The sequence below is a fragment of the Phalacrocorax aristotelis genome, chromosome 15, assembly GCF_949628215.1.
Source record: "Phalacrocorax aristotelis chromosome 15, bGulAri2.1, whole genome shotgun sequence".
Classification (NCBI taxonomy): Eukaryota; Metazoa; Chordata; class Aves; order Suliformes; family Phalacrocoracidae; genus Phalacrocorax; species Phalacrocorax aristotelis.
The window spans coordinates 2,421,557-2,699,399 of NC_134290.1; the positions used below are offsets into that span (position 1 = coordinate 2,421,557).

Below are 277,843 nucleotides of genomic sequence, written 5' to 3' on the forward strand. Positions count from 1 at the left end.
TCAGGTAGCAGAAGGCAGCCACCTGCGGAAGACACTATGACAAGCCAGCCCAGAGCACAAGTTTATGCATCTTTCATGTTTCCTACGGCCCTCAAAGTTCTTCAGAGCAAATTAAACCCTTAGACTTCTTTGAGAAAGTCAGCCTCAGAACAGAGAGGGGCCAAACCTTGCTAAATGCTCCAGAAACTCCTCACGACACTAATCCCCGCCAAGAACAGTTCGACAACCAGCCTCCCCACAAGCCGCGCCTCCCTTGCCCAGGCACACCACAGCAGCATCCAGGGAAGAGATCGTCAGCACCGCAGCTTTGCATCCCAGAACACCAGACAAATACTCATCCGCACAGTGCCTGGAAAGGAGAAGCAAGCGCCCGTATCTCCTCAGATGGACAAGATCCTTGGCAGGCAAAGCCCTGCTCTGGCAGAGCCCCTCACTGGATTGCCAGTCCTAAGTCCCACTTGCCTTCCTTGGGACAATGTTTTTCCATCTTCAGGCAAGGACCAGGGGACAGGCACTTTATTTCTGTCTTTCACCCAGACTTTCAGAGCTCTCCTCAAAACAGTCATTTTACTGAAAGAGGAAAGAAATCGATAGTTTTGAATTTTCTTAGGGAAGAACAAGACCAATATCCTGAACCAGGGCCGGTAACCGTCCTGCCACGCCACTTCCCTTCCCTGAACTTCATACTTGGTACAAAACGGGACTTGATTAATACTCCACTGCTGAAACACTATTACAGAGCACACATCCCTGGGTCCCAAGTTACATGTGAAACTCCTCTGCCATGTCTTATGGGCTTCGGGAGCCTTAAATCAAGGGGTTTAGTAATTCCCAATTTCAATGGATGAGGTTTTTACTACCACAGAAATCCTTTCCATCAGAATATTTGCCTCCTGTGCTTATACTGATTTTGTACCGCTATATTACATGATTTAGTATCATTAGTATTCAGAGTCTTCCCCATTACCCGATGCCTCATGATGTATGAGGTTTGGAACATTTCTTCTCATGTGATTAGGAGGCAAATATTCATGTGACTATTATAGACTGTAACTAAAATTTAGTTAATAAGCAAAAGGATATTTCTACCCCACAGCGAATAGTTCTTCTGTATTAACAGGAACTTGACGTGATCATCAGCTACCTTCAACTATTTGTTTCAAGAGAAATCAATTAATCATTTATCAGACATCCATTACTTCCCTGGAAAAAAAAAAAACAAACCACAAAACAAAACAACCCCTAAAACCACCAACAAAAAAACTCCACCCACCTTTCCATTCAAGGACATCAGCAGATGTGGCACTACATCCACCTGTCCTGAGCCAACCGCTCTCCAAACCCACGTTAGTCAGTGCAATCCATCTCTTCACTTTGACACCTTTCGGTCACTGATTCCAAAAAGGGTTTAAACTATCAAGCAGAAGCCTTGATTTAAGGCACCAGTTTTAACCTCGATTTGCATTTGTATTTATTTTCATTAAAGATCATTATCTTTCATTTAGTAGCCATTAAAATAGCGGAGATCTGCAGGCGATCACCATCAAAAGAATCCTAACTCAATAAAAATAAGGAACCTCAAAGTGAAATGAAAAATGTATGTTTCATCACTATTGTGATTTTTTCTCCCGTCTCAAGACTCGGTGCAGAACATGTGGATGCAAATCACAATTAAATGAAAAGTGACAGCGCTACTTTAGGCATATGGGCAACTGATAGGTTTCAAATTTAAAATTGATGAAATGAATCAGTAGCTGTTCCCAGTGGGTTAGATCTCCTGGTTATAAAGCCCTAAAAGTGACTGGCTTTGCTCAAAGCATTGCTATTTTAGAATCAAAGGCTTCAGTAACTCTTCCTGTGCTGCTGTTCAGCATCTCGTTTATACGAAGGGAGTTCAGACCCCCACCCTGCATTGAAAAATATTTTGCATTTATGTCTTCTGTCACCTAAATGTTATTTAAATTTTGGTCCCAGGGTACAAGGTTTCTCTGAGCCACCTTCCCCCTCCACCTATTTCTTAACATCTCATTGGAGGGGAAGAAAAAACACCCAAATCTTTCGTGGGTGGGTGGTTGGTTTTTTTGGTTTGGTCGCCCCCCCCCCCCCCTTGGTCAAGTAATATAAACCCACACAGTTCTTTTACACATATTTATTAACTAAACTGAAATATTTTCCAGAAAAGCATTCTTGCATCAAAAGGAATCTAAATAGCAGCATTTGCTCCATTGTAAAGAAATAGGTACTTAAAGTATTACAAGATATATTGGCATCTCAAAAGTTTGAGCTGACAGTAAGTGTTAAAGGTGTTTCCCAACTTCAGCAAAACATTAAAATAGTGGAATTCTTTAACTGTATGAAACGAAGTTTCAGTGAGAACGGGATCATACAAAAATGGGAATATTCTTTTGTTTTCAAAATACTCCAAATTATATTAAACTTTAGGTTTAGAGTTGGACAAACTAAAACTGGTACCAGCAAACCTCAGACATGCATTCAGATTTTCTTAATCGTTTAGCATTTGCTATTTGTTTCTGTGGAACAAGAACCCAAAAGGTGTTTTAATTTTTCTTTTTCTGAAAGAGGAAGAACCTCAGTTACCCACAAGGGTCACATTCATTTCTTGCTCTTTTAGGCTTTATTTTTGCAAGTTCCCCTGAAATGTACAAAAAAATTGCAAACAAGACTTCCGTCATTAAATCGCTTTGTCTCTTTACAAAATTCCAGACAAAGCCCATGAGCTAAAAAAAAGATAATTCCTTTCATTAGCATTCGTCCCAGGAAAAAGCCTCCTTTGAAACCTCTCGGTGAGCATGATGTCAAAAAGCCACTGGCAGTCAGTTCACTGGTTTGCCTTCCCGACCATTTGAACATCTAACGGGGCGTGGGGGGGGTGGGAGCCTTTTTATTTTGCACTTGATCGACATCACAGCCCGCTTCTCAGGGGAAAAAGCAAAACAAAACTGTTCAATATGAGTCAACAGCCAACTATAATTTAACCCTCAATAAAAGCCTATTTTTGGCAGAAAGTTCACCTTTCTTTAAAATTACTATAAGCAGGAGTTAAAACTATTTCTTCAATCTCCTTTAAATGCTGCTCGTAATGAGGATTAAATCTTTTCATAACTGTAGCAAAGCCATTTCTCTTCACTGAGGGTTTGAATTCTTCAAAAGACTGATGTTAGCCAGGCAAATAGCAGATAGAAAAGCCAATTTTCTTTTAGAATTTACGCAAGACCTTTTCCATCTCCTTGAGTAACTTGTTTCTTCTTCCAACCAGCAGCAGGAAATCTTCATTTCTACAGCTGATGTCTATACTCTTGATCTCCACATGCCTCATCCTTGCCACAACACATTTTGAGCATCCTAGGATTAAAAATGTACTGCTTCCCTCAGCGCACAATAAGGCACTGCATTTTTATCATTTCCAGCCTTGTAAGTGGCACAGGCCATTACAGTACAGCCCGCTTGAAAAAACATGATACAATATTCATACGCTTTGTTAGAGGAGACAGATCTACTTTTTATGGTGATCAACTAAGGCAAAAGACTTTCATTTCATTAAAATTAAGAAACTAAGGATGAAGTAACCTTAAAACAAAAATACCTTCAGTGTAGCACTTAAATTTGAGCAAAGAGGGCTACAAGCCCACACTTAGGACTCTCAAAAGCAGAAATTATAGTGAAAAGTTTGATCCAGGGGCACTAGGGACTGGCAATGGGCAAGGAACTCTGACAGAAAGGAGCTGTACAAACCTTGTACATCCTTCCTGGAGATCCAAGATCGGCGTGAAAGAGTAGAGTAAGCGTTTGAGATCAAGCTTTGACAACTTCCACGCTGAAGCTCTGCCCCTGGTCAGGACCAGCTTGTGTAACCCATCTCCCCAGTCAATACTACGTACACGAAAACGCCTTCCCCCCAACCCTGACTGCTCACTGTCCTCATCCCTTCGTAGCTTCTTTCCTCCCACTACGGCCTGCAGTCTGAGGCTACGCCCCTCCATTACCTGCAACAACACAAGGTGACTCCTTGTAACGGTCCATTTCTCAGCACCGCAGAGTGTCCACAGTGGGGTTACAGAAGAGGGAGACAGTGGAACAGTCCCACAGGTATTTGCTTCCAGAAGACTATTCAAATTCTCATCAGGGTGTGAACTAGATGTGTGTCCCACGCCATCACACCCCCCTCGCCCCCCCCGCAACAAAAGACCACTGCTGATGGAAAGACAGGCTTTTGGCTGCAAGAGAGCTATTCTTTCCCCAATTCTGCCAAAGAATAGGGATCGTGAGCAGATGTTGTTGATTCAGATTAAGATGTTGTGTCAATGCTACGTAATTAAGCTTACACAATGCACACCTATACCATGCCTGCCTCTCAGAGGGCTGCTGCACTTCCACACGTCTACCAATACCTTTAAAATTACCCCAGAACAGACAACATCACAGCAGCGGAGAGATCACCTGCTGTTAGCAGGTTGGCAAGATATCTCCCCAAAATTGAACCAAAGCTCCCAGCTATTTCCACAAACATATATATTGATAAAATGATATAGGTAGGAAACAAATCCTGCTGTTTACTTAGCACTTTTTATTATAAGAACTACGATGTTCATTTTAAGGCTCAGTGACAAATCCTGTTTGGTACATCATCACCTTATTAAAAACCTGTCACATGTGCAGAGAATGCTAAGTTACATTAAGTATGCTGTTAACTTGACACAATCCAGCCTGCTGCTTTCCACCTGACTGCAACGTGCGAAGATTGCACATTTTCAAGGGGTGGGAAACAGACACCCCCTCCTTTCCTCGCCAAGGCTCCAGAACCAGTTGAAACTCTAAACACAGTAAAAACAGGTAAAGTATCTCAGCCACAAAGGCAACACATCAGAAACTCAGCCATAACACTCCACTCTAGATCCAGGTACGTACACCAGTTACTGGGATACGATTGCCACCCAACTGCAAGTAAGGAAAAGAAATAGAAACAGTAATTTAAAATACTCCATTTATCCAGATACGAAAGAAAGGCTAGACTGATGCTGAACAAGGCGGCAGTTCAAAAGCAAAAACAAACGATGCCTCAGAGTGACAGATATTCATAAAGGCAGAAATTACAACAATTTTTCGTCCAGTAATCAAAAAGAGCACAAAGTTCTTTTGCACAGAAGGCAAAGATCTGACAGCATTGCCAGTGCACTGCGTAGTTCCTGCCAGTGCAGTCACACATGGTATCGGTGGTTTCAGCCATCAGCAAAAGACTGGGAATAATGAAGGAACGCCAGACTCGGATTTTAAACATCTTGGAAGGGAATGTATTAATATCACCACGCGAGCATCTTCACTTGTGCTATTGGAGGGCAGATGTAGAAACCCGGTGTTATCTCCAGTAATTAAAACACCCTTCAAAGGCAAACCTTTGCATGACATTTTAGGGAATGAAGGTTTTGGCTGCACACTAAAAGGATGTCATTGCTGCTTTCTACTCTGTACCAGGCTTCTTTGGAAGATACAACAGACCCAGTATCTCCTGTCAGCAGGATTACAGCATGACCTGTTACTCTAAGTATCAGTAAAGAAAATGAAATTTACCTTTCTTCTCTCTACACGTGTGAGCACTTACACATATAGTTCACATAGTCTCGCTACCTGCAAAGTCCAGTTAACGAATCCTTTGGTTTGTACTCATCCACCTATTTCAGGAAATTACTTCAGCAAATAGATATACTCTTTGCTTGCTCATTGAAGGGCTTTTTAATGTGAAGAGAACCGGCAGCTTCTGATTAACCACAACAGACTGCTTAACTACATTACAGTCAACTGGATTTTCAGCAATTTCTAAGATGTTCACAGTTCCCTAAAGAGAAGCCTTAGCGCTCAAGTCTTTAAACAGTTCCTCCAACAAAGCTGATGTCATATACCAGGTATTGCAGACGCGTCTCTGGGCTGCACCTGAGCGCTGGCAAGATTAATCTCCTTTTGCCCAACATCCCGAGCCTTGCAGGAAAACAAAACCAAGAACAATGAATAATGTCAGGTCTTGACAAGCAAAGCTTCTTCCATTGGTCTGATTCAAAACATAAATGTTACGTTGGTTTTCAACATAGGAGTCCCATCTACGCACCATGAAACAACGATGAAGAAGTATGATGCCAAGTCTTCTTAAATAGTCACCCAAAATACAAAGCATACAGAAGCTTGATGCAAAATCCAGAAATAGTCCAGGGCAGGGCTTGGGTATCACTAAAGATTTAAGGACTACTGGGGATTATGTGGCCAGCCACAAACTGTCTCGTAGGAGGTCATAGCAGTGTTCTCTGCTGCTAAGATGAGTGAACAGACTGCCATTCCCCATCAGAGGTTTATCTATTGGTTAAAAAAAAAAAAAAGAGAAAAAAAAAGAGCCCAAGGAAGAGCATACAGTCATGCAGCTGATCGTCGACGAATCACAAAAACACCTCGCTGCAGCTGTCCCAGATAGATTCTCATCTTTGTGCTGTCACTGGTTTTCCTCACCCAGATCTGCATGAAAGTAAAAAAAGAAAGGGGCAGGGAGATATATTGGGGAGAAAAAGGGAAAACCCACAGTAAGCAATACACAGACAAATAAGTCCAGGTATTCTTATTGCCAGATCCGAACATCTCTGTTACTCGGGTTGCACAGATGATTTAGCTTAAGCCCTTCTCCCTCCCCACATTAGGCATTTGCAACCTGAGCAGAAAATGAAATAAGGTTTCTAGCTTTACCACCCTAGATTCCTGCTCAAAACAGTCATTGAGAAAAATTAATCTTTCCAAGCATCATCAGGAAAGCAAGTTTCCTTCTGCTACAGTTCGCAACAGAACCCTGGAGTTAAGCTTTACCTAATCAAGAATAAGTCTCTCTAGATCCACAGGTCATAAAATTATCTATCGTGGGATTTGCCCAGACAAGTAGCTATTAGTCATATGAAAAGCTTATTCTGATTTTGTTCAGTGAAGCATTTCTCACAACGTAATAGAAAAATTGTATCTGAAGATAAAAGGGCCTCTTTTTTAAACACCTGCATGGAAGAATTCACATAACTTGCCGATAGACTGTAGGTTTCAAAGGACAAATTGCTTCCATGGAGGCAGCCACACAGAATTTTTAAAAAATAAAAATCACTGTCGAGAAGTTTAGACCCAAATACCTCTACTTTAAAAATCAAATCTGAGCAAAACTCCTCTGCATTTTATCACTCTAGTGCATTTAAACATATTCAAATAAATGCATGGAAAATAAGAGTTATCCAGCTCTCTGTACTAGAGTGTTTCAGGACACAAGTCCAACATTGCCTACTGCAAAGGACTATAAAGTTAGTGTTGGCAGGCGATTTATCCAAAACTTTTTTTTTTAGATACCATATTAGCTACAGGCCTGGCATGGTAGATTGATTTAACTCTATTTTAACTATAAATTGACTTTACTAGCAGAAGCCCTCAATATAAAATAAATTTAATATTTGCCTGCATTGGTACTGCAGTTATTTCTCAAGAGAAATTACAATCCACCTTCACTGATAATCATCTCTCCACTGCAACATTTCCAAGAGTTTGGTAGGTTTTACTGACCAAAAGAATTCTTAAATCTACAAACTCTGAGCAACTGTACGGCACAAACATGTACAGTTTTACATTCTATCACAGTATGACGGAACGGTATATTTGTTTTGCTAAATTTAACTACTTGGTTAAGCTCCATTTGGAGGAAAACTAAAATTCAGTTTTAAGTGACCACAACAGTGAAATTACGTACTAACACTGAAATGTGCCACACAGTTCAGAAAAATAAAAGCACTGAGACATTCTGAACTTAAAATTGATGTTTTAGACATACAGTGTATTTTGCAAGCAGAAGATAACATCTATTAATTCTAAAGAACTGAAGGAGATGGCGAATAGAAACAACCAAAGCCATCTCTGAATTTCTTTTATTCCTAGACTGTAGAAGAAAAATAAGCTTCCTCCTTTTTCCAAATTCCAGCAAATGGAGATTGCTGAATAAACCCATGGGAATTGAAAAAAGAACAAAACAAAAACTTCCCTGCACATACGGAAGAGTTCATTGTTGTTAAAAGGCAAATGACTGAACTGGTTCCGTGCACTCGGCCAATGATTTCTGCCAATGCGGTATTTGATGTACGGTTTCCAAGGAAATCACATCAAGAGTACTAGAAATATATTCTGTTTAGGTCTAAACACATCACCAGGTCTTAAATAATTTGGGCCTGGGAAAATATGTTTGGTTTGGGTTTTTTTTAAGGGAGATCATCACAGCTCAGACTCTGTTGGAGACGCCCATAGCCAATTACTAAATTTAAACTCAGTTTAAGAAAACTGAGTTAGACCTTCATCTGAACAAAGATGCCTCTGATACACTGGTAACTACCTCCTTTCCCCAGCCACAAGAAGGGAACCGTATGCCACATTATCCCTGATGTTTCTTAGTTAAGTCTTTTCACTTTGAGCATTAATGGAAACGCTGGTGGGGAGGCACGCTGTGCAAGTATTTGCAGTAAAGTTCCTTTGAATAACTTGGACTTCCTTTAGAAGTGCTATCAACTTCTGACTCCAGTCTACAATTAGAGACCTCAAATCTCGGTCTGCCTTCTAGCTTCTAAATTCAGGCAGGACCCAGTAAGATCATAGTTTGGCAACCATGCTTTTGAGCATGTGATGAAACCCGAGACGTGCCCGTCGTACTCCTAAAAGAACACCTTCTCACTTCAGTATTCTGTTCAGCATTTATCTGTCTTGGCTTTATCTCAATGTAACGAACCATCGCAGCACAAACAACTGCCATGCATTCTCCCCAGCCTATCTTAAAAAACCCCACAAAACTAAAATGAAACCTATTTTATCACTTTAAAGTGGAATTCATACACTTATAATTAAGGAATTGCATTTCCTTCACATTTCAGGTAAGATGCTCCCAAAGTATTGAGTTTTTATGTTGTAAGTTAACAGTAACAACTTTAATCAAATTAGCAGTACTATATTTTTAACACATCCATTAGCACACTACTACTACTTTATCTAAATAACTAACCATTGAGCATAACAACTGTTATTGCAAGGAGAACAGTTGTGATACAAAGCATATCCCATATGTAACTCATTTTGTTGAAAATTAAATATTTTCCCTTAGCTGCCAAAACAAATTAAAGTTACTTTACTGGCTGATTGAAGAGAAGTGCATTCAAGGCTATCATTTCTTTCCTTGAAGTGTCTGGAATCTGCCAGCAAAGAGCAAACTGCTCCCTTTGCCCAGCTGATGCACTGCTCAAGCACCAAGCTTATTTTGCAGCAAGATTCCCATCAATCTTCGGCACACATGCCTCTTCACCTGCTTCCCTAAGCCTTAATCATTAGCCACAAGGAAATTGGCTCAGACAAATGACTCACCTGCTCTGTCTCCCAAGTAGGCGATGAATGCTGCCAGCTTACTTCACAACACACATACTCGGATTAGCAGGAAGAATATTTTCCCCTTATAACAATTAAATTTGGTGACAAAAGTTTTCCCTCGTCCTCTTCTGGATTCCCAATGGGATTTTTCTTTTTTAGTTTTGCATTAACAATAACTGCATGTATGTTCTTGAAATAATGGAAGTGGAACGCATGAATGTAGTGCCAATGGGATGCAACAGGTCAGTTGTCCCCATTTTACCTGCCTGCCAAACTACTACTTGCACGATATAGGACCATTCTTTAGAGACACAGCAGGTGTCTTCCCATCTCACATCTATCTCAAGAAGAGATCTCTCAACTCAGTTTTATCTTGGATTCAGCTTCTTTAGACACTAGACAACTACATATTTTCTGAAAGTAATACTGATTATTTTAGTCCTTACTAGACAGCCATCTACCTGCCCACGCTGACCCACAGCTTTCCCCACTCCCATGGAAAACAAAGCAGCCCATTACCTCATTGGCACCCACAGAACTGATCACACAGCTGATCTTAGTGTTCTCTTTAGACTCCAGGTAAATAGCCTGGCTCTTGTGGTACCTGCAAAAATTGAAAGAAGAAAAAAAAAAAAAAAGAGAGGAACACATGAAACCACTTGCTGTCCAAAGACTGAGAAAAGAAACAGTAGTAAGACTGATAAAGCTAGGATTCTACAAGCATTTGGATAGAGTAATATGAAGTCTCCCCACACCACTTTCCCCATCTTAACCAACACAAGGCGGGGTCTGATTCTACAAACACACACTTGGCATTTACATGATGCTTCAGAATGCATGAAGCTCGCTCAATTAATTCAATTCTGTAACAGATTACTGGGAAGAGATTTTCCTATCTGAAAGAGGGAGGGGCAGAGCATCAAGCCACAAGACAGGACAACACTGATTGACAACAAGCCCGTGTTTCAAGGATTCAAACTCGCCTTTCACATTTCAGACCCAGGATGGATTTTAGAAGGCAGCTCCGTATTATGCCTGATAAAACGTGACGGAGCAAGTTATTCATATTACCCAGTACAAAATTACTAGTGCACCACCACCAAAAGTGAATTGTACTCCATCTGTGCAGTCTATGTATAGTTTAAACAGACACTTCAAATTTCTAGTACTGTCTTATTTTGTGAAAATATCCAAATTGGTAAGTGATGGGTAACAGCCGCTGTAAGAAGCTGTATACACCTGCCACAAGGAGGTCATGGCTAAGCATATCCATTTTTTGCCCCTTTTAGATAATATATAGCATGACTAAAATATTTCTTAGTGCATTTTGTATAAAACAAAGTAAAAACTTTGAAATTCATAACTCTGCATTGCTTGATTTCATGGTCTTTCCTTCTTCGCAGACCACATTTCTGGTAAACGCTGCAGAGCGTGCTAGACAAAACTCCCCAGTTTCTGTTTATTCTACTTCGGAGAGTTCCGTACGTAGAACTAATTGTACAGAAACAGATTACCTGTAAGTAAATAATCTTAATCAGGACAGCACCAAAATGCTTTATAGTTATGAAAGCATAACTGGATTTCCACCTTTACCCTAATCACGATATGCTTCATATTTAATTCAGCAATCCAAGCTGCAGGCTCCCTGCACAGAGATTCTCTCAGCACTTACTCAGTATGCAACTCCCTGCAGTCTGATTGGCCAATAGCCATTTGTCAAAATGCATGGATTCGCATAATCTTTACAGTTATTTCTACAACAACCATACTGTAAATATGGCAGCCTTCCATAGTTTATTCCATAGTCTCTTCCTTTTGGCTCACGTACTCAGAATTTTCACACTACTTGCCAGTACCAAGAACAACAGTGTCAGCTTTCAGTCTTCCAAACATACGAATTACTAATGGCCTGGGGAAGGTAATAAAAAACAGAAACCCCTCAAATTCTGCAACCTTTACACCCTTGTGCCCAACCATTATTCCTTCCCCCTCATTTTAACAGAAAGGACATCAATGGGTTCTAGGGCAATGTAATAGCAGCAACAATCTGAGCCAAAAATCACAGTTTAGTGAGCTCAGGTGATCGTTAAAATTGATATAAAGGAACAGTATAAGCTACTACAAACTAGACCTCAGTAAGATAAGACCAGCAGTGTCCTACCATGCCGTGCTGTGAGTACTTAAGCAGGAAGAATTGATGATCTTGATACAATGAGTGCACAAGCCTCCACGTGCAGAAGATACCACTGCAAATGACAGCTCTCAAGTGATATCTGTGCCTGCACAGATAATGAAACAATTTTTCCACTCTAGCATGTTTCTTCCCATTTTTGATTATCAGTGAATTCCAAAGCTAATGGCACATATGAAACTGGCTCCAGTCCCTGGATTTCACATCCCAAGTTACATCCATCAGTAAATCTATATTAACTGTGCACAGAAAAGGTAAGCTAACACGTTAGTTCAGCACTTTCTCATCGAAGAGTTGTCTGAACTGTCTCATGCTCCGTGAACACAGACAGGTCAGCTGAAGGCATAGTAGCCTGGTACATCTCAATTGCATGTTCACATCTCAGCCTTTTGCCAAGTTTATAAGCCCACAGGAAAACAGAGGGGTAGGACCAAGGAAAACACTTCAGATGAAAAGTGCGATGGAATTTAAGTTAGCTTTCAAGAGGAGAAAAGTGCCAAACAACTCTTCCTTTTGCAGTAGGTAAAATACACCACAACACTGATAAGTGAGGCAAGCAGAAGTAATTCCAGTTTCTGCTGCAAAATATTTTGCTGGAAGGTCAAGATTTTCAACTGCATATCCACCAGAAAACTGAAAGAAATCACCCTGCATTATTGTATGCAGTCACAGCAAAAAGATGGTTGTTTTACAGTGATACATATTGTAGGATCCGATGGGGCGCATGGATCAAATTGACCGAGGACAAAACACTTAAGTCTAATTCCACATCCATCTGATATTCCCTAAACAAAGTCTCCACTTCAGAGATATGCTTGTGAAATGTCTCTGCAAGACCTTAGGGAGTCCATTACTAGCCCCAAACATTCACTGTTTTGAGATAATGGTCCTTCATGGCTGCTGTCAGGAAACAGAGAAATAGCCACTCCTGAGCTGTCAGTTTTATTCTTTCTGATGCACGCCAGCAGCTACAGCCTTAATACACGTTAGAAAAAAATCACCCTCCCGCTATCAAGAGTTACTTCATTATTTTAAAATACCAGCTACTTTGCACAAGTACTATTACTATCAATCAAAAAAATCTAAGCAGAATTATTACAGCCAAAAAATGTAACATACTTCTCTTAAAACAGCATAAGAACAAGGAAGACAGGAAAGGCAACTGCTAGAATTCCTGACAGTGAGACCCCCATGACAATTGAGTTCAGCAAGATGAAAATGTCTATTAGTGATTTATGTCCCAACTAGATACCTTTCAGAGAGAGCTGATGCTTTTGAGAAATTAATCCGGGCTCACTGAAGCTCTCCCAAGTTTATAATCAGTGGGAACTCGGGAGCTTTACTGACAGATTACTCCAGATTCCATCTTTTCTTTTTTTTCTTTACTTACGCAACACTTTACAGGATTCCACATGCTTAAAAATTCTGAAGAACAGTTTACTCATCCAAATATATCCCAGAGAACCGTCACTTTACACAAAAAAAAAAATTACGAAGGCAAAAAAAGAACTTCATGAATTTGTGAAGTGACAAGTAGCCTGTTCAGCTCATGTCTGCTTTCTGCCTCACGGAAGTCTAAGCTCCAGGCAGCAGCTTTTATCAGTTGTATACACTGAACCCTCAAAACTTCAATGTCAGAAGACGAGCAGAAGGAAAAACTGACCAACTGCGCAAGACGGCTGTTGTGTAGAAAACAAGCTTCACACCTATCATTTTCCGTGATTATAATTACAACCTTGGCACTTGGTGTTTTGAGCCACCAGAACACCAAAGTTGACTACAAATAAGCATATGAATTGCAAATTGCTGTCTGCTCAAGGAGTACTATAATGCCCCCTTGATTATCCGGTTTTGCATGTCTCACGGATTAAGTTTAAGACCTACTAAGATTTCCCTGAAAAATTTAATGTTTTATTTTCGTTTTGTGAGGCTTGCACAGCTACATGCCCCTAAAACTTAACAATGCTACATCCAATCCGCAGTTCTGAAGTTGCTTCTTCCCATGCGGGTTTGATCTTTAAACATTATTTGGATTTATTAGAAACATTTTTCATTCTGCTCAGCTGGTGCACATTTCTTCTGCCACCTTGTGGAACGACGGGCTAGCATTCTACAAAACTGAACACCAGGGCTGTGCATACTGCCGCCAACACGGCACCTGCAATCACAGTATCTGTATGCTAGCTGACCGGCTGCACAGCTACACCATGCTGCGTCTGCTGGTGGCTCGCTTACTTAACATCAGGTTTGACAAAAATGTTTCCCAAGTGTCACAGTGTGCACTACTGACTCCATGGAAAAGATTTAAATCTCCTTTTATTCAAGCCAACAGTTACTCCTGAAAGTCTATGAAGTCTAAACACTCCATTATCACTTCTGATTTACCGAAGTCGCAACGATTAGCCCTTGGAAGAAGTGGCTAACCTCTGCCCCAAACCATTTTGTCCTCAAATTCTTTTATCAAAGCAATTTCTATCTGCAGCCTCTGTCTCCTCACTACACAAGGCTCAGACAGATTAAAACAGAAGTTTACCGGGACTTACCATCTCTTATCATAGTAGAGTTTTCCATCTTCTATCCGGGCTTCAAACCGCTGCGCTGGAGACTCTGCTGGTGTAGCTGGGAGGTGTTCGGGAGAGGAGGGAGAGGCTGAGAACAGGAGAGAGACCGTGTTTAGGACCAGCACATGGCCACTACACATCTGACTGCAGAATTGCAACTAATAAGGTCATATTAAGCAGAAATAATAAGCACAGAAAGCTACAAACTCGAATTTCCATCAGAAAACTCTTCTCTATCGGGACAAATAATTCAACCTCTGCTTTGAGTGTATAAATTATAATAGTCACTGAACTATAACATTTATCTGAAAAAATTTTGACAGGTAGTTTTGATGGATATCAGTTTTTATGGATTGTATGTCCTTGATTTTCTTTTCATACTAATCTATAGTAAAGTAGTTTAATAGGTGAGAATTACATAGGCACGTTAGTACCACTCTATCTTGAAATAAAGTGTACAGACACATCTAGAGACCTGAAAGCATAGAACTGTATGTTCTAAATCCCAACATCTACCTGACAAGCAAGCAAGCTGCCCAGATGCATCTGAATATAACAGAAAAACCTCTTCATACAGTTAGGTTGTCCCACGCCCAAATGTTTCAGCCACCAAAGATGGATACGCCTCCCTTCCCATCCCTGACAAACTTCGTAACAGGTGAAGAGACACCACACAGCGCCCATTCACCACAGTAGCTACACAAAGAACAGCAATTACACAGTCAAAACAATTATACAGCCAAATTACACAGTCAGCAATTGTACAGTCAAAAGTCTACAGTATAACTCTCTGTTCAAAACAGCATGACTGCGAACAAGTTCCAATGCAACTGTTAACTCACCTGGTCTCTTGGGTGACTTAAGCTACATGGGAAGAGCACAAAGAAGCATTAGAGATCTGACATGAGTCATAGAAGTCTGCAGTAATAGTTTCAGTCTTACTTTCCATACTCTAAATTGTTCTTTAAGTGTTAAGTGGTGTAACACATAACCAGAACAGCATGCTATGAACAGCCTAAGGTGCAGATAATCAGTACCATGATACAAAAGGTCTACAAACTGAACTTCAGAGCATACAGATAAACCACTAAAACAAGTCAAAACCAAACCCATCTAACACACTATATTTATGATTATGAGCCAACATTTCTCAGGGTACATGAAATACAGGTGATAAATCATTAGAGACACCTCAACAGCTGACACAAAAATATGCTCCACTACCATCCTCAAAATCCTCAACGAGCAGCCTCAATTATAAGAAATTAGGTAAGGCTTAAAGTGTTTAGCAAAAAAGCAATAGGTTAATCAAATCTAGAAAAACTATAAGCATACACACTGCATCCTATCCAGTTTGCTGAAGTATCATGACAGTGGGGAGGACAAAAAACCTAACCCAACCCTAAGAAATACCACCACACCCCAAGGCATAAACCACAGGCTGCCTGTGATCTCTCAGAAAGATGCGTTCACATCTGCTCAGTCGTGTGGAGGAAGAATGAAACTCCTTAAGATAGCTCATCTCTTGGTTCAGAGAAAGGTAACGTTTTTAGATGACAGCCATTTTAATTAGGTTAATTAAACCTATTAAAAATAAAAGGGAGAAGATACCATCTTGCTAAATCTTTTGTGTTACTTCAGAAAGTCTACTGGGATGAAACAGTTCCATGTCTCAAAAAGGGAACATAAAACAGAGAGCTCTCTTCTCTTCAGGGGAAAGCATTACCTTTCTCTTTAAAACCAAGAAATACAAATAAAGCAATAATCCCTACCTTATTCAGTGTTCTCAGGTCCTCCATTATTTGCTCATCAGTCAACAAATAATTTAGCTGAGGTATTCAGAATTAAGGTTCCCATAAGCTCTTGACAATCACGGCTAAAAATTAAAGGTCAACGACATTTCACTTGACTAAAGCATGCCAAAAGGCTTCTGTAAAGTTACATAATATTTTAATAAGTGTCATACTTGAGCTTTTTTTCTCTCATATGAATTAATACAGGTCTATCTCCACAGAGCCTCATATTTAGCAGCAAATAGAGTACAAAATCATTTTAACTTATTCAGACATAACCATCAACGAAAAACCTTGAATGCATTTACCTCATGGAGGCATCAAGCACTAGCGTTTACAGAAATGCAACATGAAAAAACACTGAAGAGAACAATCTGGGAGCTGAAATACAACAGACTTGCTTCAGATTTCATGCAATGAAGCCAAATCCCACCCAAACCTTGGAAAGGAAACTCATTATTTTGTAACTCAGTAAGCAGGAAGAGAGACAGGGAGAAGAGGGGAAAGCCCCACAAAAAACCCGACCAACCAAACAAAAAAACACCACACCAGAAAATAAAGCCAGAGGCACAAAACACATCCCTGTGTGGATGAGGATAAATAAGAGCCTATCATGCACCTGAAAACAAAAACAAAGTCTCAGAACACAGAAGTTAGTGTATTTTAGTCTTGTTAGAGCTCCGCTGTCCTTTCGTGTAGTTTTGCAATCGCACCTTCCTACTTCCCTTTTCTACTCCTCCTCTGTCATTTCCACACAAGGAGAACTTCAGTACACAGAAGGAAAACGATACCCAAAGCAGTGGACCCTCTCTCCAGCTTTAGTCTACAGTGTTTCTTCAAACCAGCTGTTAAGTCAAAAGTATTGAAAGTATTAAACTTGTTAACAACCGCTAGGCTGCATTTTAAGGATTTTGGTTCTGATGGACTTTAATCCTCCCCCCAGTGAGGAAAGAGAGTTTCATAGAGTTTCATGGCTGCTGTATCATGCTCAATTAGTAGGGTTATGTTCACTATGAAACTCATTTATTTTTGATGATATGGGGCACTAAGAGATTCCCCCCCCCCCGCAAAGTGAACAGAATCTCCAACCACAAAGAGGTTAATTAAAACTGGAGATGCTTGTGACCATCCCACATGAGCTCTAGTAGTTCAAGGTTTGATATTGTCCTCAGAAAATGTGAGTCAGAAGTTATAAGTAAGGTTTTTTAAATCTGATTTAAGCCATACAAGTTTGGAATCTAATAATAAGCCTCTGCAAAGCAAATATCATTGTCTTCCTTTCCAGGTGAATTTAATATACAAACAGAAAGAGTGCCTATCACCAGAGGAGCTAAAAACATATTTCAGAATCCAAGGTGCATTTTAATTATAAGAAACATGCAACAAGGCAGAAGAGAATGATTACATATACATGTTTTTCTCTCCCTCTCATGATATATAAAAACAAGATGGATTTTAATCTTTTTTTTTATTCAGAGAACAAATCTAGCACTCCTTGCTTTCGCTATGCATCTCTCTGGATTAGGTATCGGAAGCCGTTATCAGAAGTGGAAAAACTAGTTTGATATGACAAATATGATCTTTCTGGCAAATGTTTTGTCACATCTTGAAATGAGAAAAGCTTTGGCTCATGTAAAAAGCCATTTACTATCTATGGAATCAATTACCTCAGCATTTATACGTAATGTTCCTTTAAAGCTTTTCCTTTGTGAAAAAAATTGCCTGAAGAATTCCAACTGTTCTCGCTGACAAAAAATAATCAAGTTATCTCACAACACTGGGAAGTTTAAGTTAGGAGTCTGAGCCTCCAAGGACTGGTTGTGTTTATTAGTTTATCACACATTATACCTGACAAATTGTACTTCAGTATTTCCTGGATTAAAATCTGATCCTAGCACCTCATTTCATTTTCCTTCCCGTACAAAACAGGACAGATGCAGGTACCACGCTGGCCTCAAATGCAATAGCCCTCCAATGACTCTTTAAAAGGATATCAGGGGCAGGTTTCCTCCTCTTGTCTGGGATTGGAACTGGATCATTTGGTCGCCTCCTCAGTTTCCTTGTCATAATAGGCTTCACTTCCATTGAATCTGTAGAGTAATGAAGTTGAAGAGCTGATAAGACCAGGAGGGAAAGGAGTAAGAAGCAGCAGCTTTCTACACAGGGCACAAGGAAAATAATTCAATTTTCTGTATGAAAGAGGAAAGATTTTTTTTGTGATAGCTTCCAGCATCCAAGCTGGAAATGCTGGCAGTGAATACAAGTTCCCTTTCACATCAGGTCACTGTTCAGTATCAGCAATGCCATGGTTCCAGCTTTTGTGGGCTCAAAGTGGCACAGTTCAATTGGGGGCATTTTACAGCTCCTTCAGGAATAGATAACAAGCACAATGATGCTGCAAGGATTCAGGCAAATTTATTTAATGCTAACACTATCTGCTTTTGAACAGATCATTTAAAAGACAAAGTTCATGGAGTTCTTTGCTAACAAAACTTGGATAGTTAATAGCATGTAAACAACAGCTATAAATCAATTGCTCTTTCTTGTCTTCAAGTTGGAAAAACAACTTCGTCAAAGGAGTGCGGATAATTAGTGCATTCAAGACTGATCAAATCTGCTGGAGTAATTTTAAACACAAATAGTATTTAAATTCAGATTATCTAAAAATGCTTCAAATTATGATTAATTAAATGAACATAATTAATAAATGCAAAGCAGCAGTTGACAGGAAATAAACTGTACTATATGCACTGGGGAAAAAGAAAAAAGTCTGTTTAGAAGTGGAACACAAGTCTCATCACCAAGTAATTACCTGAAACTATGGTTTGTCCAAATGTCTCACAGGCAGTCTTAACTGACCTACTTGACTCAAACTCTCATAAATCATGTTTAATTTATGAAGATATCTTGAACTGGCAACCAAGAGACTGCATCTTAAATGCTGAACACACTGTCCCACCTCCCCTTCTATGTGCTGGGAATTATTTGCTCACTTCTAAGCACACCTGAATCCTAGGTAGTACTTAACTCTACGAAGCCTCTTTGGCTCCCTCTAGAAGTTAAAACCTTCAGCAGCTATGCATGTTCAAAAAGACACCGAATTACTTTTCTCTGTATCTCAAGGGTGAACGAGGATGACCAGGCTGCACATCAAGGGAACAAATATTATGATAAAAGCTTTAAAAAAAAAAAAAAAGAAGTGCCACCCACTGCGTGTATGCCAAAGGAAACCTTATCTCTAGGGTTCAAAGCTGAATTGGAAAACCACTGAACATTAATAGCCTTGCAGACACTAAAACTAACTTACTGTGTTGAAGGTAAGCCATTCTTATTTCTTAAGACCAATTTACAAAAGCCTCAGAAGAGGGGTTTGAAGCATTTAAGGCAATATGCAGCCACATGGAGAAGGCTTTTTCTCCTTTTTAAAAATCAGTTTCAAATGAGTTGTCAGTTATTTATATTGCTTAAAAAGCAAATTAGGCAGAGATCAATTTCCTTCTCTTTATCTTAGCATCCCATACCTTAAAATTGTGACAAGTCAGCTGAAAGTCAGCACCAAACAAGTTTTCAAAAAAAAAAAGTCTACATTTAAACATTTAAAGAACTTTAAGATTCTCAAGAGATTCATGAAAACTTTATAAAGGAAGTTTTGAACACCTGCTAAAGCACCACATATTTAACCTGAAACAGTCTTGCATGAGGCTTATAGTTAAGAAGGACACTATCCAATGCTCCAGAACAGGGGGCAACTGTTGCAACCTAATGAAAACGCAGCACTCACAGACAAGCCTCTTCATCAGGACGCTAACTTGCATCCTTGCATACACTGAACTTCCATAGGTTTTAAAAAACATTGAGTGCATATAAGTTCCAGTATTCTTATTTCTTTAGCCTCCAGCAGACATTCACAACAAAATCTGTTACTTCTAAAGAAATCACATTGCACTGCTGTTAGTCGGGAAATAAGGGAGGGCTAACAGACACGGAGTGGATCTCTTCTCCACAGTTACTTACGTGCCTTTTTCTAGAGATGTGTTTGATGAAACAGCTCATCTCTTCAGGACACACAACAATGGGAGGACACATTTCCCTGAAGACGATTAAACTGGTCCCCAAATCAGACTACTAGATACTTCTTACCCCCTCCTCACTCTCCCTTTAACTCTGCAAATCCAAACCCTGATGTTAACAGCTGTCCCACTGATAGAGAAATTGGATTCCTTCAGACTCCTAGAACACTGGCCTACAGATTTCCAAAGGTAAGATCTAGTTGGATCCTGATCCACTAATGAAAATCTGCTCACAAGATTAGGGCTGTATCCCAGCTTAGTAGTGAACAGGCACAGGCATAGGATAACAACAGGAAAGTTTAGTCTGATCATACAAACTGTGCCTTAGCCTTGATTTCACAATTAAAAATAAATAAATAAAAGACATCAGAGAAACAGCATAGCTCAAGCTGTTTTCCAGACCAGATTAGCCCTAGCAGTTTGTACAAAGCCAAGAGCACTCTTGAATATGTCCAAACAGGTTTTAATTCCTGCTTCTGAATGCTAATTAAATTATTAGCTTACATAACTTATGTAGATACTATACAAGAAAGATATAAAAGGTCTAACTCGCAGACAGGCCTCAGCAACACAACCAACATTATCTGTCCAAAAAGTGAGGGAGCTGCTCTTAAAGAGAACCAAATCAGACTTTTGGTTCAGTATCACAGCAACACAATTTGTGAAGGAGGCTAATTACCCCTCTGCTTGGCTCCACTGCGTCAATTACTGCAAAGAGCATTGCCAAGGCACCAAGGGTGCCGACTGGTCTCATGAAAGGAAGCTGTCCATTTTCCAGAGTCTGGACACAAATGGAGCTCACAGATGTATTTTTCTGGCTTTACCTAGTATATTTCAACCTTTACTGTTTGCCTTTCTTCAACTTCTTGACCACCTATTACTGGAGAAATGAAAGGACACTGGTTACAATCTGGCACTGCTGGTTCAGTCAATATTATGGCATATCTCAGTAGTTTTATTGCCAGATCACAGGAACTAAAGAAACCCCTTTCCCTGGATATAAGAAAGCCTATCCACTCTGCTGCTTCACTGGCGCTATTTTGATTCACCTGTTAGTAATTCAGGTCACTGAATTTTATTACAAACTGCTTTCTCGATTAAAAGACTGGCAATTTGTGTTCTACATCCGTGGCATTAGGAAAGCTTTAAAGCCTTCACGCTAGCTGTCTGTATAAACCAGCATTGCTACCTTTATACCTTTTTTCTAAGCAGTAAAAGAGTGGATAAGAGAAATGACAGATGCCTATCTTGTTTTTACCTCCTGTTAATTCCATGGTTAGCTTTTCATTCTCAATCATCTTCTTTTTCTCTTCCAACTCTGCAATCAAATTTTCCTTAAGCTCAATTTTCTTATCTTCAAACTCCTTTGCTGCTGCCTTCTTTTCCTTGACATAATTTTTTTCCACCTGATCTGTCTAATGCAAACCAAAAGAACAAAAAGGTTAACTAAGGAACCAATGACCGAAGTTAATGATACCACAACGGCTGCTTTCAACTGCTGTATGGATTCGATTTTCACTTCAAAGCTGTAGCCAGTTGTAAAGATTATCAATATTCATAATCAACAGAAAACCATCTAAAAATGACTAAGTAAGCATTACTATATTGGCAAAAGAATGAATTGTTTTTAAAAAAACATTTTAACATTGCATACCATATCAAGCCCCTAGCAGAGAGCTCTTCAGATTTATAAGCAGCACCATCACTTACCACCTTAAACAAGCCTTTTAAACAAGCCAAATGCACAGCGAGCACACAGCAGCCCAAGAGCAAATATTTCTTTTAATTCTATTTTAATGACAAAGTCCAGAGGTTACTAGAGTAATACCAACAGTGGGCTGTACTACATCTCAAGTGTGATAATGCTAGCTAGAGGAAGAAAATTTCTTTAAGCCTTCTGGGAAAACAAGCGCAAGTACTAGCTGATGAAACAGGAGGTTTGTTCCTCTTCCATCTAGTTAATATATATTTTTATAAATTAAGAGTACTTACTTCCAGCTGGAGGAACAGTTCTGAAAGAGAAGAAAGTCTTAATTTATTATCTTCAAAGATATACTAAATGACTTCCCAACGTTTTAAGTCATTGAATATTGCAGCCAAGAGAAGCAGTGAACTAAATAGTGTACATACTCATCCAAACTCTACTCTCACTTTGCGGTTTTATGCTGAAAATATAGCAGCTATGAAAAAATTCCATAAAAATATATTGTGAACTGAAGTTTTCTATAGATTGTCAAGCAGATTTGCAAAGCTTACACAGCAGTATTCCATACTATTCAGTTCAGCTACTATTCCCAGCAGCACTATGCATGTAGCCCATCTTTCTTCCAGTTTAATTACAATCAACAAATACTAGATACAAACTTCCGAGACAGAAGCTTGAGGCATGTGGCTAAATGTAATACTGGTAAAAATTCACAGTTTAAGCCATCTTTATGAATTTCAGCAACGGCTGGTTCAGAAATAATTCTGCAATTGTTAGAAGAGTCATCTACTCAACCCACACGTGTCTGATTTCAGGCTGTTTATGCCTGAGAAAATAAGCAAGGAAGCTGTTATGTATCACTGAAGCTTCAGTTCACGGCAATGATTAGTTCAAGTCAGACCTATGGATGAGGCAAGTGGATTTTTGGGTGTTGAGTAGTCCTGCTACTGATGTTTGTGCAATTCCTCACAACTTGAAATTAAGCAGGACGGGACCCTTCTTGTGCTTCCTGGAGGGCGTAATGCCTGAAACAAAGCTTTTACTCAAAGTAGCGCCCAGAAAAGCCAACCAAGGCACCTGATCAGTCCTCAAGTCACCACACGTCACCAGCTTGTTCAGCTTTGGCAATACTTGAAATGGTAAAGACTTCTGTAAAGTTCACAGGCTTCAAATGTGTTTCAGAGAAGACTGTAGCAGCAACACTGTGCTTTTTTAAAAAATAATTTTAAAAAACAACAAAACAGAAACCAAAGATATTAATGGCCCAATTAAAAAAAAAAAACTATCAAACCTTTTGTTTGCAAAGGGCTCTACCAATTAAACATAAAAGTGGTATTATGGAGGTAATCAAATACAGGTAAATCTAAACTGTTGCTTTATTATCTGTGAATTCTCAAAAAAAAACCCCAAAACCTCAATATGGGAAGGATAAACTTAAAAGACCATCCTTCCTGTAGCACTAGGCAGTTGGGTTTTTTTAATAAAATTGAAAGTTATCACCATCTGCCCTCGTGTGGAAGAAATATGTTGCTGCAGGACTGGTCCTTGCCAGCCAGAAATACAAGCTTGCAGTTAGCCCTAATTTTATCAAAACAGCCCAATATTACTAGAATGCAGCTCTAGTGTGCATGAAATTCATCTCAGAAGACAGGTTCCTGTTAAGAATCCTTTCAGTACTTAAAGGGGGACCATAGGAAAGATGGGGACAATGGTTTTAGCAAGGCCTGTTGTGACAAGACAGGTGGTCATGGTTTTAAACTAAAAGAGGGTAGATTAAACAAAGAGGGTAGATTTAGAGCAGATCTAAGGAAGAAACGTTTTACAACAAGGTTGGTGAAACAATGGAACAGGTAGCCCAGAGAGGTTGCGGAGGCCCCATGCCTAGAGACATTCAAGTTCAGGTTGGACGGGGCTCTGAGCATCCTGATCTAGCTGAAGATGTCCCTGCTCACTGCAGGGGGTTGGACTGCATGACCTTCAAAGGTCTCTTCCAACCCAAACTATTCTATGATTCCAACAAGAAGTAGTTCAATTCACTTCTCCTTAAGCAAATCCATGACCACCCCAATCACTTTTAGAAAGATACAACTTCTACTGTTCAAAGGTTGGAGTATGTTAGCCATCATACAGCTGCCACTGCCTCTCTGTCGTATTTCCCAGAGTAACAGCCCAGGCATTACAGGATTCATCGCACTTTCCTAAAGGAAGAACAGCTACATTCCCTATTTCCACATAACAGCTTCTATTAAAAGCCCTGCTTCAGCATCCAAGGTAAGAACCTACTGGAAAGAGAACAAGAACGAGGGAGGGCAAGCAAATGGATCTGATTTCCAAGGAATTTCTCTGCAGTAACACAATAAAGGCTACCCAGAAGGGCAGAGAGCTAGGCACTTTAAAAATTAACTTGGGCCTTTGCTCCTGAAACAGAGCACCAGAAGACAAAGTACAGGCAGCCCTTTTGCTGTCACAGCTACAGAGAAGAGCTTCAGCAGCAAACCCTCTGTATTCATTTGTTCCAGGGCACAAAATAGATCTTTGGGAAACCATGTGGTCCTAACTTTCCATTTCTGCAAACTGAAAGGAACAGCGCACCTGAAGCTTTCAGAGAAGTTGCCAAAGCGGAAGACTGTAGGCTAGGCACGGTGCCAGATAAAAGTGAAACAGTTTTTTTACTTGAGCTTTTTCACATTAATGAAGACTAGAACTGTTCATTGTTTAGTAAAACAGTGAGCAAGCAATGTTGATGAAGGAAAAAAAATTAAAGAAAATCAAGATAGACCCCATCATGCTTCATGCACTCTCAAAAAAACCTACTCTATACCCTCAGAAGCAGAAAAACCCTTTGCTCCAGCAAGTTCCATTTCTTTAAAGGACAGAATTACCATTGTTTTTCTTCAGGTGTTACAGAAAACATTAATTTAAGCTGTATGCAGCATCTTAGGGACTCAGCTTACCTGCATTCCGTATCCTTTCTTTATACTGCTGGTCCAACTTTTTCATTCTTTTCTGATATTCCTGAAGAGTACCTAGTTGAAACAAATTGTGGATTCCCACTAGAATTTTACTTTTGACAAGTATTGCATTTCTCAAGGAGCCATACACCACTTGAAACACAAATACTAATATCCACAATCAGAAAACTACAGTTCTAGTTTGCTTATTTTGATAAGCACGTTCCCTGTTTTTTCAGAAAGCCAGCTACCCCTTTTCAGAAATGCTGTAGTACACAGCAGCTTAACCTCAAGTGTTTAGAGGGAAAGAGGATGGAAAGCAGCTGACATTTTTCACTAAGCAGCATGACTGAGAGCCACCATTCAGTGAAGGATGCTGCTTACATCTTTCAAAACCCTCATCCTTCTGTGACCTTTGAAAAGTGCTGAAAATTGTTTAGAGAAAAAAGCTACCCCCTTCAAAGCTTACCTTCCTGCAACTGCTGTAATTGCCTCTTCAGAGATGCCAGTTTGTCCTGATACATCCTGCAAAGACAGAGAGCGCGCAACGTTACTTTGAAAAATAAACATACCTAAATAATGGTGAAAAAAATGGTCTAAGTTACATGTTTAAGCAGAATTAAAAACTTTTCAGAAGAACTTCAGGAAACAAACAAAGAACAACTAAAAGAAAATTATTCAAATGAAAGGTTATCATTCTGTTTAAAAACCCTGCCACCCCGTTGGTTTTATACTGCACCCAAACCAATTATTTCGGAAACAGTTCAGGGTAAAGTAGGATTTTTTTTTTTTCAAATGCAGAAATCTAAAGTGACATTTAGATCTACAGACACCTGAAACTTTGCAAGAGAATCATTCTGCCACTTTGTTAAGTCTTAATATTTGTGTATTAGTTCCCTACTTACAAAACAGAAGGTACTTCCTCATGTAGAGCTTGACACTACAAAAAACCCCAAAGTCTATTCCTGGTGCTGTTGCAAACTTGCATTTCCTTGCTCATCTATCTGTGGTTTAATACAGGCCAAGACTTCCTGAACTGTATAAAAACATGTGTCTCCAGTAAGCAAGAACACAAAATACTGCAAATACACCTAAACATCATGGGAACCTATTTCAAGACTCCAAAAAGCCCATCTTCTTGGACGGGACTAGCATTCTATTCTTTAAGGGGTTTTAAGAGGTATCTTGCTTGGCTTGTATAAAGTAGATCCTTTATTTTGTTTGAAGGATCTGTCTGCAGTGGGATTCATTTGCAGCAAAACTCGTCTGCTCCCAGAAACTCATACCTATTTCTTTGTTCAAAACAGCAGCAGCGCTTTGTTTCTTGAATACATATAGAATAGAGAAAGTCACCGAGGAGAAAAGAAATGCAAGTATTCAGAATCTTTACCTATTACATTGGACTAGGCACTTAAAAACCCCGATTTTGGCCCAAAACATTGCAAAGTTTTATTAAAAAAACCCCAATAAACAGAACATTACCTTACTCTTGATTAGAATGGGTTACTTACTGTTCTTTCATTTCTACAAAGTCCTCTTCCTCATGTTTTGCCAGGTCAGTTTCACTGGCATCCTCAGTGTCTAAGTGAAGTAAAGAATGACTTGTTAAAACTAGAGAAGTATTTAACCCTCCCCCCAAAACAGTAAATTATTTAAAAACAAAGAAACAATCACACACACACCCCAAACCTCAGGCAATTTAACCTCAAGAAACACAACCAGATATAGGCCTCCGGAGAGATGAATTCAGAAGTGAAATGAACCATCTCATCTCTTTCCTACAACTGCAAGTTAACCCATTAGTTTTGCAATGAAGCTTACATCACGTTTAAACAACTCCCAACTTCAGTTACTCTGGTAATTTCTTCCCAGTTTAAGATAACAGGTTCTACATTAACCCTCACGTGTACAAAGGTGAGACAGAAACAACCTAAAGACTTGACATTTCACAGGCTTCTTCCTATAGTTCTGCCCATGCCGTAACACACTGTATGGGAGACAATGACTGAAACAGCTGTAACTGGTTCTGCATCTTGACCTGAAACACTCCAAAATGAAACTACCATGACTAGGTGCTGTTAGGGTTGACCAAAGGTCTTGCTAAAGATAACGAAGTTACTTGCTGCGGTCTGGACTTCTCAGCTACACCTTGCACAGAATTACTTCAACATTTATACGTAGCAAAGACCAGCACTACCATAAGATAGCCCCAATTTCATTAACAGATAATATAAACTACGAACAAGTTAAACCAGCACGGGACTGCTAGTTTTCTGCTATGCCTTTTCAGGCTTTTATTTATAAGACAAGGGTAGCTAAGAATGAATTACCTCTCCCTCTGAAGGGGAGGTCAGGCAGGGTACAGCCGTAACACCTAAACTACAGCTCCATTCCCTACGTACGGACAGGAGGCACCAGTCCCTCAATCAAACCTTTCTCAGATTTTCCTTAAAACTATGATCAAACACTTTAAACTTACATGTATTAAGCTAAAACTCAATACACCAAAGATAAAACAAAAAGTTTTAACTGAAGGATGTCTAGGTCACCATAAAGGACTTCCGTACTCAGTTTGCCTGTGCGCAGCCACGGAGAGCCACATGCTGACCAGTACGCTGTCATCCCTTGTAAGGATCTACAGGTTTGGCTCCGGCACCTCACTCATGAGCATACCAGATGTGACGGAGGATTCTGGCTGACAGAACAACAGGCACTCTCAAAGGGTCATTCTTCATCTCCCTTATATGTTTGTTGAATCCTACACCCCATAATATTCTGGGTTTTACTTCCATTTCTTCTTCTCCACTGCTTTCCTGGTCCTTCTACAAAACCCCTCCTTCCTCTCACAGCCTCCTGCACCCCCTTACTTTTGTCCACACTTTCTCCTACCTTAACTGCCTCTTCCCCCTTCACATGACAGAAATATAACCAAGCTCCAAACACCAGATGTCTCCACTACTTTTACCCTGTTGTCCCCACACTCAATCCCACCTCCTTAGTGCTCTCTCCTTATCACCAAATCATTTAAGGTTGGGAAAGACCTCTAAGATCATTAAGTCCAACTGTCACCCCAACACCCCCAGGCCTCCCAAACCATGTCCCCAGGTGCCATGTCTACACGTTGCTTGAACCCCCCCAGGGGTGGTGACTCCCCCACCTCTCTGGGCAGCCTGTGCCAAGGTCTGACCACTCTGGCAGTAAAGACAATGTCCCTAATATCCAACCTAAACTTAGCCGGCACAGCTTGAGGCCGTTTCCTCTCATCCCATCGCTGGTGACTTGGGAGCAGAGACCAGCCCCCCCCTCACTCCAGCCCCTCTCAGGCAGCTGCAGAGAGCGAGAAGGTCTCCCCTCAGCCCCCTCTTCTCCAGGCTAAACCCCCCCAGCCGCCCCCCAGCACACTTGTGCTCCAGACCCTGCCCCAGCCCCGCTGCCCTTCTCTGGACACGCTCCAGCCCCTCAAGGCCCTGCTTGTCCCGAGGGGCCCAAACCTGAGCCCAGCACTCGAGGTGGGGCCTCCCCAGGGCCGAGCACAGGGGCCCCATCCCTGCCCGGCTCCTGCTGGCCTTCTCCCGGCCCCTCCTGCGCCCTTCTCTCGCTGCCTCTCCTTCACCTGGGAAGCCACTTCAGTTCCACCTCTCAGCTTTGCTTTTTTCCCTGCACAGGGAACCCCAGCAATCTAACAGGCCCTTGGCTTCTTTGCGTTTTCTTGTTGCTCCAGACCACTTCTCCACCAAACCCTACCCAAACCTTTCCTCCCCAAAAGCCCTCCTCCTCCCCCGCGAACCTCTCCGCAGCAGCCCCTCTCCTAAAGCCCCCGTCCCGGTGGGAGCCACCCCGCCCACCCCCAGGACTCTGCTTCTCCCCCCGCACCCTCCCAGGGCACCAAATCCCTCCCGGGACAACGACTCCCCCCAGCCCCACTCGCCTCCCGCCCGCCCTGCCACCGACCCTCATCGGAGTCCCGGGCCCGAGCGCTCCGCTCGCCGTCTTCCTCCTCGGCGCTCTCCAGCTCCTCCTCCTCGTAGTACTCGGGGCCGGGGGGCATGGCAGCGGCGGCGGCGGGCGCCCCAGGCGGGGCAGGGGCGGGCGGCGTGGCGGACACCAGCCCGGCCGCGCTCATAGCGACGGGACGCAGCCGCCGTGGGCCCGCGCCTCCGCCCGGCAACGCCGCCGGGACCCGCGCCGCCACTTCCGCTTCCGGAGCGCCGCGCCGGCCAAGGCGGCGGGCACCTAAGGGGGGCCGGAAAGGGGGCGGAGACGAGCGACTGCCGCGGGTTCGAGTCCCGGCCCCGCCAGCGGTCCGCACCAGGACTTAAACCGTTGCTTGTGCCTGCTGCGGGCTTTCTCTGCCAGACTGGGTTCTTCGAGGGGTTTAGGGGGGAAGGGGCTTTGCCTGGACCTCCAGAAACCCCTGTTCCCGCTTTTTACTACCGGGATGGCCACATCTGCCACAGAAGGGCCACGATTGTGCCACTGTACTGGGCACTGGTGAGGCCACACATCGAATCCTGTGTTCAGTTTTGGGCCCCTCAGCACAAGGCCCTGGAGGGGCTGGAGCGTGTCCAGAGAAGGGCAGTGGGGCTGGGGCAGGGTCTGGAGCACAAGTGTGCTGGGGGGCGGCTGAGGGAGCTGGGGGGGTTTAGCCTGGAGAAGAGGGGGCTGAGGGGAGACCTTATCGCTCTCTGCAGCTGCCTGAAAGGACGTTGTAGTGAGGGGGGGGTTGGTCTCTTCTCCCAAGAAACAAGCAATAGGATGAGAGGAGATGGCCTCAAGCTGCATCAGGGGAGGTTTAGGTTGGATATTGGGAACAATGTCTTTACTGCCAGAGTGGTCAGACCTCGGACCAGGCTGCCCAGAGAGGTGGTGGAGTCACCACCCCTGGAGGTATTTAAAAGATGTGTAGAGGTGGCACTTCAGGGCATGGTTTAGGAGACATGGTAGTGTTGGGTTGGTGGTTGGACTTGATGATCTTAGAGGTCTTTCCCAACCTTAATGATTCTATGAAACACCCATATCACAGGGCACAGACACACCACTGGGCGAGGAGCAGGACCTTGCAGCTGTTGGAACGGACCTGTTATGACACTTCTACTATTCTTTCCAATTTATTCTTTTTTTTAAGTACAGAAATTACTTCCCCATTCCTCTATGCTCTCAACAAAGTACCACCCCAGTACCCTGATCTCCCACTCACCCAGGTGAAGCAGTAAAGAGTAGCTTTCGTGGAAAAAAGCGCCCAAACCCACTATGAATGTCACACATCTGCCGGATACAGGTTATCCTCCTGACTAGACACTGCTACAAAATGAAGGACCAAGATATAGATCCTGCAGTGAGATTCACATGCAAAGAACCATTAAATACAGGATCCCACTCCATATGAAAATACCTCCCATTGGTATTTCAGACTAAGTATCTCATTTAGCCCTTTTCTGCAACTATAAGTCACCTGGGAAGAAGCAGGTCTCACTGCCTCCAGCAGAGCCATGCTAAATGCTTACCTTAACAGTTGTGAGGTGCATTCCTCAAATGCACAACTCAGTGTCTCACCGAGATGCCTTAAACATCTCACCAAGAGAAAGGAAACAGAATAGGTGTTATCTGAAGGAGGGCTGAACTCAAACACTGCAGCGCTTTTTCAGACTGGCTGAACGGGGCATTCAGCTGCCAAGAGGAGCACCAGGTCACGCTCTTTGTTCTGAGAAGAATCATAATAATGCAGCGTGTGCACTTTGCTTTCCTGTAGCTCACCCCTAAGATCTGTTTGCCCTGACTGACAATTTTTAACTTGGAACACCCTTGCAAAGTACGCCGATACCTTTTTACATAAGCAAATATTACCTTTTACAGGAGATGAGGCTGAGACACAGCTAAAAGTCAACACTATCAAGAGCAGTTCCCAGAGCTGAATGTCCCATTTGAGGGCATTTGGCCTGGCATGTGGGAGATACAATGCTAGAGCTGCTCGCCACCTCTCTGTTGCCAAGTAATGCCAGGTGTTAGTGGTTATCGGCATCTTGGAAGGCAATTCTTCCATCCTTCTCCTCACTCGGGGCAGCAGTAGCTGGCAGGGCTGCCTGCGGCCGCAGGGGAAACAGGAAAGGGTGTGGTGGTGGCTGGCACATCGCATGAGCCAACCGGGTGCCCAGGCTTCACCCAGCGCCCATGGGTTTGTCCCTTCCCCACAGACTTGCACCTGGCTTGAATTGTTCAGATAACTTTCCCAAAGTCATAGAGTCGCAGAGTTAAAAATAGAGGTGGGATTGGCTAAAACCCTTTCTCAGAACTAACCAGAGCCCCCTTAAGGCTTTATAAATGCTATTTACCCCCCTTTCTTCCCCGTTTCCTGCCTGCATCTCTTCCACCTGTCCACATCTTTAGCCCACGAGCTCCCCTGCAACCCTGGTTCGCACCACTGTGGACAGCAAACTAGTTGCACGTGTGCCTGGACCAAGGCTACCCTTCCAAGTTTATTTCACCCTGCATCACGCTGCCTCAGCACCTTGTTTGCTCAAAGCTGATTCACCCTTTCGGAGCAGCCCACCTTTCACACATCACGCAGCAGGCAGGTGCATTTCCCAACGTGAGGGCACACGAGAACCCTTTGAACAGGAGCTCCGTGCAGCTGTGTGTGAGTAAGAAACTGTGTACAGCTGCTGATGAAAGACTTTTTGGCTCATTCTGTGGTCAAAACTGGAATCTCACTTGCTGTTGCTCCCTCCGTACTAATTCTTCATGTTTAATATTAGCTTTCTGGAGACACCCTCTGCTGTCACATCTCAGGCATTCAGTAGGAACCCAAGGGAGGAGGTTCAGCTTTAAGGAATGCCATGTTTCCCTTACAAACACAAAAAAAAACCTTAACTGTCTACACCCCAAAGAGCTATCAGGGAAAGTTTACACTTCTCTCTCAAGCTATTGTTTTTGGCACATTTTCATCAAAGCAGTTTTTTCTCATCACGACTCATTTATTGTTTTCTATACATTCACTCAGTTTGAAGAAAGACTTCTGCCTCCTGCTTCGTCAGCATCAGCTATTCACAGAGCAGCTGGCACAGAAGTCAAGCTCACCATGTTTTTCTTTCCATTTGTAAGAAATAGAGAAAAAAAAAGTTATGAAGCTCAGCTTATAAACAGAGATCATGGCAACTCATTTATTGCATGAATTAGATGACTGCAATGAGAAACCCTGTAATGTAGTACCTTAGCCTTTGAAGAGCAGAATGCATACCAACACCCTCAGCCTGGAACACATGGCTTTCAAGTTTCTGTACCTTTAGTTTCAAAGGGCTACATGATGATGGGTCCTAGAAGAAAGCCCAGGAGGAGAATAGCTGTCAGAAACAAGTTAGTAGAATGAGGTTGTGTGAGGTACTGGCAGAAGATAAAGCTCAGCTACCTCAGTTTTGCTTAGCAAAAAGTAATAAAAAACTATCAAAGAGTAAGCCACTGTGAGCCTCTAAAGGGATAAAGGAAAGAGTGATTGCCTCTAGATTCTGACGCTGTAGGGGACCACCACGTGCGGCAGAAACAGCATTAAATCACTTTTCCCTGTCTCTGCTCTGAGCTGTTCCTAATCCAGACCTGTTAACCACTGCTAAAGCTCCTTCTTCTCCTTTGAGGCCTTTCCTCTATACGGCGCGCCACTGTTAAGCCAGAGCATCTCTTTTTTTGTTACAAGGCATCTCCTCCTGCCGCCACAGGAGACGCAGCCTCTGTCAAAGCTCCCCCAACCCTGACAGCAGGCATTAAAGGCTCAGAGCCGCCTTTTTACTGGGCGTCGGCCCCTCACAGCCCAGAGGCGGCACCACGGGCCCAGGCCCGGCCCCTCGCACACCCAAGCCCGCTGTAGGCCCCGACACGACACGACACGACACGACACGACACGACACGACACGACACGACTCCCCCCCGGCCCTGCGGGGCGGCCCCGCCCCAGCCGTTACCGGCCGCCGCCGCCCTGGGGCCTTCGCTCCTGGCGGGACCGCGCAGGCGGCGGAATCGAGCGCCGATGCTTCATGGGGGATGATCGATGAGGCTGACGCCACTCCGCTGCCTGGCCCGAGCTGCCGGGCTGTGTAGCCGAGCGCCGATGCCTACTCACTTTCCTCCCGCCCGCGGCGGGCAGGCCGTGGAGCCGATCGCCGAGCGATTGGCCGCGCCTGGCAGGGGGAACCGCGCCTCGGGCGGCGGCGGGGCCGTGGCAGGAAGCGGCGGGGACGGACACGGGCCGGCGGACACCCGCCTTCTCTCCTCCCGCCTCCCTCCCTTCCTCCCGGGCGCCGCGGACGTGGCCCGCTGCCGCCGGCCGGCACCAGGTGAGGGGCGGGGGCAGTGGGAACGGCGGCCGTGAGGGGAGGGGGAAGCGGCTGACGGGGCGCGCGCGGCTGCTTCTCTTCTGACAGGCGCGTCCCGCCGGGGCGGGGGGCGCCAACTGGCAGCGGGTTTGGGGGCTTAAAAAGTAAGAAAAAAAATTCACTTTGTCGCTGGCCCGGCGGCGCGGGGCGCTCGCTGCCGGGCCGGGAGTGCCGGCTGTTCCCGGGGCGCCTCACGGCGGGGCTCCCCGGGGACCGCCCGCTCCCCCGTGGCTGCTCGGGGACCCGGGTGGCTGCCTTCGGGTTCAGGTTACGGGGGTCTTAGGGGGTGTGGGAGGGTCCCCCGGCCGGCTCTGGGGGTCTCCTGCGGCGGCTCTGGGGGTTTGGGGGGTCTAGGGGGGGGTGCAGCTCCCCAGCAGCTGATGCTGGTTTTTGCAGGACTTGTGGCATGCAGCTCCCTTGCGTGGTGGGCTGTCCCGCGTTTGGTTGCAGGGGTCGTGGCGAGCTCTGTGGGAAGTTGAGGGGGAAATGGTTCGGTGGGAGAGCAGACGTGAAGAGAAGAGGGAAAGCGACTGCGTTTCCTTCACCTGCGAGGTCGGAACGCTGTCACAGCTCGGATAAACGGCGTTTGTCCATTAAGGTTACCCATCAGAGCTCTTTGTGAGCAAGTAATTTCGACGGCGTTAGTATTGACCTAGTGAAATTCAAGTGAAAAATGGAGCTTGGTTACTGTCAGCTTTCTTTAAACTGAGTTGGAAGCAATGACATAGGTCTGGTCTTCACAGATGTGTCTGTCTTTTTAATGACATCAAGAAATGATTTACTGTAGGTGCTGAATGTCATCTAGCAGTACTCATATTTGCGTGGGAAGGAGAAAGAAGGAGGACACTAGGCAAGTACTAAGCCCTTAGAATTTTGTGTTTTTCATATACATCTCCTCATGTCATCCCCCTCCCACCCCCCCAGGAACCAAAGCGGAATTAATTCCCTAAGTCCTATAACCGTTACACTTCTAAAATGTACTAGCCACTGAGTAGCCCTGGTAGCATCCAGGTTTCCCCTGGTCACTTACTCAGCCTGGGCAGCATTGAGCAGCTCGGTGCGGATTTGCTGTCTGCAGCCAAGGTGTTCTCAGGGTTCTGCTCCAGCAGCTGAACACTGATCCCGTAGGTACGTGGAGTACTCATGCTCAGCACACAGTCTAGCAGCAGCTGCCATGTTTGTTTAGAAACAGCAAAACAGGTGGTGCTGGTATGGCCTCCCTACTGCGTGGAAGCCTCCAGAGTGCACCCAGGTAGGCAGGAGGACTTACCCAGGCTGTGGGAGAGCTGCGCTGAGTTCCGCTTTCTGTCCAGGAGAATTCCAAATGGCATCACCAGCGTTATGGGTTGTCAGTCTAAATAAGGGGATGGAAGCATTCAGGGTTATGGATCAATGGGGGACGCTCCTAACCTCTCCTGCAGAAGCTGTTCCACAGTACACAGCGTGGTCAGATATTAACTGGGTAAGAGCTCAGGAGGGGTATGACACTGTCGGCCGCAGTTATGATGCCCGTGTTTGGGTGAGATAAGTGCGCTCCCATCTGTTCTCCATGGCCTGCTTACATATTTTCAACAAATGTTTGGAACGCTGCAGAGTGATGTCGCTTATCTTGCTACTCGTCATTAGTTTGTGTCTTGTACTAGATTTATTAGAGTACATGTGTTGGTATTTCTACATCGATAATGGATTGTTTGTGGAGAGAAATAATAAACCATACTTGTTCCTCTCTGTTTATGCCTTTTAAAACTGTATTACTTCTGGTACCTAGCTAATTCTGAGTTCTCAGGGAGTAATGTAACAATATAGGGAGTTTTAAATGTACATACCTGTTCACAAACTCTCTTTTAACATTGAAATTCATACAAAGATCTGGTAACTTAATCCTTTTATGCACTCACAGTGAGGCTGCAAACTGATCATAGCTGTGTTAATGTATAGTTTTTTCAGGTTTTGTAAAATCAAAATTTCTTATTTACCCTGTAACTCATCATGTAACTTCCTCTGGCGTCTGATTTGAGGAAAACTTGAGCTAGGTTGTTTCCATCTGCCCTGCCCAATATGAGGGTTTTCAGATTGTAAACTCATTCTTCTGTGGGTGCATTACTTATAGTGATTCTCTGTTTGTACTTCCCTTTCACTTTACCTTTGTTAATTATCAGTTAAAAAGGATCCTTGCATGTCAAAACTTTTAAAGATGAGATATTTCTACCTGTGTGCACTATAAATATGGATCTTGTGTCACCTGGCTTTTGCTACTATATTTATTTTTCATAATGTGTTGCAGGATGGGGTGGTTTTCTAACAGAACTGGGTTCTGTCCCTTCAGACTAATCAGCTGTCTTGCCTGTGAGAGAAAACCCTGTTTGTACGTGGCTAGCCTGGAGTTTGCTGGGCTGACACAGGCTGCCCAGGAAGCCTGTGGCCAGGGAGCAGAGCAGGGAAGTCTGCTGCCCCCAGGGTGGGATCAGCGAGTTCGGACCAGGATCGCAGACTTGGTGTTTTCTCCATTCACAGGTTTTTGTTCCAGGTGGTTCTGCAGCCTCGTGAAATGCTGCAATGTTCAGGTTAAGGGAGATGGCAGGGGAGGTGGTGTTCATGAAACACTTTCAATTTTATTTGTTGATTTTTACAGGAGAAAGCCCTTAGTGTCTAACGTTCATGTTTTTAAGTAGAAAACAGACCTTTTGTTTTAAGATAGATTTCAGGTTCTTTTAACGGAACCTTTCTGTTGTTCAGTCACAGCGTTTACAGCAAAATGAGTTTGAGTAAAAGTGCAATTTTGGTATCAAAGATATTCAAGAAGTACACTTTTATAAAATTTCAGCAAATGCTCAGTTCTTAATAGGTGTGTTTTTACACAACGGGGGAAAAAAATCACAGTAGTAAACCCAAAAGAGTGTTTTATTTTATGCTGATTATTTTCAAGCTACTTCCTTATTTGAAAGCCATTGATTAAATCAAAATTATTTGATTGCCTTTGGCTTAGTGCTGTGTAATAAACATTATGCAATTGCATTGCACCTCCTTGTTCATTAGTTCTTCCAAGGGTAGCTGAGTGAGTTTTCCTGACTCTGTCTTGTTATCGCTCTCTGAAATCACTGTGGTAGGTTTGTTTTAATTTATTGAGTGAAACATATTTTAGAAAGTTTTGAACTGATAAATCTAGGGTTCCTTAGGTATTTGGGGTAAAAAGAAGGAAATATCTCTTCCTGTTTTTACTTAGGTAGCACGCGTTCTGACTTCTCATTTTGATCTGCTGGCGGTATTACAGCACGCAAAGTCGATTGTATAGTGCGCACCATCAGTATTACATGCCAGGAACTGTAATCTCTGTGAACCTCAGCTCCTAATTAATGAGGAGGAAAGTTGAAATAGAAATTAAAGGAAATTAATTGGGTGTGGTCATCCATCTCCTGAGCTACCAAAGGATGGTGGAAATCCAAGTGCCCTCCAAGTATTTCTGATATTGTGGCAGCTCCTGTTCAGTCTTTATAAAGTCCCACTTCATGGCATTAAAGAGAATGCTTCTAACGTGACCTGTCGTCTTTAATCTGTTGAACTATATGATAGGTATTTAATTTTTACTTCTGTTGAAAATATGAAACTGTGTATTTGTAAAGAGCAGTAGGTTTTGCTCTCAGATTGAAGAACCTTGGAGTACTGCTAGTTTGGTTTTGGTTTGTTTTCTTAAATGAGTTGTATAAGTAAATCCGAAGAAATTGTTGAAATTAGGTTGTCTAGGTGGCTTGGGTAAGCTTGTTCTTATTGAGGATGGCAAAGAATGCATTTGATTTGAGCAGTTTGGAAGTTTTCTTGTTTATGTACTCATCCTTGTGTTTGTGTTGTCTCACTGGACTTTCCCTCTGTGTAAGAAATTGTTAGTTTAATTTGTAAGGGCAGGGAAAATTTCAAATTTAATATAGGGATCTTACAAAACAAGTTTGTCAGAGTTGTTAATGAAGTAAGCACTTATGCCCTTGAACAGGTAATAGCTTGATGTTGATGTAACTACTATTTTTTCCCCACCCTGAATATTAGGCCAAAATGGACTCTGGTTTATTTTGAATTTAATGAAACCAATAGTTATGTGGGAACGTGCAGTTGCATGCCTTCCTACCTAGCTACAGAAGGACTTTCAAATAAGGACATTCTCACAGTTTGTTTGGCGTATTAATTTCAATCTGTCTTTCTGCATATTAGTATAATTAGGCACAGTTGGATCATGGAGGTTAACTGGGCAAAGCTAGAGAACCTAGCTTCATCAGGTTGCCTTTGAAGTTTTGGACGAGTGAATTGCCCCCCATTTGCACCCCCTCCTGCTGTCACTCTGTTAATTATGGCACTGGGTTACCTGAGAGACCAAGTAATTCTGCAAAAGAAGGGCAAATGGTGACCTTGGCATGCCTTGTTTTCAGTCCTTCATGACTTTGCTTTGGTACAGGCAGCTTTTATGGTGTGGGTTGTACTGTCTTTGGGAAGAGAGAGAAAGCTGTTTGTACTTCATCTAAGAAATTGTCACTTCAAGAACGGAGATGTTAACCCCAAAGTCCTAGATAAACTCCCATCTAGAAAACTATACGCTGCCTAATGAATTTCCCTGCAGCCTAAAATGCATACATGGGTTTGTTTTGTTTTTTTTTTTTTTTTAATTATTATTTTTCTCACAAACTACTCCCCAGAGTGACTGTGGTGCAGAACTTGGCAGATGCCATGATCCAGAGTAACTGCTTTTCAGCACTGGGAGGAATGAATCTTGTATGTGGTGTACGTATTTTCACATGCATTAAGTAGTTTAGGATGAAAGGTGTTAAGACTACAGATACTATCATCATTTTATGAGCAGGATGTCTTCATTAGATTGGAATTGATGAATGCGTGCCAAATTTTGTGCATAGTTGAGTCTGCTTCTGGAGAGATGCAAATAGTGTGCTCACCTCCTACATCAAAACTCTTTTTTTTTTTTTTTTCCTCCTTAATTCTAAATAAGCGATCTGCGAATCTGTTGCATGGAATCTGGCATAAAATTGATCAGGTTTATTTAGGCATGCCCTTGAATGGTGTGAGTGTTTAGGCCATATTTACAAGAATATAGTCACTGATGATTCATGTTGAGATGATATTTTTCTTCCTTGTAATGGAACATATGGGTGTACGTAGCATATGGCACTGCTGAAAATTGTTAAACACAGAGCACTGATTTATTACACAGTAAAAAGAGTTTGGATTTTGAGTCTAACACTGAGCAGAAAGCTTTGTAAACAGCTCTGGCTGCTGGTTTGTATTGGATGCGCTACTGTGCTGTAGCAGTAAATTTTTCTTTAAATTCCTTTAAATGAAAACAGAATTCTTCCAAAAGTCGTGTGTGTGCCCATAGCACTGGAGTGGATATGTGACCTCACTGGGTGTTTCATTAAAGAAGATGGGGTTGCTTTTGGTTTTTTGTTTTGTTTTTTAAAGACTGTCTGAAACAGCATTGAATGTACAGCCTCAGCAGCTCTGCCATGACAGTTCACCTAGCCTTTTAGCCACCCAGAGGGATGTTCATTTTCTTATGGTTCAGTCTCGCTCTCTTGGATGACAGCTTAAAAACTTAAATCCTTTCTGTCTTATCTGGGAAGTAGGGGTATTAAGAACATAAATATATAGTTTTCTTCCAGTCTTACTAGCCAAAACATCTTCCATGTGTGTTTTGGGGTTTGGTTTTTTTTGTCTTTACATGGCTTCTTGAGGGTTTTTTTGGGGGGGGAGATGTGTGGAGGAAGATGATGTATCCTTCCAGTGCACAAGGGAAAGCATACTGAAGTGCAGTGACAGAGAACATAAATTGCAGCTGTGTATTTCCTTGTGCTGTCCTGCATTTCTTGACTATTCATCTTCTAGATGATTATAAACTCTTCAGAGCAGGTACCACTTCTGCAGTGGCTTTGTAGGTCTTACTACTGTGTAGCTGAAGCTCACAGGTGCTGTAGTAATATAGGTAATAAATAGTTGGTCATAAGAGTACAAAGATTAATCTTTTTTAAAAGTGATTTAAGCAATAAGCAGGAACCTTCATGTAAACCTTAGAATGGTGTTTGTGTTTGTCTTTTTCTAATCGAAAACTTCACTCTAATTTAATTGTAAACATTAAAGTACTGGTTAAAACAGACTTTATGCCAAATTTGGTACTGCTTTTGTTAGGCCAAAGGCACAGGATATCTGTAAGAAAGAATCTCTATGCTCTCAAATCTGTAATTTTTTTTCATAAAAATCAGATTAGTCTTATTTACTTTTTTTGTTTATGACAATCTGCCGATCAGTGCAGGGTTTCTTGTGTGTTTCTTTGCTTATTTTGACTGGTTCGGGTAAAGTTTAAGTATGCTGTATGCTTAAGAAAAAAAAAAGATTTGACATCATTAAAACCTGATGTTATTTAATAAAAGGAAGTAGTATCTATCATTGAGGGAATTAACTAATGACCTCTTGTTACCATCGCCTTCAGGATCTTAGATCCTCCCTTCGCTTGCCTCATTCTTAGTCATAGATTGGAGAAGGAAAACAGGCTTTTTCCCTCCCTCCCAACTCTTAAGCAGTTTCTCAACTTCAGATGCACTTATCATTGACCTAAACCATGTGAACAAACTGAAGTCAAGAAAATACTCCTTTTCCACTTGCAGAATGTACTACTGTTATTAAAACTTACACAGCATGTCAATTAACTCTAGTTCCCAGCTTTAACCTGTGCATAGAATATTTTTTAAGAAGTATTAGCCTCAAATGAATTTTAATTTATTTATAACATTTTAAATCTTAACCTTGGTTGTGGTTTCAGTTTTAACATTAAGCCTCTTTCAAAAGAGGGGAAAAACATTTCTTATCTGGAAAGTATGCGAGTGGCAGAGCAGATAAGATAATTGAGACCTAAATGTGAGCTGGGATGGAAACAGTCTCTGTTAAGAGTCAGGTCTCATCTGCTTTGCCACAGTCAGGCGGTGCTTTAATGCGTACTAATGCAAGGAGTTTTGTCATCCTGTGGAGAATGTAGCGAATTTTGACTCTGCTGCTGCTTTTGCATTAAGAGACGTGAAGTCTCTAGCTGAAGTGCTAGAGGCTCATGTTTTCATGGTCAGGAGTCTTACGTTGGGAAGCAGCCAGCCAAAAATAGGAGGGTTTTATTACTTTCCTGCCTGTAACCACATTTTGCTCCTAAAGTGAGGAATGGGAACAAAAAAACGTTCCAACTTGTTGTTCCACTTGGGCAGCCGTTTCTCAAAATTGCTTGTGTACGTTTCTGTGTGGTGTCTTTTCTCTGTGGAGGATCCCCACAGAAGATAACAAGCTTTCTGTTTTCAGCTCTTCCCATAGAGGAAAAGCTCCTGTTATGGTCGTAAAGGTTGCATTCGGCACTTGGTTGCCCAGGTGGCAGGAGGTAGTAATGCAGGTATCTAAAACCAGAATAAATGAGTAACTACTGGAATTACTTTTTTACTCCACAAAGTCTTATTTTTACTTTTTGTTTACTTCAACTCTGCTTTTGCAATTTCCAAATTTGTATTTTAGGGTCGCTTTCCCGGAAAGTACGTAATTTCAAATGATGTTATACTGTTATGGAAGCAGATTAGAAGACTTTTTGGTACAAAATCAGGATTGGGCTTAGCATTTTGCTGCAGGAAATGTAGTCACCATATGAACATGACATAAATCAAAGTATACTTAACTTATTCATTTGAAAGCTGCAGAAATTGCAAGTAAATATGTGATATACAATAGGAGCAGTTCAAATCCTAAATGCTGGCTGAATGTTCCCTTGAAGTGCTCCAAATTTCAGGTCTATTGGGGACCTTTTCTACATTTCAGGCTTCCGGCTGTATGTTACTGTGAGCTTCCTGTCACTAAACTTAGTGCCTTAGAATAAAGCAGTAGAAAGTTGCTGACTAAAGGCTTGTTCTTTATTTTCTTTATCCTGGCCACCCGAGTGTTTTAGAAGAACATTGTTTATATTTTTGAGCAATCTAACTGTTTCTAGATGTGCTGAGCCCAAACCAGCCAGAGGTGGTCAAATGAGATTGTGGTTTGTGTTGGATCCAGGCTCTGAAGACATCCAGAGAGGCAGAGGGACAAGAACCCTGGTCTGTGGACATGCAAGCTGGTGCCTGGAGCCCCAGGCTATCAGTGCAGCTCTGCTGGTGTTTAAGGTCAACTCCTTGCAAATATTTTATGAAGGCTTATATTCAAATGCTATTTATAAGACCAGACTAATTTCTTTCTTCATAATGATGGCCTTTTGGCTGATGACATGCCTGGAATCTGGAAGATCTGGATTCTGTATGCAACTAGTCAGTTGCGTATCCACAGGGAAGTCGTTGCTAGCTTTCTGTCTCAGTTTTTTTATCTGTATTTAAATTAAAAAAAAAAAAAAAGGTTGACTAATACCTGCCTCACAAGGCTGTGAGAGCACAGTTGTTAGTCTTATGCTGTGAGATCTTTGGAAAACACTTTAGGAATGTTCTAGGGGCTTATTATGGTTAAGGCCCTCTCAGTGAGAGAACTGGTTAAGCCTGGGTTATTGTTAGACTGTTCATTAAGGAGTCTTAATAGCTGCAGCTATGATAGTAGCTGTTCCTGGCTTCACCTTCAATTATCCTGGGTAGATACAGACTGCTGCAATACTGGAGCGCTGCAGTGGTCTGGAGTAGAACTAAAGCATATGCATTAATTTTTGAGTCTGCCTTGAGCACTTCATTTCTATTTCACGGCTGGTTTTGCATGCAGGTCATGCCATAGCCTAAGTGAATTTTGGCAGTTTAACATTGTGATGATTGCTTATTCTGCCACTAGTGAGCCCTTAGCACCTTCTTGCTGAAAGAAACACAGCAAAAAGTCAGCTGAATATATAGTATATCAGCCTAACTCTTTTAATCTGCCATGTTTTTTGCTTTGTAAATTGAACAAAACATTAAAAAAATTATCAGGCAACAGAAATTTTAGTACTTACTATTAAACAGTGTAAACCAAATATTAAAAATCTCTTAAGATTTGGCAATCTTCAAGCTCAGGTTGTCTTTTGACAACCTGTGAAACTTTTGTGTGAATGCTTATGTTGTAGTTTTTAAAAACTCATTTGATAGTATGTTTATAAAATATCTGTCAGAATTTTCTCCCTTCTGGCCACCATTATAATAAGCAACTATGCAAGAAAAGGAGAAAACCCATTTTAGGAAAGGCTAGTTATCAGCTTTTTTTTTTCTGAATCTAAATAATCTTCTTAGTCATTAACAATGGTATCTTATTAAACTTTAATAACTTTCTTAAAATTCAGCAGTGCCACACTCATGTATTTGAAAGTCAAGATACAGCCCTGACAACAGAGGTCTAAACCCAGATATTTTTGTCTTTGGAGTTTCATCTCTTCATGATTACCTGTGGAAGCTGTTTTCTGTGTCTTGACAGATTTGAAATGTATTGACTGAAAGAAAAATACCAACTCAGATTCCTATTGAAACATGGGGCTTGATGAGGTAGGGATCAGGGGTTTGGGAGCATGGCATTGATTGACTCTGAATTTTAAATCATGAGTCTGTAAATAAACATGAATTTTCAGCTGATGTTGCTGCTGAATTAAAACCAGCTCTTAATTTTAGCCTCTCCTTTCTCCCACTGAGTTGTGTTGTCACAAATCCTTATGCTACCAGAGTGTGCAAAATAGCCATGTGTAGCAAAGCCAGTGGTTTGGGGGTAGGAACAGGCAGGCGTGGAATGAGCAGGGGGCTGGAAGGTAGAAACTTCCTCCTAGGGAAGTAGGAGCAGTACTACTAAATTATACTGTGAGTTACCTTGCTTAAAAAACAAAACAAAACAAAATCCCCAAAAAAACCCAACAAAAAAAAAACCCCAACTCAACAGTGGTATTGGGGTTTTTATTTTTTGGTGTAAGTTAAGGAGTAAATTAGCAAGTTTCACTTTCTGTTCATTGTGCGTTAGCTGGGTCTAACAGCATCTGTGTTGTCCTGAGCTGCAAACTGCAGGGGAAGACTTGAATCAGAATTAATACACCCCCCTTTCACTGTATTTTACCTTGTTTTCTGAAGCACTTTCTTAGGAAACCCAAGTTTGGTGGTTATATTACTTGCACCTGCTTTTTTTTTTTAATGGTTTTGTGTTCAGATATGTCATATAAACAAGGAAAAGCTATTTTGCTGCATGTTAGTTGTTCAGTGTTTCATAGCCTACATAGAAAAATACTGCTGCCTTAAGAATTGGGGAAAACCCCAGGCAGAATGCTTGTCTCATGGGCAACAAGAATATTGACTGGAAGATGATAACACTGGTTGCCAAACACAGTTTTATTTCATACTTCAGGTATACGGTGGCTTTCTAAAATGTCAGGTCATGGCACTGTATACCAGGAATCATGTTAAGGTGAAAAGTTATTTCTTAATCTTAAGTCCTGTTTGTTCTTGAAGTGTGTGAATTACTTGCAGTATATAACCAAGAACCTTGTTAGAAAAGAAAGCACCAAAGCATATTAATTTTCTTCAAATAGACTGTTTGTTTCATTAATACAAATGAGGATTGTTTCTGTTTGCCTTTTTTCTTTAGGAAGATCTTTAGTTTAGGTAAGCAGTGCAGCACAGCAGAAATCCTTCCAAGCATTGCTAAGCCCACCCAGTTTCCAAAGCCATCCAGAGAATTTGTGGTGAATGTGTAAAGAATAAAACATCTCAGTTAAAGAACGTTTGGCTTCTGGTGGCAGGGCCTCCCCATCCAAAGAGCTTTTGCAGCCGTTGTCGGTGAAGTTGTGGGTAAGAGTCTCAAGGGTGTATATAGAGGAAGTCAAAGAACTTTCATATTTATGATCTCTGTCTTCCCGGTTGCCTTAAACAGAAAGGACAGCTTGATTTGTGTCATCGATCATAAATTAAGAACTCCTGCGAAGTTCGGCTGAACACTCAGTGTCTGGATGAAACTCTCTTGGTATCCTGTGCTTTTGTATCCCTGCAGCTTGAAAGCTGTGTAGGAGATGGTAAGATTGTGTACGTGAAGGGTTACTGCTCTCATCTTGGGTGCCCGGCAGAAGGAACTTCCTAGTGCTGACTGCTAACATCGCAGAACCACAAGTGTTTGCTGCTACTGTTAGTAGAAGGGGATGTAGGGTGGAATCTACCTCCACCCAGCTGAGGATTGATTTAAGAAAACTGTTGCAAAGCTCAGACTGACTTAATGAAGCGGACGGCTGTCCTTCCAGTCACCAGGGGTCTGCCCTAGTTGGGGCAGGCAGCTAGGAGGAGTTGTGGTGGATGGTTTGGTTTTTAAAGAACCAGGGTATTTAAAACTAGGCTTTTGCACTTTGGTGGTTAACTGGTGGCCAGGGAGTTGCATTTATACGCAATAGGGAAGATTTTCGTTACTGTTTGGGTATGTGGCACACCCTGCCCAGGCTGCTGTGCCTCACAGGTAGTGTTCCCTCTGGAGGGCAGTTAATAGGAGCTGCACGACCTGGAGCCATCTCCTGGTCCAAGTGGATTTTTATTTGGCCCACAAATAAAGAGCACAAATTTTTTTTCATAACTGTCGTGTCATTTATTCAGTCTTCTCAGAAGAAAACTGCAATGTAGAGGGGTTTTCTGTTCATCAACCTGTGTGTGCTGCTTCTTTGTTAGAGCAGGCAGGGCAGGGAAGAACACATTGCCTTTTTACTGAAAGCTTGTGAAGATTTTGGAGGGTCTTTCCTGCTTTTGTATATTATTCTGATGTTTAGGACCACTGTTGGAATGGGACATCTGCACAATTGAGGTTTTTTCTTTTAAGTTATCTTAGGTTTCCTTTGGTTTTTTTTTTCTCCCTCACCCACTATCAATATCCTCCCTTATGTTTTACGTACAAAAAGTGAAGATCAAATACACAGTTTGATCCCTGTATTGGCATAGCCGTGAGATAAATGCGCATGCTGATGTTCTATAGTGAGATTTAAAAATTTTTTTTATCAAGACATCTGGGTGGAGGGAGCAAACCTCAGAAGTGAAAATTGTTTTTCTATTTTATGACCAGTCAAAATATTTTGGAATTAAAAGCACAATTGAAGGTGAGTAAATTGGGTTTTTTTATTTTTTTTGACCAGTTGTACTGAGAGCTTATTTTATGTAATTACTGGGGCGTGACTTTAAATTCTGGGGAGGACTTTGTGGCTTGTTAGCATCAAGTTCAGCTTCTGATGTTGCAATGAAGGAGGAAGTGAGTGTGTGTGTACGCTTGCGGAGGGGGAGAACAGCACTTCTGCCTAGCCACATAAGGTGGGAATTGCAGCTGGCCGGTTATTTTTAGCTTCTAACTATCTCATTGTGAATGTGAATCTTTTTCTTTTTAATCAGAATGTTGGTAAATTAAGCTGTGAGTTTGTTTTGACAAATTCTTTTTTCGTACCAAAATGCACTAAACATAGATGACTTCTCCACCACAATTTTCTTCATTAAACCTTTAAGTTGTTTTAAACCTCCAAAGCTGCAGGACTGGGTGTGATGCATTTTGTAAGTGTATCTATCTGCTGTTGATTTTTTGCAATTGTGCATCTATAGCTAAGAATATAAGCATGGCAGGGATTGCAGTGAAAGCTGAGACCTTATGTATTAGCCTCTGTAGCTGGAGAAACACAGAACCTTCATTACAAGAAAAGAGTAATAGCAAAGGATTTGGTTTTGCTCCCTCCTTGCAAAAAACATGCACCAATGTGGTCATAAGGACTTTTTCATGGGTAGGAGGGAGAGGCAAAAGATACCATCAGTTTCCATCAGTGTGTTTTCCAGTCACTTGCTGTAGTAGTGATTCATTTTTGTTCGGTTGTTCATCCTAGCCTGAAAAGAGACATATAGAATGTTTCCATTTTAAGCTCTTCAGCATAATGGATGAATAAACTTACCCTTCCTATGTTGATTTTTGCCACAGTGGGTGAGCTTTCCTTCCTGGGATCAGTCTGTTTTGCTGCACTGGCCTACATTATCCACCCTCTGAAAGCTCTTGGTGTGCTATCAGAACACTGATGAAAGAAAATGTTCTAACTGATTTACTTTGGGCTTGCTGGTCTTAAAATGCACTGTTAAAAATAACAAGTTTTCTAAACACGTAAAGCAATGTTTTCCTGGCTCCCTGCCTCTTCCCCCCTATATTAGATGCCATTAAAGACTACCAAAACTTAGCAATTCCCAAGTCAAGTGCATAGCCATGTGCGTTTGCTGCAGTATTGATAGTATTTATTCCAGGCTTTCTTAAAGAAAATTACGGAAGTTTTTCATAGATGAAAGCCCTCTGCCTGCCACAGTAGGTATCATGCAAGCAGCAGTAGTATGCACTGGGTAGTATCATTCAACCTCTGGTAACAAGAGAGAGCCTGGGGATCCTGAGGCGTCTCCTGGTCTTTAGTTAGGCTGCCAGCTGCACAAATTGTGTTGCTGCCCTTTGTCAGGAATAGCTGTAAAACCATCAGCTCATTTCAGAAAGGCTAGTAAACAGCATTTGGAGGTTAAGTACTGTCCGTATCTGCTGACCTGTCACAACAGCTCTTAAAACCAGCGATGATCAGAAGAGATGAAAAGCTTTCCGTGTACAGGGGAAGGTACCCTGCTATAATTCTGGGAAGGAACGAACAGAGGTAGATAATGCTCATGGTAACCTTTAATAAACAGTGTGGTGCTGACATGACCGTGAAATGCTGCCATATTGGGGTACAGGGGGAAATATGGTTTCTGTCCTCACGTACTTTATGGTTTTTTACTGCTTCAAACTGTCTCATACTGAGTCAGTTTGGCTGCAAAAGTCTGAAGACTTCTAATCTGGAGCAAGGTTTCCTCTGTCAACAGAACAGGTGTATCCTAGACATTGGTTTTTCATCTGTCACCAAAACATCTCTTTTCACATTGATCTTGAAGGATCTGCTGCTCTCACTGTCTTTTTCTTTCCCCAAAGACCAGTTCATTCACAGAGCTCACGTTAGGCTCTGCCTATCTTTGCAAATATCTTTGTGGTGGCTCTTTCACACTTTCTGCTTAAGAAGCTGCATTAAAATCTACACTGTCTGATATTAAATAAGAAAGACCTGGTGGCAAATGCTTTCAATTGCTGGTTGCATAAACCAACTCTGGAAGGAAATATAGGGCTAAGAGGCATTTTCAGGCCAATAGAGGTAGAAGCATATGTAACAGTAGCTAAATTCCCTGTAGTTTTCCCAGAATCTTCCTAAAGTAATCTGAGCATATTCCACCGTTTTCAGAAGCAGCTTTAGAGTTTTATCCTCCCTCCTAAATTACTTACCAAATGATGCATTTACTGAGTTGAATCAAGAAACCTCTGGTGGTTCAAATGGAAATCTTGAACCCATATGCGAGGCTGCCAAATTTATCTGCTGAAGTGTGTAACTTAGAGCAGATAGTTAAGAAGCTCTGCTGTCTAGGTTGGGGTGGACTTAAACCCAGAGCCCAAACCCCTAAAACTTCCAATGCATACCAGAAAACAGACAAAAATTTGCTGTGGAATATGTTTGAATAGCTTCTGAGCATTGGAATATTTGCTGGCCTGTAATTAAAATTAATTATGATATATTTTGATGGGTTGTCCAAAGTGTGCTTCAGATGAATTCTATGTACTTCTCTTTTTGTGCTGGTCATCTTGTTCCTCATCCTTAAAGCGCTTGTGCTCTGCCTGTCCCTGTTTTGGAAGATAGTACAGCCTTTTGAAGGACATTTTGGTTTCTGTGTAGCCTTAAATCTACCAGGTTTGTTTAGCATTTGTCTTGGGTTATCATTTGAGACTTACATTTTGTGTTTGTTTTGACTGTTAATTTATCTACTTTCTCAGTAAGTCCGGTCTCTTCTGGCGATGGCTGATAGGATGGGAGGATTAAGATGCTCATGGAGCTTGTGTTTGGAGTGCTGCACCTCACGGTGCACATGTGGATTCTTTTTCCCTTAGTCTTTGTGTTGAATGTGTGATTGAAAGGGCTGTAAAATTAACGTGATGATAGAAATGAGATAAATGGTTAAATGTCTTAATCATTCAGATCATTCAGATGTGAGGTGGCCTTGCTGCTTGTACTTCCCTTAGTGCTTCTAGGGTATTGGCCCATCCTTGGTGACAAAATACTCTAATAGTTCTGCTCTTGCAGAGTGGTGGGGCTTCCCCTGCTCAGCTCGTGTATTAATTTTTAAGCTTGATACTGACATTTCAGTTACAGGTTTGGAAAGTATTTTACGCTCCACGGTTGTAAGTGTCGCTGGCCATATTTACAGTGCAGTGGTTGGTTAATAAAATAGACATGGCAAGCTGTGGGATGAATGCCTGCTATGTTATTTTAACATGCCATGGAAATGGTTCTGTCTTCCTGAGTAACACTCATATAGCAATAATGTGTGTGAAATGTTTTTAAAACACTACTTCAAAATGCCAATGTTCGTATTCAGCTGTTGACCAGCGATACGAATGATGCAGTGCTGAGACTTGGTGGTCTTCAAATAGAAGAATTTATGCAGATGTACTTCAGGGGTTTTTCTAAGAAGCATTTTGAATCTGTACATGTTCTGCGTGTTTATAGTAGGGTAGCTGAATTGTACTCTGTGGAAAAGGCCAGTTTAAATCTACACATTGATCCAGTACCAGCCCAGGTAAAATCTTTGGATCCTCCCTTCCTCTAGACTAGGTGTATGTAGAGCTGCAGCATAAGATTCCTGCTGCCTCTTAGTGTAGTTTAGCCTAGGCTTATGGGTGTGCAATGCCGTATTGAAAACAGCGTAAAGCTGAGCTCTTTCTGCATCCTACAAGGGCGCCCCAGGGATGCTGTGCTTTGTGAGCACTGTTGGCCAAAAATTAAACTGGGGTAACCAGGTTACTGCATGAATCCCGTGGATGTTCTCCGGATGGGACTTCTGGCGATGACCAGAAGTTCATGGCAATGACAAATGTGTGATGGCCATTTTGCTGAGCAGGTTTCCTGGAACAGCTACCTGTGAGCTTTTCTTCAGACTCCCAAGATCTGTTTGACAAATCTGTTTTTGTTTGTTTGTTTTGTTTGTTTGTTTTTCAGTAGTGCTTCTTGTAGTGAACTTAAACTATGTTAGGGCAGATATTTGCTACTGTATGCATACCTGATGCACTTTCTTGTTGCTTCAGGGAATTGGATTTGCATTTTTTTGGAAAGCAAGAAGGACCTGGGATTTGAATGGATTTACATACGTAGTAGTTTTGGTTATAATAGTCAGATTTTGTATCTTCATCTCATCTATGGAGTACTGATTGCAGCCAGAAACAAGATGTTGGATATATTAATATGATTGTGTTGACATCTTTTGATTCTGCTTTGGGATTGAATGGAAGCTGCTTTGCAACTAAAGGGCACGTGGCATCTGAAAAGAGAAAATGTGCTGATATAATTGATATTCTCCTTTGGAACTAAAACCAGCTATAGATTGCTGCAGTGCAGGCCTGTGCCTTAGTTTGTTGCTACCAACTGTAGTGATCTGGTACTTTGGCACAAACCCTTAATTTATTGTAAATATTTGCAAAGAATTCCAGCAGAATTCCAGCTACTTTACATCAGGTGATATCTGAAAATCCCCTGATCAGATCTTTTAAAGAAAATTCAATGGCTGGAAAAAAATAAAACCAACTTCGGCTGCATCTGATGCTAGTGAGGGGGTTCTGTGAGTGGTAGGGAAAAAACTGTGTTAGAGTAGGCTTTATCATCTGATGCAGAAGACTTGTTCATACGACTGATTTCAGAAAAATCAACTTTTACAATGGAGTGAAAGTTTCCAGTTGCTTTGAACTTGCTCTTAGCTTCTCCTTACAATGCTGCTGTGGTAATTAAGCCCTTGTCTACAGCTAAATACTAAGTATCAGTACTTAACTTTGTCCTTTTTGACATGCTGCTGCTAATTTATTACAATTACTGCCACATTTAGCTAGGCTACGTAGAAATATATTTTAAAGTTCATGCTTGGAGGAATTTATATTCAGTATAAATGTTGCAGGTGATTGCGGAGGGAGTTCCCATTTTACAGAAAGTGTTCTGTTTTAAAAGAGAGCTAGTGGCTGGTCTATGGTTGTACAAGGAGCCTGTATGAATCTGGGAATTAATTCTCAGTGAGACCAAACTCCCTCTTATGGGCTGTTATTGGGACAGCAAATAGGTTTTTGTTTTCAAATACTATGGCTTGTAACTCTTTTTGCAGTTGCTTCCATGGTGAAAGGGAGTGACTCTTATTCTGTGCCAGTGGTCTTCTGTGAGCAGCTGTCCTTCCACATAGCTCAATCTAATAGGATAGGATGTTGCTGCTTTGTGGTAGATTTATTTTAAGTTCGCGCCATTGAGAGATGAGAATGTAACTTTCAGATATTCAAAAGTGAGGTGGAATTTCTCTTTTGTCTTACTGGATTTTTATCAGGAGTTCTGGTAATTCAAGAAGGCCACCTTGTACTCTCTGAAGGTGAGACTGCTACTATTCAGTAATTCTAGGAGCCTGAGGGCTTATCTGGGAGTGTTATTAGTTTGCTACTTGCACACAAATATTTGAGCTCTTGTTATCAGAAGTCAAAACCAAAAATGTATCATAGCTTGAAGTACATAACCAGTGCTCCAAGACTGTATGAATCTTCATAGAAATCCTGGATCCTCCCAGTTTCATTGCAGCTGTATTGATCATGGAGTGAAAATGTTGAAATTGGTCAAAATAATATAAAATAACGTAATAGAAGTTTAGCTTAAATCTTGAGTTTGTGCCTAGCAAAGGGCTTGTCTCTCAGTACCTACTACAGTAAAAACTAATTTTACATTGTCAGTGAAATTGTATTTCTTCATTAGAAGGTCAGTGGGTAGTTTGACCTGACTTCTAAAATCCGTATTTCTCCGACCGACCAACCTCAAACCTAGAACTTGGGTAAATTTAGATGTTGCACATCACAATCCCTCTCTTACAGAAGGTAGCAGCAGACTGTTCGGAAAATAAGAGAAGTGAACATAACCAGGATGCTTTTAAATCCAGGAGAGGCTTGGGGTTTGCTCCTGAGGCCAATCTAGAGGCCGCTGTTGCTGCAGATGTATCCTCTCAGAGGTTTTCGTGGGACTGTCACGCACCTCATCAGAGGAAGAACAGAATGAACCGGCTCTGCAGTGTGAAGGATCTTGCTGTCAGCAGAGTAAACACAAAGTGTCTCCATGACAGGGGACATCTGGGGATGGGGTGGGGGAAGTGAAGGAGTATGCCTGTTGAAAATGAGGCGTTATGGGTGCAGTATTTTGGAGTGGGGAGAAATCAGAAGGTGAGAGGGAGTTTGATCCTTTGTAGTTTTAGTTAAGACAGAAGCTGGGGGCGGGAGCTGAGATAATTTAAAGTTTGGGGAGGGACAGATGTGATAGGAGATTATACGGTTAATGATGCAGCACTTGAAAATGCAGGCAAGTGCTATGGTGTCTTGAAGTTCTGTTGTACATTTGCTTTTCTCCTTCAAAATATCTTCAAATTCATTTAATTTATTTGAATTAGTTTCTTTCTTCCAATCTCTTCTGTCCTTTAATGCATCTTGACAAAATTTATGTTGCATTCAAATTAAACTGGGGAATGTTTTCCCAATGTAATTTTTCTAATTGTAATCTCTTACTTGAAATCTGCAGTCAGTACATTAAATAGAATGTGCATTTATTGATAGAAGTTATTTCTTCTCACTTGTGTGGGTGCGTACATAGTCAGATCGCTGCTTCAATCATTGGCTGCCTAACTGGTTCCTAGAAAATATAGGGGAATTTCCTACCGTGACTCATCTTAGAAGTGGCAGATGCTGTGTGCTCTCAAACTGTTTATGGTAGCTTCTGGAGTCTAAATAAATACATTTGAGTGCTGGGGGCTCAAAAATATATTAGATTACTTTAATGGTTACACATGATCCTCCCTTTTAAATGAGGACACTTAAGTGAAATCTTTATAAGGGGTGTTTTCTTCCATTTCTGTTCTTTAGCACTACTGTGAAAATGTGTGTCCACTTTGAAACTCCATTTTTGCCCTACTGTCACCAGGGAATGGCTCTAGTTTTAGTACATAATAGGTCTGAGACACCTTCACCATCTTTTTTCCTTTATTTTTTTTATTTGGTTTTTGGTTTTTTTACACCCTCTAACCGCAGGGTTAAAAGTGACTCTGGAGCCATCTGCCACTCACAAGCAATTCAAGCACAAGTCCCTTATCAGAAGTAGATCATGTCACTGGTGATGGGTCTGTGCCACTGCAGAGCTTCTGCGTAGCTGCAAATCTGAGATACAGCAGAAGTGAGTCTGCAAGTGCTGGGCAATTGCTAGCAGGCTTACAGCTTAAGTGCCTCTGAAGAGTGGTCACGTTAGGGTGTTCAGCAGCACAAGGAGGGTGGGGTTAAATATGTCATGGAACTGTGCCCAGCTGGGATGTGCACCTGTAACTGGCATTTCTCTGCCAAGTGGGAATTGAAGAGACAAGGAGCTGCTTGGGCTAGAGATGACAGGGATGCCTGCCCTGGAACACAGGTACCCCCATTCTGCCATCAGAGGAGGAAGAGGGAGAGAGGAGGGTGGAGGAGGAGAGAACAGAGATGGTTTGAAAGGTTATCAAGGGAGTGGCTTTTCTGCAAGCTGAACGTGCACGATGTAGAGCTCTAGCTTGCAGAGTCTAAGAATCAGTTCTTGTTCTGGCATTGTCCAAATAAAACCAACCTACTGCTTCAGAAGCTGATGTGCCTGTTTCTTCCAGTGTGGGGATCTGGATTCCCATGCAGGGAGACATCGTGGCTGGAGGCGCACAAGGTGCTCCAGAGAAGCCCGAGTGTCAGTGGAGTGCTGTCATGTCCAGACCCACTTTCAAATCCAAGAGGGCTATAAAGCTTGCTGAGGGTAAAATTGGAAAGTAGCTGAACGGGGCTCTGGTGATGCCCTTACCTAGATCCTTTGTGTGGTAGAAGCTGTGGTCATCTCATGTTTGGGGAATATTCCCTCAATTTGCTCCCATGGTTGTCCAGAACATGTGGTATTTGTCTTCCTGCTGTGTCTTATGAATATATTTTAATGTGGGCTTGTCAGGTGAGGTCGCCCATCCTTGTGTTGGTAGCTAATATGGAATTGAACAGAATAATACTGGTGGGCTTTCTCAGTTATTGATACTAGGTGCAATGTTGTTAGGAGGGCAGCTCTTTTGTTTAAAAACACTAAATGAGCAGCATGTACCTTATCTTCTTGGGCGCACAGTAAAATATCTAGGGAATGATGGAATTATGCTGTTAATGCTGTTACTTGAGATTTCCCGGGAAAAGGGCAAGTCCTTTAAGTGCTTTTCCTATTACCAATCATGCTGTCTGGTGCCTCCTCTAGATTGCAGAAATGAGCTTTTCCTGTAGCTACGGTAGAGCAAGCAAGCAACAGTTCTCACTGGAAAACTGTGGTGTTGCATTTGTAACAAGAAGCTGATTTTGCAAAGCTAGACACAGTCGGTGGTTCCTGGCCCATTATTGCTGTGGTAAGTGGAGCAGGGAGGGATACTTTGTCCCTGCTGTGCCGTGGAAAAGGGGAAGCCTGGTGCTGAACCTCACTGCTGTGTTGCACTTCCTTAGCAGAGCAAGATGAGAAGGTGGCAGTTCCTCTCTTTGGCTTCATGTATGTTTAATAGAGGGTTTAAGCACAGTATAGGTTTCCTCTGTAAGCTCTCCATATTCTCTCATACTCTCTGCGAAGGTTTATTTCTGACCAAGGAAAGATGTAGTTGTATTTTGTCAACAGTGTCTGCATGCAGCATAATTTCAAATGGTTTGAAGCTTCTGTGTTCAAGTTTGCAAGGTGACTTCTGCGGTTACTTATTTCAGTGGGATTGTTTTTACCCAAGTAGCAGGATACTGCAATTTGGCTATGTTAGAAGTGTTCAGCTCTGATGTTGTTTGTACAAAATTATTTGGCGTTTTTCTCCTTTAGTTACACTTCCAAAAGTGTCAATTTTTTCAGTATTATGAATATTATGAAGAAAAAAATCACAAAATTTTATGGTTATTTGACACAAAAGGGCTGACCAGAAGCATTACGTGCAGCTTCCCCTGAAGGGTTTGTTTCCTTGGAGGTAACTGCTTTAAAATTGTAAGACACGTGTAAGATTCACGGTAGCTCTGGTAATCCTTATAAGGCCTTCGTTCTTGTCATATTAAATTTAGTTATACATTTATAGTATATATAGGCTAGTTAGGAAGACTCAGAAAGGAGTTTTTTCCCAGTCTTCCTGCCTAGAATGTCCCCTTCTAATGGGAGGAGTGACTAGATGCTCCTGTACACCCTAGTCACCCTGGCAGAGCTGACTTCCTGAAGTCCCCTGAGATCCTTTAAGGGTTTGGGCTGGTGTGACCATACAGTAAAATATTGAACTATCATGAATTTGTCAGTTAATGCTAGAATTTTTTATTCTTTTAGTTAGTGGTGATATGTCCCGGTCGGTAGGAGAATGTACTTCATTCGCAGAGTGTCTCAGAAAGCTGTGCTTAATACTAATCAGAACAAAATAATGGGTCTTCCAAGCTAGCCTGCGTTTAAGAAGCCATCCCCAATTAAAAATATTCATTACTTAGGCACTGTAGTTGTAGAAAATATAGAATTATCTTTCAGTCTTTCAGTCGGCCAGCTTTTAGTTTCTTGCTATATTTATAAATAAAAATAATTTCAGTATAATCTGCTGGCTAAGGTGCAGGATTGGATTCTTTCATAGTTATGCTGTCAGAATCCCCTTAAGTTCATTACACTGCTGAATCAATAAAACAGGGTTGTTAAGATGTACATGAGGCACCAAGAGCTAAAATAGTGCTAGAGACTTTAAAAAACTGATAATTCCTTGATTTATTCATAAAGCAGGGAGAATAACTCCTGAAAATTTGATCAGGTGCCAGTTCCTTTGGTAGCCACTCGATTCAGAAACCTTTTTATAGCTGTGCTAACATCTCTGAAGACTGTTAGGCTTAATTAATGTTTAAGACTCTTGAACAGAACATGTCATGGAAAGGGAAGCTTTTCTAAGGGAGTGTAGGGAGGCAGGCAGGAGTTTTGTCTCAAGGAATGGGAAGGCAAAGGACGTACCAGCATTTAAGTTGAGTAAGTCTGTGTCTATTCTCTCACTTTAAAATATCCTGTTTGTGTTTAGAGAATTACTATTATTTGGTGTGTTGAATTGATGGGTGTGTGTATAGAATCCTTAACATGAACTTTCTTTTAAATCTCTAAAGGCAATTCTAGTATAAAAAAAAAAGGCCTTGTTAAAAGCGTGTACCCCTCACAAAAAAACCCAGTGATTTTCTGTGGTGTGAGTATGGCTAAGCCTGATAGAGTGGTGATGAAAATGTTCACAGACTGGCAAAACGTTTAAATTTCTCCACCTGCAAAGCAAAATAATATTTATATTCTCTCAAGAGTCAAGTGGGGGGGGGGGCCTTTCTCTGGGAAACTGAGCGTCTTTTTCTTGTGCATAAGGCTGTAATGGATCCTAAATCGAGTATTTTCTCACGAACACTGACCTTTTCCTGCACAGATGCCTTCAGTGCAATGCAGAACATCATCAAGTAGCAGAAAACCTGCATCCTGTGGGCATGTTCGGTGCTGCTGCAGTAAGGTTGCATGATATTCTTTATCAGTAGATGATTGTTTTCATGTATTGAAAACTTGCTTATCAAATGTATCAGAAAAAACTCAGACTTTTTTCACTGCTCTTCCTCCTCAATACATACTTCCCAAAGCCTTAAATTATTAATGCTAAAATATTAAGTGGAAAAGAAACTGTAATCACAAGATAGGAATGGTTGCATAGATGTTGGTATAAATTTACCTGGGCAAAAAGATGAGATTATTTCTGAAGAATTTGCCTTAATATTGTGAGGGGTGTGTATGTGTGGTTGTCTTAGGTCCCTGTATCTCACATAGATACGTTTCTTGGAGGAAATTAAACTAAGTATCCCATACCCAAACAGGTGAAGGTCTGGCATGGTGAACAGACAGGAGAATGAATCGTGGGAAAACAGGCGTTTTACCTAACGCTCGCAGTGGGAGAAGAACTTGGTCTGCCTTAATAGAAAGCAGAACTGGAACAGACTGACATAAATGACTGACTTTTTCTGATTTAAGTACAACAAAGTTGCCTGCAGGGGAAAATACCTTTGGCAAAGATGTTAGTGTTGATGAAAGCTTTACTGTAGCAGTTGAGCTTAGTTGTCTTTAGAGAAAACCGCATGTATTATTTAATCTCCATTCAGGCTCCCCGCCCCCCACCTCTTAAAAAGGTAACAAGTAAAGCATCAAGATCATATCAGTGAATGAAGTTTAGATGTTTTATTCAGCAAAAAGACCATTTTGGTTTCTGTTAGAAAAGTTTAGTGGCTTAATTACAGGAGATTTAAGATTACTTTATGATACTGAAATTCTACTACGGTTTTCAAGGACTGCTTTGTTTACTGTTGCTGCCAAGGCAAGGTTTGCAGAGAAATGTAGTGGAGGATTTTTTAGCAGAAGATGGGGAGTTTCTGTCCAAATCAAGCTCTGTAGTGTAGCATTACAATTAAAGATGCCCAGCCATATCTGGTGGTCTTGATCTCTTCTCCCCGCCCCCCGCAAAGATAGCTTTGCTACAGCAGAGGACATAAATAAACAACTGTGTAACTACGGCCTTACTCCCACAGTAATGTTAACTTTTAGCTATTTTATCTCAGTATCTGTCCAAATAAACAAAGCTTTAAGTGGTTAAGTGATGCCTAAACATGTGTCTCTTGAAATCACTAGGCCATAGCTACTCAAGCAGCTGTGTTTTAATCCGGAAGGGTAGGGCTAGATCTGTTTGGTTTGTATGTACACAGAGGACTTTGCAGTGTGCTCTTGGCTGAGCAAAGCTAGTGCCAGAGTGGAGAAACAGGGTGCTGCAGCGTGGACCCATCCATGCTGGGTGTAGCTGGTCCAACACTCCTTTGCTGCTCGCTGCATGTGCTGCACTGCGGCTCCTCTTTGCTCTGCTCCAAACCAGGCTTCCGTGGGGAAAAAATTAATTTAAGCTCAGCTGAGAAAATTGTGGAGCACTGGGATGCTACATGGCAATATTTCTGTTGTTTTAGCTTTGGCAATGGTCAAATACAACTGTTTGCCAGTGGGGACCAGTAAATACGGACCAGTCCTGAGCTGCAGCCTTGTAGGTGATGGGATCCGTGGGATGCTGGCTGGTGTGTTATGCTTCTGCTTGATATTTTGATTAGTGTATTATCCATAGTAACCAAACTTCGAATAATAACTCTTTCTCCCAGAACATCCTTGGAATAAGTTTGACAGCTCCGAGGAGCTTTAGAGAGTGTAACTGGAATTTGTCTGTTAGACGAAAACAAATCTACAGAAGGAAAAAGTGACCTTTCCTTTCCTTGCGTATGCAAAAGCTGTTGCCCCAGGAATTTGCCACAGAAATAATGAATAAAAAGGCTCTTGATCTATTTCCTATCTTCAGCTATTATTGATTCTCAACTTTGTTGGAATACACAGAAGTAACATATCAGTTAGAACTATAATATTTGGCAAGGATAATTTCTTATCAGGAACAAGACACATTAAAACAGTTTTCATTACTGGTCAGGTTAACAACAAGTTTGGAGTCGGATGGTACAAGCAGATGTATTTTTTTCTAGGAAAGAAAGGAATTAACTGAGGAGATGGTATAAGGAGTAAACATGTTGGACTGCAGTAGGAGTCTGACAGATTTATTGTCAAACTCTGGATCTGGAAAAGAGAACTGAAGTAAACCTATTGGGGAATGGCTATAGCATGTGGGTGCTAGCAGCAGGGGGACTGGGGTGTGTGTGATGAACTTGTATCTTATTGTGAAGGATGCTGAACTCGATCTTCTTAGGGATGGGAACAAAAGCCCATTGATCAGGCAAAAGTAAATAACCTACCTACAAAGGAGGTGCTTCTGGGTTTTTGCTTTGACATTGGTCTCAGGCAGTCCCTGGTTGTCTTCAGACTGAGGTGGAAGTATTCTCTGTCTTCCACTGCAGTTATCTGAGCTTTTAGTTCTGAGCCTTGCATTCAGTATTACAAATCAGTGAAATCATTACTTGAGAAGGTTTTATTTCTATATTCTGTGTAGAAACACACAATATTTTTATGTCCATCTAGCTGAATTAGCTGTTGTATTTTTAAGCTGAAACTTGTACCTTTTGGCAACATTCCTTGCTCCACCTCTTTTCAGAGGGGAGAAGAAAGGACAGCCTTGTGTGTTCTCTTTCCCATTTTGTTTATGCATCATCACCCTTTCTATTTATCCCCTGTGGAAGCTGGCTTTGTTTTCAGTTTACCTTCGTGTTGATGTCTTCCCCTACATCTAATGCTTTTATTTCTTCTGTTTTATTTCTGCTGCCTTTTCAAGTATCTGATGTGGGATATTGTATTTGAGTAATACGATATCTTTGATCCTTAATTTCTGTTGTGACATTAGCACTTCTGTCATGGCTTTCTGTCATTGTATTTATGCATCCCAACATTCTGTTTGCCTCTTTGACTGCCTCTGCACACCAAACAGATGTTTTCAGAGAGCTGTCTCCAGCAACCCCCAGGTCTTTTTCCTGTCTAGTTACAATTAATTTAAAATTCAGCGGTGTGTGTGAGTAGCTGAAACTATTACTACCGCTGTATGCTACCCTACTTTTGTAACAACTGCATTTCATCAGCCACTAGTCTGCTTCTGACTTCTCTCAGGTCTGAGCCACTCAAGGTGGACCTAGCTGTGTTTGGTTTTAACATAATGATCTCATCACCTCTGCTATGAGTGACTGTTATCTACAAGATAAGTGACTGAAACCTACTTGGTGGTGTTAAATTTAATATATACAAATCTATGTCATTACTCTAGATGCCTTCTCAAAAATAGCAAGCAACTAAATGGCTTTCTTGGTGATGATTCAAAAAAGTAAATGATCATTGGAGCAAAAATAAAACTCAGTCATATCTTACAGCAGTGTCTAAACAGCCTCTTCTTCCTAGGCAGTATTTACCAATAAGCCTGGATTTTGTTGCTTCTTAGCCATTGAACACACATGTTCCAGCCACAGCTGCCGGTTCCTTGCTTCCTGCTCACACAGAAATATAGATACGTCTAAATTGTTCCTTAGAGTATGGTGGTCCTTTATTTCCTGTAATATCCTTTTTATTATATTTTCTTGTTTTAGTGGTCTCTGATCTGAATTTCTCTTGTCTGTTCCCTCGTGCCCTCAAATGCCCGCCACCCACAGAAGATACCTTTATCGAGCACCCCTTTGTCCCTGTAGCCACCCTTCCAAATTCTGTCACCATTTAGTTTTGTGCAGAGATGCAGTAAACTGGTGTGATTTGGGTACTTTGCATAGAAGCTAGGCCAGCATTTAATAGTTTTGACCCTTCCCACATAATAGCTTTCTTTCACTGATTGGGTCAGTCTTTAGATATTTTCATCAGGTAGCCCAGCAGCTAGAGAATTTAATTTAAGCTTTGATAATAATTTCTGTTACTGATATCTGTGGCGTCTTTTGCAACATTGATTTTTCATTATGGGAAATTACAGCAAACACAAATGCACTCCCTGGTTTTGCCAAAGCTTTTCTATTTGGTTGGAAGAGGACTACTTCTCAACTTATCTATTATGTTCATAGCACAGCATATTGCACTACTAAAGTAACTCATAAAATACTCTGTTGCCATGGTGATCTGCCTTCCCCTTTGCCTAAAAGGACCCACTACGTCCTGGGAGACCGAGTCTACTTTCTTTGCCTGTGAGAAGATTAGTCCCATCCCTTATTTTACTCTTATTTCTATCTTGTTTTCTTGAGGACACCAAGTAGGTTTTGCTTACTTTCCTCTCTGGCTTTAACGTTCTGAAATATTAAATCTTAGTGCTTTAAAACTCATCTGAGAATATGCCTGTACATAAGGATGCAGTACTGAAACTTGCATTTTGAATTTCAAGTGGAAAAATGAAATTTAGGCATAGATTATTTTAAAAAAGAATTAATGTCAGTTAAAACTCTATATTGCCTCTTCGTGACTGCAATGCTAATATTAAAAAAAGAGTATGCTGAGAGGACAGGTACTTGCCAGTTTACATATCTTAACCCAGGTGGCTATTCGTCTTCTTCGCTGCCTGTCTCTGCTGATCTCCCTTCGGCTGGAACCAAAACTCTGTCTGAAGAAGGCTCCGAGCTGACCTGCAGGGTGCTGGCTGTTCATGAGCTGAGTTAATCTTAAACATCTGATTCCAGTGCCCAGTGAAGCAGACTTTTTTTCCCCGTCCAGTTCTAATTTAAAACTTTTATTTTCTAGTTAAAGCTGCTAAAAATCTGCAATAAGGCAACACTAAGGGCCTGTTCTGACCTGATAAATCCCAAGAAAATAAGACTTAAGGCTGAAATCACAGACTTGGACTTCTCCGTTATCCAGTTATTGAAAGAGGCTTTGAGTGTTGCATATTCTTATATAAAAGGAATGATGGCATGGTATGCGGAGATGTAATTTCAGTCTCTCTCTTTTTTTTTTTTTTTTTCATCCCAGTTTTACTCTGAAACTTATTGTCAAGCATATAAACTATATATTGAGGTTTTTCTCCCTCCACCCCCACCCACCCCTCCACTGTGTGTGATCTCCACTACTCCATTACACTCTCCTACCTGGTAAGGAGCTATCAGTCATCCCTGGCCATACCCCTGGCTGAAATCTGGCGCCATTCACTGGGGACCATCTTTCTGCCTCAACAGCCTGCTCTGCGGCTTGGAGAGTACAGAATTTCCAACTTCAGTGTTGTCTCTGAGACAATTTCTGTATCCTGGTGTCTCGCACACTAGCGTATTAGCAACACATTTATTAGCTTACTTGTCAAGTACAACAAACCAGCAAAAGGTGGTAACAGTGTATTAAGTGTAGGAACTTACTGTTGTTTCCTGAAGGGGCGACTGTAGCACTCCACTGGTGAGCTGCCAGGGTCTTCAACAACCTCCCGGGAACCTCCTCGTGGAGGGGAAATAAATGTGTGTAGGCTTCAGGATGAGGTACTGAATTCATTAATCTTTCGATAAATAGCTGGCCCCAAATGACCGCTTTTCTTGAAAACCTTAGTGACTGAAACTCCGGTGGAGATGTTCCGATAGCCTCATTTGAGGGTTTTGGCAGCACTGGCATAAGCAGTTTCTGCCCCAAGCTGTTTATTCTTGTTTGCGTGACTAGATGTGGAGTGAGACTGGGGAACAAATCTGGTCAGAAGATGTACTGTTTTTGCTGGATGTTAGTTGTCTGGGTCAGCTTCTTGATCGAATGAGTGTGGGGTTGTAGAAGTGACTGCGCTAGCATGAGGGAGTGGGAGGCTGCTGCTGAAAGCACTCAGTGAAATGCAGATAGACATTCTCTCTCTCAAAGTCCTATGTGGTTTCCATGCCTTGCTAAATTAGGATGGAATTATCCAAAGCAGCATAGACAAGGATGGGTGTATAATGCAGTTAGATTACAAGTTAAGTTTTACCTGAATTAGTCAAAACTGCTTAAGCTGCTGCAGAGCTGTACTCTAGAATCCCAAAGTTGAGCTTGGGGAATGTGAATGCAGGAAAGCTCCTGGGGCCATACCACAATCCTACTGCAGAATACTGGAGCAATCTGACACAGTGGTGAGTGGTGCCTGCTGGGCTTTGCAGGTCTGAAGCAGTTTCAGGAAAGGGGGATGGTCAGAAACATGCATTAGTGATGCAGGATGCCTCGGATTAATGTGCATGTTAGTTAGCACACTCATTGCACAATGAAATGGCGGTGGAAACAGGTTCTGTAGGGTCTTAAAGTCCTGAAGAAGAGTTGATGGAAATACAGACATCCTGCACCTATGACAGCATGTGTTCTTTCGCCATTAATCCAGCCAGTGTTACATTTTATTCCTGCCCCTTCTTGAAATATTCTGTGTACAATGTTTGATTTTGAAGGAGTAGCAAGATATTCTAGCTGAATCATCTGAATCATGCTGTACACGGTGATTTAGTTTTTTAATTTTAACAAGTAAATCTGTGCATGTGTGTTTTAAAATGGAACATATTTTTTCCTGTATTAAGCTACATTCAGAAAAGAGCTGATGGAGGTACCCGGAGAGATGCAAATATGAATTTATGACCCTAATAATATAAATGTTCCTCGAGCATATTAGTTGTATTTATGGACCAGCCCTCTATAAAACATAATTGCCGAAACCAAGCTGTGAGATAACGGCAGTATTTTTGCTTTTCCTTAAGTGAACTTGTGAGAAGATGGAGGAAAATTGTGTCTGTATGTTTGTTCCTAAAATAGAAAAAGCTATGAAAAAATCCCTGGAGATCTGGAACAGTCACGGAACAAATTTACCAAAGAAAAAAATGGACGAGCAGTAATGAAGAGACAGCCAGCAGGTTTTGCTGGTAGGGCCACGGTTCAGGTCCTGCGCCCAACAGTACGGCGAGGAGACGGAGGCGTGGAGCAGCAAGCAGTGTAAATGCCTTTTAAAATTATTTTACTTTTTAGTCTGTATAACTAAGCATTATTACTTATGTCGCCTAGTGGTTAGTTTGTAACACAGTGAGATGGGAGAGGACTTCGGCAAGCAGGGAGGCTTTTTCTTTCCCACACAGTCCTTTCCCAAGAGCATAGTGCCATGCTGGTCTGTGCCGGACCCTATTAAAGAGTGGCTGAGAAAGTGCTTACAGGGTGGAGGAGACACTTCAGCAGCATTTGTCTGACTTGGAGGATCCTCAGTGATGAGGAAATCACTCCTGCTTGTAGTGTGGAGGTACTGCAGAAATTAATACCTTGGAAAGCTTGCATATTTATGCAACAATATTAGTCCAACATTATATATATTCCAACAGTCCAACAATAAACCTTATATATTTATAAGTTTCATATACCTATTTGCTTTTACTCTAAGAGATCTTGAGTGATTTATTTTATGACTGTTCAGTCAGCCAGAAAACCAGCTTCTTATGTCAATGTGTGTGATAGGTAAATCAGCGAAAAAAAATCCCAAACCCAGCAGCAGATGATTATTCAGCAAGATTGCTGCCCCAGCTCTTTCTAATCTGGAAACCTCGGCTTTATTTGTAGTTGCTGTATTCTTTGGGTGACCTTGAACAGGTTTTGTTTCTTGTTTTATCAGCTTCTGTAAAGTGTGGCCAGTACTGGCCCTGAAACCTCTGAGGGACAAAGTACACGGACACTCTTAGAGGGTTCCAGGTAACAACAAAAAGCCCCGTTGCCGTCTGGTCCTCCCTGATGTGTCCTTCTGTCCTGCAGAGCTTTATCCTGCCTTATGCACCACGTAACTGCTAGCTTCACCAAGACTGCCCAGGGATTTAAATGCCCATGGTTGTAAAGCGGACTGTTGGACCATTTTATTAGTATATTGCATCAAGCTGGATGCTCCCTTGGCACCTGGTGTTGTTTATGGATGGTTCACTGTAGATAAAAATATCTTTGGTGATTCCACGATTCTATGATAGCTGCTGCATGTAAATAATTGCTATAATTGTCATGGGGATGTTAAAATGATCCTGAAAAAGAGGGATCCACAAGAGGGCCATCTCATGAGCACATATCATGCTTGATGCAGCAAACTTTCAGTTCTTCCTGGATGTTGAATAAAGGCAGCACACTATCATTTTTTCTTTCCAGGTCTTCAGCCATCCAGTGCTCTTTTCATAGAGGATAAACACTCTCTTCTTGTACAGTTATTAGATAATAATGATGTTTTGGACATACATATTTTACTTCTGTATGTGTCTTTTATTGCTAACCATAAAAAATGCATATGCTAGAAAAGAGTCAAGTTAGAAAGCCAGTGGGTAAATTATGTAATATTAATGGCTGATTCTGTCTTGGCTGGTATATGCCAGATTAAGTTTGCTTTCTTTTAATAATAGTATTCCCACATTAAACTAAATTTTTGTGGATTTTTGAAAATGAGCTTTTTCATGTTTAATTCCACTCCTGAAGCAGACTTTGAACACCTGAATGAAACAGATGTAGCCATTTTTAATTATATTGAGTGTGGAAAAAATTCCTGGTTTTTATATATATGTATGTATATGTTAATGGTTGCAGTCATGCCTGTAAATAGGTCAGGAAGAGAGCTGGATGTTGCAGTCAGAGTCACTGGGAGCAGACTGAGCTAAAATGATAAACCGAAGTAGTCAAAAAGGCTATTTCCTAAAGGTTATCTCTGGCTGGCACAGAGGGAGGCAGGAAGGAAGGAGGCCTAGAAAAGGAGAAGTGTGTGGTAGGGAGAGATTCACAGGGGGTGTGTGGAAGGGGGAAGTGTGGTGCAGCAAAGACTGGACGTCTTGAGGGAAATATATTGGAGTGCTGTGGCTTTCTCTGCTGCTGGTTTAACCAGCAGCAGTACAAGTTTAGGAGTCAGAAGCCTTTCTCTCTAAACCTTATCACTGGAGAGGACAAACAATGTATGCTGCACTGGGCAACTCTAGAAATTAAGGTTTGGGGGTTTTTTATTAATAGGAAGCTTGTAATGAAGATCCATGGATTCTTCTAATCGTGAAGAACATACTTGACAGTTACCTTCCCCCGTCTCTTCAAACAGAAGGGGGAAAAAAAAATTACAGCTTGGTTTGTTGTGAGAGGTATTCTGACCCTCCATGAGCAGAAAATGTCTTCCCCCTGCCATGAGTGCGGTCTGCATCTGTTTTCTTACTTTTTGTTAAGGACCTACTGCATGACTCTCTCTTTGGCCAGTTTTACTGTGGTATAGCTTCCAGAAAATGAGTATCTGAGTTACATTTTCTTGCAAAAGGAGAATAAACAGTTTTTAAAATAGAAACCTGTTTTCTCAAAGTCAGCTAGTGTTATGACAAAAGCTACATAGCTACCCTAGCACGCTGTTATGTTAAAGGGTCTTATTCATTGTCTTACACTGACATAATGAAATACCTTTTTGTCCCAAATGGTATCACAGGCTTTTCATACATAAATACGTACGTGTCCCTCTACCAAAACACACCTTTTCCTTGGGTAGCATGAAGTAACGGTTCCGTAGTGTAATGATGTGTTAAACTCAGTTAAATCTTAGTGTTCTCTGCAGTTTCTGACTTACTCTGAGGGGCAAATCATGCCACCTAAGCTAACAATATGAGAACTAATTTTAAAACTCATAGAATGTTTTAGTGGTCAGCGTGTTTGTAACAGTCACTTCCTACATTTCTGAAAAACTGAGCTTGAAATGCAGATGGGGACATACTTGCAGCCTCATTACACATTGACTGTTTAAATGATCTGGCGGCAGGTAGATCTGGTGGCTACTGTGGTAGCTTCAGCATCAGAGGTGTTGATCCTACAGTTTTGAACTGTACTGCAGGTGAGTAGGAGTAGGTCAGCTCTCACTCCAGCATCATCCTGGGCACTCTGGAGGGTTGTGGGAATAGATTTATCTGGTTGCTGTCTTTTTTTTGTTTGATTGTGTGATGGTCAAAATATAAACTATTTACAAATATCTAAAAATAGCTTTAAAACACAAAATATATACAGCCCTTTGGAAGCCATTACATTAATAGGTAGGAAACTCTGAGTGTGCTGGTGTCTCTTCAGGCTTTCATAAACAATTTGATGATGTATTTTTGCCTCTGATTAGCACAGAGCATAATACTCATGAATTTATAATTATCTAGAGTTCACTGTCTTTTAAGCGACATGATGAAGAGCCTGGTATGCTACAGAAGAAATCTGATGAAAATAGGGAGGCAATTTCTTCAATTGCATGACCCTTATGTTTTAGATATTTTGATGAGATCTCATGAAATTTATATTTCTCTGTATGATGCCATTTGGGTACATTAAGATTTAAAATGATTCATGTATCTTTCCTCTCTTCCAGATGTACTACTGAATTATTTCAAGGGTGCTGTGATGAAATACTATGAAATATTGTTGTTCAGAGCAAGAAGTCTTTTTCTATCGTTTTTTTAACTACGCCAAGCTTATTTCATGACTCAAAGTTTTTAAACTTGTAAAATAAACCTGCAGAACCCTAATAATGCACTCCAGATTTTATGATAAAATACAGGTTCTGGTCCAAGAAATGTAATAGTGTGCATTACCCTTAAACAAAACATATTTTTATTAAATTGTTTTAAATTTAACTGGGAAATTATTGGGAAGCATCACCCAGTGTCTCTTGCTCTGGAGTTTTGTTTTTTCATTACTGTGAAGAACAATGCTGTTTGACTTTTTAAATAAAGCCCAGGCTTTTCATTGGGTTTTGGAGGGGGTTTATATTCTACCCATGATCTTGGGTTACTATAATTATACATACTTAGCAAAGCAGAGAGAAGGTAAAGGGATTGCTTCTTGCCTGTAAGAGACAAGTGTCTGGGTACTAAGAAATGCCGTCTTACGTTTTATTTCAGTTCCTTTTTAAAATGCCACTTGCGGACAGGATTTGGGAGGTGCCAGCTGGTTTGCTACTTTTGATGACTCTCCCTATTGGGCTAATCACCTGAGTTTAACTCATTCATAGCTTCCTTACAATTTTGTCATTAAAACATCATGTGGTTTGTTTGGTGGTTTTTTGTTTTGTTTTAAGATGGCTGCAAAATTTTCAAAACACTAAAACATCTGCAGCAGGATAGTCAAAAGTGTGTGTATTTTAAAGTCATATGCTGAATTTTCAGCTAAGTGGGTATTAGGGAAAGGCTGTGTGATACTTACTAACTTTGTTGCTACAGATGTTCCTAGGTTCCTTGAAGAGAAAAAAAATCCACAAACAAAATCCTCAACTTTTGCTTAATGGACAATAGCAAAGCAGGGCCGTTCCTGGAGGTAGCTTTGACACTTTGTTGGGGAACCTGTTTAAAAAGAGGCACCAGAATTTTGAGCTGGAATGCTGTCTGACACCACATTCCCTCCTGTTTCTATTCTTCCCATACAGTGAACACAGCAGATAGTGGTGTAAATATTTCTGTTTCATAGGTAATGAAAATACTAGAGTTGTGTAAAGGCCTTATTAAATAAGTGGTCTGTGTTGTGCATCCAGGGGGAAAAAAGGCTCCATTGTCACAAAATGGTCTACAGGAACACGTTAGCTGGAAAGACCACCTTGGTTGTCAGATTTCTTTACCTGCTTTCATAGAAGTTTTTGGGTACGAAAGAGTGGTTACTATAGAGAAAAATTACAGATACCCTCCTTAAACTGGATACATTACTTCAGAAGGACTACATAGTGCTCAAAACTAGGTGTGAGATTAAGGACTATGTATTGACCTAAATGTATTGGAAGTATGTTAGGTGTATGCCTATTTCAGCCACAGGATGAAACTGTAAAAAGCAACAAAACTAAAATGAAGCATTAGTTCATTATTTCAGAGGTTTTAAAATCCCTTGCAGAGAGCTTCATGAAGCAAATTGCAGAAGGACCGATAGTGCTCGTCTTTATGGAAGCGTTCGTTGAGTTGTGAGCATTAGGTCAGGTGCAGAGAGAAGGTGGCACTTTGGAAGGGGGTGTTGCCTTCAGAATAACTGTTACCTCTGGTTTCTGCTAACCTGTGATACTGCTTATGCCCAGAAAGGATGGCTATGCTTGCTGGGACATTAACACGGTGTCAGAATTCGGGGTATCAGTGGTTGCAAGTGTTCATGGTGCACACTGCTGTGTGTGTTTGTCCGCTGACCACTGAATTCCTCTGTGTTGTGTTTAGCTCCCAGGGTATTTCCACAGCACAATTCTGAGTAACGTTACTTTTAGGAAAAATAGAGGCTCCGTGTCATGTTTACCTTGTATATCATGCTTTTCCATAGTAAGTTCATAGACAAAATCATAATTATTTTTTTTTTTTTGAGGAGGATTTTTGACTCTCTTTTTGACTCTCTGGCTGCAGGTCAAGATAGATCAGTGTCATAGGTGCCACTAGTTCCTCACTTCAGTGCCTAATCATCATTCTACAATTGCTGATACTTCATGTATCAGCCGTAAGGTCTCTCTGGAGAGCAAGAGGGAGGACAATCTATAGAAGTTTTCTTATGCATTTGCATTCTGCCATGTCTTATATCCCAAAACTTCCTGCAGTAGCTGATATGTCTTTGCCAGGATGATTTCCAGTGAGCGTGACTGGTACTGTTTCCTTTGGAAGGCTGGCATGTTGCTTGATTTCATACTTGTTGAAACATTCCCTGGGACTAGAACTAATTGTTTGTTTCTTGACTTTAAGCCCACTGGTTTTATAGTTTTATTTTTTGAATAAGTTTATTGTCTTATTCTTGAGAAATAAATACTACTTATAGGGAGTTGCAAATGGAACAATGTTTCCTTTGAAACTATTGCTCCTAATCAGGGAAGAAAGTTGCTTCAATGAAAGTACGTATCTACTATAAAACCTGCAAATTATTAGTTTAATTTCATATCCCGGGGCACTCTGTACAGTGATCACACATTAGTCAGTAAAGTTCTGATTCAGGGGTTTTTATAAGCATGAGTAATCTTGGTAACTATAAATGACCTGATGCATGTGTGAGCACTGGAGGATGCTGAATGAAGGTATGTATGTGTCAGGATGATATTTGAAGCAGATTGCTGAGATGAATACTTGGCAAAGAAGAATCCTTGTACTTCCTTTTAGAAGTTGTAGTTAAGGAAGAGCTGTGATTGCATCCAAATATTATGCAAATGTTAATAAAAATGGTGTGCATAGTTGACTTGAATGTTCTGGGAAGTTATTTCTTTGAAAAGCAGAGCAAAAAAGGTCATAACGCTAGTTCCTCAAACATGAGTCTCAGCTGCTGACTATATGACTAGGCACATTTTGTGCTTATGTTCTGGTTATGTTATCCAGCTTTCCTACCAGACTGTGTCCTGATTCATTAAGCGGGTCCCCTGCCGCGTGCCCTCAGGGCGCGCTGTCCTGATATCTGCGGAGCATTTTCCAATGCGCCAAAATATTTTTCTTTGCTACTGAAGGTCACTGGGTACCTTCCATTTCTGTTACATACAATTTGGATCATTTTGCTTCTTAGAAATTTGCAGAAAGGACATGACAGGGCTTGCTGCTTGTAGACCAACGCAAAATCTTTTCTGAGTGTCTTGGAATCAGTGATTAATTTAAGCAAAGGCTATAGTACGGTTGCTTTTTCTATATGCTGTCAGCAAACTTGTAAGTAGCCTGAATTTATGTACCAGATATACGTATCTGACTGGTTGAAGAATTAAAATAAACTAAGTGCTAATACACTAGGAAAAAACACATATGTTCATATGTTCCTGTGCTGGTTTTGGCTGGGGTAGAGTTAATTTTCTCCATAGTAGCTCGTATGGGGCTGTGTTTTGGATTTGTGCTGGAAACAGTGTTGACAACCCAGGGATGTTTTCCTTCCTGCTGAGCAGAGCTTACACAGAGCCAAGGCTTTTTCTGGTTCTCGTAACGCCCCACCAGCGAGTGGGCTGGGGGTGCACAAGGGGTTGGGAGGGACCCAGCCGGGACAGCTGACCCCAACTGACCCCAGGGATGTCCCACACCTTATGGCGTTTTGCTCAGCACATAGAGCTGGGGGAAGAAGAAGGAAGGGGGTGACGTTGGGAGTGATGGCATTTGTCTTCCCAAGTCACCATTACATGGGATGAAGCCCTGCTTTCCTGGAGATGGCTGAGCACCTGCCTGCCCATGGGGGGTGGTGAATGAATTCCTGGTGTTGCTTTGCTCATGCACACAGCTTTTGCTTTACCTGTTAAACCATCTTTATCTCAACCTGTGAGTTTTCTCACTTTTACCCTACTGATTCTTTCCCCCATCCCTGCCCGGGGGAGCGAGTGAGTGGCTGGGGGGGGCTTGGTTGTCAGCGGGGATTAAACCATGACAGTTGCTTTCAGTTACATAATGTTAGCTGGAAAAGTAATTCTTAACAGTCAGAGAAATGGCATGGAAAAGCTTCAAATATGGAGGTTTAAGAGTCTTTCTCAAAAAGCCAAAGTACCTGCTTCTCCGCAGTGATGGACTGTTCATCCTAGATCACGGTCTGCACGTGAGGATATTAGCTGCAAAAGCGCTGGATGAAGTGTTTATGGCCTTGCTAGCTAGCCATATGTAGCAATTAAAGGGAAGAAAAAAGCTCCTAATTCTTAAAAACAAACAAAAAAAAACCCAACCCAAAATGAATCAAGCAGAGCAATATAAGTTTATGTGTGAGGACTGCAGTGGAACTTGAGCATGTGTCTACATTAAGCTCTGATTCAGGTTTCTTATTCAGGCCAGTTTTTATCAACTGAATTTATCTGAGAATTTCCTTCTTAATGTTGTCTTCTAGATTTTTGGAGTTGTTGTAGAGACTGAAATGAAGAAAGGGGACTCTGCATTTGTCATTCTTGGAAAAAGAATTCTGATGTAAAATTATTCCCCCCAAAATATTCATCTAAAAATGAGTGCATGAGCCATGTCACGTTGCTCCTCCTATGAGTGGAATCTGCTGCTGTTCCGCCCTGTTTCCTGTCGTCTGTTTTTCTGCTTGAAGTGGAAAACTTTGTCCTTGTTTTGGGAAGTACCATGGTGTAGTTAGGAACTAAAATTAATTTTCTGTGTTTCTGTACACATTTGAAAGGGACCTGTAGTATTGTGAGGCACAATTCAAACTGTGTTTTACAAGCCACACACTTGCATTTCATTGGAGTGTTGAAAATGAGGTGATTGTAGGGTGTGGAAACTGCTGCGTGTATTGGATGTGCTGTGAGCTAAGGATGCTGGGCAGGTTGCTGGTTGGTTAGTGAACTTGACAGAGAAAGAAGTTAATATATTAACTTCTGATGCCATGCTATGTGAAGACAACTTGTTAGCAGTTAAGAGATTGAGTGCATGAGTATAACCATCTTGTACATGGATGTAATTTTAGATCCATGGAATATTTGGAAATGTGGGTAGTTTAGCTGTTCTTAAAGGCACTCCCAGTTATGTTTTATTGCTTCATTTATATTCAGGTTAAGGACTTTTTCCATTGAAACAGCACCTGGAGGCCATAATTCATAGACTCATAGAATCATTAAGGTTGGAAAAGACCTCTAAGATCATCAAGTCCAACCACCAACCCAACACTACCATGTCTCCTAAACCATGCCCTGAAGTGCCACGTCTACACATCTTAAATACCTCCAGGGGTGGTGACTCCACCACCTCTCTGGGCAGCCTGGTCCGAGGTCTGACCACTCTGGCAGTAAAGACATTGTTCCTAATCTCCAACCTAAACCTCCCCTGATGCAGCTTGAGGCCATTTCCTCTTGTCCTATTGCTAGTGACCTGGGAGAAGAGACCAACCCCCCCCTCACTCCAGCCCCTTTCAGGCAGTTGTAGGGAGCCATAAGGTCTCCCCTCAGCCTCCTCTTCTCCAGGCTTAAACCCCCCCAGCCCCCTCAGCCGCCCCCCAGCACACTTGTGCTCCAGACCCTGCCCCAGCCCCGCTGCCCTTCTCTGGACACGCTCCAGCCCCTCAAGGCCCTTCTTGTCCTGAGGGGCCCAAACCTGAGCCCAGCATTCGAGGTGGGGCCTCCCCAGGGCCGAGCACAGGGGCCCCATCCCTGCCCGGCTCCTGCTGGCCACACCAGTGCTGACACAAGCCCAGGGTCTGGTGGCCTCCTTGGCCACCTGGGCACTGCTGGCTCATGCCCAGCCGGCTGTCAGCCAGCACCCCCAGGGCCTTCTCCGCCGGGCACTTCCCAGCCCCTCTGCCCCAGGCCTGGAGCGTTGCCTGGGGTTGGTGTGACCCAAGGGCAGGACCCGGCACTTGGCCTTGTTAAACCTCATACAGTTGACCATGGCCCGTCGACCCTGTCTAGGTCCCTCTGCAGAGCCTTCCTACCCTCGAGCAGATCAACACTCCCACCCAACTTGGTGTTGTCTGAAATTGATAATTGATAGCAAGAGAATTTTTGGGCAAACGTAGGTAGCAAAAGCAGTAAGTCGTGCTTTTTAAATAAGAGGGTTGCTTATGATTGAGGAAATTTTGCTTTTCTTTAAACTGTTGGGGAAAAAAAAACAACTCGTTTGGTATAGTAGTGAGACTTGTTACAGCATTATCCAGGGTCCAGTCTATGAGTAGTCTGCAGGATGCACCACTAGTTTATCATTCCTCGTTCATAGACAGTAGCAAGCTGCTATCTGCTTCCTGGCTTGGCTCTTCCCGTACACTCCACCATCATTTTCTGGCGAAACTGTGATGAGACCAGCTTTTGTCTTGCTCCAGCCACTAAAAACACCAGGTTATCGTGCCATTTAACATAATCGAGTAGTAGAGAATCCTTGAAACACTAACATAAGATGGCATCTTTCTAGCCCCTTATGGTATTTCAGAAATGGGGCACAGTTTTTCCTCCAAGGCAGGGATTTTTCACTAGGAACTGTTTTTTGAGAGTTTTAATTTCTAGGTAGGCAGTTTGAGGCATTTCCAAATGGCCTTATCTGAACAAAATGCTGATCTCATGAGCTCTGAAAATCTTGAGTCACTTGTTACTTCCGTAAGTCACTGCCAGTATGATTAATGCTGTTTTCATTTGAGGTGTTCGGAACATGCTGTGTCTCAAATGCTGCTTTAGGTGTGCTTCGAAAGGATGAAGGGTAAAAATCAGGCTTCTGGTAGAAATTGTTTCTTGATGTGTCAATTCATTAGTTTGGTAACTGAAAGAACTTGCTTACATTGACTACACCTTGAACTGGAGTTTTTCTACTAATGACATTTGACTCCCAAAATGCTCTGCCATTGTTTAAACCATCGTTATTTCAGTCTTCATGTGTCTAGAAGAGAGTTGTAATATTAAGAATTTGTGACCTTGCCAGCTTTCCTCGAAGTGGTGGGATTTGCACCTCTTTAGTCCTATGCTGTCCCGAGCCTGAATCGCATAGCTAGTGCTGTGAAGTGCTCGTGCGAAGGGTTCTGTGTCTGTACCGAGAGGTGCTGCAGGCCCTGTGGGATCACATGGAGCGGCTGGTGGTTGTGTTCAAATCGGCAGGACTCAGGTTACTCTTGATACACTTTCCACCCTGAGTTTCTCTGATAATCGTTACTGGAGAATAACAGTCCTGCTGAGAAGATTTACTTATTGTGCGGGCTCACTATATGTGTCTGTCCCAGTTGGAGAATGACATTACTCAGGGCTTAACTTCAAGTATTGACCTTTAGTTTTCCATTTTAAATACTAATTTATCCTTGAATATTCGAGCTGTGTGGATTTTGTTTATGGCAGAGAAGTTCATTTGACTAGAGATGGATAATTTGTTTTCTTCCTCAGTTTGTTTTTGTTGTTCTAAAGCCAAATGGATTTTTCACTTGGCTGAAGAATGCCAGACCTGAAATACTGCATTCTTTGCCCCTGTCTGCAGGCATGTAGTAAATATAGCACCTTTGGGTGAGGCCAATCAGCTGAGAATGAATAATGATTTCATTCATCTGACTTTTGTTGTCAGTTTGTTCTTGGTATTTTTATTTTTTTTTTTTCTCCTAAACATTGCAGATACTTTTTCTGGAACTCTTTAAATAGCTTCTTAATGGCTCAGTAGTATTGCCCTGTGTTGAGAACAGTAGACAAAAAATATGTCATTTTTTGGCTATGTTAGCTACTAGCAGGAAGACTTCTGCTCATATATTTTTTTTCCTAATAAATGAGAAGGTGAGTTAGCTTGTTTGCCATTAATTCAGGTGCATATTAATTCAGATTTTGGCTATGTAACTGTTACAGTTTGCTTTACCTGTGAAGTGTTTTTCCTGTAGTTGTAGCTACACAGTAACTTTTTCTATGAGGGCAAGGTAACTTCAAGCTCTCAGTGTCTGACTCCACTGAGAGGATCGCTGTGGCTGTTTGTGGGTGTTGCTGAATCGGTAGGAAAGAGTGATTGCAGGCACTTGAATCCTTAACTGTGAGCAATTTAGACCTGATTTCAGCTGATGGTCCTAACCATTGCCCTTCTTTTTCATCTTTTCATTGTTCATTCTCTCCCCAGCGGAATCCAACAATGTTTGACTATGTCCTAATGCCTGGGACTTTCTTTGAAGTCTTGTATGTCATCAGGTACAACATACTGAGCTAAATAGTAGACTCAGCTTTGTGAGCCTTATTCTTTTTATAGGCAACCTAAAAAGTGTAGTCTGAGAGCAAACTTCCATGTTCCTCCTATGCCCCAGCAAGCTTAAGAGTCTTTATAAAAAGTCAAAGGACTTGGCATCTAACCTCTCTTCCTGGTTTCCTATCTTATAATGATATATAACAAGCCCCAGGGCTGTAGAACAGAGGAAGTTAATATCTTCACCTAAAGAGACACCATTAGCATTTAGAGCCAGGACTCCTTTTAATTGTGCTTTCCAGTGATGCCATGATACTCGGTGATCTTTCCTAGGTGTAGTATTTTTGTGTATAAGAATAAGATGTAAATACTGGTATTTGTTTTCCTTTGCAGAATAAGAGAGCACGTAGACTCTGGGGGGACGAGAGCACAGGACGATGCTGCTGAAAGGAATCTGAGCCACAGAGCATGCTTTGTGCCACAGTTACCCAGGTACGCTCCAGCAGAGTACTTTGTGCACCTCTAATGAACTACAGTTTGTTGTGCTTGTTGCTCCATTACTTGTCATCCTGAGCCAAGGAGACTGTCTTAGCCTGAGACCAAAACCATGCTCTGCTTCCATTGTTCCATCTGGATGGCACTTGCAGTCTGAACTCTTCTAAAGCCTTTTATGTTTGTTTTAGATTGAATTTTATCAGATTTCTAAATTTCAGCTGGTCTCATGTTACACTGGTTTATTTCATGAGGTAAGCTGAACATTTAGCATATGTTTTCAGAAGTCTATTATGCACGGAGAAGATGTGGTCTCAAGAAATGAGGTGCTGAACTACGTATGTGGAAGTAGTTCTGAGATGTGCTCCAGACTGTTGTTAGAAACTACTCCAGATGACTCACCTGCAGATAATCTGCTGGGTTTCAGAAGGCAAAAGCAGTGGGGTAGAGGCATCTGTTGATGCTTTACACACCAGTGTCTAATGAACCAATGCAGATTTTTCAGGATGTTTTGACAGGGAATGTGAAACATTCTGATGTTTTGGTGTTTTCTTCACCACCCCCCCGCCCCAATAAACTTTTGTGATGAGTATTTAAATTCCTCATTTCAGTGCATCTCAATTCTGTGCTGTCTAGTTATATGCTTATGCTAAAGAAAGATGTTAAGAAGGTAAAGATCTGCCTTACATGATGGAGTCTAGGATTTTTCAAAAGCAATTCTGTGACCTGGGAGCCCTCACAACCCAGTAGAACTAGCTGTCTTATAGCACTGAATAAATGAATAATAAGAAAAAGATCATATGATTGTGAAGTGTTTCTGTGGAATAGAAGCTAACTTCTACTAGCACCAGCTGGCAAGTGGGAGTAGAGAAACAAAGCAAACAAACAGCAGAGAAAAGTAGGAGGAACAATGGTGATAGTCAGTTTTTAGACACATTAGGAGACCTGCATGAAGAATAACAAACCCGTATCACGGGAAGTTTTGCATAGCAACAGGACTCTTGTCTTCGAGTGGACTTCAGTGTAACTGCAGCATTTGTTTCCTGCCTGAGATAAAGAGCTGTTGTACTCTGAATGCATTTTAATCTCTATATCTGAATTGAACTAATAATTAAAAAGAATTAGCTGAAGGAAACAATAGTGAAGTCTATTGCTCCTGAAAGTATTTCCTCTTATGTTGCTGTCTGAGGAGTGAGAACAGAAACATGTGTAAAGGAAACAGATTAAAGATGAACTTTTTCACCAGGTGCTGAATGCTGTCTACAGACTACTTTGTCGATGAAGGAAGAAACTGATCGGGAATTGAAAGTGCGAACTAGTTCGTAATATTGTTCAACATGCGCAAAGGGGTGCCAAAGGACCCAGAAATAGCTGACCTGTTCTACAAAGATGATCCCGAAGAAATATTTGTGGGTTTACATGAAATCGGACATGGCAGTTTTGGAGCAGTTTACTTTGTAAGTATAGTATTTTATATAGTATATACTAGCATTATATAGTATATAAAGAACTATAGTATAGTTCTTTACCTCTTTGGAAAACAGAACCATTTTTAAGTGATGTTTTAGAGGTTTTCAGCGTTTGTAAAAGTGATTGTTCTTTGAGCCCTTAGTGCTTTGTGTCAATCAGCTTTCTCATAATACTTCTCAAAAATAAGTGTTTCCAGAGCACTTCTGGGCTTTTTACTGGTACAGCTCCATTTATAGTAGTAGCTGACTATAGTCTTAATAGTGCACCCAACCATTCAGGTTAAGTATATGGTATCTTGTGCTGTCTGATGCTGAAAGTTGAATTTAAACAGTTGGAAATATATTTACCAAACTGGAATTTCAAGATACTCTACTTGGTGCTCATATGCTTGTAAATCATTGCAAATTAATAGATCAAGTGAATTAATGATTCAAAATGCGTTTGGAATTAAAAGCTACTTTGTTAATCAGTTGGTATTGTGGCTGCTTGGGTAAAGATACCGTGGAAGACACATCAAATAGCATTCAGGCTTTTGAATGATTTCTCTGCTGCTCTGATAATTTAGGAGTAAGATATCTTTGAAATACCATTTTGTTTTGCCACCCTCTCATTCCCATGTTCATCTCATATCTTAATAGCAAATGCTTACATGGCAAAAGCAAAGAGAAAAGTCTTAAGAGGAGTGGGAATTCAAGCAGGAAGGATGTGTTGCATTAATCAACACAGTCAAGGGAATTTAATCTGGAAAGTGAGAAGAATAGTGCTTTTACAATTTGTATCAAACAAAGCCAAATCCAAAATACTGGATTTGGAAATAATTATAGTCCAGTCGCTATCAGTGAAACTAAAATAGAATCCCCTTTAAAAAAAGTCAGTGAAAGACAAATTTAAGCTGCTTAGTAGCATGGCCTGCCACTCCAGAAGATCAAGCTGACTAGAACTGAGATTTCTGAATATCAGACATAAAAGTATTTAGATAAGTACCCTTATGCTTGTAACCCCGGAACCTGGCAGAAACTAGTGTGAATCACTTGCAAGCGCTCCAGTTCACTGTCTATAGTTGTATATAGCGATGGTGGCGCTGGTGGAGCTGTTATTAGAACAGGAGAGGAGCCTGATACTTTGCGTCAGATAAGCAGCGTGTGTATGTTTTGAGGGATAACAATATAATTCCTCAATGAATAACATGGTAGTAACGATACAGGGGAGTTTCTGCCATGGGCATTGTCAGCAGTGGGACAGGCACTTGTAGATGCTGGGGTAAGTGACAGGTCAATGGAAGTATAATGTTAAATGTGCTACATGTGTAAGAGGATGAGGCTGTAAAACTTAAAATATGCATTGATCCACTCCCTAAGAAGAGCAAGTGTGTTTTTGGATGGGAGTAGGGAGGTTCTGTCCAGCGTATTTCAAACCAAAGGAAAAGGGTGCATTGTATGCTTTAGGACAAAGATGAAATAGTGAAGGTGCCACCTTTATCATTCAGCTCTGGTGTTCAGAAGTTCCTCGTACTTCCAGGGAAAGAGGGTGAGGAGCATTAGAGATCTAATCTTCCAAGCAGGCTTACAACTGAGATGTCACTACAGTTGGGTAAAAGACTTGTGATTCCCCAGTGCTTCTCTTCCTCCTTTCCCTGGATGCTTTCTTTAACTGGTCTGCACTTCACAGACATTGGAGAGTTTAGCCACACAGCAGCTTCTTGCAATATCCTAGCAGCAACTGCATCCTCCAAGCTTGATGGTGATTGCAGTCATGCCTGCAGTAATATTACTGTAGTAATATAGTAACTGGATGCGTTACCACTTCTCTGCCACACATCCACACTTCTTTGCCACTGGTTAAAACCTCAGCTTTCCTTCCTGTTGCATGAAGCACTAGGCATCCAGTACATTGTTCTTCAGAGTCTTTGCTTTGTCCTGCTGCATACCTAAGTCGCAAGCAGGAACTCACCTGTTTGCAGATTTCATGCATAATAGCCCAGGATCCGTTGTTTGCCTGAGGAAGGCCTCTAGCTATTACCCTGCCTTGTAAGGGTCGTGCTAGCTACAGCTTTTCCCTGCCACGCAGGGCATGCTGTCCATCTTTGGGTTTTTTTCCCTCTGTTTTAAAAGCTTTTGTAGCCTGTCTTACATCTTGATTCTTATGCATCTTGGAGTAAGGCAGGGGCCAAGAATAAGATACTGGATTGTCATGGCAAGACTCCAGGGATCCTGACGTGCCTGTTATCGAAAAGTATAGGTCAAAAAAACTTTGAAGAACATGGCTTTCTAAATATTCCAAAAGAACGGGGAAGAGACTTCAGATACATAAAAAGGGGTAGGGCATGGATTGTTATGCGGGTGCTGCATCTCTTTGACTCTTACTTAAATTGGCACTGACACTGTTACAAACAGCAAATACATCGATCTGTGTCTTCTCACTGTTATGGTGGATTAATATCACTATTCTTTTAGTAATTTATGATTACAAACTTGATGTAAGCCTAATTTTTGCGAGCTGTTTTGTTTTCCAGTATATTATTGCCAAGGTTTGGCAAGATAATTTGGAATTTCTTTTCTTGCTTGAAAGAAATGATACTTTATATATCACAAGGCTAAGAAAAACCTCACAAGGTTTTAAAGTTGATGTTGACTTGACTTGATACCACACTTAAATTCAGGAGAATGGTTTTCATCAAAAATAACCTACTTATATCCATGTTAGAAATCTGGAAAAGTGATAAAGCAGATGAGGGCAGCATAAAGGAAGGTTTTGCAAGCAAAATGTGCTTGTTTTCTGCCAAGTTTTTTAGTGAAGATCTACAAGTATGGCCAAAACCACTTCAGCAAGTGGATATTTGTGAAGTGTGCTTGTAGGGCCCTTTAAGTTATTTCAGCCAGGAGGATTCCAAGCATTTGGTACAGCAAGAACTTCACCCTCAACTGTGAGAACGTGGCAGTGCACCATTCGGCAAAGAATAACAGCTGAAATGAGAGATACCACATTCGTGTGACGATACTTGGAATTAACGTAACAGAAATACTCACAAGTCTGTTTAGAACACCAGCATTAACTCATCAATTTGAGTAAAATACTCTTGATCTTTTATGTGCTGATTATGAGTGTTTAGGAAGGGTTTTGCCTTGACCAAAAGTGATTTGATTCCAGCTTTCTCTAACTCATTGGGGGAGGAGTGTGTGCTGCGAAGAGTCTAAGTGTGTCAACTCCCTTCAGTAATTCCTGTGCTCTATTGGTTCACCCGACACCGTTTTTCTTTTAAGTCACTGTATGCGTCATGAAATGTCTTTCATTAATACATTACTTGAAAGTATAGCATTCATCCTCTCAAGCAGTTGAAAGAAGGATTTACCACATTTAGCTTCTGTTGTATTCTAAGCTTTTAACTGTTTTTTTTTTTTTTGTCCTAAAAATGGTAAATGGTTGGCAGTGCTGGGATTTCAATAACTCTTTTAAGACTAAAACCTTCAAGTTTTCTGTCCTTAATGTGCAGAAATGAGGACAGTGCCAATCCAGGCAAGTACAGCTCTTTACACAGCTGAGTTTTCAGCCTCTGGTCACCATCCCTGTACCGTACAGGCTGCATAAAATTAGAATTTTGCTGACTTAGTAAAATTCCTTGGTCAAATGAGACCTGGTGCAGAGAAAGGAAAGTTGCTTTTTAAAATTGAGATAAATTCCAGAATGAAGCATCTTCTTGAAACTGGAATTTGAAACAGCTGTTTGAGAATATCAATGTTGTGTGGGGTTGTTAGATGAAATTATAGATTTATAATTTATATAGAGAATTATTTGTTTATTTCTTTGGAAAACGTTTTTCCAAAGAAACAAATCTAAAACTGTTTTTACTGCAGTTCCAATAAAAGTGTATTTTGCATGTTGTGAGTAGGTGCGATGCTGGACCTTGGTTTACGTATCAGTGGAGAAGTAGCAGGTGCAGTAAGGGCTGGGGGAGGAACAGTGGGTATGGACAGATAAAGTCAGGAAAAAAGTGTCGTAATGATTTTATGGTAAATCTTATCACAGGGAAGATGTCTCTGAAGCGTAGGAGCTTGCTGGGGTGCAATACAGGAGAAAAAAGCCTGCATTTGCAAAAGGCACAGCTCATTCTGTGGGGAGGGGAAAAAAATGAAACTGTTCTCAATCTATTTGTTTCTCCCTACTCCAGGCTACAAATTCCCACACTAATGAGGTGGTGGCAGTCAAGAAAATGTCCTATAGTGGAAAACAAACGAATGAGGTAAGATGAATGAAGCCAATTCTGTATGCAGAAGCTGTTGCAGCCATAATGTAAATCTGAACAGTGAAATTAGCTGCGTATTTCATTTGACGCTAGCAAACCGGCTTTTTAATGCTGTAGTTGTTGCTCACTTCCATAGGAAGCACGCAGGTTTGTGGAGGGCAAATGAATTTATGCAAATTTTGACAAACAGTTCGATTTAAGGCAGTGCATGGCAATTCAGAATGCTTGTAGGGCGGTTATTTCAGTAATAACCGCATTAAGAGCACGCCGGCGACTGGAGCTGTAACCACAGCTCTTGGAGGTGTCAGCTGAAATGTGTAGCTGACTTGAAACACTTTTCAGGATCTATAATCTAAAATTACATACACCTTCTGTTCAAAATACCAGTCTCACTTCAATTGTTGCTTGTTAGTTGCCCCTCTTATTTCATTGCGTTGTGACGCTCTGTACTTGGATTGACTGTTCACTCAGATTGGTGGGTTGATGAGCAGTAAAGAATGTGTGTGTTAGTAGCAAACGGGGGTGCTTTAAACTCATTTTTCCTTGCTTACCTGTTGGTCTCCCACATGTGCTGAGATCTTCCAAAGGTCAGCTGCCGTGTGCTGCGTTACAGAAGGAAGTGAGCAGCTAACTCCTACCACCCGTGGCACGCACTGTAGGTGGTGGTGTCTGTTCTGAGGCATGTGGGCTTGTTACTAAATTTGAGACCACTGGACAGTTCAATAAGCAAAACAGTAGCAATGCTTTAAGTAAAATATGTTGCAGATACAATGAGGAAAAAAATTGCAATCCTTAAGCTATTTAAATATGTCTGGGGGGATGTTAATGCAGTAGAGATCCAGACAGCTTCAGCTGTGTACAGATGTGCTTTTGCAATTATGACTCTTCACATTGTAAAATAGTTTTATGGTTGCTTTTCAGACTGTACTACAGTGTGTGGTGTATGACAGTATGTAGGGGATTAAGCAGAGAAATACATTTGTATCTTTTCCCTTTTTTTGTTAGAAATGGCAGGATATCATCAAAGAAGTGAAGTTTCTACAACAGCTGAAGCACCCCAACACAATAGAGTATAAGGGCTGTTATCTGAAAGAGCATACGGCATGGGTGAGTGAGTGATGTGGCATTGAGAGGTCTTCATGAGCAGAAAATGTATGGTACAGCAATCAAATACTCAGTACACGCAGTGTCTTTACATGCAGCAGTATTCATCCCGTGCTGCCTGTAGTCCCTGTCATCTGGAGCAGCTTCCAGGTAATTTAAAGGAAATAGATGTTCAGGACATTGGAACAAAGTCCTGCTTTTCTGGGGCAGGCCTGTGTTTGTGCAGATTAAACAATTATTGTGGAACATCCTCTAATATCTCCCTACAAACTTCCTAGGGCCTAAACCTTCTCTACAGCAATGAAACATGTCTTGACATTGCTGGAATGTTCGGAGCATTTTATTTTGTTCATTGCTTATTGCATTTCATGCAACTTAGGGTTTTATTTGCTTCTACTGTTTCTCAGCCATTCCAGTAGTAACTGTGGGGGAGTGTCTACCCTATTATTTAAAAGCATGGTTTTTTTCTTGCAGTTGGTTATGGAGTACTGTTTAGGATCAGCTTCTGATTTGCTAGAGGGTAAGTTTTATATAGTCTTTGCTTTTAGTGCCCCTTCTGAGTATAGTGGGAGGCTGTTTTCTCATAGGCTGGTATTTTGCAGATGGAAGAGGTGGTCTGCCTATACTGCTCTATTCTGTAGCTAGAACGCTTGGGTTTGTCATTCCAAGGGTAAGCTGAGACTTGCCCAGGAGGCCAGTGCTACATATAGTTGGTATGCACATTTATATCTTGTAAAATGAAGGTATAAATGTATATAGCTATGTTCCTGTAATTTGTGCCTTCTTGATGACTGAAGCAGACTGCCTGTTTTCTGAATATCCATAACAACAACCTGCAGAGATCACCTTTGTCCTTGCCTTGCAGTTTGTAGGGATAATTACAGATGGTTTTATAGAACAAGAGACTGATACAACCTCAAAACTAGAACAGCACCTGCAGAGGAATGGGGAATCTAAGCCAAAGTTTGCAAAAACTAGTGCTCTCTGTGGGCCATATCTTTTGTTTCTAAGATATAGTCAGCTAAAGGCACATGCTAGTCGTATTTAGGGATATATGGAAGGTGCTTTGGACATTTATTTGGGTATTCCTCATTTTCCTGTTTTTTGTCTATTGGGGGAAAAAAGTGGCAAATTTTCCTTGCGAAGGACAATGAGAGTATTTAAAATACATTTGGCAAGCTGAGCTCAGGCAGATCTCCTGGTGTTAACAGTAACTGTTAGCCCTAGCAGGAATGTGAAGAAAAATGTGGTTTTCTATGATGTGAAATACACGCGTGGGCTGTGCATAGGCTCAGAGCTGCTAATGGCCATCGGGCTGTAGGAAACTAGTACGACGAAGACGATGTTCACCTCATAGCTGGCAAAATTGGTGGGGTTCATTTTCTTTAAAAACACCTTCTTAGGAAAAGATCACACTTACCTTCTTATGGTTTTTCTTTAATTTTTTCCATAGTTCACAAGAAACCACTTCAGGAAGTGGAGATTGCTGCCATCACCCACGGTGCCTTGCAGGGGCTGGCCTACCTGCACTCTCACTGTAAGATTCATAGGTAAGGCTAGAGCTCAGTTCTGCTTAGATATCCTTCCTTCTTCAACTCTCTAGAGTCTGAAAACTGCTTTGCTGTGTTTAAACGGCTTTGGTAAAGGTTATTCCACCAAAATTTTCTCCAGTACACTTGTCAGTACCCCCAATGCCAAGGGTAGATGTATAAATAAAAGATGTTGGCTGTTAAGGAGTGCTTTTTTGTTGTTGTTGAAATAATTTAATGTGGCTATATCCAGTGCTGAATTCTCTTCGATGGTAGCATTTTTCCTCTGCAAACCTTGGTAACAAAGAATACATCTGAATGTCGGCTGACTGACAGGAAAACATCACCATAAATTTGCCAGGCAGAGTGGAGTGAAAGAGTTAGACTGTTTTTAAGACTAGGCATTGTGAGAATTTTTATATGAGTAAGTAAAACTTTATGCTTTCAGAAATCAGTTGATGAAAGCGTAAGTCTAGGGTAAAACTACCTTAGGAGAAATTGGAGCACACAGGCAGAGGAAGGTTTTCTGACAGGCTGCTTGTGATTCCTAGATTTGTCTTTCATAATGTGATATTTTTCAGGAGCTTGGTGTTGTTTGATTCTTTTGTCAACAGCATTGCATGTTCTCATTTTATGTTTGGGGTTTTTTTGTCTAATTTTGGGTATTACTGATATGTCAGGGACTTTTGTGAAATGAGTGAGAACTAGATTTGTGTAATGTGAGTGGAGAGTCATCAGAACGAGCCAAGTAAAGACTAACTTACGGGGATAAAAGCATCTTTGTCATCTAGTGGCAAGCTTGAGGCAGAAAATCAGTGTATCTGAGGCTGACACAGTGAGGGATTTTTACAGAGACAGTTACTACTTGTCACTTGTGTAGATACACCCCAGGTAGTTATTCTAACATGGTTATTAAATAATATTTAAGTGAAATATTGCTTTAAACATGAATGCCAATTTATGAAATTAAAATCAGATTATTTTTTATTATCCCTTTGCATATATGCTCTTATTTGAGCATAAAAATACCTGTTTTGGTATATTTTACCTGCTTTCAAAGTGCATTGAATGCTTATTTATAGTAAATGGCTCCCTGTATGGACACTACTGAGAATTAGTTTTTCTCGCTACTTGTTAGGAATTTCTAACATGGTACAATTAACATGTTGTAAATTCAGCGATTTCACATAATGAATGCCAGCTACTCTGTGTGAACTTTGAACTAGTGTGCCTATTGCGTATCAAGAACAAAGCTGGTTGTTTCTCTTTCAAACTGGAAGAAGTCACTTTGCTGTTGCAGCGTGCTGAGAGCGGTCGTAAGGAAAGTCACTGCTAGAAGTACACGCAGGTCGTTCCTGTCCGGCTGGTTTTCTTCCAGGGGGTATTCTGCCTTTTCACTTCTAAGATGGGAAGGCAAGCCTCCTCTCTCAGGAAAGAGGACCAAGAAGAGATTTCTAGTTTTCTGATAGGTGTTGTATCTTAAAAAGAAGAGGCAAAAGAGTGCCATTTCCTAGCTTTCTTGTCCAGGAATGAGGAGTTGCTGTGCTGATGTGCAGTTCCCCTGTAGTCGCACACGCCAGTTCCAGTAGCACTGAGCAAAGTAAAGCAACCGCTGAACGAGAAGGGACCAAAGCTGGCAGCTGGGACAGCTGTGGTTTCCCTGCCCCACAGCAAGGAAGGCAGAACGAGCGTGACCTAGAACGGGGGGACACCTTGTGGAGACGCAGCAACAATGCAAGTCTCTAATCTTGCCTCCTGAGCTCCCACAGCATCTCTGCTACCAGTTAGTTCTAATGTCACACTATGCGATGGCAAAGGATGCGATTATTTTCTGTTTAATTGCAGGTACAAAGCAAAGCTAAGTTAGCATATATGTTTGCTGATACCTGACATGCCTGCTGAGTCTTCTGTTAGTTGGTGTACAGTGAAGGCAGCAGTGGAGATGGTAACAGAGAGGATGGCCTGTGCTCTATCTTTTGTACTTTTGAGGTGTTCACTCTTGCACACAGCTGACTTCTTTAGCACTTGTCCTTCAGCAGAAGAGACAGATGCATAGACCCAAAACACGAAGACGTGTCAGGATATGTTTGAGTAGCACATGTCAAAAAAAATTCCATACTACTAGTCACAAAGTGATACTGTCCTGAGAATGGGGGAATAGAGGGTCTTACTCCAGCTTTTATACTGAGAGCCTATAAGTAAATTCTTTATCCCAGCTTTGCCTATGCTGTGTGCTGCCCTGTGGAGACAAAGGCATCTCACCAGTGTTTGTGTCGTGCTGAGTTTAAAGGGTCTTTCAGTTTGCCGTTTCTCTGGGTCTACAGTGATACTGGATTTGTATTTGATGCACAAATCATTACACTTCAACAGTTGTATGACAATTCATTGTATGCTCTCCCTCTGCAGCAAATACAAGATAGCTTTGTTTCCCCTTCCATTTATCTAATTAGTTTGGTTTTCATTAGGTCAGAGTACGAGTGTGTTTGGCAATCTACAGTAACTTGTTTGGGCTGGAGGTCTACTACTGCTACTGATAAGTGGCTTTGGTGTTTAAGGACTCAGAGTTGAACACCAGATAAAAAAAGCTGGTATTTTTCTTGTATCTTTTTACAAAAAGTGTGTCATGACATTTTTTTTAAAAGATGGCAAAGAGACATTCCAGACTGCATGGTCTGTGCAGCCTGGCTGACGGGGATCCCTTACACGTCTTCCATTTACGTTGAGGGTCTGCTTTTGCAAAAGCAAATAGCTTGCTTTGCCCATGTAAAGACATCTGTGGCATACCCAGTGTGCAGTTTTCCCTTTGTTGTTGAAGTGCTGTATCAGGGTTTTAAGGAACTTTTGCTATATTGTGATTTTTTTCAGCAACAGGTCAGTAGACCTGAATTTCTTAAAGCAATCCTCCTCCTTTTGTCAGATAGGTGGAAAAAAAAAAAATATTTCAGATATAACTGACAAGTCCGTCCCAAACTTTGAATAGGGTCATTGCCAAGTATCTTGGAAGGTATGCAAAATGAGTTAACCTTTCTCAGCATGTCATGGGCAGTTAATTTGAAATTATCCCACTTACTGCTGGAATTTAGAAACTTACGGTGCCAAAGGTGTTGATACCTCTTGTGCCTTTAGCATTTCAGTAATGTCGTTATCGTTAACCTCTTAAATGTATGCATTATCTGAAAGTTGTAGGAAGGATCAGATAAGGCAGCCTAGGGCATTTGAAAGATGAAAATAATATGTCTGGTATCGTTTAAGGTGTCACAGCAGGATATTAGGATACATCTCTCCTCAATCTCTGTTAGGGGTCTCAACCTTGCAACCATGGCTCATCTCTTCTCCTCCCTCATCCCCTACCCTTCAGGTACAGCCAGGTTTCCATTCCCAAAAAACCCATGAATCTGATTTCTCTAGCTTTCTGTAATACTAGACTTCTATATAGTCTCATGTGTTTGTGGGTGTTTATTTGAGAAGGTGTTAGTGGTCTTCTGTGTGTTTGTAAATTTTTGAAACTTATACTACTGTAACCAGAACTATACTTTTCTTTTTTACTTTTAAAGGGATATTAAAGCTGGAAATATTCTTCTAACAGAACCAGGTCAAGTGAAACTAGCTGATTTTGGGTCTGCTTCTATAGTCTCCCCTGCCAATTCTTTTGTGGGAACACCTTACTGGTGAGTAAAGCCTGCAATACTTCATTCCTTTTATAAGACTGCTCTCTTCCATTTCCAGTGTTTCACAATCTGAAAATAATATCTGTCATAAAAATTTTATTAACTAAGCAGTTTTCTTAAAATCACTGCATCCAGCTTTTCAGGAAATGTGTTCTTTCTCGGTGTCCATGAGTAGAGGTAGGCTGCGCAGCACTTTGAAATGGCATCAGTTAATGTTTCGACTGTTGTAATGCAGTTGGCTTAAAAATTATTAACACTTGCCGTAGGTAATGGAACTGAGACAGCCACATGGAAAAAGGGAATCCTGTTAATCTGGCCATGCAGACTGGAAGTCACACACCTGCTTAAATTCTGCTTTGAAGAAACTTGCTTAAGGATGACTTGGGTTGCTTGGCATTCCTAACATAGTGGACCAGCATAGCTGTATGCTCCACTTATTTTGTGGCAGATGCTCCAGGCATTGATGGGAGGTCACCTATTGCCCAACCTCTGAACAAGTCCATTTGGCAGGAAGCCTGCTTCATCTCTGAAGAACAAAAGTTAAGAGACTGATTTTTTTCAGGCTGGGCCCACTGCTTCCTTCCCTCCAACTCATCCCTTTATCCTGGATCACCATATTTCCCCACTGTTCCAGGTTTCCCTGTTCCTTTCATAGCTACACTCATAGGCTGCATATATCTGCTGGAAATTTCTCCTGGTGTGCCGAAGGAAAACCCACCATCTCCTGGTGAGAGTGAAGGTGATGCCTTTAGGACTCTCCCAGCCCTTGCTGTCTGCCTGTAGGTACAATGCCTTTGAGGTTGTTGTGGGTCTCCCATGTGCCAGCATGTTGCGCTAACAGCAAGACGAGCAGGTTGTCCTTTTATTTACTTTCCTTTCTTAAACTGCCTCTTGGAAGAGTTGCTAGTGCAGGCAAGGGTTGTTTCATTTCGGCATGGCTTTACTCAGCTCCATGCTGGCTCTTTAAGTTCTGGTCTGCTGCGCTGCGGAAGATAATGAAGCCATCTCGTTTTGAGCTATGTGCTGGGAGTCACAACTTGTATCCCCTAACGCACGTGTTTTGCACTGTGGTTGGTAGGATGGCACCAGAGGTGATCCTCGCTATGGACGAGGGACAGTATGATGGAAAGGTGGATGTCTGGTCTCTTGGGATCACGTGTATTGAGTTAGGTGAGTAAATACTTGGCAGATGAGACAAATAATTAACTGTCTGCAATATATGTCTTCTTGGTTTGGCGGGGTTTTTTTGTTTTGTTTTTGTTTTTCTTTAAAAAGCCTTACTTGGAAAGCACTGACAGTTCAGTGTAAATCTTTTACTCACTGGCAAATCAAGAGCAAGCCACTAATGCTGCTGTGCTTTAATGTTCATCTGGTCTGTTCAGTTATTCCCTTAATAACTAGAGGATTCTAGTCTTGTGTGAGAAGAAACTGTGGTTTATAGTCTGTATTTTTCAACCTGGGTTTTGAGAAAGTTGTTCCAGCTTACGTCAAGGGAATTGGTGTCCTAATAACTGTGTGTCAGAAGGGACCTACGTTTCATTTTCAATTCTTCTTACTTCCCCACTCTGAAACAAAAATCTTCAAGCTCAGCTGAAAGTTTGTGATGTGATTCAGTGTGGGCAGGTTCTTTACATGAGAAGAAAAGGGGGCTTGCACTGCAAAGGGCAAATGAAATGCATCCACACAGCCTGAAGCAGGTGTAGGTGTGATAGCAGGTATAGGTGGCAGATGTGTGCACTTTAAGTTTGAATATTGACCTTGCATGTGCTGAGTAGATTATTTTCAAAGATACTCTTGATATGGATTATGCTTAACAGCAGTACGTCAAGACCTTATTGTGAGGGCAAGTTCACTGAAAATGTTATTTATAAATATGTTTAATCAGCAGAAATATATATGAGATAAAAAAGAGGGGACCTACAGAATGGGAAGAAGTGTTGACCCCCACATGGAGACAGTAATGGTGTAAATGACTAGTAATTCCAGTGTTGTATTTCATGTCAGCGCTAACACCTTGCTGACACGGTCTGTATTTTGATATAACAAGTGCAAAAATCAGAAGTTCTAGACTTCTGTTTTTCTGCATGGCCGATTATTTTTGTGTGTCTGTGGAGTTTAGACTATTTATGGCCTCTCAAGGAGTGAATCACAGTGGTAGAATAGATATCATGCTACCCCGTCCTGCGTAGGCACTGAGTCTTGATACTAGAATTTCTATGGAGCTTTTCAGTCAAGAACCTCAAAGCCATTTTACATACTTGATGGGTTTGCTTTTTTTAATATTACCTTTTTAAGAAGTATTAAGCTTTTTTTTTTTTTAAGCTGTGAGCTTTGCCTTTGTATGATTCCATATCTGAACATGGGGTCAGGTAGCTATCGGAGGATATCTCTTTGTTGAGCACCACTTGGCTTTCTTTGAATACTGATGTCTTAATTTCTTGTGTAGCCGAAAGTAAGTACTGCTTAAAGAAAAGAAAATGCAGTGGTTTTCATGCATGCTGCATGTCAAGGACAAGTGATTGCTCTGACCTGACACGAACTTAAAAATCCTGGCATCGCGTGCTGATTGGCATGACTGACCTGAGATGGTGGTGAAAACTAGCCTTTCTTAATTCTGTGTGAGATCTGATGCGCTCCCGAAAGGTCAGGGGCTGGTAGGTAGCTGTTGTCTTGGTGCAAGGACTAGGAAGAATTTTAGTTAGGGCGAGTTAACATCACATCTGGCAGTGAATGTGGCGAACTTGCAGGTGACTGCCAAGGACAAATGAAACAGGCAGCCACACTTTTCCCTTAATACAGATGTTAGAGGAGTGTATCAAAGATCTGTAGGGATTGATACATAGATTTCCTAGCCCTGACATGCTGTACATCCGAGCTCTGTTTTAGTCAGCGTCTGCTGATTTTACCATAGCAGGTCAGGTGTGCAGTGTTGCAGTTAAGGTAGAATCTACTGGAAACCTTTCCTTATAACTTGCATCCTGGTCTCTTTGGATTTCATCATTTCCTTTTCAAGTGAATAACAGCTTTCCTTGAGTGGTTGTCCTGGTCTAACCTAGAATACTAAATAATTAGCATAAATGCAATGGTGACAGTAATGAGCTACTGATTTAGCAGTGATACCCTTGCTTATACTTCCATATCTTTCTCCTTTTCTTTCCAGACTGCCTTATCACACCTTTCTCTTCTCTTTCTAGCTGAAAGGAAGCCTCCACTTTTCAACATGAATGCAATGAGTGCCTTATATCACATAGCCCAGAATGATTCCCCTACGTTACAGTCAAATGAATGGTAAGAGAGCTATTACCAGATTTTGGTTTTGTTTCCCTGAAAATGCTCTGCGATGATCTTTTAATGGTTGTCTGTCTTTTAAGTCTGTCAAGAAAAGTTTTTGTTGCAGTGTAGTGATGTGGCCACATTCTCAAATAATGCTCCTGCGTAGGCAGGCTCAATTTTGACCTTCTGTCACTTTGGCCATGCTACAATTGAAATGTGTGGAGGTGTTAATTATGGGGCTGTAGATGCTGTAGGAATTAAAAGTGTTCTTGGATGCATTAAGCCAGCCTTAGCTCAGCAAAGTTTCCAGCTTCAAAAGATCCCTGATGGAAGAATTGTTAGTGTTGTAGTGCAGCTGAAATATGGAGAAAGGGAGGGGAGAGGTACACAGACTATGGAGGTAACTGGATATTTTTCAGTGAGGGCCTTCAAAAGTCATCAAAGCTCTGTGGCCAGTAAATGCTCCCCATGCTACAGGCTGCTGCCAGAATCTGAACTTTGATACAAGAATGCTTTACTCTTTGGGAGAGAAGGGGTTACCCCATTCCTGTGCTCTGTCCCCAAGGGTGGCATGTTGCTATTAAGGGATGCATGGCAGACTCTGCAGCTGGCTTGAAACAACAGCTCCTGGAGAGGTGTGAAGTTCCCCGGTTACACTGCTAAGCACTTAAGTAGCATAATTGTTTCATTGCTGATTATTTTATCAAAACCACTCCACTTCAGTTTCCTTGTTTCATCATCTCTGCCCATTTTTCAAGATTCTAAGAACTTGCTGTCATACCTGCACACTGATACCCATGTTATTCTGTGCAGAATTTGCAATGCAGAGTAGAGACAACTTGTGAATACAGTATAAGAACCAGTATTCTTGGCTGCAGTTTGTTTATTGTCACCTGCTTGCTCGCTGTGGCTTTGGGAACACAGGGAGTAGTAAGCAAGGTGCCTTTTATGCTGCTTTGGAGTTCAGTGGCACCTAGAAGACCAGTTTTCTTCTTTCCAGTTGTGATACGAGTTCATATATAGCTAAAGTTTTGTTTAACTAAGCATTGTATCGAGGCACTTTGCGAAGTCAATCTTACAAATGGGGGGGAAGCTTCTAGAGAGCAGCGAGCCATTTCATTGGCTAACTTAACGAGCGCATTTCTGGAGTTCCCAGTCATTTCATTGTCATTTATTTTTAAGTAGTTGAAGTAAAATTGAAAATAGTGACTGGTACACATAATTCTTGCTTGGTTTCAGCTTGTGCTTGGGGCATAACTGTGTGTCTGTGTTTGCTTCAACAGTCCTTAGCTGTTGAAAGAACTGGTGGGATCAGCTTATTCAGGATTTGGAAAAGTCCAGTTAATTTCTCTGCCTTAGAACTTAAGAACAAATTAGCCAAGGTTTTTCTTTTGCTTTGTGCTAATAAGGTTGCATATATTCCAGATCCTAAGCAGCTTTTTCATTTCGAACTTTTTTTTTTTGATTTACAGGTCAGACTCCTTTAGGGGATTTGTTGATTACTGCTTACAGAAAATACCTCAGGAAAGGCCGTCATCAACAGACCTGTTACGGGTAATTTTTCAAATCTTTTTGAGAAATTTGGGAAAAATCTGATTGTCTACCAAAATAGTTTTAAAGATGGTGAACAAATATTTGCCCTTTCTAAAACAAAATGGTTAGCTTTGCTCTCATCTGAATCATTAGAGTTCTGGGGCCTTCTGAAGAGTGTTCTAGGCTGGAGTATTTTATGCTGTTTGTTTCCTGACTTTGCTTGTTACACAGTCACAATTTTCTTCATAACGTGATGCTCAAGAGTTGAACTACTGGAAGAAAGTAGAGGTAGGCTGTGTGGTAAAACAGTTCCACTGCTGAGTGAGGAGCCATTTGGGCGAGCAGCCCCCCACCCTGCTCCTTTTACACCCCGGAGGTTACACTTATGTTAGAGAACTTGCAGGCCTCATGGCATAGTAGTGTGAGTAATGGGTTTTTTAGCTGAAAGAAGGACCTGTCAGCAGAAAGGGGGTAGGAGGATTTAATATTGATTTTTATTTTTTTACCTTTTTTTTTCTTGAGACTAAGCTGTACATACTTTAACTGAAAGTATTATCAAGGACAAACAGGTCCAGAGCTGTGTTAGTTAAATCTGTGCTGCAGAAGTAAATTCCAACTGATAGAACCTAGGAGTATGTTTCCTACTGCTTTGATGAAGAAGGAATCTTCACCAGCCTCTCTACTATACTGTACTGTCAGTAGGATGCTCTGATTTGGGACCATGCTGCACTATGTGGTCTCTGAAAGAGCAGACATTATTGAGGGAAGGAACGGGAGGCAACCCTGTTGGCCCTCTAAGTGAGGGCAGACAGAGTGGGGAAACTGTAAATTGGTGCAGCTTGTGTGAAAGCAAAGACCTTTTTGGAGCAGTTATGAAGTTTTGTGTAATGTAACTGTTAACTTACTGATGCTCCCCTCTTTTTTTTTTCCCTGCTTACCTTCTCCAATAAGGAAAAATGTTGTTTTCCTGTTGTGTAACAGGCAATACTTGCTGCTAAGCTTCAATGCAATTTCAGTAAGATTTAAGGCTACCAGTCGTTTGGCACAGGCTTTCTCTGTGGAAGTGACAGAAAACCTAAACAGCCATTTTAATTGCTACTTAAAATCTCTTACAAATCAAAATCTCGACTTAACCAGTCTTCATAAGACGCATAGGCAATAGCAAATCTTTTGCAGAGCTGGTAGTACTTTGAGAATTATCCTCCACATGACCAGAGGATTGAGCTCTTAATAAAGATTTACAGATAGCAGCTGATTGTTTAAAGGAACGTGGCCTTTAGAGAGGAAAAGAGACCGGGTGACCTGTGTTACTCCTGGCCGGAGCAGTATTGTTCTGTGTGGGGTGCTCTGAACTGTCCTGTCTTGTCTTTTTTTTTTTTGACAGACACAGACCAAGTTCAGGAGGGTTATCTTGATCTTTTTTCTCTAGTAATGCTAACGTGAGCATGATAATTCTTTATCTGTTCATACCTGTTGAATATGTATCTTATCGTGACCTTTCTGCCTGATCTTAGTTGAGCTCTTGTTTTTGCTCTATTCTTGTAAATCATTAATTCGAGCCTTCTGATCCACTTTTTGGGTTGGTTTGGTTTGGGTTTTTTGTCAAAAGTTCTTCTGGCTGGATGGGCATTTCTGGCTCTAATATACACATCATGAAATGTTACTCCAGGTGTGGTTATGTGGGAGCTGGGAAAGGCTGGCTCTGCTTCCGTGTTACAGTAGGAGGTTTTGATGCTGTGTTCTTTTCACTGCTGTCTGGTGCAGAAGTTCTGACAAGTTTATTGATTAGTGCTACCTGTAGATCCCTCCTTATATTATTACTTACCAAACATACTATGCATCTGGGTTTTTTTTCTACTGTGTATTTCCAGACATCAGATTTTTTCCAACTTCTCTCTCTAGTCTTCTGATCTCTGTTTTCCAATAATTTTTGTCCTAGACGGGTTTTGAGCAATTCCTCTTGATTCATTAACATCTTGTAATGCGTTTGCTTCTTTTCTGTGTTCAAGCATCATACTTAGCTGTTAAAAGCACTAACAGGATAGACCTAGGTTAACTTCTTTCCCTAATCAAACACCCAAAACCAAAAGTTGTTAATATCCTTCCAATAGTTTCTATACTGAACCTGATTAATCAGAACTTGTTTTGGAAATAACTGTATCGTTTTGGAAAGTACCTTGTACAGGTTCATAACTGCCAAGAGCATGTGGGAGGGGGACCTGTGCTGGGAGTGATGTTTCCAGCGTTTGCCAAAGTTTTGTCAGTGAATCAGAAATTGGTTCCATTTAAGCCATTGGGTTTCAGTTTACCTGAGAAGTATAGGAACTGCTTGTAACTCCAAGGGCTTTGTGTTTGGGAAATTGAGGAACAGCCTTCCATTAGAAGGTAGGGATGTGTGAAATCCTGTCCTGCCCCTTTTCCATCAGGTTTTTTTTTTTTTTTTTCTTTGAAGTATTTCATATCTTCAAAATTGATTAGTGGCCCTGCTATTCCCCTGGTTGCCGTACGTGCCACTCAGTTCTCAGCAGCAGCTATGCTGCTGTGCCACACCAGGTAAACAGGACTCAGTTTTTCCTTAAATACTTGAACAGAGGAATTGCTAGTTTCATTGAGTGTTTTGCTTAATTTCCATAGTAGGTTAGATTGCTGCTCTGTGTCTACCTGACAGCCTTTTCATGCTGTTTTTTGTTCTAAGGCTATCATTCAGCCTTTGTTTTATGGCTTCTCTTGTTGCTCTTTCAGGCAGTAAAATGCATTCTCATGGATGTTTCTGAGCCTCTGGGCTCTTCAAGAGAGAAATTGAAACCCAGCGCTCTACTTAACCACTAGCTTTGTGCTTGCTTCTGTCCTTGCTTTAAGCCTGGACCCTATATGATATTTCTTTATATATAATATTTAACCCTCATGCCTTCACTCTCCAGGTAAAGGCTGATGAACGAGCTTGTTTGTACTCTCTGTTCTGCGCCTGGTATTCTGCCCCCGCCCCGTGATACATTTGTGCTGTGGCACATAACCAGCGTTTTGTTCCCTGGTTCTGCTCGCAACACCCTGACAGTCCTTTGACCAGCTAATAGGTTTACGTTGTGGGTTTCAGACTGATTCATTCATGCAGACTGGCAGCCTTTCTGCTCTCTAGGAATAACTGAGTTCATTGAAGGATATGATTTCATGAGTACCTTAGGTTGAACTCTGTGCAAACAATTGGAGCTGAGGTCTTATTCCTAAATCGTGTATATTCAGTCTTCTTATTTGGTTTTAGACTTTCAGAACAGTACCCTAGATGTTCCTGCCTGCAGTAGCTCTCCCTAAATCTTGTTAGATTACAAGAACGAAGATCTCTTTGTCTTTTGAAGGGTTTTCACTTGTGTACAGTAACCAGGGATAGAGCAAATTTTTGTGTCCACATTTTCTTAAAGGGAACTGATTTTTAAATGAGGTGTTTGATTTTAGTTTCAATTCACTAACCCAGATGAAAAGAGTCAAATTACTGTGGTGATATTAAAATGCAGGAAAAGAAATAAAACAAGAAACAACAGAAAACCTCACTAATTTTCACTTTTAAAATTAAGCAATTACGAAATTTGTTTCAACGCATTTCCCTGATTTTTCTCAGCTTACATGACATTCCCAGGAGACTTGAGTTCTATTAGTCATTCTAACAGCCAACTTGCCGCCTGCCTTTGGTCTCACCTCTTCCTCCCTCTGAGTCGGTTTGGTTTTTTATCTTACAGTTTGGAAAGAGTGTACAAATTAAGTCCTTTCAGCCGTCATTTCTTAGCGTTGCACAGTACCTAGCAGAGGGGTGCATACATCTTTTATGTGTAATTTATACAGTTAGATAATGCAAGTAAGCAGTCAGAGTTGGATTCTCATACAAGAGCCTCTTGGTTTGGTTTTCACTTTTGTGCATCTGCCCTGCAGTTTCCATGTGGTCTCCTAATATTTGTGTAGTATTTGAATATGAAGCACATAGTCTTTCCAGTTAAATTAGTATCTGCGCTGTTAAAGAATATGCATAAACAAGTAGACACTGGACGTAAAGGATGGATTTAAGTTCAGGATCATTGTTCCAAATACATTGCTCCTTTCTAAAAATTACCTAAAATGAGATAAAAATGGTTACCCTTTCTGTAATCATAGATAAGCTGCAGATTGTTACTGTTTATAAATAAATAAGTGGTTGTTCTCTGTGTTAAGGAGTAGAAATAATTCATTTTGCTTCTGTGTTAAATGATGTTTAGAACTTTTAGCTATAATTCAAAAATAAATGCCATCACTACTAGGAAAAAATCGATAGTGAAACAACTAGCTGTCCTCGTTAGCAAAACTCAAATGAACAACAGTTTGAATTCAATTAAAAACAAGAAATAAGCCCGTGGCATGATATTTCCCATGTTTATTTCCAAGTCATTAAAAGATCAGCAGCTCATCCCTTCAGCTTCTTCTTACGCAAGACTCCTGTTTTACGGAGGACTGCCTTTCATACGTGGGTTACTGCAGTTACAGTTGAATGTATCAGCTTTTGAAGTTGAGGGATGGCGCAACACGTCTAGGGTAGAGCTGCTTTTCCCTGTCCTGTGGGACCCTGAGTTCACCAGGCGTGGAAAGAGCTGTGAAGCCAAGCGGGCAGCCATGACCCTCTGGGGAATTTCTTTGGTGGCAGGGTCCAGCTGTTGCAGACTTCTAATAAAAGGCCATTGTGGCATTTGCATTGCAGGGTAGAGAGCACCTTTTTTTCCCCATTCCTCTCTTCATTGTTAATGTTTCTAGAAAAGTGCAGAAGGTGTTTGTGCCTTCAGGCCATCTCCTGTGATACGCATTAAGCAACACACCCAACTGTAGCGATCCCAAGTAGAATTTTGGCAAGCGTATACTCAGACTGTCTACTTTAGTCGAAGGTTAAATGGGAAAGCTGCAAGGCTTTCATAATCCACTGCCAGTTGTACAGTTCAGGAGAACATATCTGATAACTCAGAGAAGAGCTTGAATCATGTACTTAAATTCCATTGAAGTTATTGTTCAGTCTGCACTTAAAACCTGTGCTTCTAGTAGATCCTTAGCAAGAGTTTGCATTAAAAAAATAATGGTTTTACTTTAACTCTGGCTACAGATGCTTTAAGTATAAATAAACCTTGCAGTCTTCTTACTGGTTGTATGTATGAATCGGAATGGAGAGATGTGGGACAAACCTTTGCATGTAGCTTAGGCAGGTAGTCTTGCATAATCAGAATTTATTCTTCTTTGACCTTCTATGCATTTTGTTCATTTTGAAGTCCTATATCTTTGTAAGGTTCAACGTGGCACCGTCTCGTACCTTGTACGCCTCAAGTGAATGAGCTCAGAAAGGGACAAATCAGCTGCGTTGCCTGGAGAGCTCAGAGAACCTGACCCTGGTCCAAGCTGTTTCACTTCAGCCAGAAAACTGAATCAGGGAGTCAGGACTGCAGAGAGCTTGCGAAGGGTCAGCCAGGGCTTGCACCTCGCCATCCGCTACCCAGCTTCCCCTGCCACTGATGTGCCTGTGCGCACACAGGCACACGAGTTTCAAGTAGCAGAGTGATTTTTGCCTCACTTCTCTGTACTCTTTAACTGAGTTCTGAACTTAAGCAGATCTTTTGACTTTTGAGCAAACCATTTTGCAGCCTACGCTTCAAAACTCAGAGTGTAGCATGATCAGTTTGGTTATTTGTCATTGTGATGAGTACAGTCGGTGTCATCAGTGCTGAGTGTGTTTGGAGCCTTTAATAGTGGGTATTACTAACTGTTGAATATAAACAGAGCAATTACTGAATAGGAACTGTCATTTCAGGTGTCTCTTTTAAAAAAAGTCACTGTGTTCCTGTTTTTACATCAAACGTCCTGGTGTCGTGTCTGAAACCATGCGTTCTATTTCCTTTAATTCAGCATGATTTTGTTCGCCGAGACCGACCACCAAGGGTACTAACAGACCTCATACAAAGGACAAAAGATGCAGTACGTGAATTGGACAATCTTCAGTACCGGAAAATGAAGAAAATACTTTTCCAGGAGACACGGAATGGCCCACTGACCGAGTCTCAAGAAGAGGAGGAGGTACTTCTATTTTATTACCTTGTTTGCATTGTTACAAATAGCTTTAGGGCGAGTGAGGTGTTCCTGTCCTTAAGGGGGCAGAACCAGCCTAGGTGAGGATGCAGCCCATGATGGAATATCCTCTCAGCGGAGATGTAGGGTAGGATAATGAGTGACAGTAGCCTTTACGTAGTGTTAGATGTGCATTTATTGGCAACTATAAAACTTCAGTTTTTTTTCAAATGGTAGCCTTTCTTCTGAAAGCTTTAGGGAAGAAGCTTTTTTGGAGGGAGATTCTCAGAGAGAAGAAAGTGGCTTGCAGCTTGTGTGAAGGAGAATCTGTTGACAGTTCAACCTTTTCAGTCTCAGAAGCACAGTCAAGACCACTTGATTAACGTTAACGTTTTTCCAATTACCATAACTTTGTTGTGAAGCAATTGGCCTGTTATGAGCTGAAAAGCACATCACCAAATCAGTAAGACTAATTTTTTAAAATTCTTTAATATTAAAGAAAAAAATGTTAAAGACATAAAATTCAGCTTCAGTTTAAAGCATATAATAAACAACCCACTTAATCAGTGTGTGATAATTGACGCTGACTGTGGCTCAGAGAAGGAAACCAGTCATTTTTCAATTGATGAGATTAGACGGAAATTAATATCATTTGGTGCAAGCACATTGGATAAATCATGACTGGTTCTCAACAGAAAAATAGGCAGGCAAATGGATGTTTGTATCCCTTTTTGCTGCGGTATAGCAAGACAATATGTAGTGAGATGCCCAATCTCAGCATATATTTGGGGACTTGGTTCTGAGATTTGTGTATGCCAAATGTTCCTTTAAGGCTAAAGTAGAGCTCTGATTTAAGAAATGGGCGAGCCCGGGTGTTAGGTAGGGGAGCATACAGGAGGAGGGACTGGCGCTTAGCTTGTCCTTCACGTTGAAGGTGATGCACAGGAGGAGCAAGAACAGCAAACGCTGTGATTAAAGCTCGGGGTGCTTCTGTTCTAAACCTCCAGCGAGCCAGCTTCTAAACCTTGAGCTTAGTTGTTGGGTCGGGGAGAGGAGGGATTTGTCAGATTTTTGCCCTGAGACCTTCCAGCTTTGTTTACCTGTGTGTGAAAAGTTGGTAGGAGAGTGACAGGGTAGGAAGGCGGAAGGGAATGTGTTTCCAACGTGACAGTTCAGCAGATCCAAGCTCCACAGCTAAGTGGGGTACATGTGGTAGTAGTTGACTCCAAGATGTATCTTCTGTTCCTCCTGTCCCCACCTCTCAAAAAGGGGGAAGAAAAGAGATCGTACCTCTAGGAATTAACACTCTGATGAAGCTCACACTCTGCATGTGCACAGCATGCCCTGCACTGCATTTTACCACTGACCTTGTGTACCACGAAAGAAGGTTGTATGCTCGTGTGTATCACTAACTTGGCAGTGAAAGGAAAACGTAGCACTTGCTTCAGTTTCTATGTAACTGGTTAACAGAAGCTGCTCAACTGTAAATGCCACAACACAGTTCCTTTTTCTACCTCAGACTGTCTAAGGTGGAAAAGGAGCATTGCAAATCTTTAACACTCAAAATACTACTAATGCTTTCCTCAGATCTCTTGCAAGAAAGTTAAGGTCATTTGAAAAGTGTTCAAGTCAGGAAGCTAATGTTAAGGTTGCATATGCAATCTCTCATCTCTGTCCTTTGTGCGTATACATTTATTAATTACATAGCCATATCTTCATGTCAGATAAGCAGCCTGGAAATATTTTCATTCTCATGTGCGTACGTTCTCTGCAAAATAGTATTATTTTTTATTTTGGATTGTAAGTGATCTTACACAGGCTCTGAATGATCTGCTGATTGCTAAAAACATAATCACACGATCAAATACGAAGCTGTCAAGTCTGTCAATTTTATCTTTCTCTCAGTTTCCAACAAAATGAGGACCCTGTGAATTGATTTGCAATGTAATTCTCTCCAAGCTCCCTTTGGAGGCCAGGACAAACTGGGTGCAGTAACAAGCCATTCACTTTGGTGAATCAAGGCTATTTTGGACCAGGAGCTGAAGGATGTTCTGAGTTCTCAGTCCTCACTCTGAACTCCTTGCAAGCCACTTCATTGGCACTAGTTAATGACAGACTCCATAAATTCTCTCGGTCAGTCCAGATTAAGCACATAGGCTGGGATTACTGAGCTGGTACAAGTATGCAACAAGAAAAAAGGATGCTAACTTCTGATATTTGTCTATAGAATCAAAAGTATGTCTTATACGAGGAATATTAATTTAGGTATGCCTAAGTAGATCGCAACAGTTTTAATCACTGTAATAATGCAGGCTCTTCTGAGTCAGCTGCTTAAAGGTGAATGAAGAGTTTACCTTGGCTGAAAACACAAGGTTAAAGGCGTTTTTTAGCTTTACAAAACATAATTGCTGACTGCTTGGGACGTGGAGATTAAAACCTCTACACCTGTTGAGCACCATGTGATAGTTACCAAATCATAAACAAATGGGCTGATTGTCTTACACCTTTTCTGATTCACAAAATGCTTTGTAGCATACCCTGACTTGGAACATTGTTTTAATACAAACTTAAGCTGCTCCTTTTAATATGAGACTCCTTCTACCAGCCATCCATATTTCTGGATGTCTGCTGTTCAAGCCAAGAGCCGTGCCCAGACTTACTACATCAGGCTTCAAGCCAGTTTTTTCCACATGTCAGTAAGATTGCAGGGGAAGAGGCAAAAGCAGCTGCCCTCTATGGAGTATTTCATAACCTGAGCAGCCTTGAGAAATGTAGTTGCCAAAGGAATGACGAAAGAACCTGTAACTCTGCAGAGTTGCCTTTACAACAAACTTCAGGCACTGCAGTCATGTGCTGGGCAGGTGATATCCTGCAGTATTTGTAACTGATGCCCCTTGTTTTATAGGACAGTGAGCTTGGATCAAACCTGAGTAGGAAGATGGACAGTCTGGGCAGCAACCATTCCATCCCAAGCATGTCTGTGAGCACGGGCAGTCAGAGCAGCAGTGTGAGCAGCATGCAGGAGGTCCTGGATGAGAGCAGCCCTGAACTGGTCATGATGCATAGTGACGAGAGCACAATTAATTCCACTTCCTCCGTTGTTCATAAGAAGGTATGTTCTCTGGTGCTCTCCATAGCTTCCTGCCGTCCCTGCTATTGCTCGCGTTGGCTCACCTGCCTAGGGCCCAATGGTCAGTGTGCTGTGGTCTTGTGCTGAGCCATGTGCTGAGAACGGGAGCTGGTGCCGGGCTTGCCATAATCAAGTTCTGCGTTGTTTTTTCTTTAAAAGCTAAACTGCATTTAAATAGCCTTTGAAAATAAAAAGAGGCCGCTGAAGAAAGGTAGTGCTGTCAGTGTCTAGGCAGGGTTCATGCAGACTTACCGCATGCCTCTTTACCCAGCCCTGCATGTGCACTTCATCTCTGCTTGTAACCTCAGTCCTTGTTTCCTTGTGAATGATTTACTGTATTATGTAGTACGGTGACAAGTGGGCATAGCAGCTAAGCTAACCGTTTACCAGTCACAGTGTGTGATTAAAATCTGCTTGCACTTGGATTTCCCTCATGAGAAGTGGAAGTGTGCAGAACTTTGGACCCTTTCCACGAGGTATGTTTTGAGTCAAGTTCCACTCAATGCTTTTATGCTCTTTTGATGCATGTTGTGATCTGTTGTCTTTTGTTTTCTTAGTGCTAGATATCAAGCTAAGTTGTCTAGCTGTAAGTCAGCATCTAATCTGACTGTTTGACTAAAATAGTTTTGGCTGGGCCTTAGCTGTGTCATTTGCTAGTGGGCAGTGAAATAAAGGTTGTTTGTGCGACTGCATTTGCAAAGAGCTTCACAGTGTATGTATGCTTTTTGCTAGAGGAGCCAAAACATTACAACAGCATGAAAAGTATTAATTTCTCATTTGTAGGGTTACAGCAAAGCCTGGTACTTACTAAGTTTGTGTAAGTAGTTTCCCCCCCCCCGAAATACAGTGTTTGTGTTTGAATATTGAAGCACTTATAAAAGGCAGCTCTCAAGAAACTTTGTCTTCAACAAAAGATTGCCTTGCATTTTCAAAGATACTGGCGGGTAAGTTGCCAGTTTCAGGGGTTTACATCTTTCTCAAATAAGTTTGCAGTAGCACCTTTTGAGAGAGACCCTTCTCAAAAAACAGGGGTAGGTACAAAATGCCAGCCCAAGGAACCATCCTGAATGAAGAGCGCCGCAACTGGTTATATGTTCTGGGTGGTTACAGCTGGAGCTTTTTCTCATTTTGTGTAGGCTTCAGAAACGTGGATTCATTTTGATTTCACATTGTTAAGTAGTCATACTTATGTATGCATTAAAACAGGTTTGAAGAATTGATTTACACGATAATCATACGTTATAATATTCCTGACTGGTCAGTCTCATTGCAGTTGTTGGAAACCAAATGTGAGCCACTCCCGTCAGACATAAATTGCATTTGTGAAAGAAATAGTGTTTCCTGTGTGTTTTAAGAATAATATTTAATTTTATAGTGATTGTATGACACTTCTAAAGTACAAATACAGGAAGATTTCTGAGGCTATGAATTCAGTCCTCTTCAGACTTCCGCACAGCTGTTGTTTTCTTGAGATTAAGACATTCGGTTGAGTAGAAAGTATAAACATGGAAGTTTTTATTACCTGGTTTGCAAAAACAGGGTCTCTTGCACACTTGTAACTGAAGTATTGTAAAAGAAATCGCCTGTAGATCACTTAACACAGGTGTTTTAGGGTAATTTTGCAACACAAAACCCAGATCTGCACTGATGGTCTTTACACAATAGTTAAAAATGGTGTATTGGATTGGATTACTGATTCTAGTGGAGTAGATACCTTCTGCGCTGGCAAGCGTTACCCTTTGTTGTCACTACATGTAAGGTGAATTTAGACTCTGTGTAGCAGGATGTATTCCAGCTGCAAATATATTGTTTTAATTTATTACATGATTTTTTTTTTTAATTGTCTGTTACTTTGGAGAATGCAATTTTTAATGGAGAACTGTTTCATGTGTGTATTATGTATATATTAATACATGTGAAAAGACTAAAATTGGACAGGACATTTCAGGGGCTTTATATACACATACATCCCGCTCTATTTTCAAGGTAAAGTTCCTTATATGGAAAATGCTTCAATTTGTCTTCGTGCTTGCTTTGTGTTTCTGTAAACTGTGATGAAGCTGATCCACAGAACTTGGTTTTGTTCTCGCAGGTGAGAAGTAGGGAGAGCTGAGTTTGGTAGCACTCTGGAGCCTAATCACAAACAAAATGGAAAGAACCTGGGGTTCAAATTTAAATTATGCTTTTGTTTTGCATTTAATCAGCCTTTAAAGGCTAAAAAGAAAATACTGATGAACGTAATTAGCCAGCTTGTCTCCGTTCTGTGGGCATAGGGTCATATATGAAATTGTTTTGACACAGGGCAAATCAAAGTGTTGTGTAAAGCTATGGTATTTCACAAATATGTAAATTAACAACCTCCAGATGTTCCAGACTGTGTGAAGTGACCAGGGTAGCAAAATTGCCTGGATTGTTGGTATTTTCTAAGGCTCAAAGGTCCAAGTGTCAGAGGCCTTTTGATTTCTTTTGACCCCAGCCCCAGAATGTCATGTGCAATTGTAAAATGTAGGATGAAAAATTCTGTCATGTGAGAAATGAGTTCCCAGCCTTCAGTGCTTCAGACCACTGCTTGGTGTGAAGAGCCAGCCTGGAGTGGCGGTTACCTGGTGTAATTCAGGAACACACCTCAAGCTCTCACTACATCACTGGCGGGGCACTAGGCTGGGAGGAGCTTCCAGCATCCCCATCTCCTAGCACCTATACTGTGACCAACTGTTCTGAGACAGAGGCAAAGCATGAGAAACAAGCTGATGTAGCGAAAGCATTTGTAAATGGTATTTCTCTCTCTCTCTTTTTTTTTTTTTACTTCTTTTTTTAACAGCTGCTAGCTGGCTGTAACTTCCAGAAATGTTTTGTGGTCATAGAGTAAGTGAAATGACCTGCTTCTGATCTAGTTAACTTTCACTGGCTATACTAGTTCACAATAGCCAAGGTGCTTGGGTTTTGCCTGGCAGAGAATAGTATTAGTAATAAAACCCCCATGAAAAGCAGGCACAGCCTCACTTATTCCACAATACAAAAGCTTTGGGGAAGCAGTAGAGCTCCATGTTTCTAAACTTGAGCTTAGAACAAAGGTGACTGCCACCTGTCAGCAGAGTAAAACTAATAGAGTGGAAGAAGAATCACTGGACAGGAAGAAAATATCAGTAACAAAAAGCTCTAATTCAATATGTAGCTTTTAATATAACTTAGTTTATAGCTGTGTCCTAAACTCCTGGGAGGAAAAAAATAGCAATAATGTCTGCTACTCAGGCAGGAAGACTGCATCGTCTCTTCCTGAGATCTCAGTCCATCCTTAGGAATCAGACTGCTTCCTCAGGAGGATGCCTTAATCACCAGCAAATTCTTTAGAGGAAATTCAGATGTCCAGCCTGGATGAGTTGTCCTGCGATTAACTTTTCCTTGCCCCTTTGCAGGTTTCAGATTGGTGACCTCCCTCATGTAAGTGTCAATACGATCAGTGTAAGAGTTCTGATTTTCTAATGTCTCTTTTCTGAAGACAGTTAACATAACAGTTAACATAGGGATCATCTTACCTATGGATGCACATTCTTGTGTCCATCTCCTGTTGGGAGCTAATTCAGTTGTTCAGCCACACAGGTTGAGGACTGAAGAGTATATGGCAGCTCTAACGCAAACCCAATTGTATCTGAGAGCGCAGGAAAAATAAAACCCAAAGGAAAAACAAAATGGGGCAGGTAGTTAAACTCGACATACATTGTGCTTCAAAGACACATAACCCAGATTTGAAAAGCAGATAGGTATCAGTTAATTCACCTTAAAATGAGGATGAAGATTTTGGCTTCCTGAGAATATAAACATCGGTTGATGCATCGTAGGTAGTTTGTCAACTGCTGGTATATGTCAGTATATGTACAGATGGCTTCCCAGAAAGGTTATTTTGTTGTCCTAAATGAATATGCCAAGTGGTAGGTTTTAGAATGCGCCCACACGGTATTATTTCCATAAAACTTTATAATAGTAAAAAAGATTGTTCTCTTTTAATCGAAACAAAAAAACCGTACAGTATTGTTTTGTTCAATTGCAATACAGAGCTGTTGTTACTTACTTCAACCTTAAAACCATCAGTACTTACGAAGATGAAACTTGGGCAATAAAAACATCAGGGAAATCTTCTGGTTAAAATCTAGTTTATAACCAAAGGATGAAAAGGGGATGTTCATAGTTGATCATCACAAATTCTTGCCTATGGTCTGTAATAAAAACATACTTCTGTAATAACCGTTACAACTTGACTGACTTTCCAAACCCATTAAATGAACCTGTACGCTTTGCGTATCACTGCTGTGATGCAGCATTCATGCTGAATTCCATGGATGGGAGTGTTCTGGCATGGCTCTTCTACATGAGTTACAGCTCAGGCAAAGCTGAGGGTGTTTTCCTACATATCAAGATTTATGATTCATACTTGGAAAAGATGTTGATTTTATGAGATGTAAAGGATATTTAGGTAATGACTTACTGAGTTTTGGCTGGTGTGTCCTGGCAGCGATGACTCCTCACGTACCTTCTGGAGTCACATCAAGCAGGTTGGTGACGTGAAGCCTTTTCTTGAAAGACTTTTGATACTTAACCCTCTCTGTAGATTGTCAAGGCATTTAGTGCGATGTGTTAAAATGAATGATCTCACACTTGTTTTCCCTTGCCCTTTCAATTCTTAGAAGGAAGGGATTTGCTGCAATTCCATTAAAGTCCTCAGTACGGCTCAGAAATTGCCTTTCCTATTTGTCTGAGAGACTGGCAGTTCTTTCCAGTTAGTGAATCCTCTTGTGTAAACAGTGTTTGAGAAGGTTTTTACTTGGTGGACGTAACAACAAATGCAGCATGCAACTGAATGTTCCTTTTGAGGCGAAAGTTTGGATGCTTCAGCTTTAGGCTAGTCTAGCGTGATCAGAGTTTACAGTTGGGGTTTATGTTAGTTCCTAAATCAGCTGCTGAAGATGATGGGATTCCTTTGTATTTTGTTAATTCTTGTGTTTGATGCTTCGTCAATGCAAGGGTTGCTTCAGCATATAACAATGTTATATACTGAACAAATGTAAATATCAAAGGCAATTTATAGATCTGTCTGCCTGGTTTTGCTGTGATTAAAATCTGAAGCAAAATTCTCATTGAATTTTTTTCTGTTGGAAAAAAAAAATCAACTCTTATCTACCTAATGAGTTGTTTTCTGTTTGCTTCTATAGCGTGCTTGTTCTGATTGTCTTCTGAGCTGGTACTTTATTAACCTAGGAAGTTTTGTTGCAGCAATGTGTTTGTGGTTTTTTTTTTTTTTCCCCCTAGTGTTTCTTGGAACAAGCTATGTCTTTCTCTAAAAACAAAACATGATTTGATAAGTGTAATTATTGAGTGTTATCAGGAAGGAGTCTAGTCAGAATATTTTGAACATAAAGTGAAGGTACTGCTAGCAACATCCTGTTAGTGTTGCTCGTAAAAATGCATGGCAACAGTGTTAAGCAGATACTCCTGAAATGTTGCGCTGGTATTAGAGGCAGCGGATGGTAAAGCTCTTTTTCCGGTGAGGAGGATGAAAAGACCGTGTGTGGTAGAATTGGCATGAGACTCTAGAGAGCAAAATTCAGGTTCTTACTCTGAGGGTGACCTTGGGCAAGACTCATCAGTTTGAGCAGAAACCCATGAGGACTGTAAGATGCCCAGACAATACACCAGTTGTAGCCGTTTAGAGATCTAGCTGGAAGCTCCCTGAATGGTTTGTCTGAACAAATGTTCCAACTGCTTCTCTGTATTTCTGTTTACCCAGACTTCCACAAGAACTTTTTTTTTAAGGTACTTATTAATCCATAATATATGTAAGTGTCATGCCTTCTGGTTTTGTCCTTGTTTTGGGGAGACTTGCTCTTTAGCATCTCTTAAGCAACTGGAAGCTCCACCAGCTCTCTGATCAGATAATACCATAGAAATGCTTGAGAGTTTTGTCCTGGCAAATACGATCAGTAATTTCAAAGCCAGCACCCAGCCAAATACCCCCGTTTGTCATGATCAGCCTGAACACTGCTTATGTAGCAGATAGTACAGTCAGAAGAACAAATTATTTCTTCAGTAGGAAGTTGGCAGCTTTAGATTGTTGACCCTAAATAGCAGGATTTTAATGGTTTAATGTGAGTTGTGATCTGAGCATGCCTGAAGTTGTATTCATAAGGCAAATATTGCAATAAACACAGAAAACAGATGGAAAGTGAAATATATACAGGGAACATACATTACTTTAAAAACAAACCAATGTTTGAACTGCAGATTTAGGGCCGAGAGATACCCTAACCCAAACTTGATGAGTTTCTGGGATGCCTTTGATCAGATTTTACTTACTGAATAACGTAAGCTAAGGTGACAGTTGTGCATCTTTGTTTCCCACAAAGCTGGAGCTAAAAGTCTGAAACAAGATTTCCTATTTGTGCCAACATCTGAAAGGAGATATGATTGCAGTGTCTCTCAGGAAGCTTTTGGGAGAAGAAAATAAAATAAAAAGAGCAGGAATCTATTTTCTGGGTTTGTGGTAGATGTCTGTTGTAGTAGCCATCAGTCACATTGTCTGAGGAAGGTTGGTGGAGATAAGGCTACTCGTGCGTTTATGTATCTTATAGGTCTCTGTTCACTAGCAGTCTCTGTGGTAGTATAACTTGCTAGATTCAGTAACTCTTCATGTCAAGTGATTTTATTTCTGGAAATGTGACAGCTTTTCTGAAAAATGTTTTGCCTATTAAGGTTGCATGGGCTTCTTTGAGAGTTAATAGTGGTTGCCTGCCTGATGCAGAAGCCTCAGATTCCAGATTAAGGGGTGCTGAGGACAACCTCAGAGTTTTTTATCCACTTGAAATTGGTCGTTTTGCTTGCTCAGTTGCAAAGGAATTTTCTCATTCCTTGCCCAGCTCAATTTGAACTGGAGAATGCAGCTAATTCACATTCCTGTAGGGCAATTAGATTCTGCTGTGAGCTGCTTATGTGCACTGAAGTAACTAGAAGTCCCATAAAACAAGACCAGGATGACATTCTGCCCTCTAAGAATCCACCTCTTAAATAACAGAAAGTAACACACAGATTAACTTTCCTGTATAAGAAGTAATTACAGTTTCAACTTGTCAGTTTAGGTGCTGATTTGGAGCATTCTGTAAAATCTGAATGCCCATTTTAAGTAGCCTCTTTTTTTCCAGTTATTTGCTGCTGCTTCTCTGGTTTTAATATTTCACATTCACCCTGGCATACTAATGTAATGGAGAGAGGGAAGGTGGTCCGGAGATTGGGGTATTGCCAGCAGACCTTAGGAACCTCGTACATTCATGTGTGCTGCTGCAGGCTTTGTGTATGACATGGGGAACATTTGTCCTGTCTACACCTTAGTTTCATAGCCACAGTAGAATAATAGTAGCTCCTGTGTACTATTGTTCCTCTTCAGTCCTCTGTGGTTCAGATGGGTAAGTCTTCCAAATCTTTACCACAGGACCTTTTTATTCAGCTTTATTTTCATAGAATCACAGAATGCCCTCAGCTGGGAGGGACCCACAAGGACCATCGAGCCCAGCTCCTGTCCCTGCCCAGGACAGCCCCAAATTCACACTGTGTCTCTGAGGGCCTTGTCCAAGTGCTTCTTGAATATCGCCAGGCTGGTGCCGTGATGCCTCCCTGGGGAGCCTGTGCCAGGGCTCCACCACCCTCTGGGGGAAGGACCTTTCCCTAATGCCCAGCCTCACCCTCCCCTGGCACATCTCCCTGCCATTCCCTCGGGCCCTGGCGTTGGTCACCAGAGAGCAGAGACCAGCCCTGCCCCTCCTCCTCCCCTCAGGAGGGAGCTGCAGAGCGCCACGAGGGCTGCCCTCGGCCTCCTCTGCTCCAGCTGAACAAACCACTTTAGCCACTTCTTGTAGTTTCTCCTCTAAACCCTTCACCAACTTCGTGGCCCTCCTCTGGACACTCTAGTAGTTTTATGTCCTTAATACACTGTGGCACCCAAAACTGCACCCAGGACTGGAGGTGAGGCCGCCCCAGCGCGGGGCAGAGCGGGACAATCCCCCCCCTCGCCCGGCTGCGATGCAGGGCTCGGTGCCCCCCAGGGCACGGTTGCCCCTCTTGGCTGCCAGGGCACGCTGGTGGCTCGTGTTCAACTTGCCATCGACCAGAACCCCCAGGTCCCTGCAGAGCTGTTCCCCAGCCCCTCGCTCCCCAGGCTGCCTGTACAGCCCCAGCTGCCGAGCCCCAGGGGCAAAACCCAGCGCTAGCCCTTGTTCAGCTTCATACAGTTGGTGATTGCCCAGCTCTCTAATTTGATTTTGTATCTGAGGTGCTCCAAGTTCAGCCTGTATCAAAGGAGTTCCCTTTTGCAGTCGCTGACTCCCTTCCACTTGCTCCAGCTTGCCTCCTGCCAGTGCATTCACGTGAGGCTGTGTTTGCGCAAGCCCCAAAGAGCCAAGTTTACCTCTGCAGAGCTGATTGTTGGAGAGCAAGAGGCCAAGCTCAGCGTTGCTTCTAGCACTGCCCCTTGCCTGGCTAGGGGGCCGTTGTGCCAGAAGGCTCCAAAACACATCAGTAGAAATACCAAACTAAAAGGTGATGTTAGTAGCCAGCCTGTCTGCTTTGGCTTATCTGGGGTATCCCCGATTGTATTTCAGAGACCTTATTACACCTCCTTGATAGGTGAGAGTGCTGCAAAGCTATAGAAGACTTGGGATTGATATTCTTCCAGTGAAGCCACAATTGCAATTAAACTGAGCGACACTGTTAAACTTTAAATGTTTAATCAAGATTTTTTTTTTTGGTATGACTGTTTTAGAGCCTAAGATGTACCTTTTTCAGGAAAGCATGCAAGTCTGAGGGCCCTGCCTGTCATACAACCATGCACAAGCTGAAAGTCTAACATCAGCCCAATTGCCAGTAACTGCCCTTCTGTAACACTGCCTTCCCCTGTTAAGACAGTGGAACAAAAAGTCTGGTATTAAGGATGACCAATATCAAATGAAACTGCAACCTTTTATTACACTCCGTAGTCCTACTGCTTCTATGGAGGACTGTCCTTTTGAACTGTTTTAGCTTGTTCTGCCTCCCTCGGGTGGGTACGCAGGGGCTGGTGCAGGCTTCATCCTGCGATGGTTTTGGCTGTTGTGCTCTCTCGGCGCAAAGGCAGGTGGAAGCTGAGCATGGAGCAGGAACGCTCAAAATGAAGGATATGAGGAAAGGCATTAGGCTTAAAGCACTTTAAATCAACGTGTCATTCAGCTCTTTATACCAGCATTTCTGTACCGTTTTGGCTTTTGCTTGAAATCATTTACAGAATCATATTGAAAGCGGCTGAATGTGCGTGGGTCCAGACTAGAAGCAGCTAGAAGTTGAGGACAGCAGAGGGGGAAACAAGTGCCTGCGGAGTGGGAAAGGAGCGTCAGTATGACCGCAGTGTCATGGTGGAGATGCTACTCCGTATCGGATGGTTTCTCACCATAGGGCTTTCTGACCTTACCGGTGTCTGCTTTGGCATGGCAGCGTGGCAAAGCTGCTTCTGCTCACCTGCAAACACCCGGTGCATGGAGGCAGCCATTCTCTGCAAGGGTTGGCGTCTTCTACCTGCCTTTTGGCATAGGCGCTTGCAGCCTTTATTTTGCATCCCTGATAATTGGAAACTTGATTTAATTCAGGAAGAATCTCAGCTTTCCTTTGAGTCTTTAGCAGCTGGAACCTGAGGATGGGAGTCATGAAACTGGTAGATGGCAGCGTGGCAGGCGTGCCAGCACTGGCTGCCGTCACTGCTGCCCTGTGGAGCCCATGCCGCTGGGCAGGCTGCAGTGGGAGGCAGCAGGACATGCCCAGTGTCCAAAGCCTGCTCTGTCCTGAAGGCATAGCCTGCAGGTGCACTGACTTTTGGCAGTCACCATTTCAGTCAGCAAGACTGTGGTGGCGTTTTTTGCCGGCCTTTCTGGTTAGGGTCTCTGCTCTATGCGCTTGACGAGGGCTTTGCTGCAAAATTTGCACGTGCCGTTTCGCAAATGCACAGCCGCTCCTCGTGAAGCCTTGCTGGCCAGGAAGAGGGAGGTTGCACCGGGAACCATTTGTGCTAAAACCTGTGAGCTGTTGCTTTAAAAGGGGGGAGAAAAAAAAAAAAATCCTTTGTGGGCTGTGGAGAGAAAGTGCTAGAACTGTGCAGGATCATGACTGGAAAGCAGGATCCCGGAGCGGTCACGGAGGCTTTCCCAGTCCTCTCCAGCCTGCCATGGTTCTAGCCAGCATGCTCGTCCTCCACAGCAGATAGCAGACAAGAGACAAAGAAAACCCTATTGAGGACGAACCACTCAGCAAAGGGAATGAGGCAAAATGTTACTCTTGTGTTAAAAAGGAACAGCATCTTCTTTGCTAGACATGGAAATCACATTTTTAATGGGATTGCTCGGTTGCAGTGCTTGAAGCCGACCTTTCTGAGGAGTCCGATAGCTCTGCATTGCTTTATGCTTTCGAGTCTTTTTTTTTGCACATATGTAATACTGGAGGTTTAAAAAAAAAAAAAAAAAATCCAAAACCCAGCCAGGGATTCAGAAGGCATCCCGCTAGCGATCAGCTGACACACCGAACCCAAGCCTGCAATGTGTTGCTTATTCATTTTGTACCGTGGGAGCTGCCGGGGCTAGCAGAGAGCTGAACTATGCCTCTCAAACAGCGGCGCTTGTGCAGACAGAGGGGTGAGAGAGAGGCAGCCGCCGCGGGAAGAGCACAGCTGGACTTTCTCCTTGTTTTTATCCATTTCTGCAGGATCATGTATTTATAAGGGATGAGGTGGGCCACAGGGATCGCAGGCCTGAGGTGCGGCCTACCCAGTCAGTGCAGAATCAGGCCCTCCACTACCGGAACCGAGAGCGCTTTGCCACAATCAAATCAGCATCTTTGGTAAGCAGCCACCCCACCCCACCTCCTCTCTCCCCCTCTCCCTCTGCAAAGGGGTCAGGAATTTTTTTTTTCTCTCCTAATTATTTTTGTTGTTGTTGGCATAGCAACTAGATATTGCACTGAAAGATATTTTAGCTCTGTGTGTGTGAGATGTAAAATGTAGAATATATTTAATTTCTTTGTGTATTTCCAGTATATGTGAAATAAGCCACTTTCCTGGATGAAGTTAATATAATCCTAGATTTCCTCCCCTCCCCCTTTTCCACCTATCTCTTTTGTTAATATGTTTATTTGCATGTGCATAAAGTGTGTGTATGTGCTCGTGTGCGATATGCTTAAATGCTATGGAGATGCAGATGCAGATGGTTTTGAAACAATAAGATTGCTCCTTCCTGGCTGAGCTGCTGGCTGTTTTTTCATTCATTCATTTATTTCAAGCAACTGTACCGTGACTGCATTTTTCAGCTTGATCCCTCAGAAGGATTGCTGGGTTGCAATATCGGAGAGGGCTTACAGCGGGCTGTGGGCTTACAAAGAGGAGGGGGATGGGGTGAATCCATCAAGATTTGTACTATTGCAAATGTGATTGCTGTGGATGCCTTTGTAGTAGGGGAAAGGGGTGTGTGCCAGAAGAGTTAGTTGTCGTGCCACCTCCCCCACCTTGCATCCGCACAGGCTGCAGTCGGTAGCAACCTTTTTGAGGGAAAGGAGTGAAAAATGGCCTTTTAAAGCCTAAAATAAATGTAATCTGAAATATTTCAGCCCAATGGTATTAGTGGTCAGATGGATGGGGAGCGTAAGTACCCGCTGTTTGGCCATGGCACTTGCTCAGTGCTATGACATCATCCTAGACCAACCCTGAAATTACACCAGCGAGCCCTCCCCTTCTTGTTTTACCCTGCCTGAACGGTGGGGTTTTTTCCTTCAACACCACCATTTCTTGATCCCCTGAATCGCTTTGGATTTCTACGTGCATGAGACAGACTGTGTGTACGTGTGTGACCACAGCTAAAGGTTGTGAGTGGAGGGAAAAAGCAGCAGCAGTGTCAGTAGCCAAAATTTTTCTGTGTGGTGGTTGCTGCTTCTAAGATTTAAAATGATGCTGTGGCATACCGACTTCTGGCCAGATGCTTTATGGGCTGAGATTTGGGGAGAGCATCTGAGTTCCATCTTTTGCAGGTGTACTTCTGGATAGCCGTAGCCTGAGTGTTCCCCAGGCCGGTGTCCCCTGCTCCCCCTTCCCTCCCTCCTCCCCTCCAGTTTAAAGTGTGACCTAGAAATGTGTGCATTGGAGGACTTCATGCAGCAGACCTGACACAGGCAGCATCTCTGGTCTCCTGGAGACCCTCTGCCTTATGAATTTTTTTCTTTTGTATGTATGCGTGTGTGTGCGTGCATGCACCCACTACAGTGCTGACACTGTTGCCTGCACTGAGCTAATAAAAGTAGGATCCAGTTAGGTTGGCTAGAAGGAAGAAATTATGAATGACTTAAGCATCATACCCCAAGCATATATACAATTTGATTGATAGATATATCTGTTGAATATATTAATATTTTCTTACTCCCTGTGGAAAGCTGTTTTTAGCAGCAGAGTCCATAACTCCTATCTTCCTTGAGTATGCCATCCCTGGGCTACTTGGGTGGCTTGAAGGTATTGCATGGCAAGGCCCCTTGGGAGCTGATGAAAGATATTCACATGAAGGTATGAACTGTGAGGTCTTCCCAGCCCTCTAAGCTCTGGGGAAGACAGCTAATGCCCCAAGGTCACTCCTAAATCCCGTGGCAGCCTCCTGTGGGGCTGGGACTGGGTCTGCCTTAATTCCTTAGTCACATGGATTTACTAAATCTCTCTGCTTCAGTGACCAAACGATAATAAAGCTAACATTAATACCGGGCGGGGAAGATGGTAGGCTTTTTGGAGAAGTTTTTCTTTTTTGGTTTTCTGTGGAACGTGCTCTGATATGCAGAGTGTCTGGGCTCATGCTGGGAGGGCTTAGGGTGCACGCTTAGGGTGAGCTTAGCATGAGCAGTACATGCACAGCACAGTATCTTCTGGGGGAGAAGGAAGTCCCACCAGTTAGCTCACGATGTTAGCCAGCAGGCCTTCGGAAAAGTACGTAGTAGTAAGTGCCATGCAAAAGCTTTGTTGGCCCCATCATACGCACACATATCCCCTTCCCAGTATGGAGGGAAGTTCCCAAAGCACCACCTCAGTACTACAGGAGGTGTTACTGTGTCCTTAGGTTCTGAGGTTACGTGGTGGGGGAGAAGTTTCCCTGTGATTACAACAGAAATATTTGATTTAATTTCAGTTAACCTTGTGGTGGGCTTTCCCCTTAATAATATTTAATTTCCACCTGTTTATGTTCCAAAATGGAAATCTAGAAGGCAAAACGCTAAGTCGAAACCTATTCCAGAGAACATGAAGAATGCCAGCGTACGTGCCGGGGTTTGAAGTGCCGGCATGGCTGTCAGCACACTTTTTTTATCACTGTGCATTCGATCACCGCTCGGTGGCTGGATGATGTCAGTGGGTAGTGGTGCTGAATGCTGCTGCTCTTCTGGCCAAGGGAAAACTTCTCTCATGCCTGTCCCCTTGTCTCCTGCTTAAATATCCATGGGGAGGGTAAGGTCAGCCGTGCAGCTGATGTGGGGAGAGTGACCTACACATATCTGGAACTTGCAGTGTGAAACCAGAAGTTCAGGCTTTATTCACCTTGCTGTGTTAACTTACTCTTTCAACAGCTTCTTGAAAAACTTAATGCTATATGAATGGGTGCTCAAGATCCCACAGTGTTAAAAACTAAGCAAACCAGCATGCTTTGGTGGTTCCCTACATTGCTGCTGCTGACCATTGCTTTCTCAGCAGCTGGGTACAGTTTCCTGAGCACAGAAAGGTTATGCAGTTGAGAGCATCAGGTGGCCTGTATTGCAGAGATTCAGAAAAGGGAGTTCTGACCCCAAATTCAATTATATGGGATGATATTTGGGTGTAAAAACTTCTGCTGTGGGATTTGCTGAACACCACCCCCCAGCATGAGAGGAGGGCAGCATTATAGAGGAAAAGCACCGAGTCTGGGGGCTGGGGCCTCTTCCTGTTGCTTCACAGCTGTTCCTGCTGGTGGAGTCCAGGGTCTTGGGCCCTCAAGTCCTTGTTATTCACCCTTAAATCAGGCTATTGCAGGTAGAGGAAAGACTGGCATTTCTAAAAGAGTGCTCTCAACGTGGAAGTTGGGTCTCTTTGCAAAAATAAGCTCTAGAAGTTTCAGCAAGTGTGGGGGTTACAGACAGGAGAACTATATTAGACTGCTCTACGCTCCAAATGTGTGATTCCCCTGCCCCGTTGCTCTGTAAAAGCATCACGTGAATAAGAAGGAAGCTGGACAGACTTCCAGGAAAAATAGTGAAATGGGCTATCCACAAAGAAACAGGTTCTGAATATAACTTTCCAGTCTTTCAGTGATGCTTTGCTATTACTCAGGTTAAAAAAAAATGCAAAAAGTTGAGCAAATGTGGTTAAGAAAGCTGAAGGAGCTTACCTTTGATTGTAATTCAAACAACAGTTTTATTAGTCACTCCTTCCTGGGCCAGCTTTCTCTTTGGTCATCGTGTAGACCAGCCTACCTCTTACACATACCCACCCTTTTTCTTTCTTTTTTTCTTTTTTTTTCTTTTTCTGCATGACACACTTGTGGCAACAGTAACCATCACTCACTTGGAACAGTGGTGGAAAATGCATTGTATGTTACTGCTGCTGTAGTGAAAGTATCTGAAATGGAGATCAGGTACCTACTACATCTCCATATTCTTTTGCAGACTCTCAGTGATCCATAAATTAAAAGTTACAACTAGAAAGCTAAGCCTTGACGCTCAGAAAGCAGTGTTTAAGAAGAAAGGTAGAGTTCCTGCATGTTGATAAGAGTACACCTATCAACACTTTCCAGTGAAAGGTGTTTTTAAATATGTGCAGAGATGCATCAATCTGCAATTCTGGATGTCTTTCATGCATGACCCCTTAAGTCCCCACTGCCTCATGCATTCCCTTGATAGCTGCTTTTACAGTTTTCAAATGAAATGATCTAATATTTAAAACTTCATAGAAAGGTCAGTGTGGACTCTGTCAAAGACCTTGGCATTCTCTTTGATATCCAAAAGAATTATGTGATCTCATTCTGGATCTGCAAAGCCAGATGTCTAGCCACAAAAACGTCTAGGTACATGTGAGCAGGCTTCTCTGGATGTGGCCATTAAAATGACACCAGGGCAGTCTGACTCCAAAACCAGGTACGTTTACAGGATGGCTCTTCTCCTGCACCCTCTTCTGCTGAAGCAATGACGTCTCATTCCAGATGGTTGAGTTTCTCCTAACGGACTCATCTGGCACTGCCTTTATGGATCTTTGCTCTAAAAATACTGAACTTGTTCTTTCTCATCTCAAAGTTGTTCCCTTGCTGAGAGAGGCTGCTGGCAGTATCTTGCTTAATACTCTGCCTTGGCCAGCAAAGAGGAGCTCAGTATTTTATTTGGTTATCGAGAGCTGAGAATATCTGTCCTTTAGGAGAGTGTTTGGTATCTTGGTTAAACAGTGTAGAACAAGGAACTCTAAAGAGCTGCTGGTTTAGAGAAGTTGTAGCCCAACTTCCTTACGGAAAGCAAAAATCTTGGAGGGGTGAAAGGGAGAAAGTTTGGATTTTATGGCAAGTGAGCTGCCTGTGGAAGTAGGTTCGTTCTGTGTGTGCCAAAGATACAGAGAGATAAGAAACTGAGAAAATGTCATGCCTTGATAAAAGCTGTTCTGCTTTATATAGTTTTTTTTTGGTCTTGCTGATAACCTGACTGATTATTGCATGCTTCAAACAGATCTTCAGGAAACTGCAGTTTTCTGCTTTAAAGCATTCTACATTTTCTGGTTATGTGAAGAACAAATCTTGCAATGAGCAATTCGGTTGTCATCTTTTTTCCCGTGATAATCTATGGCATTATGTTTGTGAAATACTTTGTAAAGTTCCAAGTGATTACTGGAACTTCCCCAAATTTTCTTTCTAAAATGGTTGCTCAAGCTGTTCATTCATTAGGGACTTCATCTTTAAAGCCATAATCCTTCATTCATTCATGTGTTGACATGCTTAGTCTGAAGAACTTCTCTGGTACTGAACTGGGCATATTCAGTAACTAATGTCAATTTCTTCCAATTCCATCCATGCTCTGAGATCACCGTTTGGAGACCTTGTCTTCAAAACCGGAGTTCTGAAGAATGTGGGTCTCGATTAAAGAATACGGTGATAAATTAGGTCTTTAGCATGAGTGTGCAGACATTAAATCTACAAAATGTCCACCAGGTCTACCATCCTCCTTCTCCAGGAATGAAATTCTTGTGTGTTCCTCTGACTCTTTAATGTCTCGTCTGCTGCTGTGACTGGAAGGCTTTATCAGCTACTGTTACAATTAGTAATTGCATCCTGTTGTTGGGGATAAATATCCCAGACCTAATGTGAAGTCTTTCAGAGATTAAATTCTTGTCCTGATGGAGACAAACTGAGCAAAACTGGAAATGAGGTGCACAGGAGCAGGAAAAAAATAATAAGGACAAAAGTTTAATGATTTTTGCTGTAAATAAAACAAGTGCCTGTTCTAAATCACATTAGAGATGAGACCAAAGGGGAGCCTGGCAAAGTTGCTAGTGGATTCTTAGATCCGTTTTTCCTTATGCTCTTGCTGTTTGCTTTGTTCTGCCAACTTCTTGGAATGGAGTATGCTGTGCAGAACTTCCCACTGTTCACAAAAAGGCTGGGCCTCAAAAATAGCACATCTAGGAAGATCTTGTCCTGCTGCATGGTACTTTCTGTATCTCCATGCCTCTGCAAGTCCCTGACCAAGTCTGTTCTCTGCAAGTCCTATGTCATTTAATGTAGTGAATGGCATATGTGAGATGTTGGGGTTTTGCCTGCCTTTCCTGACATCTGTCTCTTGTAATTAACTTGGATGACTTCTCAGAGAAACTCATTACCTGGAAGCTTCTGTCAGAGATCTTATTCTTGCTGAACTTGACTGAAACATGCAAGTTCCCACAAATGCTTACCAACTTCTGCAAAGTATAGCTGTCACTATTACACTTTAAAAAAAATGCTTTTTGAACTATAGAATACACAGGGTTCATACTGTGTTAGTGTTTCTGTAGTCACTTCTACCATCTCACATACTCCTGGTGTCTGGCTTAGGTCTGTTTCATTACCTCGTCTCAAGCATTTGAAGGCTACTATGTTATACCAGTTGCTGAGGTGTAAGTGTATATTTAATCTAGTCAACTTGAAAATTACATCCCCAAATTCCTTGTAGGAAGAGGATGTGATTTATGCATCATCACTTACCTCAGAGTTGATGTTTGACTTCACTAATGTGGTGAACCCACCATTGTCACTTCCTGGTAAAGGAGTCTGACACAGCACTCCAGTCAGACTAGTTCTTTGTTTTCTTCGCAATGAGATGTTTAGTTTTGTCTCTGGAAGGGATGGGGGGAAAATAGAGACTGTCCACTTCAGTAGCGTCATCTTTTCATGTCTTCTTTCTATTCTGGGACTCTGGCTATAATTTTCTTGGTTGGTAACTATTTACTGTGTAAATCGTTGTTAATCTGTTTCAAGGTGAAGGCTGCGCAAGGCTCTTCCTAACCTCCTCTTCACACCCCTCCCAAGTATTGGTAGTCGTTTGAGCTGAGCCAGGTGGCAGCACGCTGTCTGCCCTGGGTGACGCTTCAGTCGTGGTGTTAAGCTTGCTTGTTGATTTTGGAGCTCTTACGTGATGGCTTCCTATCAGCTACTAGTCCCGTAGCACAGGGCTGCCAGCAAGTGGGCTTGGTTTGCTGCTCGGTAAAGCAGCTGCTCTTCTTCTGTTTGACTTAAGCCTTCTCAGGTCCGTAAGTGCATCCTATCCTACATCTGAACTTGCTTTGAAGACCTCTGAAAAACAGCCTTTGAATGACAGCAGTACTGTAGTAGGTGCCAGTTCTTTCTCTTGACTGCTATGGAGAAATTCATTAGGAAGACTGGGCTCCTGCAGACTGCAGGAAGGCCTGTTGTTCATAAAGCTTCAGTGATCACCTTCAAAGGGCTTAGCTCTTTGCTTCATACTTGTTAAGTATGAGAGGGAGAGGTCCCCTTGTACAGAACCAGGGACTGCAGCTCTACACATGTACTAAGGGCTTCAGCATTTGGCTCCCGGGTATATCGTAAAAGACCAGTAGATCCTTCTATGTGAAGTTCCTGGGACTGTATAAAAAAAATAAAAATAATAATATCAGTCTTGGACACTTCTTCTTTTGAAATGGAAGCATTACCGTTTCCATTTTCTTCTGAACATTTTTGGCAAACCTTACTGGATTTTTTTTTTCCCCTCCTTTCACATGGATGCACTTAGGCATGGAAATGAATGTGGAACTTGTGGGTTTGTTTCAGCTGAGCAGGGTTTTAAATCTGCTTAGACCATCTGATCAATCTTGTTAAGAGCACACAATTCCAGAGCAGTGTTCCCTTGTTAGAAAACTTTCAGTTCTGGTGGGGAATGAGCTCGGTCTGCCCTCCTCTTGAATTTTACGAAGAAATTTAGAAGGAGGCTACTCGTTGCAGAAAATAGGTATTGAGGAACTGAATTGGAACCGTGGTGACTCAGGGAGGGAGGAAAAGATGAGGGGGTTGGGGGATTTCTTAAAATGGGTGCCATCTTGTAAGTCCATGTCACCCTCACAATTTGAGTCCTGTGTCTGAAGAAGGTTGTCCAGCAGCCGCCTTTGTTTCCAGAAGTAACCTGCTGTTTGCATTATTTGTAACGTGACATTTTTCTGCTGTGTTACTGAAAACACATGTAAAATTCTAATTAAAGATGGGGGCAGGGTGTGGAAATCAAGAGAGAGAAACCTGATGGCCTGGTTTGGGGTATCAAACAATAGCACCCTCCAAAACCTGGAACAGCATTCCCTGAAAGTTGGTTTCTAAGAGTACAGCAAAGCAGGGTCTGGTATACAGGTAAGCAGCTAATATGGGGACAGCTTGTATGTGAAGAAGGCCATGTAGCACTTCTTCCCCTTTTCCTGACAACAGGTTACAAGACAGATCCATGAGCATGAGCAGGAGAACGAGTTGCGGGAACAGATGTCAGGATATAAGCGGATGCGGCGCCAGCACCAGAAGCAGCTGATCGCCCTGGAAAACAAGTTGAAGGCCGAGATGGACGAGCACCGCCTCAAGCTGCAGAAGGAGGTGGAGACGCATGCCAACAACTCGTCCATTGAGCTGGAGAAGCTGGCCAAGAAGCAAGTGGCTGTGATGGAGAAAGAGGTGAGTAGAGTTATAGGCTCCCTAGCTGTACAAGAAGATTGGAGGGAGAAGTGCGTAGCGCATCTCTAAGAGAAGGCTGTGGAAGTACTGCTTAAAACCCTTGTTAAGCGTGCTGTATGGTTGCTGTCTGGAGCTGCCCTGGCTAGCTTTGTGAAATGGCTTCAACCTTCTGGATGATGGGCACTCCATTGGCATCGACCAATACTGTAGCTACTGATAGCTGGCTAAAAGACAGACAAACTCTGTGGAGAGCTTGGAGGGGGCTTCTACCTCATGGCTGAGGCAGTGACAGAGCTTGCTGCTGTTACTCGGCCTGTTTGAAAATCAACATGTTAATCCATATGGTAAACTAGTGGGGTTTTACCCTCTGGGGTGGTTCTGGTGGAGAGGTAAGAAGCGTGAGGGAACTCAAATGTACGTGGGCATTGTGCCGTTTTTGTGCAAGCAGCTCTCATGTGGCCTGAATACTCATGGCTTTGAGTGATGGGAGAATGACAGACCAAAAAACACACCACAGAAGACTGATTTGTGCTGAATTCAGTACCTGCTCCCTTACCCCTTTGTTTTTTTCTTTTTTTGTCTCTCCCCCCACCCTACCCCGTCTCTCTCTGTGCCTTGCAGGCAAAGGCAGCTGCAGCAGATGAAAAGAAATTCCAGCAACAGATTTTGGCTCAGCAAAAGAAAGACCTGGCGACCTTTTTAGAAAGTCAGAAGAAACAATACAAGCTTTGCAAGGAAAAGATTAAAGAGGCAAGAAACCATCATTTTCAGGGCTGAAGCGGGGTGTGGAATGAACATGAACTAGACTTTCATTTTGATAAACCTGGGCCAGCCCAGGGGTTTAAGGGATACTGTCATGCTTGGAAGCATGATTATGATTCTTAGCAAGTAAACTTTCAGGAATTAGGAACATCTGGAGGCATTTCTAGAATAATCTCTAAGGGTGCTAGAGGTGCCTTCACAATTTGCTGTAGAGCAGAATCTTTGAAACCAAGGGCGGTGAGGGAAAAAGGGATTTCACAGGGAATTCTTCTTCCCCTTTTTCCTCATCTGGAGGATTTTTTTGCTAAAGCTGAGTAATCAGAGCAGCCATTTAGGTGTCACTTGATCAGAAGCGCGGTAATCACTTATATGAATTAGGAAAAGTAACTTAGTATATAGCTTATCTATCCCAAATTGCATTACTTAAGTACAGCACCCCCACCACATCGCAAAATCGTTTGCTGTTAAGTATCTAGAGGTGAGAAGATGAAGAGCGAGGAGCCCTGTTAGGTATCGGATTCGATAGAGAATTGAGCATGAATCCTGTTGAAATAAAACTTAAGCCCAAGCTGGACTCCTTTGTAAAACAGGCGCAGAGCTGGGACAGGTTTGGCCCATTGTCTTTCCTGGATGGCCAGAGCCTCCCCCACAGCGGTGGCTTTTCCTTGCTGCACTGTTTAGCCCCTGAGATGTTTTTTTTTTTTTTTAATGGCCACTTTTTCCTCCTTATAATACAACTCTAGAGGCAGTAGGGCCGGGCATGGCCAGGTGACAAATTTGGTTCTGCTGGTACCTGGTGGTGCGGTCAGGACTTCAGTGTCCTTTCATGAACTGAGTGGCAGAGGAGTAGCCAGTGACTGAAGGTTACACTGAATATAAGGAAAAAATTTCTTACAGTGGGGGTGGAGGGTGGTGAAGCACTGGAACAGGTTGCCTAGAGAGGTTGTGGAGGCCCCATCCCTAGAGATACTGAAGGTTACGTTGGACGGGGCTCTGAGCAGCCTGATCTAGCTGAAGATACCTCTGCTCACTGCAGGGGGGTTGGACTGGACGGTCTCTAAAGGTCCCTTCCAACACAACGCATTCTATGATTCTATGAGACATTCAAGGTCCTCCAAGTCCTGTGTCACTGTAATGCTAAGGGAAGCCTTGCTTTTGACCCTGTACATATGCAGGAAATGAATGAGGACCACAGCACGCCGAAGAAAGAGAAGCAAGAAAGGATATCCAAACATAAAGAGAACCTGCAGCACACACAGGCTGAAGAGGAGGCCCATCTTCTCAGCCAGCAGAGACTCTACTATGACAAAAACTGCCGTTTCTTCAAGAGAAAAACGATGACCAAGAGGCACGAGATGGAGCAGCAGAACATTCGGGAAGTATGGCACTCTTTACTTCCTTTCCCAAACATTTCTTTAATTATTTGACTTCATATTTGTAAAACAGTTTGCTGACTGACACTAGATCTTCGTGTTTCCAGTTGCTAAACAGAACTGAAAAAAATGTAGGAAACATGATTTTGGGAAATAGTTTTCCACACAGATGTGGCCGCTTTTCTTAAGTGAGGAGGGGTGGCATCACTGACTTGCAGACAGAAACGTTACGTGAGCCACCCGCTCTGGGTCCCATGCTTTGTCTGATTTGGGGGGGATCCTGCTGGGCTTCTTTCAGAGCACGGAGCAGTTTGTGCCTGGGCCACCTGCAGGGTGGCTGAAAGGGCGTCATGCGAGAAGTTCTACTTGTTGGCTAAAGAAAACTCACACAGTTGAAATATGTGTAATAAACCAGTAATAGCCTTCAAAGAACAACATTAAGGTTGGAGAATGAAATGCTACAAATGTAAGAAATAGCAAAAATTCAGTCGTCTTTTGTGTCTGCATTCTGGTTGTCTGCAAATAGTCAGGTGTTGCTTTTCCATTGGGCTCTGCTCAAATCAGCCCACAGAACTGATAGTTTGTTAACGAGAAGCTGTTCAACATCTTGCTTTTCCTCATTAGTTATTAACCCTTGCCTTACAGGCTGCCTGTAGTCAAATACCACTTTGGAGAAAGAATTATTACTTGTAGATTTTTTCTATGGTAGTCCCTATAATTTCTGAATTCTTGATGAATGTTATTTTTGGATAAAGACTATCAGATGAGAAGGTATTTTAGTAAAGGCTGAGAGTGAGTGATCAAAAATTTCTAATAATCATGTACTTAGTCTGCTACCATTGAATTTCCCAGCGTACTTAACATTGCCCTGTATTTTACCTGTTCAGAGTTTTGCTGCCCTTGGCTTCAGATGTGCCTGGGGCTGCCCAGCTGCTTTGCAGATCACATCCGGACATCTCAACTCGGACACCCTGAAAATGAATGGCTGTGAAAAATCAGATTTGGGCAGCCTTATCACAGCATATAAGCTCTGTGGCAGGGATGAGAACAGAATTGTTACCTACCATGGTATTTTAAGCAGGAAACCCTCCTCTGAGCTCCTGCATTTAAACTCTTGAAAGGCCTAACTTTCAAAATGATCTAAGAATTTATTTCTTGAAAATAATGTCCCTGCTAACTAGTTCAAATTCACTGGATCAGATAGCCGAAGTAAATGACGCTTCAAGAATGTTCTTCTTGATGTTTTAAGTAACCACAGAGGTTCTTTTTGTACAAATGGGAAAGTGTTTGTGAGAAGTGGAGTGCCTCTGTTCATGCTTTGTCAACTGAAGTCGGGTGTGGGGTGGGCACAAGAGAGGCTAGTTGTGCTGTCCTAAGGTGAAGGCACAAGTGCCACAACTCACTGCATGGGCCGACGTGCTGTCTGAGTGTGCTACCTGCCTTTGCACACATGGGAAACAATGTCAGCACACCAGTAGATCTAACTTTTGATCTCGGCTGTCAAGGTGCAAGTTTTGCCTAAATGTAAACATGTGCAACATCCTTCTGGCCAAGAATGCGGAGACAAGGCCTGGTCCTGTTCCTTTGCAATTCTCCTAGCTCAAACCTGTCATTGCTGTAACAGCCAAAGGGGCCGAAGTACCCGTTTGCAGGTGCTGATGTTGAGAATTACAACAGGACTACAACATGCAAGCAACAACTCAGAATCATTAGTCTTATATTTTGCTTCTACTGCAGAAACTCATTAGACTGAGCCAGCACTGGGCCCTCCCTGTGCTGGGCACTGTGCGTGTGCGAGGCAGCCCCTGCTGTGCCTGTCTTAGGCTAGCGTGAAGCACAGCAATGAGTTTGTAAACCTGAGAGCTGAAACTGAGCCCTACCAGCAGACCATCTGTGAAGGTCACCAAATATCAGCAAGAGGTACAGCTGTAATCACTGCTTGACTGAGCTGGGTTCAGCTCCATGCTGCACAGGGTGTTGCTGATATCTTGAGACAGAAATATTAGCAGTAATCAGGGAGAGAGTCTGGTATCTTCCCCTTCTTTGGCTTGTAACTCAGTGAAGGTTTTCCTAGACTGCAGGGCACCATGTGCAGGAACTCTTATGTGCACGTTGAAAGATCGTGTGAGCCTTGGGCTGTATCCCCATTTTTAAAAACGTGCTGCACCTGGGGCCAAAAGCCACCTGTACACAGTGGTAGATTAAATTCTTTTTCTTACCTGATGTGGTGTGTTGGAGCTGTTCACCTCTGCTTTGGCCATTCTAGTATAAGTGGTATGAGAAGCCTCATCTCCCAGTGCCTTGCAGGGGCTCAGGGTAACTTAAAACAGACAAATAAGAGCCCTGACTCCATCAGTCATCCCAGCCCAGGCACCCCCAGCTCTGAGCACCCCAGGATGTGTTTATTAAAAACTTCTGGGATTCTCAGCAGTCACAGAGGGCTTCTGTGTGGTCCCAGTGCCACCTGCTGGAGACTCCCGGGGTGATCCAGGAGCTGCCAGAGGAGCAGGTTACAGGGGGACGGATGGATGCAAGGTGCCCGCTTCATTAGCGTTCCCATCGTGCTGCTGGGTTTGTGTTTCCCTGTGGTACATGGAAGTCCTTGATGTCATCTAGAAGAGTGACCAGGGCACCCGGCCTCATAAATTGAACTGCTGCAGAGAGAATTGCTCCTCAACTTTTGTCTTGTGCTCTGCTGTCCTCTTGTGCAGGAGTTAAACAAGAAGCGGACCCAGAAGGAAATGGAGCACGCCATGCTGATCCGGCACGACGAGTCGACGCGCGAGCTGGAGTACAGGCAGCTACACACGCTGCAGAAGCTGCGAATGGACCTGATCCGGCTGCAGCACCAGACTGAACTCGAGAACCAGCTGGAATACAACAAGCGGCGAGAGCGGGAGCTGCACAGGAAGCATTTCATGGAGCTCCGGCAGCAACCAAAGAACCTGAAGGTGCTGGAAGCTTTCCTTCCTCCTCTTCCAGTGTCTGTCCTGCCAGGCAGGCTGGTCCGTGTGCTTGTTGCCTCTATGCAGCTGCCATGCTGCAGAACCACCATTCTCCACCAGCACTGTGCGTTCTCCCTGGCATCCCTTTCCTTTGCGCAGGGCTGCTCTGGTATAAGAAGTTGTGGGCTACTATAGCAAAGAGCTCACTGAGGATTTTTTAATTGCTGTGCTGGTTGAGGCTGCTGGGTAACAACAGGCTAGTCCTTCGCAAAGTGTTATGGAATTTGCTTCTGATGAGCTGTGCTTTCTTCAGGCCCTTGCTGGTGTCAGCCTATAAACCTTGATAAGGAATGGGGTTGGGTGATACTTCCTTGCCTTCAGAGTCAACAGGTAGAGAGAACATAGGTATGCTGAGCACTGTGCTATCTGTCCCAGTTCAGCTCTAGGCTGATTAGGAACCTCTGAGCTTCTTGCTGTGGGAGATTTCTGTTCCTCCTCACTTTGTCACACAAGTTCTCGGGTCTGCAGTCTTCCCATAGTGCATGGCTGAGGTAGGGGAGGAAGCTGGAGAGTCCTTGGTGAGGTAACAAAATGGGAGGCCTTGAAAAACCAAATGCCTTTTGGGGTAGGTGGCAGGATGATGGGCTGGGCAACCTGCAGGGCGCAGGGGTGGAAGGCGGCAATGCCGTGGGCTGAGGAGGGCTTAGTGGATCCTGTTCCCAGCCCAGGCCCGTGGTCAGTGCTGAAGCAGGGACGGACTGCGCTGATGCTGCTCGTTAGACGGCTCCGTGTGTGAAGCGCACCCTGCTTGCCCCGGTACAGGGGCAGGAGACAGCGCAGAGCACAGGGGAGCTGTGGTTGTCTCTCACAAACCTGCCCGTTTGGATGCATTATAACCTCTCCGTTCCCAAAGCCTCTTTGTGCTCTTCACGTTGTTCCTTCCTTGGCAGGCTATGGAAATGCAGATCAAAAAGCAGTTCCAGGACACATGCAAAGTGCAAACTAAGCAGTACAAAGCACTGAAGAATCACCAGCTGGAAGTAACTCCAAAGAGTGAGCACAAGACAATTTTGAAGAGTCTGAAGGACGAGCAGACGAGGAAGCTCGCCATCCTGGCCGAGCAGTATGAGCAGAGCATCAATGAGATGATGGCCTCACAAGCGGTAGGTGCAGCGCCCGGCGCCTCCTGCCTCCGGGCGGGGCGTCCCTGGCCGAGGTGCAGGGAGGTGGGGTACAGTCCCAGCCGCTGGGTGGTGAGCAATGCAGCTGTGTTTATAACTACTTTTTAAATATGCATCAGGCAGCGCTTTCCCTCTTGTAACAGGCATCCTGCAGAACACGCCTCTTTTCCCTGATGCCCCTCACACTGTGGGGTTTTAGAACTGGATCTTCTCTGGCGCTCCTGCCACCATGTCAGTGGGGAAGCAGCTGTTTATGAAGCCCTTGCTGCTTTCCCAATCTGCCACCAACACAGAAACCCCCCAGCTTTGAGCAGGAAGAGCAGTGTGTCACTAGCGTCAGAGCAGAGAAGCTACTAGTGGAGGTTTGAATGTTGTTTTCCCAATGATCTTACAGCTACGGCTGGACGAGGCCCAAGAAGCAGAATGCCAAGCCCTGAGACTGCAACTCCAGCAGGAGATGGAGCTGCTCAATGCATACCAGAGCAAAATTAAGATGCAGACAGAAGCACAGCACGAAAGAGAACTCCAGAAGCTGGAGCAACGGGTGTCGCTGCGCCGGGCACATCTCGAACAAAAGGTAGGTTTTGGGTGGGCTGCTGGGAGTACCTGGGTCCCCCTGGCCATCTCGCCTCAGAGGCGGGGTCAGCACGGCGCGCCTGGTGCCACGCGGCCGGGAGCTGCCGTACCCGCGGCGGTCGTGCTCTGCTAAGGGGCTGCCGACTGTGCTTCTTTCAGATCGAAGAGGAGCTGGCGGCCCTCCAGAAGGAACGCAGCGAGAGGATAAAGTTTCTGTTGGAAAGGCAGGAGCGAGAGAGTGAAACGTTTGACATGGAGAGCTTGCGAATGGGCTTTGGGAATTTGGTCACATTAGAATATCCCAAGGAGGACTATAGATGAGATTAAATTTCTTTGCCATTTAAAAACGAAAGACAAAAAGCAAACAAAATAATGATAAAACTTGCAAAACCAACATTCCCCATGTTGACGGGCGTGCTCTCTCTCTTTCTGTCTCTCTTACTGACATCGTGTCGGACTAGTGCCTGTATATTCTTACTCCATCAGGGGCCCCCTTTCCCCCTGTGTCAAGTCCCGGTGCAGGACAGCTCCTGGCGGTCTTTTCCATAGTATGTCACAGTATTGATGTCTCTGTGCAATGATTAAAAATGTTTCAGTGAAAACTTTGGAGACAATTTTAATGGAGAAAAAAAAAAAAAAAGTGGATGTATGTTGCTTTTGAGCAATCACTCATTTTACCACCAATCAATGAAAGTACAAGCAAAAAAAAAAAAAAAAACAAGTAGTAATCAAATGATATATACAAACCCAGGGGGAGAGAGACTAAATCCGCAGCCTTACCTTAACTAGCTGCTGCATAATTTTATTTTATTTTTATTTTTTTGGTATTTATTCATCAGGAATAATTAAATAATAAAAAATTTTATTAAAGATTGAAAAATTTGATACATTTTACAGGAAAAAAAAAAAAACCTTAATCGTGATGTACATATCAGTGGTGACATATTATTACTTTTTTGGGGGTGGGGAGGGGCGGGGCGAAGATCTGGTGATTTTTAGAAGAACCATGCCAGGCGAGGCGGGGACGAGACCTCGGCCCTCGGCATATTCTTGATTGTATCATAATCATTTTCTGCTGTCGCAGAGAATGTGAATACACTTAAATGAGCCCACGGGATCCCAGTAGCACAAATTGGGCTTTGTCAAATCGTGTATTTTGTGTATAGAAGGAATTTAAGGAGAGCTTTTACTTATTTTCATATTGTATTTTAACTGTTTCTCTGATCAAAAATTTTTTTACTTCTTTCCCCCCTTCCCTCCTGCTCCCAGCCACCCCCCCCACCCCCCCTCCGGTTCAGTACTTGGAGTTCAACACTGTCTGTCAGATCATCCCCAGCCCTTTATTTCTAATTTCTTTCTTTTTTTTTTTTTTTTTTTTTCTTTTTTGTTTGTGTTCCTCCCCCAAGTCCACCCCCAACCCCATGATCTTGGTCATAAATAATGCATTATTCACACTTTCAAACTGTGTATTTTCTTACAATAAAAAGATTAAAAAAAAAGGCTTTACTTCTTTTGCATGCACTTTAAAAAAAAATACAAAAAACAAAAAAATTCCAACAAAACAACATTTTTCAGGTTCCAAGGAAGAGCATGAATAACTGTCAGAGCTTTTAATTATATTTGTAAATAAAAGTGTTCATCACAACGCCTCGCTGTCTCATTGTGGGAAGAGCGGCTCGTGGCCCGTCCCCGGCAACGCGCGAAGAGGGGAGAGCTCCCTCCAGCCCAGCGCCGCGCCCGCAGGGCCGGGCGAACCCCGGGGGGCCTCGGTCCCAACCCGGTTTTCCCGGCAGTGGAGGTTTTTAGGCTAATGGGTTGTGCCTTATTTTTTTTATGTCCTGCTTTCAGGCAGAGAAGGCCCAAGGTGGCTCAGCCGTTGTTGCGCATGGCGAAGCGCAGCTGGTCCTGCGTGTGTCCACACGCCCGACACGCTCGGTCTTGTGGCTCTTGGTCCTGAGTAGCTGGGCATGTTTTCCTGAAAAACCATCGATCCTGTTTTAATATTTAAATGTTTCAATGGCTGGGTTGAATATCTGCTTTGGGGCAGAAACCAACCACCTTTCTTAGTTCCAGTCACTGATTTTTACAGGGCCTTGCTGCAGCGCGTTGAGGTTTTCGATACCTGCTCCTCAGACCACGTGGGTGCAGACCTTTGAGAGAGGAAGTTCAAAAAAGGGAGGCGGCTTCTAGTTCTATGAAATTAATTGGCTTCATCTTTTTTAACCTCTTAAAGAGGTCAGGCTGGACCAAAGGTTCATTTTCTGCTTTAAGCATGTAGAAGACACCCACAAGCCTCACTGCAAGCTGCTGGAGGATCAGGGAAACGGAGCCTGCAGCTTGGCTGCAAAGTGGCTTCAGGTCAGTAACGCTGGTAGCGCTTCTCACAGGAGCTGAAACCTGCAGTCAGGGTTCAGCTGTGGCGGTGCAGGCTCCTGCAGAGCTGGGTGGAGGCCTCCAGGGAGCACCAGATCCCCAAGGACAGGCAGGGGCTGGCGCCTCTGCCAAGCATGGGCTGCAGGCGCTGGGCTCCCCCAGCTGCAGGGAGGCTGGCAGAGCAGGGGGAAGGGCTCCTTAACAGCTCCTCTGTTACCCCACAGCTGGCCAAGGCACAGGACGTACCTGGGAGCTGCCTCAGTTGCAAGGAACGTCAAGGTTGGTAACAGGTGATGGAAGGTTTTCAGGGGATGAATTGCCCCAGATTGTGAGGGGTAGCCTGGAAAAAGAAGTGTCCTCTCTGCGTTTCTAAAGCCAGCCTGCCAGCATTCCGTTTGCTGTGAGCCTTTCCTGCGCCACCAAGCTGCAGCTGGCGCGTACACTGCGATGCGTACCAGGTAGGCTGTTGGAGACAAGAGCTGCATTCCTCCAGTATCGGCACGTGTTTCAGGCAGCGCTGCCAGGAGGGCAGAGCTCCTGTCAGAGGCTCCAGCCTCTTTACATCAGGAGAAGGAAAGGAACCAGATGACACAAGGCTGCTCCTGTAAGCGCTTCCCTCGTCCCCCAAGAAGACAACCACACCATCCACACCTTGGTAAGTTTTTAATTGCACTGTGAGCAAACAGCACGTTGACATCAGGTCACAACAGAACATGAGAAAAATGAAGTGGTCTCTCAGCTTTGAGTGGCAACAGAGAACAGAAAGTTGTGCTATAAGCCAGCTTCCCTGCCTCCTCCTACCAGCTATCCCTTCACTACTTTAGTGGTTCGCTTCAGTGAGGTGGAGGCACTGGCCAAATACTTGAGGGTAAAAATAAAAAAGAAAATGGGGAGTTTCCCTTTAACTGCCCTCTCCTCTCCTGGAAAGGGGGGACTACACAGCCAGCACCACCCCAGAAGTGGTTCTGTACCCACACCACTGCTGCACAACACCATTTCAGTACAGCAAAGACGCTCCGAAGTGACGCTCATTTGCAAAGGCTTTGGTTTCCCTTCAGCGGCTCAGCCGGGAAGGGGTGGCCCTTACAGGAACACCTTGTCAGAAGCTTGTCTAGCTAGTCATCGCCTGTACCCGCGGGAGTCAGCTACGGCACAGGTCTGGACCACCAACACCAAAGCAGATTTGGGACAGGGACAGGGTTACAGTTCCGGCAGTCAGTGCGGGAGCGGTTGGGTTCAACTCACTAATCGAACAGAACTACAGCGACGTGCTCTGACCAGACTGGTCTCCAGGGGCGCAGGGGGTGCTGCACAGTGCTTTTTCAGCTCCCCTCACCCTACTTCCCCGCCAGCTGCTCATAGAGCTTTGGCACATAGTCATCCCACTCTGCCTGGTAGCAAGTGCCAGCCACTGGCACCCCCAGCTCATACTTGCTGCGGAAAGAAGCCACCTTGAACTTCCCTCGTTTGTCACCGGAGCGGTTAGAGAGGACGGGCTCGTTGCAGGCCAGCTGCTTCGGCTGCTCGTACACCAGCCACACATAGCGGTGCAGCCCTACGGGGAGGAGATGGTGTTACAAGTGCCAGTCACCTGCAGCTCCCAGGTTTAAGGTTCGCTCTCAGGTGACTCCAGGAGTGCAGGGAAACAGACGCTTGCGTTCTCTAGGAGCAGAAGGCCAAGTATGGCGGAGCTAAAGGAGCTTAGAGAAGATGCACTAGATGTGCCTGAATGGCTCATGCCCTGCCTAGGTGTGTGCTCCCCCCCACCAGGCAACACTGCCTACTAACTGCAGGCTGAACAGCACAGGCCTGTCACCAGACAGCACAAGGACAGCGGCAATGTGTGCCTGTGCTGGCCACAGCTCTGCACAGGTGTACAGGTACTCCTGCACGGCTGTTTTTGCAGCGCAGCACACCGTTTGCCCAGCCATGCAGCATCCTCCAAGCTGGCAGACAGCTTTCTACAGCCTCCCTGCACACTGCCTTTGATCCACACGCAGCTGCAGGCAGGTACTGACCTGTTCCTTTGGGAGGTCCTGAGCCAACATAATCTGACAGCACAGTCCCACTCCCCACATCGTTGCCTTTCATGTTGGTCACCAGGAAGTGGTGCCATTCCCTGAAAGGAAAAGGCAAAAACCAATCACCCTGCATCACAGCCCCAGCTAAGGCCCTACGTTACTCCAAGCTGCTGCTTTGCCATAAGGCTGTCAGTGCAGGGTAACTGACTCTAACAGATGCTATGCCTGGTCTGCCAAATGCAAAGAGTGCCAGTCCTAGAGCAGGTAATGCTTCCTTCAGGATACAGAGCCTCTCAAACCCAGCTCCGTCATCCTGCCTTGCAGCTCCAGGAAACCCAGAGCCTGACCCCTAGGAGTGGCTACTCCACAATCTTCCAAGCCTGATCTGAGAAAGGTGAGCTGATCCCAGGTTTAAGACTCCACAGACAGGCCTAATTCCAACTCACACACGTACCATATTACAGTGAGCAGCAGACGCTTTGCTTCTCCAAGCTATGACAGACCTCCAGCCAACCCTGGCAAAAGCAGCTGCTCCTCCCCGTGCTCTCCTTGTCTCAAGGAGAGATGCAAGGACGCTGTTTCTATCCTAAGCCACAGCCTCCCTGCTGCACCTTAGGCAGAGCACATTCCCAACCTCCTTCTAAGCCTCCGCTCAGAGCAAGAGGGATGCTCCATTTTCCCCAGGCAAGACAGGGAGTTGCCCACCCCCGTTACCTGAACTTTGGGTCCTTCCTACTGGGAGCATCTGGGTCTGTGAGCACCAGGGTGTAGAGCTTCTGGGGATCACAGCCATCCCACTCGATGCTGGTGGGGCGATGCTGGACCTGGAGGGACGACAGCGTTAGCAGCCGGCCCTGCCGCCTGCACGGCGCGGCACTGCACATGGAGGCTACCTGCGACCAGCGACAGCCGCGGAGTTCAAGGCCATTCGTGCCAGCTCCCACCCGGCCTGCAACAGCCCTGCGGCACGGAGCCAGGCCTGACCGCGCCGTCCCCCTACGGGAGCCGACGGCAAAGCCAGGCACCCCCTTCCTCCCCCGCTCCCGGGGAGGCTCCGGCAGGGGCTGCCGCAGGGAAGGCGCAAGAGGCCCGGCCGCCGCCCGCCATTTTGCCGCGCCCCCGTGCGACACACCCCCGGGGCGCAGGGCCGGGCCCCGCTCACCTGAGTGGGCGTGAGCACCTTGCCCAGCTCGTCTATCTCCACGGAGCCATACTTGACCCGCAGCGGGTGCGCAGGCTTCTGCTCCACCTCGGTGAGGCTCAGCGGCCCGCTCCACAGCCCCAGGTCCACCGGCATGGCTGCTGCCACTCCGCTCCGCTCGGCGCACTGCGGCCGCGCCGACCAATCACCGCCCCGCTCGGCCCGCCCCCCGCTCCTATTGGTGGAGGCGCCGCACCGCGCCGCTCCTATTGGTGGCGGCGCGCCCCTAGCCTTTCCCCCGATCCAGCTGTTAGAGCGCCCCCTGCCCGGGGAGGGGGGAGGGGGCGCGGTCCCCAGCGGTGCTAGCCCACGCGAGTGCCCGGAGAGTGCCAGCAGCGGCACTGCTGCCTTTGCTTAACGGCCTCGGCGCTGCCATTAATTAGGCTATAATTTATGTGCCCGGGCCCAGTGGCGGCAGCCCCGTGGATCTCAGCACTCTGCTCCATGCACACCTTAGCCGGTGTTACGGCTGCTGGAGAGCTGGCCATGCTCATGCCTTCCCCAAGCAGTAAGGTGTGCTGGAGGGACCTGGGGACACCAACGTGCTTTACAGACCTTGTTGTGGTGTTACGCAGAGAAGTAATCTATGTATTACTACATGTAATGTAGTAATTTTCATCAAAATTCACAAGCGGAGATGGCCCCAAGCTGTGTCAGGGGAGGTTTAGGTTGGATATTGGGAACAACGTCTTCACTGCAAGAGCGGTCAGGCCCTGGCACAGGCTGCCCAGAGAGGTGGGGGAGTCACCATCCCTGGCGGTGTTCAAACAACGTGTAGACGTGGCACTTGGGGACGTGATTTAGGAGGCCTGGGGGCGTTGGGTTGACGGTTGGACTTAATGATCTGAGAGGTCTTTCCCAACCTTAATGTTTCTATGATTCTATTCTATATAACAAACCTCCCTGGAAGTTTGCTGTCTGCAATGGTGGACAAGGCAGGCCCGTTGGGTCACTTGGCATCAGTCAGCAGAAAAACCTGTCATTGGGACAATTTCTTGTAATGCATCTGCCGCTGAAACCTAACAGCATGCTGGCTGTGCCTTGTTACACTCACCCTGGGGAATCCCAGGGACAGTTTTAAAGAAACTGAAAACATTTGTACCTTTCCCTTTCCTTGTTTGGGACACACACACCCCAAGCCCCCAAGCTGTGGAGAAACTCAGCCTTTACCCTTCCCACCTGCTGCCTCCTCCCATCTGTGCTCTCCTTTTTTCCTCTCCAGCTTTGGTTTAAGATGCTGCCTGTTGGCTTTTTTTTTTTTGCCCATACCCAAGAAGTTTGTGGCATGTTTGCAGTCTTTTAACATTCTTTTTCCCTCTCCCACTTCTTTTGGGGTGTCTCTAAGTGGCTGAATCATGGAAGAGCCTCTGGGCAGGCAGGGGTTTCACTACCTTCACTTAGTTTTGCCCTGAGGAAACACCATCCTTCTTGCATTAAACATTCCCGACACTAGGACTGCGCCCAAGCTCAGTGCCTGGGCAGGGACACCGGCTGAGGGGGCTGCCCAAGATGGCGGGGGGGCGCCCCCCCAAGATGGCGGGCAGGGCCGGGCCGGGGGGGGGCGCCCAATGTGGCAGGCAGGGAAGACGGCGGGTCTGAGTGGCGGGGACTGATACACGACCCCTTCACGGGCCCCGCGGAGCGGGCAGGGAGGGCGGGCGGGCGGATCGGGACGGGCCCGCCCGCCGTCCCTACCCGCTCGCCGGGGCGGAGGCCAGGCAGCACCGCCTCCCCGAGGCGGGAGGCTCTGGCGGTGGCGCACGGCGATGCGGTTCCCCGGTGGGACGCCGCCAGCCCGGTTCTTCCTCGCCCTTTGCGTCTGGAGGCTGGTGCCGCGCCGGGAGGCCGCAGGTAGCGGGGGCCGAGGGGAGGGGAGCAGCGAACGCTGGTGGGTGTCCATTAGAGCCCTCCCAGCGTTACCTCAGCCCGCTGCGCCCCAGAGGGCAGCTCCCCAGCACTGATTTCTTTAAAAAAAAAAAAACACATAATTCTTTTGTGCTGAAAGTAACAAGATTCCCCTTTGAAAGCAAGCAGGGCAGATGCTGAGGGGGCTGGTGGAAGGGGGGACTTCTGCAGACCCTCGAGTTGGCTGTAGGGTCCAGGTGCCATTTAGCAGGGAAAGGAGGCAGTGGGAAAGGCGAACGGGGGATATCAACAGTTGTGTCATCTTCCTCGATGGCCACCAACATTGGAGTGGTTTTCTTCTCCTTTTTCCATACCGTGCACTGCCCTGAGCGGTGCAGGGATGAGGCTACTTGCACAGGTGGTCCAGCAGAACGTTGGCTGAGCGTGGACAGTGCTGTGGCCCAGCGTTGCTAGTGCTCTAACGCCACTCTTTGGCTTCTTCAGGTCGCTTGTTTGTTGCCCTCCTCTCTTGGGCAAAACCAGCTTGTCCTTGCTTTCCTCTTGAGCCTTTTAAGCTGTGTCCCTCTTCCGGATTGTGTGACTGCACTAAACATTGTTAGCTGCCTAATGCAACTTGGAGGTCCTTTGTCAAGAGCCCCCCTAACAAGCACCCCAGAGGGTTGATGTATATCAGATGTCCAGCTCTTTGCTGACGGAAGGGGGCTTTGCAGGTTCCCTCGGTCCCTAACACTGTCCCTTCTGTTTTGCAGGAACAGAGGAAGTGGTCTTTGGGAAGGTTGGGGGAAGCATCCTCCTTTTATGCCGAAATGTCTCCAAAGAAGCAACCGAGGTGGTCTGGTTTCAAGGGGATCCACACTCTTTCCCCCCACTCTTCTCCTCGAGGGTCACCTTGCCCCCAGACGTCCGTTTCTCCCTGGTTGACAACAGCTCCCTGCGCATCACAGAGCTGCGCCTGCAGGACGAAGGCAACTACACTTGCAAGGAAGTGCTGAACAAGACGGACCATGAGCACAGGGTCCAGCTCCTGGTAGCCAGTAAGTCCGTCCCGCACCTGTGAATTTCCTCCCGAGTCTCACAGGTCTCCAGGTTCATCTGGCACTGGTGGAAAAATGATATAAAATAGGGCAAGGTGGCCTTATTGTGCAAAATCTGTGAGCAGGCTGGTGCTTCTTAATTACACATTGGCTCCCAAGCAGAGCGATCTGTGTCCAAACGGTCTGGCAAGGATCAGTTTTGCACGATGCAGAGGATGGGATGCCAGCGGTTAAGTCCTCACTGCATCACTTCTCTCTTCATTGGTGATGATAAACTAGTTTTTGAACAGGTCTTTCATATCCTGCAGCTGTTCCACATTGGCCCTTTGCCTCGGCATCTGGCTGACTTGTGCCTTCGTAAGTCTTAGGGTGTGGGCTGCTGCTCACTGTCTTTTTTCCCTTGATGGAAATACATGTTTGAAATAGGTGTGCTGTGCCATTCCTTGTTGCCATCCTTTTGGTGTGAGGACGGAAGGTCCCCAGCTGACAAGCTGTCTGTAAGTCTTAGGCTGACAAGTCTAAGAGAGTGCAGCTTTCTGATTTTGAGGGAAACACCACGTCCCTCAAATTTACTGCTGGGAGCAGTGTCCTGGGAATGTGCCTCTTGTTATCGGCACAGGCCATTCCTTCAGCTTTTTTTTTCCTGCTGTGTCTTTTGGTGCTTACTCCTATTTCCATCCCTATTTTATTCATTCTCTTAGAAATCTTCACAGCACAGGTGGAAGATCAGGCTGGAGAGCATTCAAGTCGATGACTTTGCATACTGCTGGTGCAGGTTCTTCCTGCTTCTGCCAGGGAATCATTATCTTGCCCAGATGTCCCGTCTCTTCTGTGGGAAGAGCCCCCTCCAGGTTAGCAGGGAGCGCAGGTACTGTGGCTGGTACCGCTCTTGGCCCCTTCACCAAGTCTAATCAGATGTGATGTAGGCCCTGGCCCTTCAGACCTGGGCAGCGACCTGCTGTCCTTTATGCTGGCCAAGCCCATATTACAGGGTTGAGAAGAAGGAAAGACTGCTGCCAGTTTGGCTTTTTGGGTGACACTGTGTGCGCTATTGGTCCTTTCCTTTCTTTCCATCATCACCTGCCGTGCATGAGGCCTGTTTTCTGTTTGCATTCAGGGTGTTCCTTCCTTCTCGGTGTTTGGTGGAGGGTGTGTGTTGTAAAAGCTGTACCTGTTTTGTACAGATTAAATCTCTGGAAGTTCACACAAATAAAAATTCCCTTCTTGGGGCAAGGAACCTGTAGACGGGGTTTGGAGGGTCAGAGAGGGCTGCAGTGAAGGAATTTAATTGAACCCTAGGCTGCTTCAGAGAATATATATATATATATATATGTAAGCGTGGCACTTAGGAGGGGGGAACCCTAAATCTGGAGCACTGGTGCAAAACACTCACGAGCAAAAAATATCTATGGCATGACAAGTGCTAGTACTGCACCCTGAACTTCATTTATTAGCATGGAATTAATGTGTTGATTAATTTCCAAAGGTTACAAAGGTGATATGGGACAGTGGTGTGCCCTGAAGTAGGTGAGAGAGGTATTTCTGGTGGAGCAGAAGCAGCATCAGCAAAGGCTAGAAGCTGAAGCTCTTCAACCTCACACTAGAAGCACGGGCCCTCATTTTTCACAGTCGCTCCAACTGGGCTGGAGTGAACCTCTCAGACACAGACTTGGCACCGCTGTAAAAGAGCCACCCAGGCTCTGTAGGCTTCACGTGGGACTTACCAGCTGACAATCTTCAACCCATCCCACGGCTTGTACCAGAAAGTTCTCTTTCTGCTTAGAACTGCATTAAAAACACCCACAAGCAGTAGAAGAAACATTTTAGCAACACGACACAGGTGCAGCCCTGCCTTGAGCTGCTCTTCTGTGTTTGGTTTATATGGGAAGCACATGGCGTGAAGGAAACGTGCAATTGCACACCTACAAGGAATTCCTTGGTATGTTTGCATGCAGTTTGATAGAAGCCGCTGTTGGCCCTCCTGTGGGCATGGGGTCCTTGTTGCTGAGGTTTTTTTGGTTGCAGGGGGAGGGAGGTTTTTGGGTTTTGGAGTTTTTAACATTTTGGGAATAGATCTGAAATTAGCATTTAGGCAGAAGAGCAGAGTTGTATGGGGAGAGCCTGGGAGTTCAAGATGTAAAGCTGATGGCTTCAGGAGCAGGTTCCTGGAAGCAGCACAAAAGGGGCAGCTGTCTGGCTGGACGTCTGGAAAGGCTGTGTCCGCCTCTCGATGCGGGGTAGTTCCTGGTGATTCAGGCTGACAGGTTGCTCTTATTAACCACAGCCAGGATTTGGGATCAGTTACGAGATCTCCGCAGAGCTGGGAGAGAGGAAGTGCTGTAGAGAACTTTCTTGCCCTGACACCTCTTGTGTGGGGCTTGCATTGGCAGCGTCTGATCCCTGGTGGGGCCTTGTTCAGTGCTGGATTAGGCAAGTCAGCCACAGAGGCAGTGTGCTAATTCTGCCTGGATCAGAGTCCAGAATCCCTATGGCTGTTAAATGAACACGCGTGTGTATCTGTGCACAGGAGGGTGTGTCTGAAACCAGCTGATGGGGTAGAGTCAGGAACTCATACTGCATGAAATGTGAGCCCTGCTCTGCCCAAACGGATTGCTCTTGGGATTCTATTGGCTTCTGACCTGCTCCTGCCATCATGTAGTTGTTTCTGTATTTAAATAACAAACATAGCTGTGGTGGTTACCAAGCGGCCCTGGCATGAGGCCAGCAGTGACTTACCCTACCTATGTTCTTTGCTGGAGTTTGTCCCCACTGCTGCAGTGTGGTGTGGATACAGAGCATGGCGTGTGGCTGAGTAATACCGTCTGGCCCCACATGGCAGTGACAGTGGTGCTGGCAGGGAGCGGGGCACGCCTGGTCTGGCTTCAGTGGCACACGTCCATGGCCCTGACCCTGTGAGCTGAAGTCACCAGGCCAGAGCGTCTTGTACGCAAGGAACAGCCTCCTCCTTCAACAATGTGCTGGGCTTGCTGCGGAAGCGCCCTGGCTTCGAGCTGGTGGCTCTCAGAAGCTGGTTACTTGTCTGTGGACAAGAGCCCTGATGCTTTCCATGTTCCCTTGGGAAGTCCGAGTGCTTGTATCAGCGACAGGGAGAGGCAGAGGCTTGTTCTCAAGTAGCGTGAATCAATGTCACCCCCTTGTAGCTGTGGCATGAGGACCAAGGGCAATGTGGAGATTTTGTTCTCCCCCTGTGTTTTCAGATGCTTATCTCATCTCCACTGGATCAAGCCATGACAATAATTTGTTTCCTCCCTGTGCATTAGTCCCACAAGGCTTGGCTGTGGTTGCTGGGATGGCTTCTGCAGGACAGCCTCCTGCTTGGTCTCTCTTGGCTGTCATTCAGAGCTGTACTCCCCTGGGGCTGTGGGACGCAGGTGAGGGAGCAGGGTAGGCAGGGAAGCCAGGAAAACTTTCAAGGGGATTGATGCCCAGCAGAAGCACTTGTAGGGGTTCCAGCCCTGAGATGCTGAGAGCTGTGACTTGGAAACATTTCTAACCATGTGCTGTTCTTGCTGATAGATCCACCGCACTCAACACCAAAGTGCTGGGCTGAGACTTCCTTGCCAGGGCTGATGCTGCAGCTGTTTTGCAGCTGGCCTGGGGGGTACCCCCACCCCACCCTGCACTGGAGAGAAGAGGGGCACAACCTGGAGAACTCAAGCTGGATCATCAGCTCCACAAGCTCCTCGGACACCCACGTGGAAACACTGAACAGCTCCCACCTCTCCCACCGCAAAGTGTTCAAGTGTGTCGGGAGCCATGTTGTCAAGCAGGAGGAGCCTGCATGCACTGTGGAGATAAGTGAGTTGACTTGCTTCATTATTAACTATTAATGAGCCTGCCAACGGTGGGGCAGACAGGTACCCTGGTCATTCTCTGTCCTTTGGAGCAGTGGTTGGGCAAGCCAGGCTTGCAGGTGTTTGCTGCAGGAGGAGATGGTAACGAGGCAGCATGGCAGGGCTTGCCTTGTGCACAGGTGACTGTGCAAGGCACAGAAGTCCTGCAGCTGAGATCCATCACAGCATAGTTGCAGGTGAGTTGGTTTTGGGTACATCTTCAGGGGCCGATAAATCTCCCTGTGCCAAGCTTTTCACCTGTGCAAGCACTCTGGTCCTGTGTGAGAGTAAGAGGTGGTTTTAGTGCTTGCTCGTCTTGAGATGAAGTTTGGCAGGTCTGGGTCTATAGCAGAAGGATCGTGCCTGTCCCCAGGCACCCTTCAAGCATCTAAGGGGACTGACTAAAGTGGCTTTTGAAATCCTGAGCTGTATTTATCCTCCAAGGGTTGTCAGGGTTACAAAAGAGCTCTGCTGATCCCAAGGAAAATTCCTGGGCTGCCTCTCCTCTCTTCCATCTTCGTACTGGCCACCCTCCGGCCATTCTTCCCTGGGGATATAAAGGCAGCTGTCAAAAAAAGGTCTGAGCAATGTGAAAGTTGCTCATATCGCTCCTTGGAAGGCTGCTGAAGCCTCGTGAGCGAGCTGAATGTCAAACACAGAACTCAAGTCCCAGACTCCGGTCTGACTTCCTTCTGTTAATGATTATTAATCAGTCAGATGGCTGATTGCTTGTTATGTTGAACTCCTCCATTTCTTCCTTGACTCGTTTTCTGTTGTTTTTTTTTTTTTCCCCTTGGGCCATTCAGAAATCCCTTCACTGGAATCAGAGCCCCCAAAAACCTGCTTTGTGGGTGACAATGTGACCCTGACATGCCGTGTGACTGAGAGCACCCCGGCAGCGAGGCTCACCTGGCTGAGGAGCATCACCCAGCCAGAGGTGGAGATCCAGCCCGGAGGGAGGTACCTCATCGCCCAGGAGGGCAACGTGTCCCGGCTTACCATCCAGAACTGCTCCCAGGGCACCGACGGGGGCTGTTACGTCTGCAAGGCGCAGAACCCCGTGGGGCTGAGGGAGTTGTTCGTCTGCCTGACGGTGAAGCGTGAGTGGGGCTGCCTGGGCTTGCTGCGGCAGGGAGCGAGGAGGGGTCAGGGACCCAGTTCATGGGGGCCATTGGCAAGCCCCCAAAGGGCTCCGTTTGCCACTAAGAGCCCTCTTTGCCTGTTGACACTTGACTTGAAGCAAGTGTAGATGCAGGACTGGCTCCGTTCATCACAGGGTGAAAAGGCCTGATTCCCCTCACCTTGGCATAATGGGCCTGAGAGAGGAGATCCTTAGTCCCTCCTGTAGGTTTTGGGCACAGAGGATCACCTCCAAGGCTCAAGCTGTTCAAGGTGCAACGGGCAGGGGTTGATTTGCTCTCACTAAATGTACATGGACACAAAAATAGGGGCCTCCCTGTTGCGTTTTCTATATCAATGAATTATGAGTGCCTGAAACTCTCACCCCCTGTGCTGGTGGGACTGTTGCAATAATGGGAATTGGGAGCTGAGACAGTACCGGGACCTGCTCTATTGCTTGCATTGAGATTTCCTCATCCATCCACGTCCCGGTGACAAGCTGGCCTCCCGTGTCTCCTCTCTGCAGAGCCGGTGAACATTGTTGGGGTCGTGGGTGCAGTGGTGGTCCTGTCCCTGCTGGCTATTCTCACCGTCACCGGGGTCGTCTTGTACTACAATCCCCTCCTGTGCCTGAGAGGTAGGAGCTCCGCTCTGCACAAGCCAGGGAGGGGGTTACTCCTTCCTGGGGTGGCCTGGTTTTATCCCTAACCTGCTTGTCCCTTCTGGTTTGCTGGAGTCAGCCACTGATGATCACCCTTGGGTGATCAGTCCTTGGCTTCAGGCCAAGCCCAAAAGCCCGTGGGCCTCGTCCTGCTCCTGGTCAAAACCCTGTCAGCCCTGGAGGCAGATGGGTTGGAAACACAAGGCCCTTCCCCAGCTGAGTGCTTCAGGCACCTTCCCCTTCCCTTCTCCAGGGAGCTGTACTGTGGCGGGCCTTCTCCCCTTCCCTTGTGATCTCTGATGCTCTCGTTGCCTACATGGGCAGGTCACCTTCACACCCATGCCTCCACATGTGGCTGCCGGTGACCATCCTACTGCAGGCCGCATTGGCAGGGGTTGCACAGTAAAACCAGCAGCGCGCTGCCCGGGGGGCTGCCCTGGGGCCAGTTTCTAACGCTGTTTTTCCCTTTCCTTCTCTCCCATTCAGGTGCTGCATTCAGGTTAGTGTGGATTTTCCCCAGCCCAGTCCGCGTGGCCTCGCTAGTCCACCTCCCGGCAGTGGTGATCTCCCTGTGGGGTGGGGAATCCACCTCAGAGGCAGGAGCAAAGGTGTTCGTATGTGGGAGCTGTGCCTCCCACAGTGGCGGGCATGACTGAGACTTGGTGAGGGTGTGGGAGCAGGAGGATGAAGGGAGAGGAAAGCATCATCAGGAGTGGCATCACTTTGGGATGCGCAGGGATGGTGCTGGAAATGTTAGTGTGGAGGGGGCTGTGCGGGAGAGCTGTTCCTTGGCACAGGTGAGCCCAAAACTTGGAGAGTAAATAGAAATGGCCATCTCTGCCACTCTGTGTGGGTGTTTGCCCGTGTCCTTCCCCTCTCAGGAGGGATGTCTGACCGCTGCATGTGAACAAGTGCCTTCCTGGGGTTCAGGTGCACCAACTTCTTCTCTGCTTGCTGCTCGCACCCCTCCTGGCCCCTCTCCCTTCCGTTGGTCCTGTTCCTACAGCTGTGGTGCTGCGGCATGGGAAGACTCTTTTCTGAGTGCCTTTGTTTCCCCATCTGTATGGGAGGGGAGAATAACTCCACTCGGGAGGGGCTCATGCAGTTTAGTGCAGGAATATTCGTTAAGTGGTCAGAGGACTTTGGAGGACGCGTGGGAAGCAACGCGGAATGCCATTGGTGGTGTGGCTGCTGGCAGGGTCCGAAACCAGCTGTTCTTTGAACACGGTTAGTGCAGGATTGGAAGAGTCCATCAAAAGCGGTTGTTTCAGTGTAGAGTGTTGTCAAAGCCTGAGGAGGCACAGGCTGGAGAGAGGGGTCAGGACGGGCTGTCCTCAGCCTTTCAGCCCACCTCCGCTTGCTCTGCTGTTCACAGGAATCAAGACTCAGGTGATGTCTTAGTGCTGGTGGACTCAGAAGACGAGGATGAGGGGAAGGGGGAAGAGGAGACGGTGAGCAGCTCCACCAAGCACGAGGCGATGGTGCTGGTCGATGGGAACAGCATCCAGGCTGCTCACCTCAGCTGCCTTACGGAAGGTGAGCCCTGGTGCCTGCCTGCTGGCCGAGTTCTGGAGCAGGAGCCACCTGCTCTCCTGCTAAGCTGGGGGTCTTCCAGGAGCAGCTGCCGGGGAGGGAGGCGTTCCAGTTTGGCTCGTTGGCTCTTGCTGAGATGCTGCTGCTCTGTGCCCTGCATAGGTGACGATGGCGAGCAGCGCAGTGAGGTCTGCCTGCAGGAAACGAGAGAAGAGGCACAAGGCACATAGTTTCCACCCCTTCTTGCAGAAGGACGCAGAGCCCCAGCTGGACGCCCAGCATCAAGCACGTCCTCATTGCCGTGCGGCTGAGCGCGGGCCGCTGGCGTCCTGCGGCGGGCTGGCTTGGGCAGAGCATCCCGCTTCTTCCTCCGCTCGCCGCTCCCCCAGCTTTCACTCTGTCCTTCCCCAGCCATGTTCCTCCATTTCTTCTCTCCTCTTTTCATGTTCCTCTTTGTCTCAGGTGTCCTTTTTAACAAGCTGGCACCCAGCACAGGCAGAGCTTGGGAAGTGGGTGCCAGTAGCCCACTCATCTTGATGCCTGAGACAGAGTCGAATACCAGTATGGGATTCTGGCCCAGTCGCCATGAGGAGTACTGGCGTTACGAGGAGCATGACGGGGAAGGTCGCCGCGGGGCCTTTCCCTGGATAACGGGTAGCTGGTGCACGGGCAGGGCACGAGTGATGCTGAGTCTAGGGGGGCTTAATTGGGTTTTTATTATAAATATTTTTCCCCAAGTCCGTCTGAAATGTTGCTCCGTACCTAAGTCGGGAGTTAATCCGTATCTTGTGGTGTGGTTTTGAGGGGGATTCCTGACCGTGATGGAAAGCATGGAGGGAACTTGTACAGGGAGGGGACGAAGGGAGCGGGATCTGCACGGGGCGGATCAGGGCAGCTGCAGAGGAGAACTGTAGGGTGGGTAGCAGAGGGGCCAGAGTGCACAGGGAAGGGGATGGAGGGACTGATCAAGTCCGAGCACGCTGCAGGAGTAAATGGAGGGACTGAAAAGGCACACCATGGGCAACGGAGAGGAGCGGTGCCTTCCGAGGGGAGCAGGGAGGGATCTGAGCCTGCGTGGACAGAGAGGAGGGGATGGACACGCACGCGTGGGCATGGCCAAACAGCGCGGGATGGGGTGGAACAGAGGTTGGAGGGGAGTGGAGGGCTCTGCAAGAGGGGGACAGAGGAGTACGCTGCGTGAAGCGGGGAGCGGTACGAGAGCGCATGGCGGGTGGTGGAGAAGTGAGTGCACGCGGGATTTGAGCATGTGCGGAGGGTGACGGGGGGCATGAGCACACGCACAGGGGAGCGCAGGGGACCCGGTGGCACGTGGGGTGGGAAGGAGGCGCCCCTGGGGCACGCGGAGAGGAGCAGCGTACGCACCATGGGTGAAGCAGCAGGGTCTGAGCGTCCTGAGGCCGTGGGTAAGAACAGCAGGAGATGGCGGAGAGCTGAGGGGTACGGGGTGGGGGGACCCCAGCACTTGGTGGAGCAGCAGGTGGGGTCCGTTTGTGCACGGTGGTCCCCGAAGGGGCGTGGAGCCTGAGCGGAGGTTTCTGAGGGGCTGGAGCAGGGTCCAAGGGCTGAGGGGAATGGGGTGCAGGCGGGAAGCCCTGGAGCCCCAGGAGGAAGAAGCGTGGTGGGACTGACCTTGGCTGTCCCCAGGGAGCCTCTGCACGGCCCAGAGGAGCGGGGCAGCCCCCAGCACCCCCCCTCACCAGCAAGGCTTGGAGCCATGCCAGGAAGATCCGTGGGAGCTGCAGCAGCCTCCGGCTGCCCCTGGCAACGGTGTTGTGCTGCCGCCATCTTGGCTGCCCCGTGTCCCAGCTCCTCCGCACCGGCCCCTCGGCAAGGAGGGGACGCCGGGTGAGATGTCCTTCAACCTGGAGAAGCATTTGCACACAGCTTTCCGGGAGAAGCTGCGGCTGCAGTGAGTGAGACCCCCCAGTCCCACCCCGGGACAGGCGGCTGCCCACCCGATTCCCACGGCCAGTGCCACTGGCTGGAGGCGAGCAAAGATTTGGCGACAGGGCCAGCGCATTGCACCTCCCCAGTGGTCTGTCACTATGTTCCCATCGCTGGGTCCCCAGGGTGTCACTGGGTGGGTGCTGGGTCCCCGGGCAGGGGGCTGTGGTGTGTCCCAGCTGGGGCACCCAGGGAGGAGAGGGCACCCTGGGAAGTGTCCAGGCTCCATCTGCACCACATCCAGAGATGCCAGGACGCTTGGGTGCCCGTGTGCTGCCCAACATGCTCCCAGCTGGCTTTCACATGGATGCGCCCTCCCTGGTGACAGAACTCCTGCTGCCACCCTTGGGAATGGGGATCTGCAGAGCCCGTTGCCTCTCTGTGGGCTGGGGGAGGCAGGGGCATCCTCCCGGGTCTCATCAGAAAGCTGAGGTTGTGCTGTGACTCCCCTCCCAGGCCAGGGGGAGGCTGAAGCGGGCGGGATAGGCAGGGGTGAGGGTGGGTGATGGGAGGGAGAGCCAGGCTCCCGGTGCTGAGCCCCAGCAGGCCGGGGTGGGGTCCCTGGGGGTTCCGGTCCTGCCACGGTGGTGGGTGCCTCTGCCTGTTCTCGCCCCACCTGGCCACGACGAGCTCCATACGACCTGCAGCAGGACGGTGCCAGCATGGGATGCCGCCGCACTGCTGCCCTCCACACGCTTGCTGCTGAAGAGGCGGGAGGTGGCAGAGGTGGACCAGGTGCTGCAGAGCCAGCGGGAGGTAAAGGCAGCCCCCAGCCCCTCCATGTGCCCCCTCCCCGGGGGGCTGCAGCTGGGATACAAGCAGCTGGCAGGCACGTGCTCAGCCGTTCGTGGGCTGGCAGCCGTCCCCCCCGGCCGGGCACTCTGGCGTGGGGTGATGCTCTCAGCACTCGGCCATCCCGCAGGAGTTTCAGCACAGGATGGAGCGCCTGGAGGAGCGCCGGCAGCAGCTGGGCCAGCGGAAAGACCAGCTCCGGGACGTCATCCTCAAATTCGATGCCTTCCTCAAGGTGCCAGGGTAGGGGCTGGGGCCGGGCAGGCCATCGGGGCCCTGCTGACCCTGTCCCCACACCGCAGGCTTCGGCGGTGAGGCAGGAGCGGGCACTGCAGCGGGCAGGCGAGGAGCGGGCATGGGCGGCGGGGCAGGGCGCTGAGGCTGCCCGCCTGCACCAGGAGCTCACGGGGCTGCTACAGCGCAGGGAGCGCCTGGCCCGGCGCCTGCGGAGCCTCCGCAGCTTCGGTGACTACCTGCGGGACGTGCTGGCCCGGACAGGGCAGGTGAGCACGGGGGTCCCCGTCCGACGGTGCCACCCTCTATATCCCCAAGCCCCTCGCAAGGCGCCAACCCCGTCCAGGGCAGCAGCCCTCCACAGCGTCTCAGCCCCCTCCCACTGCCCAGTTCCAGGACATCCCAGCCATGCTGACCCATTTTGGGGCGCTGGTGGGGGCACGGGCAGCCCTGGAACAGCAGGCAGAAGCCAGGCAGGAGCAGCTAGCCCAGGGCTGGGCACGGCTCCGGCAGTACCAGGAGGAGGCTGGCAGCAAGCTCCTGCACACCAACAACGAGCTGACCCAGCTCCGTGCACAGCTGGAGGCTGCCCGCCATGATGTGCTCCAGGGGGTAAGGGCGGACATGGGGTGCCCAAGCAGCGACCCCACCCCAGGGAGAGGGGCCTCGCTATGGACCCCGAGTGTGCTGCAGAAGGGAGATGCCCAATGTGGTGGTGGTGGTAAACAGGGTGGCACCCCCTGGGCTGAGCTGGGGGTCCCCACCTTCCCAGACAGCATCATCAGTAACTGCACGGTGGGGTACACAGCCAGGACTCCCGGGTCCCCCCTTCCTGGCGGGAGGGGGTGCAGGGGACACAGGGCAGTGGCTGGGGGTGCCTAGGGCTCTCTGTCGCTCTGTCCACCAGGAGTCCCGCTGGGCTCACATCCAGAGTACGGCCGCCCAGAAGACCCTGCTGCTGGGGCAGATCAAGCTGGCAGTGCTGAACCTCTTCCAGCTCGCCACTGCGCGGCTCAAGGTCCCCACGGACGTGGCCCTGGAGGACACCGAGGCCCAGCTGGACATGGTCAGCGTAGCTCTCTCCCCTGGGCAGCGGGGCTGGGAGGCACATGGGGACACACATGTCCCTGGATGGCTGCTGCATCAAGGTCCCCATCTCCACAGGTGCTGCTCTGCATGCAGGACCTGGCTGCCATCTGTGCCGAGCTGCGCCCCAGGCAGCCGGGGCCATGTCCCCCACGCTTGCCCATGGCTACCAGCACGCGCCCACTGCGCCAGGGACGGGCCAGGGTGCCTCCAAGCCAGGAATAGCGCCTGGGGACAACTGCCCACTCCTGGGGCTGGGGAGAGACTGCCATGACCAGCACAGGGCCACAGGACCCCCGCCACCTGCCCTGGGGATGGAGATCACTCCCTGACACGTCTGGGAATCCCCATGATGAGAGCTGACACGGATGGCAGTGGCTGACACACTGAGACACCACCACATCGGGGCTGGGGCCAGGGACCCTCAGGGCAGAGCCCGACCCCCTGGGGTACCCTCCCGCAAGGGGCGCCGTGGGCAGCGGGACCCAGCCGCCACAGAGGAAGGGGGAGCTGCTGCTCGTGTATGTCTGAGGGTGTCTCCTGTCAAAATATAACCTGACGGTGGACCCACAGCACCTGGTTATTTTAGGAGTGCGCCTGGGGGTGGTCCAAGGTGGGAAGAATTACCCTCCCAGCACGCTGCTCACGGCAAGGACAAAAAGGAGTCAGGATGCAAAACCAGCCAAGTATTTAATGTCTCCTTCCTCAGCACCCAGCCCCGGCACAGGGGGAAGCTGCTGGGGTATGGCCCCCTCCCCTACACCCTCTTCCGCAGCTTGCCCTTCTTGGCAGCCCCCACCCGGCGCCCAAAGGCCATCTGCCGCAGCTCCTGCACCCGCTGCCGGTTCCTGGCCTTCAGGCGCTTCAGCCCCCCGCTCTGCAGGAAGCGCTGCTTGGCCGCCTTCTTGCGCTGCTTCAGAATCTGCTGCTTGTTCTTCAGCTCTGAGCGCACCCTCCCCTGAGCAGGGGCCTGCCCGGGCCCTGCGGGGCAGACACAGCCAAGCTCAGCTCGGAGGCCAAAGCAAGGTGGTGGCGACACGATGCAGGGCCCCATCGCTTGCTCCACGTACTCACCGTGCCCGCGCTTGTGCTTCCCTCTGAACTGCTCCCTGCCTCGTTCGTCTTCCTCGTCCTCGTCCCGCTCATCAACCTTGTATTTCTGCTTCCACTTTTCATAGCTGGCCCGGGGTGGGTTAAGGGAACATGCGGTGACACCCCATCACTCGACTCCTCATCATTCGACCCACCGCAGCATCTGACCAACCTCCCTCCCCACGCCACTGCCCTGGCACAGGATCGATCCCTGGGAGCAGGGCATGACGCTGCGCGGCTGCCGGCGGGCCCAGCTCCGCTTCCCTCGCCACGGCACAAGCAGGCAGTGGTGCCCGCAGGCAGGATACAGGTTGTTCTTGTAGGAGCTGCTGATGTAGCGCCCGCTCTCCGTCCGCACCTTCTTCTTGCTCTCCTGGCCTGTCTGCCCCACGAACCGCTTCTTCTTGCGGTCCCTGTGAGAGAGGGGAGGGTGGTGGGACCCAGCCGTGGGACTCCCAGCCCGGATTTCCACCCCCACCCCACGGCCAGACCCAACTCACCACTTCAGCAGCTGCTTGCTCTTGTTGAGGTTGTGGTTTTCGTCACCCATGAGATCCAGGACGGCTCCGGCCGCCTGCTGCTCGAAGGGGCTGCCCTCGCCGCCCACGCTCAGCCTGCGAAGGGCAGGCGATGAGATGAGGCACAGGCCACGGCAGGCCGGTGGCAGGAGCCCCCTTGGACTCACCCCCTCTCGCTCTCAAAGTCCTTGGGCCGGTAGGGGATGTAGAAGTCCTCGTCCCGCTGCGCCGGCTGCTGCGGCTTTTTCCTGGCGCCGTCTTCCTCCCCTTGGCCCCGTTTTCGCTTCTGGCCCACCACGGTGGAGAACACATCCTGGAAGAGGATGGTGGATGGGATGGAGGACCCACGTCCCCCCACCAGTCACTGCACCGTTCCCTGAGCCCTGGCACAGCCCGGGGGCCCTGGTGCTGCCAGCACCCGGCCGAGTCTGCCTTGCAGCAGCTTCTGCATCGATGGCAAACCCCCCGTCCCTGCCCTGTTACCTGGAGGTCTTCCTCCTCTCCTTCTCCTCCCTCCTTGGGTGCAGCGGGGACCGGGCAGAGCCCCTGCCCTTTGAGAGCCGCTTCCCGCTTCTCCTGCTGCCCGCGCTGGTACTTCTCGATGAGGGCATGGTCGCGGCGCCGCTTCGACCGCATCACGGCGCTGGCCAGCGTCCGGGACGTGGCGTTGATCTCAAAGATGGTCTGCTCCCGGGGCGGAAGCATGAGCACCAGCGAACAGCACGGCCGGCCGCGTGGACCCTCCCTCCCACCCCAACCCACGCGCCTCATGCCCGAAGATGGCTCTCAACTCACCGCCTTGGACTTGTAGGTTTTAATGCTGTCCACAAACTTCAGCCTCTCCAGCTCAGTGTCTTCGAAGCGAGCGCCTGGGGAGAGAGAGGGGCACAGAGAGGGGCACAGATTAGCTCCCTGGTGAGGGGAAGGGGCTCCCCTCCCGCGGCGTCCCCAAGGCACCCACTGAAGAGCGGGTGGATGCCCAGCTGGGACACATCCAGGTTCTTCGTTCTCTTGATAGACTCGGGCGAGGGGCCAGGCCGGGACCGCAGGTACTGCTTGTGGGCGTTGTCGGCAACGCGGCGCAGGCTCCGCAGCTCCAGCGAGCCCTCGTGGTCCGTCAGCAGCAGGCACTCCTCGTCGTCCACCAGGCTCTGGGGGACGCGGCCCAGGACCCCGCCAGCATCTGCAGCCCAGGGGACACTGTGTCACCTCACTGGCACCCACCCTGGGATTGTTGCAGCAGGCATGGCAGCAATCCAGGGTTTAACAGAGTGGAGCTAAAAGCCACGGGGAGCTCGGTGGTGTTAAATCAGCATCCCCGACACACAGGGTGTGTCAGAGCAGCCAGCACGCCATTTTCCCCAGCGGCACCCCAGTCATGACAGCATATCATCCCTCTGCACGAATGCCAACCACAAGACCAAGAACTTCAGCACTGGCCAAGGATAAAACCACAGTGGCCACATGGCCAGTGTCCCAGCTTGGACATGCAGCCACCCCAACGCCTGCAGCCAGGTCTGCCTTACCAGCGGGCATCTCCTGGGCACCAGCGAGGATGAGCGGGCGCCCCAGGAAGAGGTGGAGGTCAAAGACGTAGGGCATCTCATCGGGAGCCACCAGCGAGTAGGCAGTGCCGCTCCGGCCAGCTCGGGCCACGCGACCTGGTGACGGGAGGAGGAGAGTGGGGAACCAGACCTGGCACCCAGCCGGGCAGGGACCCACTGGTGCCTCTGAGAGCCCACACATGTGACATTTACCAGGTGGGGATGGCTGGCAAGGGGCTGCGGGTCACCGGGGAAGGGGGCAAAGGGGAGCCCACCACGGTGGCATCTTAAAGAGAAGGCACTGGTCCTGCCTCCAAGAGCCCCCACAGGCCAGCTGGGAAATCAGGGACATTCCTATCCCTGCTTTGTCCCCAAGCCTGTCTCCTGATGTCACAACATGGCAACCCCCTGCCCCAAAGATATCACCACCCAGTCAGGGGCCTCAGTGCCAGCCCAGCAGGACACAGGGATGGCAAAAACAGGTGACAAGGGACAGCCCACTCACACTCTCTCTGTCACCCTGCAGGACCCCCAGGTTGCAAGGAACCCGCACAGGACACTGGCACCCACCAACACGATGCAGGAACAGCTTGGCCTTGGCGGGGAAGCTGTAGTTGATGACATTGTCCAGCATGGGGATGTCAAGCCCGCGGGCGGCCACATCAGTGACCAGCAGCACCGGGCACTTGCCCTGGGCGAACTTGGCAATGTTGATCTTGCGGGCAGTCTGGTCCAGCGAGCTGTAGATGTGTGTGCAGCGGATGCCCTGGGATGTCAGCAGCTGGGGAGGGGGGAAGAGATCCTGCCTGGGCATGCACCCTCAGCCAAGGCACAGGGCCCTGAGGCCCCAGGGTGCCCACCTGGACCCCCAAACCACACTGTGTTCTCCCCTCTTTCCGATGGGTAGGTGGATGCAGCACCTCCATGATCTCATATGCTGGGATTTCTCCTTCAACCCAGTGAAACAGAGGCACAGACTCCAGCAGGGATGTGCCCACAGACACAGACCCCACGAGGGTCTGGAAAGGGTCCTAGGTACCCCCGACAGCCTTTAACAGAGGTACATGCTGGGCACCCCCAAATGCCACTTGCCTCCTTGAGATACTCCGTGTGGTGTTTGGTGGCCACGAAGACGACTGTCTGGTCCTGGGGCTTCACCACGCTCCGGAGCAGGTGGAGCAGCACGGCTGGTTTGTCGTCCCCGCGCACGTGGAAGAAAGCCAGCTGCAAAGGGAGGGCAGAGCTCAGCCCCTCTGCGTTCCCACGCCAGACATTGCCACCCCTCCTTCCAAGCCTAGAGCCACTGCAGGGTGGTTTGCAGGGGGTGGGGGACACAGAGCCCATCTTGAGCCCCCCCAGGCCCTTCTCACCTTGAGCTGCTCACTGAGCTTGGACTCCACATCCAGACGGATCAGCATCGGCTCGGTGAGACCTGCAGGATGCAGTGACACACAGGACGTGGGTCACCTGTGGGATGTGCTACTGGGACCTGCCCCATCCCTCGGCTTAGGGACACACGCTTGGCCCAGCATTAACCCAACTCGTTTTTGCCAGTCCTGGGCCCAGCCCAGCTGCGGGACCAGGCCGTGTCCCCATCCCCAGGCTCCCCCCAGGTCTAGCCTCACAGCTGCCACCTGCCCCACGCTCCTCACCAGCCCGGGCAAACTCGACGAGCAGCTTGGGCAGCGTGGCGGAGAAGAGGACGGTCTGGTGGCAGTCTGGGAGCCGGGCGATGATCTCCTGGAGCTGCTCGGCAAAGCCCATCTCAAACAGCCTGAAGGGGAGGGGACACGGGACATGGCAGCACCTGTTTAGTTCCTCCATCCCCTCACCCCATGTGCGGGGACACTGCCAGCCCCAGGGACCCCAGGGACCCCCTCTGTGCCCCGCTGACCTGTCAGCCTCGTCAAACACCACGTACTCCACAGTGTGCAGCTTCAGTTTCATCTCCACCGCCACGTGCACCAGGCGTCCAGGGGTGGCGATGATTCTGTGAGGACAGAGCTGGTGATGGGACCAGGCCAGGGGGGACGGTGTCCCCACATGTTCCCAGGTACAGGTCCCAAATCCAACGCAAAGAAGACCTGACAGAGACCCCCTCATCCCCCATGGGGAGCACGGGAAGATACTCTGAGGGAACACCAGGACACGTCCCTCAGGCACACACCAGTGATGTTCCCAGAGAGCAGGTAGCTCTTGGGGGCCATTTCCCCACCAGGTCCCTTCCCCGCACCCCCACTCACATGTCAGGGTTCTCGTGCAGGGCAGCAAACTGGTCCTCCATCCTGCAAGAGTGGGGAGAGGCTGGGGCGGCGCAGGGCAGCTCAGCCCTTCATGTTTTGGGGAGGCTTTAGGGAAGCAGGGACCCGCGGGGACATGGGGACAGCTTACTTGTCTCCTCCCAGGATCAGGGCTGTCTTCAAGCCTGTGAACTTGCCCAGCTGTGGGGCGAGAAAGAACACGTATGGGGGGGCGTTAAAACCAAAGCTCTTGGCCCCCGCTGTCCCCACTCGCCCCTGATGTCCCCTGTACCTCCTTGGTGAACTTCAGGGTCTGCAGGGCCAGCTCGCGGGTGGGTGAGAGGATGAGGGCACGCACCCCAGCCTGGCTAGGTGCCTTCAGCCGCTCGAACATGGGGATAAGGAAGCAGGCCGTCTTCCCGCTGCCCGTCCGTGCCATCGCCACCACGTCCCGGCCGCGCAGGATGGCGGGGATGCTCTGTGAGACACTGCCGTCACTGATACCGCCGTCACCGCCCCCATCCCGCCACCACTGCCCCGGGACGGGGTGCCACCGCCCCCCAAGCTCACCTTCCTCTGGATGGGGGTGGGCACCTTGTAGCCCTTCTTCATGATGCCCTTGAAGACGGGGTAGCTGAGGCCTGCAGGGACGGGGATAGGTGAGGGGGCATGGGCAGGAGGGGACAGTCCCCACCCCGGGAGGGCTGCCCCCTGCCCCACACGCACCCATGGACTGGAAGCCCCCGGATTTCTTCTTCTTCTGGTTCTGGGCCCGCACCATGGCCCGTGTGTCCGGCTCGGCCTCGGCGCCATCATCCTCCTCAGCGGTGGGGAAGGCTGGCAGGAGGGGCGTGGGGACCTGGGGACAGCAGGGGGACACAGCTGCGGCGGTGGGTGTCCTGGCAGTGCCACGGCGCTGCAGCCCAGCGGGCAGGGACACCGGTACTGGGGACACTGGTACCAGGTTCAGCAGCACAGGGGGACAGGGGACACTGGTTTTTGGGACCGCAGCACACAGGGACTGGGGACACCAGTACCAGGTACAGCAGCACACGGGGACTGGGGATGCTGATTTTGGGGACACCAGTTCCAGGGATGCCGGTACATGGGGACTGGGGACACCAGTACCAGGCACGCGGGGACTGGGGACACGGGCACCGGGGACCCCGGTACCGAGGACGCCAGCACCGGGGACCCCAGCACAGGGTACCCGGACGCGTAGGGCCCGGGCACGCCGGTACCGGCCACACCAGCACAGGGGACACCGAACCGAGTGACACGGGGGGGACGCAGCCCTCGAGCCGTTCCCCGCTCCCCCCCGCCCCCCCCCCCCCCCCCGGCCCTACCGGCGCTCCCCGGGCCCGCGACGGCGCCATGTCGGTGGAACGGCGGCGGCGGAAGCACGCGACGGGGGCGGGGCCGGAAGGGGCGGGGCCGGCCCAGGCCCATCCCACCCCCGCCGTGGGTGGCGCGCGGCCATGCGGGCGGCGGGGCCGGGGCCAGGAGTGGGACGCGGCTCCGTTCCTGCTCCTCGCCGCGGCCGGGGCCTCCGCCGGGCGTGGGCATCCTTCGTGGACGAGTCGCTCTTCGGCAGCCCCGCGGGGGCTCGCCCGGCCCCGCCCAGCTTCGCGCCCCCCTGGGCGACGGCGGCGGCTTCTCCTGGTAGCGGCGGCGGCGACCCCCGGCTGAGGAGTAAGTGCAGGTGAGCGGCGGCGCGGCCCGGTTTTCGGGGCTCCCCGCGGTGCTTCCCTGCGCTCGGGGGGGGGCGGCCTGGCAGCGCCCCTCGGTCCGTGTTTCCCGCCCAGCCCGGAGCGGCGGGGCTGGGCCGGGCCGGGCCCGGCAGGTCCTGGGGAGGGTCCGGGGCGAGCCTCACGGAGCCCCGAGGGTCGCTCCCGCGTCGCGCAGGCCGGGTCTCCGCGCCCTCCTTGCCCGCTCTGACAAACACGGCTTTCTCCGCTTGCTGCCCCGCGAAGGGTGAGGAACCGCGCTCCATCCTACTGCGACGAGTCCCTCTTCGGCGCCAAGCCCCAGGGTCCGGCCTGGGCAGCTCCTCAGATGAGGAAAGAAGACGTAGCCAAGCTCCATCCGCTGCTCTGGAGCCCCCCGCCCGCCCCCCGAAACCAGCCCGGCCTCTCCCCGCGCTCCAGGGAGACGCCGGTGAGAGCCATCCACCTGCGAGTCCCTGCATCTCCGGCCACAGCAGGCTTCGAGGGAAGACCTAAGGGAAAGTCCTACATCTGGAAGCGTCCCGAGAGCGATCTGGGCTGCGAGGGCCCGGGCTCTCCCGGCAGAGGACGTTCCCAGTCTCTGAGCCAGCTGAACGCCTCCTCAGATGGGCTCTGCCTGGCTTCAGGAAACGCCAAGAGAGAAAGGGGTAAAAACCAGAGCCCTCTGACAGCCCCTGCGACCCCCCGAGGCCCTGTGATGAGGGGTCGATCAAAAAGCATGTCTGGATCTTCTTCAGCCATGAGCTCCAAGGCAGTGGGTGGCTGCAAACCCAGGCCTCCCTGGAAGTGAAGCCAAATGTCCCTCTGGACATACATAGCCTTCACCTGCCTGAGGTGGGAGCAGTCCCCAAGGACCCTGGGGCATCCCGGGGCTGCTTCACGTGGGAGGATGAACTGGGAGCCGAGGGTGACCGCAGCACTGGAGCGGGACAGCCTTGTGGTTGCAGCAGCTTCACTTGACTGTCTGGTGGTCATCAGATGAGGAACAGTAACGAGTCAGGTTCCTTCTGGCCGGGAAGTTGGAGCAGCAGGAGGCAGGACTGCCTACAGCGTAGGTCCGGGGCCCGACCAGGAGAAGGACCAGGCACAGGTACACCTACAGCATAGCTCGGGAGGGACAGGCAGGGCCTGAGCTCGGGTGGAGCCCCCAGACCAGGGAGTGGAGGGTGCCACCATGGTGGAGGTCCTAGGCGAGGCTGGCCGGGGGCAGTTAAGGTCTGAGGACCCTGACAGGGACCTCTGCTGACCAGTTCTGGGGAGAGAGGAGTCCTGCTTCATCCTGCCTGTTGTGTACAATCCCAGCAGATCGCAGGAGGTCTCTAGCCCAGCCCTGTGCTCAAGGCAGGTGAGCAATGGCCTCAGGCAAGGCTGCTCCAGGCTTTGTCCAGTTGCAGGGTGGAAACCCTGAAGGACAGAGGCTGCACAGCCACCCTGGCGCTGTCTCCCACTGCTTGACTGTCTTTGGGGTGAAAAGCTTCCTTTTATATCCAGTCAGAGCCTGCCTTTGTTTGTGTCAGTTCTCTTATTCTGCTGTGCACCTGAGCCCAAAGCTTGGCCCAGACCTTGCAGTCACCTCCTCTTCATGGGTACTGGGAGGCTGCTCTGAGTCCCCCTGAAACCCTCCCTCCTCCAGGCTGAATGAGCCCTATTCCTTCAGCCTCTGCGCATGGGACGTGTGCTCCAGCCCTGATGGTCTTGGTGGCTCTCTGCTGGCCTTGCTCCATTTCATCAACACTTTAAAGGTCTCCTTTGGCAAGAAGGAGAAGGGAGGATGAGCCGAGAGGTGAGGAATGGCATCATTGCCCTGGTTCTGCTGGCAGGGGGATGCCCCTGAGCTGGATGGGGTTTTGTGACAGAGAAGGACATGACACAGGGATTTCAGCAGCTTCTGGTGATGAGGATGTGGACATGTAATCCTGTGGTTTGTACTGAGGGTCGTGAGGTGCTCTCAAGCAATGCTGTGCTCATCACCAAATAAATGATCCAAGGCAAATCTGCTGGGGCCTTTTGTTTGGTCCACAGGGTGCCGCTCTGCGATCTGGGCATGGCTAGCATTTCCAAAGGCTGAGCAAAGCTGCTCCTCCTTGATTTCCTTCCCGAGGTGGGGAAGAGCACCTCGGTCTTTAGGAATACAGGCAGGGAGGCAGATAAAGGATGCAAGCCAGGTGACTCAGGGTTTGCAGCCAGTGTCACTGCTGCACTGAGAAGGGAGGCTGCAGTGATGAGCTGCTGAGGTCAGGGAACACAGGTGGTTGCTGGGAGTCTGGTAACTCCCTCCCGTGCAAAGGGAAGCATTCTCTCGAAGTCACCCAAGGAAAAACCCAGCCAGGTTAAGGGCATCATTCTGCCCACAGAAATTCTTTTATTGCCCCCTTGAGCAGCAGCAGGGTTGGGCCTTGACCCACTCTGGCACATGAAGGGCGCTGAAGCCAGGAGGGCCAGCCAGGAAGGACACTCCTGGTCCAGTCCTGTTGGCAAGAAAGGTTATTCTTGCTTTTGAAAGGCAGCAGGGCTCAGCCTAAAATGGTGAGACGTGTCACCAGGCCACTGCTCTGCTGTATTCTGTCTGAGACAGCCAGCCCTGGCAGGCTCAGGCCTTAGTGCAAGTGCTTGTCTCAGTTAATGCTTGTGATCTGGGAGAGCTGAGCCCCAGGGAGGAAGCAGCCATGCAGGAGTAAAGAATGGAGGACAGAGGATAGATTTTGTGCTTATTTTTTGGCCTTGCCCTCTCCCTTTTTCTTCGTCTTCAGCGTGAGGAGTGTCTGGAACAAGCAGCTTTTTCAGGATGTGAGTGGCAGCACAGGTCACAGCCTGGATGCACATGGCCCTCACGTCCCGTGCATTCTTCTCCCGCTGCATTCACTGCTTCTCCTCAGCCAGTGTGTTCTTCCTTCGGGTCAAGCCTTTTCCTTGGTGCAGACAGCATGAAGCGCCTCTCGCTCGGCCTGGCAAGACAGCAGACACTGGTTACTGCAGGCTGGAGGGTCTTCAGCAGGTTCTCCCTGCACATGCCTGCAGGGATCCTTTTCCCTATCACAAATCTAGGTAGAATGGCCCCCGGCTGTTGAACTGAGCATTCCCAGAGGGACCAAAAAAAGGAAATGTGCCTAAATGGGACTTTTCAAGAGGTGCCAGATCCAAATACCTTCACACTCCTTTGAATCTCCCTGCCAGCTTCCCTATGTTGCAGATGGCCTCTGTCCTCTGATGGGGACTCTGACGAGTAAGGCACACGCAGGTCAGAGCCTGTTTTGCCACCACACTGAAGAAAAGGCCACCTCTCTGTGGTCTGAACGGGGCTGAGCCTGAGCCAAGAGCTTTGCTGAGAAGCAGGTTATATCAGAGGTGCTGTAACCCAGCTACTGGGCTGTGAGCTGTTGGGAGCCTGGGAAGAGCCAGGCTGTGTCCGCCTGTGGAAGGCCAGGGACGGGTGGTTTTGATGGCACCCGGCAGCAATTTATTCCTTGCCCAACGTGCTCATTAGCCGGGCAGAGGAGGAGGGTTGGGGAGTCAGCAGTTCTGGGGCTTGGTGCTCCGGCACATAGGAAGCAAGAATAACCTGATGTTATTAAAAACCTGAGAAGGTGAGGATCCTTACGTTAGCATCAAGCATTCAGGCCGCTTCCTACACTTTGCGTTGCGGCAATCCAGCAGCTTTTTTCCACCTGGGTAAAAACTGTATGGTCATGAAAGCAATTAGGGCCTTGTCAGAGGAGGCGTTGGGGGTGCTGACGTGAATCTGAGCCTGTTCAGCTTAATTTGGATGTCGGCACAGTGACGTGCAAGCTGTTAAGCCTGCAGATCTCTCGAGTGGGCTGGGAGAGAAACCAAAGCGTGATTTGGACACTAGATGGAGACAAGAGGGTTAAGGATATGAGTCAGATCCTGTGAGGCGAGTCATCAGCAAACTGGGGTAACTGCCCCGAAAATCTAAACAGCCGAGAACTGCTGAACCCGAAAGCAGGATGCAAAGTGCAATATTGGAGTGCTGGAGTACATGAAATGAAAAGAGATTTTATCTGAAAAACAAGTTGACAGTGGCTTGTATGACGAGGGTGGCCAGTTTATCCCCACTGCTATGTTCAGGCTCCAAGGAATCAACAGGGAAAACTAGACCCCATCACATCAGCCACATGCTTTCCTCTCCCACACTGACCCAGGTTTTCACTGAGGGCTTCCAGGCTGTCAGGAGGTCAGAACTGGCACTTCCTCGCTATTTATGCCACAAGGACAATGTTGGTTAAAATATAAATGGGTTGCTTGAGTTTCACACTGCGGTTCTCGCTCACATTTGACGCTTTATTACTGCCCTGCTCTCTTGTTCTTCCAAAGCTGTGCGGTCCAGCACAAGAGCAGAAGGCGCTCTGTTACTGTTGTGGGCTCCCTGCCTGTGGGAGGCTGGTGCTTGTGTGGAGCAAGCACCAAGTCTGAATAAAATGAGATGGGGGAAATGTCCAGTTGTTTCCTAGCTCCAGATGTGCACTGTCAAGCCCGACAGGATACAGTGGCCTGAATCACAGCTGGGACTCCTGCCTCCTGCTGCTCTTATTTCTCATTTTAATATCTGCTCAGCACTGAGATAAATCTCTCTGCCTTTGACTCAACCCTGACTCTTTGTCTGGTGTGTCTCAGCAAAGTACCAGCCAATCTCGGAACTGTTTATCTTCCAAAATAAGCTGTGCCCAGCCCTAGGTGCTACAAACAACTGTAAAAGATGGTTTTACGTCTGGGCAGTATTACGTTCGCTCTGCTTAGCCCATACCAGCCCCCTTGTTCAGCACACACCTTGCCTGATCTGTGGTAGCCTCTATGCTCCACATTCTGGCCTGCCTGTGGCCTCTCCAAACCGGCCCAGTGCTTTGCAGAGGTGGTTTTGGAGCTGATGGGGTTAAAAGGTGGTCCTGCGAGTAAGCTACTTTCTTGGTCGTTGAAATTGTGTTGCTACAGGGCTGCTTTCCACTGAAATCAGCAGAGCACTGTGATGGAGCAGGTACGCTCTGAAAAACAGCATATGCATCCTGCCAGGAGCTGGCAGGAGCCAGGTGATTACCCGAAGCAGGCAACAGTCTGACCTGATGGCACTACCACAGGTTTAATCTCCCGCAGTACCTCTCTGAAAGCCAGCACTGATGGCTCAGTGCTCCAATACAAGTATTTTGAGTTGTGTCCTTTGGTGCGGAGTGTGCCTCCATAGCTCAGTATACCCCTTCGGGGAAGCCCATGGCTCCTCTTTCTGCTGTTTGACTGCTTCCTGCCTGGTCTGCGGGACGTGGATCTTTTAAGTCTTTTGGCCAACTCTTGCAAGCTGTTTCCTGAGGTCTCTCGTCACAATCTCCTTGTAAATCCAGCCCTGGAGGGTGACACAAAGAAAGAAATACCAAGGAGGGGAGGGCATGGTGAGGTGCCAGTTGGGTGGAAAAAAGGCTCATTTGCGGAGATGTTGGTAATTTGATGGATGCCCTTGTTGCGGTGCAAAGTGGAATGCTCCAGCTTGACAGAGGCCTTACCTACCTGTTTGTGACACTGACAGGAGTCCTGCTGGTGGCAAAATCAGAGCCACTGGGCAAAGCCAGGCAGCTTTGTCAGGCTGGCTTAGGCTCAGAGGGGCTGTCCTGGGGCCCTGGCTCAGCACATTGCCTGCAAGGCGAATGCTCAGCCTGGACTGAGGAACAAATTTATTCATTATGCGCTGGGGCTGCTTGCTCCCAGCTTGAGAATCCTCACCTCGTCGGAGATGGACGGTGCCCTAGGGGCTTGGGAGCGCGTGTTTCACCGACGGGGCCCTCTGCCTTTCACAGCACCAGCTCGGCTGGGCCAGGCCGCCCTTCCTCAGGGCCCACATCTTCCCTGCAGCCACCGGCACCCCCAGACCGGGGCCCAGGAACAGAAACATGCCCACCTCGAGGCGAGGCCGGGGTCCGCGGCCATCCCGGGGCCGTGGGAGTGCCGGGCCCGGGGCTCCCCTCAGGGTGGGCCCGGCCGCCCGCCCGCGTCCCGCCGTTGCTAGGTGACCGCTCCTCTCACCTCTGACTCCGAGGGCGGGGCATCAACACAGCCAATGGCAGCTCGCGCTCTTTCCCCGAGAGCCTGCCCCTTCCTTCCCGGCGTTGATGCGTGATGCGACTGAGCTCGGGCCAATCAGCAACCCTCCCTGGCCGGAGAGGCAGTGCTGCTACCCAATGACGAGGCGAAGTGAGGGAAGGAGGAGGTAGGCGGGAATAATCCCGATCCTCTCGCAGGGGTGTGGGGTCCGGCGGTGGGCGGGGCGGAACGGGCACTGAGCGTGGATTGGCGGGCGGGAGGGAGGCTCGGCCTCTCAGGGAGAAGCCCTCGCCGGGCCTGGCGAATGAGAGGCGGCGGGGTGGGGCGGCGCGCGGCGGGCGCTGAGGAGAGGGGTCGGAGCGATCACGGGCGCCGGTTCGCCGGGGCTGAGGCTGGTGGTGGCGGGGCCGGGGGAGGGAATCCCGGGGGAGGGAGGGAAGCGCAGCCGTGAGGCGCGGGGTGGGGGTGGGGAGGGACCACCCGCGGGCTGCCCGAGGGGACCGCAAGAAGCGGGGGAGAGGCGGTGGGGCCGGTTTGCGCGGGCCGGGGGCGGCGGGGAGGGGCGGCCTCCCTCCCTCCCTCCCTTCCTTCCTCCCTTCCTTCCTTCCTCTCTCCGTCCGTCCCCGGCGCGGTGATATCCCGTCCCGGTGTCCCTCTCCCGTAGGCTCGCCGCCCAGCCGTCCTTCTCCTCTGGTAAGGCCCCCGGCCCGGCCCTCGGTGCGCCCCGGCGGCTCGGCTGGGCTCGCAGGGCACCGGGCCCGGGCCCGTCAGCGGCGCGGTCGGGCTGTTGCCGCGGGAGGTCCGGCCTCCGCCGTCAGTTCGTCCTCACCACGGCCTGCGAGGAGGGAGACGGGGGAGAGGAGCGGCTGCGTGCCGGAGCCGGCTGGGGAGCGTCCCCATAACGTTGTCCGGGGCCTGCTTGGTTTTTCCATTCCTCCACATTTTAAAGAAATCGGTGACTTTGTGACAGCGACATCAGTAAAAAAAGCCCACGGGAACTTCATGTGGGCAGGCTCAAACTGGCCTCCTCCCTCTTTGCCCTCCCCACCTGAAATTGAGGTGTTTTGGCACAACCAGGGAAGGAGCCATGTGTGACGGTGACACTTAGCATCATGCTGGCTCTGGACGCGTCGCGCTTGCCTGCTTCTCGTTGCGCTGAGCAGTCAGGAGTTTGTCAAGAAACACTTTCTTTTGCTTCCATGCTGTACTGCGAGCCGTGCGCTGACCAGAACAGCCAGCCCAGACCTGACTTTTTGAATTTAGCTCGTGTGTAAATACTGCCATTGAACCTAGCATCCTGCGCTGCTTCTCAAAAGCAAGTAACTAGGTCCTTTTTTTGAACTCTGGTCTCTAGAGATGGGTGCACATACCTTTAGATTCATATGTCTGGAAGACACCCCTGACGGAAGACCTTCTGGGGAGAAGTTTTGACACAAGCGTTTTACAAGTGGACCTGAAAAAGGCGTTACTGAAAGTTTGTGGAGTAAGAGCCTCTGAAAGGACAGGATGGCTGTGAGCATGGACGATGATGTTCCCCTCATCCTCACCCTGGACGACAGTGGCAGCAGTGCCTCGGCCCCTCTTGATGACCTGGATTGGGAGGAGCTGCCTAATGAAAGTAAGATCACTTTGTCGTTGTTTCCTGCCTGCTGTGATGGCCTAGCTTGTTTTTCCCTTTGCGGTGGCCCCTCTTTCTTGCGCTTGCCAGGACCTGAAACTCTCAGAGCTATCATTCAGCGTTCCGGTGGCTGCCTGAGAAAATGAGATCAGGAAGTTGCTTATTGTGTTGCTTGTTTACTCACAGTGCTCATGATAGACCGAGAAGGCGGAGGACGCTGGATAGACGGGTCTTGCCAGTGCCGCTTCTAACACATGTATTTTGTGGTTTCCATATAATAACCTGTGACCTCGTTGTCCTTTAAGCTCAACTTTCCTTTCTGCAGATTGGCCCAGGGCATCTCCTTTCCTTGGCACTGACCCACCGTGCCCTACCACTGGCCTGAGCTGTCAGGAGCAGCAGCTGCAATTATGTCATGTAGTATTTTCCTAGTCCCATAAAGCATCTGTCCTTTGCAACTGTTGTGTTGCCTGTTGCTAGTTTATGTTCTGATTTTTGCTATAAGTAATGTGATACAGGTTGATAAATCCCTTTAACATCCTTATTGTATTCTTACCAGAGAATCTGGAGTACATTTAGGCAATAGGTTCATACCCCTGTTAGCCCCAGGTGTTTAGTGGGATAGAGGCAGCATATGAACATTGGGAGGGGGAAAAAAGCCACCACCTTGTAGAAGCATTGCTTTCTCCTCAGTATATCTTCGTTAAAACCATTGCCCCGCACTAGGTGAGATGGGAGCAGCAGATATGTTTGAGCATGTTCAGTGAGTTTTATGTTATACCTCGCTGAATGTATTTGAGCACTCTAGTCCAGCATGTCCCTTCGACTTCCAGTCGACATTGCAGGTGTATATGCAGGTCGTGTGATCTTATGCAAGCCCTTGCTGCCACGAGCTTAACATTTGTAACAGATAAATCATTTCCTGGCATGGCACCCCTTTTTTCTACATTATACCTCTATTCCATACTGCCTCTGTGACTCTGATTTTATTTCTCTCTTGCGATCATGGGTTCCCTTAATTTTCTCTTTCTGTGACTTCCTCAGCCAGTAGCTAGTTTCTGGCAATCAAGATTCCTCCTCCTCCCTCCTCCTCCTCTCCCACCCCTGCAACACACATCGCTGGCTAAATTGCCCAGTTGACTTCCTCTAAGCTCTGCTGCATTATTGCTCCATTGCATCTGCTCTGTTGCATCTGTTTGTCTTTTACAGTTTAGCTCTCTATTTTTTAAGTTAAAGAGAAGAGAGAATGTTCCTCTGTCCACTGGTGTATTTATGCGTTCTTGTGACTAATTTCCTTCACGCTTCTCTCATCTTCTGCCCACCTCCCATCCCTTTAAAGAGGAAGTAGTGTGAGGTTTATCATTTGGGTAAAGCCAACACGTCTGTGTTAAAGCACAAGCACGAGGATGAGCATACTAATAAAAATATCCCGCAATCTGCTTCCCTTGAAATACAGGGAAATTGTTTAGGGACCAATTTTGTGCTTCTTAAAAGATCACTGTGTGGTTTTTGAGAATTCATTTCCTGGGATTCTTCAAACGAAGTGTCTCTTGGTATTGAAGAACTGTGATTTTGCTGTATGTTTTAATCACTGTTAAAGTTGAATTTGCTGCAAAAATAGAAAGCTTATTCTATGCAAGTGATACTGAATGATATGGAGCCTTCTGAAGTCGGTGGGTGCTGTGAGAGCGGGATGAAAGATTAGAGGAGGAAGGCTGGCATAAACAACTTGAAAGGCACATTTATCTCTGAGAAGCGGGAAGCTTAAATTAGTGAGTGAGCAGACTAATGCCATCGCTTGCAAAAGTAAGCTTGTTTAAAAAAAAAAACAGAACGTGTATTCCAGCTTTCCTCTTTGCCTGTGAAGAAAATCTGCTGTGAAATGCAGAGAAGTTGTGTCTCGTGAGGCTGTCAGGAATCAAATGTTTCCTCTCTGCACTGCCTCTACTTCTCTGCTGAGGACTGAAATGACATTAATAGGACTGTATAGTTTCATGTTTTTATTCAGAGGCTTGCCTTTTTCAGGGAAGAAGAGTATGTGAGAAGCCCTTTTCAGGAGAGGGAGAACCTGCCAGGGTGATGATGAGGGCATGGAGACAGGAAAGGTCAGGAGGCTGTTTCCTTCTGGTTTTGTCTTCCTTATGCCTGAACTCTCGTAATAGAATATTCAGCCAGAATTTGGAGGAACAGCTCACTTGTTACTGCACCTGACTATCAACTCCTGGGGATTTGGTGGCAGGTTAGACGCAAAGCTTCTATTTGAGTGCATCCCCAGATACCATCTGGGACTGTTTGCAGTGAATGACCCATCATCCTCTTCCCAGGTGACACCGAGGGAAAGACAAAGTGGGTGTAATGGCCCTTATGTTAAATCACGCGTCCGAGGCTGATAATAAAGCTGCGCGCTTGCTTTGTGTTGCTATGTCAATTACCCTCTCTAAATTTTAATCCATATTCCAGCCTGTCACAACCGTCTCGCTGAGTGCCATGTATACATGTGAGTTCAGTATAGCAACTGTCATGTTTTTTAAGAAACTTCTTTTGCCTTTTTTATTTTTTTGAAAAAAACCTCTTGACCCATGATGTGGCTTTGTTGCAATCAGGTCCTTGAATGACTGAATTTGTAGTTTTGGACAGTAGGTGTTGATTGTCTGGAAATGCAGGCAAGTTACTGGGTTGAAATATGTAGTAACAGGGTTTTCTGAAAGCAAGCCTTGTTGCGGACGTAAAAAGAAAGGACTAAAGTGCAAAAGCATGTTCCTTTCCGAACCTTGCAGAAAAATCCTCTTCTGGGTAAGTGAATGTCTTGGGGTTAGAATAAAAGAAAGCTAAATGAGAAAACTGTGGAAAATCACATTTTTAAAGAAAATGTCCTGCTGCAAAAATTAATCTCTCTAATCATGCAGCTTTTAAGCACTTAATGGAGAAAATACTTGCATGGGGAAGAATATTAAGACTCTGCCTCCCGTGGCTTGTGCTGGGATACGTGTCTTCCAGGGAGCTCCCGTTTACAGCTGCACCGAAAGTTCAGAATCCTGCAAAGTTGATGGGAATTCAGACCACATCCAGAAAAATGTGGTTCCTGTGGTGCTGATGGTTTTCTGACTATAACATGTAGGGTTGTGGCTGGGTAATTTTTCTTTCAAGCTCCAACAGGTGAAGCAGAGAGTGAGAGAAGCGCTTTCATCACTTGAATCCACGCTAATTAATATGATGCTGCCCTTCCTTAGTACATCTTATCTGAGAATCTCTGAGTGCTGTACACACTCTAATTAAGCTTCCCAGCACCTATCTGAGGTGAACAACTAATGTGAACTGAATTTCTGTAGAAGGCAAAAACAGGGGTGCAATTCTTGCATGACCTTTCCCAAACTTGAGTACTGCAAATGGCGAGAAGCAGCCAGGGTTTAGCGATTTCCAGTCCCTCACCTGAACTCCTGGGAAGTGTTTGAACAGATTCCTGAAATACCTCAAAGTGCGAGCTATGTTTTCCATACACAAAGGCAGCATGGATAGCCTTGAAACTCTAGGACAGTGTCTCTCCTTGAGCTGATGGGAACTATAAGCAGTAAACGAGTGCACATTGATTTATCCTGTATTAGATCAGATACAAGATTCTCCTTTGCCTCCTGCATGGAAATTGCTGTAGCCTCAAGTGTAGTTCCAGTGTGTTCAGAGCAGAAAGTACAGCTCAAAGTGTTGTACGGGGAACAATATGATATTGTGTGTCTGTTTCTCCCTCACAATGGATTATGGCAAGTGGAAGAAGTCATATTTAAACTCTGCGTTTTTACAAGAAAGCAACTGCATCTGCTATTGAGGTAAAAATGAGTTATTGTGTATGTGTGGGAAGGTGGGGGGAGCATCTGCAACAGTGAAGTGCGATGTTTTCTAGAAGGGTTGTTGGAAAATGGGAAATTTTAACTTTGAATGTTGAAGTTTCCGCTGAGCCTTTGCAATCTTGGTTTCTGCTGCCTGAAGAGTAAATTATCAGGAAAACTAGAGCCATCCTGGCCTTTTGGGTAGAAAGACAATTGTTGACGAATGTGCCCGCGTGCCTGTGCACTGCTGTTAAGGAGAAGGTGGCCCAAAGCACGTAAAGAAAATTACATTTCACTGGTGGTGAAGTTGGAGGGGCTGCCCAAGGTGTGCTTGGTAAGGAATGTGACTTTGGCCAAGGAAAGCAGTGACTGCCTCTGAGACCATCGGTTGTGCCTCTAAAACAGAGCGTGGCGTGTGCTGTGTTTCCTGGAGCTGCTGGAAGGAGGGCCTTTTCCCTTGCCTTGCTTCTGCACGGCAGCCCAGTTCCTCGATGAAATGTAAGACGAGGCTTTCAGCAAAGCTGTTCTTTTTGTACTTGGCTGATGGAAACTCGTGATGTTTCTGGACACAGAGCTGAATTATGGCATGAATGGATGTTGCATACAACAAACTCATCTATTTTTTTAAAAAATGCATTACTAATCCACAGGTAGACATATGCTTTTGGGGTGGCCCAGGATTGGGGGCAGTTAACACTGTTCATTTTGAGACATACGAGCTGCCTGCATTTTGATGCGTTTGGCAATCAGTGCAACCTGAAGCGATATAACTCTCCTCTGTTGGGTCTGGTTCCACAATATGTTTGTATCAGCAGTGAGAGAAAGTAAGTCTGTCTGTGCAGGCCACAGCTTCAGCTCATCTGGTTAGCGAGTCCCTGCTCTTCAAACATCTCTGTTCCCTTCCTCCTGCTGCCGCTTCCTTCAGTCCCGTCGTGGATGAAAGAGATTTTCAGGTGTAAAACAAGTTTACATTTTCTGATGGGCTGAGGAATGAACAGAGAGTAAATCTCTGACCTTTGGGGAAATGCTGTAACTACACAACCTCTTAGTAGCTGTGCTTCTTGAGGGTCCACTTTAATTGCTGTGAAAACATTCTGGCCTTGCAGCCTTTGAAGGAAAATTGGCTGACATTTAAAATGCCATCTAGTAGGTTTAATAAATCCTTCAGGATCTGTAGTTTTTGATCCTGTGTGAAAGTAAGGATTTTGAAGATGGTTATTTGGACTTGGGCACTAGTTATGAATTGCTGTAGCTAATTGGTGTGAAGAAATAGGGAACAAGCAAATGCTTGTGATGGACCTGGCAGATCCTGAGATCTCTGACAGCCAGGCTCTTAAACAGCACAGATTTTCTGGTGGCTTTCTTGGATGCTACGCAGGATATTTTCTCACGTCATGGCTCCCAATTCTACTGATTGCCTTTAATTAGTTCCAGTAGCAGTGATTCCGCTGCTGCGTTTAGAGGTGAAGCATGGCCAGAGCACAGGGCTGGGATCTCATTTTGGGAAGCAGTCTAGTTCTGCTGTTGACACTGCTCCTCCTTGTACCTGGGGTAAGTCAGTTAACGTCACTGTGGTTAACACGCCTCATCTGTAAAGCACAGATTACACCTTTCATGGAAATGGATAGAACATTCATCATGTTGTTAGGAAGAGGTGCTGTTTTGCATTGCTGTGCATTATTTGTTTTTCTTAGTATGTACCTGCTTAAATTTTATATGGAGGGGGAATGTTTTCTGAAGCACAAGTGGTGGTTCGGTGCTGGGTTGTTGTTTATGCCTCTGAAAGTCTCATTTCTTCCAACCTAACAGCCTAGCATTTTGCAACTTCTGCCAGAGCTTCTCTAATCCTTTCCTGGCCTAGATGACTTATAATGAATGTTTTAAGGAAGCAAAGCGAAGCAAAACTGCCTCCGAGATGAGTGAGGGGTGAAAATCTTGGAAAGGGAAATGAACACCCAAACATAAGGAGATTATTGTTTTCTCCTTCGGTACAATTCGTTTCCCTGGGTGATGAGCTCTGTAAACTTTGAGGAAAGAGGTAAATACTGCTTTTTAGGAGATGTTGGGCATCTTCTGATATGATGTCAGAAACAGTGGAAATGTGTTTATGCTCTTAAGTTCCAAATGCATCATCCCCTGGAATCTCATTTATCCTGAGAATTCAGGTTTTAAGGCAGGACCGACTGCCTTGGTTGTGCTTAAATACTTGCCATAATGAGAGGGTAGAGCTGGTACCTTTGATTCAAGAGAAACAGCACTGTGTTATTCTGAACTCACAAAAGCATTTGAATCAAGACATTCTCAACATGACACTGTAAATGTGGTACCTAGAGAAGAAAAACCATGAGCAGAGTATTGTGGGCTGCAGTTATCTTGTGTATTTTTTTCGAGCCTGCCTTGTTTTCTTAGCCCTGCAGGAGATCGGTTTGCACAATGCACACATTGTGTGTTTCACAGTAGGATGCTTTGTCAAACAGAATCTCTGCACTGTTGACTCTTTCGCGCAGTAAAATAAAAAAAATCCTAGTGATTTCATCTTGAATGCCCCATGCTGTTCAAATCTGAGCGAGTAAAAGCGTATACAAGGTAAAGAAGACTTGAGTTAGTGTTCCATTATCCTGGAGTCAAATGGTTCTTTCTCCTTTGTCGTCTCCCGGAGCACTAGCGATGGATATCATCTTTCATGCACACTCGCTGTAAATTAGGGAGGATGCTGCAGAGGGGGTTGAGGAGTCTGGCAGCTTCTTCTCACTCCTTTTGTGAAGACAGGAGTAATGACCTTGATGCTTTGAGGGAGGCAGCCCATTCCCTTCATCTGTCTCTTCTCCAGTACACAGCTTACATCTTTTTGGTGTGAGAGCAGAAGAACGGGCTGGGCTAAGTGTTTCCTCCCCCAGCTGATCGCTGTAGTTGGAATAGGCAGGGGTAAGGGCACGTGCTATGGCTTCAGAGGGCTCTGCTTTTCGAACAGGTGGTCCTGGAACTATAAAAGATGTTAAGGAGTTTGAAAGTGTTCAAGCTGCAATTTTAAATCGACAACTTTCCAGCTCTAACCGGTCACTCCTCAGCCACCGCAGCTGACTTGGGAACATTTGGCTCGGGAAGCGGAACAACAGTTGGAAACAAATAGTGATTAGTTTTTTCATGGCTTCCCAGGGAATGCATCAGTTTGTTCGTTTTTCCTCTCATTTTTGTGATTCCTGTGGATTTTTAAGGCGCTATAGATGCAGGATGTTCAGTTTAGCCAAGCTTGCTTACTGGCAGATTAAAATGAGCAAAGGCTGAGCACGCTGAGTTCACTCATCATAACCAATATGATGCTTCTCAGAACTTCCTTTGCCCTTGGTATCTTCACCGAGGAATCCTGCCTGCTGCCGTCAGCCCCCCTGCGTTGAAATCCCATTTTACCCATTTGAATGCTGTAAGAAGTGCTGTATAAACTAAACAGGAGCATCTGTGAAGTGGTTAGAGTTGTTGTTGATTGCCTTTTCCTTATTGCCTTCAGGGGGTTTAAGCTTGAATTTGCTGGAAGTAGAATTTATGAGCCAGAACGCTCCATTTCTGATCCTTAAGCTGGGAAAAGTGCAGTGAATTTGATAGGTCTTTCTCTTGCCTCCAATGTCTCTGGCTTTTGATCTGGGCGTTGCAGGGCTCTCCCTGTGTCTTTAGCATAATTGCTTTTTGCATGTTGTGAAGATGCCTGATTTTTACACGATGGCTTTCTTTATGGAGAGCTGTAGGAGCAGCTTTAGGATTTAATCCATCTGCTTCTAGTGAGCAATTCACTAGGAAGCTCGTGCACCTGTACTACTGGTCTTTTCATCTGGGAAGGAGGGAGGCAGAAAAGGTGTGTTTGTGTTGATCCACCGCAGCACTGTGTGGTTGATGAAAGATCTTGAGGATGGCAAGAGGAGACTGCTGTGATCTGAATCCTAGTGTGGGGGTTTGAAGCTTGTATCCAGTGCTGCTTTTATAAAAATCATCTGGTGGTGTCTGAAACAAAAGGCTTTTCCTTTCCTGCTTAGATGGGGGGATAAAATTTAGGATGTATGTCTCTGCACAGCTGTTTTAAACCCTCCAGTTCTTTGGAGCTGGACACCTTAGCTGCTCTCTTACATCCCCTGTGTGACTACCTAGCACACGTGTATATGTTGTCATTTGGGAATTTCTGATCATCTTTATCTTATTCTAACTATAACTGTTTTTCTGAGAACATTTTCACTATCCTCAATGGATTTAGGAAAGTTTATTGTCAAAAGTAACATAGCCTGCTAAAGGATTTCACTAGAATGCACAAATATGTTCCCACTCTTCATTAACTAAATGAAGAAATGCCTGTGGAATTAAGACTAAGTGATCAATCCTGCATGTGGGAGCACTGGAAACTCCCCAGGGTCAAATTGTACTGGTGAGCTGGCTGTGCCATTTATAGGATAATCAGACACGGCAGGAGGAAGGAAGGGGTGCCATCCTCTGCAGCTACTGCTCTTGCAGCCGCTGGCTGTAGGCATGGGCCTCCAAAGGAAGAGTGTAAGTGCAGAAGTTTTGACTGGTACAATATTTCTGTGCTCTGTCCCCTTTTATCTGTGGCACAGTCACCCTGGCTGGAGGGGATCCAAGCCTGGCGAGAGGCACAAGAGCTGTGGTGCAATCCGTCTTGCAAACGCGGTGTTCCTACAACACAAACCAGCAATGTCCAGCTGGTTATTTAGTTAGGTAGTGGTGAGTCACTGCAGAAATAAGAAAATGCTGCTCTTTGTTGCCCATTTGCTTGTTTTTCATGATGCAGAAGGGAACATTGTTTCTCCAGGGTGCTGAGCGGACCAGAAGTACTGGAAATGTGATCGAAAAGAGGGACACTTGCTGAGGGGTTTGCTGTGTGGCTCTGCCTTGCTACCTGCAAGTAGTATTAAATGCTGTGCTTTTTCTGAACTGCTGGCAGGTGCAAACAAGTGACCGCTTTGGTCCTGCCTGTCTTAAGTAAATGCTCGCAAGCAACTTACTGAGGAGAATTTTGGCATCGGGGAGGGAAGTGACCAAGGCAAAGCCCCTTCCTTTCAAATACAAGGCTGGTGGCAGGACTTTATCTCTAGCAGTTGCAAAGGGGAAGACTTCAAAACATTGAAAATTATTCATATACTTTGAGAGAGCAGAAATGCATACAAAACAAAAATGCTAATGGAAGCTTTAAAGCTGTTGGAGAGGCAGCAAAAAGTCACGGTACAGACATGCCTGTGCTGGCTAACATTGCTGCTAAGCAGCTGCATTGCTATATAGGAAATTAATCACAGAATCACAGAAGAAACAGAAACTGGGAGTGGAGGAAAATCACAAAGAGAAATGTGGTCAGCAGAGTTAAAGATGCTCTGAAGGACTTGAGAAATAAAAAGATGTGCTAAGTGATACCAGCCTGTTAGGAATTCAGGGTTGAACACCAGTCAATAATGATACGGGGAAGCTCAAGAAATACTGTATGTATTCTGTATTTGTTGAAAAGCCAGACGACCTGGTCATTGTATGATCTATTCTTCCATTCCAACAGTAAATAAAGATTAAACAGCTGATTCTAAAGGTAGGCATTTAAAAATCAGTGGATGACTTTTTATTCTTCCTTGAGGCTGCAGCTGAGGCAGTCTGAATATTGCCATGATAATGACTTTATTCCAGCCCCAAAAGGTATTTTGCACCAGGCGGGAGATTGCAGGCCAGCCAGCCAAAAAAGGTTTCCAGGCAAAATAATGGGAAACCAGCAATAGCTCTTCTAACATCTGGATTTAAAGGACAGTTTTTCATGTCATTCAGTGTGGGTTTATGAACCTGGAATCGCGCATTGACTTATTTTTTGAGGTTACAAGATAGGCTGACAGTGTTTTGGCACCTGTGTGGCATTTTGGTTAAGGAAGTGAATAGTACAAATCAGCACTGTGCAGCTAATGGCTCTGCAAGCTGGTTGATGGATGGGTCTCAAAACCCAACTGGTTATTGGGACTGGTTAGAGAATAGGTACGTTATTAGCAGAGACTGTCACAGGGTCCCTGTGCCAACTGCGTCATTTCTTTCTCATTTGGAAGGAAAAAAAAAAGGCAATTTCTGATCAAGTTTGGAGATGCCATAGGTTGAGGGCATAGTAAGAGGGAGGAGGGGAGCTTAGTGATTAAAACTACTTAGTAAGATGGGTGCAAGCCACATGCATATTGCTATGACCAACTCCTGGTTGTGCATCGGCCAGGGTGGAGAGAGCTGCCTTGGTGAGCAGAGATGCTGAGCTGAGTCTGATTTCATAAGCAACTGAGCAGAAAGTGAGCACGTGGGACACTTGTCCAGTGAGATGGTAAGTGTATTCCTCGGTCCTTGCAATAAGAATAATGATTAGGATAGATAGGTAGGTGATGTTGCCATCCGTGCTGGCTATAGAGTAATCAATGTGTTCGTGCTTGGTGTGGTTCTAGTGCCCTTGCTCCAGCTCATCTAAGATCCAAGCTGAGGTGATTCAGACAAAGAATAAGGCATGCATTTGACAGTGTGGTTAATGTTTGGAACCACTTGGTAAGAGTGGGAGAGGTTTCTGCAGTGCTGGAAGACTTTTGAAGTCAAAATTGTCCATTTTCTGAAGATATGGTTCTGTATGAGGAATGCAGGACTTGGAGTAAGGACCAGCTGAGGGAAAGCCCTCTGGTTTGCAGATGTCAAATTAGTGGTTTAACTCCTTTGCTCTTCTCCAGCCCTCTTCAGTTCCTGCCAGCAGTGGTTTCTACCAAATGTGCAGAAGTAAGTTTTTTCTTAATGGAGAACAGTTATGCAACACTAGAGGCTGGGGTTTTCCCCATTCCTTTACATGCGTCTTCCTCTGAAGTTGGCAGCTTCTCTTTCCTGGCTGCGACACAATGACAAGGCAGAGGAGATGTGGCGGTGTTGTATTTCAGAAGAACCAGTGCGGTGGAGTCTTGTTCTAACACCACATAGTGAATTATCTATTTCTTACTCCTGTACCGGAATAAATAACTTTCACTGGTCTCAGCCCGTGGTGGTAAGACGTTAGAGTTTTGCCATGATATCATTAATTAGTTGATCTCATTTTTTTGCTATCCCTCTCTCTTTAGGGCAGAAAGGTCAGTGTGGCATGTACCTTATTACTGCCTGCTCCGGTGCTGGGTGGCCTTGCAGGAGGTTTGTTGCCCAAATTAATACTGGTTTCTCATACGAGGGAAGTGTTTCCTCCCGCTATAAGACTTTGTGACTTCCCCAGAGAGCTGCTGGCGGCTGGAACTGGCAGTCGGACCTGGCAGCACACTGCTTTCGTTAAAAAGGACAGATTGCAGCTTAATCAAACATCTTTCCAAACTGCATCAGGAAAATCCAAAGGCTTTGCTTTGGAGAATTGAAATGAGGAACGTGCTCTTAAAATGCTGACATTGAATTGTTACCCATGCTAAAGCAGATCTTTAACATGTTAACACCATGAGGCATTGGTTTCCCTTTTTGGAACAAAAAGAGGAAATTCCTTCATGTAATAGGATGTGTTAAAGAAATGCTATATCTGAGGGATTCTGATATTTTCTCTTTCCCTTTCTGTTACTTCCGCAAAAATTATGAATTGTGAATGTGTGTATTTCGTGTCTGGCCTCTCTCGTGAGCCATAGCCTTAGGCAGAGCTTGTCTTTTTTTTGTTGTTGTTAGGTTCAGCAAAAACTTTATTATTTCCTGTTGTTTTTTCCATTCAAAACTAGCTGTTTCATAGGGCTCCTCAATGGCTTGGATATTTAACTCCAGTTACAGAATAATTTAATCTGTGTCTGTAAAGCCTTCATTGCTGTGATATGATCAGACTGACAAGATTATAATGCATATTAGTTGCTAAAAGGATGGGTAATGTAAGGTTGTAGATGATATTTCTGTTGTGGCTTTGACTTTTCCTTTTTGTGGTATGGAGGTTCATTTGCTAAGATCAGAAATAAGGATATGAAACCAGCAGCAATTTGGCTTAACACACAACCGAGATTCTTAATTACATTTTCCTAGCACAACCTTTCCTTTTACTGATGAAGAATACTTGGGTTTTGACTTTGCAGCTATGTTAAGGAGCAGGTACTCTGTTATGCAGTCTCAGGTTGTGCGAGTGCCTGGTTTCTGCTCTCCTTCTAGTATTCTCTGGACTTTCTCATGCGGGAGGATTTAGCTGCACATCTGTCAGAAAGCAGCTTTGTGGCAGAGGGCTTAGGCACATGGTGGTTTGCATGAGCTGCTGGGAGGCGATGCAGCCAAGGAGCAAGAGCTAGTGGGGTAGGTAACATTAATCTTACAGGATGCAGCTCTGTGAGTTGAGGAGTGATCCTCCTCCATTTCACTATTGACTGCTGCAGTGGCTTTTGAGCTGTGCGGTCTGGCGTAGTAGTGAGCTATGGGAGGCTTTTAGGGGTCAGGGCAAAGTGGCCTCTCGGAGGTGACAAAGCTTCCATCAGTTCGTCTTCAGCCACTGAAGCCTCTTGCTAACCTAATTGTGGATCCCAAAAGGGAGGGATCTGTCCCTCTGCCTCTTGCTGCTACATATGCAGGAGTGAAAATTGTGCAGTGATCAAACATTTTTCTCATGAAAACTTCCCACATAATATTTCAAGAGAAAAAAAAAATCAAGCCACAGAGTGAGTCAGGGTTGAGACCAAAGGAGAGCAGGTGCCCTGAAGAGATGAGGACCCATCCATCACCAGATGAACTGCACAGACGAGGATCTCCAACCAGCCTGTCTTAGCTAGTGTGGATAGGTAAAATTATCCTCGTGCTTGTTTTCTTAGAAGCCTTTAACCATGACACTGAGATGCCTTTTTTTGTCCCCAGCAGAGTGGTGCAGAAAGTAGATGTCTGAGTGAATCGTCATAGCTCATCCTCTGTTTCAAATGGTTAGCAAGCTGCAAACAGTTAACTAAATACTGGCTCTGACCCACACAGAGCAAGAGCTAGCTGGAGCCCTGGCTTCTGCTGAGACAAAACAATTTCCTACTATGCTTTAGCTCTTCTGTCATTGTGTTTAGCTTGTGCATCAGGGTTTTTACATGCGTGCAGTGCAGATGTTAGCAAGGATACAGTGGTCCTCTAATTAAACAATGCACGGATTAAGTTGTCTTCAATATAAGATAGGCAACACAATTGATAAGAGGCAATAATATATAAAAAGTAGCTTACCATGCTGAGGGACATCTGCCCATCCTTTATGTGGATTCAGCTCCCTGTAGTGTGGTGGATGATAGTGTGAAGTGAGCTCGTGTTGATGCTGTAGTAACTAACTGGATTCTCAAATAAAGGCAAGGACGGTAGACTTCGGCCGCCTCATACCGCTACCAGGAAGTGCCAACATCCATATTTTTAAAAAAACTTTTCTGTGTTAAATGGGAAGCTGAAATGACTATTTGTTGAGCTTCACAGCAAGCGAGCATTGTGAGATTATAATAAGACAAAGAGCCCTCAGGCCTTTGCATGTGTTTCTGCTGTGCCGTCTCTAAGGAAGAGCATGACTCAGTTACGCTGACTCAAAATATTCAGAAGTATATTATTTCTCTTGCAACAGAAGGGCTTGGCACTGCAGTCTGTTGGAGTTGCCCTGTTTTTGCTAGGCAACAGACTGATAGTAAATTGTTTAGGCTTCCTCACGGCTGCTAAATTCCTTCCCATAACATCCCCGGAAAACAGGACGGGTGCTAGGGTATTTTGGGCTGCAGAGATGAGCCCTGCGATGCTCCTGTTGGCACAGCGCTGAAATGGCAGTCAGGCGCTACAGGCAGTGATTTCACTCTCTGTCTCTCTCACCTCTGAGATGTGTGGCCAAGTGCCAAACCAGCTGTGCTTTCCAGGCGGCTTCCAGCTTTTTTTCTCCCGGGTAGGTGAGTCTGGCCTTGAAGAGACAAATGCATGCACGTTCATGCCTCAGCACTTGAAAAGAAAAGGAGCAGTTTCTTATCAACTGCACTGGAGCGGGGAGAGAAGATAAATCCTCTGGAGGTGAAGCTACATGGCATGTAAGCACTTGGACGGGAAAACATCATCGTTGGTGCTGGTACAACTCCAGCACACTTGACGCTTTGTGCTGTAGCACTGCTAAAATCTTGGCTTTGGGACCGAAGGTGCCTGTAGAGTTTCTTTTTTTCATGGAGTTGTATCTTCTGTAGTGGGCACTCTGTGCAGTTCAGCTGACCAGGGCTTTCCAGAAGAGAGAAGTGTTTCTGGTTGTTTTTGATAAGCAAATGCCACCCTCCTTTTGCAGCCTGGTTCGTCTTCACTGCAGCCTCAGGAAAGCAGGATTACGGAGAGAGCCGGCAGCTTCAGCCGGCACAGGGATCCTGCACTGGGACAGGTCTTGTGTGAGAGGTCAGGAAGTCCAGGAACCCCGTGGGCAGCTCTGATGCTCCTGGGATCTGCCTTCTTCCATGGGCACATGTTCAGTGTTGCTGGATGTCTGGTTATGTTTCTTCTAAACTGAAAGCACGAGCTCTGTGACTGAGTTTGGGCAATTAGGCACAAATGCGGTCAGGATGGATGGTATAAGGAACGGAGGTGGTGAGGCAGTAGAGAATGCGGCAAAGCCTGAAAAGACATGGTGCAGCGGTCGTTGTGATGAGAGACTGCAGCTGAGTGAATCACGGTCTGCTTGGTGCCCTCTTCCCTGCTTGCAAAGGGATTGGAGCCTGCCAGGGAGATCCTTGTGCTGGAAAGGTCAGGCTGCGTGTCTGTGTGGACTCTTGCAGCAAACTTGGAAAGCGTTTGCTTGACTCCAGGAAGTCACATTTGCCTTGGACAGCCCGCACTCCTGGAAGTGTGTCCAGCTCCAGTCAAAAAGACACTGCTCCCGTGAAAAAACGTAGCTGGCCAGTGTGTTCCTGAACCTGACAGGGTTCATGCCTCTTTCCATAGAAGAAATAATGACTGTAAGGGTAGAGGTAAATGCAAGACAGCAGTTCTTACAAACAAGGTTGCAAGAAGGAAAGAAGGGACAAATTGGTATCAGATTAATTTTCATTAAGAAGGGATCCGATGGTTAACTGACAATTTGGCCTTCGCTTTCCCTGTCCTCCTCCTCTGTGACCTGGCGGCTGGTGCACTGCGGAGTGTTTTATCAGCTGGTACATCTTTCGTTGTCCCAGATGGCTACTGGAGCTGCCTGGAGCACGTGCCCTGGACAGCTTGACCTTTCCCAACCGTGGGAGGTAACGCCTTGCTTACTTTTCTCTCTTGCTGCTCTGTTTGGTGCATCCACTTGCAGGAAGGGGAAGGCAATGTGAATGAAGCTGTGTCCTGTCTCTGAAGTCGTGTCTTTGGCATTTCTTTTTTCACCTATCAAGAGAAATGTTACTTTCACATGCAACTCACCAGGCGAGTAACTGACATGTTGCTGTCTTACATTGACTACACAGCAGTGTGAATGGCAGATTTAGCTGTAAGAATACTCTTGTTGAATTATGTCACTTGCCCTGCCTTCCACACAGTTTGCAGGGTTTTGTCATCGTACCTGTGATATACTTGCTAAAATAGCATTATCTAGACAGGATGGCAACTAGCAGCTCCATCAAGACCTCCTTCAACCTTTTAGGAGAAAGTCCTGGTAAGCCCGCTAAGGCACATGGCTTTGGATTCAGTCGAGGAGCTCATCAGAGGCATCTCAGTCTGTTTCAGTGTGATGCCGTAAAAACTGTGTGCTATCTAGAAAGCAGAACATCTGGCAAACAGGCTAATGAGAGACAGACTGGGGGAGCTCTAAGGCAAATGTAAGAGCTACCCTGTAGAGTTTGTTTATAACTCTTTGAATTTGTAGGAGGTTACTAGTTTGTTGGATTTCTAAAAATTATTCTTTATTAAAACAAATGCAGACACCAAAGATCAAACAACAAAAGTCCAAACTGACTTCGGTTTGACGTATAATAGCCTGGCTGGGAAGGGTGGTTTTTCCCTGGTTCCTGTGAATGTTTTCTGTCCCTTATTCCCTTCTCAGCTCTGCCCTTGGAGTCCCCCGTGGCTGCAGGAGCTCCTCCAGATGAGAGGAGTGTGTTTGCTCTTTCAGCCAATGGAGACTTTCTCCTTCGCCTAAGTAGGGAATTTGTTTTGCAAAGGGAGAGGTTTGGGCTCGGGAAAGTTTATACTTCTTCTCTTTCTTTCTTTTTTTAAATTTTTTTTTTTTTTGGGGGGGGGGGGTTGGGGTTTGGTTTTGTTTTGTTTTTTATTGTAATGATGACATATGGAAACTATTTACACAGGAGCATGCTCTGCTGCACTGAATGGAAATGTTGGAGTCCCGGCAGTATCGTTCCGGATGCCTTGTGTAAGCAGCCAGCTGGTTTTGCTTTTTCTTTTTTTTCTCTTTTCTTTTTTTTCCCTCTCTCTGCCTTTTCAGGGAACGTCTGGGATAAGTTACACAAGTGTGGAAGGAAGCTTTGCCATCTGTGAACAGCTCAGTTCGTTTACTTTGTCAGGCCCCTTGTACTGTGAACTTCACAAGTATCTCTTTTATTTTTGCTGGGGAGGGGAAGACTCCTAGCTGTGACTAGTCAGCACTTTGACTCCTTTCCCATTAGTTGTTCATGTTCACTGGTGAGCAAACTCTGCTATACGCCAAAATAAGAGAGCATGGTGCACGAAGCCTTGCTTTACCACCACGTTCATGCTTAAAAGCTCTTTGTCCTGCAGCTAAGCCTTCCAAGAACTTGCACTTAGAAACATCCTGCTGCTAAGACAGTGATAGGGAAATGATTTAGCTGAAGTCTGAGCCACCTTCCTCAGAGGGGAGGGGAGAAAACGTTTAGTTCTGCAGAGAGCAGAGGAAAATCTTCTGTGCGTGGCTTTCCCTTGAGGAAGCTGCGAAACAGAGGATCGGCTTTTGGAGGGGAGGGAGGGAGGAACTTCAGGTCTGACTTGTCTCCCTCTCCCCAACTCCAAACACAAGCGTGCCTGCTTCCCATCGCAGCAGCTGCCATGCGGTGGAGAGAGCCGCCTGCCATCTACTTTGAGGATTACGGGAGTCCTGTGGAGAGATCCTCCTATCTCATTGAGCTCAATACTAATGGTAAATGCCGTCGGGGATGTTCAGCACGAGCTGAGCGGAGCGGAGGTTGCATTAGTCTGTGTCATTGTTATCATGGGAGCAGCTGAGGAAATTAGCTAGCTGGAGGGCTGCCAAACAAACAGTCAGAGGGTTGCTTTTCAAATTTATTATTATTTTTATTATTATTTATTACCCAGATGATGCTGTCGCCTCAGGGATGCTAGATCAACCTTCTGGTACCTGGTGGGAAAGGAGCTGATCCACAAAATGCAGCTTCTCACCAGAACACTTCACCAGTACATCTTCTGTTGTCTGTGCCTAGAAAGATGATGTCTGGTTTAGACAGGAGAAAAACATCTTGGTTTCCAGAGTTATTTTTTTGTTTCTGATTTGCATCTTTGAGTGCTGTTTTATATTCACAACCTTGATCTCACTGGGACATTTCTGTTTCAGCTGCAAGTCCTCTGGGTGAAATGCAGAGAGGGGTCCTGGGTTTTTACTATGGTGTGTCTTTTCCTAGTGTTGATCCTCTTCAAAGAGAGGTTCGTGTTTGCAAAAGAACCACTTCAGGGTTAAAGGTAGTTTTGACATCTTTTGGTAGGGTACGGTGTTTTGGTTAATGCTACAGACCTTTGCTAATTTGACCACAGTATGTTTGGATGTTCTTAAATTTTTTATCTACTGTAATGCTCCAATAACATGGTAGTATTGTAAGCAACCTCCTTGATATGTCCCTCTTCCCCAAAAGAGCTAGTGCAGCCAAGGCGTTGATTCTGTGCTTTTGCAATATCCCCTGAACTGTGTGAGATGAATCACACTGGGAATTCCTCTGAACGCTTGCTGTGTTTTGAAGGTGAGCTCTGGAAAGGCCTGAAACTCTGGCTCCTGTTAGCATCTTCACAGTTGTTGCTGGTTTGAGCAAGGCATCCTGCAGCCTCGTCCCAGCCAGATAACAAAGGAGCTGCGGGTGACATGCTGTAGAGCTGTCCAGGTAACATTGTGGATGGCACATACTGCTCTGGGCATCTTCAGATTATGTGTGATAAGAAGAGGTTGCGCTCCCTGCTCCAGTGTACCAGTTACTGTGCGCCTCAGCGAGTTTGGGGGTGTTTGAGAGCTCTGCGTCTGTCTGTGGTGATGCTTGAGGTCTTTGAGGCTGGGGGCTGGAGGCCACTTTGTGCTCTGCCTCTACTGTGACCCAGCTTAGTGCCCCACCGAGGGGAAGGCAGGCAGGGAGGGGCTGCAGCACGCTTCGCCTGGCAGCAAACGATCTGTTAGGATGGGAATGAGGTTTGGAAAATACTTGTCTTCTGGGCAGTAAAGATCTTCAGCAGCGAGTCCAGCTTCTGATGAAGATGTGCTCCTTCTGCAGTTCCGTTAAGCATTAAATGCAAAAGGTTTTTCCTGCCTGGCTGCAGTTTGAGGGAGTCTGTCTCTTTGAAACACATACACAATAAAAGCTTCGTAAATAATAACACTGAAGAACTTTTTAAAGCTCACAATGTAAAGCTGCTGATTTTTGCAAATTGCTGTTGGCTTTAACATAAAAGGCAAACAAACCCAGAAGACTGCCATTCCAGTTCGGTGGATAAATAAAATCTCTATTATTTAATTTTTCCAAGAACTCTGCTCATTCAAGGTGTAAAAGGGGTATGTGGGAGGAATCAGCCTCATTCAAACATCCGTCCAGATTTTGAGTGGTATTTTAAGGGTTCAGGGGAAGCAGGGAAGAGAAATAGGCTGAAATGCTGCAGGATTCTCAGCAGTCTGAGTATGCAGTCTGGAAAGTCTTCACAAATCCCAGATAAATGTTATCTTGATTTGATTTGAGGGTGGAAAAGGCAGCTGTGGCTCTGCATTGGTGAAGAGGTTTCTGCCTGTTGGGAGCACGAAGTACTGTTTCTCTCAATGGGTACAGTTTTCGGCGTGGACTCTCTCCCCACTCTTCAGGGTGTTCTAGAACGACTGAATCGGTAATTCAATAAGGATTATGTTGTCATAGCAGAGAGATGCAGCAAATATTCAGTATGCTGGCATGAGAAAGGAAAAGAACCTCACTGTGATTTTTTTCCCCACTCTCAGATAACTTATCGTAAGACAGAGAGAATAAGTTACTGCATCACAGCTTCTGTGTTCATAAAAAAATCAGGAAATTGGCACCTTTACACTGGCAAGATGAATTTCACATGTACCCTCTTTTGGAATATGAAGCAGTAGAGGAGGGAAGTATCTACTGAAAGCAAGAACAACCTTGTGGTTTGGGTAATGATTGAAACTCTGGAGAACTGAGTGTGTGGACAGCTCTACCAGAGATTTCATGAATGGCCCTAAGCAGGTCACTTTTCTGTGGGATCTCTGCTCAGTATTCTTTGTCAAAGGTGCAAAATAAAAATCCCTGTCCCAGAAGAAGAAAGGAAGTGACATCCCCTTTTTGCACAATAACTGTCCGCGTGCATGTTTTTCATGTGTCTTAATAGTGCTGAGGCTGTAGAATGCAAAAAATGGCAAGTATTCTGGAGTTTATATACCTGTCTTGCGTAGCTCTCCCATGGGAAGGGCACTGTGTATGTGTAGCTATGCTTGGGAGTTGCTTTTTGCAATAGAATTGTATTTTTTTAACAACATTTTTAGTTATCAAATCTGGTACAAATGTTCATTGTTTTATAGTGTTCTACTGATGAGACAGACATGCTTTCAGAAGTTTCAAAATCAACCTATGGGATATGAACAGAAAATTAATCTTGCTGTTTATTTTCATCAGAGGAGTATTGGTACTTATCTGCACCAAAAAGAGTGTTGCAAAGATGTGTTGTTGAATGACTCTGTAGAGCCCTGAAAAATGAGACTTTCTACTAAAAATACTGACTGCTGCTACTGGTGTACTATACAGCTTCTGTACTCAGACTGGTTTCCCTTGCCTGTGGTAGTCCTGTACTCCATTCTTCCACGGTCTCTCTGACCATTAAATGCGACAAGGCAGTGTTCCTTTAGCAAGCCCGCTTTTATGTTGTGGGTTGGACATCCTTGGAGACTTCTAGCTGTTAGCTGCCTGTTTATAGCTTATGACTGCTGATAGTACGCTATGAACATGACAGCGCAGATCTCCTGAGCCAGGAGGCCTGCTTATTGTATTGAATAGGATGCTGTGTCTTTTGATGATCTTCTGGGAACATTCACGTGCTGAAGTGCTGAGTTTGAGTGTGTCTCTTAATAGCTCCTACGTGGGAATAGTCAATTTGTCTGTGTACAAGCTGCCAGTTTCCTGGGTACCCTGCCACCTCTTGATGCTTGTCTCTCGTCCCAGTGCCTGGCTTGTTTGCATGCCTCCTGATCAATCTCAGCTCCCTTAATTGTAAATCAATTTTTCTCTTATTGTACTGATGCAGATGGAGGTAGCTATGACGTTATTAATGATGCATCCAGCCCTGCTGCAGGGGACTGCTGTGCACAGCAAAGCTCTGCCCGACACAACTGGGAAATGAACTACCAAGAGGCAGCAATCTACCTCCAGGTGAGCCCTGTTTGGTGTATTGTGTGAAAAATGGACTTCTGAAACTGTGGTAGTTCTTGATTGTAAGAAACAAAGAGCTTCAGTTTTGAGGTTAAACAATTGGTGCTTTGCAAAGGAATCCACTTGAAGAGTGGGGAGATGCTGGAAGTGCCTTCAGATGGGCTCTGGCAAGTCATCTGGGAGCAACCGAACAAGCTGTCCATCCCCTCCCATCCCTTCCAGTGCCAAGGACTGTAGTAGTTGAGGGATTCAGCACGTGTTCCGTTCTGCCACCTTACCATGGAGATTTCTGTACTTGTCATAGATCATCATTTTATCTCTTCGGTTGTTCTAGGGAGAATGGTCAGGTGCTCTCCTGGAGACATCTCATGGTCTGGAACTGCAGGTCCTAATCCTGCCTTGGCCACAGATTTGGTGGGTGGCCCTGGGATGTTCGTTAGCATCAGTCAAGCCCTGCAGATCATGTAAGGCACAAGAGAAGGTAGAGGTCTTGATTTCTATGGGAAGAAAGCATGCTGAGGTTAGCATAATCCCAGGAGTGAAATTTATCCTATTTAAAAAGAAACACACAAACAAACCCCACCCATGCTCCCGTTACAGGAAACACCATTGGTACTTCAACAAAGGTATAATATTTTTAAGATCGCCATACAGTCTGGTGTGATGAATTAGGTACCAAAACTGAGCTTCTCCCAGAGCTGGCCAGTCTGAAATTGTTGCTGGTTCCCTTGCTGTCCTTCCTTCCTTCCTCCTTCTCTTTGTTCCCTCTCAAAGCAGCTCCCTCTGCATTGCAGCTTGGGATACTTCGGACCCAGTTAGGGTTTTTTGCTTAAGTCACTGCAAGGTGATTGAAACCATTTGTTACTGCATGCTCCTACCCCACAGGACTGGAAAGTATTGCTTCGCTGACATTTTAAAACCAGGTAGGCTTGGACCTTGGTAATACTTCAGCTTTGTCATATGCTGGAGCAGCACTGACAACATAATGGTAGCTCCAGCCCCTCCTGGGCTTTTGTTTAAACTCATGATTATTGGAGATGTTCTGCAAAGGGTCATTGAGTTGCTGCAGTGTCTGATGGTAATGTACACAGCAGGCTTGGCCCTTCAGATGCAGATTATTCTTGCTGCTGCCTTGACCAATGCTCATAATGACAACGTCCTTGAAATGAAGTAGACATAACTTAAAGAGCACGCAGACTGTTTATTTGAACCAGTAGCTGCAGGCAAGAGTGTCTTATCTGACTAAGAGGACTTTGCCGTCCAGCAACATTTTGAATTGTTTGGCTACCAAGAGGCAGAATTTAGACTATTTTTCGTTCTGCAAGTGTGTTTTGTCAGGCGTGAATAAGAATGCCCTGCTGATCTAAGCTAGCGCTCTCTTTGAGTGGGGGAGGCTTGTGTTTTATGGAGCTGGCTGCTGGGTTTTGTCCTGCTCGCAATCTGGCTCATTGACCCGGCTCTGTGTGTGTGTGTGTGTGTGTTCTTAAACAGAATGTGAGCTTGCCAGTGAGATGAATAAATGAGAAACATTTGAAACCCTCTTCTGAATCTGTCGTGAGAATGCTTCACTTCTTAAAGGAGATCCTGTTTCCTGACCCTGTTATCCATTTGCAATCAGTTTTTCTGCTTTGATAGTAATAGCTTAGTGTCCTTACAGTAATTGCTTAATTGGAAGGATGTTAATTTAAAAAAAAAAAGAAACCAACAAACAAGTACTTGTGTATCTGAGTGTCCCAGATAGGGAAAAATGATTATTATGACAGTTTCCAAGAGGCAGTAGGTTTCCTGTGAGAGACTAAATCTCCCTTGCTTAAACCATTGACTCAAAGAGGAGAAGCTGTTGGGTGCTTCTGCATGAAAAACCTCTAAATTCTCCCCAAACTAAGTTTTGTGCTAGAGGTAAAAATAGTAATAATGTCACTGTTTAAAAATCAGTTGTAGGCAAGCTGTTAAGATGGAGTATCTGACCTTTTAATGTTAATTAGCCTTTCTAGTTAAGAGGGAATGACAAATCAGCATAGAGACTTGTTAATTTTTCACAGAGTCTGTCTTCTCACATTCCTGAAGTAGAAAACACTGTGGGTGCTCCAGTGTTTTCTCCCAGACATTTTGCAAGGCCAAGATAAGGAGGAGCAACTGTCAGCCAGGTGCCCTGGAGCTTATCTGTGTGTTTTCGTGTTCTGTCCTGCAGAAGTTTAATCAAAGAAGTCTATAAACATGTGGAATTGGTTGCAAATAAATGAAGTGCTGTGTTTATGATGGGGTGTTGACTAAAGTTTCTTTGCCTACCTTTATAAACTCTTTCAGCGCTCTTCCTCATTTTGAAAAGGCTCAAGGGTTTCTGAGGCAGGAGTTGGTGGATATTAATGAGCTTCATTACTGAAATATGCTTATGAACAGAAGGGGATGTACGATGTGTGTAGAGTTCATTCCTCAATAAACAGATCAGTGTCAGGCTGTAAAGTGGGAATAGTCTGTTGGGAACTCTGTCTAATCCTTATAAAAGTCTGCATTCTTCACACAGAAAGCTGTATTATAGTACCAAGAGTCACTAATGCTGTTCTCTGCTTTATTCCTGCTGCTTTAGGAAGGAGAAAATAATGATAAGTTCTTCACTCACCCCAAAAATGCCAAAGCACTTGCTGCCTACCTCTTTGCACACAATCACCTTTTCTACCTAATGGAGCTGAGCACAGCGCTGCTGCTCCTGTTGCTGTCTCTCTGCGAGGCGCCAGCTGTTCCTATGCTCCGTCTTGGCATCTTTGTAAGTACTTTGGGGCAAAAGTGAGAAGTGTGCCTGTTTTGCATGGGTAGATAAGAGGAAAAAGAAGGCTAAACATAAGAGGAAGAATGTAGCAGTAGTGGGGAAAAAAAAAAAAACAGCAAAACATCCTTTTTTCATCTGATGTGCATAGACCACAATGGAAGTGACACTTATTTCATATTATCAATTTGTGCAGTAACTGTTAGAGCGGTGTGTGGTTCTTGCTTTTTCTTGAGGTAACTCAATCTGTGTGCTTTGATGGGGTGGTTTTAAAGTCATTGTCAGGGTTGGTGCTGTTACCCCAGCACCACCACTGGTTCCTAGAACACAAACGGATCTCAGCCTGGGATGGGTTGCTAAACCTTCTCCTGTCCTCTCCTACCAGTGTTGTGAGGACTCTTTAATGTGTGCACGTGTTTGAGGGACTTGAAGTCTTATGTGTAACCTTCACAAAATGCAGGTTGAGAGAAGAGAGAGACAAACTGTTGTGTACTATTGTCAGTCCACAACCACTTCTTCATGTACTACTGTCAGGCACAGTGCTAGGAGCTGCTGTTGCTGGGAAGAGAATCTACATCTGCTTTCGGAGCAGTTAATGGCACCCTGGGACCATGCCAGAGGTGTAGAACAGCCATGACAGCCCTGGGCTCAAAGTGCTCCTCAAAATGAGTCAGGGCTGCATAATTCAGTTTGGGTTTTGAGCTGTGACTAAAGCTGTTGCGAGAAAATACTGTCGTCTTTGTGGTGTATTTTGCGCTGTCCAACAGAGAAGGGGTCCATCAGCACTGCCAAAAGCTGCGTTCTGTTCCAGAGCTTGATCAGGACCTTGTCTGTGGTTGTCCAGAATATCTATTTCAAGAGAAAACCCTTCTCTATGTAAACTCTCTCTGCCCAGCAGCTTTTCTTCCTGCGTTTCACTAAAAAAATTTGCCGTCTCAAACTTTTTTAAAAGGTTTTTGCTCAAGTTGTTGGTGTCTTGCCCTTTTGTTTCAGATGTATCAATACATTTTTTTGGATATGTTATTCAAGTCTAAAAGGAGTGCAGTTTTGCCAGAAATTCTGGGCTGATACTGAATAGAGGACAATTCTATGGGCTTTAATAAAAGCATAAAGCAATAAATATTGACATTTGAAAAACAGAATGCTCTGCTAGCTTTAAGAGTGGTCTTGGGTTTTCCTGCATATTTCAGAGCTGTGCTCAGACTGTTGTCAAACCCACATGTTTCTTAAAAAAGGAGGGGCAGAAATGTGGCCTCTGAGGTGCTGCTGTTTGTAATCAGAAGCACTGGTTTACGCTTTGCTGTATCGTACCAGGTCCACGCAACCCTGGAGCTGTTTGCATTAATTGTGGTAGTCTTTGAACTCTCAATGAAGATGAGATGGCTGGGCTTCCAAACCTTTATCAGGCACAAAAGGACTATGGTGAAGGTAAGCTGTCTGTCTGATTGTCAGTGTTTCTCCTTCAGCAACTTCAGGAACCAAAGAACTGGATTAAATACTGGCCTGTACTGTAGTGGGGATGACTTAACCATGTGTCCCAGCTGCCAGATGTTTCATGTGAAATCTCTAAGCTCTCAGAGACATCTCCCATCCTTAAAGTGTCCAAAAAAATGAGTGGTCAGTGAGAGCTTTGCCTTTCCCAAAAGGAGACTGCAGCAATGCCTCTCATTAAACTCCTTTTTTGCAGACTTGCGTGCTGTTTGTACAGTTTATAGAGGCCATCGTGGTGTTGGTGCGCCAAACCTCGCATGTCCGGATAACGAGAGCTCTGCGCTGTATCTTCTTGGTTGACTGCCGTTACTGTGGTGCCGTCAGAAGGTGAGTGGTCAGCTGGCTGAGTTTTCTGCTGTCGTGCCTGGGGCTGGTGTGGAGGAAAAGCACTCTGATCCTGCAGGCATCTTGGGAAAATAAGTTGGTTTTGTGGCCATTTCTGATCTCAGAGATACTTGTAATTGTGACTGAAGTGTACCTCCTGTCTTGCCTGTGTAGGAAAGTTTCATAGGCAGTAGCTTTGGATGTGTTCACAGTACACAGTGCTTATGTTACTGCCCTCAGCTGTATAAACTACCTTAGGGAGTACAACACGTGAACGTGGCTGTATTGTTTCTGGCTCCTAGGTTTGCCTGTAAACTGCATGATAAATCACAGACCTAGTCTTTATCTGGAGAAGGAAAGTTGACAGAGTGAAATCAGTATTGTTTGCAGTACCTGAGAGCTGACTGCAAAGGACAGATGGGTAGCTTGGAAACGATCTTAATTTACCTAGTTTTCTGCTTTTAATCCTTGGAGGGAGTGGGAAGAAAGGCCCCATGTATGGTGTGTTGTTGGGTTTTTTGATTGTTGTTTTTTTTTTTTTCCCTGCCAACCCAGAGGAGAAAACATGCAAGTTTTAGTTTATTAATGTTTTCTTATTTTTCAGAAATCTGCGACAGATCTTCCAGTCCCTCCCACCGTTTATTGACATTCTTCTCCTCCTGCTTTTCTTCATGGTGATTTTTGCCATTCTGGGTGAGTTGTATTTATGGAAGGTGAAGTAATGCTCTTAACCAGGTATTGTCCAAAAGCAACACAAACAACCTGGATGAATATAAAGCTGATCAGATTCAGAGTCCTGCCAGGACCTTCCATTTGTCCCATTTCATTTACAGTCATCTGGAAGGCAGAATTAAAGAGCCAGAAAATCTAGGAGCTGGGTATTTGATTTTGAGCAAAGGTCCTTTTGACCTTTTCCAGAGGGTAGTCTGTGCAGTGTGTGTGTGTTTGTGGTTTCCAAGTTCTATTTCCATCAACTATTCCTCAATCTTGTCAGTTCAGTCTAAACTCCCACAAATGCATGTGTCCGTAGCATACCAGCTATCATCAGACTAGCCTCAGAAAGTTTGTTTTCTGAAAGGGTCAGTGAAATGCCAAAGACAGGTATTGGCAAATCTGTACAGGGAAGGCCTTCCAGATACTCTCCTCTTTGTGGTGTCAGAGAGGGCTTCCTCTTAGTGTGGCCTTCTCTTTGGGAACAGAGACTCACCACTCTGCTGCTTGACATTAAACAGGCTTTATTTTTGTTTGTTCTTTCCCCTTTTTTCTCTCCTCCTCTACCTTCTCTGCTGCTTCTCTAGGTTTTTACTTGTTTTCTCCTAACCAGTCAGATCCGGTGAGTATCATTGAGTCTTTCAACTGAAGCTTGAGTCCCATTTTGACATGCTTAAGAATCAAACGTTACTGTGTAGACGTAGCTTACTCCTGTGTGGTGGCCTGGGAGGCCAGATGCTAGCTGGTCATAGGCTGCTTGGCAGTGTTGCCCTGGTTTACCCCTTGCTGGGAGGGAAGACGGTGCCGAGAACTTCCTCAAAGACAGGATGTCCCAAAAGGAACATTTGGAGAATTGTTCCTTGTTCTTGGTGTCTTGAATTCAGCCAAAGAGCCACCTGCTGCTGTTGCCAGGGATGGGAGGTATCTGGGTGAAAGCTCAGCTGCCTCAGACTGTGCCTGTCAGCGACCAGCAGCCACTAGTTCCTGCTGCTGCCGAGTCTGTAGCTTGCCGTGAGTAGCTACTACGAAACTGGATAGATGAGCTTTTAATTGTTTTAAGTCTTCACGTCTTCACTCTTCAAAGGTTCTCAGGAACCTTTAAAAAGGGTCAATGCTGAAGTACCCTTTCCCTAAGGGGGACATCAGGGAATTGTGGAAGTGCCTGTATTCAAGCGGGCAGATGGGTAGGTTGGTTGCTTTTTGAATGAAAAGTCACTATGAAATTCTACTTGCATTTTGTCATGGGAGTTTTTTCTTTCAGTACTTCAATACCTTAGAGAACAGCCTCGTGAATCTCTTCGTGCTTTTGACCACTTCAAAGTAAGTTCATGCTTTTCTAGCTCAGTCTTTCACTTTGTCCCCAAAGAAGTCTAGCAGAGCCAAGAGTTTATTTGCAGAAATGCTGTCTCCAAGTGTGACCCCTTTCCTCTGTGTGAGAGGGAGATTTCCTGGGTCAGGCTGCATGGGAAGAACTGGTATTTCATTTTGGTTTAGGACACTGTGACCTCAGATGCAGAGTTATCTCTGAGCGACTCAGACCACTTCATCACTGTGAGGGCAATAAGGGGGAAAACAGCTTTATTAGACCTTGGTCCAAGAAGGGAGAGTTTCTGTTTGTGCTCCTTTGTCAGCCAGCAGTTTGCTGTTGTGAAGTAACTTCCTATTACACCGCATCAGTTCACCTATCTGCTAGGAAAGGGGGATAACAACAGTGGGTAAATATTTATCTGCTGTCAGGGAGAGCTCTGAGGATTAGGAAATTAGCAAAGGATAGAATAAAACTTAGGTTGTAACACTCTTACACCAAGGCTGTATTGCTGTTGTTGCTAAGCATCAAAGCACAACCCTTAGCCATGTTACCAATCCTCTTTGCCCATTTGGTTTTTGGGATGTGCAAGGAATGTGCTTTTCATATTTTTTTCGTCATACCTCCATGTTCCTGTTGCTCGTTGCTAGGCACAAACTTCTGTGTCATGAGCAGTCACATCTTGCGGGAACATGCAGATCTTTGGATGTGGGTTTACACACGCACCCGTGTCCTGTGCCTCTTGGCTTTGTAGGGGGAAGTGTAGCATGAGCTATGTGGTAGTTTAACTTGTGTCTTTTCCGGATGCAGTTTCCCTGATGTGATGATGCCATCTTATGCCCGGAACCCCTGGTCCTGTGTCTTCTTCATAGTGTATCTCTCCATTGAGCTGTACTTCATCATGAACTTGGTGAGTGTCTTGTTGAAGCACTTGACTTCTCTCTGCCTGACTTTGGAGCTCATTGCCCAGCAGAGTCTTCCCCATTCCCGAGATTGCTTTGTAATGATCTGAGACCCTTTGGCAGAATACTTCTAGAAAGAGCAGCTTTGCTACACATAGGAGTCTTTTAACGTTTAACCATGAGGAGTTAACTATATCACAGAAAACAAAATTATATGAGTATCTTCCAACTTCTCTCACATTAATATCATGCTTGGACTGACATACTCAGTTGAATTAAATTTATTGTCTTCTGTCTTAAATATTTATCATAAAATGGCATTTTACTGTCTGGGCTTGCCTAAAAGATTTTGTAAATCACTTTGAAGGGGGTGGAATTACTAAGTACAGCAGGTCTTGAAGAGTGCTGATAACTGCAGTGTGAGAGCATGGCTGCTGTGCCAGCTCTGCTTCTTGCAGCATCTAGGGCAGGGCCAAGGCCAGCTCAGGTGAGTATGTGAGCCGTGGAAAAGGGGTTGTCAAAGGAGTTGAGGAATTCTGCAACCCCAGGTGAATGATTTGATGCTTGTTGTGGGCTTGGATTTCACTGCTGCTGTCCTAGATGGAGGGTTAGTTTTGGCACGTTTGCCAAAGCTCCCATGGAAGGGTGAGTCCAGAAAGCAGCCCTCAAAACTCTCTTTCCAGGAAGAGATCAGGGTATTTTAATAAACCTTTTGATACTGTTTTCTGTTGGTGTCTGTGGGGTTTAGCCTTAGCTCTTAAAACCACTAGCATGTGTTAGGAGGCCAGAACCGTCTGGACCCTTTCCAAAAAGTGGATCAGTGTGTGTGCAGTGTGCTTGGTGATCCTTCTGTGGGCTCCCTTTCGGCCAACGGAACCTCACTGATTCCATTCTGCCTCAGTTGGTGCAGTGCTCAGTAAATGCCTCCTGCAGGCCATGCCTCTCCTTGTCTCTGGGTGCTCCTGCCTGCTTGAGAAGCACTGGCTCAGGTAGCTGCAGAATATAAAGGTCTCTCATCTTCTCTCTGCAGCTTCTTGCTGTTGTGTTCGATACCTTCAACGACATCGAGAAGAGGAAGTTTAAGTCCTTGCTGCTGCACAAGCGCACGGCCATACAGCATGCCTACCGCTTGCTGATCACCAAACAGGTACGGGCCCGGCAGGGAGGCTGAGAACAGCCTGCGGGTACGGCAGGAGGGGAGGTCAGCAGTGCTTTAAGAACACCAGTGGTCTGGAGTGTTTAAAGAGCATGTTCCAGAAAATATTATTTATGTCTGTTGACTGTAATCATACTCACTAAGGGCTACTGTTTTTTCATTTGTGTAAGTTGTTTATATCAGTTTCTGGAGAAAAACCAGAGTAGTCTGAATTTCAGCCCCATGTGAGGTTATGGAAGTGTCTTGATAAAACGAGTGAAGCTTGTTCTGGAGAGCATGCAATCATTGATTTCTCTCTGATTCAGTGTGGGTCACTTAAGGACTTGCTTCTCAAGCACCAGTACTTAGAGAAGGCGTGGGTTATACATGTGAAGGTACAGTACAGTTGCTAGATACTGCGTGAGTAAATGGTGCAGAAACAGAAGTAATTCACCTACAAACAGTTCTGTACAGGGACAGAGCACTGGGGGAGAGGGTTGATTTCTTGCTTAACTTGTGGAGCAGGAAGAGAAATAAGGCCCCAGAATAACTAACCCACTTCTAGTAGATTAGTTCATGTTTCGGGCACATTCGTTATATGAACAGTTCCTGAGGAATAGCTGGTAGTCTTTTAAAAGTGCCACTAATGGGATCTGTTAGGCTGTCTACTAATTTCCCAAGAAGAGTGGTTGAACTCTGTTGCTTAGGGTGTCTGGTTGGACAATTTTCACATGATAGGGCAACAGGGAACAGCTCTGCTTTTGCTGGAGGGACTGACTGCCAGGAGAACTTTCTGATCTCTGCGCTCTGGGATAAGCTCAGTACGTTAAAGTAATAGCCTAGGGTACTTATGGGATGTCGTTATAATGGCATCTTTACAATAACGTAGAAATCCTGCTTAAAACAAATCCAGAGTGAGAATTAAATACACTAGCCTCTATGTGCTTCTGCCTGATGTCGCTGCTTATGACAACATTCCCTTGTTTCTAGAGGCCGTCTGGAATTTCCTTCAAGCACTTTGAAGGGCTGTTGCGGTTTTACAAGCCTCGGATGTGTGCCAGAGAGCGATATCTCACTTTCAAAGCACTGAATCAAAGCAATACTCCTTTAGTCAGGTAGGATGGTCTTACTGCTGAACCCAGAGCAGGGAGGTTGCTTCACTCTCTGAAGCTAGGCTGTACTTCAGATTGGACGGATGGGTTTTTGGAAGGAAACTTGTCTGGGATGTGGGAATAGAGTTATGTGATTGTAAGGATTTGTCTGGGAAGCAGGGAGCTTGGCGGGGTGGGTACCTTGAGAGTTGAGGTTTTTCTACGGAGGTGATGGAGTTCCTGCGTGCCCTCTTGTGGATACAGTGCTCTGCTGGCAGTCACCAGGCAGCCTCTGTTTCCCACCTCCCCTGCCAGAACAGAGGAATGAGAAATTGAGGAACAGCATTAGAGCCTGCAAGGAGCATTTCTTCACACAGTGCAGCCTCACAGCTTAGCAAGTTTTTGTTTTTTCCAGCAGCTGGCTGTGTCCCCCAGGGTTTTGTTAATTAAAATCTGGTTCTGCTGGTGCTTTCAGGACTGTCATCCTCTGTGTTATGAGGCAGAGAATTACCATTCTGGTGGGTGGGTGCAGCTAACTCCAGCCAGCATGGAAGTAAAGGGAATTAGAACAGGAGACCTTCTCTTCCTTTTCCTTTGTTCTGGCCACAGACAGGCTCGGAGTGAGTCTCCCATGAAACTGGTGCTGATGATTCTCCTTAGAGTCAAGGGCTGCACAGAAGTGTTGAAAATGGCATAGGGAGAAAGGCTGAGTTCTTAAATTTAAGCACCTAATGACACCAGTAAGAGTCTGAGAAGTTCAGCATCCTCACTTTCAGACACCTAGACACTGTTATAGGCCTGACTCTGAGCACCTAGACAGGCACTCCTGTTTTATTACTTTATTTGCTTTCATGTCCTCTTCAAATTTCATTGTTACCTTGAAAATAAAATGTGCAAAGATGTTAGAAAAGGACTGTATGAGTAATTAAGACAGTCCAAGACCTCTTCATGAAGAGTAGTACAATCTCTGTCCCTTGGAGTTTGCTAACTAAGCCTCAGGTTTTTCCTTTCAGTGGCAAAATTCTGCAGTTCAGTAGAGTCAGTTTCCTCTATGGGCTGTAGTGTTACAGAAGGAAGGTAGGCAGGCTTTGCACCCTGTTCTGGCTATTGTCAGTCAGTAACCTTTGGCCAGATGGGGAAGTGGTCGGTGTTGAGTTATATCAGCTGTGGTTGCAGTTCTAATGAGTTAATAACTTACAGGGGCGCTCTACTGATGGTGCCTGACAAGGACAATTAAGGGTCTAATCAACTCCAAGGCTCTGATCAGATGCTCCTTTCTGTTTTGCAGTCTAAAGGATTTTTACAATTTCTATGAAGTTGTTGGCTTAAAATGGAAGGTAGGTATTTATTGGGTGGAGAAGAGGGGAAGTATGTGTGGGAGGGAGAGCAAAGGAGGCCAGTGATTAAAGAGAAGGTGGGTGAGGCACAAAGGTAATCTAAAAGAAGCAGATGATGGGGATAAGGTGGGCCTCCATCACTGCACATTTTTTGTATGAATGTAGCTTTGATTTCTTCTGACTGTGGCTGCTCCGCTTCCAGGCGAAACGGAATCGCGAGCACTGGTTTGACGACCTTCCACGGACAGCATTCCTTATTTTTAAAGGTAACAGGCTGTGCTTTCACGACAGCATGTGTTCAACTAACAGAAAAAGCATTTCTTTACAAAGACAGGGTCCTCTGAAGGGACATTCTTATGTCCCTGGTAAACAGCTCTATGTATTCACAGCCTTATATTCAGAGTCTCCCAAGAAGATTTCTGGCATGTAAACATTGCTTGTGCTCTGACCCAAACACCAGCTTCTTGGCAGAAGCTCTGTATCGAGCCAGACCCTGAGGTCATAGAGAGCTGTATTCCTTTTTCAGCACAAAGGTTAGGTGGGATTTGTGATTGCTGTATAGAGTTTCTCCATATCCCAGGCAGCAACTCGCAGCAGTGACTGTGGAGTGGAGTTGTGTTTTCACAAAAGCTGCTAGGCTTCTTAGTCCCAAGATGTGGCTGCAGCGCTCATACAGGGCAAGTGCAGCTGCTCAGGAAGGGGAAAGAGGTCTGACATACCCATCAGCGTAATCTGCCTTGCAAATACGATTTATCTCCCATGTCCCAAGTTTCATGACTGAATGTAGCCATTCAGAAATAAGAACTATTCTGCAATTCTTTTTCAGTGTTGTGTACTAGTGGGAAACAGTTAACACCATCTTGATCCACACACACAGCTGCCATAGGAGTCCTACATACCTCTGCTGATGCACTCAACCCTCCTTGACAGCATATGTGTTGTTCCAAACACAGGCAGTGCTTCAGCAGCTGCATTTACCTCTGTCCACACCACAGAACTAGTACACAGAAGAAAAAAGGCATCTGGAGGATTAAGGATAGTGAGTTCATTGCTGCTAAAATCCTAGAGGAAATTTGAACCTGGTCCCAAGAAGTAAAAGTTAATAATATGCTTAGTTTCTGTGCTGAGTATTGGTATGAAGAATGTCTCTAAGGAGAAGGTAGAGGAAGCTGCATGTGAGGTATGGAGGATCGCATAAACATTTGTTTTGTCATACTTTCCTTCACACAGGCATCAACATCCTTGTGAAGTCCCGCGTGTTCCAATATACCATGTGTAAGTAGAAGTAATGAGCTGTCTTTCTGCTAGGCTCCCTTCGTTGTGTGGATCTGGGATGCTCTGTGCCAGCCCCTCTGAGGACTCAGCGTGGTGGGGCCTGGTCTTTAGTTTGAGCCATGGCTTGTGTGCAAATTTTGGAGTTTTGATGGAGAGGGAGGGAGCTGCGTGCTCGTATTGACCGCTGCTGCAGCCTGGGCTCTCCGCTCTTGCAGTGTTGAGTCCCCAGGAGAGGCTCATTGGTTCACTGCTTCATAACACACTCATGGGTCTGATTCTGTAGATTCCGCTTGTTGCATTTGGGTAGGTTGGTGGTTAGCTTTCACAAGCCTTGAGGTTTTTATCTTGCAGCTAAAGGATGCTGGGTAAGGAACTGCCTTGCCAGTCGACCACCTTCTGTTTGCGCTTGAGAAGGTGCAAGCATCCTCGTTGCTGGTGGAATTGCTTGGTAACTCTACTGCCTGCAAGAATGATTCTGTGTTCCTCTTCTCTAGAGGAGAAAGAGGGCTTATGTGTGGTGCTACTGGCTATGTTCCTACCTGTGCCTACTCAGTAATTTGGGGGTTTTTTTGGATGTTGGAGGAGATGTTTTTTGTAAATTAGGGTGCTAAACTGAAGAGAGTGGGGTGGGATGGAGTGAGGAGATCTGAATGGAAAGGAGAAGTCCTGCACCTTCAGTTCTCAGGATGTTGGGGAGCAGCAATAGGTCCAAGCCGTCAGGGCTTTGTCCTGTACTGCTGGGACCTAGTGGTTCTAGAGAACTTTTTCCAGAACAAGGAGGAAGCTGAAATATGCAGGTAGTAACATGGCAGGATGTAAGATAATTGAGTAAAGAAGATTGAACATGATTTGGACCATCGTTTTGGTTTAGTTTTGTTTCCTTCTGCAGGTAAAGGTACTGCATCTGTTAAAGGCCTGGGAAAAGTCAGGGTAGTTTTGCAACCCTCCCAAGTTATGAGTTCAATTTGTTAGTTGAACTGGAAACACGGATGCTGCCACTTGTCCTATGTTGTACTTTTTTTGTTAGCCTAGGAAATGGATGTCCTCTAGTCCAGGAGCGGGTTTGCTATGTGGTTTTACTTTGTTTTCCAGATACTGTGGTGGCTGTGAATGGAATTTGGATTCTTGTTGAGACCTTCATGCTGCAAGGTAGGGAACGTAGCAGTTTGTTTCTTGACTATGGTGCTAGGGGATTGAATAAAGGGAAGGCTAGAAAAAGTTGTTCTTGTGTCTTGCAGGAGGGAATTTCTTTTCCAGAAACGTCCCATGGAGCTACATAGTCTTCCTCACAAGTAAGCTGATGCCTCCCAACAGAGCTGTATCCTTTCATAAGGAGCTGGGAGGGGAATAAACAGCTCTGTTCCCAGAAGATTATTCAGTTTGAAGTTAAAAGTTAGCTACAGGTATACAGACTCCACCTAGAACAATGCTGTGCTTGGCAGGGATCGTCAGCATCCACACAAACCCACGTGAACACCTTTGCACTGTTACACAGCTCCCTGTGCCACTGCAGTCTGGGGAGCCTCTTACCTCTGGTGCAACTCTGCAAAAGCTGCTGTATTACTCTTAAAGCTGGCTTCAGCCTGAGAGCAGAATAGCCTTGTTTTGTTAGGCACAGCGTGCAAAGTGATAAGCTCCTCCAGACTTGTGATGGCTCTGTGTGGAGTTGCTCACGTTGCTCTGAGCTGTACTGACTATTCCAGGAGGCATTACCAGCTCTGATCTGATTGCAGCTGTGAGCTGGCTCTTTGCCACACAAAGGAAGACGGTCCTGTTGGAGTACAGAGTGCAAGGGCACGCTGAGGAGCAATCTGAAAGGACTAGATGAACTAGTTGATGAGCTCAGTTTTCTAATTGAACATCATCCCCTCCATAAATGTATGCCTCAGTCTTCCTTTCAGCCCAAGGATAAGCAACTGCAGCTTCATGTGCTGGTTCATTGCACATTGCACTGCTGTGGAATTCTTCCGTGATGTGAATTCACTTCCCTTCTCCTGCCAGTGTCTCTTGCTTAAGAGGAGAAGAAAAGTATAGCTCCACTGAATCAAAAGAGCATGTAAAACTGCAGCGGGAGGTTCTTTGGAGAATCTGGGAGAGGTTGCTAACCTCTTATTTGACTGTGGGGTAGCTCTAGTACTTCCCTGGCCATTAGTCTTCGAAACACTTGTTATAAAAGTTTGAAGGCAGGGGCACTCGGCAACACTTCTTTTCATGCGGATGTTGTCATCCAGCTCTTCACTTCTCTCCCACCTTGGAACCTGGAAAGAAGGACTTTGAGATGACTGAAACAGGGCATCATCGTGTTATTGTGGCATTTTTTTAACCTACAGACTCACAAGGTGCTACCAGGACAGGGAGTGAAGTATTCAGATGGCTCCTCTTTGAAAGGTTCTCTCCCTGCAGGTCAAGGCTGGGCTATGGGATGTGGATATGTTCCACTGAGATAGAAGGAAATAAACAGGCAGGACTGAATTCCCTACACCACTTTCTGGCCTTTCCTACGGGAGCTTGTGCCTCAACTTTTATAGTGTGTTAGCCAGCTAACTGCTTTGTAGACTGCTCTGGAGAGAAATCACCATGAATACAGGAAAACGTGTTGATTTGGAGGGAAAATGTTTATTTGGCACCTCACTGAGAAAAAGGAGAATGGGTGGGAGTCTGTTAAACCTATGTTCAGCAGTCCTGTACTTAAACCACCACACATCTTTGAGGGCAAGCCTTTGCATGAGTCCTCCATGTGATGCTGCTTATTTCTGTCCATGGCTGTCATCTTGTTTTACAGTCTATGGTGTAGAGCTGCTCCTGAAGACCACTGGACTGGGGCCTGTCGAGTACCTGTCCTCGGGTTGGAATCTGTAAGTGCATACTGATGTTTTGAGGGAGAGGTGGCAAAAAGTGTTGCATTAGAAAGAAGGCCTAATCTCAGAAGTCAGTCTACAGGCCTTTTTAGGTCTGTAGATGAGGCCATCAGCAGGCCATTATAATCCTTCTGCCCTTGGTCTTGTGCATCTTGTTAGGCTGGAGCAGCACCAAATACCTCATCTCTGCTGAAACATTAGTGATAAATAGAATCATTAAGGTTGGAAAAGACCTCTAAGATCATTAAGTCCAACTGTCACCCCAGCACCCCCAGACCTCCTAAACCATGTCCCCAGGCATGGTGACTCCCCCACCTCTCTGGGCAGCCTGGTCCAAGCCCTGACCACTCTGGCAGTAAAGGCATTGTTCCTAATCTCCAACCTAAACCTCCCCTGATGCAGCTTGGGGCCGTTCCCTCTCGCCCTGTCACTGGTGACTTGGGAGCAGAGACCAACCCCCCCCTCACTCCAGCCCCTCTCAGGCAGCTGCAGAGAGCGAGAAGGGCTCCCCTCAGCCCCCTCTTCTCCAGGCTAAACCCCCCCCAGGTCCCTCAGCCGCCCCCCAGCACACTTGTGCTCCAGACCCTGCCCCAGCCCCGCTGCCCTTCTCTGGACACGCTCCAGCCCCTCAAGGCCCTTCTTGTCCCGAGGGGCCCAAACCTGAGCCCAGCATTCGAGGTGGGGCCTCCCCAGGGCCGAGCACAGGGGCCCCATCCCTGCCCTGCTCCTGCTGGCCACACTATTCCTGCTACAATCATTGCTCTTATTTTATTTTTCTTTCAGCTTTGATTTCTCTGTCACCCTGTTTGCATTTTTGGGGCTCATGGCGCTGGCATTTAACATGGAGCCGTTCTACTTCATTGTGGTCTTGCGACCTCTTCAGCTGCTGAGGTGAGATAGGAAGGCTGGGTGGGGGGTACAGAGAGCAGGTGGGGAAGAAAACAGCCGGGCTGGTTTTCCATCAATCCAGTTGGGGACCGAGCTCCTTACCAGGAGAGGGCAAGGATTGCTCTGTGGGTACGTGACCATGGCAAACAGGAATTGCTTGGGGTAATGAGATTAGCCAGAGTTATCAAAACGAACGATAACAAAAACTTGGGATGGGATATGGAACCCGGTGCTTTGGAGCTTAAGCTGATCTCTAATAGAGATCAAGGGATTTACCGGGGGCAGATTATCCTGTGTCTGCCTTCGTGGGGTTCGTACACCTCCTCTAAATTGATGCTGTTCAGAGAAAAGCTCTTCTGTCAGGGTGAGACAGTCTGAGCCAGTTTAATAATTTCCATTGAATTACCAGAAATTACAGTTTTCAAAGGATGCTGCTTTCTAGGGTGAAGTACAGCCCTGCTCTAACTGCATCTCACACTTTAAGCAAGACTGCAGCCTGTAACCTCTCTGCAGCTCAGGAAGATGGGTCTGATTAACCCTCTCATTTCAAGGCTGTTATGAGGGTACATTCACCTTTGCAGAACGCTTTGAGAGCCGTAGGTGGAAGGCATTTGAGAGGCAAAATGTTGTTTTGTTAAAAACAAGCTAATGTAATGTAGGTCCTCAGTGAGGATTTAAAGAATACTTTATGACACTCAAGGGAGGGGGGGGATGTTTTCTCTCTTGCTACCCTGCCAAAGCTTGTGTTTGGCAGCTGTGTTTCTCTGTAAAGGCTGATGGAGTTGCCAAATCTTAAATTAGCAGGCATAATGTAGTTTTCTTTCATCAATTTTTATTGGGTCATGGGGGAAACAGTTTGTGTCTGAGGAAAGCAATAATGAATCCTGACCCTGTGCACAGGACTAGTTTAAGTTCTTATGATATTAATTTTTTTAAAATAGCTATTTATGCATCATGCTGTGTAAAAAGATGTAGACTTTTCCTTGAGATTCCTCAATCCTGTAAACGCTTAGCTGAACGTGTCATAAACGTTCAGATGGGACACGGGGACATTAAGTGAGTGAAGACCACCTGAGCAGGAGCAGGTTCTGCTGCAGGTGAGTTTGGTGTCAGGAAACCTTTACTGTTCATTGACCTGGGAGGTACAGAGAACTGGGATAATCTGTTTAACTATTCCCAACGACACCAGGAATGCTGCGGTGCATAGGTAACTATTGGCTTCTCCTTTCAGGCTATTTAAATTGAAGAAACGCTACAGAAATGTCCTGGACACTATGTTTGAGTTGTTCCCCCGGATGGCCAGGTACTAACTTCTTTTCTTTGGGTGATAAAGGTGGTGGCAGGGGAGTGAAGGTTTAGTGTCTGGTACTGGGGTCAGGACAGGGACCTGTCAAACTTGCTAAAGGTGTTTATGCTCCGATCTGTCAGTTGTTACTGATTCTTCAGTGTGCTGCAGTAGAGTGTTAATCTTCTAATCTCTTGGAGCAGCAAGCAATAAGCAACACTCCAGCACCCTGGACCTCCTCCTGCTTTTGTGTAAGGAGGATAACTAATTGCTGATGCTTGTTTAACTTTTTCTCTCCCATCCCAGCTTTTGGTGAGAGGGGAGGAACATTGGCGTGAATGTACTCAGCCCCAGATGCTTTCCTGATCTTAGTACAGTGACTCGAGAGCATTATTGTGAAATGGTGGGGCAGAAGGAGCTTGGTGTTTGCGTGGGGCATCCTCAGACCTTATTCTCTTGAAGGAGGTCTGAGGAGAGCGTGTTAGCTAGAGAACCCTGTTCTTGGCACAGTCCCTGCATCCAAGGACATGGAGAGGACAGAACCAGTGTGTGTTGTTCCTTATTAAAGAAGCTGTGGAGAGATGTTTGTTTACCAGAGAAAAAGACAGACTGGGAGGGAATCCAGGCTGCTCTTTAGTTTCTCTCTTCACCAAGTGGCAAGCTCCTTGTCCAAGGACTTCTTGAATGAGAGCAGGCAAAGAACTGCAGGGAGGGTGGGTTTTCAGTGCTGCTTCCCACCCGTTGGAAATTCCTTCCAGAGAAACCAGCCTGTGACTTCGTGTTTCCCTGCCTTAGCAACTCATGAGTAGCATAGTACTCTTTCTGTTTTTGCCTCCAGCCTGGGTTTAACCCTGCTGATCTTCTACTATTGCTTTGCCATTGTTGGCATGGAGTTCTTTGCTGGTGTGGTCTACCCGAACTGCTGCAAGTGAGTACTGCAAATTCGTCCCCCTCCGCAGTGGGTTTGGTGCACAGCCAGTAGCAGTGCCTCTGGCAGCTCTGCCTCCCTGTGGAGAAGGTGCCAGAGGATGGGTCTACATGGTGGGTTGCAGCTAAGGCAACGTGCTGGGAAAATCTAGGGAAGACACTTCACATCTCTAGATAGGACTGGATGAAATTGCTTTTGCATTGCATTTGGAAAGGGAGAGACTTCTGTGGTGGGGTTGGCTGGTTTTAATAAGCTCTGTAACTCGCCTCAGGTAGCTGCACTGGGAGGACCTACTCATGATACTGTGGCTGCAAACTCTTGTAACAGCTGCTCTAGAGCAAAGTTGAGATTTTTATCTTGGTGACACCAGAGCTCCGCTAGACATGTTACATACTTAGGCCTCACTTTGTACAAGATATATTCACCTGGTCTTGGAAGCTAAGCTGTCCTGTGCCCTTTTCATCTTAAATGATGGCAGACCACTTGGAAATACCAAGCTTTAAGAGTGTGAGCCAAGCAGTCTAACTGCGACACTCACTTTCTCTGGTATAATATTTGCTGAATGATCAGAAAGACTCCACGTGGTCCCTGGGCTTGTGCTGAGCTGTGAAGGACACAGGCTTTCTTTCAGAGAAAAAGGCAAGTGTTGGCCAAGGGGTAGAAACTGTCACCCTGCTCACCACCTAAGTGTTTTGGTATTTATAACCCTCGAGATTTTCCTTGCTTTTCCACTTCTCATTCTTTGTCCTGGTTTCTCCAACCAGCACAAGCACAGTCGCAGATTCCTACCGCTGGGTAAATCATACAGTTGGCAACAAGACAGTTGTGGAAGAAGGTTATTACTATCTCAACAACTTCGACAACATTTTGAACAGCTTTGGTAAGGGCAGTTTTGTCTGTAGCAAAGATTGTTCCCTAGTGCATCTGTGTTCCTGCAGGGCAGGATGGCAGGACTGTAGTGCTCATGTAAGCCTGGGACTCTCCCAGAGCACTTCAAACATTCAGCATCCTGCTGTTTCTGTCTGGAGAACTGCAGCTGACTAGTTGTGCCATGACTATTTTGCAAGGTAAGCAGGCATCTCTTAAAAGCCAGTGTGAAGCCAGCAGATCTGTTCTGACCGGTGATCAGACCAGACTTCCAGAGATGTTTTAGGCCCTACCCTTCTAAAGAACCACTAGTGATGCTAATGCATTTCTTTAAACCCACTGATGAAGAATAATTTGAATATGTTGATTATTCTCCATGATTTTTCTTACTATGTGAGCAGAGATGTTTATCTCCTGGAGATTTCAGAGGTCTCCATGTTCTGTGGTGGGAAGAGTCAGGTCTGTGTCTGATTTTTTTAAGAAATAAAGATTAAGCCACACTCCTGGTTCTGCGGGTTTAACCCCCTTTCTCTGAAGTAATTGCAGTGATGAGGGTCTGCATTCTGTCTCTGGATTTGCTGGCTGTATTGAAACTTCAGTGTCTTACATCAGTCTTCCCTGTCAAATACTTTGTCTAAGAATCGCTGTAAAGTAGGTCAGGATGGATAAAGCAATTGTCTGTATTTTTTCTCCCACTTGCATACAGTCACGCTGTTTGAGCTGACAGTCGTCAATGACTGGTACATCATCATGGTAAGTAAACCTCAGCTACCTTGTGTGAATAGACAGCACAGACACTTTGCCAGTTGAGCCAGATCTTCCACGCCACCACTTTCTTCCCCTGGTGATTGGAGATGGGCCCAGCATTGTCATTTCCTGTTGCCAGACATCTTTTGCTCCTGATTGTTGAGTGATGTTTGACCTCTGACATGCTGCTGGGCATGTTTTCCTGTGAATCTTGACCAGCTTTCAGGCCAGGTTTCACAATTTGGACAAGCAAAGTCACTCTTGTCACCCTGCTGTCCAAGCTGTGTTCTCATAGCAGCAACGCTTCATACAACCACAGGCTTTAAATGTTCTGTATGTTTGTATATAGGAACCTCTCTTTTTAGCTTGAGAGGTAGATTAGCTGCAAGGACTAGCTGGGGCATTGAGCATTGCACAGGCAGTCCCTGGGGCTAACTGTGGAGCCATAAATGAGAGGTAGACAGTGTTTATGCTACTTTATGGCTTTTGGCAAGCAGTTAACAGCAGGCTCTCCCTTCTTTTGTGCGCTACTGACTTCTTCCCTCTCCTCTTTAGGAAGGGGTGACATCCCAAACCACTCACTGGAGCCGTCTTTACTTCATGATCTTCTATATTGTGACCATGGTAGGTTTCTGGACATGCTTCGTGCATCAGTGGGGATGAGGAAGGGAGACAGCTTTTACTGTGTTTCAGAGGTAGCTTCCGTCCTTCAGTGAGGACAACTTTGCTCTTCTACATAAACGTCTTCCAGAAACAGGTGTGAGCCCACATCACTTGCAGAAAGTTGAATTTATGGGCTTTAACAAAGTTGATGCTACACAAATCTGGGCCTGGGGTAAGGACTAGGGCAGCACAGAGTTTTGTTCTGTCCCTGTTGTTGTTGACTCTTACCAGTTTACTCACAGGTAGATGTGTGACATGTGCATGTCCTGCCATGGAAGGAGGAGCTGGGGAGCATGGATGGGGGGTGAAGGGACTGGGAGCAGCCCTGTGGAGAAGGGCTTGGGGGTACTGGTGGATGAAAAGCTGGACATGAGCCAACAGCATGCACTCACAGCCCAGAAAGCCAACTGTGCCCTGGGCTGCATCCCCAGCAGCGTGGGCAGCAGGGCGAGGGAGTGATTCTGCCCCTCTGCTCTGGTGAGACCCCCTGCAGCGCTGCCTCCAGCTCTGGGCTCCTCAGCACAGGAAAGACATGGACCTCTTGGAGCGGGTCCAGAGGAGGGCACAGAAATGATCTGAGGGCTGGAATATCCGTGCAATGAAGGAAGGCTGAAGAATGTTGAGGCCATTCAGCATGGAGAAGAGAAGGCTCCAGTGAGACCTTGTTGGAGCCTTTCAGTACTTAAAGGGGGCTTATAAGAAAGATGGGGGCAGACTTCTTAGCAGGGCCCATTGCGATAGGACAAGGGGTCATGGTTTTAAACTAAAAGAGGGTAGATTAAATAAAGAGGGTAGATTTAGAGCAGATCTAAGGAAGAAACGTTTTATGAGGGTGGTGAAACACTGGTCCAGTTGCCCAGAGAGGTGGCAGATGCCCCATCCCTGGAAACATTCAAGGTCAGGTTGGACGGGGCTCTGAGCAGCCTGATCTAGCTGAAGATGTCCCTGCTCATGGCAGGGGCTTGGACTAGATGACCTTCAAAGGTCCCTTCCAACCCAAACTATTCTATGTTTCTGTGGAGTTGAAGCACAGACCAAATGCTCAGCATTGTGTTGAATTGGGCTGGAAGAATCTCCCAGTAACAGCCTCCTGATCTCTTCTGTTCCTGTCCTCTCCCAGGTGGTGATGACGATCATCGTGGCTTTTATTCTGGATGCTTTCGTCTTCCGCATGAACTACACTCGGAAGAACCGAGATTCAGAAGGTCAGAACTGAGGACCAGCTGACCTACAACACTGTGTCTTCTCTCCCTGGTGCCTTATGTCTGTAGGAGAGAATAGGGTTGGCCAGCAAAGACCAGATTTTTGTTTTAGCCTGACTTCCTAAGCTCATTCTTACACTTTTGTGTGATATTTCTGTCTGGCCTTTCTGCTCTGCCCCTCGGCCCTTCCCCACCACTCCCTCAGAAGTGTGTGTGCATGCATGTGTTTATGTGTGTGTATACACATGTAAACTTCAACTACTTGAGCCATTTCAACCAAATTATTTAAAGATAGGAAGTCCGCACGCATTTCACAAAAGAAATCTAGGAAATGTTACAGCAATGATGGAGCAAAGCTCAACAAGAGACCTTACAGGAAGGGAATGTGATTTTTTTTCTTTTAAAACCAGTTTCCCTCCCTCACTGATACACTCACCAGTACCAGAACACGTCTCCAAGCGGCTTGTCCAGCATTCAGGCACCAAGATGCTGGATCCAAGTGGTTTGCCAGCGCTCTGTGCCGCGAAATGGAGGACAAAGGACGCTGCCTATCCAGTTCTTTCCACATCTCTGAACTGTACTTAGGCTGGTGACTATGTGCTGGTTTTGGACATACCCTTCTGCACCCTGTAGGAACTGACAGTGACTAGTCCCTCCATCCCCTCACCCTGTGAGTCGTCAGTTTTACTCACTGTCCTTTCTCTCCTGAGCTGGGCATCTGAAGCTGCATGTAACTTCATGGCCTGCTAATTTAGATGCCATAAACACATTAATCTCTTAGAGCCCTTTTCCTGCTATTCCTTCAGGCTACACCCAGGCTTTTCTATTAATTCTCCATGCGGACCAATCTTAATAATTCTTTACACTTTTCTGCAGGAAGGAGGTATAGCTACTGCAAGCATACATTTAATGCCAGTCTTCCTTGCAGAAACATGGTGAAGGCCCCAGCCACGGGAATAGCTTTGATCATCCCCTCATCTTTCTTAGGTGCCAGAAGGTACCAGTGTGGCACAAGCTTATAGGAGCCAGGCGTTGTTAGTTACAGAAACGCTTTTCATCGTGATCTTTCCTGCACCCAGTTTGAAGGGTGCAGTAAAAGACATTTGTTAGCACTTAAGTCCCAAGCTGTGTTAGGCAGCTGAAGGTCAAAAGGTAGCAATTCCTGTGTGATTAGTTGCTTTGCTGGTTAATTTACAGGCAAGCAAAAAGCTACAAGATTTTTTTTGAAGATACCGAGGAGCCTGATGTTTTAAAAAGCTGAGATGCTTCCTGGCCCTACACACTAGTTAACTTCCTCCCTGCCTTGTTGGGGGACAAGGACATACGTGTTCTAGTCACGAGAGTAGGTACAGGCTGTGTCTGACGTCTGGCTTGATCCTGTATGCTGTTAAGCTTTGCTGTCCAGGATTGTCATAGTGGCTGATGAAGCAATGTTCACCCTGGTGACATTTTTTTCTCTTTCTTTTTCTTGCCCCTCCAGAAGACAACGGCATTGTGCTGGAGAAGGAGATCTCCAAGGAGGAAGTGGTTGGCATAATCGAGCTGTACAAGCGGAGTTCAGCTACTGCTGAAACTGCTCAGCTGCAGAAGGTCGTTTTGCAGATGGACAAATATGGGGTAAGAGGAGAGAAGCTGTATGTGTGTTCGTAGTGTTGAGAGCTGAGCTACTGGGGGAACTCTGCAGCACTGGCACAAAGTTTTGCTGCTCTAGAAAAGTAGCAGCTGAATTTCCCCTGAATAGCCTTGATGCTCTGAATAAGCCTTGCCGAAGGCTCGTTGCTATCAGCTGCCTCTGACTTCACTTAGAGCTGTCCTGGCCCAGTACTGTCTGGAAAAAAAGTATATTTATTTTTCTCTAAGGAAGCCACTGTCTTGTAACTCTCCTGCCTCTCTCTCTGTGCCATCGTACACTTAGGCCCAGACAGTCCTGAAACATCATGCAGCAATACGATGGTATTGATTCCAAACACCAGGCTTCCTTTCTCCCTGGCACTGGTTACATTTTCATTTCAAAACAGGATGGACAATTGGAAAAATGAGCTGACCTGGGTAACTGCTCTTGTCTCAGTACTGTTGTCTCATGCATCTGGGAAGAGCTTAAGTGGTTGTTTTAATAATAGCCATTATATTCTTGTATCACCACTACAAAGTGCAGGTGCTGCAGTCTCTTAGGCAACCTTTATTTGCTTTGGTTGGCTTGGTGGTTAAAGGCTGACCTCTTGTTCACACAGACAAAATTCAGAATAGCGTCAGTGATACTGATGAGAAGTAGTTTTCAAGACAATTAGCCAAAGGAGGATGCTCTCCTCAGCCTTGCAGTGGAGTCCAGAGTGATGATGCCAGACCTGAGGCTTCTTTTGCTTCTCAGTCCTGTTCATGTAACTCATGTGGTCAGAGAGCAGTTCAGACTTCAGCTCTCTGCTTACAGGATTTAAGAAGCCCAGGCCCATGGAGTAAATGGTGCAGTACAGACAGGTGGGACTTCAAATTGTTCTTAGACAAGATCTTATTTGGAAGCTTGGGTTTGAGCCTTGTTCCAGGCACTGGTGTTATGTTCATCTGACTAAAGTAAGCATCGCTGACAGACGCATCCATCCGAGCTACAAATCCCTCTAGTCTTTGGGGATCTGCTCAGTGTGATTCGTCTCAGCCTCCAGTAGATGCCTGCATTTGGTTAGGTGATGTGCACCCTAAAATGCCTTTTTCCCATGGCAGTAGAAGGAGCCCAGGATAGCCCGAGCTCATCAGTGGATGATGGGTGTTCGCATGAAGGATGCCTGAAGTTCCAAGGACTGATTCTACTGATAAGTGTCTTTTTTGGTGTTTTCCTCCTCCTTCCCCCAACTCTTTAGCAAATGTCAACACTGTTTCTGGGACGCAGATCAAGGACCAAGAGTGATTTGAGTATGAAGATGTACGAGGAGGAGATACAGGTATGTGGACCTGCGTTGGAAATATCAGCAAGTCTCTGTGACGAGCAGAACGTTGCCTAGAATAACAAACCATCCCTTTAAACACTGGAGGCCTTCTTCCTCCAAGACCCAGGCAGCCATGTGCTCTGTGAGAAGGGTGTGGAGTAGATGAAGTGTTCTTTCGATTGATCCATTCTTGCACTCAGGGACTTCCTTAAACCACAGAGCGCGTCAGAGCCTCCTCGGCGGGTCCAGGTGTGCGTCAGCCGAGTCACAGTACCCGCGCGCTCAGTGGACGTGTAGGCACTCCAGCTTGGCTGAGCTTACCTAGGCTCACCGAGGTGGGTGTGTTTGCTGGGGCTGTGAGCACATGCGTAGCTGCTCCTGGGGCTTGGCTGCTGCACGCTAATTTGCTATGCCTCTGGAATGTGACTGTGTTTGAGCTTGGGTGTGTCTGTCTGACACAGAAATCAAGCGTTCTCCCAGGCAGAGTGCTGCTTGGTGCAAGCAATGCTGTCTGCTTTTCCTTCAGAATAGCAGGATAACAAAGATGGGAAACACTTAAATCAACTGATTCTCTGAATTGTTTAGGACATGCCTACTAGTGCCCGTCGTAGTTTGGAGCTTTATGCCACGGACTTGGTCACTGTAGGGCCTGCCAGACATTGACCTCCGGGCTGAAGGTTATGGGCTACTGTAATGATTAGTACTTTCGTAACCATTTAAATCTGTCCTTTGTCCCTTGGGCAGCTAGCTTGGGGATGAGTCTTCATTCCCCCTAACAAAAACAAACACCTTATTTGCTGTTGGAGCTAGGTGGAAATCTGCAGAGAAGCTCCTGTTCTGCTGGGTCTCTGATTCAGGGATGTAACATCTTGTAACACCCTGGGTGCTGTCCAGGCGTAGGAGCAACTCTGCAAATCCCAAACATCACAGGGATATCGAAACTAGAGTCCTAGACATTCAGGAGGGATGTCCTGAGAGAGGGATGTTTCCTTGCCCAGGTTTGTCAGTTCAGCCAACTGTACCTGAGCCATAGCTGGTACTTCTTGCTTGGGCTGTGGGTGGCAAGGTCTCGGTGCATCCGTCGCAGCCGTGCTGCAGTTAACCAGGTTGTTCCAGGAGGTTAGGCTATATGCAGGGCTTTGGAAAGGGTGCCGCGGTGCCTGAGCAAACGTGCCGTCACATGGCAGAGCAGCCAAAGGCTCAGCCCTCCAGGGTCCTGCTGGGGGGCTGCGGGGCCAGTGTGGGGCAGAGCCTGATTGTGGTGTGTTTGATCTCCTGTTGCAGGAATGGTATGAGGAGCATTCCAGAAAAGAGGAATCTCAGGCACCATTGCAAGAGCCTGCATCTGCTTCCAACAGCTCTCTGAAGCCCCTGAGCCTCCGACAACGCTCCCAGACTGTCATTTAGGTCTAGCTAACACAAGCCGCCTTCTATGCAATAACCTAGAGTATTACTTCACAGCGTATATATTGGGATGATGTATATAGATCTGTTCAGTGGACTGTTCGGCTTTAGGGTTTAAATCCCTTCCCCTAGGCAGTGAATTGCTGAAAAACCAGAGGCACGGGGGACTCTGTAAGGCTGCTACACCCAGACTGAGCATGATGCCCATGCTCAGCACAGAGTGAACATCTCGGACAGAACAGAGACCTTCTCCCTCTGAGCCGCTTCCCAGGCTTGAGCCTGCTGTTTATCTTACCACTAGCGGACCTTGGGGAAAGGGATGTGGAATCCATTAACAGCAGGAAATGCGCTGAAGCCACCTGCTTAACATTAAAACTTTTGCCCTCTTTGAATATCCATTTTGCTTAAAGGGTACCATTAACCTAGGAATAAAAGATCAGGGAGTAAGATTGTTTCTTTTCCACCTTTCTTATGCAAAGAAAGGGGAGGTGGTGTGAAATTTCAGCACTTCTGGAAGAGCAGTCTGCCTTTCCCCTCCATTTTGGCACACCTAGATGCACTCCCTGTAGCAAATTCAGCTCTGTTTATTGAAATTAGCTGTCCCTGAGCAGTTCTGTGGCAGCTGGAGACAGAACTGAGGGCCAGCATCTCATCGTGTTATGACCATGGGTGGGACAGGAGTTTGAGGAGACCAACTTTGTCTCTGCTGTGACTATCCAGTGTCTGCATCACTGCTGGCCAGTTCTGCCCATGGCACTGCCCAGGATTGGGATCACCTCTGTAACCCAAACCTCCAAAGCTCCTGTCTCTATTCAGTGAGAGGAGGGATTCTGCAGGGTGATGGTGCCTGTTGACCTCTGTCACTTGGCCAGCTGATCTGTAAATGGCAATTCTCTGGCAGGTCCATAGCTCAGATAGATGACTAGGAGGAAGAAATGGAAGGTTTAGCAGCTCCAAGTCTGACTTATTTCTGCCTGGCTCTGGGTTAAGGAGAGCTTATGGGCATCAAACAGTACTGCTGGTTAGTCCTCAGCCAGGTCAGTGCTTGGTTTATACAGGTGAGCGAGTCCCAGGGCAGCAGCGTTGTTTCTCCCTTGCCCTCGCTCTTGCAGAAATGTTCCTCAGGCTGGCAAATGCCGACTGAGTCGGATCTTAGGGAGATCGACTGAAGAGCTTTACTGTTCCCTTGAATTTTGGATACAGGAGGAATGTGGCAGATGATGATTCTTCTCACCTCTGCTTTTCTGCAGCTAGCAAGGAGGCCACCAGAGCTGGTAGCTGTGGGATGGGAAGGAAGGGGGAAAAGGGGTCCCTTCCCAGATCTGACACATTTATTCTGTGATCATGGCAGGTTGCATCATCACTCATGTTTCATTGCCCGCAACATAATGAGAACTTGTCTCTGTAAGTCCCCTTTCTTTCCTCCTGTCAGCACAGAAAGTGCTAAGGGCTAGAAGTATCTGTCAGCTGGGAGGCTCCCCTCGCCTCTTGCTGTTTGATCTTTTTCTCAGGTTCAGACTAAGAGTAGAGCTTGCTGGGGAGGCTTTCTCCTTCCTCCAGAGAGATCAGGCAGTGGGAGATCTGTGTGCCTGTTCCCTTTGTCCCACGTACCTGGTTTTTCCTTGGTAGCCTCACCACAGGCACAAGCGCAGCAGGAGGGGACTCGGCCAACCCAGGCAGCTCAGGAGCGTTTCCTAGGTGGATGAGACTTTCAAAAGTAGGCAAGATAGAGCTGCTTCTGAAAACGTCTCCCTGCGTAGCATGGTGGGAGCATTTGGGCTATGGGATGGAAAGAACGGGTGAGCAGCTTTCCGGGCAACATGCACACCAGCGTCTGCTCCCAACCCTTGCCAAATTCCCTGGGTGCCGCAGGGCAACTCTTTTGTTTCCTTTCTGGGTACTGCAGGTATGAAACTACTTCTGAGCTGAACCGTGAAGGACCTTAAAGGGCTGTTTTCCAAACCATAAATTTGACCACAGATTAATGAACAGTGCAGTTGTTGCTCTTGCAGTTGCTCTGCATGGAGTTGCAGCCTGGGAGATTTATCCAGATTAGTCCTGGGGCTGGAGGAGATGTTGTTTATACTGTTTTAAGTTGTGGGCAGGATAAATGAACATTGTGAAGGTTAGGGGGAAAATAACGTGGCCGTGTTTAAACTCCGCATTCCCCTACAGCCTATTTCTCCTTGCAGGGCTGTCAGTGACTTTCTGGGGGTGTTTTCTGGGTGTGAAAGGAGCTGCAGCTTGAAGCTATATTGAGGGGGGCACTAACCTTAACATGCAGTAACAGGGCTCCGGTGTCACAGAGACGGGAATGCTTGGACTGGGGTTCAGGGCTCAGGTGCTGCTTCTGTGGTTTCGTGCTGAGGTGTTGATCTGCCCCCATGTACACATGTATTAATTATTTTTGTAAACCATGAAGGGTCACAGAAGTTTACTTCTTCCAAACGGCTTTGGAAGGAAACAAAGTTTGAGTACGGGGCATCCCCTTCTATTTATCCTCCTCTCCCCCACCTCACACACAGACTAATGACGGAGACAATCATTTTGTAAGGAGCAAGGGAGGAAGCACTGCAGGATTTTGTATGCTGGTGTTTTGTTTATAAAATGATTTTATGGACATGTCTGTAAAACCTCTAGATTTTTTCAAGCACACTAATAAAAAGCATCCTCAGCTTTGTAAAGGCAGCAGCTTCCTTTCCTCCTTCCCGTGTTATTCCGAAAGTGGGGCTTGGCCGCAGCTGAAGCATTTCCACAGTGTTTGAAGAGGCACGGTGTCTGCCCTCCCTCTCCAGCGGCAACTGCTTGCGTGGGCATATTTTGCATGCGTGGCCTGCCGAGCTGCTCTGAATTCTTGTTTCTGGACATTGCAAAGCCCAGCTTCCCTTCTGCTCTCCCACTATTAGGTTTTTTTTCCTAAATGTTAAGCTAATGCTTTCAAACATATTTTTTTAAGCTACCTCAGGGCAATGTTTAAGGTTAGAAGGGGGTTTTTGGCCTGGTGCCCCTCTGTACCCCTCTGTATTGGTACGTTGGCTGCGGTTTCGATTGCTTTAGCCCTGCGGGGTGTAAGGAAGTGGGGCTTGTCTCCCCAGATAATTCCAGCAGCTGCGGTAACCTGTGAACAGGTTCAGGTCAGAGCCAATAGCTGCAGGCACAGGGAGCATTATTTTTTGTATTTGGTTAGAAAAAGGAGAAATGATCCAGGCCCAGGAGATGGCTGGCACCCCTAGAAGGGAGCAGGAACCAAGTGTGGTGGTTGCGCTTCTTGCAAAACAGCCTCTCTGTCCCCACAGAGCAGAGATGTGGCTGTCCGTTCCTAATGGTAGTTTGCTTCCCAGCCCGCACCCCGCAGACCCTCCGACAGGGAGCAGAAGCACCAGCCCACCCACTCCACTTCCCCTGGGACTGTGGGCTGCCCCGCCAGTGTCCCCATCCCAGGGGAGCAGCCCGTGCTGACCCCGTGCCGGGACCGCCGTGACGCTGCAGTTCCCAACCGCCCTACTAAAGGGCTGAGTCAGGCGCATGTGACCGCTGTTGAGAAATCAACCGCTGGTGAACCAGAAGGAAACAGCTTCCTGGAGCAGCTGGGGAAAATAGCCTTGTGTTGCCCACGGTGTCGGCCCCCCAGGCCCCTCTGCTGCTCCTGGCTCAGCTCCAGAGGAGCTACGGCTGTTCCCTCTCCCCCCTCCCAAGGCACCGTGCTGGCTCAGGGTTGTGTTATGCTAGCACAGAGCTAGAGAAAACAGCAAACAAGGCCAAGCCAAGGTTGGGTTTGTGTTTGGGGGTGTTTTATTGCAATTTTTTTTACGGTGCCTAAACCTAGTCTTGCCAGAGGCTAACACTGTGTGTGGAAACCTCCAAGTCCTTTCCTACAGCTCTGTCCATCCTAGGAGGAGGAGAAAAGTAGCATCTGAAAGTCAGGTTGAAAAACAATTTTAAAAAGCAGGGGAAACCCCCCTCCCTTGGTTTGGGTTTAGGGCGTGGGGGGGTGTGTGTGTGTCCCCTCCAGCTTTGCTTGCATTAAAACCAAGTACTGCTCTGGGGCTTTGTCTCACCTTAACCTCATCTCGCTGCTATTAACCTCACCTCGGCTGCTATTTCACAGTGCAAACACGTCATGTCCTTTGCAATGACAAACTTCTGCTCAGACCTTCACAGAGTGACTCTGTGTAGCATGATTGCCCTAGCCCTGTCCCAGAGCCGGCAGGATGGAGACAGGAAGGGGAAAGTAAAGTGGCTGCAGAGGTAAAACCTCTCCTGTTGTGACCCTGGGCTGGAGCTGCCCTCGCCTCTGCCCCTGCCACCGGGACCGGAAGGAGCCGAGGTCTTAACCTCACTCTTGCTCAGAGTTGCCTTGAGTTAAACAAGATTAAACCGAGCGAGGAGAGGATGTAGCTAATGCCTAACAGCTCCTTTTCCTTCCCAAAGCACAAACAAGCAAGCCCCCCGCACCGGAAAGCCAAAGGCTGAGGGCTGGGCTGGCACCTGATGCCTCCAGCATGTTGCGACAGCAGCACGGTTGGGGTTGAGGTGCCTTTGTTCCCCTGGCAGGGACAGGGAGAGGGGACAGCGAGGCCCTGATCGGCAGGGAGGCAGAACACGAGCCAGGGATGGATGTGTATCTCCAGCAGGCGCTGGGGCCGGTCAGACGGCGGAGAGCCGGATCACCCTGAACTCGGTCAGCAGGGCCACGCAGAGAAAGGCCAGGTAGTAGAGGATGAGGCAGACACCATATGCCTTGCCCAGCTGGAAGCACTGCGCTGGCACCGACACGAAGGAGAAGACCAAGCTCAGCCCCAGGGCCCCGGCAAGGATCCAGACCAGGAGGCTGTCGGGCTCCAGCTGCCAGAGAGATGGGGAATGATGAGGAGGGACACCGGGGTCCTGCTGCCAGCCTGACCCCTGCCACCGTGTCACTGCAGCTTTACCTTCACCACCAGCTGGCTGCTGGTCATCTGCAGCAGGCAGCCGAGTCCCACGCCGACCAGGATGTCTGGGGCACGTTCAGGGTGGAGACACAGTGCAGGGGACCTCAGGGGAGTGACAGAGCCAGCCACATCCCTCCTGCCCTGAGAAGGGCAACAGCACGGCCCTCCTCCTCCCTGCCTGTGCCCCGGTGGCTGTTGCCAAGCCTAAAGTATTGCTTGTTTGTTAATACAGCTGGGAGCTGTATTCATATACACTTGAGGAGGAGAGGCTCGAGCCTGATCTGGGGACCACACAAAACCTCCTGGACGGTGGCACAGCCTCTTCCCTTCCTTCCCTTTGGCAGATCCCAAATCTACCAGACTCCAGCCCAAATCCCCACCCCGCTGGGGCTGGGACAGCAGTGGGGACGGCAGGACACTGTGGACCCCATCCCTGCAGCTCCTGGAGCTCACAAATCCCACGCCAGTCCCCCTGCACTGTGCCGGCACTGGGGAGGCTGCCAACACCCAGGGTCTCTGGGATGGATCCTGCCCAGCTCCTTCCCAGGGGTCTCCCAGGAGCAGGGGCTCTCCCTGGGCTGCAGGCAGGGAAACTGAGGCAGCTCCAGCCCCAAGTACCACCACCTCCACCTCCCCCTAGCACCCAAAGGATACTGAAGATGATGCCCCCGAAGCAGGCGGAGAAGGCCATGCGGGGATAGCCCTGCCGTGCCATGGTGAGGTCAGAGAAGGTGTCTGCAGGAGAAGGGGAGACCTTGGGAGATGCCCCAAGGATGGGTGCACATGGGGCGACACTGTGGTGCAGCAGAGCCCTTACCGCCGATGCTGTTGCCCCAGGCCAGCAGCGTCAAGCCCAGCACGGTGTTGCTCAGTTGGAAGATGATGCCCAGGGTCCGGAGGATGTTCACCAATTCTGTGGCTGCAGCATTGATCCACATGGCACTGGCCAAAAACCCAAGGAAGGCAAATACCTGCCGGGCAAAGGGGTAAACTGGTCCCTGTGTGCGTACTGCAGGACCCTGTGCGCCTCCAGCCAGGCAAGTCCCTCCTGGGGCCACTGGGGACCAGAAAGGAGGTCCTGGCTTCTGCTCTGCCCCCAGGACCCTCAGCCCAGTCCAGAGCAAGCTGCGCTGGTCCCCAGTGGATGTTCAGGCCTGGGTGGGCATCTTACACAGTGGTACTTTGGCGGCTCCTCGTTGCTTGTGGTGATGAAGGTGATGATGGCCAGGGCAGAGCCAACCAGCATGACCAGTCCCCAGACTGGGAAGATGCCCTGGATCTGGTACAGCCCATCTGCACACAGTGGAAAGAGGGAGCATCAGAGCAGCCCTGCAGGCACCCCGTGGGCTGGGCCAGGATCCAACCAAGCTCACAGTACAAGGTAAAGCCCTGTCCCCTAAAGCCACCTCTACCCTAATCCCTCCCGGGGCTGCTCCCCTCTGTGCCTCAGTTTCCCCAGGCAGGCCAGGCCTGCCCCACTTTTCCCCCAGGACCTGGATGCTGGGGGCCCAAACCCCACCACCAGGGGGGAGGACGGAGCCATCCAGCTGCACACCAGGCCCCCCGGCTTGGCTCTTTGCTGGCCTGTCCTCTCCTCCCCAGATGGGGTGCCAGCTCCAAAGAGTTCCTGCAGTCCCCAGGGCTTTGGTCGCCATCTCGGTCCCATCCCCTCCTGGATGTCCAGGGCTGCCAGGGCTCTTACAGGTGCCTGACTTCAGGGTGAGGACGCAGAGCAGGGGGCTGGTGAGAATGTGCAGACAGTTGAGGGGTCTCTTCCAGTTCAGGTCATCCTTGTCGGGGTCCACAATGGGAACAGTGAGCAGCAGCACCAGCTCCACAGGCACCTGGGAGGATCATCTGTGAGCAGGTATGGAGGACCCCCAAGACAGGATGCCCCAGGAGGTGCCCCGTGATCTGTCCCCCACCTTCCTGCACTTGTCCCACCACCCCCATTGCAAAGCCCAGAGGTGACGCAGCCCCAGGGGCCAGCCAGGAGGGGGATGCTCTGTGCGGGGGCTCCTCCAGGCTCATATCACCCCATAGTCACCTTGACCACCTTGAAGAGCCGCCAGTACCAGGGCTTCCTCCTCCACTTGCGGTAGTCCAAGGGGCTGAGGGCAGTGGTGAGGATGCGCAGGGAGGTCTCCTGGGAGGGGAGCAGGGGACGGTACTCCTCACCTGTGAGGGGCCGTGGTGGTTGAGCAGGGTGGTGGGCTCTCCAGTGTCTCCCTGCCCTTCCAGCACAAGGCTGAGGTCGCCTGCACAGCCCCAGAGCAGCACCCGGCCACAGCCACCCCGTGGGGTTGGTCACACATGTAGCGGCCTGGGGGTTCCTGGGACCCCCAACCACGCCCGAGGACAGAGCGGACCCAGCCCAAAGCGCATGGGGAACAACGTACCATAGTCCCCACTGTTTGTGCCTGAGGATTCCTGCTCTTCAGCATCTGTTGGCATCTCTGGGGGGAAGAGGAGAGGAGGGGGGCTGTGGAGGGAGACCCCAGCATGCCGGGGGCCCCATTGCACAGCCGGGTGGCCCTTACCTGGCTCCCAGGCTCCGGCAGGGGCCAGTCCTTCCCTCCGCTGCCGTCGGTGAATCCAGGTACAGAGCACCACGGTGGAGACATAGAAGGCATACAGGCCCAGGTAACCTGGGACGGGGGGAGCAATGGGGGGTTACAGCACCCCCAGGCTGCTCCCACCACCCCCCCAGCCCCAGCCCCCTGCAGTCCTCACCCAGAGCCTCTCCCAGAGTGATCCTGCCGAAGTAGAGGACCATGAAGGTGAGGAAGACAGCCACCATGTAGAAGATGACATCCCTGAGGAAGGGCCTGGAGGCGGCCGTGAAGGGCTTGACCAGGGCGATGCCCCCAGCCACCACAGTGGTCACGAACACGCCGGCACCTGCCAACGCAATGGGTCCCTCTCAGGGTGGAACATCCCACGGCCCCGCCGTGTCCCCCCTGCCCGGCACCACCCCTGAGCCGGCAGCCCCCGGTGGGGGTCTCCTTACCAAAGACGGCTCCGATGGCCAGCCCCGCTGTCCGCGGGTCAGAGAAGGCCACCATGGCGCTGAAGACATCTGGTGCCCCGTTGCCAAAGGCCAGGAAGGTGACACCATGGAGAGGGGGACGTCAAGGAAAAGACGTGGTGGCCTCCTCTCTGCAGGGCCACAGGGCACCTGCCCGCTCTGGCCACTGCGGGACTCCCACCCGGTGCCGGCAGGTCGCCACTCACCCCACCACTGCCTCCGGCTCATGCTCCAAATCGGTTTCCCCTGGCACTGTGCCGAGGGTTTGCAGAAGCACCCCTGTCATACCACCTCCTGCTCTCCCCTCCCTGCATCCCCCCACCCCAGCCGAGGTCCCTCTGTCGCCCGCAAGGATACTGCCACGTTGTGAGACAGCTTCAGGTTGGTGGAGATGGCCGATAAGTTGGGGCAGAAGCTGGAAGGGCAGAGGAGGCAGAGAGGGGTGACGGGGCTGCTCAGGGACCAAGGGGCTCCCTGCTCACCCCGGGACCGTCCCCTCCACAGTGGTGATACTCACAACTTCTCTGCTGTCACACCGAGGATGATGAACAGGTACAGGAGCCAGAGAGCCTACGGGTCAGGGATGGCAGAGAGAGGGGTTGGTGGGGTCCCCACCCCGAGCCCCCAAAGCCGAGCATCCCCCAGCAGCACCATCCCCGCTCCTGTCCTTACATAGAGGGTGACAGCCAGGGGGAGCAGCCGGGGGGGGAAGATGCAGAAGACCCCCTCGAGGTAGTCAAGGAAGCCACCATCCAGCCGGCAGTCAGGGTTGCTCCGGACAAAGCGACACCACTCGGAGCTGTTGTGTTTCCGCACCTCCCAGCACTGTGGGGCAGAGTGAGGGGTGCTGAGCTAGGCACCCCAAGTCCCGCACCCCCCCACCCCCCGAGCACCCACCGCCCTCCAGCGAGGGCTGCCATCAGGCACCCTGCAGGCGACACTGCCTCTCTGCTGGGCTGCTTTCAGTAGAGCTCTGCCATCCCTGCCTCAGTTTCCCCACCCACGCTACGTGTGTGTGGCTCAAGGGCTGTGCCAGAGCCAGCGGGGGTCTGAGCCCACGTCCCCCTCCCTGTCCCTGTCCCCAGGAGCAGAGGGCCCCGTGTCGCCCCCCACCCAACCCCGGCCTGGCAAGCGGTGAGGTTTTCAAAGGAGAAAACCAGCAGTGGAGGAAATCCTGGCAAGATCCCAGCTGCCATGGTGGGGACAGGCGAAGCAGAGACGGGGTAGGACCCCACCACCCCGACAGCACCCCCATCCCTTCCGCTGCCCCCCCCCCAAACCCACCGCAGCCCCCGCACTCACGTCCAGGCCCCGGCTGTGGCTCAGAGCATCCCCCCCGGGAGGGACCGCATGCCCCAGGTCCTGCGGCAGTGGGGTCCCGGCTGGCTGCGCCCCGCTGTCGCCCACCAGCACCCCGGCCAGGCTGAGCGCCCCGGCCAGGCCGAGCGCCCCGGCCGGCCCCATGGCACCCTGCCCCACGGCACCCTGCCCCATGGCGGGGGGCAGCCGGGGGCGGGGCGCCTACCGCCGGCAGCGGCCCCCGGGGAGGGGGAGCGGGGGCAGCTCCCGGCTCCCCATCCCGCAGCTCTCCGGGCAAGGCGGAGGAGAGGGAAATTAAAAATAAATCATTAAAAATAAAAATAATACTAATAATGATAAAAGGCACGGCAACCCGCGGTCAGGCTGAAAAACACGCTGCCACGCCACGTCCTCGCCGTGGGGGCTCCGCTCCCAGCGCCTGCGAAGCAAAGGGGAGGGTAGCGTGGGAGAGGGGCCGGCACCGACACCCCACGCAGGACCAGGGGACCCCCGGGGCACCCCCGGGCCAGGGAGGGGACGGGGAGACCCCGCTGCGGGTGGGGATGGGGACCCCGGGGTGGTGGTGGTGGGGTGGATGCTGGGGGTACCCGGGGGACCCCACCCACCCCGCGAACCCACCGTGGCGGCGCGACCCCGCCGCTGTGCGCGGGCAGCTGATTCCCCCCCCTCGCTCCCCCCGCACGTTAAAGGGGCCGGCACCCTCCGCTCTTAAAGGGACAGCGCCACTTTTTTACACGTGGCTGGCCGGTTGCTTGCCCCGGGGGGGTGGGGGGGTGGGGGTGGTGTCTCTGCCCCATGTTCCCCCCCACATCGTCCCCGCTCTCAGCCCCATCCATCTGCACCCTGGTGCCCGCAGGCTGTGTCAGGGTAGAGGCTGGACACCCACCCTGGGTGCTGCACCCACCTAACCCCTCCCTGATTGGGGTGACCTTCTGAGACCAGGCAAGCTCGGCACAGGCACGGCCGAGGATGTTGTCCCGAGGGGAGCAGCATGCAGTTCCCCGTGGCAGGGCAGCTACGCCAGTGTCGGGCAGCGGGGCTGTGGTGCATGGAGCTGCACAGACCCCCGTGCCGGTGGCTCTGCAACCCCGCAGAGGGGCCCTCGCTGCTGCTGCCGGCACCCCTCTCCGCACCGAGCTATTGCATAGCCGGCATACCCTGCTCCAGGACACGCGCTGCCCTAGCCCCGGCCGTGCCCCTGCCCCAGGCAAGCCCCTATGCCGGGTTTTATGGGGGAGTAGGTGACTGTCAGTGTGGCCCTAAGAGCATTATGGGATTAAAAGGTCTGTTTCCCACCCTAGTCGGTTTCTCACCCAAGTCACATGCTGCGCTTCCCTTGGATGGCCAGGGAGAGGGGAAAGGAAGAAAAACTAAAGACCCGAAGTGCAAAGCCTAGCTCGGAGGGTCTCTTAACAGGAGCCCAGGTCCAGCCTGGTGCCCAAAGGCCAGTGGCACCCACTGGACGCAAGCCCTGGTCCCACCAAGCGCTGCCAGGAGCCAGCTGGTACGCGAGGCAGAGTCCCGCTTTGCCCTGGGCATCGCCTCCAGCCCCCCACAGGACAGCTCTGCTTTCTGCTCAGCTGGTTTTCCTGATTTGAGGCCAAATTTTGGTGCTTGCTGTGTGGCTCTGGTCCCTGCTCATGCAGGCGGTGGGTATGCTCTGCACCCACGTTTCGGTGCATGCCTGGGTCCAAGTGGCCAGCGCAGCCTTGTATAGCACCAAGCGCAGGAGCGGGGACTTGTGGTCGCTGGGCAGTACTGGAAAATTAACCAGCAGCAACTGGGAGCAGATGGGAGCCGGCAGGGCATGCTGGGCCATGCCATGCACCCACATGAGCAGCGCCTCACTTGCACTCAGGTGCCACCCTGCCTGGAATAGTGCCAGTTATGTGCCACCTTTTCCGGCTCTGCGGCTGATCCAATAAAGGGCATTACCAGTCCCTACCCTCCAGGCACGGGGGGACGTGCCCCAGCAGCATCCAGACCCCACCGGCTCCCGGCTGAGCCCCCTCACCCCCCCGCACCCACTGGGCATCCTGATTCAGTGCAGACTCCGGAGCTTTGGGGTGAAGCTCCATCCCTCCTCAGTGCTACCTGGCACCCTGCCGGAGCATGGCACAAGTGCGCCAGGGCTCCGGCAGGCAGCTGCAGTGGTGTTCAGTGTAACACCAAGCTGGGGGTGATATCGGGCCTTTATGCACCCTACGGTGGTCATGCCACTGTGGGTGGGTGACTCTGAACCCCCCACTCCCGCCCCATCGGGACACCCTGAGCCTCAGGGGGACTTTGCTGGAGGAGCGGGGAGGGCAGAAAAGAGGCACCAGCCAGGATTGCACGAGGCCAAGGCTGCCACGGTGCCGGGGCCCGTGGGCTGGACACCCACACCTCCCATGTCACCCCCGGCCTGAAACCCCAGTGGGGCCTAGCCCCCCTCCCCGCTGTCAGGCTTTCCCTGAGCCCCTCCCCACGGGCTGCAACGGCTGGGGTTGGACCCCACGGGGGACACACCGGGGGCCGGGGGCCCCACGGCGAGGAGGCTCAGGTGGGCTCACCGATGGTAGGGCAAGGCGGGGGGGTGGGGTGGGGGTGAACCTGCGTACATCTCGCGTGGGCGGGGTGGCTGGGGGCTGGGTGTGCGGGGGGGTCAGGATGGGGGGGGGCACAGGGGGCTGTTTATGGGGCGGGTTGGGTGGGGGCCCCCCACACCCACAGCGCGGCGCGGGCGGGCGCCGCAGGGGGCGTGACCATCCCTTCGCCCCGCCCATAACGTCGCCCGTTTCCCCCGCCCTCTCCCCGGCCCCGCCCCCGCCATGGCGGCGCTGCGGGCGCTGCCGGGGGCGTGGTCCTCTGTCGGCTCCGCCCATCTCCCGCCCATCTCCCCTCCCCCTCCCCGCCGGCCCCGCCCTCGCCGCCGACCCCGCCATGGCGGCGCTGCGGGCGCTGCTCGGGGCCGCCATGGCCGCCGCCCTGGCCGGGGCAGCCCCCGCCGACCCGCCGCTCCGCAACGTCTCCGTGCTGCTGGAGCCCGGCTCGGGGCGGCTCCGCGTCCTGCCCGGCCGCCATCCCGCCGCCGTCGCCTGGGCCAGCCTCGACGATCGCATCCCCACCGTCGGGTAGGGCTGGTCTGGGCTGGGCCGGGCCGGGCCGGGCCGGGCCGGGCTGGGCTGCTCCGGGCAGGGGGACGGGATGGGAGCCAAGGTCGTCCCACCCGTGTCCGTGTCCCACCCGTGTCCGTGCGCACCCGTGTCCCTCCAGCTGGGCCTTCCTTGAGGTGACCACCAACGCCTCGTACAACGACAGCCTGCAGGCCTATGCTGCCGGGCTCGCCGAGGCCACCGTCTCCGAGCAGGTAAGGGGTGACGCCTCCAAAACCGGGATCCCACGGGGTGCGGCGCAGTCCCTCTCCTCTCCCCCGGCTGGTCCCCACCGGTGACACCGCCCCCGTGTCCCCCAGCTGATGTACATGCACTGGATGAACACCATGGTGGGCTACTGTGGCCCCTTCAAGTACGAGAGCGAGTACTGCGAGAAGCTGCGGAGCTACCTGGAGGCCAACCTGGGCTGGATGGAGGAGCAGATGGCGAAGGGGGAGGACCCCGAGTACTGGCACCAGGTGAGGATGGGGTGCCCCCACCCACGGGGAACCCCCACTACACCCCCCTGGGCTAATTGTAGCTTTAATCAAGAGGAGGGGACAGGGCAGCGAGAAGTCCTGGCCGGGCTCCAGGCAGGATGATGGGGATCTGGCCACCTTGGATCCACTTCGCCTGGGTGAAAAGAGGTGACCTGTGAATTTGGCCGTGCCGGAGCCTCACATGCTGCCGTTGGGGTGCACAGGGGCTGGCTCAGCCCCCCCGGCCGCCGATGCTGAGTCACGGCCCCGCTGATGGCACCGCTTCGCCCGACACCTCCTCCTGCCTCTGCAGCAGTGCTGGGACCTGCTGGATCTGCTGTGTCCCCTGGGGGAAGGGGGACTCCCATCCCCCTGAAATTCCTCACCCCTCTTCTCTGAGGAGCTGAGTGCCAGCTCTGTCCCCTGTCCCCGCAGGTGCACCTGGCCCTGCTGCAGCTGAAGGGGCTGGAGGACAGCTACAACGGGCGCCTGGACTTCCCTCGGGGCAGGTTCACCCTGGCACCCTTTGGCTTCCTGTAAGCTCCTTCTCCTCAGGGGTGATGGTGGGGGGAGTTGCCCCAGGGGCTGGTGGTGCTGGGGGACAATTCCTGGATGTGCAGGGACTCCCAGTTCTGCTCCCAGTTCCCCTCATCCACCTTCTCTGGGTGCTTCTCCTCTGCTGGTGGGGCAGGATGGAGCCAAGTCAGGTTCTCCTCCTCCCTGGCACCCTGGGCTGGGTGGTGGGTGCCCTGCTGCAGCCCCCTGCCTCCATTTCCCCACTGCTGAGCTCACCCTTCCCTCCCTGCTCAGGCTGCTGGGGTGCTGGCACCTTCACCAGGATGGGGTGGAGAAACACCCTCCAGCCCAGACAGATGGACAGAGAGCTCTGAACCAGCTCAGCTCCTGGGCCAGGGTGTCCCCCACCTGATGACCCATGTCTCGCTTTCCCCCAGCCTGCTGCAGTTGGGGGGTGACCTGGAGGACCTGGAATCTGCCCTGAACCGTTCCTTCCCAGGGCGCGTCCTGGGCTCCGGCTCCTGCTCTGCCCTCCTCAAGCTGCTGCCGGGCCATCGGGATCTCCTGGTTGCCCACGACACCTGGACGTCCTACCAGTCCATGCTGCGCATCATCAAGAAGTACACGCTGCCCTTCCGCGTCTCAGCTGGTGGTGCGTGGGCTGGGCTGGGGGGGGCTGCACCTGACATCCCACTTCTGATTCTCCCCTGCTTTTGCATGTCCCCCCTCCAGGCAATTCTCAGATTCCTGGCAGCATCCAGGTGTTTTCCTCCTACCCCGGCACCATCTTCTCGGGGGATGACTTCTACATCCTCAGCAGTGGATTGGTGAGTGGGGGTCTCATCCGGGGGGACCCCTCCCTGGCCCCCCTGCCCTGCCATCGCTCCCCTCCCTGCAGGTAGCGCTGGAAACCACCATCGGGAACAACAACCCGTCACGGTGGAAGTACCTGGACCCACGGGGCAGTGTTCTGGAGTGGCTGAGGAACATCGTGGCCAACCGCCTGGCCCGCAGCGGTCCCGAGTGGGCTGCCGTCTTCCGACGGTTCAACAGCGGCACGTGAGCGGGGCAGGATGGGGCATGGGGATCCCCCCTGGCTGTCATGGGAAGGGGGGATCAGATGGAGGGATGCTTCTCCCAGGCAGTGGGGATGTCCCCAGGGAGAGGCCGGCTGCCGGAGGGATGCTTTCCCCCTTCTCCGTGGCAGGTACAACAACCAGTGGATGGTGGTGGACTACAATGCCTTCACGCCAGGGAAAGCGAGCCCGCCACAGGGTGTGCTGACCGTGCTGGAGCAGATCCCGTGAGTACTCCCGTTCCTCCCCGAGTGCCAGCTTCTGTGCTGAGCCATGATGGAAGCGTTTCTTCCCAGAGCCCTGTTCCCACAGATCTGGGAAAGCCCTAAGGGTTGCATCGGCCCCAGCCCAACGGGTAGGTGTTGGGTGGTGGGGATGCAAATGCACGCAGGAGCTGCCTGTGCTGCCTGTCTGCAGTTAAAGGCTCTTTGGGGATGCTTGTATGCAGGTGACGGTTACTCAGCACCCCTGGCTGGGGTGGGAACCCAGTGGCAGGGACCCCCAGCTGGGCTGCCCCCTTCCCAGCATGTCCCCCCAATCCCTGCTCGATTTCACTGCTCTGACCAATGCTCTTTCCCCAGTGCAGGGGCCTCGTGGTGGCAGCCGATCAGACGGAGCTGCTGTACCAGCAGGGCTACTGGGCCAGCTACAACCTGCCGTGAGCTCCGTCTGGCCTCACCCCACCCCACTGATGCCCCATAAAGGGGGGCAGCCAACACCGGCCTTGCCCCCCGCCGTTGGGTGCTGACTCGCTGGGTTCCACCCCCCCCACACCCCAGGTATTTTGAGGAGATCTTCAACGCCAGCGGAAACCCGGAGCTGGTGAAGAAATACGGCGACTGGTTCACCTACGACAAGAACCCGCGCGCCCAGATCTTCCGCAGGAACCAGACACTGGTCCATGACCTGGACTCCATGGTGCGCCTGATGAGGTGGGTGCTGGGGACCCCCCAAAACCTGGGTGTCCCCCACCCCCCTGCCAGGGATTTTCAACACTCAAGGGTGATTTGTTTTTTTTTTTTTCATCGTTATGAATGTATATACTTTTTTTCTCCCCCCCCCACCTTCACCACGACTCCCCTGGCCACTTTGCAGGTCCAACAACTACCTGCGGGACCCGCTGTCGCGGTGCCGGGGCTGTGATCCGCCCCAGAACGCTGAGAACGCCATCTCCGCCCGATCCGACCTCAACCCCTCCAATGGCACCTACCCCTTCCCAGCCCTGCGCCAGCGCTGCCATGGTGGCACCGACATGAAGGTGGGGGAGATGGGGCAGCCCCGGGGGGGGCTGGAGGTCCCTACTTTGGGGGTACGCCCCTCTCAAAGGCTGCCCCTGGGCTGTGTTGCCCCTTCCCCATGTTGACTTGCACCCCGATTTTTTTTCTCCCCCCCCCGCCCCAGGTCACCTCTTCAGGCATGGCCCCCACCTTCGGGCTGGTGGCCGCCAGCGGTCCTGCCTGGGACGACGTGCCCCCCTTCCGCTGGAGCACGTCCCCCTGCAGCACCCTGCTGCACATGGGCCACCCTGACCTCTGGACGTTTCCCCCTGTCAAAGTCCACTGGGACTGAGCGGGCACCGCTGGGCTGAACCCATCTGTCTGTCCATCAGCAGGCGTCCGTCCATCTGCAGGCATCTGCCCTGTGTGGGGACTCCTTTAGGGGGGCAGCGCTACTGGCTCTCTCCTATCCCCAGGGGACTGGTTTTTGGTCCTGGGTGGGTGGGTGTCCCCTGCCCCCTCGTTCTTTCTGCTTCTGCCTCTCGCTGCCACATCCCCGCGGTGCCAGCTGTGCTGCACAGGGGGCCGTGCCCCCGCCCCGCCAAGGGGCTCTGGCCCCACGGCGTTCCCCTGGGTGCTGACACCTGGTTTAGGGGGCTCTTCCCAGAAAAGGGGGCCTCCTGGGAGCCTGGGGCTCACCCGCGGGGCAGAGAGGAGGGGAGTGAGCTGGTTTTGGCTGTGACAAATAAAAAGCGGTCTGCGTGCAGTGGAGGTGGTGGCTGTGCTTTGAGCTTTGCTGAGATTCTGTGGTGTCTTGTATAAGGGTTTGGCTCACGCAGCAGTCTTTTCCCCTCAAATTACCAGGGTCTTTCCTGCTTCTCTGCTGCCTCCCAGCCCCAGTGGGAGGGTGTGCAGCCAGCCAGGCCTGGCTCTTTCGGGGTACAGGCTGCTAAGATTTCTCTGCTACTGCATCAGGCTGGGTACCCAGTGTTGGGCAGAGCAGCTGAAACGGGAGCCTGGGCTGTGGGATGGAGGGAGGGGGGTCACGCTGCTCCCCCCCAGGATGGGCTCACTGTCCTCATCTCTTTTATCTTCCCTTCCTCTGCCACCTGTGTTCCCCCAGCCTGGAAACCCCCGTTGCAAAATCCTCTTACCTCAGCTCCCTTGATCCACTCTGCCTCGTTAGGAATAACGAGGTCATTACTGGGGGATTAATGAGCTGGTGCTCGGCAGTGCTTTGAAGGTGCCAAGTTCTCACCAGGGCTGGGGGCCCCTGCAGCTCCCTGTGGGCTGCGTGGGCCTGGGTTGCAGCAGGTCTGGGCTGTTGGGGTGCTGGCACCCCAAAAGCTGGGATGGGTGCCCTGGACAGGGTGGGGTGGCCAAAACCTGCTCTGCTGGGAGGGTGAGGGTTGCGGGTAAGGGGAGGGGGAGGTGGCAGAGCCTGTGCCGTGTCTCCTGGTGTCCCCGTGGTGTGGGGGTTCCTGGGGCAGGGGGTGCTGATTGGGGGGGCCCCGATGCCTCATTTTCCCTGGGTAGGAGGAGGTTACTGCCACCAAGTGACAGGGCAGTGAGGAGGGACAGACACATCAATGCCAAGGAGGGGACATGCTGGAAATGCAGAGGAGGCTGGGTTGCTGCTTCCCTCCCTTCCCAAAGGGGAGGTGGGGAGGCAGAGTGTGGGGTGGAAAGGATGCCGGAGCACCCCAGGGCTCAGCCAAAACATGGTCCCCTTTCCAAGGGTGTCCCCGGCCTCCTCCCTGTGAGTGGTGAAGGGGCTTCTTGCACCCTTTCCCCAGGGCCCGTCCCTGGCCCACTCCCAGGGAAGCAGTTGTAGCCCCTCTGCCCACTGCAGGATGGGGGTTGCTCCATGGGCCCCCAGGGGAGCTGGAGCTTTTGTGCCTCCCCCTGCCTTAGTGTTCCCGTTCAAGAAATCCTCATCGCCCCTCACATTTCCAGTCCCTGATGTCCCAAAAGCAGTGTGGCTCCCTGCAGGCAGCACTGTGCCTCTGTGCTGACCCTGCCCATGCTGTGTGCTGTTCACTCTGAAGCCTAATGATGGTGTACGTACCAGGAGGTTAATTAATTCATTGCCACCAAAAGCCAGCTCCATCAGGTACGGGGTTGTCCAGGAGCTTGTGCCCTGCTTGGTGCCTGTCACCTGTGGTGCTCTCAGGGGGGCTTTGCGGCACCATTTGGGTAAGGGGACCAAAATCTGGTGTTCTGAGGCCTGTTTCACTCCTCTTTGCTTGGCAGTGGGGCAGAGCCAAGGGGCGATTGGGGGGGTACCCACTGCACACCTTTTGGTGGTGTTGAAGCTGTGTCTTGTGTGTGCGCGCCAGCTTGTGTGCTGCAGCCCCCCCCCTCGGGACCCCCATGGAGCTACCACAGAAGGGGATGGGACTAAACTTGTGCCAAAGCGCCTTTGCTTTCATACACTGCCAGGGGAGAAATCCTCTCGGCTGCAGGGTGAGGAGCCAGGGACAGACCTTCGTCCAGATCCCCCCTTCCTCCTCACCTGTGCAGGCCGGAGCCAGCCCCTCTGTGCAGAGGTAGGACACGTGTCGGAGGGACCCTTGCACTGGGGCGTGTCACCAGGGCTGGGTGACAAGAAGGGGCCCTGGGGTGGCCAGGAGGAAAGAGGGGGTGGCTCTGCCTGCTTTACCTGGTGGCCCCTGGGTACTGCTGGACCTCTGGGCTCGGCTGGGCTGTCCCTCCAGGCAGCCCCTCTCCAAGTGATGCTCCTGGGGCACCTGCGCAAGCTGTGCAGGGACCATCCCCCCCAACCCCAGACCCCTCCTTCCTGCGGGGTGCCTGGCTTGCCTAGCCAGGGCTGGGGAGGGGGCTTGTCAAAGTGGCCTTACCCATCTGGAAGGGCCGAGACCCCTGGGGATATGCGACTCGGAGGGGGACCCAGGCTGCTGTGGGATGGGGAGACTTGGCAGGGTGGACACAGGGGTGTGATGGCTCTTTTGGAGGTGACGAGGGCAGTGCAGGCTGGTCTCACTACGCCAGCGGTCCCGGTCAAACGGGCAGAGTCCTCAAATCCACTGGGATGCATTTCTGTCTGGACCCAAGAAAAGCCAGTGCTTGTGCCCAGCTGGCAGGGGAAAACCCTTGGGGACCCCCAGAGTCATTTGTGAGCTGCCGCTCTTTTCCCACCATCTCCTGGGTGCCCACATCACATCTCCTGGGCATGTGAAGGCTGCTGAGATTTTGCTGCCGGGCCGCACATGGCTGTTCCCGCTGGGGCACCCGGCACCGTGCCCAGGCCACGGCTGGGCGCTTTCGGCACAGATCCAGCCCTGCAGCTGGAAAAAACTGCCCAGCGCTGAGCAAACAGCCAAGGCCAGGGCAATGTTTAACCCCTGCCCGTCGCCCCACTACGCCACCGGACACGGGGACTTGGGGACACTGGCGCGGCCCCTCCAACGTCACCTCTTCCTCCTCCGTCCCCCAAACTCTGCTGCTGCTGCAGGCAAGGAGCTGGGGACGTGCAACGAGGTCCCACTGGACACGAGGTAATCCCTACCGTGGGGTGGCCCTGGCTCAGTTAAGGCACAGGGTGTGTGGGGAACACCTGGGGACACTGGGGGCTTGGGGACCAAAAGGATGGAGGAGGGGGTGGCCCAGCTTGTCCTGGGGCTCTGGCAGGGCAGGCCCATCACTGCACCCCAGGGCTCGGTGCTGCTGCATCCCAGAGCCACGAGGGGACACTGGGGATAGCCTTGTCCCACCTGAGGGGTTCCTGTGCCCTGTACTAAGCCCAGAATGGGCAGCGGGGCTGTGAGGGGGGATCCTGCAGGGAGCAGCTGGAGGCTCCCCCACCTCTCCCTGGCAGAGCATCCGTCATCAGAGCCATGGCAGCCCAGTTTGGCAGGGGCGAGAAGCCCTTCCACATTGTCTCGCCTGTCCTGGAGAGCCTGCCCCTGTCCCAGGCAGCGGGCACCAAGGTCTACATGAAGTTGGAAAACGTCCAGCCCACGGGCTCCTTCAAGATCCGTGGCATTGGCCACCTCTGCCAGGAGGTGAGAGTGGGCATGGTGTGGACAGGCCACTGCCCATGCCTTTATGGGGGGGATGGTGGGGGGACACAGCCATCCCCTTCCCTCCTTTCCTGCCTTTCAGGCTGCCAAGAAGGGCTGCCACCACTTCGTTTGCTCCTCAGGTAATTGGGTCCTGAGCTGAGGTGGCGGGAGCTATGAGGAATGCTCATGAGTAATATAGGGGGTGCAGAGGGGGCTGAATCCTACCTGAGCCATGCTTTCCACAGGAGGGAACGCGGGTCTGGCAGCAGCGTACGCGGCCAAGAAGCTGGGGTTGCCAGTCACTGTCGTGGTCCCCAGCACCACCGGCCCTGCCACCGTGCGCAAGCTGGAGGAGCTGGGGGCAGAGGTCGAGGTCTCCGGCCAGGTACACCTGCAGCAGCCCCCTAAAACTGGGGTCTGGGGTGGACCCAAGGGGGCTGAGCCTGAGCTCAGCCTGCTCTGTGATGCCAGGGATATGCACGGCAATCCCCATCCCAAAATGTCCCCCTCCTGCAATACCTTGCAACAGGGGCACCCCGGGCGACCCCCACCTCAGCCCAGTGCCCCGTGTGCATTTCTGGTGTCCCCCCAGCCCCGCAGTGACAAAGGACCCATCTCTGGGGTGCAAGGGCTAGATGCGGCCCTGCTGAGCCCCCATTGCTCGCCCCCCAGGTGTGGGATGAAGCCAACAGGAGAGCCCTGGAGCTGGCACAGACGGAGGGCTGGGTCAGCATCCACCCCTTTGACCACCCCTTGGTGTGGTGAGTGCTGCCAAGGCTCAGCTTCTGCCTGGGTCCCCATCCCCCGGGGTCTGGGCTGGCTTGGGGTGCCCCCGGGCTGCATCCTCCCCCTGTGCCTCGCCCTGCAGGCAGGGTCATGCCAGCCTGGTGCAGGAGCTGAAGGATGTGCTGGAAACAAAACCGGACGCCATCCTGCTGTCAGTGGGTGGCGGGGGGCTGCTGTCGGGTGTCGTGGCTGGCCTGCACCAGGTGGGCTGGCAGGACGTCCCCATCATTGCTGCCGAGACCCGGGGGGCTCACAGCTTCCACGCGGCGCTGGCGGCTGGCCGGCTTGTCTCCCTGCCTGACATCACCAGGTGAGCCGGGCTCTGCGGGAGCGGCTGTGCATGCAACGAGTTGGCAGGTCTCAGCCTAGCTCGCTGAAGGGTCCTGGGACCACCCTGACTGCCTTGCTCCTCTCCTGTCCCAGCGTGGCCAAGTGCCTGGGAGCCAAGATGGTAGCAGCACGGGCGCTGGAGTGTGCCCAGGAGTGCCAGGTCATCTCCCAGGTGGTGGAGGACACGGAGGCTGTGCAAGCTGTGGAGCAGTTCCTGGGTGAGCAGGGGCCAGCCAGGCATGGCAGGGGTGACAAGGACACCTCTGGGGCTTGGGGCTGGCCTGGGACATGCTGATGGAGACAGGGTGGGTGGCAGCTCACGGTGTCCCCCGCTCTTGTCCCCACAGACGACGAGAGGCTGCTGGTGCAGCCAGCATGTGGGGCTGCCCTGGCCCTGCTCTACACAGGGCGGCTGCAGCAGCTGCAGCGCGAGGGGCGTCTGCGGACCCCGCTGGCCTCCGTGGTGGTGGTGGTGTGCGGGGGCAGCGGCATCCAGGCAGCCCAGCTGCGGGCCCTGAAGAGCCAGCTGGGTCTGGAGTGACATCCACCCCAAGGAGGGGGATGCGCCGGAGCCCTGCCGGCACCCTCTGCTTGCTTTCCTTCCAAAATAGCCAAAATAAAGCCCTGCTGCCAGGCGGACGCAGTGCTGGACTCCTTCGGCCGCCTCTGCCCCAGCACACAGCATCCATGTAGGGACGGGGAAACCGAGGCACACAGGGCAGACAGGACCAGGGCTCGCACCGCAGGCAGGGAGGGAGCCGGGCCCTGCCTGTGCCTCCCCTGCCTGTCTGATGGCAGGACTGGGGTACACACGTCCCTCCTCCCCATCCCCTGGCCGGTGGTCCCTGCTCCCCTGCTCCTCCCCAGGCTGTTTGGACTGCAGCTCCCTACCTCAATTAACAAGCACTCTCTCGCTAATTACTTTGCTACTGTCTTTATGCATTATTATTCTAATGATTATTAATTATTACAATCTTCTCCTATTCCTGCCGTGCTGGCTTCGGTCAGAAGAGAGCAACACACACGGACCCGCTTCTTACAGTGATTTATTGGCAGAGCTCCCCACCTGCGTTTAACACCCATGGGCTCTGAGGTGCACCGACGTGTGTGTGTGTATATGCCATCCTGGAGCCCCCATGATCACCCTTCCCCCCCCCCAACCTGCTCTTTTTCCCATTCCCCCCTTTCCTCCAGGCTTTCCTGCTCACCCCCTCTCCCACTCTCTAGTGCTGCCTTTGCTTTCAGCCCTTTGCTGTTCCACCTCCCAGGGTTTTTTTGCATCCCCCCAATGACACCTTTCTCCTCTCCTTCCTCCCATCCCTGGGTGATGTGGGGTCTTGCTCCCACTGGGGCTTCCCAACCCCAGCTGCTCCCCAGCTGAGGACATGCCCCAAGCATCACTGGGTGATGTGATGCAGGGAGACAAGAAGCCCTTTTCTGCCCCAAAACCCTTCTCAGCCTCCTCCTCCTCCCCTTCGGAGCAGAGGGGGCTCAGCCCCAGGACCAGGTTGGCCCCCGGATCCCAGGCGTCCCCACAAAGCCCTTTCCCCTGGCCAGGTGCCTCCCCCGGCATCGGGCTGCCAACCCCACAGAAACACCCTCCCTGCCTTCGGCCCTACATCCCGCCAGCCAGGCCAGCTCCCCCAGATGCTTCTTGGAGGCCAAAACCCCATAAATCAAAACTCTGCTGCTCCATCGTGAGCAATATCTTATGTAAAAAGGTGTTTCCAGGGAGCACCGAAGGCTGGAGAATCCTATTACGAGGCACACTATTAATTATAAGGAGTCAGCCCAGCCTACTCCAGCAATTTTTTATTCCAGGTCCAAAACCTGATTATTTTCCACCTTCTGCAGACCTTCTCTTTCTGAAAAGAAGAAAAAAAAAAGGGAAAAAGGTCAGGAAAAAAAAATAGCATTGTTGTTTGCCCAACAGCTTTTGAAAAGTTTATTCCCAGGACTGATGGTTCCCTGCTGGGGCTCGAGAGAGTGGGGAGCTCGCGGTGGTGTTTCCCCAGCACAGTCCCATGGGGGTTGTTTCTGACAGTGACATGGGCATGACCATGGGGCTTGAGGTGGCTCCCCCAAGCACCCCAACAGGGAGCTTTGCCCCTGCCTTACCTTGACAAGGGGAGTACTTGGGCTTTGGGTGTCAGCTGAGGGGGACTGGGCTTTGGATGTCCCTGGCAGGGACAAGGGGGTGCAGGGTATCTGGGGACACTCTGCCAGGGGAGGGCATGGCCCCAGATGGTGGGGGGGGTCACTCATGGTCACCCTGCAGCTGGAGGCAGGCGTGAACCCCCACTGCTGGTGCCTTCTTGGGACTGCTGGGGCGATGGGCACCAGGGACCTTGGCTGTGATGGGGGCCCCAGGCTCAGCTGTGATGCTGTGCCCTGACCCAGGTTGCAATGGGGACCCCAAACCCCACTGTGGTTAAGGGCTGGGATGGCTAACAGGCCGAACACAGTTGCTCCCTGCAAGGCCAGCTCTGCGTTCCACGGCCTAGATCCGGCTGCTGTCAGGTCCCCTCTGGGTGTTTGCCAGGATGGGCAAGCCCAGGGCAGCAGTAGCCCTCGGCCAGTGACTTGGAGGAAGGTTTGGCTCCAGCACCCAGCCCCGAGGCGCTGCTGGGCCCAACCGGTGAAGCTCCTCCATGCCAGTGGGTCCCTGCCTGGACGGCTGCTCCTGCTGAGCCCCGTCTTCCCTCACGGAGCCCCCCCAGCCCCCTGCATGGGAGGTGGCAGCTTGGAGCATGCCCCATCATCCGAAATCCCTCCCGCAGCCTGTCCCCCCACCCCGGGGAGAGGGTGCCCCAGCAGCCTGCAAACAGCCCTCAGGTGTATGCCTTGGGTTCAGTAGTTGTAATAATAATAATAACAACAGCAGCAGGCGTTCACCCAGTGGATGACCTTGTGCTCCATTTTATAATGCTCAGATTTACGCTAGGAGAGAGTTATTTAGCAGCACGTTGCCCTGTACTTACACGAAGCAGCCGGTACCCGATAACACCGAGAGCCTGGAAGGGGAGGCGCAGAAGGGAGCGGGCGGCTGCACTCCTGCCTCAGTTTACCCGCCTGTTAAAAGGGGAGGTGTTTTGTTTTGTGGGTGGTGAAAGCTCAGTGTCTTTGCACTGGTGCCAGCTCCTGGCTGAGGGATCCCTTGGGGCTCGGCCCGGCCTGGCTCGTTTGCCACTCTGTTATTAATGCTGGTAATGGTATAGGAAGGATAAATTCCACCACTTGGCTGAACAGAGAAAATATGCAGAGAAGTGGCTGGCTTTTCATAAATCATCGCTGCTCTGTGCTACAACCAAGCCAGGACTTAAAATTCAGGTCAGGAGAGAGGGACTCTCGTAGGCCAGGGAGGGAAGGTAATTTATTCTGTTTATATCTTTTTACTGCAAGACAAGTGTGTGTGGGGGGGGAACTCTGCCATGATTTTGCATTTTAAATATTAGTTTAGAGCTGCAGCCTACCTTGGACTTTATTTATTTTTGTATCGTGGAAAACAAGAGAGGGAAAGCTCGGGCAGGGAGGCAGGTTGGGTGCTGGGTGAGGGTATCCCCCCCAATCCTGCCTGCCCTTGGTGCCCCCTGGGGCAAAAGCCGCTGATGGTGTTCATGGACCTCCCCCTCCACCTTGGCATGTCCCCCTCCAGCAGCCCTGCCGCCCCCCCCAGCACTGCCATGGCTCCTCCATCAGGATGCTCTGCCAGCAGGGCTGCCGGTGCCTCTGGGGTGCCTGGGGGAGGGTCTTGAGGGGTTACACGCAATACCTTCCCCCCCTGCCCGGGCGGGGAAATGATGCACCGGCCTGTCTGTTGTGGGGGAAGGTGTTGAGCTGGGTAATGTGCCCCCCACCAGTGCTGGGGTGATGGGGGGGTCCTGGGGTACCTGGTGGGTGATGCAGCCCCGGATGCAGCAACATCACCTTGTGCAGGGGCTGTGGCACCCGTCCCACCCAGGGGACCAATGAGGACTGCTCCCCCAGACCCCACGCAGGGCTGGGGGACAGGGTGGGCACTGGTGGGGAGCAGGGCAGTCCTGCCAGCATCTCTCAAGGTCTTGTCTTAAAGAAAAAAAAAAAACAGAAAGAAAAAAAGAAAAAAGGAAAAAAAAATGAAAGGGACCAGGTGACCGAACAGTAGGTAACTAAAAGGTTTTTTATTCACATTGAACAACAAGAGCCATTCACACTAACAGCCTCCGCAAGAGGCAGCGGGGACAGGAAACCCACGACGCTTTCAGAAAACAACTTTATTTTCCTTTCCTTTTCCATTCTCCTTCCTTTCCCCCCCCCCCACCCATATCCTCTCTCCCCCCTCCCCAGCGCCACCCCCTCCCACCTTCGAAATAGAAAAATTCGGAGCCTCCGATGACTAAAGTACAATAAATAATCAGTAAACACAAAAACATACTTTATTTGTTTCTCCTTTATACAAAATAAAGAAACTAGAAGCAAAAACTATAATACATCCTTAAACTGGCGGAGCCTCCGGGAAACACTGGGGTGGGACTCGGCGATGAGCCTCGGGTTTGATTTCTGCTGTTGTGGTGGTTGGTTTGGTTTTGTTCTGGGTGGGGATTTTTCTATTATTATTTTGTTTATAGTGGTGGTGGTGTATTTTTCCTCTTTCTGCCTCTTTCTGGTGTCTTTTCTGCCATGTGGGAGCCCAATCTCAGCCAGTCACTTGGGTAGCCCTGGGCCCGGCCCCCCGCTGCCCCCCCCCCACTACCCATCACCAAAAACCGGGTCCAAACCCACCTTCTCCTTGGGAATAAAATGGGAACAAGAAAAACAAAAACAGGGGCAGGGGAGGGGCTGGTGGGGGCTATTCCCCCTATTCTCCCCCCTCTTCCCTGCCACGTTGTGGTAAGGGATAATTAAAAAGGATGCTAATTAGCATGGGGGAGCCCTGCCCCAGCCGAGGGGGCCTGCGTCCAGGTGAGTTCAGCTTTGGTCCGAGAGGCGGTGGTCCCGCTGCTGGCGGGGGGGTTCTTCGGGGCTGGGCACCATTCATTGTCCCGCTCTCCCCCCCTCCTCCCCCCCCGGTGTTGGGGGGTAGATGCTGGGGGGCGGGGAGGTAGCAGGGTGGCCCCAAGGTCCCAGGGGGGCTCTGCAGTGATGGGGAGGGCAGGGCAGGGGGGATGCAGGGGTGTGTTTTGGCATCAGAGGGGGGTCTTTATCTGGCGATGGTGATGTGATGTGCCCTGGTCCGGGGCTGGGGGGGGACACGCGTGGGCTGCGGGAACGCGGGGGTGTTTTCCCCCTCCACACGCGCACGCGTGCCCGTGCCAGGCCTACCACACCGCCGCCTCGCTGAGCTCCGGGTTGGGGTGCGAGAGAGCCCCGCTGTAGCCGCTATTGCTGGACATGGAGAAGGGCGGGCTGGGCCCCCCGCTGAAGACCTCCCCCGGGATGGGGTGCAGCGACCCGGTCATCCCCGGCTCGGGGCTGGGGGTGTCGGGATGCGAGATCATATCCGTGTACCTTTGGTTTTCTGAGGAGTGGTGTCCGCTTAGGGGGGGCTCCAAGGGTCCCAGGGGTGTGGAGCCAGGTCCTGAGTTCTGAAGGTAGCTGGAGTCGGCCGGGGACTGGGCTTGGGAGGGCGGCCCATGGGGGAAAAAGTCATAGTTGCCTCCCGGTCCATAGTAGTCACCTTGGTAATCTGTGGGAGGGAGGAGAAAAAGATGGAGCTGGTCCCCAGGGGCCAAAAACCTTCCAAAATCCCCCACTCCCCATACCCAGCCCTATCTTCCCCCTCGGGCACAAGCATGACCTGGACCAGCGTGGCTATCCCCTCCAAAATACTCTCCTAGCTCCTGGGTTGTGGGGCCCAAAGAGCTGGCTGCAAATTTGAGCCCAACAAGAGAGTGAAATAAGCCCGTCTTATGGGCTGCGACACATCACCCTCTCCCTGCCTGGCCTGGAGGGAGGGAGGGGATGCAGGAGGGCCAGGAGCCTGGGGCTGGGGCAGCTGGGGTGGGGAGGGTGGGCTCAAATTCGTTCTTAGTTAACGGGGAAAAAAAAAATAATATACATATATAAAGGGAATGGGGAAAATGTGTATATATATAAAGGGAACGGGGAAAAAGTGTAAAGTGTATACATATATAAAATGAGGAGAAAAAATGGGGAAATAGATATATAAAATGGGGAAACATATATATTTATATATATAAACATATATTAAAAATATAAATACATATATGTAATGGGGGAATTATAGATGTTTAGCAGCTTGGAAGGGATCTAGAAACTAACTGCAGGGCAGCAAGGGGTGCCTGGAAAGCCCGTCGTCAGAGGGGAGGTTTTGAATATGCAGCTTTCGGGGGGGGGGGCGGCTCTGCACGAAGCGGGGAGAGAGGAGGGGCGGCGGGGCCGCCCCGCTGTGCCCATCCCGTCCCGTCGGGGCGGCGGGGGGGGGGGGACGGCCCGGCGGCGGTGACCTTCCATATGCTGCGGGCCCTGGAGGTAATTGGAACAAATGCGGCCTGAAAGGGGCACAAAAGCCCCGCAGCTGGGGCTTTGTTCCCGGGAGAGGGGCCGCCGCCACAATACCCGGGGCCGCGGGTGTGCGTGGACCTGTGTGCATACGGCAGTGCGTGTGGATGTGAGGACGCGTGTGTGCGTGGGGATGCACATCGGTGCGGCCGTGTGCGCCTTGCACAGCCATGGGTGTGCCCACGCGTGGGTGCACGCACGGATGCCTAGGCGTGCGTGGGGTGGGCTGGGGTGGTGCGGCGGCCGCGGGTGCATCCCCCTCACCGTCCCCTCGGGGCCCCCGAATGGGGACAAGGAGCCGTGGGGAACGGGAGAGGGTGGAGAGGAGGGAAAGGGGGAGCGGCTGGGGAAGGAAAAACCCTGGGGGAAGGAGGAAAGGGGGGGGAACAAAGAGAAAAGGGGAGAGGGAGGGAAGGAGCTGGGCGGGGGACGGGCAGGGTCCCCGCAGACGGTCCCTCACCTCCGTAGTACGTGTAGGGTGTCGAGCCGAGCATCTCGGACTCGTCGAGGCGGCCGCCGAGGGGCCGCATCCTGCGTGGGCTGCGGAAGAAGGCGTGCCGGCGAGCACCCAGCGCGCTCAGCTGCTTCATCCGCCGCTCCTTGGACCGCCGGTTCTGGAACCAGACCTACAGCCGGGCTGGTGTCAGCACGCACCGAGGATGGGGTACCGGGGACCCACCTCCCCGCCCAAGTTTGGCAGGGGTGGCTGGGGAAAGGGATGGAAATCTTGCACCCACCTGGGACGGGATGGGTTTTCCCACCTCTGGGTGGTTTTTAATGCTCCCCCCCCCCCCCCCCCGCCAATAGCCCGAGGAGGTGCATGGCAGGGGTGCACACACACAAAGTAACAAGGTTTATTAAAATCCTGGCCCCCTGCGTGCACCTCCCCGTGCGCACCCCCAGCCTGTCTGTCCCTGCAAGGGAGAGGGCAGCTGGAGGATATGGGAAGAAGTATTTTCCTTTATAAAGGGTGAAAGAAGGGAGGAAAAGAGGGAAGGAAGAGGGGGGTGAAGGAACTCTGGATCATGACAGAAGTAGGTGGAAAGTGGGGAGCCGGGAGGTGAGCGCCTGCTGTGGTGGGCAGGGAGTCAGAAGAAAAGCTGGCCAGTGTAGATGGAGATAAAAGGGAAGGGAAAGACGTGGCCGCCTCTCTATGGGGCATCGCCTCATTGGAACCACACGGCCTCAGCCCATGCACTGCTTGCCCCTGGCCTGATGGGGTGTCTAGATTATTGCCCCACTCCCCTCCCCCTGTCCCCCGGGGATGGGGCAGCTTGTAGGAGCACCGCACTCCTCCCGGGACTTCTGCTTCCCTCTGCCGGGAGCTGGGACGCTGGCAGCTCCGCTACAGGCGAAGCGGGAGAGTCCTCCCCTATTAATGCCTCTATTAAAGCCCATTAATCCCTACATTTCCGCAGGGATTTTCTTCACGGGGGCAGTGCGGTAAGAAAGTGCTGGGCTGCCTGCAGAGCGCAGCGGCTTCTCCTTGCTTTCACAAGGCCGGCGCATCCATCTCCCTGGCGCGCCGGGGGATCCTGCTCAGCCCAGGGGGAAGCTGTGCCACTGGCTTGGTGAGCAGCAGTGGAGGAGCCCAGCCAGCTCACGGTTCGGAGCTCATTTTCCTCTCTTCCCATGGGGTCAGTGCAGTAAAGCACAGGGTGGGGGATCCCCACTAACCCACGGGAGCACGGGGTGGGTGCAGGGCTGGGCCTGGGGTGACACTGGCAGGGGATGGATGAGGTTTGCTTGTCCTCATTTCCCCATAGCTTGTGGGAGCAGCCTCAGCGTCCCAACCCCTCTCCAGCACCTGGGGGAGACCGTCACAGCCTTGAACTGCCTGGGCTCCCACCAGCACCCCCTCTCCTTCCCTTCCCAGGTGGGTCCTTTCCCTGCCTCTGCTCCACAAGATGAAATCACAGGAACCTCTCCATGTGTGGCGGGAATGACGTCGCTGGCCAGCCCCATGACATCACGCTGGTGGGTGGTGGGGAGGGCCGCGGCGGGGCGGGGGGGCGAGCTGGGGCTGCCCTACCTGGATGACTCTCATGTTGAGGCCGGTCTCCTGGGCCAGCTGCTCTCGGATGTGGCGGGTGGGTTTGGGAGTGGCGGCGAAGGCAGCTTTGAGGGTCTCCAGCTGCTTGGCTTTAATGGTGGTGCGGGGCCCCCTCCGCTTGGTGCCCGAGTTCTGCTCCTCGTTCTCGTTGTTGGTGGTCTCCTTGTCCGAGGAGGTCGAGTTGTCCGTCTCCTTGGTGTCGTCCTGCATGGGGTCCTGGAGATCCGGGGACAAACTCCTGTCTGTACATGAGGACACTGTAAAGGAGACCCAGAGAGGAAAGGAGGGGGATGGGTGACTTAGAGGAGAGATCGACCCCCCCTCTCCTCTGCCCTCCCCAGCCCACCCGGCCTGGCTGCTTTCCAGGGGAGGGGTTGGGGGGGTGCTGGGGAGCGGCAAGGGGTGCAGATCGCCTCTGCTCCCCCGGTACCCCTAAAGCATCATCCCCCCAACATCACGCAGAGGTCCAGGCAAGCAATGCCCGATCCAGCCCTGTGCGCCCTGTCGTGCTGGCCGGGGGGGTGGAGCTGGGGTGAGGGCCATCCCCCAGACCCACCACAGCCGCCGGTGCTCCCCCTCGTCCCCCCCGCCATGTCTTTCACACCGGGAAGCAGGATCTGCTGCAGGGAAAAACGCAACTGGTTGCTCTGGGGGTTTGGGGGGGGTCTCCAGTCACTGCCTTGAGCCTGGCTCGTTCCCCCCCCCCGCCCCCAGCACTTCCCCCCTCAGGACCCTGACGCCAGCACCCTCCCCAAGGCCAAGCTCTACTCGCCTCGCTCACAGCAGCGGCCCCACTGACTGGCGTGGCAGGATCCGGCCCCGGGTGCTGGACGGAGAGAGAGCCCACGGAAGGGGGTGAGCACAGGCGCCTGGCATGGCTGGGACAGCAGGAGTGGGCCTGATCCTGCTGTCCTGACGCAGAGACAGCTTCCAAGGAAGTCAAATGGGAGCTTTGCCTCTGGGTGAAAGGAGGCGAAGGATCAGGCCCGCGGCGCGGGGGGACGGGGCACACTCGCAGGGGGGGCTCCGGGGCGTGGGGGGCTCCAGGGCCAGGCGCGGGGGGGGGGGGAGGTCCCACGTCCCCACCACCCCACATCCCCGCTGCCGTAGGGGCCGTGAGCGGGGCAGGAGCTGGGGGGCGTGGGGGGGTGCGGAGCGATGCGGCAGGGCTGCACCTCGGCCACCGCTCATCCCACGCCTGTCCGCGTCCTGCGTGTGTGTGTGTGGCGTATCACAGAGCCTTCCGCCCGGTTCGAAAGCTTTCACCCCAAATGCCTCCCTGCCCGCCCCCCCCCCCCGCCCCCCCCCCCCCCCGCGGATTAACCGGGGGGCTGGGCTGGCTGCGGGGTGCAGCCCCTCACCCCGTAAGGCGAAACCTCCGGCCCGGCCGGCGGGAGGTACCGGCAGCGGCCGGGCGCTGCCTGCTCCTGCCTGTGCGAGCGGCAGGGCTGCGTCCGCGGGCGGTGCGGCGGGCTGAGCCGCTCGTACCTGAGTTGAGGCTGCTTTCCTTCAAACTGGGAGAGTTCAAATAATCCTCTTTGCAAACAAATTTGTTTTCGTCTATGATATAGAGTTCCTCGCCCGTGGAGAGCTGTTTGTTGCAGACCATGCAGGTGAAACAGTTCAGGTGAAAGACTTTGTTCCGAGCTTTCCGGACGAGGTCGCTGGGGGAGATGCCTTGGGAACAGCCGGCGCATTTGGTACCAAACCTCCTGGAGAGGGGGAGAAAGGCGAGAGCTGGGACCCCCGGCGACGATGGGCTGAGGGGGAGCCTTTATACCGACCCTCTCCCCCCCCTCAAATCCGCGGGGAGCTCGATCCTCCAGCATCTCTCGCCGGGAGATTTGGGGGAGCAGGCGATTCGCACCCCCTGCCCCTTTAGGGGCGACGAGGAGGAAGAGAGCCTTCATCCCCACGTCGCTCGCAGGCGCAGGCTGGACTGCAGAGCACTCGGGTTTGGGGGGGGGGGGGTCCCCACACGGACACACACACACGCGCACACACACGGGCATCCTCGGCCGGATTGGGCCCCAGAAGGGGCGGAGGGGATTGGGGTCGGCGTGGGGGGCGGCGGGGTGTCCCCTCCGCGCTCCGCGGGAGGGAGATTTCGTTTTAACCGGCGCCCCCCGGGCGGGGAACGGGGGGGTGAAGGGATGGGTGTTGAAAATCCCGGGAAGAAAACGGGGCTAATTACGGGCAGAACGACGGAAAGAACGGAGCGGCGGGTGCGGGGGGCACCGCGCCCCCAGGACAACAACGGGCGGCGCAGGAGGGAGCTCCGCTCCCCGAAGCACCCCGGGGTCCCCAGCCCGGCGCCGGCACCGTCCCGCTCTCCGGGGCAGTGGGTGGAAATTTTTCCTGCTCGGGAAGAGCGCTTTGGAAATCTCCAATTTTCCTTCCCTTCGCTGGAAGGAGAACGGTTTTTTGGTTTTGTTTTTTGGTTGTTGTTCCCCCTCCCCCCCCCAGGAGATGCATTTTTTAAAAAATAAATTTCAGGGAATTCGAATCGGCTGGAAAGATCTCCTAAGGAGAAAAAAAAACCCAAAAGCAAAACAACAAAAAACCAAAACAAAACCCCACAAAACCCTCAAGAACCAACCAAAAAAAAACCCCGAAAATTCTCTGAAACCCCCAGACAAAAACGAAACAAACAAACAAAAAAAACCCACAGACAAAAGTGCCCCCAAAACCCAGGAGTGGGGGCTGCCGCTGCCGGGTCCCCGGGGGGGCCGGGCGCTGCCAGGCCCCGCCGTACCCACGCAGGGTCCCCCCCTTTTTTCTCGTCCGGTCGCGGCACAACTTCTGCCTCCCCCTCTGCTCCCCGTGACGTTGATGTAGTGAGAGCATTAGGAGTCATAAGTCATCGCCCCCCCCCCCCCATCCCGGCCCCTAATTTCCTCATCGGCACCTTATCGCGGTCATTAGGGGCGTTTAAGGAGCGGCGAAGCTCGGCCCCCCCACCGCCCCCCACCGGGACGAGGTTTTGGCGTCCGTTTTCACCGGGGCCTGAGGTCTCGGGAGGGGGGCGACGAGCTCCAGGCCTTCCCCGGGCGGGGGACACACGCACGCACGGCCGCCGCCGCGATGCCCACCCGGGCCTGCCGCGACGGGGCGGGCGGCGGCACCGGCGGAGCGGGGCCCGGTGCTGGTGGAAGCAAGGTCACGGGAAGACGGTGTAAGGGGGGGGGTGCACAGCCTCGGCGCCCCCACGCCGGGCTGCAGCAGCGGCCGTAGCGCAGCCGCCGGCCCCCCGCCAAACCTCCCCGGGGCTCCCCCGGCCCGGGGGGCTGCTTTCCCGCCGAGGCGGTGAGGCAGGGTCGGTGCGGCTCCCCGGCAGGGAGGGATGGGTGGAGAAGCGGGGAGCCCCCCAAGCTCCCCCAAAGCACCGGGGGAGACCCCAGAGAGGCACGGTGGGGCCGGGCGCGGTATGAACCCCCGCGCCCTCCCGTCCCCGTTGGCGGTATGTGTGTGTAGGGGGGGAGACTCACCTGAAAAAGTCATTTTTGCAGTAGAGTTTGCCTTCCCTGGAGAAGCATTTCTCGGTCAGGTTGCACTTGCACTCGCAGCACTGGACGCATTTGATGTGCCATGCCCTGTCCAAGACGTTTAGCAGGAACCGGTCCAAAATCGGCCTCTCGCAGCCCGCACAATGCACCATCATAACCTCCGCCGGGGGATGGAGACGAGCGAAGGAGAAGTCAGCCCCGCCGGCACACGGCGGCGGCTCAAAAATACAGGGGGAAAAATAATAATAATAAAAAATAAAATATAATAATAAAGAAAAGAATAATAATAAAATAGAATTTAACAAAAAATACAGAAGGGAATGATGAAAAATTCAGGGGAGGGGAGCGGAGCGGCGGTCAAGTTCTTCCCTCTCTTCTCTCCAGAGCTTCGGCGGCGGGAGGGAAAAAAAGATGCCCCCCCACAAAAAAAAAAAAGAATTCAAACCACCCCCGAGAAATAATAATATATATATATAAAAAAAACAAATTTCCCCCCCCCCCTCCAGGTCCCTCCGGAGCTCCCCGGGAACCGGCGGAGCGGCGGCCGCGCTGCTGGCGGACTCTGCGGCAGCGGGCGCGGCGGGAGGGGTGCATGAACCCCCCCCCTGCAGCCGGCGGCCCCGGTGCCTCGCTGTGCTCCGCCGCCGCCGCGCCGCCACTCTCATGCTGTCCCCATCGCCAGCTTTGTCCCCCGCCTTAGTAATTCGCGCATCCTTATTCAGATTTAGTGACGTCGAGACTCGCGTCGCCCCGGCTGCCACCAATGGGAGGGCGGTAACCATGGCAACCTCTTAATTTATAGCATATCTAAATTGGCTCCAGCCTTGTGCTTGGCACAGAGGGAAAAAAACAACGCGCCTCTATTGTTGAGGGTGGCTTGTACCTGTGCCGCGAAGTGAGTATGCACCTGGCTGGGGGGCCAAGGGGGGGCACGCTGCGCCTCCCCACCCCCTCCTTTTCCCACCACTTTTCCTTTTATTTTAATTGATTTCACTTAGGGAAGCTCGGGGAGGGGGTTGGGGAGGTCCCGAGCTGGGCTGGGGGAGAGCATCACCTGTTTTGGGGGTTGCTTTATTATCTTTAAATTTTCTTTTTTTTTTTTTTTTTTGCACGGGTTGGGGGGGAATATGCTTTTGTCTGGAAGAGCAACAAGCGGTAAAAGGAAGTAGGGGGGATTTTAGGGGAGGGGGAAGGCGGGGAGGGGGGTGCGGGGAGGGCCGGCTTCTTCGTGCAGCGTGGCGGGATGAAAACTTCCCCCGGCAGGGCGCTGCGCGGAGGTATGAGCTCCCCCCTCCCAGCCCCCCCTGACCCCCTCCGGCCCCCCAGCCTTTGTCCCCCGGACCTGCCGCCTTCCCGCCCCGTCCCAGCTCCCCGCTCCCTGCAAGCGGTCCCCGGGGGGCAAAGGGGGCAGGGGGCGGGTCGGGGGGGTCGGGGAGGGAAGGGGGGGGTCGGTGGGCCCTGCCTATCTCGGACATATTTTTTTTTCTTTTTAATTCCAGGTGCGGCGGAGCTGTAAGTCGCCGGCTGGCCGTGCGGGAGGGCCCCAGGGCACGATCGGACCTGGCGCTTGGGGTTTCGGGGTGGGGGGGTGACCCCGGGGTGTGGGGGGGTTCTGTCTGGGGCCGGGAGCCGCTGCCCCAGCCCGCAGCTCCCCGCCGGAGCGGCCCCGCCGCCGCTCCCTCCGTTACCTCGGGATCTGGGGAGGTGACGGGGAGGCCCTGGGGTCCGGCCGTGTAGGGAGGAGGAAGAAGGCGTCAGGGCAGGTGAAGGCCGGCTCTTCCTTCCCCTTTCCCGGCCGTTTGTTCAATCAAAACATCTAAATTTATATTTTAATTTTTTTTCTCTCTTTTTTTTCCCGGGGAAGAAGGGCTCGGTCAAAGCCCGCTCCGGCCCGGCAGCCGCCGAGCATCCCGCCGCCGGCTGCGCACCGGGGCGCGGAAACGCTCCTGGTATCGTCCGAAAAAAAAAAAAATCCCGCCGCCGCACAAGAACATCGGCGGGGAAGTGGAGGCGGTCTTGTGTGTGCCCTTGGGTAGGGGTGTTTGTGGCAAGAGCGGGAATCGAAATGAGAAAATACAGAGGGAAGAGATTAGGAAAAAGGAGAGAGAAGGAAGAGAGAAATAAAGAGAAAAAACACAGCAGGAAAGGGAGAAAACGTGTCCGGAAAAAAAAAAAAAATACAGCGAAGGGGCAATGAAAAGAGAGAGAGAAAGGGAGAGAGTGAAGAAAAAGAAATTAACGGAAACTCCAGAAGTCACTTCCAACCCCTACCATTCTGTGATTCTGTGAAAAAAATAGGAAAGAAGGAGAGACAGAGGAAAACCGAAATAAAACCGAAGAAAAAATAAGACAAGAAAAAAGAAGGAATTAGAGAAGGAATAAATTAAGAAAATAAAAAATAAAGAAAAATAAAGAAGGTTAAAAAAAAGAAGTCTGAGAAAATGGAGAGAAAAAGAAGGGAAGACGAAAAATGAACGGAGAAAAGAAATAGAAAGAAATAAATAACGGCGAGAATGGAAAAGAAAGGAAACGAAAAAGAAAACGTGAAAGAAAAGCGCCGGAGCGAGAGAACAAGGGAGAGGAGGGACGAAAAAGAAAACAAAGAGAGAAGGAAAAAAGGAAGGGAAGGGAGAAGGAAAGAAATACAAAAGGCAGCAAATTAAAAAGGGAAGAAACGGGCAAGAAAGGCGAAGGCAAAGGAGGAGGGAGCGGGCCGCCGGCCGATCGCTCACGTCGTGCTCCTGCGTGGGCTCTGCCCAAGTTTGCCGGGGGCTCCTTTGGCTTTTCTGGGGAATGCGGGAGCGGTGCGGAGCGGGGCCCTCTCGCTGCCCGGGGTGGGGGGGGGGGGGTGGGCTGGGTGAAGTCTGGGGGGATTTCCCGGCGGTGGAGCCCCGCTTGCGGATACCGCACGCTTTTGCTTCCCACGGAGAAACGCGGGTGCGGGCGGCGGCTCGGGCAGCCCCGCTAAATCCCAACGGCGAGGCAGGGAGCGGCGTGGGGCTGCGTGGGCGTGGGGCAGCGCCGCTCCCACGCCGCAACGTGCCCATAGGGATAATTCTATGGATAATCGGCTTCGTACGGCTAACCTGTAACGCGCCCGCAAAGGCTGCGTGAGCGGCACTCACGGCTCCGCTTGTGCACACGCACACGCGCTCCTCTCCCGCGGCCCCGCACACTCGCACAGCTCGGCCCTGCGACCCCGCACACCCCCGTGGCCCGGCCGGTGCTCCCCCGTCCTGCCGGTGCCTCCCTCCCCGGTGCCGCTCTGCCACCGGGACCGGCAGCCGGGACCCCCCGCTGTCCCCTGCAGGCCCGGCCCCGGGGGGCGGGGGGCGATGCCGGGGGTCCCGCACCCGCTGCCGGGTTCGGCTGCCTTTTTTTCGTTTGAGAGTAAAGGAACGAATAAAGCCAAGGGGAAGGGGAGGGAAAAAAAACCAACCCACCCGCGTCTCCCGGCCCACCCCATCGTTCCCCTGTGGTATTTCAGGCACCAAAATAAAAATATTTGTGACTGATAAACCCATTGTGTTTTAACAGGGTAACGCATGGAGAAGCGGCGTCGCTTATACAAGGTGTTGATGGAATTTACTACATATATATATATATATATATATATATAAAATCCCCTTTCAAGAATAAAGTGTATCAACTTACAACACAACAGACGGCAGAGGGATAAGTGAAACAGACAAAAGACAAACAAGATAATAATCTGTTTCCGATCAGTTAAGCCCTGTAGAATTTGTAATACGCGGTTTGCATATTCCCCCTGTGTTTTGTAATTAATTATCTATCTGTTAGGATGCTCCGCCGACGACTTTGTTGATATTTCCAACTATTTTTAGTTGTAGGCGGCGGTGACGGCGGGAAACGAGGGCGGAGGAGCGCGGAGCAGCGCGGAGAAGCGCGGAACGAGGTCGGGCTCCGCGGTTCTGCCCGGCCCGGGGATGCCGAGCCCGGGCGCGGTGGTTCCGCGCCGCTCCGCGCTCCTCCGCGGGGCTGCTGCCGGCCGGAGCGCGTTTGGGGGCTTCTCCCCCCCGCCTTCCCCTCCTTTCCCCTGGTAAGAGGGGGACGGTGCAGGTTTTAACATTAAACAAACCCAGCAAGCATCTCCTCGCCGGGGCAGAGGCGTTTCTGAGTGACTGCGTTACAAATTGTAAATTTAAATAGCTCACAGGATTCATTACCTCCCGCGTCTGATTCCACCCAGCCGTGAAAAATTGTCCTGGTGTACCACTGAGAAAGGGTTTGCTGCAAAGAGCCACAGCCTAATCACCAGCTTTCTCTCTCCAACAAAAGTGTAATTATTTTGTTTTGGGTGTAAATATAACCCACGATACAAAAAAAAAAAAAAAGAAAAAAAAAAAGAAAAAGAAAAGATAAACCTCCAGCAGCGTCTGAATCCATCACGGGGCCGTTTAAAAAGATCCGTCCTAAATTAATACCAAGGTTAAAAGGGGAAGGCAGCTGGGACGTGGAAATTTCCGTATTACTGGGGGGGTGCGAGGAGCGTGTGAGTGTGCCTGCGGGTGTGTGTGTGCGTGCTCACAGCCCCAGCAGACAATGCGGAGCCCCACGCAGCCCCAAACAGTGCCATGCGCACCCCCTCTCCCCCCGCATCCCCTTCTCTTCCTCCCACCCGCAAAGGGGGCTCCAAGGAAAAGCCAGAGTCCTGGGGTGTCCCGTCCCCGCCTCGGCGCTGGGGCAGCTCTTTGCTCCCCACTGGTGTTTCCATAAACGACGACGGACGGTGGGGGGGTGGGGGGGTGGGTGTTGAAAAAGAAAACAAACAAACAACCCCCCACTTACCCACCCCACGCGGCCCAAATGCAAACGGAGAACGGGGGGGATTTTTTTTATCCCCTTTTTCTTATTTTTAACGAATTTCTTGTTTCCTTCCCTCCGAGCTCCAGCCCGGGGGTTTCGGAGGAAGAAACGGCACAAAACGAAAGGCGATGCCAGCGGCAGGGCGAAGCCCCGGGAGAGCGGGAACGGCTGCAGGATTGGGCTTGGGAAAAAAGGGAAAGGGGAAAAAGGGGAAAACCAAAACCACACACAAAAAAAAAAGAAAAAGGGCGGCGGGGGAGGGGGGGGCGGAATCACAAACCAAAGCAAGAGGAAAACAGAAAATAACTGGGCGAGCAGCACAAAATACAATATTTTGTGCGACCCCAGGCGCGGAGCGCGGCCCCGCTGAGCCCCCACCCCGCCTCCCACGCGGTACCGCGGCGGGGGCAGCCCCGGCCTGGGCTGCCGGGGCCCCGGAGCCCCGCGCTCCCCGCTTCGGGGGCAGCCAGCGCAGACCGAGGTGCCGCTTCTCCCACCGCCCCTCGCCCCTTCCTTGGCCATGATTTCCCCACGCTGCACTCCCCCCACAGCCGTTTTAATCAATTCCGCCCCCCCCCCCCCGTGGATGGCGGTAATTAGCGAAGTTTTAATAGCACCCCCCGCCCCCAAGCCCCGGCACTATCCCAAAGCTCCGTTCCCATCGCCCCGACGGTTCCCCGAGGCTGGGGTCCCTCCACGGGCTGGGGTCCCCGCTCTGCTCGGAGCCCACCGGGACCCCCGCGGCCACCGCTCCCCGCGATACCGAATCGCGGGTGGGCAAAGCCTGGCCGTGAGCACCGTGTGTTGCAATAAACGGAGCGGAAGACGGTCAAACCCAGAGCTTCGGAAACTTAAGTGACTTGAGGGGGGATGCGGCGAAAAAACTCTCTCCAAATTTCCTCGGGTGATTCCCGGTCCGCTCTACAACCTCCTGTCGATGCGACCGCCCCCCCGGAGGGGCCGTTCGAGCCGTTCCCACCCGCTCCCCCCCCCCCGCCTTCCCACTAATGAGCGTGTGTGTTGACACGGGGAGGCGATGCCCCCGTTTGCCTTTGTTTGGGAGGTGTGAAAGAGGGAATCTGCATGAGAAAAGCCGGCGGCAACCGCGGAGCTCTGCGTAGCAGCGGCAGGACGGAGCAAGCCGGTGCGTGGGGAGTCCGCCCCGGCGGGGCAGAAGCCCCCGGAGCATGGCGGGGGGAGGACACGGGGGGAGGACGGGGGGGGGACGGGACGGGACATGGGGAGGGGGATGCGGGGGGGAAGGGCTGAAGCCGGGGGTTGTTGTGCTCCTTCGCAAGCACGAGAAGGGAAGGGACCTTCGCCCCGGTGCTCCCGTCGGGGGTCGGGGCTGAGCCGGGCGCTGGCAGGTTCTACCCCCGGGCTCCCCACGCACACGGGAGTCGCAAAGCTGGCGGAAGGGCTGGGTGCCCCCGCCGGGCTCTGCCCCCCTCTCCCCGAATCCTTCCCCCTCCCTTGGATTTTCTTGGGAAATAGGGAAGGGGGAGCACACGGCCCGCGCCTGCGGGATGAGGGGACCGCGTTACAGCGCTCCCACCTTCCTGCTAGCTGGCGCCGTGGGGCGACTCTGGGGGACAAACACACACGTGGGTGGGCTGAGAGCGCCCCAAAGCTACGCGTGCCTCGTGGGGGCCAGTAAGGGCGGCGGGGGGCAGCTCCGGTGTGGGGGGGCGCGGCTCGTCGGGGCTGGTGGCGGCGGGAAGCGGAGCAGGGCCGCTGGTCTCTCCCTCCCACGACCCGGGTGGGCGTGGAGTCCCGCTTCGGGATGGATCTGACACCGCTGCCTTCGGCAGGGCTGAGCCCCGGGACGGGGGAACCCCGCGCCCCGCCGGGCCCCGCCGGGCCCCCCCCAGCCCTGCCCGCCCCTGGCACCGCGGTGTCCCCCCGGTCCCCACCCGTGTCCCCCGGCCTCCCGGGTCCCGCCGCCGTGTCGCGCCCGGCCGGCGCCGCGGAGCTCTCCAGGGTGCTGAACCGCCCCCGGGCCCTTCCCGCCGCCCCCGCCTCGCCCCGCGGGCACCGGGGCACCGGGCGCGGCCGCCCCCCCCTCCCTTCCTTTATTTCGTTCGTTCTCTCTCCCTTGCTCTTCCCCTTTCAGTTTTTCTCCTTTTCTTTCCCCCCGTTTTTATCTTGTTTTTGTTTTTCTCCTTTTCTTTTTTTTCTCCTTGTTTTTGTTTTTTGTTTTGTTTTGGTTTTTTTTTCGTTTTTCTCCTCCCCCCGCCGCTTTTTCTCCTTTTCTTTTTCCCGTTTTTCTCCTTTATTTTTTTTTCTGTTTTTCTTCCTTTTATTTTATTTTTGTGTTTTGCTGTTTTTTTCCGGTTTTCTCCTTTATTTTTTTCTCTCTCGAGTCTTTTCCTCCCTTTCACTCTTTCACTCTCTCTCGGTCTTGGTGTCTCTCTTTATTTCTCACTCTCTTCGACACCTCCCCACCCCCCCGCTCTGTTTCTCGTTTTCCCCTCTCCTTTCACACACATTCCACACGGATCTCTCCTTCTCTCTCTGTTTTTTCCTCCATTCCCGTTTCTCTCCCTCCTCCCACAGAAAGCTGCGTTGGCCAGAAAGACTGGAAATTTTGCAAACACAACGCTATAATTAGCAGCTACTCATCGGACACCCCCCACCCCATCCCCAAACATTAACTGCTTAATCCCGCGGGGAGCCGGGCTGCGCTGCGCGGGGACGCCGCCGGCTCCAGGCACCGTCCCTGCTGCATGGGTAGGGATCGGTGGGATCTCAGCGCGATCTTTTTTTTACTCTTCCAGCGGCTGCGATTAAAACCGAAACCCAAACTGCCTGTGCCTGCCCGCCCCGAGAGCTGGCAGTGCGGGGGGAAGCCCCACGGCCGGCCCCACGTCCGCGGGGGGACCCAGACAGCTGAGAAAAAGAAGTGGTGAACCCCAAATGTTACGAAGAGGTGATGTTTGGACACGTCCCACCTCTCTTCTTGCACAAATGCTCCTTCCCTTGCATGCACCCACACACCCACCCCCACATCGGTAACCCCTGGGACAGCGAACCGGCCGGACTGCCAGCTCCTCACCGAGGGGACAGGGTCTCACCTGGCTTCCCCCAGCCCTGATACCCCAGTGAAGGGCCCAGGGTTTGCCCCTGCCCACCTGCACGGCTCTTTGTCTGCCTTGTCCTCTCCTGCACACATGTGCCCACGCACACCCTTTCCACGCATACGCCACCCAACCCACACGTTCCCTCCCGTTCCTTCATGCACGTCCACATATATGCACATATCCTACTCACACACACACACGCTTCCCTGCACAACCCCAAACCCTCTTCCCCTATACCTCCACGGCTCAGAGACACCCCCGTGACACGTTACATGCACACACCAGCCAGCCTTAGAACACACACCCAAGCACACACACAAAACCAGCCCTCACACACACACATTACCCCTGCAACACCCAGCTCGGTGGCCCTGCCTTCTCTGACGTACCCAGGCTCTGTGGGAGCTGACACTATCCCTCAGCCCCATCTTTTTATGCCAGGAGATGAGTTTTTTCTCTCTGTGTAGGCCAGAGGAGAGAGCCCTTCCTGGGGTTGCCTTGGGGCCAGGAGTGTTTGGCCTAGACAACTCCAGCACCCATTTCACAAACTGGGTGAGAAGCCAAGGCAGAAGCACTTCACCCTGGGGCAGGGATCTGAAAACACCTCCAACACCTCAGGGAAGGGGGAGACTGCACCTGGGACCTCTCTAACCTCCTCAGTTGCCTAATGTGCAGTTCTGGTGAGCCTGCTTGGACTGTCACTGTCACCTGGGCACATGGCCATGTTGCTTTCTTTCTCTTGTCTTCCCCCCTCTTCTGTCTCCACTAGAAATACACAACGTGCCTCTCTCAACCATGATCTGGATCACAAAGGCAGCCCCATCTGCTCTGGTCAAGGGGGTCTCCCAGTGGTACCTGGGTAACTTGGGCTTCCCAAGGTGCCCAAGAGCCAGGAGAGAAGACCTGGCAGCAGGGTACCGTGTGGGGCTGTGAAGGGGAGCAGAGTCCCTGTGGGCCTGGGAAGCTGTTTGTTCCTTTCCATTTTTCTTTAAATGCTTCTGATCCTTTTTGGTTTTGGAGCAGGGCAAAAGCCAGTGTGGGGGAGCAGAGGTTTAGCACATCCATTGGAAGCAACTTCTCACAGCTGGAGGTGAGGATGGACGAGGGCCAGACTCAGAGGGGCTCCTCCCCTCAGCCAGCATGTGGGATTGAGCCCTGAAAAGGCACTGCAGGGCAGAGATGCTCCCCAGGAGACCTCCATCCACCCAGGCCTTGCTGCAGGTGAGTCCCAAAACAGGGCAGGCACCCTGTGTGCAGGGATGGCCTTAACCCTTGCAGCACCTGGGTGGTGACAAAGTCCCCTTGTCCCCAGCACTGGGGCTGATTCATCAGATCAGCTAAGGGAATAAGGAGCATTTGAACAAGTGAGGACATGCTGGGTGGTGTGCTGCTTCCTTGTGTTACTGTAAATAAGTGATGTTTTGGGCAGCATCCCATGTGGGCTCATGTAGCTTGACAAGCAAATTTTGGCAGGGAACATAGATGGGGCTAATGCAGGCTCACTTTTTATGAAAAGACAAGGTATCTACATGCATATACATAAATGTAAAGGTATTGCACATGTATGCACACATATCCGTACCATCACAAACTGTACAGCTCAAGTCTGGGGTGCAAACCTTCCCCTGACACCCCATGCCCTGCCCACGCAGCCTAGGGGCTTCAGTCCACATGCAAACCCAGCACGCTCATACATGTGGCTCATGGGTGCAGAGGGAGCGGGGCTGAGGGTGTAAGCGTGTTCCTCCTGTGCCCCCCAAACCCGACCCAAGGCAGCAATTAAAGAGGCCATTTTCTCTTTGCAGAATCTGAACCTGATTCTGCACTTGAAAGCCAGGGGGATTAAATCCGGCAGAGGCAGGCTCAGGTCTTTGCCTTGCAAATGCTTTGTGCAACTTCGCTGGACTTCAGCAGGGACAGCATGTACAGAGCTGAGAGCAGCCCCTGGCCCCAGCTCTTAATTTCTTTGCACTGGTGCATGAGAGGAGATTAACAGAGGGAGCAGAAGGCTGCACCTCTGAACTCTTTGGTCACTCTTCATACAGCATCTTTCTTTGTTTTCCCTCACATCCACATCTCTAACCCTGTGGAAACCAGGCTTTGGCTGGCTGCACACTGCGGACTCCAGTCCCGCGGTGGGCTGGGTACAATGTCTTAATTTTTTTTCCCTCCAGAAACATAAGGGATAAACACAATAATTTCAAAGAACCAAAAGCTTCCCGCTGGAGGAGCCAACAGGGACCTGCCGCGAAGTCCTGGTATGGTGTGTCACTGACACTGATTCAATCTGACACCTGGGTGTCTCCAAAGCCATCACATTGTGTGCTGCAAATGTATATTAACATTAGTATGCATTGGCACAATATGGATCCATTATTCCAAATGCTTATGAGAACTAGGTGCTGCATAGGAGCAGCTGCTGCTTTTTAAGCCTCAGAGCATCAATAGATTCATAGATTTTAAGGCCAGAAGGGACCCTGACGATCATGTAGTCTGACCTCCCATGGAGCGTGAGCCGTAGAGACTCGCCTGGTAATTTCTGCATCCTGCCCCGCGACTTGTGGTTAAGCAGCAGCCTCCCCTGCGAAAGGCAGCCAGCTTAGGGATCGCGAGCGATGGAGAAGTTGGTCTCCTTCTGTAAATTTATCCCCTTGTTTTATCACTCTCCTCATTAATCATGAAAGGGCAGTTTTTAATTTCAAGGCTCAGCTTGTGTAGATCCAGCTTCCCCTTGCTCGGTCCTCTTGGGTTCCCTCTTCTCCCTTTTCTCCTGTACCAGAAAAATGCTTTCTCCCTTTTATTGAAGTAGTGGCTACATAGAAGAAAAGGAAAAATTCCCTGTCCTGGAATGTCATGTGGAAGGATTGGTACTTCCTATGGGTGGGAATGGTATTTGGCAAATGGTCAAATCTGGGTAATTCCCTGACTGTGTTTCGTCTTTATTTAAAAAACAAAGTCTGTATAAATGCGTTTTGCAGCAAGGGGGTAATGTAGAAGAGCTTTGGTTTATATTACTTCTTTTTCTCCCAGAAAATGAGAGACAAAAAGAGAATGAAAATCTACTAAATCAATGAAATAAAAAGAGCTGAAGTCCTGTATTATGGTGACAAAAATTCTTCAAATAAACACCTCCTGGGTGACTGCTGAAGATGGGTAATTATCATTCAAACCATCTCTGATCCCCAAATCACTGACAAAAACTCACTGATAAATGACCCAGGATCAGATGCAGAGTTTTCCTTCCTACAGGGATTCATCCCTTCAGTCCCCGCCATTTCCCCTTCATTCTGGGGACAGCAGCTCTGTCTCCCATTGACTTCCCATCCTGACGCCGTCAGGTTAGTGGCTGCAAGTGCGGTGCCAGGCTGTCTGCACGAGCTCCCCTGGAAACACGTCGGCTCCCCAGCCTTTCTAGAAATTATCTGATGTGAGCGTCCAACCTCACACTCAACTTTTAAAGCAGAAACTAGTTGAAAGGGGCTGTTTTCCAGCAACGTCACCCTGCGTTTGCTGCTGAGCATGTGGAAAAAGAAGGATTAGCAAATGGGATGGTTTGCAAGGCATTATCCAACAGGAGAAAAGGCATAATTTGATGATCTTCAGTTTGTCCCTCATAAGCAGTCTTGAACTGATGCGACACTACGAGCCAAAGCCATCTGCTAGCCATGGGAAAGAGACAGCCTCACCACTGAGGCTTTAGAGATCTGGAGTGGAGGGATGCACTGATGGACCCAGAGCCTGCAGGGATGGGGCAACTTCCCTGTGGTTGTACGGCTCCAGGGGGGCAGCCTAGGGACTGGGACAGGGAGCAGCGGTGGGGAGCTGAGCAGTGGGCTGGTGGCTACAAGCCAAGGAGCCTCTCCTGTGCCCTCACTCAGGGTAACTCCCAGTCCCTCCCCATGCAAGGTTGCTTCAAGATGCACTTCTGCATTCCCAGGGGAATGGCTCAGCAGACCCTGGGAATTTTTTTGTCTCCTTTCTGAGATTATGTGACACCTTTGATATCATTTCCTACGTGAAAAAGCTAGTAGGAGAGGAGCATGAAACTAAAAACCCTTTCATATATTCAGGTGAAGGTGGTAGGAGCATGAGTTAAGACAAACCGTACTCGCTGCAATGAGTTATCTGTGGAACTCCTCACTGCAGGAGCTTAATGGATTAGGAGGAAACTGGATGAGCTCATAGAAGAGAAACTCCTTGAAGGATGTTAAGAACATTGAGCCCACAGATGGCTGTGGTGATCCCCAAGAGCATCCCAGGGAACTGTTATATATGCTTGCCCTGCTCTGCTGCTCTTCCCCAGATGATGGCTCCTTGTCCCTCCTGGGGACAGCAGTCTGAGAGAGGTCCTTTCCTTGGTCAGGATGTGGCCACTCCCCTGTTCTTGTAAGATGCTTGTTTTGCTCCAGCTCAGTATTTTCTCAAGATCTGAGAAAGTATGGAACGATTGCGCTCCTGGAAAGGATGTCTCCAGCACGTCTCCTCCTATCCCACCTTGCGTGAATAGCTTCTTTCTTGGCTGTTAAGCTGAATCCTGGTTTGCCTTTTCTGTTCCATTGCTCGGCTAATGTCACAGCAGGCATATCCCTCACCTCTCATAATCTCTGACAATGATGAGAGGAAATGAAAAAAGATTATTTAGTATCATTTTTTTCCTTCTACTAGACGTTTCATGTAGGAAACACTTTCAAAGAAGAGGGATGAATCACACAACCACAGAAATTAGAGATGGAAAAGACCTTTTAGGTCAGCCAGTCCATTTCCTTGTGAATGCAGAAAAGCTTCTGAGTACAGTTAGATTTTTCAAGGACTTTGTCCAGTCTAAACCAACTTTAGCAAGAAAGCTTCAACTTCAGTCCATTCCAAAATGGCTGTAACTGGAAGAGGGGTGGTTTTCAGCCGAGTGATTTGAATGCTCCTAAACTTTCTTCCAAGGGAACCTCTGCTGAGGTTTCCTCAGATGCTGCAGAGCTGAGCACATGGAGCAGCCGGGTGGTCTTTGATAGCTCAGCTGGCTGGGGAGCCGGCCCCTTCCCCACCCAACAGCAAAGCCGTGGGTGATTGCATGGTGCAGGGTGTGAGAGTGAGGGGCTATGGTAGTGGTTCTGTGGGGTGATGGATGACAGATCTGCTGCGGCTTATGTGGGTTGGAAACCAAGGGCCCATGCTGGGTGGCCACGGGGCCACCTCGAACACTTCTCGGCAGCTCTGTTCCTCAGTTTCCCTCTGCCTTTTTGGCTGACCGGGCTCTCAGCTCCCTGGGGCTCTTCATGTCAGGCCAGCACAATTCATGCTCTGAATGCCAAATAAACCGTTCCCACCCTAGGCTTTGAATTCAGTATCCTAGGCCACCTTCCCAGCCACGGAAAATCTTCCTGGAGGTCAAGCTACAATTAACTAACATTGCAGCTGGAAGAAAAAAAAGGAAAAAGAAAAAGATATGCTCAGACATTTCATCTCCAAGTGGAGTCACTTTACACACAGCCTCAGGGCTGTGGTGCTTTCAGCCCAGCTCCACGTGCTTCCAAACCCCCACGGGTGTGTGAGCAATGGGGGGACATCTGTACCCAAATAGAGGCAAAGAGCTGTCCGGGTCCTACAGAAAACTGTTCCCCTCTTCCCAGGGAAGGAAAGAAGGAACAGAAAATGTAGGGAAGGGAAAGGGAGATGAACTCATAATGATGATAATGTTCAAAGAAAGCTCTGGTCCAGGGATTTGCTGATGAATACAGACTTTTGGCTCTGTGAACTTTCTCCCAGGGACTATGCAAATCCTTATACTTATTTTTTTTTGGTCATTTTCAAAAGGCATAACACCTCTGAGAATGGGATGCAGGTGGGAAGGGCCTTTCTAATTAACCCAGGAGAGAGAGCATCTCTCTTGCTGGCTCTGACCCTGCGCTGTTAGGGATGGGGCAGGATTGCCAGAGCTCGCCTAGAAATGGTGCCTTAATCCCCCTCCCCAAAATCCCCGACCCCTGATCTGCACAGAGACAAACATTTTAAAGAGACAGTGTCATGATGTGCCACCTCCTTCTCATAAGTGGTCACCTGCCAGCTTCAACTGGAGGCATAATTACCATCCTTGAGGCCTGATCCATCTTATTCCCCTTGAAGTCGATGAAGAAACCTCCCAGACTCTGCTGGAAGCAGTATTAAGGTCCCCCCCCCGCCCAGCTTCCCCCCGACCCCCCCCCCCCCCCGTCTCTTTTCCCAGGATTTATCTCCTTGCGAGGACAGAGGATCCACCCAGCGTTGAGGCTGGCCTGGCTGGGGATGGAAGGGTCTAGAGGGAGGCATTGCCTTGGGGAACCGATGAGAGGGAGAGAGAAAGAAGAGCAAACACAGGTCCATTAATCCACAGTTAGTCTGCCTTTTTTGTTAGGAAGATGAACTTGATGAGTTAATTAAGCCACAGCCTGTAAAACCAGTTTATTTGCATAGCAAACTCCTGGGCCAGTGTGCTGTGAGCGGGCATAGACGTGCAGACAATTCCGGGGAAATTACAGCCTCATTAATATGCTAATCTGGTTGCAGGCCTGGAACGAGTTTTGGGTTTGCGGTGCTTGGGGGGGGGGTCGGGGGGGGAGTTGCTTAGCAACCCTTTCCTCCAGGTAACCCTTCTCTTGCTTGCCCTTGATATCCCCCAAGGATTGCCAGAGAGGGAGGGGGGCTCTGCTGTCACGCAAGAGTGAACAAAGTGAAAGGCAAACACGGGGGACTGGAGTGTAGGGGTGCATCGCTCCCCTTTCACAGCATCCAGGCATGCACCCCAACACAGCGGCGGGCAGCTGCCCCCCCTCCCCAGATCCCTCCCCAGATCAGGGTACGGAGGTGATCGTTGCAGATGCGCAGTCCTCGGCGAGTGTGTGTTGCGTGCAACATGCTTGCGTGCACATAGGTGGGCACGGTCGCTGGGTGAGGGGCGCTTGCAGTCCCTGGGCACCTAATCTCCTGGCCACCAGTGCTCTCCAGCCGTGCCTTGGCACAAGCTGTTCCCTACTGAGCATCCCAGAGACCTGCAGCAGTTACCCCTTGGCCCAAGATACCCGTCCCTGGGCACACAGCTCCCTACTGAGCACCTCTCTCCATCGAGCACTGCTTCTCCAGCCTGCCCCCGTGTCCCCTGCCAGGCCCACAGCTGCCCCATCTCCCTGACTGTTCTCCTGGAGCGGCACAATCCCAGTGCTCCTTGTCTATCGCAGCTTCCTGCAGCACTGGTCAGGATGGGACATCAGGCGCTTGCGGGGAGAATGCAGCATCTCTGCTCCCACCTTCCTGCAGCTCCTGGACCACCCAGACAGGGGCAGGAGGGGGACTGTGTTTCTGCCCTAGGTGGGCTGCACAGTCAAGACATTCCTCTTGCACCTTACCATCCAGTGACACATCATGACAGCAGAGCGTACCTTCTTTACCCATCCCATCACCAGCTATCAGGGGAAGGGACATGCCCTGAGTGCCCAGGTGTCCCACAGTGCTGGTGTCCACCAGCCTTGGGCCACAGAGAAAAGTGGCAGCACAGCTTCTGCTGAAATACTGGGGCTTTCCCAGCAAGAGGTGTTGCATGTCAGAAGTGGCAGGAGTAGCAGAAGTACCACGCGGGTCAAGAAGACAGACTGTGAAGCTGTAACAGCAGACCAAACCCTAGGGCAAGCCCTACATCCTCCATCCCAGGAGGATACTCGTGTTTACCCTGAACCCTTTTCTCCCAGCAAGTGCTACGACGTGCCAGGTAAGCAATGGGAATTCCTATTCTCAGGTCCCTGCTCTCCCAGCATAGGGTTCAAATCCTTTCCTGCGTCACCAGACCTACCCCTCCTCTCCTGGCATGGTACTTGTTCAGCATCTGGATTCCTGTCTTCCTGTGGAGGGGGAGGCTGGATTAGAAGATTTTCCACATCCCTTCTAGGCTGCTTCCCTGCAAGCCCACATGGCTCTGGGGCGAGCTGGGGCTCTCTTGCTGGGCCTGACTGAATGCCAAAGCTGTGTGACTTTCTCCCCAAGCCCTGTTCTCCATGTTGTGGTGCTTTCATAATCCAGAGGCGATGTGCAGAGTTATGCCAGCAAGGTTTTTCACAAGGCTCTCCCAGCAGCCAGGCCTTTTCCATGCTCAGCATCTGCCGATGCTGTCCTCAAGGTGTTGTGTGGGTGCAGCCTGATGGACAGACGTCAGAAGTCCTTCAACTTAGACCCAGCACCTTCAAAACAAGGCCAGGCCAGGATCCTCAGGGCTGACAGAGATATCTGGGTCAGATCCATCCAGTGCCTCTGCCTCTAGACCATGCTCTCAGTGAGAGGAGAGTCATCTGGAGTTTAAAACTCTGGAGGTGTATGCTCAGCTCCCTTGCTCCACGACCGAGCTTGTCGGTCCAGAGGAATCCACACCCAATTGCAGTAGGAATTAGACGCCTAAACAGCCTTGAGGCTGGGGGCCCTTTCCTGACCAAACCTGGCTCTTGTTCAGTGGAGACCAAGATCTCATGCTGGGATGGAGGAGGTTCTCCTCTCTCCGTAGCTTTGCCTTGTGATGCTTGGAAACTCCTACCTCTTCTCATTCACCAACCCAAATGCTCTTATTTGAAGTGTGAACAAGTATGCCAGGCAACAAGTTTTTGTGTCAGATGCTTCCCTGCCAAGAGGCAACTCTGACTTCTCTGGAGGAGGCCAATTCCCTGGATTGCTGCTGGAGACAGCGATATATGGAAGGGAGCTGCTGCCTTCCTACCCAGGGAGTGCCAGTCTCCAGGGCTATCCATCCGTTAACCTTCATGAGCTCAAATATTTATTATTCATATTACCCTGAAATGTGCTAAAATGATGAAAAAAGGAATTAATGTGCCAGATCTTGCATCCACCTTTTAGCTTATTACAGTGCTAAAGCAGTATTAACATTTACAGTATATGAGCTCTGCTTTGCTTGTGCCTGAGGCCAGGGGGTTTAAGCCAGTGCTGAAGTTAATAGCAAGCACTGGTTAGAAAAAGCCCATTATGTCATAAAGTTGGAATTTCACTTGGGCAATGGCCACTGGCCCTTTCCAATTGGGATGCAATGCCATCCTCTCAAGCCGTTTCTGCTGTCACCTGCTCTGGCTTGCTTTCCCTCTCACATTCAAAAAAAAAAAAAAAAAAAAAACAGAATGGGGGAAAATTGCCTTTTTCTTCTCAGTGCTGGTGAACCAAAGAGCATCAGGTCTGCCAGAAGATAATCAGTTCAGACTCTGGCCAAGAAGCCTCGTCCCCTCCCAGAGCGATGCTAGGAGGTGCCATGCGGTCGGAGGTGTTCCTGGGCTATTCCATCTGTTCTGCTGGAGATTCTGGGCTCCTGGACTTCTCCTCCTTTACAGCCTGAACATATTGATTCATCCAACGTACATGTGTTCTGCTTAAGGTTGACTTTATGAGCATCTTCTGCCTCTCACTAGGAAGGATCTGCCTGTAAAAGTGTGTGAGGAGTCCTGTGGTGTGGTGGCTTCGGTATGCTGCCACGCCAGCCTCCGCTCCGGGGATGCCAGAAGGAAATTCTGCAAGCCATGCACACGCCCGTGGCTGCTCCTCACAGCTCTGCTTCGAGGAGGCACTGCGCTGTCCTTGAAACCTGACAGCCCCACTGCTAGGCAGGGTCTGTTGGGGTACCTGTCGTGGAGCATTGTGTTACACGGTGGTGGTGATCAGGCAGAAGTGTCCCTACCTGATGGATAGCCCTCTACCCTCTCCCCGCACACCTTGTAACCCTGCAGAGCCCTGGGTCTTGCCGTTGGTTTATGCCCTCCACAGAGAGAGGTACCGTGGCCAGTCCTGTGGCTACTGGAACTCACTCGGCTCTGCCACCTCCAGCAGCTGCCATGAACAAATTGCCCAGGCTTCAATCTAACCAAAGGAGTCAAAGCCCACCTGACACCCACTGTCTTTATTCACTTCAAATAACACCTCTTAATTTCACTAGGATGCTGGACAAGCACCCAGCCCAGGAAGTAAAGAAGTTTCTGCTTTGGTGCACCCATACCATTAAGACAAGGCTTTCAGCCCTGAAGGCAATGGGTGTCAGGGCCCTGGGGGCACTAATAGGTCTTAATGGCCCCAACCAGCCCCACCTGGGGCCTCCACCCTCACCCTTTGCCCATGGGTGGGAGGTCTATTTAAGATCAGGTCTGGATATTTGATCTCTTAATGAGCTTTGCTGTAGGCGTACCTACTCTAGCCTTGTCCATGCCTGGCTATGGACTGTCTTGATGTGGATGCCAACCTGTGGCCTGACTTCCCAACTTGGACCTATCTTGTCATCATAGTCCTGTCTGGTTATCACTGCCCTGTGCTGCTGGACCTGACCATGACTTGTGTTTCCAGCCTGATGTCAAACCTGGCTTATTACCATAGACTTGCTGCTGGCATGGACTCTTGGCTGACCCAAGCTGCCGTCCTTAGGCTCACCTTGCTTGGTGAGGGTGGGATGGGGCTTGCTGTGCCCTAGTAATGGGACATCCTCAGCTTGGACACTGGGGAGAATGCTGCATGGAGTCTTTGCCAGGAAAAGTCCTTTGCTGACATAAACGTGAGTTTGGCATAATTGAGTTTCTTTGCTATATTTGAGGTTCAGCTGATTTTCTTCTAAGCACAAAGAACGTTAAGGTTATTGCTGCGTTTACAGTTCAGTGCTTCCCCTATGTTCCCATGCATGGGGCAGCTGTTTCAGTCATCCCATTGAGCAAGAGTTTGAATAGAGGAGAGGATTTCACCCTTCAGGAAATAAAATATTACATCTAGCTCTTCATCCTCGACGCATGCGGCTCAGCGGTCACAAGCTGGGAGTACTGAGTGTCCAGCAGGATGAGTGACCAATTCACAGCATTATGTACTGAAGAACTAGTTTTCTGAAGGGTTTGCTATCAGCTTTTTTAGCAGACATTTGATCTGGAACACAAGCAGGTGTGGAGAAGTGGGAAGATGGTGCTTGGAGAGCTTGGTTGCAGTGGGAGAGCGAGCCGTGTCAGTACAGCGAGGTTTACACCAGCCCAAGCTCCCCCTATATCTCCCTCTGACTTGATGCCTGTTTGTCTTCTGCAGTTCAACCTCTGGTCATAAGTCCTTTGGAGCAGTCCCTAGTGCTGGTATTTAGCAGGGGACCTCAGTGATTGTAGGAGACCTGGGGTACATTGCTTAAGCCCCTGTGCAACAGCGCTGAGCCCGCTCAGTGGGATCCAGAAATTGCATAGAGCCCTTGGATCTGGGGGAGAAATGTTTCTTCCAAATGAAGAAATCGGGTCTCAGCTTTTTGGGCTTTTTCCTCCCTGTTTTCTAGCAGAACCACCCAGACAATCAAAATAGAGCTGAGTCCTATATGAAATTCAGAGGGCACCATCAGCCCATGTCATTGGCAGGGAATAAATAAATACCTCCTTTGAATGAGTCAGGAGTGATGTGTTGCTGGGCTCCTTCAAGGTCACACCCGTAAACATGTGATGGAGTCGGGAAGCAAATCCCAACTGGATCCAATCTCTGTCCTCGCTTTCCCGCAGGACAAAAATCTTCCCCCTGCTGCAGGAGTACTCAGCAAACACAGGCCAGAGCCCAGGGAGGCGGCAGTGCGGGTGCCTGTTCATGTCGTCGATGGGTGGCTGAATGGGACTGTCTGCGGGTGTGTGGAAAGGGCCACCATGTCACTGGGTGGAAAGGATGAGTTTCTGGGGGGGTCTGATGTTGTAGCATGTTGTGTGACATCCAGCATGTGAGACACTTCTAGTGCTGGCTCCTGGTCCGGAGGTTGCCTCAGCACCCTTGGTACCCAGTGGGTCTCTATGCAACTGGAGGATTTCTGAGTATCTGCTTCTGGGGCAAAACTGCCCTGGGGAAGAAGCTCCATTTCTGGCACACAGGTAAAATGCAGGCAGTTCTGTGGATGTGTCTACTTGCTTGGCCACACACAGCTCATTCCGTCTAGGCCCTTTGCAGACCTCCTTATGCACTGTTCTTCCCAGGGCAGTCCCCTCACCCTCTTGGATTGGATATAAAGGTATTCCAGGTCTGTGCTAGTCCATCCCTATACTCCCTTTCTCCATCCCCCGTGCTTAACCAATGGGAGAAGCAACCAAAGAGTGAGAATCCAACAAAAAACCCAGCCTTGCTCTGGCAAGAGCCCTTTCCTCCATGCTGAGACTCAGACCCCAAGTCCAAGGCTGCTCAGCTCTGTGTCTCAGTGGCGCTCCTCACCCTTTGACGAATCCTGGCATTTGCAAAGTTATTATACCTCATTATGAATTGGATTTTAATCTACTGTAAATAGTCCTACCATTATAGTGTCATAAGAAGCAATTAGCCCCCCTGCTTGCTTCTATGCATGAGGGGAAAGCTTTAATATCACGGAACTGTGAGGGCTTGATGGGGCTTCAGCCTACATACATATATGCAGGCAGAGGCTTTGCTCTCATGGCATTAACCTGTTCGGTGCATGCCAAAGATGTCCCCTCTGTGTCCTTAGGAGGTCTCCAAAGTGAACATCTCCTGAGCCTCTGGTTTGATTTCAGCCTGGGATCTCTGCCTATCGTTGGGTGTGCTCTGCAGCACAGCTGGAAAACTTCTTCCAGAGGATGGATGTGGTTCAAGCAGATGAGAAATTGTGGTTTCCTCGCCTTGCCCTTAACCCAGTCACAAAGGGGATTAGCATCCGCAGGGGTGAGAGGCGTCCGGAGTCCGGTCCCTGCCTTGCCTCAGGGTGATTATTTCCAATCTCGGCAAAGCTTTCCTCCTTTGCCTTGTGGAGGAAATTCATTATCTGGAGCTGGCGTGCTTGCACGGTTATAAACGAATCTTACCTTTTCTGTGCCTGTGTCACCTGGAGCCAGGCCGGGGGAGCTGGCGGGAGCCCGGGCACTCAGACGTCAGGGCTGTCCCCACTGGGTAATGTTGCATGATTAATAACAACCCCAGGTTAATGGGGTTTTAATGTTCCTCTGGCAGCGGGGAGAGGGGGTGGTATCCTCAGCTCTGAGCTGGTGTGGTGCAGAGCAGAGGCTTTGATCTTTGATTTAGGGAGGAATCGAGGTGTCTCTGTGCTTGGTGCTGTACATGTGTCTGTGGACAACCATGGTGTGTGTGGGTTGGACAACACAGAGCCAGATGTGCTCTGGGGTTGGGAATCATAGTTGAGTGGTCATGCATGGTGCATGATGGACTCAAGCATTAAATACTATCTCTAGTGATACTATGGGGATCCTCAGCATGTGATGGGGGATTGCACAGAGCAGCGGGTACAAGCATGGCATAGGTCCTGCATCAGGCTACTCAGCCCAAGGAACAGCACAATCCACCCTTATGCCATTTCCAGCAAAGAGGGGCTCCCTGCACTGTGGGTTTAGCAGGGAAAAGGCTTTTCTCTCCTCTCCCCAGGGATGGGAAGGGTCCCAGGTTGTACATGGAGGAGCAGCAGCAGGGCTAGGCAAAGGGGTCAGTGGTCCATCCTTCCTTGCCCCTGGGTTTCTGTTCACAGACTGCGTTGTGGTCACCACTCCTGCAACCAGTTCTTCAGAAATCTGCTTGCAGGGGCCAGGCCCAGAAAAAATACTCCCCCACTCCCCATCCTTTCTTTGCCACATGAAAGAAAAGCTGTCTGCCTGTTAATTACATGAACCTTCTCATGGGCAATTGAGCTGGCTGTGTGTGTGTGTGTGTTCATGCTGCCTGCAAGTTCTTGTCTGATTCATGCTCACAGGTGACTGAAATGAAGCCAAATTTTGCAACAAAGCAGGGTGCTGCTGGCTGTGTCCAGCTGCATCCAGGCCCTGTCCACCCTGTGAGGCAGCATCTTTCTCCTTGGGGAGAAAGAGTGGCTATCTCCATCCCAAACTCAGTTTTTGAGTCCTGTGATGACTTGTCCCCATGGCCAAGACGGGGAGCCCCAAAGGGGTGGGCATCCATCTGTTACCTCCCCTCCCTCTGCTTTCCCAGGCAAGGTCCTTCAGGCTGAGACCGAGCAGAGCAACATGCTCCTTCCCTGGTGTGTGGGCCAGGTGAGGATGTGGCCCCTTCCCCTTGCTGGAGGTAGAGAAGACTGGTGCTTTGGGGAGGGGATTGGTTATAATATCAAGGGGGCCTGAGGAAAAGTGTGTCCTTGGTGGGGGGATCAGTGCTGCTGCTCCATGTGTCCTGGGTCTACAAGTGGAGCCCAGCACTGAGCCACCGTGCTGGCTGGGGATTGTCTTCTGGCTGCAGTGTCAGCCTGGGACCTGAGTCACTGTCTCTGCCCTGTGGGCACAGAGGAGGTGCTGGTACCCCAGGGACATGCTGGTCCCTGGCTCTGCATGGTGTACATCTGAGATGCTCCCCAAGGACGCTTCCCTCCCGCTGGAGTTTGCTGGTGCTGGAGGTGTTGGCCAACAGGGCTCATAAAGCCCACCTTTATATTTCTGAAGGGTATAGATATGAGTGCTGGCCACCTCTGTGCATGTATCCTGGCATGGTTTTAGCCCATGCCAACCAGTACCCTCCCAGTCAGTGACTGAGAACAGATGAGGGTCTGGCCACAGGACATGTGAGGGGACATGCTATAGACCTCCATGGTCTGAAGCTCCTCTCCTTCCTGCCACGTTTACTCCGACTTCTTCAACACTGAGTTTCCAGGCCTTAATTTCCAGTGCTCATTGTTATTCATCAGTGCATCTGAATTTTTTAATCCTTGGGGAGGGGAGGCTGGAGAACAGCATGCCCCCCTTTCCCAGCCACCTTCCCATGCTTATCTGCTGAAACCAGGGCCAAACCATGTCTGAGTGGGTGAGACAAATCGTAGAAGCTTAAAGGAAGACCAGCATCTCCCACCTTGTGCTTGGAGGGGGCTGGGGAAGAAGAGGAGGAGGGGGTGAGGGAAGCCGCTTGTAATTACAGAGTAAGAGGCAGTGATAAAATGATAATGGAAGAGTTCTGACCCGACCCAGCCAGTTCTGCAAAGCTGTGAAATAAATTCAGCAAAAGAGCAAGGGCACGGGGGCTTCCAGGCTGGGTTACAGCTGAAATGCTGGTTTCACAAACAAGGCATAAATTGGATTGCAAACATCTAATTAACCTCTTTGCTTATTTTTTGTTGGGAAAGGTGACAGATTCCAGCCAAAGCCAGCACCGCAGCTTGGGCTCCTCTTGCAGGAGAGGATCTGGAATAAAGGGGAGGAAAATGATTTGGTGCTTTCACATGCTGGCTCCCTCCTTGCTCTCCAGACATCAGGGAGAAGAGAATTTCAAGCTCTTCTTGCCCTTCTGCCTTGCAGTGGAAGCTGTGTGTGTTTTATGTGATGCCCTTGCTGTGGGAGGAGAAGGTGCTCGTGGGGCTTCTCTCCATGTTTCTTTGTTCTTCATCTCACTTGGAGTTCCCCACTTCCAGGGGAGTGGGGATGGGGATCTCCTGTGGCCTCCCCAGCCATGCTGGCTCTGCTGGGCCTCTGCATTGCCCAGTGTCGGGGCTACTGACTCTTCGGGATTTGACCCAACCTCTTTAGAGAGCAGAGTAAGAGCAGAAAAATGACCCTCTGCTCCGTTCTCCAGACTCCAAGGGTTGCTGTTTATCTTGCTGGAGGGCAACTGTTCCATATGGATTTCAGAAGTGGTATAGATCTGTGACCCTCCCTCCCTCCCCATCCCCTTACTACCTCCTGCCTCCCCCTCTCCCCAACCTCTTCTCTTTTTCACCCCACCTTCCCCCAGGGGCATCCAGCCAGTGCAAATGGTCCCTTGGCAGCAATGATGAAGATGGATGTCTGATTGATTCTCTCTCCTCTGTGCAACCCCCTCTCCAGCCCCCCCGCCCCTTCCCTCTTCTCTCCCCCTGCTTTCCATGCCCTTCTGGCAGAAAATTAAAAGGCTATTTGTTAAAGGGTGAAAGCCCTCAGGTGCAGCCCCCGGCTGGACAATTTGTCTCCATGAAAAGGATGCTATTATGAGAGCGGCTGGATCCAGGAGGAGGGGGAGAATTTGCCAGGAAGAGAAGGGAGAGGTGGGGAGGGGGAAGGAGGCATCTCCCAGGGACAATGAGGTTGGGCTGGGGGGGACGGGAGATTGTTGGGGCTTGCCGGCTGGGCTGCCGTTCAACAGGGAGCGTGGAGGGGAGGGAGAGCCATGTGCTGGAGGGAGGGAAGCCAATCCTCTTGTTATGAGGCCTGCCACAGAGCAGAAGTGCCGTCCTGCCAAATCCTCTCTGGCGGCTCTGCGAGTCACCCACTTCAAAGGGAACAGACACTCGGGCTGGCTGGGCACCCCGCTGAGTGCCTGAAGCCCGACAGCCTGCCTGTTCTTGGGCAGGGGGGCAGAGCCCTGCCACTGCCTGATGCCCCTGGTTGGTGCCCGGCTGCTGGGCTGCGCTTGGGCAGCCCTGCGTGTCCCCAGGGCTGGTCATCCTCTCCTCTGCTCCAGGGAGGAGGAAGCAATGTACTGACATGCCTCTTGTCTATTGAATCCATCGGCCAAGTGTCTGCCTGCACAGCCATCCCATGGTACCCTTCCCTGCCTGCCATCCATCCATCCATCCATCCATCCATCCATCCATCCATCCATCCATCCATCCCTGTCTGTATCTGTTCGCCATTCCCCCCACCCAGCTCTTCATCCTTCTATTTATATTCTGTCATCTAACACCTATTTGCCCATCCACTCATCCGTTTGTCTCTCTGATTTTAGGGTTTAGTACAAACACCCAGTTGTGTGGTCCCTGAGGATCTGCAGTACTGAACTGGAGGAAGGTCCCCAAAGGAGCTTGTGCAGCCTCCGGCCCTTTTCCTCTCTGAAATACTGTGAAAACTCTTCAAGAATGAGGCTCGGTCAACAAAAAGCCACTGCTGTGAGGAAACTACTGCAGGAGTGAGCTCTCCTTATCAGTTTTGATGTTGGCTCTGAACTGGAAGAGGCTGAACATCACAGAGCTCTCCTGGGAGGGAGGGACCAGGGCAGGACTGAGACCTTTCATTCACCACTGATCCCTTGTAGCAGCTAACAGTTCTGTGCGGCTCCTCAAGGTGACAACAGTGGAAAAGTGCCTGGGCAGAGGGTCCTGCAGAAGCTGGGGAGATGCATTGCTTGTGCTGCTCTGCCCAGCAGGATCCAGCCACCCCAAGGGTGAGGTCGGTTGCACATGCTTCATCGTGTCCAGGGAGGTTCTGCCCTTCACTCGTCCTACTTCACTGCCTACAAGGAGAACTGGGGGAAGCAAATGTTCACTTCACTTAGGAGCAAGCAGAAAAGCACTCATGAAGTGTAAGGCTGGAGTGGCATTTCCATGTGGGATGCTGCTTTCCAATGGCTGGATGGGAAGTTGATGTTGCAGCTGGTGGGATGATGACCCTCTGCCACATTGTGAGGCTGGTCTGGGAAACAAACAGCAGGTTTTGGTGAGTTTAGCCTCACTGCCCATGAGGGGACACCCTGAAAGGAAAATCTGTAGAGGCTTGAGTGGATGGGAGTGGCTAGAGCCCTGAGATGAGCCAAAGTCAGCTCTATGCTCAGCAGTTTGCTCTGGGGAGAAGGCATCTCTTCTGGCTCTTGCTGGAGGTCAGTCTATGGGATAAAAGCCTCTGGCTATGGCCATGTGGCAGGACAGAGCTCTGGGTGTTCAGGTGCTGAGAGCACCATCATCTCCTTGCAGATCTCTGAGGGTTTCCTCCACTTTTGTCTTACTCTACCCCCAAGCTGCCTGTTTGCTGGGGCACAGACATGTTTGTGAATGCCATGCTGGCCAGAAGGGACTGGCAAGATACTAAAACAAGAGTGCAAATAGCTAACAAAAATGCCTGGATCCAGCAGTTCCCCTGGGCTATGATTGCTCTGGGCAAGGCTCTGGGATCTTTTGCCCAGCATCTTTGAGGAACTGATTTCTCCTTTCATCTAGTAAGGAGGGAGAAAAAAGGCAGCCTGTGAATAGTGAAAGAGCAGATGCTGTGTCACGGCACTGAGTTTTCCCTCTCACTTCCCTCTGTCCCCAAATAAGACACCAACATTGGTGTGCATTTATGGGATGTGAGACTGGGACGGGGAGGATGAATGCTTGTAGGAAGGCACTGTACCCAGTCCAGACATCCCACCTGCGCCTCCCTGCACTGGCAAAGTAGGATTACACTAAGTGTTGGCTCATGCTCAGACCTGCTTGACCCTAAGATGTAGCCAGGGCTCAGAAAGCAGCTCTGAATTATTTGCATTATTTCCATCAGAGCTGGCCCTGACTTAGAAATCCCCATTTTTAAAAAGGTGAGAGCTCTTTTTTTAGTCTTAACTCAGGACAAAGTCAAAACATGCAGGTCTTCAGGGGAAAGGATTTTTCCCTTCAGGCAGGGGCTGAAATGGGCTGGAGCCACCTTGGCCACAACCAGAAAAATTAGGGATTGCTCTGCTTTGGCTTGGGTGTTTTATTTTGGTTTTGCCTTTAAAGCCCATTGGCTGCATCCATGATTCGGGATATAAGTGGATGGACGTGCGAAGGTATGTGCGCTCCTGTGGGACATGCCAACCTTGCAAGGCTAGAAGCTGGTTTTACCTCTTTACAAGCAGCAGGGGCTTTGATGGGCACAGCCACCCCAGCCAGCCTGAGCTCCAGCTGCTGGGGACGTGATTTGGAGGCATTTTTCTGTCTTGGGAAGGAATAAGGCAGCCATGCAGCAGAGATGAAGGGTGGGCAGCCCTTTTACTGCTCTGCAGTCTCAGACCACCTCTCTGACTTGGGCAGTCCCGGAGCGTGAGCACCTCCCAAAATGAGACCCAAGCTGCAAACTCAGACATGGGGTTGGGCAGGGAGCTGCTCCGAGGTGTACAGCCCCATAGTACTACCAGTTTTGTTTAGTTTGAGTGTGAATCTAGCCAAAGCCTCCAAACATGGATGGATGGAGGAGAGAAAAAGGGTGTTCAGGTGCTTCAGGCAGAGATACTGCCTTCCTCCTGTGGGCATTTCTGTTTCAATACCAAAGGCAGCATATGTGTGTGTGTACGTGTGCTCTCGCAGCAACCTGCTCTTAAACCCAGCTAAAATAGATTACAGCATAAGATTTAATGATTCAGCACTTCTGTTGCCACTGATTTACTGACTGATGCTCAACTTTTTTATCAGCCAAAGAACTGCTTGGGCATCAGGAGCTGCAGGCAGCTGCAAAGGGAATTAAATAACAACATTTTTTGGAGGTAAAAATGGATGGATCGAATGCAGCAGCACCACCATCCAAACAGTGAAGGAAAGGTCGGGATAGAAGCTCACATATGAAGGAGGAGTCTCCATGTACTTCTGTCACCTGACAACACTAACACAGACTGAACCCACATACATTCCAAGGTCTTTTGTGCATTTATTTTATATTTCTCTTTGCCAGAATCACTGATAATTTGATTTGGGTACGCATAGTGATGCTTTGACTCTGTATGAGGTTTGTGTGATGGGTAACCAAATCCCCACCTGGCACCTGAGAGCCCTAGCGGCAGTGACCCGAGGAGAGCAGAGCCCCCAGATGAGTTTCCTGAGCCCCTGCCCTGCCCTGGGGTGCCCCATACCAGCTTTGCTGGCTGGGGTTGTGTGGGACACCCCTACATTTTGCCCCCAGGCTCACACAGGGGCAGCTCCCAGTGCAGGCTGCCTGGGGGAGGGGAGTCCCTGGCACCCCACATCCTTAGGTTGGATGGGGGGGTCCCAGGAAGGCACCAAAATTCCCACCAGCACCGACATCAACATCTGTTTTTTCCTCATCTAACTCAAAGTTTTTGCTCCCTAAACTCAGACAGGGTTGTCCAGGACATGAAAGCTGGACCTGTAATCCAGTCCCAGACTCACATCACCTGCATTATCAAGTTAGGCATGTTTTTTTTAACAGCCACCTCTCCGAGCACAGAGACAAAAGTGTTTCCCCTCAAGCTCACGATGCTGAAGGTGGTGTTAGAAATAGATGAACTTTATCCCTTCTCCTTACCACAAACCCGCTAGCTTCTCTTGGCTCTGGGTCTCTTCTGTCTCATTCCTACCAGCGTTGTCCCCTCAGCCCTGCTGCCCTGGATTTGAGGAGGGATGTTGGCACCGCCCAGATCATCAAGTTTCTGGCCAAAAGGGTGGAGGACTTCAGTCAGCTGGAGTCGGGAGAGGATGCCCAGCGCAGCCCAACCACCCTGATAGTCCACGTGGCCATGATACCAGCTGCATGCATGGGCAAGGACCTGCTCCGTGTGCTCTGCAGTGAAAATCCCCATCCACAGGTGATAGGATTGATGGAGATAAGCAGGCTGAGTGAGAAATCAGTCAGATCAGGAGGAAATATTGCTGGGGATGTGTGGCTTTGCCAGCTGTGGGGGTGTGGATGTGAGGGAGAGCCACTTCTCCGGTGAGATGTCAGGCAGGGGAAGTTCTTCAGAGAAGTTTTGAACCATCTGAGACAGCTCACAGCAGCGGATGAAAAGATGGGTGGGTGCTGGTGGCTCTCCTGGGCACCCTGCAGCACATGGCATGTGCCTCAGCGTGGCTGGCCAGGGTCTACTCTTTGAGCTGGCCCAGTGGAGTGCTGTTTGAATGAGCCTGGGGGAAAAAAATGGGGTGGGGGGGAAATGGCCTGAGTCCAAAGGCAAGAGCTCTCCGGAGACGGCGCAGAGCTATTCTGCGATAGTGTCTGAAAACCACGAGGAACGTGAAGCGGAAACCAATGAACCACAGTAAGCATGCTGGAAATGAGGCCTAATTGATGGACAAAAACAGGAGCAGATGGGCAACCCTGCCCACCACCCCTTTCCAGGGGTCTAATTTGCCACCGAAGCCAGGAGAACAGCCCATCCCTGAATAACCGAGTGTTGCCGCTGCGGATGGGGGGTTGTCTTGTCCTGGTATGTCCATGGAGGAGACCCTGGGGGTGTCTGTGCAGAGGGGGAGCCGGCAGCATCCCCCATCCACTGCCCCTGTGGGGTGGTCAGGTATGTCGCCCTTCCCTCTGCCTGGCACAGCTATCCCCTGTGCTGGCTGCAGCGGGACACTAACACACAGCAAAGCCTGTTGGGGTGGGGATGCTCTAGAGCTTTATCCTCAGGGCCAAATTCAGCAGCTCTACTCTGAGACAGGCAGGTGGGATGTTACCAGGACTCAGCAAGTTACCGCATCTCTGTGAGACTTGTTCTTTGCTGAGAGCTTTGAGATTTGGACTTGTTCTTCCCTGCTATAAAAGATGTGAGTCAGGAAGGTTCTTTGAGCAAGTCTGTCTTGCTTCAGAGTGAGAGCTGGCTAAGACCCTATGTATTATACCATGAGACCCTGTGTATTACATTAGGACAGGTGGCAAGCAGGGAAAACACAGCAATCCCATCCAAAGGACCAGGCGATGCAGCCCTGGCACCTCTTTGGGGATGCTGAGAGTCTGCACAAGGTGCTTATCCTTTGACCCCTGAAAGATGGTGCAGGTCCACCTGCTAGAGAAACCTTATGTTTGCCCAGCTCAGCCTTGCTCCATGGAGGAAAAGCAGTGAGTTCCCGATGGCAAGGCTTGCGGAGCTGGGGACCAAGCAATGCCTGTGGCTCTGACCCCAGCTGCAGCCCCAACCACCACTGTGCGTGGGGCTGCTTTTGAAGCAGGCACCGGCCCCTGCCTACTCCTGCTGTGGCTATGGGGAAGCTTAATGAGTTAATGCTGATTAAGTGCTTTCAGATAATCAGATAAAGGTGTCATAAAAGTGCTTTACTGTGATGATGATGTGTTTTATGGTGAGGAGAAACTGATGATCCCAAATAAAAATCCAAATTAAACTAGGGGTAAGTACAAAGATGTCTTCAGATCTGGGGTGAACTTCACATTAAGGGCAAAAAAACCACCACCCAATCAAGCATTTGCAAAGTTCCCATATCTCCTCAAACAGTGCCTCGTTTTGACCTCCCTCCCTCCTCTCCAAGAGCCTTTCTGCTTGAGACCAAGATTAATTACCTCCCTCCCAGCCCTTTGGGCTTCCCCCATCTGATAACATGTGAGTAAGGCTGACAGGACCTGCTAAGGGTCTCACAGCTTTCTCCGCTCCCTGTCTTGTCTCTTGGAGCAGCCATGCTCCAGCGGCACATCCGCAGGGTCGTTGCATCCCTGCACCTTCTTGCTGGTCCCCAGCCTTCTACCGTGGTCAACACTTGATTTGCCTCTCAACTTTTGGCATCCATGGAGGAGGAAAACCATAGGGATGGTGCTGCTGCCTGCTCTCCATGCTGGGATAAGAAAGAAATCAGCCCCAAAGCCTGAATCTGCTTGTACCAAGTGCACCAGCCCCAGGTCCAGAGCATGCCAGCAAGACCCTAAATAAACTGGGTAAGAGCATTTTCCCCACCCCGACAGCTGGCTTTGTCCAGGCTGTCAGAGACACCAAAGTTGAGGGACACATATCAAGATCTGCAGCAATTAAAAGGGGCACCAGCCTTAACGTGCTCAGCTGAAAGCCCAGGTCCCCAGGTTGTATGCTGGAAATTGGCTGGTAATTTAGCGGCTGGTGCCAACCGGCTGCATCTGTCCAGCCTTGCAACAGCCTTTTCTTTCTTGCTCTTTTCCAAGCGCTTCTCTTGGCAAGTGTACAGCCCAGGGAGGAGGCAGAGACATCTCGGACAACCTGCTCGCTCGACACACTGGCTTGGGTTTGTGGCCAAGGCTGGGCAGTGCCGTCCCCCCCCAGGGTGGCACAGACGGGGCTGTCACTCCCACACCACTCCCTGCACTCCCTCGGGAGCAACGGGACCTTCCTGGCTGATCCCTCTTGCCACAATTATAAATAAAGTCAGCAGAATTTTGGCGAAGTAAAGCAAGTTATGTGGTGGTGATTCTGCTGAGGGTCCAGGCCAGCTCCCTGGGGTCTCTCTGAGTCCTGCCTGTGAGATGCCTGGCATGAGGGATTCCCAGATCCCAGCTCATTTTGGGTGGTTCACTGGGGAGACGATTTTCATTCCTTTTTTTTACTCAAGTGATTAAATGAAATTTCCCCCCACACCAACAAAGTTTTTTTCTCTTGAGCCAACTGAAATATTTTGGTAAAAATAAAATTCCTCATATTTTTTCTAACATTTTTTCCTACTTCATCAAAGCAAATGAAAGATCCAACGTTGTTTCCCTTCAGTTCAAAACTTCAAGATGAAATGATCCAACTTTTCCAGCATGATATCTCTGATAGAAATGCATTTATTTAGGCAAGCTTGCTTGCTAAATTTGATGGGAATTTGCAGTTTTGAGCTGAATTTCCCGGTCACGCTGGGACAGCATTTTGAAGAATGATGGATTTGTCTAAATTTTTTTTCTAGGCTGGAGTTCTCTGGATCTTCAACCCAAGGGATGGGACCGTGTCTCTCAGGTATTAGCTTTCATCCTACAACCACGGTGCTACAGAGTAAGCCGAAGGAGAAGCTGGAGACTTCAGCCAGGTTTGCCTTGGAGAAGGTGAAGGCAGGTGATCCAGAGGTCTCTCACTAGCTCACCTTCCTATGAGCTGATGATAAAATCATTTCCCCATGAAGTCAGTTGACTCCACATGGCCAAGCCCAGCACGGTCCTCTGTGACAGTCCAGTGTGTTCAGGTTCCCGGCCAGGTAGGGGTCAGCAAGCTTGCTCTAGGCTGGGGATTTAGCAGCTCTGGTAGCGCTTGCTCTGCTGCCAGGCTGCGCCTGAGACACCTCAGCTTGGTGGAGGAGAACTTCAGGCGTGAGTTGGGGAGAAGGGATGCAGATGATAGAAGAGCTCTTTGCCACTGTCAGCCCATGTTTTGCCTGGCACTTGCAAAGCTCTGCTCTGTAAGTCCCATCTCCGCTTTGGGGCTAATGCAAATCCAACTGGAATGAGGCACGGGGCAGGATTTGGGATCCCACTGCTAACAGCACCTTGTCATGTCTCTGGTGCTCTCTCAGGAATGTTGATGCGGGAGGCAGATTTGGGCTGACTCTTTGCTGCTCTCATTGGCAGAAAGTGAGAAACTTGGCATGGAGAAACAGTGCTGGAAAGTCACCTGCTTTAAAATGCCATTGAGGTGCTCCAGGGTGCCAGCAGGAGTGCGGACAAAAGAGAAGAGACTATTTTCCTCCCTGCTCCCCCCGGCTCTAGCTGCTATGCCCTTCAAATGTCCTTGACCCCTTGGCAGAGGAGGTCGGTCCCTCATCTGTACCACTCACGACAAGCACCAAGTGACGGCTCCCCATGCATCACCCCAGCAGTCACGCTGGAGCTTGTGTGTCATTTCAATTCGTCTTTCTCCGAGCGCTCCCTGTCACCGGCAGCGCTGCAGGAGACGTGGGGGGAGAAGGGGAGGCAGAGTCAGACGGAGCCAGGGAGAGGCAGGCAGAGAAAGAGAGACTGCCGAAAGGAAGGCGGAGAGAGGCAGGATGAGGGAAGTAGAGCCATCCAGGCTGTACTTATTGAGGGTTTCATCTTCCTTTCCTGGAAAGTCCCGCCAGCTGTGTCCCAGTGGCAGCTGCTGCCCAAGGAGGGACAGAAGTGCCCATCCCTTGTCCTGGAGTGGGGACCAGCAGGGCAGCAAGCAGGCAGAGCATCTCCAGAATGTGTGTTGAGGTCCCTCCAAACACCATAAAGCTCAGGATTTATTTTACTCTGAAGCAGTGGCAGAGGAAGAGTCGTGGCCCCGTTATGACTGCAGCCCAATGACATTAGGTCTGCTCGGTGTGTCACGGAGCTGTGGCACAGAGGGGAAACCCAGCTTTGCACCTTTTTATATTGATTTGAATTGAGAGTCGTGGCTTGATTTCTGTCTCCTGGCATCCAACCACAGCAAATGGGGTGACAGTGCCCAGACTCTGGTGAACCCATGGTGGCATCAGACCTGCCACAATCTCTGGGCTGCCCATTTGGCAGCTGGGGAGGAACAGCCATCTCCTGCTTCTCAGCAGCTCTTTGGGAACAGGTGGGACAGGAGGACGTGGGGCTGAGCTGCAAAATCCCTATCCCTTGGATAGGGACCAGTTCTGCAACAAATAGGCTCACTCGGTGCCAGCTTCGATCTTCTCCAAGGGAACTTGGCCAGTCTGCCACCAGAGCCGGGCTGCCTTTGTGCCGGGCTGCCTTTTTGCCGTGCTGAGCATGGCCCCGCTTTTCATCTCCCACCCAGCTGAGCTGCCTATGTGGGCTGGGGGAACGCTTCTCGGGGTCATGTTTGTTATGTTTCCAGGAAGCCCCTCCAGAAAAACATCCTTGAAACACAGAGGTTTCCCTTCTGCCGGCATACAAATGAACCCCAAACAGAGCCCACTTCAAAGCGTCCAGCTAATGAGCCGGTCTCTCCCCCCTCCCCGCCCCAGTTTCAGGAGGGCCCTAACGATGCTGCGGTATTACAAAGGCGCCAGCTTTGCTTTTTGAGCCTGCTCAGTGGAAGAAAATAGAAGGAGAGGGGGCAGGGAGCAGGGGGAATCAGGCACGCACATGCCAGCACAGGCGGCCACAGGATGTTCCCAGCGCCCTGGTACCCGGGTACCCAAGCCGGGCAGTGGGGCAGCATGGCACAGAGGGGCTGAGCACAAAATGGGGCTGACACTGCCCTTGGTGTTGCTTCACAGCTTCAGTGGTGCAGCTCCCCACCCCAGCACGGAGACTGTGGAGGTGGGGTGTGCAGGGCTGGGGGTCTTGATATTTTTGGTTTTTTTCCAGGGACAAGGAGGGGGGTATGGGGGCAGGGAAGGAGATTAGATGGAGGGAGCACTGCTCAGACCGTCCCCTTGCATTGCAGCAGGCTTTTGTTCTCCTGAGCCAGTCTTTTCAACTTTGCTTGGAGCTGCTGGTGCTGGCTGCGGGGGAGTCAGGGCTTTGGCACTAACCCCGTATCATTAGTCCCCCAGGGAGGAACCCCTCATCCTTCCCTATTCCTCCTCTCTCCCCCTGGGGTTCAAATCTCAGTTCAACCTAAAACCCCCATACAGTCCTGGAGGGATCTGGCTGTGCTGGGACCAGCATCACTCCTCAGGGCGGCTGCATCTCCCTCCCGGCAGTGCTTGGCCCTTGCGGTGGGTACCCCGGGGGGGGGCTTGGGAAGCTCACACACCCCCAGGAGCTGGGGCTGCAAACACCGCCCTGAATCCCCAGTGCAAATCATCCAGCAAAAGCTGGTAGCAGGTGTGCGGATCAGCTAAGAGAAAACAAGAGCCACAGTGACTGTTAGCTGCAAAGCCAAAATGAAATGTTGAGCCAGGAAATGGGGTTTGTGGTTTTTCATCCCAAAGTATTATGAGGAAGACACAAACCCAGAAATTTTCTTTGCCTTTGTTTCTGTTTCTGACTAGTGAAAAGTACAATTTTTCTTATTTTGCTTACAAAAAAGGGATGTTCTCCTACTTTCATTTTATCCACAATATTATATTTGTCTGGCTGAGAAAGCATTTTCTGCCATAGAAATGTAAAACAAAACTCAAAATAACTCCTTCCCACTCGTGAGCTCTGCAGTTCCCTGTTTCACATGGAAGTTTTTCCCATCCAGCAAGCAGAAAGACTGTTTTCCTTGGGACCAGCTTCCTGTGTGCACCCAGGATCGCCACCACTACTGGAGAAAGGTTTTTAGTTCATCTCTTGATCTTAGAGGATTTCTACATCCAAGATAAGTCATTTTTCAGGGGAACGCCCAGCTTCCTGGTGCAGAGCTGACCCGTATTTTAGGGCTGCCCTACCCCTAACAACTCTTATTAGCCAGAGGAAAAAAAAATCCTATTTATGAGAACCTTCATGATTTCACATTTTCTATGCTGGAGCCTTTTGGGTACTTCCATAAGAGAGAATGGCGTGGATAATTTTGGATCAAGAAGATCAGAGGTTTCTCTGGACCATCTTTCCAAGAGTCTTGCATCGCAAGAGCCTTCCCTGCAAACCTGCACTCCCGCAACACAAATGGTGGTACGAATTGATGGTGTTGAGCACTTCACCTCCAAATTTTCCAGTAGGTCTCAATGTTTCCTCCTGCTCTTTACCCAAAGGATGCTCCAAAACGCAGGGCCTCAATTTGCTGTAAATCAGTGCATGGTGCTCAGCCTCAGGCAGCCCCCAGAGCCCTTGGATGGGTTGGTGTGGAGCAGCGGCGCAGGCAGAGCGGAGGAAACTCCTTCCTCCGTGCCGCCAGCATCCCCCAGCTCCCCAATATAAATAAATAATCTGCAATCTCAACATATTTCCACCCCTGAGGGCTGGAACAGTGATGAATATGCCCAGCCAGGCTATTGTTCCACTGCTGGATAATAACAAATCTTCGATTTCTGGCTGGCCATTAATGCCTTCACTGATGCTTGGCTGTGTTTAGCCGGGCTGCGGGCGTCCCTCTGGCAGCCCCTGTGGGTGCAGGGGCGATGAATGGGAGCCGTCAGCCCCTTAGAGAAGTTGTCAATACCGCTGATCAGCTCTAGCATTGATTTTCACCCCTTCCCTCCTTCTCCCTGCCCTCCCACCCGCTGCCACACGCTCCCCTCTGTATTTTACGCTCCTGATCAGGGAATAAATAAATAGGAGCAGCCAGCTCTGTGTGCCCAGAAGTGTCCAGGCTCCTACTGTGTGTTGGCTTGGGTGATTGCTGTGGGTCTTGCAGTGCGCCATCAGCTCCAACGCTGGTGAGAGCTCGGCCAAAACCATCACCTCTCCCACCGACTGTAGTCGAGAGCTGAGCATCGCCCAGCCCCACACCCTGCATCTCCCCTGGGCAGGCACAGCAATGTGGGGAGCATTCCTGGCATGGACAGCAGTGCTGAGCTGGGCTGGGCTGTGGCGGTGCAGACCTTCCTCTGGCTGATGCATACTGGGGCTCATCCTCCAGTCCCTGGGATGGGGCTTAACTAGAAGTGAGCCCCAGATCGTGTCCAGGCTTGGAGGGCAGCTGGAAATCCTGTTTGGTGACCCTGCAGCTGCTGCCTTCATTGGGTGATGAAAAATGAGGAGCTGGAGTTGGAGACAAACCCATGTCCCCCCTTGTACCCCATCCCTGGAAAGAAAACAGAGGGAAGGGGGAAGCCATCCCCCCTCCTCATGGCAACGTCCCCCGCTCACCCACACTGGATCTGGGATGTATATTCAGTGGCTACGAAGAGGAAAAAACAAACACACACCCAGACCCCCCCTCCTCGTCCCCAACTGCCAATGGAGGAACAAAACCCTGCAGCAAAGGGCCCTCAAGTGAGTAATCTCTCCTTCATATGTGTCCCAGCATCCCTCCGCCATGCGCCGTCCTGGTAGCCACCACTTGAATTAGCACCAAAGGATTATGGGAGCCAGAGTCATTAATCTAGGTGACAAACAGGACTCTGAAGGAATATTTGCACCCCGAAATTGAAAAGATTAGGCCATATTTGTCAAGGATTGGTAGGCTTTATCGCCTCCAGAGCAGATGCTGTTAAATATTCATGAGCTGCATAAGTGGGAGAAGACCTCGCTAGGCCTGATGACTTTCAGAGAGAGGAGGGAAGGGGGGGGACGAGGGCGGGGGGGACACGATGGCATCGACACGCGATGGTGGCGCGGGTGGGGAAGGGGATGCAGGGCTACTCTGTGGAGCAGGGACATGGCTGGCACCTAGGGGGAGGCGGCTGGGAAGGGCCGAGGGGTGGTGGGACAGAGGGTGTTGGGTGCAGCTCATCCACGCCAGGAGCCCTGGTCACCCATGCAGGCAGGTTTTGCCTTTCCTGCTCTGCAACAGGGAGCGGAGCCAGGCAGGTGGGTTAAAAGCAGTTGCAAGCTCAGGAGGTGGTCACTGTTGTCCCCCCAGCCAGCCCTGCCACCAGCCCAGAGGTGGGTTTTGAAGGGCCCCCCTAAGGACTGGGCTATGAATGAGCTGGACTTGGTGCTGCAGGACTTGTGGGACACTGAATGTCCCCATACACATCCTCCAAGATAGAAACCGATTGTGAGATGGAGATGGAGAGATGTGCAGGGGGTGGGGAGGAAGGGCTTCAGCAGCAGCGAGAAGAATCAGAGGTGGGGAGAAGAGCTGGATGGGGAAACAGGTGGAAGAACGGCGAGGGGGTAGAGGAATGTATCCTGGGGAAGGGAAACATGAGAAAAAGCAAGATGATGAAGAGAAGATGGAGGGATGGATGGATGGTCAGAACAAGGCAAAAAAATAAAGAAGGAGAAGGAAAGAGAATAAATAGAAAAAAAAATAGAATAAGTAGTAAAAATGTGCACAGACACGATCTTCATCATCTAATCCTTGATTTCCCTCAAGTTTAAAAATGACCTTCCGGAGAGCTGGTGACTCCTGCTGCAGGCCCCAGACTGGCCTACCCTGACTGGGGGACAGAGGGCAGACATCCCCGTGGAAGGACCTCAGAGCAGCTCAGGTGTTCCCACAGCATATCCCTGAACCCTGGCTTGCTGGGATCAAACCTTCCCACATTAGCTGGAGTTTTCCAAAATGCAAAATAAACTCCTGGGGAAAAAATGTGGTGTTTCAGGCTTTCCTGAAGAGGCTGGAGACACGGGAGCTGCTGTCTGGGTCTTT

General features: G+C 48.6%; 12 protein-coding genes and 1 long non-coding RNA gene across 25 annotated transcripts; 7 read left to right on the forward strand and 6 right to left on the reverse strand.

Moving 5' to 3' along the window:
- Positions 1 to 2,134: 2,134 nt before the first annotated feature.
- On the reverse strand, positions 2,135 to 28,900 carry SUDS3 (SIN3A corepressor complex component SDS3). Its single transcript, XM_075110274.1, has 12 exons — positions 28,646 to 28,900; positions 26,206 to 26,275; positions 25,164 to 25,219; positions 24,698 to 24,769; positions 22,031 to 22,050; positions 21,297 to 21,453; positions 17,963 to 18,058; positions 15,948 to 16,009; positions 15,018 to 15,039; positions 14,158 to 14,263; positions 9,943 to 10,027; positions 2,135 to 6,516 (listed from the first exon to the last, which is right to left on the reverse strand). Exons 1-12 carry the CDS (start codon positions 28,815 to 28,817, stop codon positions 6,418 to 6,420), a joined length of 1,017 nt encoding a protein of 338 aa, XP_074966375.1. The 5' UTR covers positions 28,818 to 28,900; the 3' UTR covers positions 2,135 to 6,417.
- Positions 28,901 to 32,874: 3,974 nt separating this feature from the next.
- On the forward strand, positions 32,875 to 129,919 carry TAOK3 (TAO kinase 3). Of its 7 annotated transcripts, none has more exons than XM_075110250.1 (22): positions 32,884 to 33,015; positions 33,842 to 33,904; positions 74,482 to 74,580; positions 75,827 to 76,037; positions 80,216 to 80,287; positions 81,296 to 81,397; positions 81,869 to 81,914; positions 82,848 to 82,944; positions 86,478 to 86,591; positions 87,670 to 87,761; positions 89,786 to 89,879; positions 91,337 to 91,418; positions 97,302 to 97,469; positions 100,366 to 100,572; positions 111,355 to 111,489; positions 119,586 to 119,822; positions 120,444 to 120,572; positions 121,760 to 121,963; positions 124,669 to 124,908; positions 125,853 to 126,065; positions 126,478 to 126,660; positions 126,819 to 129,919. In XM_075110250.1, exons 4-22 carry the CDS (start codon positions 75,918 to 75,920, stop codon positions 126,978 to 126,980), a joined length of 2,697 nt encoding a protein of 898 aa, XP_074966351.1. In that variant the 5' UTR covers positions 32,884 to 33,015; positions 33,842 to 33,904; positions 74,482 to 74,580; positions 75,827 to 75,917; the 3' UTR covers positions 126,981 to 129,919. The 7 variants fall into 7 exon arrangements, with proteins under 7 accessions (XP_074966352.1, XP_074966358.1, XP_074966351.1 ...); XM_075110253.1 differs by lacking the exon at positions 32,884 to 33,015 and adding an exon at positions 33,028 to 33,158; XM_075110251.1 differs by lacking the exon at positions 33,842 to 33,904 and having other exon boundaries at positions 32,875 to 33,015.
- On the reverse strand, positions 33,170 to 34,574 carry LOC142064821 (uncharacterized). The gene is made up of 3 exons (XR_012663212.1): positions 34,325 to 34,574; positions 34,085 to 34,223; positions 33,170 to 33,706 (listed from the first exon to the last, which is right to left on the reverse strand). It is a non-coding gene; the product is annotated as an uncharacterized LOC142064821 (long non-coding RNA).
- Positions 129,679 to 132,409, reverse strand: PEBP1 (phosphatidylethanolamine binding protein 1). Its single transcript, XM_075110282.1, has 4 exons — positions 132,216 to 132,409; positions 131,768 to 131,877; positions 131,051 to 131,151; positions 129,679 to 130,587 (listed from the first exon to the last, which is right to left on the reverse strand). Exons 1-4 carry the CDS (start codon positions 132,348 to 132,350, stop codon positions 130,370 to 130,372), a joined length of 564 nt encoding a protein of 187 aa, XP_074966383.1. The 5' UTR covers positions 132,351 to 132,409; the 3' UTR covers positions 129,679 to 130,369.
- A 1,517-nt stretch (positions 132,410 to 133,926) lies between these two features.
- On the forward strand, positions 133,927 to 143,058 carry VSIG10 (V-set and immunoglobulin domain containing 10). The gene is made up of 8 exons (XM_075110275.1): positions 133,927 to 134,105; positions 134,870 to 135,154; positions 138,692 to 138,973; positions 139,815 to 140,108; positions 140,654 to 140,764; positions 141,275 to 141,287; positions 142,164 to 142,324; positions 142,484 to 143,058. The coding sequence occupies exons 1-8, from the start codon at positions 134,021 to 134,023 to the stop codon at positions 142,549 to 142,551; spliced, it is 1,299 nt and encodes a 432-aa protein (XP_074966376.1). The 5' UTR covers positions 133,927 to 134,020; the 3' UTR covers positions 142,552 to 143,058.
- Positions 143,059 to 143,219: 161 nt separating this feature from the next.
- CFAP73 (cilia and flagella associated protein 73) lies at positions 143,220 to 147,066 on the forward strand. Of its 3 annotated transcripts, XM_075110267.1 has the most exons (8): positions 143,222 to 143,533; positions 143,987 to 144,251; positions 144,934 to 145,042; positions 145,209 to 145,313; positions 145,381 to 145,581; positions 145,703 to 145,924; positions 146,220 to 146,378; positions 146,477 to 147,065. In XM_075110267.1, exons 1-8 carry the CDS (start codon positions 143,314 to 143,316, stop codon positions 146,621 to 146,623), a joined length of 1,428 nt encoding a protein of 475 aa, XP_074966368.1. In that variant the 5' UTR covers positions 143,222 to 143,313; the 3' UTR covers positions 146,624 to 147,065. The 3 variants fall into 3 exon arrangements, with proteins under 3 accessions (XP_074966369.1, XP_074966368.1, XP_074966370.1); XM_075110268.1 differs by lacking the exon at positions 145,703 to 145,924 and having other exon boundaries at positions 143,220 to 143,533; positions 146,477 to 147,066; XM_075110269.1 differs by lacking the exon at positions 143,222 to 143,533 and having other exon boundaries at positions 143,971 to 144,251; positions 146,477 to 147,064.
- A 3-nt stretch (positions 147,067 to 147,069) lies between these two features.
- On the reverse strand, positions 147,070 to 153,228 carry DDX54 (DEAD-box helicase 54). Its single transcript, XM_075110258.1, has 20 exons — positions 153,139 to 153,228; positions 152,519 to 152,651; positions 152,363 to 152,433; positions 152,085 to 152,270; positions 151,944 to 151,993; positions 151,796 to 151,837; positions 151,447 to 151,542; positions 151,205 to 151,326; positions 150,923 to 150,984; positions 150,645 to 150,776; positions 150,123 to 150,333; positions 149,535 to 149,669; positions 148,970 to 149,191; positions 148,804 to 148,877; positions 148,492 to 148,692; positions 148,176 to 148,321; positions 147,991 to 148,104; positions 147,799 to 147,903; positions 147,473 to 147,576; positions 147,070 to 147,379 (listed from the first exon to the last, which is right to left on the reverse strand). Exons 1-20 carry the CDS (start codon positions 153,166 to 153,168, stop codon positions 147,156 to 147,158), a joined length of 2,460 nt encoding a protein of 819 aa, XP_074966359.1. The 5' UTR covers positions 153,169 to 153,228; the 3' UTR covers positions 147,070 to 147,155.
- Positions 153,225 to 158,123, forward strand: RITA1 (RBPJ interacting and tubulin associated 1). Its single transcript, XM_075110278.1, has 2 exons — positions 153,225 to 153,494; positions 153,766 to 158,123. The coding sequence occupies exons 1-2, from the start codon at positions 153,271 to 153,273 to the stop codon at positions 154,307 to 154,309; spliced, it is 768 nt and encodes a 255-aa protein (XP_074966379.1). The 5' UTR covers positions 153,225 to 153,270; the 3' UTR covers positions 154,310 to 158,123.
- A 1,748-nt stretch (positions 158,124 to 159,871) lies between these two features.
- Positions 159,872 to 210,316, forward strand: TPCN1 (two pore segment channel 1). Of its 2 annotated transcripts, XM_075110260.1 has the most exons (29): positions 159,872 to 159,936; positions 160,226 to 161,179; positions 177,237 to 177,301; positions 181,408 to 181,532; positions 184,120 to 184,296; positions 185,611 to 185,724; positions 185,984 to 186,114; positions 186,716 to 186,804; positions 187,410 to 187,444; positions 188,084 to 188,142; positions 188,939 to 189,038; positions 190,061 to 190,177; positions 191,156 to 191,280; positions 192,545 to 192,593; positions 192,796 to 192,859; positions 193,824 to 193,868; positions 194,961 to 195,017; positions 195,107 to 195,160; positions 196,651 to 196,723; positions 197,510 to 197,617; positions 198,846 to 198,917; positions 199,738 to 199,827; positions 200,592 to 200,707; positions 201,401 to 201,447; positions 201,997 to 202,065; positions 203,225 to 203,309; positions 204,787 to 204,923; positions 206,159 to 206,239; positions 207,509 to 210,316. In XM_075110260.1, the coding sequence occupies exons 3-29, from the start codon at positions 177,241 to 177,243 to the stop codon at positions 207,629 to 207,631; spliced, it is 2,403 nt and encodes an 800-aa protein (XP_074966361.1). In that variant the 5' UTR covers positions 159,872 to 159,936; positions 160,226 to 161,179; positions 177,237 to 177,240; the 3' UTR covers positions 207,632 to 210,316. The 2 variants fall into 2 exon arrangements, with proteins under 2 accessions (XP_074966361.1, XP_074966360.1); XM_075110259.1 differs by lacking the exon at positions 177,237 to 177,301.
- Positions 210,317 to 211,404: 1,088 nt separating this feature from the next.
- On the reverse strand, positions 211,405 to 217,601 carry SLC8B1 (solute carrier family 8 member B1). Of its 2 annotated transcripts, XM_075110264.1 has the most exons (16): positions 217,526 to 217,601; positions 216,890 to 217,325; positions 216,260 to 216,412; positions 216,105 to 216,157; positions 215,944 to 216,002; positions 215,570 to 215,674; positions 215,293 to 215,460; positions 215,100 to 215,207; positions 214,959 to 215,015; positions 214,607 to 214,737; positions 214,262 to 214,403; positions 213,731 to 213,852; positions 213,377 to 213,530; positions 213,214 to 213,294; positions 212,560 to 212,624; positions 211,405 to 212,473 (listed from the first exon to the last, which is right to left on the reverse strand). In XM_075110264.1, exons 2-16 carry the CDS (start codon positions 217,079 to 217,081, stop codon positions 212,276 to 212,278), a joined length of 1,788 nt encoding a protein of 595 aa, XP_074966365.1. In that variant the 5' UTR covers positions 217,082 to 217,325; positions 217,526 to 217,601; the 3' UTR covers positions 211,405 to 212,275. The 2 variants fall into 2 exon arrangements, with proteins under 2 accessions (XP_074966365.1, XP_074966366.1); XM_075110265.1 differs by lacking the exon at positions 217,526 to 217,601 and having other exon boundaries at positions 216,890 to 217,519.
- Positions 217,602 to 219,792: 2,191 nt separating this feature from the next.
- Positions 219,793 to 224,124, forward strand: PLBD2 (phospholipase B domain containing 2). Its single transcript, XM_075110266.1, has 12 exons — positions 219,793 to 220,020; positions 220,163 to 220,256; positions 220,362 to 220,520; positions 220,956 to 221,056; positions 221,474 to 221,688; positions 221,769 to 221,863; positions 221,935 to 222,095; positions 222,244 to 222,339; positions 222,699 to 222,770; positions 222,892 to 223,044; positions 223,208 to 223,370; positions 223,514 to 224,124. The coding sequence occupies exons 1-12, from the start codon at positions 219,830 to 219,832 to the stop codon at positions 223,679 to 223,681; spliced, it is 1,668 nt and encodes a 555-aa protein (XP_074966367.1). The 5' UTR covers positions 219,793 to 219,829; the 3' UTR covers positions 223,682 to 224,124.
- A 1,621-nt stretch (positions 224,125 to 225,745) lies between these two features.
- Positions 225,746 to 229,187, forward strand: SDSL (serine dehydratase like). Of its 3 annotated transcripts, XM_075110273.1 has the most exons (9): positions 225,790 to 225,878; positions 226,805 to 226,847; positions 227,168 to 227,354; positions 227,455 to 227,494; positions 227,600 to 227,739; positions 228,027 to 228,115; positions 228,223 to 228,450; positions 228,564 to 228,688; positions 228,818 to 229,186. In XM_075110273.1, the coding sequence occupies exons 3-9, from the start codon at positions 227,187 to 227,189 to the stop codon at positions 229,009 to 229,011; spliced, it is 984 nt and encodes a 327-aa protein (XP_074966374.1). In that variant the 5' UTR covers positions 225,790 to 225,878; positions 226,805 to 226,847; positions 227,168 to 227,186; the 3' UTR covers positions 229,012 to 229,186. The 3 variants fall into 3 exon arrangements, with proteins under 3 accessions (XP_074966372.1, XP_074966374.1, XP_074966373.1); XM_075110271.1 differs by lacking the exon at positions 226,805 to 226,847 and having other exon boundaries at positions 225,746 to 225,878; positions 228,818 to 229,187; XM_075110272.1 differs by lacking the exon at positions 225,790 to 225,878 and having other exon boundaries at positions 225,896 to 226,847.
- A 3,631-nt stretch (positions 229,188 to 232,818) lies between these two features.
- LHX5 (LIM homeobox 5) lies at positions 232,819 to 241,181 on the reverse strand. The gene is made up of 5 exons (XM_075110037.1): positions 240,513 to 241,181; positions 238,513 to 238,736; positions 237,004 to 237,281; positions 235,432 to 235,597; positions 232,819 to 234,135 (listed from the first exon to the last, which is right to left on the reverse strand). Exons 1-5 carry the CDS (start codon positions 240,683 to 240,685, stop codon positions 233,768 to 233,770), a joined length of 1,209 nt encoding a protein of 402 aa, XP_074966138.1. The 5' UTR covers positions 240,686 to 241,181; the 3' UTR covers positions 232,819 to 233,767.
- Positions 241,182 to 277,843: the final 36,662 nt, after the last annotated feature.

Excerpts from the sequence above, each read along its gene's own strand:
- SUDS3 (XM_075110274.1), bottom strand. The coding sequence starts at position 28,817 with ATGAGCGCGGCCGGGCTGGTGTCCGCCACGCCGCCCGCCCCTGCCCCG. Across the intron at positions 26,276-28,645 it reads GGCCCGGGACTCCGATGAGG|ACACTGAGGATGCCAGTGAA; the intron begins GTCGGTGGCAGG and ends TACTTCACTTAG. Across the intron at positions 14,264-15,017 it reads TAAGTCACCCAAGAGACCAG|CCTCTCCCTCCTCTCCCGAA; the intron begins GTGAGTTAACAG and ends TCCTGTTCTCAG.
- TAOK3 (XM_075110251.1), top strand. The coding sequence starts at position 75,918 with ATGCGCAAAGGGGTGCCAAAGGACCCAGAAATAGCTGACCTGTTCTAC. Across the intron at positions 80,288-81,295 it reads GTGGAAAACAAACGAATGAG|AAATGGCAGGATATCATCAA; the intron begins GTAAGATGAATG and ends TTTTTTTGTTAG. Across the intron at positions 87,762-89,785 it reads GATCACGTGTATTGAGTTAG|CTGAAAGGAAGCCTCCACTT; the intron begins GTGAGTAAATAC and ends TTCTCTTTCTAG.
- PEBP1 (XM_075110282.1), bottom strand. The coding sequence starts at position 132,350 with ATGCCGGTGGACCTGGGGCTGTGGAGCGGGCCGCTGAGCCTCACCGAG. Across the intron at positions 131,878-132,215 it reads AGGTGCTCACGCCCACTCAG|GTCCAGCATCGCCCCACCAG; the intron begins GTGAGCGGGGCC and ends TCGTCCCTCCAG. Across the intron at positions 130,588-131,050 it reads AGGACCTCCCAAAGGAACAG|GGCTGCACCGCTATGTGTGG; the intron begins GTCAGTACCTGC and ends TCCTCCCCGTAG.
- VSIG10 (XM_075110275.1), top strand. The coding sequence starts at position 134,021 with ATGCGGTTCCCCGGTGGGACGCCGCCAGCCCGGTTCTTCCTCGCCCTT. Across the intron at positions 135,155-138,691 it reads GGTCCAGCTCCTGGTAGCCA|ATCCACCGCACTCAACACCA; the intron begins GTAAGTCCGTCC and ends TCTTGCTGATAG. Across the intron at positions 138,974-139,814 it reads TGCATGCACTGTGGAGATAA|AAATCCCTTCACTGGAATCA; the intron begins GTGAGTTGACTT and ends TGGGCCATTCAG.
- CFAP73 (XM_075110267.1), top strand. The coding sequence starts at position 143,314 with ATGGAGGGACTGAAAAGGCACACCATGGGCAACGGAGAGGAGCGGTGC. Across the intron at positions 145,925-146,219 it reads GCCATGATGTGCTCCAGGGG|GAGTCCCGCTGGGCTCACAT; the intron begins GTAAGGGCGGAC and ends TCTGTCCACCAG. Across the intron at positions 146,379-146,476 it reads CCGAGGCCCAGCTGGACATG|GTGCTGCTCTGCATGCAGGA; the intron begins GTCAGCGTAGCT and ends CCATCTCCACAG.
- DDX54 (XM_075110258.1), bottom strand. The coding sequence starts at position 153,168 with ATGGCGCCGTCGCGGGCCCGGGGAGCGCCG. Across the intron at positions 149,670-150,122 it reads GCTGTTCCTGCATCGTGTTG|GTCGCGTGGCCCGAGCTGGC; the intron begins GTGGGTGCCAGT and ends TCCCGTCACCAG. Across the intron at positions 149,192-149,534 it reads TGCCCAGGAGATGCCCGCTG|ATGCTGGCGGGGTCCTGGGC; the intron begins GTAAGGCAGACC and ends CCTGGGCTGCAG.
- RITA1 (XM_075110278.1), top strand. The coding sequence starts at position 153,271 with ATGCGGGCGGCGGGGCCGGGGCCAGGAGTGGGACGCGGCTCCGTTCCT. Across the intron at positions 153,495-153,765 it reads CGGCTGAGGAGTAAGTGCAG|GGTGAGGAACCGCGCTCCAT; the intron begins GTGAGCGGCGGC and ends TGCCCCGCGAAG.
- TPCN1 (XM_075110259.1), top strand. The coding sequence starts at position 161,068 with ATGGCTGTGAGCATGGACGATGATGTTCCCCTCATCCTCACCCTGGAC. Across the intron at positions 185,725-185,983 it reads ACAAAAGGACTATGGTGAAG|ACTTGCGTGCTGTTTGTACA; the intron begins GTAAGCTGTCTG and ends CCTTTTTTGCAG. Across the intron at positions 195,161-196,650 it reads CTACATAGTCTTCCTCACAA|TCTATGGTGTAGAGCTGCTC; the intron begins GTAAGCTGATGC and ends CTTGTTTTACAG.
- SLC8B1 (XM_075110264.1), bottom strand. The coding sequence starts at position 217,081 with ATGGGGCAGGGTGCCGTGGGGCAGGGTGCCATGGGGCCGGCCGGGGCG. Across the intron at positions 214,738-214,958 it reads CACAAACAGTGGGGACTATG|GTGAGGAGTACCGTCCCCTG; the intron begins GTACGTTGTTCC and ends GGCCCCTCACAG. Across the intron at positions 213,295-213,376 it reads CTGGGGCAACAGCATCGGCG|ACACCTTCTCTGACCTCACC; the intron begins GTAAGGGCTCTG and ends CTTCTCCTGCAG.
- PLBD2 (XM_075110266.1), top strand. The coding sequence starts at position 219,830 with ATGGCGGCGCTGCGGGCGCTGCTCGGGGCCGCCATGGCCGCCGCCCTG. Across the intron at positions 220,257-220,361 it reads AGGCCACCGTCTCCGAGCAG|CTGATGTACATGCACTGGAT; the intron begins GTAAGGGGTGAC and ends CGTGTCCCCCAG. Across the intron at positions 223,045-223,207 it reads TCCATGGTGCGCCTGATGAG|GTCCAACAACTACCTGCGGG; the intron begins GTGGGTGCTGGG and ends GCCACTTTGCAG.
- SDSL (XM_075110272.1), top strand. The coding sequence starts at position 226,684 with ATGTTTAACCCCTGCCCGTCGCCCCACTACGCCACCGGACACGGGGAC. Across the intron at positions 227,740-228,026 it reads AGGTCGAGGTCTCCGGCCAG|GTGTGGGATGAAGCCAACAG; the intron begins GTACACCTGCAG and ends CTCGCCCCCCAG. Across the intron at positions 228,689-228,817 it reads AGCTGTGGAGCAGTTCCTGG|ACGACGAGAGGCTGCTGGTG; the intron begins GTGAGCAGGGGC and ends TTGTCCCCACAG.
- LHX5 (XM_075110037.1), bottom strand. The coding sequence starts at position 240,685 with ATGATGGTGCATTGTGCGGGCTGCGAGAGGCCGATTTTGGACCGGTTC. Across the intron at positions 238,737-240,512 it reads TGCAAAAATGACTTTTTCAG|GAGGTTTGGTACCAAATGCG; the intron begins GTGAGTCTCCCC and ends CCCCCTCTCCAG. Across the intron at positions 237,282-238,512 it reads GGAAAGCAGCCTCAACTCAG|TGTCCTCATGTACAGACAGG; the intron begins GTACGAGCGGCT and ends TCTCCTTTACAG.